Here is a 241,288-nt window from a genome sequence, read left to right as displayed (position 1 = left end):
AAACCCCTGATCGTGCTTGCCTTTCCTTTATCTTCTAGGGAGCCTGATTTTCTAATGGTACTGCCATCTCTCACTTCCAATTTAGTTCTATAAGTAGATTTTCCCATAGTATCAAGTCTCCAGCTGACTGCCATTGTATTCTATTTCAGTCTGAGATTATTGCGATCCAGCTTTTCTTTCTTTCTTTCTTTCTTTCTTTCTTTCTTTCTTTCTTTCTTTCTTTCTTTCCCTATCCTGTCTAAGGCTGAGATGCTGATCCTTTGAGAGGAGGGTCCAATTGCTTCCCGTTGTTTCCCATAAAAATGTGAGAAATAATGATTACAGGAGCAAATTATGTGTCTTTGCTGACAGAACCAGACACTCCCTCAAGGGCATCTGGAACAACAACACAGGAAAGGCAATCCAATGGGCATGAAGCTGATACCAAGCCCAGGAGCACTGGGTGATGGGGAAGTTGACATGTTGTTGGATGGATTATATATTTCTGTGCTCTGATGTTGCAAAAGCTGACAGGTGTCCACATATAGATACTGGAAAAACAGTGCACTCATTTGAACTTTGGACTGGGAGGAAATGCTTAGCTTTGAGAAATGAAGCTCTCTGTGTGTATTGTCACATGCACACAATAGAAAAAAAAGTGTACTGTAACTCCCTTGATCATTACAGCTCCCTGCTAGGGAAACCTGCACCTTTTGAACTTCTGCTGTTAAAGAGATGGACCCTTTTTCAAGGAAAAAATGGGCAACCTCAGCCACAAAAACATAAAGCAGCTTATAAGCTGTTTTGTCTGTATCACCTCATGTGTTGGTACATCTTGCAGATGACTACTGGTGGTCCATGGAACACAGTTTGGGAACTCCTACTGTGGATCTGTCTTGCTTAATCGCAATTACAGTCGTACCTTGGAAGTCGAACAGAATCCGTTCCAGAAGTCTGTTTGACTTCCAAAATGTTCAAAACCCAAAGTGCGGCTTCTGATTGGCTGCAGGAAGCTCCTACAGCCAATTGGAAGCCGCGGAAGTTAAATCCACCTCTGTATCCCTGACAGAGGTCTTAGAGCACATGGATTCTCTTATATTATTAAAGGTAAGCACAGTTTAGCCTAATCTGTGCCTGGAAAAATGATGGCCTGGGAATCGCATATAAACTGCTATGAAGGGTGCAATTTAAGCATAATAAAGAAATGAATAAATATGCAGTATTGTGGTCAGAAGGGCTAAAAGAGGTGTTGGATGCAGATCAGGGCAGAGGAATGGCTTAGAATACACATCACTGCTATTATTTTGTGATTTAATATATATCAGGACTTCTAGAGTTGGTGAGTCTTGCTCCTTATTCAATATGGTGTCCAAAAGATTTGCACTGAACCAGCTGCTAAAATGAAGGGGGGGGGGGGAGAGAAAACCTTCCTTTTATCAGTGCCTTGCTACCTACAACGTGCTTTTAATTCCCAAATCATGTCATTTGTGATTTCAGGTGACCGACAGTATGAAGCACAAGGGTTTTTTGTTGTTGGTTTTTTTTTTTTGCACTATCATCCATACTAAGTCATTGTCATCAAAATGCCAGCTTGTCCCCCATCCCAATTTAATCCAGTTTTTTGTATAATACCTTAAAAACAACGACACACAATTCCCAATGACCCGTCCATGATATCTCAGCAACCCGTTTGCAATACAAAGCCGCCATCTGGAAGCAACCTTAGCTCAACGATAAAAATAGAGTGGGAGAGAATGCAAGTAAGTGGCATGATATGACGTGTGGCATTACGTGACACAGTCTCTCTTCCCATGAGAGCTGTCTTGCTAGATTCAAGCACTGCCTCTTTCTAGTACTCCACTGTTTATTCAATCCAAAATGTGCTTAGCAGCCCACTTCTTCAGTGCAGCTCACAAATCCTGCCTTTCTAAGTGGAGGCCACTTGTTATGGCCACCACCTCCTTCTCTGCCACATGCACTCATAAACAATTAATAATTGTGAAAGGTCTAGTTGCAAGGTCTGGTGCAGACAATAGAAGTATTCAGAGTCACCTGGCAACACCCGCCCAGGTGTGGTACCTCCAGTACTGCCTAAGCAATCCCAGGGTGGTGTTAGGAACTGTCAGGTGTTCTCAGTACCCATTCAGACTTCTCTGTGTCTCCACCCCTCAGTTAACTAGATAGCATCACTTAAGGTGGAATTAAATTCTCTGTCACACACTGTTCTGGATTCTAGAGTACACAATAGTTTTGTGAACTGCAGCGATCAAGTGTGAGGCAACATAGACATTTCTTCATTCTTGGCTCTGGGTTAATGTTTAGCGTACACAGAAGGTTATTCAAATAATGATTCTTTGACCTTTTTTATCCACCTCTTTCCTTGATCTTTATTGTACTTTCCCTGGAATTATAGTTGAGGTTGCCAGTTAAAATTGCCTAAAATGAGGATTTGCATCACCAAAAAGGAGATACCAATTTGCATAAAATTTGCATGTGGTAGTATATCTACAGCTGTGCAAATTTAGAAATAATATGCCTTTCTTGTCTGAATGGAGGATAGTGAGAGCTATGTGAGTATGACTGTGCAAAGGTAAAACTTGTGTTCATTGCTTTTGCTTCTGGCCTTGCCCACTACCCAGATTAAAACTAGCATGCAACAACTTTCTCACACGTCAGAGGAATATGCCAAAGAATTGGGTATTCGAGGAAGTTTGCCAATTGCAAAACAGGCCCATCTTACTGCTACTACTAGAGGCAAGTCATCTTATCTCTGTCCTTCCAGCTTTGCCTTGCCTCCTGATTTGCTGACAACAGCTGCTGAAAGCTAAATGCTACCTACAAGGCGGATGTGGGAAGAAAACAACAAAACAAAACTCAAAATAACCAGATGCAGAAAGAAACCACCTACAGCAAGCACAAACGTGAGCCCTGCACCTCTGAGCAGAGACTCTGCAAGGGCTTTGCATTGTCTGGGGCCTGCTTAACCCCAATAGCCTCCATCCCCAGGGTGGCTAGTGGTTAAGAAAGGATATTGTAAAAGATGGGTCATGTCGAGGGCAAGACTGAAGGCAGGGGTGGAGGAACACATAATCATCAAAATATTCTGGGATGCTCAACGAAGCTCAACTAGGGTGGGCAGATTCTAACAAGGAGAGGGTGCCAGCACATTGCAAGGCAAACAAACAAACAAAACCACCTGCTAAAATTCTCTTTTCCATGCAATCATTAAAATGGCAGGACCCAGGGTCTCTGTTTCACCTAACTGAGCACCCTAACCGATGTGCTTTGTGCCACCCTGAGCCAAACACATGAACGATCTCTTATAGGAATCAAATCAACCTGCAGTTTTTAGGGTCCTGAATGTGTCTGTGTATGTGTGTGCATCCAGAGCACTGTTTCTCACCCTTGCTTCTTTCTATGATATTTCCTGGTTACATGCATTGTCTTCCTTCACATGCTGGCTGAACGTGGACAGCAGGAGGGCTTGACTCCTCTGCTGACTGGCGACAGGGAGCAGGACTGGCTTATGCTGCCTTGCATCTTCTTGCATGGGTTATTTATGTGCCTAGGGCTGGGTTGTCTGAACCTCCCTAATAATATGTGTAGTAGTTAAGTGATGTACATATGCATATGTGAACTAGGGCAGGGAGACACAGAGAGACAGAGAGATCTGAAATTCATGAGGGGCCAGGGTTTCCTCTCAGTAGTTTCATGGAGGAATGGCACTTCTCACTTCGATCTTCTTCAGGCAGACCTTTGCCATTTGTGTCAAAATGGTGGGATGTTCATCCCTAATAACAAACATCAGTGTCAACATCAATCAGGAGCAGGGTGTGATTATTGCAATTTCTTCTGCCTATAATCAATCAATACCTTATGAAGGGCTGGGCTGCACTATGTATTGAATGGATGTTTTCTTTGATTATTGAGATTAAGATTGTTATAATGTGCATACCATGTGCTGCCTTTAATGCGGAACAAATGGGCACATTGCAAAAGCAGAAAATATACATCATGAAGGCCAGTATAGTTGACACACTCCTATTAGTGCTGGAACACTCATCTAGGACAATGCTGTCATTATTATACGTTGCCCTTATTCACCCCATTTTTACGGGAGGAAAATGAAGAGTCCTTTCCTGGTAGCAAAGGTCAGGTAAAGTTCCCTCTTTAAAAACACACCACTGCAACCAAACTCACCCCCATCCCTTTTATGTACAAAACAACAAATACAAAACCATTGCTAGGGTTGCTTTTTTGACTGTGCCTCTGCCTGTAGCCTGAGACAAAGCATGTTTTCTTGCCATGCGGAAGAAAATGATAGGGAAAGCATGGCTTGTTTAATTTCTCTATATTGGGCTATTTTAAAAAGGCACAGGAGCAGATAAATGGTTTGATCTGTGGCAGGGATGGAGAATCTTTCTGACCCTCCAGATGTTGCTGCATTCCTGACTCCCATGAGTCAAGCCAGCATGGCCAATGCTAGGAGTTGTAGTCAGAGGCAGAGCTAGCCGCTCCGGCACCCAGAGTGGCGTACATGCTGTGCACCCAGGAGCGGGGCCATGGGGGCGGGGTGAGCGTCCCAGGGGGGCACCGCAGCGTGTGTCCCATGTGGGGTCGAGCGAGCCGCCCATTGCGGGCTGCTTCCTGGGCGGCGGGGGGGGGGAGGGAGCTGTGCCCCTTTGCCAGCAGCCTTCCTCCCTTCCCCCTTCCTTTTGACAGTTCGGGGGAGGCTCCCCCCCCCCAAGAAGCAGCCCAGGAAACAGCGCGCCACCCGCCCACAACTCCCAAGCCTCCCCTGAGCTGTCAAAATGAAGGGGGAAGGTGGGAAAGCCGGCGACAAGGCGGCGCAGCTCTGCCCCTTCCCCCAATGGCTCGGGGTAGGCTTGGGAGTCGCGGGCAGGCAGCGCGCCAAATGTCACCCCCTCAGTGATGACACCAGGGGCAGACCGCCCCTACCACCCCCTTCCTCTGCCCCTGGTTGTAGTCCAACAACATCTGGAGAGCAACAGTTCCTGATCACTGAGTAGTTTAAATTGGCTGTCTTTTAGGTAAAGGGACCCTTGACCATTAGGTCCAGTCGTGGCCAACTCTGGGGTTGCAGCACTCAACTCGCTTTATTGGCCGAGGGAGCCGGTGTACAGCTTCCAGGTCATGTGGCCAGCATGACTAAGCCACTTCTGGCAAACCAGAGCAGCGCACGGAAACGCCGTTTACCTTCCCACCAGAGCGGTACCTATTTATCTACTTGCACTTTGACATGCTTTCAAACTGCTAGGTTGGCAGGAGCAGGGACCGAGCAACGGGAGCTCACCCCGTTGCGGGGATTCGAACTGCCGACCTTCTGATCGGCAAGTCCTAGGCTCTGCGGTTTAACCCACAGCGCCACCCGGGTCCCCTGGCTGTCTTTTAGGTGTCACACAAATCTTTTCTTAAAAATTCCACCCAGACATTTAAAAGCGTTTTTACTATCTCTAGATTCTAAGTGTACTTTTGTCTGTTGGTTGTCTTGAGCAAAAATATAAGATCTAGGCAGATCAGCCCCAAAAGCCTGTCAAATTCAGCATCCTATTCTCACAGTGGCCAATCAAATGCCTGTGAGGAGCCTGCAAGCCAGACCTGAGTGCAATAGCAGTCTTCTCACTTGTCACATCCAGCAACTGGTATTCAGAACAGAAGCGTAACTTGGTGCTGGCAAAACTGGCCCCTGCTGGGTGCAAAAATCGCCTATCAGACTGTCGAGTGTATGACATGTATATGTGTGGCAATGTGCCACTGCTGTTGCTGCGAGATCAGTCAGATGGATGGGGCACAAATAATAAAATCACTAATACTACTACATCTTGTGGAAACAAATTTCATAATTTAAATATGAGCTGCAAGAAGTACTTCTTTCTGTCTGTCCTGAGTCTTTCAATGTTCACTTTCATTAGAGGTCCTGGCTTTTATTTTTATGAGGGAGAAAAACTTCCGCTTTTTTCTCCTCTCACTTGCATCTTTCTCTAAACTAACAGAGGAATCCTCTGTAGACCTACATAAAAGTAAGTCCCACTGACCTCAATGTGGTTTAACTTTCACATGAGCCTGCATAAAATTGTAGGCTTTAAAAATCCCAAATGTCGTACTCTTTCTTTGTAGGGGAATTTGTTCCAGCCCCTTGTTTGTGAGTGTATTTTATTGGTTTAAGGTTACAGTGCTATATGCACTTACCTGCCAGAAAGTCCTGTTGAACTCTATGGGTCCTGTATCTGTGTCGACTTCATAGGATTTTGCTGTAATATTTGTAAATCACATTGAAATCACTGATAAAAGGCAGTATATAAATGTTTTAAACGTTTCAAATGAATGCTTTCAGGCAGTCATCCTACAGAAGATGCACAATCTCTTTAACATTTTCTCTGCCACTGTTTTTTTACCTTTACACTATAATCCTATGCATGACTACTCAAAAGTAAGACTTAGTTAGTTCACCGGGGCTAACTGCCAAGTTAAAGGATTGCAACCTTATTTCTTACCATCCTGATGACCTGACCTGTTATTGCCACTGTGTTCTGACCCTGGTCTGAAAGCCAAATATTATCTTTGATATTTATACACAGTTCCAGCTAAGCAAGCTCCAGACCTGGTTTGGCCAGTAAGCACAACTGAAATCACACAGCCTTGAAACCCAAGTCTGAACACAACTGCAATAAGATTCCCTCCCCCCACAGCTTTCAGAGTTAGTTTGCTTTGTCTGTGCAAACAGATAGTTAACAGATTTTTCTGAGGGTAAAAAAAACTCCCTACAGCAACTCAATCCAGTGACCAGGCAATTTCAAGCATGTTATGTACTGAGTTGAATAGGATCCAAACTGCAGCAGTCTGATTGGTCCTAGAACAATAGGATCCAAAAGGCAGCAGTCTGATTGGTCCTAGAACAATAGGATTCAGAATGCAGCAGTCCGATTGGTCCTAGAACAATGCAGCGGTATGATTGGTTGGCAGGAACTACCCAATCATGCTCCAGATAGAAGTGAATCCACAACCTGATTGGCTTACAGTAGAATTCCGGAATTAGCCAATCATGTGCAGCCCATTGTGTAAATAATGTATATAAAGCAGATACTTTGAGGAGATTCATTCATTCTTCCTCACCACTATGAGCTGAATAAAGAGCATGAAATCACTTTGCGACTCTGAGTATATTTCAAAGCAGAAGCTGCTTTTGAAAATAATAATAATAATAATAATAATTAATAATAATAATAATTAATAATAATAATATTTTAAAACAACAACTTTCCTTTGAAATTTAATAAACACTTCAACACATTCCCTGCAAGCAGAGTTTTGCTGATCAGTTCTAGGCATGTCTACTCAGAAGTAACACTAAGGCTGCATACACACCATATCTTTAAAGCACATTCGAATCAAACCCCACCCCCCAATTATGGGAAATGTTCTTAAGGGTGTTGGGAATTTTAGTTCTGTGAGGGGTAAACATTAGTTTCCAGGATTCTTGAGGGTGGGGAGGGGGAAAGGAGCTTTGAATATACTATAAATGTACAGTGCATACAAAGCCTAAGGCTGTTTACCTGGGAGTAAGCCACACTGAATTCTATATTACTTACTTCTGAGTAAACAAGCATAGGGTTGCCCCATAAACAATGTTACAGTTCAGTCAGAGGTTGCCCCATAAACAATGTTACAATTCAGTCAGAGGCATATTTACAGTCCCACTGAGTTTAATCTGATTTAATATTGTTTCAATTAGAAGGAGAGGGGAAACCTTCAAATAAATAGGCACTGCCTCCTGCATACAAGGGTGGGGTGGTTTGTTCAAAAAGCCAAGTAAAGTGAATTCCTGGGAGATTCCCAGTTGAAGACTGATATTAATTGAGGACAGTAGTGATTCCCAGCAACTGGTATCCAGAGGCAAGTCTCAGAAAGAAGGAACCAAAAAAACCAAACAAACAGCAAGCTACTAATTATCTTACTGGTAAGGCTACATGTGCAATACAAGCTTATGCATACTTGCTCAGAAGTAAATCCCACTTATCTGCATGGGGTTTCTTCTCAGGGTTAGGGTTGCAGCCACAGGCATTTCAAATTCTTGTTTCATGTTGAAATCCTAAAGATGTTTAGCAGGGAGTAATTTCCATAGTGGGACTTTCTTCTGGGTAAACATCCATAGGATTGTGATATAAGTGACCTAGAGAAATGCCTTGTTCCACCGCCTCACATCTCTGAGCTGACTCCTTGCAGCCCACCTCAGCCTGAGGTGTCTTGAGAACTGCACCTCATACACACAAACAAACAAATGCAGAGACTGTGTGTGTTTTCCCATGACAATGCAAGTCTGCCTCTTCCTTCCCTCCTGTTATTAGTGACTTTCAGGGCCTCGGGGCCCTGTTACAATACTGCAATTTCCCCTTTCACAACTTTTCCCCTAAGGCAAATATTAACCTCAGAAAAAAGATTTTCCTCAAGACCACAGCAGGAAAGTAATAATAATAATAATAATTAATAATAATAATAATTGTTATTTATACCCCGCCCTCCCCAGCCAAGGCCGGGCTCAGAGCGGCTTACAAGCAATAATAAAAACAAGTTGAATGATTACAACTTAAAAACAAAATTAAAATACAACATTAAAATAATGAAACATTAAAATATTAAAATGTAGCCTCATCGCAGGAGGAGAAGGAAAAGAAAAAAAGAACACAATTTCCAGCGCTATTTCTGGCGCTCCTTCCGACGTGGAGTAGGCATGCACAGCTTTCCATAGGCTGCAGGAGCTTCCTGCAACAGATGGGAAGCCAGCTCTGCTCCACTCCAGTTTCCAGGTCCCTGCTCTGCTCCACTCCAGTTTAGCACGGTGCACAGGAGCCGACCAAGAGGGCAGCAGAGGTCCATGGGCTGGTTAAACAACCCCCATGGGCTGCTTGTGGTTCATGAGCCTTAGGTTGCCAACCCCTGGTCAAAACTATGGCTTAGTCCAAGTGCAAGCTTGTAGAGAGGAGACTGCAGCTGCTTTGCTCTTCCTCCTCCAGTCCTGCCATAGGTGAGAGCTTGGTGAGAGCTTGTGGTTTGCCTCAAATGAGACAAACCATGAACCTGGGTTCAGATGACATACTAAGGCAACCTTTGTTCAGTGAAAGCAGAACTGGAGGAAGAGCAAAATCGATACACTCACCGCTATGGGAACGCCCACACTGGCATGTTCATGTTAAACTGTGCTTTGGCTTAATGTTGCTTGCAAACCAAATTAATCTGCATTTTTTAAAAAGCCCACACCAAACAACGAACTAGACTTTTAATGCAAAGACCCATTTAGTGCCATGTGTAACTAGACCCCCAGAGAGGAAATTGCCATAGATAAGAAAGGGCACCTTGGAGTAAGCCACATTTAATACGATAGATCTTCCTTCCAAGCCAACATGCATAGGGTTTATTGCACATGTCCTCAAGAAACTTTATCAGGGCATGATGAAGATCTCGAAGCCCAATGTGAGGATGTCACTGGCAGAGATATAACCTAAATAGTATCAATCCTCGATCTGAGACGGCTGATGTTCTTATTTCAGCTGCGTCTCTGTATGTCTCTCCATGTGTGCCAATGCTTTAAAAATAAAAAAAGCCCTTGCATGACTTTAATCCAGTGGTTTATTGCAAAGCCCACAGAGACAAAGCTGGCTATAGTGAGAGATTTGCTTGGATCCTTCAGTCCAATGATGCAGATACGGTACTTTGCCATGGCAGATGGATGGGGGAAGGGAAAACACAGCTACCACATTGCCCTGTCTTTTCATGAACTTGATCCACAGTTGACTGACATGGGTATTTTTGCACCATCTGAAGCAACCTGGAATATATAGCTTTGTAGAGACTTTGAGAAAAGAAGACCAGCTCATTCCAAAACCTTCTGAAAACCTGAACCACTGCCTGTCCAAAATTACGACTTGTAGGTGTGACCGCTGTGTTCTACTCCAGATGAACTTAAGCAATTGCATATTCACAGCGATCCTCCTGGGATTTTCATGACCTCATTGTGAAAACAAACAAGACTCTCAGTGAGGATCTTTTGGAAACTGGGCCAGCCTTATCACGAGGCAGGGGGTATTCTCCAGAGTAGCCAGATGCAAAAGAGGAGATAGCCCCCCCCATCACCACACCTCTAATAGTTGTGTAGAAGATGGAATTTCATGACAAGCTACCTATGATGAACATATGTCTTTGACACAATTCAGTGGTTTGTCTGGAGTGAGACAAAGTTAGCTTTGGTCACCTCAACTCAAAAAAGGTATTGTAGAGTTGGAAAAGGTTGGCAACCAAAATGATCAAGGGGCTGGAACAACTTTGCTATAAGGAAAGGTTGCAGGATTTGGGGATTTTTAGTTTAGAGAAAATGCAAGCAACCCCATACATTTAACTTAAGTGTGCTGTTTTTCTTTTTTTTATATGCACTACACTGCAATACTGAAAACCTTAATAAAAATTATTACCAACCTCTCCCTTAAGCGTGCTTTAAATGTATGGTGTGTACACAGCCTTGATCTTTGTTCCACTTCACTAAAACATACTAAAACCACATAAGGTTTGTTAGCACAGCAACGTTAGACATCCCATTAGATGTCCCATCACTCATATGACAAGATCAAGTGATCATTTAATGGCTAAAACCAGAAACTCTTGCTTCTAAACCCAGTTAAATCCCATGCTGAAAGTCTCCATGAATACCCATTGAGGATCAAAATGGCTATATATTATTTTCATTATAGATGTGATGGCAGAAAATGTTTCAGCAGTAAGTCAAGGCAGGAGAATCTTGGGCTATGTATGCGTTGTCATTTACTCTGGCTCCAGTGCACTCCCACCACTGGTGTTTGAAGCTGTGTGCGCATGTTGTTAGCCACAATCCAGATCTGTCCTGCAGTTTCTTGAGAAATACTGCCGTTTGATGTGCCCCCGCCCTCAAGGCAGCTACTATCTAATTTGAAAACGTAAGCCATGTTCACTTCACAGTTAAGCCGAGGTGTGCACCTTTGAGACAGCCATTGTGCATGCTCATATGACAGCACATGAATAGGATTTGGAGGGGGTTGCAGGCACTGGAAAAGCAAGTGAGTCATGTGCAGTGGGTAAAGACAGCCCTGCCACCTCTCTGGTGTTCACCACAACGTGCAAATGCAATTCTGAAATGAAGCAGGGGAAACAACATTGCCGCATTTTAAACTGCTAATGTGTACATAGCCCTTTAGAAGTGTGTCTCTTCTCTTCTTCTCTCTCAGCTGAAGGAAACCATGCAAGGTTTCACAATGCAAGGTGGTTTTGTTTATTATGCCTATTTATATCAAGTGGACTTTTGTGCAGTCTATCAAGCCAAAGTACATCCCTGCAAATAAAGGCCTGAAAGGCTGGGGGTTGAGTTGCTCTGCGGCCTTCGTTGTGTTCCCCTCTTAAGCGGTACAGCTTAGACACACTGCCTGGACTGAACTTTTTAAAGCATTAAAAGTACAAAGAAGGATAAAAAAGGGGGAAAACCCCCTTTAAAAAGCCAAAAATTGCATGAGCAGGGGTTCAGGAATGTATCCCATGACACCGATGAAATATTTGGATAAAAGGCAGCATACAAATGTGAAACATAAATAAATAATCATCTGTGCAGAACAACAACAGAAAAATCACACAAAGAGCAAATATAAAGACAGATGGGGATGTGGCTAACAAATAGAGGTAGTATTTGGAATTCCCTCGGCTGTGCTAAAGCGAGCTGTTGGGCTGGAGTCTGGAGAGAATCAAGCTCACATCCTCACTCAGCCATGAAACTCTCTGAATGGTTTTGGGCCTTGCAGCCTAATTTACCGTACCTTACAAGGTTGTTGCGATGATAACATTAGGAAAATGGGAGAACCATGTACTCAAGAGTCCCTTGGAGAAAAAGCAGGAATACACATGTAATAAAGCTAAATCAATAGAACCCATTAATGCCAATAATGGCTTTAATCAGGAGTGCTGCTAGGTACTTAAAGGACTCAAGACACAGGTCCAGACACCAATTTGCATACCCTAATTTATATGTTATGGAGGCCTCTGGGAAATTATGGCAGTGGGTGTCTGTTGGGTTTCATCAGTACTGCGCTTTGCAGACTGTCCAGCTGCCTTATAAGCAAATTATTTTTTAAAAGTTTAATTGGGGGAATGGGGGGAGGCAGGAGATCTGAGGTCTGCAACAAAAGACCCAGGGCTTGGGCCCCTGGGCCACTTCCTAACAATGCCTCTGGTTTTATTACCCTAAACTGTGTTATTCCTTGATTTGAACAGACTGGAGGGGCTAGCTATCCATGTGCAGGGAGGTGTTGTTGTTGTTGTTTGTTTTGTTGTTCTGTCCAGCAACCCTTCTTCCAGGCTAAGTAGGTATAATCTTAGAAGGACAATATCATGTAGCATTTTTTTCAAAGCTTTGACTCCGTTTCACTTTCAAGGCAATGTTCCTAGAGAACAGGCATCACACAGGGAACATTGCGTCCCGTAAGCTTGCCATTTGAAACAGCAAGCTTGGGGATTCCCTTTAGGAATAGGAGAGAGATTTGATTCAGATCACATTTAAAGCTGAACTTATCCAATTCACAGTTTCCAAAACAATACGAGAACCAAAACACACCTATCTTTCTAAGTTTGCTGTTCTCCCACCAACCCATGTGTACAAAAATGGATATATTGGGGGAAAGTGTCCCTAAACATGAATGTATTAGTAAAGACTACACACAAAAACACGTTATAATGGGCAAAATTACTTGCAAAAGCAGAGGAAGAATGAAGGCTGGGAGAAGAGCAGAGAGAAGAAACACCAACATTTCGCCGATGAAAATAGGGGCCACAGATCCTAGGGCTTGCCGATCAAAAGGTTGGCCGTTTGAATCCCCACGATGGGGTGAGCTCCCGTTGTTCAGTCCCTGCTCCTGCCAACCTAGCAGTTTGAAAGCACCTCAAAGTGCAAGTAGATAAATAGGTACCGCTCTGGCGGGAAGGTAAACGGCATTTCTGTGCACTGCTCTGGTTCACCAGAAGCAGCTTAGTCATGCTGGCCACATGACCCGGAAGCTGTCTACGGACAAACGCCGTCTCCCTCGGCCAGTAAAGTAACCCCAGAGTCGTCCGCGACTGAACTTAACGGTCAGGGGTCCCTTTACCTTTACCATTCCATCTATCATTTCTCCAGTGAAAATAGGGACATCCTAAGGAAAAGTGGGACATTCTAGGATCAATTCAGAAACCTGGGCGGCTGCTCTAAATCAGGGATGTCCCTGGAAAATAGGGACACCTGGGGGGTCTGCCGTGGTACACCTGCATCAGCGCAACCAGATGCCTTCATCTGACACAAGTCCAATAAAACATGTCTCTTCCATGCCCTGCCACAGCAGGTACTGTAACTCTCAAGTGCTTTGACTTTGCTCCTAGGCACACTATTGCCTCTCGAGACAGACAAATGGCAACAATACAAAAATGTGTTTATTAGGAGAAATTAACAGAAAAATGTTGCAAATTTTTCATGAGGTTTCTTGTTTTAAAGAAACATCGCAGAAATGTGGAGAACTGAATTTAAACTTGCAAAATGAGAAAGTGAGAAAACTGAAATGGATAGTTTCCTCCCGGGTAGATGCCCTCACAGATAATCGTATCCTGGAGAGAACAAACAGCAGCAGCCTAAATCTGACTTCTGAGTAAACACGCACAGGATGTACAGTTAAGTCCGTTTATGTGTATCTGGGATACAGATCTGATTTTAAAAGCCAGACTTCCCTGGGCTTTTGGGGGTGGGGGACTAGCTGCTCCCTCTTCCTTGTGTTTCCGATTTGCTTGGCAAGCTGCAATCTCTTTCCCTTAATCCTACAGCTCCCCTACTAGGCAAAGCCCTATAAATAGCCTCCCAGCACACGCCTCCCCCTCCAAACGGAGCCCAGCTGCCGCCGCCGCCATGTTCTCGGGGCTTGGCTTTCCCGGTTCACTCGCGTCAAAACTTCCACCCTGCTGAGGTCACAGCTTCATTTGCATTCCGGAGGGGGGGGAGAGCTCGGCCAATCGGGAGCGTGCGGGCTGGTGACGCCTCGGTTTCCAAGCGTATTAAGAGCCCTGCGCTCAGCCCGAGCCGGTCGAAGCCAACCAGCGGGCTGGGGAGAGCGGCGGACGTGAAGGGAGCCTCCACCAAAGACCATCGTTAAGCAGCAACAGCCGCGGCGGCTTCCGCGGGAAACGGACCGAGCCCAGGCTGCGCTGCCATTGCCTCTTGCCGACCCGCACGTTCTCTTAAAAACAGCCCGGAGCCTTAAAGGGACCGCCCCGACCTCGCCACTAAGCCAGCCATGAGCCAAATCCAGCGCTGGAATGGGAGCTGCGTTAGCAACTGCAGCCGGGCGGACATGGTGCCGGAGATCGCCGCCGCCGTGGGCTTCGTGTCCAGCCTCCTCCGCACCCGCGGCTGCGTTAGCGAGCAGCAGCTTCAGGTTTTCAGCGGGGCCCTGGAAGCGGCGCTCACAGGTGAGAGGACGGAGCCCCCTCCGAAGGATAAGCGGGGATGTCTTTCTCTCTTGGACTCATGGTGGGGTCAGTTTCCTGGGCCAGGTTACTTTTCCCCGTCGCTGAACAAGTGAGGGACACCCACCGGTCTGCTGCGATCTCCTCTTGTCTTTCCTCCCCACCCCCGTCAGTTTTCTAGATGTCAGCATCCCTAGGAAAAATCTTGGGTCACTTAGATCAGGTTATGTCTCTCTTCTCCCTACCCCACCTCCCAAAGCCAAACGCAAAACTTTTTTTTAAAAATTCCTCACCTATAGCTGTGTAAAGGTGCAGTGGTTGGAGAGAATTACCTCCACTTCGGTGGGAGACTTTTTTGTTTCTAGCAAAGCATTCTCTAACTGGGTATATCATTGCTGTAAAATAAAAAATTCAGACTGGAAAGCATCAACACAATCTGTTGGCTGTGCTTTCTCCCTTCTCTCTTCCTCTTCCCCTCCCCACGTTAATGTTATGACATCAGACAAAAACTTTTTTGAGCTACAAGGGTGTGGGAGAGGAGAGCTCTTTGTTCTTGTCAAAGAGGAAGCTTGATAGTGGCAGAAGCCACTAGGAAGTTCGTTTTGTGCAATCTTTGCCCCAAAGAACTGGGAGGATCAGAAGGGCATGCTCCTTAATGGGTTCTGTGGAGATCTGAACCCCTTTGTGGAGATCTGAACTCCTGCGAACTACATGGCTTTGTCTGAAGCAACTAGTGTCAATAGTTGTAGAGAATCTTATAGTTAAGTTTGTTCTACAGCTGCTTGAAGTAGAGACATAATTCTTCTGCCGCAAACTTAATAGCCATGGTGTTTGTGCTTTTTGGATAATTTATTCTCCCAAAGTACAATCTCAGACACACTTACTCAGACGTGTATCTCCACTGAGTTTAGTGGGACTAACACTCAAGAGCTGCTAGCAACTGAGTAGCCTCTATTGAGAAGGCTGTCTTAATCACTGCCCCTCTATTGTGTTACTGGATATATAATGCAATTAGAAGGGTTTTCCTAACAAATTAATTATGGGATAGAGCTGTACTGTCAGTTTGGGGTACAGAGGTGAGGATTGCCAGGGATGCATGCTAATGACATTGTCTGCCAAGGAGCTTTAAGTGATTAGTAAAGTACTTTGGCTAATGCATCAGTTAAACCTCCTGGAAACTTTAGTGCTTGGCTTCTAGGTTCCTGGTACTCCTGACCAAAAAAAAAAAAAAAAAAAAAAAAAAGCATCCTTACTGCCAAGCCTCAGAACTTGTCCACAACTATTCCTGTAACTCCCTTTTTATATTCCTCATGGGAAATGATGGTTCAGTTGTCAATGGAAAAAAAAGCCCTATTGAACTCAAAGCAGCTTATTAGAACAAACCTTTTATGGTGCTAGGACTTGGTCTGTGTAAAAGGTTTGCCTTAATGAATTTTTGAAAAGATTGAGAGCATATGGAAGTTGAAATCGGGATGATTGATGTCAGAGTCTGTATCAAACCGAAGGCATAGGATGGGAGCCCAAATAAAACACCAAGCTAGCAGCTGTACATTGCTTTGTGTAAAATGTCTCTTGTGTTTCAACAACTATTCACTGTGATCACTTACCATTCTTGGTGTTTCTTTTTGTGCCCTTGCAGAGCATTATAAACATCACTGGTTTCCTGAGAAACCCTTCAAAGGTTCTGGCTATCGCTGCATCCGTATCAACCATAAAATGGACCCTATCATCAACAAGGCAGCTAGCCAGATTGGACTCAACCTCCAGCAGCTATATCAGCTCCTGCCCAGTGAACTCACACTCTGGGTGGACCCTTATGAGGTATCCTACCGGATTGGTGAGGATGGATCCATCTGTGTTCTATATGAAGCACCTGCAGCACCTGTGAGCTCCTATGGGATGCTCACCTGCAAAAATCAGATGATGCTGGGGCGCACCAGCCCTTCCAAAAGCTACATGATGACAGTCTCCAGCTAAGCACTCCCCGTTGTCCTTACACTGCCAAGACATGGGCTACTGTATACCTCACCTGAGGATGTATTTTTTTAAAAATGAAGAGCTATTTATATTTTTTTTAAAAAGAGAAAATCCAAAATGAAATCAAATAGTAGGCACCACTCTTCCGTGGAGTGGTGTTGAGGTGCCTTTTTAAAAGCTGTTGCAAGCTTGCGAGTCTATTAAAAAAAAAAAGCCAATATCTACCTAATTGGTGTTGGATGACAATTCTGGAGGGTTGACCTACCTACCTGGGAAATGCAGGGTTGGAAACAAAAGGGGGGTGGGGCAGGGCACAGCACTTTTCAGCAGTGACTAACTATGGGGTAAGTGCTACAACAACTGTGAATCTAAAGGCCAGGATGGTAGTACTTAAGTCATGAACCCTACATGTTGAGATCGGGGTGTCATGGCCTCATTCTAGCTGTGACAGTTTTCCTTAAAAGTCCATTCGTTTTTATTAAACTGATATACAAGTTCTGCTTCACCACCAGCTTCACCCACTATCCTAATCTGAGCAATTCCTTCTGCTTTCTCATGGCTTAAAAGCATTTTACTAAAACACAGTCTCAATGATAGCCACTTTCTTTGGTCTATTGGGTGTTGAGTTTCTTAAGTGCCAGCCCATCTTTTTGCACAAAACTTGATTTCTTTCTTTCTGCACCGCATCCTGTACCTCATGCTCATGCAAAATTCCAGTTGGCACCCAAATGTGTGGTTTCTAAAATCATAAGGAGATTTGCTTGGGTAGGAGCACCAGGATCTGGGCTGCATCACTGGCTGGTCACTCTAGCAGTCAGCTCCCATAAAACAAAAAAGTGCAATGGCCAGGCCAATGTGAACTAACCTACCTACTGGGAGATGGCCTTGATCAGGGTTTTATCTGTTCTGATGCCTTTATCTTGACCTTGTAAAATTCCTGACTATGCTGCCAATAACTGCTGAGACGTGATTTCAAAACCAGGGCGCTTAACTTTTTTCTTTTTTTAAAGACCAACGTCTTCAGAGCACAAGGTGTTCTTGGTTTTTCTCTTGCTTTGAAGGGATGACTGCTTTGCCATCCCCAGAGCTTTTCCTCCTCTGCCTTTCATGAATTGAGTTCTCAAGACACTGTGCAATATATTTTCCTAAAATTTGGGCACTCTGGAGGAGGAGAGGCTTCTGAGGGACAGTTTTCTGTTCTCGAAGCAGCTATTAACTTTTCAAAACATTTTCTCACACAACTCTTAAAATGTTTTGTGCTCGAGTGTATGAATGTTTGAACAGGGAAATCTCAGCACCGCAGTGGCATACCATTGAGGGGGTATTGTACAGAATAGGGTTTTTTTAAAGACCACCTTTTTAAAAAGCTGGAACCTGCCAGGAAGTTCTCCTGGGCAACCTCTATTGAAATGGATAGAAGTTTAACAAGAGTGTCAACTACACAGTTCCTATTCATTTCAGTTGGGTTTGCATGGTGGGAACTTCCTTGCACCCCAAATTTTCTAGCAGGTGCATCAGCCCATCTGTGAAATCATTTTAATTTCTTCAGGCTCAATATGTGAAGCTTCTAGTGTTTGAGCATCAGACCCTCCAGTCAATAAATGCAAAGGTTGTAAAGCACTAAGGGTCCCCTATAAGCTTAAAAGATGTGCTGCCACTCCGTTAGCATACTTGTGCAATATTTGGTAGCATGACAAGGGGAACACTTTCTGCACTGTAGCTTTCCCCCCTCCGAGGAAAGATTCTGTTCAAAGTCTACCTGGGAGGTTTGTTCCTTATCTGGTGCATTGAAAACATGATACGAGTGGGAACTGTAACATGTCCAGGAAAAAATAAGTTGGTTTTGCTACACTCCCTGCCTCCACATGGAATTTCCCTAATGCCAGTACTTGTTTGGCTTGCCAGGTTGGCATGATCAATGCAACTCTGTTTAAATGTATCTTAGTAGTTCCCCTTATTCCTTCTTTACCAACGAAGGGTGCTTCTAAAAAAACAAGCTCTTATTCCATCTCCTTTGTTTCCCCGCCCCCCTCCCCAACATCTTTGAAGGATTGATTGGGGGAACAGAAAAGGTTACCAAATATCATGCTATTGTACCAGGCATGGAATCTAGTATTAAGATTTTTGTTGTTGTTAGCATTAAGCCAACCAAATTTGGCCAAAATCTGTTTTGTAACGTGCATGTAAAAGCTGTGAATTGATGTATGCTCTTTGTTGCCTTCTGACTACAAGCCTGACACAAACTGTTGCAGTGCTGACTAGCTGTGATTTAGGAACAGCTTATGGGTGTGAGTGTGTGCCCTTTCCTCTCTTTCTTTTCAAAAACGTTTGCAAAACTTGAGCTGGACTGTTGAGCGGGACCTACTTTTCATAATTGGTGAAAATAATACAAAGTTTGTAAGCTATTTTGTGTTGGGGGGATGATTATTGTACAATAGTGTTTTTATATGCAAAATGTACAGATATATTGAAAAATGTACACTTTTGTTACTTTAATAAAAATGTAGCAATTTAAATACGTTGCTGGAAATAATCCGAGGCACTGGCTCATTCTTTGCAATAAGGGGTCCAACCTATCTGGCTCTTAAATAAAGAGCATTGCAACAATGCTGTTCCTACTCAGAGTAGGCCCATTATAGTCAACAGGCATAACTAACTTGGGCTTGTTAGTTTCAATGGGCTAGGGTCCTACTGTGAGTAGGACTTAGTTGATTGACTGCAACACTATGTCTACAATATGATAATTTTGTGTTTGAAAAATACCGTATTTTTTGCACCATAACTCACTTTTTTCCTCCTAAAAAGTAAGGGGAAATGTCTGTGTGTGTTATGGAGAGAATGCCTACGGGTGGCATGCCTACGGATTTTTCTCCTCTAAAAACTTCGTGCGTGTTACGGTCGGGTGCGTGTTATAGAGCGAAAAATACGGTAGCTTATTGGTGATGTAGAAAAAGGATGGGGATCTTGTGGCCCTTCAGATGATGGTAATGATAGACCTGCCAATTTCCATCAGCTCCAGCAGAGATGTTGCGAGTGGTAGACCAACAATAGATTCCCCACCCCTGTTATAGAGCTGTCATAGTTTGCTGGTTATATCTCCCATTTTTTCCTCCATCCTCCTATGGGCCTCTGGTCAAGCTGTTTTTTCAAGACACTGTACCCATATCTCAAACAGTGCTTGGGACCACTAGAAATGCGCAGAAGCAGCCCTAAAGGGGATTTATGATGGATTTATAGTTACTGTGTGCCTTCAAGGCAAGGCCTCAGGAGGGGAGGGGAGGGGAGGTCCAGGGCTCTGCTTGGCCAATGAGCAGGATAGCCCCCTCTCACCTCGCCACAGCAGGGCTAACCTGCCACATTTTGAAGTGAAGTAATACATGTGGCTATTGAAAGAAGCGTTTCTGTGTCGCCTAACTGTGCCAGTGGATAGCATTTTAGGTGGATTATTTGTAGTAAGTACGAAGATGCAATAACGGGATTACTTTAAGGAGTTAGTACATCTGAATCATACACCTCATTCCAAGTGTCCTAGAAACTCTAGGGCTGCTTGTGGATGGTGTCGTCCGAATACCTTGTGCTTTGCGAGGGGAAGAGGCAGCAGGGATGTGGGTAGCAGGTGAATGGCTTGCATTTAGCCAGCTGTGCTTGAGGGTATGCTGTGATGGCTCCCAGGATTAAAGGCACTGCAGAGCCCTTCCAGGTACCAAGGGGACCAGCGGCGTAGCGTGGGTTGTCAGCACCCGGGGCAAGGCAAGTAATTTGCGCCCCCTAACCCGGGGCAAGGCAAGTAATTTGCGCCCCCTAACCCCTAACCTGCCGCCGCTGCCAGCTTCTTCTTGCTGCTGCCTGGGCTGGTCTGGTGTGGTTCTCTCCCGCGCTCAGCGCTGCGCTGGGCGGCTGCTGCACTGTCCCGCCCCCAGATAGTCCCTTGCTCTCTCTCCACACCGCACGCCTGGCACCCACCCCCTCCACAGTGGGCGGCGACCCAGCGGCTCGGATCGGATTCGCACAGCCAGCACTGCAGTGAGAGAGAGTGAGTGAGCCAGGTAGGGGCAGAGAGCTGCGAGTGCGAGCGCCCCCCCCAGATGTTGCGCCCGGTGCGGCCGGCCCCCCCTGTACCCCTACGCTACACCACTGAAGGGGACAAGTGATGCTGGCAAGGAAACAGCTCTGCAAGGTTGTGTGCCCAAATGCAGAGCAGGTGCTGACTGCTTCCCATAAATAATGATGATGGTGATGATGATGATGATGATGGTAAATGAAATGTGCCAGTTGTTACACTAGACATGATCTCAAAATACAGTTGCTTTCCAAGTGATCTGACTTCTGCCTTGCAAGGACTGCCTGTATTGCGATCTGTCCCCAGTTTGCCAAGTCTTAAAGGGTTTTATGGCGGTCCCTGGAGTTTGGTTCCCCATCCCTTGGCCAAGCTACTATGATCTCTACCTTTTTAATAATTTTTTAAATTAATTTCCATTTCCCCACATGTTAAAACAACATAACTTGCAACAAACACGTCAACCTCATTGCTTAAAAATACCACTTTTTTACAGTTCACTCCAAAAAAATCTTTCCACATATTATCTTTACATTTTAACTTGTACTGAGATTTTTTTAAAAAGCACAGTGCTCTAATGGAGTGTTTTGAGGGGACAGATTGGGCTTTTTAACAAAACAAAACAAAACAAAACAAAACAAAAAACAAAACAAAACAAAACAAAACAGTTGGGAGAAGCTGCATTTCCCTAATCAGTTGTCAAGGAAATGACAGGCAGGAGTCTATGTTTAATGCCATCCTTCATGACTCTGACTTCCTTGCCAAGGTTATGCAATTTCAAAGTAATTGGCTGAGAAAAGGCTGGGACATCGTTCTCCAGAAATAGCAATTCCAAGAACACAGTATGAAATGAAAAGAATATTGGATGCCCAGTTCTAGTAGCATAAAAGAAAGCAAAGCTTTTGTCCCACTTTAATAAGGATCTTATTCTTTCAGGTCATATTTCTCTTGTGCAATAGATTATTCAACTAAGTGAGTTCTGGCACATTTCAGGGTGTTCTGAATTTGATCCAGAAGAGCAAAGGCAAGTTGGACTTACCTCAGAATCTAATTGCACCCTTAAAGCAAAAGTAATCTCAATCTCTGGACTTTGGATAATAAAACTGAACCAAAACAAAATCATATTAACAGTTGCACCTGTCTTGTGACAATAGATAACAGTGTGTGATTGTAAAATGGCAAATGCATTACAAGATTAAAGCAGGCGCGAGCAGAATAATCTAAATGTGTGTATGCGTGCTTCAATATTTATACCTTTATTAAAATATGACCATACAGTATTGAAAATAAACATTTATCTAGATCTGCCATTACTATATTAGATATATACATTCTAGCCTCTTGTAAAAGTCAATATGATCACACCAATGATATCTTATAGTCCTTACAACATAACCAGTATTCAGCCACTGGTGGATTTGGATTTTTTCATTTGTATGCTAATTCTTTTCTTGTAGCCATGAAGAAGGTTTGCTGTCTGGGTCCTGTATCAGTAATCTGTGTGATTCCTTTCAGATAGCACAATAATAGCACCAAAGGATCTATTTAACGTGAATTTAGTGCAATATCCAGTCAGTAGCATTTGTACAATGCTGAGTCCTGAGATCCTGTGCTTAAACCACTTTGCCTGGGAAAGTTTGTGCCAACTCACCTTCATTTTATAATGTACAAACATGCGAGTAAACAAAAACCACCTATTAACATTAGCAATCTGGCATGATGCCTAGGGGGAGCCTGTTGTCCTCCTGTGTTTTTGCCATCTCTTTCTGACTTGTTCAGTTAATTTTTGCCATGATTTGTTGTGGTACAAATAACACATTGCTTGGTGAAACTTTGGGGTTTTGATCCATGTTGCTGTTTTATTATTATTATTATTTTTAAATGATATTTATTAAAATTTCAAAAACAAAAAATTACATAGTTAAAAAGAAAAGAGACAAGGAAAAATATATTTAAAAAAAGAGAAAAAAAATACAAAGTACAGAAAAAAAATAAAAAGAAACACTTAAAAACAAATTAATCCTTCCATATCTTACATTTCATTTCCTTGCTTCTCTGACCTCCTCTCACCTCCCTTTTCTGTATTCCAGTTCAATTGGTTAACTCAGCAATTCCTTTCCCTCTTTGTTTATATCTTAGTCCTTTAACTTAATATTTTATAACTTTAGATTCTCTCCTATTAACCCCATTTTTACATACACCTTTATGACATTGCTACTAGAACCACTTAATTTCATTCTAGCATCATCTAACATTCATTAATTTTACAGTATTTCTGTAAATAGTCTTTAAATTTCTTCCAATCTTCTTCCACCGACTCTTCTCCCTGGTCTCGGATCCTGCCAGTCATTTCCGCCAATTCCATGTAGTCCATCACCTTCATCTGCCATTATTATTAGGGTTGTATTTGCCCCAGAAAATGAAGGGCCATTGTACCATGAAGGTAAAGGTAAAGGGACCCCTGATCATTAGGTCCAGTCGTGGCCGACTCTGGGGTTGCAGCGCTCATCTCGCTTTATTGGCCGAGGGAGCTTCCGGGTCATGTGGCCAGCATGACTAAGCCGCTTCTGGTGAACCAGAACAGCGCACGGAAACGCCGTTTACCTTCCCGCCGGAGCGGTACGTATTTATCTACTTGCACTTTGACGTGCTTTCAAACTGCTAGCTTGGCAGGAGCAGGGACCGAGCAACGGGAGCTCACCCCATCGCGGGGATTCGAACCGACAACCTTCTGATCAGCAAGTCCTAGGCTTTGTGGTTTAACCCACAGCGCCACCCGCGTCCCATAAACTTGAGCTAATCGCTCTCACACAAACCATGTTGGCACAGTACTGTTAGCATCATGCATATTTGCAGCAATTTAGCTCTTCAAAGGGGCGGTGGGGGGAATAAAAGCTCTTTTTAATGCTCTCCACTTCTACATATGCAGGTATTTGAAAGATCCTGAGCTTGTAAGAGAGCTTTTAAAATAGTGGCTGATTACCAAGCAATCATGTAGATTCCAGAACTCTATTTAGAATGAGATGCACACCCTCCAATTGACCCAAGTGCCTGATATAAATGCTATGTTTGGGAGAAGTTTCTCAGGTGATGAGATGATTCACCATCATTTACATTGAGTCACTGGCAATCAAGATGACAAAAAAGATTGCAGCTGTATTATTATTGCTGTTGGTGCATGGTTAATTGCGTCTGCACAACAATCACCATGATACCACAACTCTTTAATAAATAACAACATTTAATTCGCCAGTGGTTGTGTTTCAGCTGGCATAAGAGTCTTTATCTTTGGATGGAACTTTGAAACTCTGCATTTGTGAGCATTTTAAGGATAATTGGTTGTTGTTTTGCTATTGCTCTTCTAAGTGCACCCCAATGCTAAACCAATTGCAGTGCTCTGGGGATGTCAGTGGCAGAAGCCCTTCTCAGCAGTGGTGCCCTCCCTGTGAAACGCCCTCCCATCAGAAGTCAAGGAGATAAAGAACTACGCAACCTTTAGAACACATCTGAAGGTAGCCCTGTATCAGGAAGTTTTTAAGGTTTGACATTTTACTATGTTTTTATATGTGCTGTAAGCCGCCCAGAGTGGCTGGGGAAACCCAGCCAGATGGGTGAGGTATTATTACAGTCGTACCTTGGAAGTCAAACAGCTTAGTTCCTGAATGTTTTGGCTCCTGAATGTCGCAAACCCAGAAGTGTCTGTTCCAGTTTGCGAAAGTTCTTTGGAACCTGAATGTCCAATGGGGCTTCTGTGGTGTCTGATTGGCTGCAGGAGCAATGCTTTGGTTTTTGAACATTTTGGAAGTCAAACGGACTTCTGGAACGGATTCCATTTGACTTCCGAGGTATGACTGTATTATTATTATTATTGAAATCAAAGCAGTGATACTCAGGTTGATTTCATTTTCCCTGCATTGCTGTGTACGTAAAGTCCACTGGGATTCTCAGAACCTGTTCAGGTTAGCCCATACTGTATGAGCACAATCCAGAGCCACTGATTCAGTGGGAGTTTTCCAGTTGACTTTAATGAGGTGTGGATTGCATCCTGAATTTATCTCCCCACCCACAAACCTGAATCAATGGCTTAACCTGGAATCAATGGGAGTTGTCTCCCAGAGCTCCTCCCAGCAGCGAGGTAACCTATTTCCATGGAGCCTGGCAAACAGGCTTAGCAATTATGTTAAGCGCCAGCCCTCAATCTTTACTTACTACTCAGGATTTTCCTGGTCATCTTGATAGCGAGTCTCTTCCTCCACAAGGCCTTTATTCTGTGTGCAGCTTACTTTTACCACGTGTTGAAAGCCAAAGTATTCCTTTCCCATCCTTTTTTTCAGTGAAGGAGCAAGCAGAAGATGCTAGCTAGCTCTTTTATGGTCAAGATGCAACATCAGTTTCTTGGTCCAGCAGACTTCCTGTGTGACCTGCAACAGTAGTTATCACACCATTGGTATCCCTGCCTGTGTCGCAGACTCCTTTCAGGTATGTTTATATGACCAAGCACTATGGTAGTTAACGTAGGTAATAAAATAATTACAGTGCTGAATGGGTCTGTGTCCCCAGTACCAAAAGGTATTTGTAGGTTGCTGGTAGCAAGCATATGCCACAACCAACACCGCTTCCCAGCCAGTGGGCTTTTAAATGAGAGCCAATATGGTGTAGTGGTTAGAATGTCAGCCTAGGCCTGAGGAAACGAGAATTAAAATCTCTATTAAGCCATGAAGCTCCTTGAGTAACCTTGGGCCAGTCATTGCCATTACTCATTACAGACTGTACTGCCCTAGATGGGCCAATGATCTGACCTGGAATAAGGCAGCTTCCTAAGTTTAAATAATAGAAAGAGGCAGGGTGACCCACTCTTGTTGCTCTGAATTCCTTGGAGGAAGGACAGGATGTGCATGCAATAAATGAACGATTATTATTTATCTCTTTGAAAATGGGAAAGTTTTGTTAAGTGCTTGAGCCTTGGATAAACTCAGGTCCTGTAATGAGATCTGAACAAAACTAAAATTAAAAAATTATAATGTGTATTGCAATATGAAAATGGATATTTAGGGTATTTAAACTCTCAATTCTTTTTTTTTCTTCTTTTCCTTTTAAATGTATCTCTTGCTAATCAGTTGTTTTTTTAAAAAATTCTGTGATTAGGAATATTGCACATTCCTTCCTGTCAGGATTCATCTTGAATGGCCTTAGAAGGAAAGCACCATAATACAAATGAAATTGCTATGTGAAATGTGTGTCATGTGGTGGCTGTCATGTCATGTGGAGTATTTTAGGCCAGATACAGGTGGTGTTTCAGGGTTGCATCATGCATATTTGTTTGTTTGTTTGTTAAACTTGCCTCCTACGCTTCTACCAATCGTTGCTCAAAGTGGCACAGAGCAAGAATGCAAATGCAATAAAATAAAATAAAATATACATAGGCATACAATGGAGTGGGTGAGGGGAAGCTACTCTTGTATTTTGGTTAACAGAGAATACACACAAGATATCACATGTTTACCCAATGCATGGTTAAGTTGTGTACACCTGCTGCCCTTGACTTGTCTGTTGGTCACACACTCCACTATCCATGTGTTCGTTTTCAGCTCTCTGAAAGGCATGCATGTACAGCTCTTCTGTGTGTGGGGTGTATGTGTGAGGTGACCCTGTTTAGACAAATCATATCTAGGAGTTCTATGTGTGCAAGACTCTTGCATGTGGCCATTGGGGACACTTACCACACCAGCAAGAACCCGGGCTATTCTGTACAACTCTGCAAGCTCCTTACATGTTCTTTCAATTTGTGAGGGGTATTGTGTGAAAGAAAAAGCCCAAACACCATTGTAATGTGGGAATTCACGCCCAAATACATTTTAGTGGAGACACAAAACAGTTTCCTGGGTGTATGCATAGTAATATATGGTAGATATATGTCTGCTGTTCACAAGGGACTTCCCCTTTCTATCTGTTCAGCTCCAGACATGTAGATAAGGATAAGATATCTCTCTGTGTGAAGTAAGTGTGGGTGAATATGTCAATTTTGGCTTATCCCAGTTTCTTGTTTTCCCAGTGTTAAGTTCACTTCTCCACCTTTTCACATGTTTGTAAATGTCTTTTTTCAAATGCGCTCATGAAATTTCTTCAGCATTTTTGTGCATATTTCTCCAACTATACATGTTTTTTAATGCATTTTCCCCTAATATGCATTTTTGCAAGAAATTTTATTTAATATACTGCATTTTTGCCTGTTACTTTAACTAATACATGCACACTTTAGTATATGTTTTTGTACACACTACTTGCTACACTGCAAAATTTGGAGAAGCGTGAATTTTTAAGGATGGTTGGATTTTGGTTTGCATATCGTTTTGGAAACTGAATTAGTTAAGATCACCTTGAAAGTTTGGGATTTCTCCTGCACCCCTAGTGTGAAGTGGCCCTTTCAACAACCCTCTACAGAGTTTTAGATTATATAAGGTAGAAGCAGGGCTTTTTTCCAACTCAGTTGTGGGACCATGCAGGAGGCTGCACTTGCCATTATAAGATAAGGCGAGTTCTGGCACCTCTTTTTCTAGAAAAATAGCACTGGGTAGGAGCAAAAGAAAATAGCAAGAGCTGAGAACGAGGGTGGTTCTTGCTGACTTGCTTGCCCATCTTTCACAAAATTCTACAGTTTTTGGTAGTGTGTTGGGAAGCTCCCTGTGTTTCCTCATAAATGGAGACAGATGCACAATGCACAGGCACCAAAAAACCCCCAGATGACTCAAGAAAGGGCTGGGAGTTATGTGGTGCGGAACTTATCGCAGCTGCCAAGCCTTTATTTTGCATGCTTTACAGTGGCACGAAGTTCCTTGTTCCCAGCTGCCTCCTCTCTAACCAGACACAGAAAACAGCCTATATAATTATCTTAGATATACAAGAATGCCCCAGGTAAAAGGAGGTAGCCTTTCCTTCAAATCCATTTCCACTGGTTGTTTTAGCATATTTTAAATATCTCTTCTCTTTTAATTGAAGGTGGTATAGAAACTTAATAAATAAAAACAGTGTTATTTTTCTAGGAAAAGAGGTGCCGGAACTTACTATGAACATCTCCCTCATTCTCTTAGAATGGCAATGGCACCCACCTGAGAGGTGCCAGAACTGAATTCCGTCGAGTTCCGGCAGGGGGAGGGGAGAAGCCCTGAATAGAAAAAAATAAAAAGAATAAGATTCGAGTAAAATCTCAATGTTGGTGCTTTAGAACACTTTGTCAGCCTTGTGCTGCTGGTTGAAGTACGCACGATGATGATGGCCCTATTTATTAATCGATTTGCAATACAGTGGTACCTCGGGTTAAGTACTGTACTTAATTTGTTCCGGAGGTTCGTTCTTAACCTGAAACTGTTCTTAACCTGAAGCACCACTTTAGCTAATGGGGCCTCCTGCTGCCGCCGTGCCGCCGGAGCACGATTTCTGTTCTCATCCTGAAGCAAAGTTCTTAACCCGAGGTACTATTTCTGGGTTAGCGGAGTCTGTAACCTGAAGCGTATGTAACCCGAGGTACCACTGTATTTCTATGGCCACCCAATGTCTTGTGTCCTCTGGGCATCTCCCAAAGAATGAAAAGAATAAAATGCAATATTAAAAAAAAGTGCATGGTGCAGAAACTCTGCAGAAAGGGAGCATTCTGGAGCTGGGAAACACGTTTGAGCTTGTGCTCTTGTCAGGGAGGTAAACATTTCAGGGCCCCTGGGTGGGGCACCGATGAATGATTCAGCTTTTATTTTTAAGCAGCTGGCGGAGAGCAAAGCAAACTGAAGAGCCCTTCTCCAGTGTGGCAGCACTTGGCCTCCAGGTGTTTCCTGAGCTCTTTTTGTTTTCTGATGTGGGGGAGGAGGAGACATTGCACTGGGCTCTGTTAAAGACCTGTCAGGCAACAGTGTAAGCAAAACGACAAGCTCTTGTATCTGGGGAAATCAGTCTGTAGCCTACAGCCCAGTTTCAACACCTGCCTGCCTGAAACCTACAAGGGGGCGGAGGGAGGGGGGAGGGAGGGAGGAGAGAGAATTAATTCAAGTTGTGGCTTCAGCGCTTCTCATTCGTTTCAGCTGCTGAGGACACCAAAGTTCAATTTACCACAAATCCGGTCTCATTAATGTGTCAGGGAGGAGAGCCGCACAGGCCAAACACATCATCATGCGCCCTGTATAAATTAAAGCAGTAATGGTTAGACTGTGATCATCCCAGGACCACCAATGTCCCCCCAGAATCACAGTGAAAATGACAAGAGGGAAATGCTGAAGAGCAGGTTTCTTTGAAGTTTCAACCACATGCTCCCTTCTCAGTCTGTTAAAGACAAAGCCATCTCCCCCCTTTTTATTTATACTTTTCAGATATATACATTTCACTGATTTTACAATCATTTTGACATTTTAAAACTTGACTTCCTTCCCCCTCTTTCTGCAGTTCCTTCAATTTATTTTTAATATCCAAATTAACTTAACTTATTTATTTATTTTCTTTAAATATATGCTCTTATGTAACTGCAGGTTATTACAATAATCCTGCCAGTGTTTTTACCTGTTTACAATTTATCTGTAAATATTCAATAAACCATATAAAAAGTTTGTTATCTTGATTTCTTATTCTTCGAGTAAGTTTCGCCATTTCTGCATATTCCATAAGTTTTTGAATCCATTCTTCCTTTGCTGGGATGACTTCTTTCCATTTTTGGGCAAGTAGCATTCTTGCTGCTGTACTCACATACATGAATAAGTTTCTATACAATTTAGGTAGTCCTATCCTTATAATTCCCAAGAGAAAGGCTTCTGGTTTGTTTTGCAAACATTATTTTAAACATCCTTTTCATTTCATTGTATATCATTTCCCAGTAAAAACCAAAAACCCACCAAAAACAGAAAGCCATCCTGCCCCTTTAGTGTTGCAAACCGCCAGCTGGGGGGCGGGGTTGGGGGTGCATGCATAACTTTTAACTTGGAAGCCTTTGGGGCATTCTCTTTCATGGTAGATGCAATGCTAGGAAATATGGTGTTGCACAAAAAAAGAAAAAAAGAAGAAGAAGCAACCAACCTCATTTTACCTAGATGCAGGAAAGATTAAGGCTGGAAAGATACCATTCATTTAAAGCACATTTCCCCAAAATAATCCTGGGAACCATGAGAGGTTAATTACAATTCCTATGACTTTTTGAGGGAAACACTGTGCATTTTGAGGGAAATACATGGTGTGTGTGTGCAGCCTAAGAATCAGGCCCATAATTCAAACGATGGAGCCAAGGACATAATGCCATCCAATGGACTTGGATGTGTAATCAGGACTGGTTCTATCATTAGGTAGAGTGAGGTAGTTGCCTCAGGTGGCAGATGCTGGGTGGCAAGGGGTGGTGGTAAGATGCTGGAGGACAGAGCTATGACCCAGACACAGCTTGCCAGGGCCGTCTTTAGCATATGCGCCGCCGGGGTGCAAAGATCCGCCCAGCACCCCCAAATTTAGTTTAGCCCCCAAATTAACTTTTATTATGCTTATGTCAGACACCATGCTTACGCCTTAGGGCAGGGGGCAGAGGAGTTAGCCAAAGCGAAAAAAAACCCCACATTTTTTTGCCACACTGGTGAGCAGAAGTGACCCTCAACCCACCAGCCCCGAAGCCGGCCAAGAGGCAGCCTGCCCCGCTCCATCTTAGGGTCCAGGAACGGCAGGCAGCTGTGCGCATTTTCCCTTCCCCAGTGCGGCTCTCCGTTGGCACTCAAGCTGGCTTGTCAGAGCGTGGCGTCGGGGGAGCGAGAGAAGGAGGGTCCCGGGCTGGGAGGGAGGCGTCTCGAGGAGCTTCTCACCTTTGGAGGTCTGGATGCCCAGGAGCGCTGCCTGCAGTAGGACCAGGAGGGGGACAAGGAGAGGGGCACCGGGCCCACGGAGGCTGCCCGCGGTGTGTCTTTGGTAAATGAGCACACAAAGTCAAAAGTCCTTTAGTGAAACAGTAGGTATACATTTTGGTAATACCTAGGTATATATGTATTTTGTTTTTCTAGCTTGATCAAAATTATTTATTATTTCATAACAGGTAGATAGTTAAGAGCTTAGGCAGCTTCAAAGGTGGGTGCCTAGCGCACCCCAGAATTCGGCGCCCGGGTGCCCTGCATCCCTTGCACCCCCGGGTAAAGACGGCCCTGCAGTTTGCCTTACACCACCTAAACTAGTCTGGTGCCTTCAAATGTGGTGCAGGATGATGTCCTGTTGCCTTTGTTGAAGAAAGAATCAACTGCCATTGTGCCTGTATGGAATTGAAAGGGTAAGCCATCTTGACCTTCACTTCAGGTAGCAAAATGCCCTGGGCCTTCCCTGTGTGACATGCTCCTACAGTCTGCATTTGCAATGTGGTGAGGCTGTGGGGAAATGTTTAGCTTGTGTTGAGTTCCAGTTGTCACTGCCCACGACATGCTGGTGTGTGTATGGCAGCACTATGTACTGGATTCAGTTCCACTCAACTTCCCACATGGGTCGCTTAAATTGTCTAGAGATTAACCATTCTAATACTCCTGCTGCTATGGGTAAATATGGATTGGCTGTTTATTTAAAAAAGAAGAAGGAATAGTGTTGCTTATGCAATACCTGTTTACTTGTTTAGTTTGGAATACTCATTCAACAAGTTATTCTACATACCCCTAACAATGCTTAATTTCTGTTTCTGCCCTGTTGCATTCTTGGCCTTGATGACATGTTATAGCAATGGGCTATATAATGCAAAAAAACAGTCTAGAAGGCTGTTCAATGTAACCACCACCACACTGCTTTCTCGTTCAACACTGAAAATCTACATGGAATTTCCAGTTGGAGTCAATAGGCTGGTTAATGTGCATCTCTGTTAAGGAACCAGTTGCATCATAGAAATAACTACTTTTTAAAGGCTCGGTTATGCAAACAGATAATAGTAAAACCAATTTCTCTCTCTGATTCTTACATGTACACAGAGTGGCATGCCTTTTCCAGTGGTGTGGTAATTTCATGTTGCTGAAGAGGCACATATGTGAGCATCTCAGTCATGTGGTTAAGCCTGATCTTTTGGTTCTTTCCCATGCACTCCGTGGCCTAGAATCTGCTCATGCAACTACTGAGAGGGAAAGATCCCTGGTTGTCCATGCCTATGTGGTTCTGATTTTTCATATGCTCCTCAGCACTGCGGGACCTCACCACTGGGGAAGTGACTCTCAATAGTAGGCCAAGACCTGCCTCACCTTACCCTTGCATCCCTCTCCCTTTACAGGGCACAGAAGATATCCTCTATAAGACTAGGTCTGGATAGAGGCTTCCTAATATGACAATAAATCAGAATGATGTGTTGCTGAATGCTAACCATAAGAAGTAGCATGTAGCTCACAGCCAGAGATTTTCCAGTCTGAAGAACTTGGCATTATCTTAATTTCATTGTCAACCTATTTCCTTTTGCATAGAGCTGCAGGAATGGAGACTACAAAGCTAAGGCTGTGGGTGGGACCCCTTAAATATACAAGTTCCCTTTTTAAATTTTTATTTTTTATTTTTTTATTTTTAAAAGGAATGTAAGCAACATTTTCTGTCACACTTCCTGACTCTATGGGACTTCCCAGTAAAGAACAATGAGAGGCCAAAGGCGCCATCCTGGTTAGGCCTGAGAGGCAAAACGACTCTGAGTAGAAACACACACCCTCCACTTGCTTGCAAAAGAAGGATAGATACTCTCCTAAGAAGTATTTGAACCACTGAGTGAAGAAAAATAAAATAATATGAGGCTAGGGTAGGTGTGAAGCGTTGCCAGTCGATACCTCAGCAGAATATTTATTTGCCAATCTTCTGCCTCAGCCCCCAAGCATCAGATATGAATGTCAAAACCTTGTTCCAATTGCTAGTTTGTGGTTCATGGCTCACTTACAGTTTTGTATGTGAAAAGTGCCTTTCCTTTAAGTAACCACAGGGGTTCAGCAATGGGGAATGAGGGGAGCTACTTGTTTGTGAGGGTGCTTCTCCATCCACTTCTGTTCTGCCATTGCTATTGAAGAGAGCCAAGAGCCATTGTGTACTCCAGATTCAAGACGACCGCTATGGCTTAATTTACCTGGGAAAAATGTTTACCCAAAGGGCACAAGCAGCAAACATACCCATAACAGGAACGGGCAATATAAAATGTGATTAAACTGTACTGCAGAACTGTTGAAATCTCAGGTAAGTAGGGCATTGAAAGCATTATGTGATTCAGTTTGGACTCATCGTGACCAAGTTTGACTCTCCTCCTCTTGGTGTTATTGCTCGCCCTTTGATCCTGCACAGTGCTTATTTGCTGGTTACGCAAGGAATGTATTCACCACTGACAGAGGCAAAACATCACACTCAGAAATAAAAGGAACCTGCAAATTTCATCATTTTATTACAAGCCTCGTATACTGGAGATTTAAGAAAGCTTGATGAAATGGTGAGATTTGTGATGAACACATGAGAGCCGACAATCCTGGACAGAATAAGTAGCACTGCGGCTTAGACAGCTGGTATGCACAGGCTGCTGCTGCCCATTGTGCTGACTGCATTGTCTCATTGTGTCCTCTGGTTCTTTGTCTGGCTTGTTGCACTCAGCAGTTGTCTCACATTTAACATCAAAGCCCTGGGGTAAGTAGGGTCCGTCTTCTTGCTCTGCGATTGTACAGAGCCTGGCACTTGATGGCCACAGCCCCTTCACAGGTCCCTACTGAAGTTTTAACTTTCTTGAATGTATATGGACACACAAAGACAAAGACACTTACTCTGTGTAGGTGAGTGCCTGTTCAGGTCACTTAATATGTATTCACAGTGCTTTTCTTATTTTGATTCAAGAAAATCAAATGTTTAGGGGTATGCATACCCCTGCATCCCCCCCCCCCGAAAAAAAGCACTGTGTATTCAGCTGCAATTACATAGTACAGCTAAGGTGTATGGCCCATAGAGCTCAATGAGACTTGTAATGGAATACGCATAGGATTGCTCTGTTAGCCTGCAATCCTAGACACGTCTACTCAGAAGTGCTATTGAATTCAATAGACAAGCAGGGTTGGGATTTCAGCCTTAGTCAGCACATGTTTACCTTTGTTAATCACAATCCGACCAGTAAAAGGGGTTTTTCTACCCTGTCATTGTTATGGGTTAAGTGATTGCGCAAATACACGGCCAGAGCTGGCAGTTCTTTTAGATGAGTTATATTAAAATATCTATGTCACAATGTTTATACCTTAATTATTATACCTCTTAAATAAATCATATTAAGGGAGGCTTACAAATATATCTCTGTTTGTACAGAAACACACCCCCTATAAATCTGTATCACATCAAATTTAAAGAAACAAGAAAACAAACGCAAACAGCGGTAACACACACACATACAAAACAACATCAGCATCAGCATCATAAAAAAGTACCAGCAGGCAGCAAACTCAAAAACAAATAATCCTGGAATCTGAGTAAAAAACACCCATCTCAGAATAAAATGGCAATAAGAGCCAATTTAAAAGGGGGCTAAACAAACCTCCTTTGAGAAACTGACATGAACACGGAGGCAACAAATTATATATGAGAAAGGCAGCTCTGCGTATTATCTGCTCCTAATGCAATGGCTGCTTGCGCATACATAGATCTGTGCTGGCAATCTTCCAGAACGAAAAGCACATGGGCAAGGTTGCTCCCGGACGCGGACAGATGGGCTCACATGGGAGCGACCCTCGGCTTGCTTATTATATTCTCCCGAGTTTCGTGACAGCAGCAGCCTTGCCTCCCTGCCTCCCCCCACGACTCCGTTCCCAGTGCCATCCCTCAGCGAAGTGTTTGGCTGCTGTCTGCACCATTCTCATTTATGACCTGTTGTGGGATAAAAAGAGGCTTGTTCACCGCGACACGCAACTGGTGTGGGGGCAACTGTTGCCATCTGTCTAGTGGGGGAGCTTAGTGGGCTGGGAAGGGGAGGTGGCCTTGTTGTTTTGTTTCTTCTTTCATGCATCACTAAGCTGCACCTTTTGTCTTTTGGGGAGGTGGGGGGAGGAGGGGAATGGGCTGAGGGAGCTTGGGAGCAAAGTGGCCTCCTTTTATTTGTTCATTACACAGGTCAGGGCAGAGCTCACTCACATCTTCAGGATTTGCATGTTGATTTCTGTTCACAGAATTTTTTCTCTGGCCTTGTGCAACTTAATAGCCCAAACTGAACCCCAATTTCTCTCCTGGTGCCCATCATCACCAGTGCTCCCCTTCTTTCCCATCATAGGCCCTTTGGACTAGAAGGAATAAGTGAGACATCTTGGTTCCAAGGCTAGGTGGATGAAAGGGACTCTTTAACTTCCTATTTTTTAAAACTTAAAGAGAGAGGTACGTTGGGTTTATTCATTGCTCTTTGTGGTTCTCTCTCTCTCTCTCTCTCTCTCTCTCTCTCTCTCTCTGTGTCCAAGTCCAAGAAGTGAGACAAATTGGTCTGAGCACAACACACTGGAATATTTCACATTAATTATTTCATTTCACCGTCACAAAATCTTTTTGAGGTCAGGTGTATTTTATTCACATTTTACAGAGAAGGGAGTATGACTTGTCCAAGACTACCTAGGCCATGGGTAGGGAACATCAGCCTCAGCCAGCATGGCAAATCGCCTCAGATAATGGGAGTTGCAGTCCAACAACATTTTGATGGCCACAGGTTCCCTATCCTTGGCCTAAATAGTTTGTGGCTGACTAGCTAATTTGCTACACCACAGCCTTCTTCTAACTCTTTCCCTGCATACCCTCCAATATTTCTCCGATGAAAATAGGGACATCCCGTTCCATAATGATAATTTTACTATTTATACCTCACACATCTTACTGGGTTGCCCCAGCCACTCTGGCCAGCTTCCAACATATATAAAAATATAACAAAACATTAAGCATTAAAAAACACTTCCCTCTACAGGATTGCCTTCAGACAGCTTGGGGTTCGAACAACTCCATACCCTCCAACATTTCTCCAATTAAAATAGGGACTTTCTAAGGAAAAGCGGGACATTCCGGGATCAAATCAGAAACTGGGATGGTTTCTCTAAATCAGGGTCATCTCTGGAAAATAGGGACACTTGGAGGGTCTGTCCCTGTTTAGTTGAATGTAAAAGGAATGGAATGGGAGGAATTCAACTCAGCTCCCTTTTCAGTAAAAGGCTCTGAGCACGGATTGCAACAAGTTGTTCTAAAATCACCAAATCATTTTGACAGTAGGGCTTTGGTGGTGCATTCATGAAACATCATAAATTGGAGGTTACAGAATGTGTATGCAACAGAGGACAGAAGAATGGATTGCTCAAGTTTCACCACCTCTCTCCCCTGTAGGAGGGGTAAACTGGCCTCAATGTGATGCTTAGCTGCTCTTAATTGGTATCTGTTTTACATTGTTTAATTTTATCTTACTAGAGTTTGGATGTACTTATTGTGTTCTGTTGTAACCATTTTATTGGAAACAGTCCTGAGATTGCAATGTGATGAAGGGCAGATTATAAATGAGGCAAATAAATGAATACAATAAAAGATACACTCAGCCAGGGAGCAACTGCCAGAAGAGAAAGGGGACAAAATAGATGTGTTGCGTGAATTGCTCATTTATTCTATTATTGTCACTGTAGATATATAGTTCAGTGATTTGTATGTCCTAAATTCTACAAGCAGAAATAGAATAGGAGGCGGGGTTCTAAGGTTAGACAGAGACAGGCAGTGGGAAGCTAGTGAGAGATGTATCACTAGACTAAGTAACTAGCCTAAGAAAGGACACGCAGCTGAAATAAACACATATAGCTTCCCTGTTTTACTTTTGCCTCCCCATCCTCTGTTGTTTCCACTGTATCTAATTTTCATTTGTAAGCTCCTCTGAGCAGGTTACCTTATACTCTGCAAAGCACTAGATGCTCTGATGGTGCTGCACGAAACAATAATAAATACTTTAGGATACAGGACTGGTTTGAGAGAGTTTGATGGTTGTCCCAGACTACGCACAGAGTCCTCTTATGTTGGACAAAATATGAAATTGTCATATGTTAACATCTCTTGTCTTTATTTTCACACAGAGACGTTCTAGGCTGGTCTATCCGGGGAGAGCGTTGCACATCCAGAGTGCCATCCTCTCTCACTATAGCATGGGCATAGCCAGGAATTTTTTTTTGGGGGGTGTGCAGAACTGACGTGATTGGTCAGTTAGTTAAGTATTCCCATTGCTTTACTTGATCCAGGGGAGCAGCTGCCCCTCTCTGCCCCCAGTGGCTACGCCCATGCACTATAGTTTTTTATTTCACAGTCTTTCAGGTATCCTAGTCCCAAGCCATTATGAACTTTAAAACCAGCACCTTGAATATGGAACCTGAAAATGGACTGGTAGCCATTGCAGCTGACAGAGAACTGGTGTGAAATGACCCAAGTCCTAGTTAACAATATTGTAGCCCTATTTGGGATATAACTACAGGAACCTTCTTCAGCTGCGGGTCTCCAGATGTTGCTGGACTACAACTCCCAGAATCCCTGGCCATTTGCTGAGGTGGTTGGGGATGATGAGAGTTGTGGTCCAACAACATATGGGGACCTGAGTTTGAAGAACTCTGAACCAGGAGCAGCTGGAAGGAAGGGGCAGTGGCACACACCTGGCCTCCTTGCACCAGCATCGCTGTGGCTTGCTAAAAAGAAGAGGGGCACAGGTAAGATAGCAAAGAGGTTAGCGCACTGCAGATGCACTGGTGGAAGCAATATGACACTCTCCCCAGTGCATTCACACACCCCTGACCTCCCTGCTGCGTTGCCCCTCTCCCTCTTGGTAAGTCATAGTGATGCAAGTGCAAGGAGGCCGGGTGTGTGCCACTTCCTCTCCCCACCAGCTGCTCCTGTGCTGGGTTGTTTTCAAAGGCAATCCCAGGAACACACACTGCAGTAACCTAGAATAATAGTCCCTCCCAGCTGATTTTCACCACACGATGGCTGGAAAAGTCAATGCAGATTAAGGAAAAAGCTGTTCTGAATCCTTTCTTAATCCAAAGACACGTCAATGCAATTGAAGGAAAGATTATTTTGATTTAATCCTGATTTTCTTTCTTTCTTTCTTTCTTTCTTTCTTTCTTTCTTTCTTTCTTTCTTTCTTTTCTGTTTTAGGCTTCTACAGTAGCTATAGATGCTAGAGAATGCCAGTGTTCTAGATAAATAGGCCTGCTGGAGTTTATAGCCAGAACCACTACTAGGCCATATTATGCCAGCCAAATGTTCTGTGAGAGAACAGGAACATCTCTGAAATACTTAACCATTGTGGGCACATCGCTACCAATTCATGTCAGGTTCCATAACTTTTGTAAACCCATTGCAGATCTATAGCCCTTTCCAGTTTCCCTTCTCTTCCCTAAAACTGTCATGGAGCATTTAGTTCCATGAAACCTGTACCTCTTTTCCTTCTTTGGCATCAATCCAGCATTTTAATAACTTACTGCTGAAGGAATTGTGACTGCATGATTTTCCTGTTGTACATTGCAATTATTGCTCCAGAGATTGCTAGAGAAAATCCATCTAATATGCAACCACCTCAATAAAACTCTGTTATGTTCGCAGGCATCTGTAACTGCCAGATAAAAACTGAGATGTTTTCATTTAAGCTAGGGAATGCTGTTATTTTCCTGAGTACATTTCAATTGCATCAATTTGCTACAAGGAGTTTGTGTGGTAGACAAATGATGCTCCCTGATAGACAGGTTTGTGAGACTCAGGTGGCTGTATCTGAGGCTAGTCCTGCTCAAACAGAATGATCACTGTGGGCGGCAAAACAGCAGTGCCACAAGCCCTGTGATACATCTGTGATACATCTTATTTGAGACATTTCTCGTTTTGAGGCTACTTTCAAAGTAGAATATGATACCTTCAAAGACCCTTAAAGTACCAAGAAAATACTAGTCCATATCAAGTTGGTTATTCATAAACAGGAGGAGCAAGAAGCACATATTTATGCCATGATAACATACCTTTCTGACTGTATGTACAAATTGTCAGTGTGCTATGACTGTGTTTACCCCTCCACCATGGGCTCAAGTTGTATATATGTGTAAATAAGCCATATATCATAACGACATCATAGTCTCCGCTATGCCTCATTTCCAAAAGAAACATGTCAAGTGCCTCGAACCCCTGGAATCTTGCACCACTCGAAGACTGGAGTGGCATGCAACAATATAAATATGCAACTTTATAACACTTAAATGTGTGCTTTTCAGACTTGCTGAGCAAGGTATATTTTGAAACACCTTTTGAAGTAAATTGCTTGTCTGGTTTGCTTACTGCCACACTGTTAATCTCTGCCTCTTGAATTTTACTTTTTAGCCTCTTTGTAAGATTGTTCCATCTCCACTAGGTATAAACCTACCAACTTACTTCCTTCCATGCGTTTGAGATAACAGGAACTCACCCATGTAAGTAATGTCACCAGGTACCATAGGACTGATTTTTGTTGCTGTGCTTTTCTGGTCACCATTCTTTAGTTTGGCTGCATTACATAAAAGAATATACTTGACTACTAGGCTACCATTATGCAGCATCAGGTATAATAACAGTACAGTTCAGTACAGTACATATGTGTTCAATCAGAAGTAAGTCCCTCTGAGCTAAGAACTATCCCTCAGAGGCACAACTGAACTAGTGTTTCACACTGGGCTATATGCTAAGGGCATGTTGGAGCATGTTAGCTCAATTCTTTTAGGGTGTCAGCAGGTCCAGACATGCAGTGCTGAAAGAGGTCATGCAGCAGCATGTCACACACCATTCTGGACTAGTTGAGGCTTGCAGGGCATGCCTGATCAGGTCTTATGGGACATGCTGGTTCCAGCAAAGGAATAATACAATACAGTGGTGCCTTGGTTCTCAAACTTAATCCATTCTGGAAGTCTGTCCTTAACCAAAGTGTTCCCAAACCAAGGCATGTTTTCCCATAGATAGTAATGCAAAATGGATTACTCCGTTCCAGACTTTTAAAAACAACCCCTAAAACAGCAATTTAACATGAATTTTACTACCTAACGAGACCATTGATCCATAAAATGAAAGCAATAAACAATGTCCTGCAGTCACACAATCAGTCAATCAGTAGCTGAACTGGGTTCCACACAGTCACAAAAACAAAACAAAAAAGCCGCAAAAGCAAAAACGCAAAATAAATAGCAAAAACAGACAGATCTCAGCATAACGCTCAAAACAGAAGTGTGGCACTCAAAACTGAAGTATGGCACCCAAATAAAAAGTGTAGAACTCAAAACGGAGCACGTTTGGCTTCTGAAAAAAGTTCGCAAACCGGAACACTTACTTCCGGGTTTGCAGTATTTGGGTTCCAAGTTGTTTGAGTACCAAGGTGTTTGAGAACCAAGGTACCACTGTACCATATTTGTATATCCAGCATTTGGACAAATTAGAGCATGCTTGATCATGCTAACCGAAGGGTGAATGTGTTACATCAAGTCTTAGTACGCTAGGAAATCTTACATCTCCATCCTATGAGCTTGTGCATTGGCACAGAAGCTTGTGGGTAAACTACTGCGTGACATGTCAGTCGATGTGACAGAATACCAGCACCTGCTTCTCTTAGTGTAAAAGAGGCAAATCTGATGGGAGAAGTGTCTGGGTAGTAACATTGCTCCAAGCTGCAGTTCACCTTCCATGGTTCTAGATATTCACCCTTATAAACACGTAGCTGAAAACTGATCTGAACACTGTTGGATTTTGGGGTGTTAACTACAAACCCCGTGTTTGATATGCCAGTTACTCAGTTTGTGGGGTGCTGCAAAACAACTGCAAAATTGTTTGGCACAGGTTTGGAGAGGATCCCGAATTTGGGGTCCATAGTTAATGGGAACAAAATAATCCTGTAGCCCAAGGAGGAAGGGGGAGGGTGATTTTCAGAGGGAAAGCATCCCCTCTCCCCGCCTCTTCTCTCTTCAAATTGCTTACTCCCAAAGACGCTTTCCCCTACAAGAAGCAGCTGTTGGGGTGTCAATCTGCCCTCCGAAGTTCAGAATCAGGAGTCTCAGCAGCAGCACAGTGGCACAACTCAGTTCTAGCACCAAGGCTTGCAGGAGATAGGAAGCTTATGCCAAGCCTAATCTCATGGTTCAGGTGTATTCAGTGTGGTGTGAATTTGGTACTGGGCACTGAAATCAGTGTCCCGCATACTCCAAATTTCAAGTTTAGGGATGGAGATGAGGGGGCATGTCTTGTCCTCAGGATTGCCAGAATTGTTTTGCATTTGTGTGCTTTCAGATAGTCCCTATTGCTGGGTAGGAATCAATTGCATACTGGCAAATTCAAGCTGTGCAGTTAAAACTTATCTGGAGCTCTTGCAAAATGAAATCAGGCTCTCCAAAAGATCGGACACTTTGTGGTAAGATAAGTCATAGGGAAAGTGTGGGATGACACTTGCTTGACTCAACAGCCATCTAATCTCCCCCAAAACAAATGAGCATCAATGCCCATTAAGGATCTGCTGTAGTTGTCTTATCTCTCCACAAACAATTCAGGGACCCTTGCCTCAGAGTGTCTGTAAGTAACCCAAGGAGGTCAGGGAATGGGCTGGGTCAAGGGCTCTATATCCTGTGGCACCTTAAAGGACCACAATTGCTTAGCAAGAGCATTGTTTGCTAAACTCTATGGCTGTGCTTTTCTATATGGAGGATCTTTTTGTCTTTTATCCACCCAACTTGCAATCATAGCATATCACATAATAATAATAATAATAATAATAAATAATAATAATAATAATAATAATAATAATAATAATAATAATTTATTTATACACCACCCATCTGGGCAGCTTCCAACAAAATATAAAAATACAATAAAACATCAGATATTAAAAACTTCTCTAAACAGGGCTGCCTTCAGATGTCTTCTAAAAGTCAGATATTTGTTTATTTCCTTGACATCTGATGGGAGGGCGTTCCACAGGGCGGGTGCCACTACCGAGAAAGCCCTCTGCCTGGTTCCCTGTAGCTTCACTTCTCGCAGTGAGGGAACTGCCAGAAGGCCCTCGGAGCTGGACCTCAGTGTCCGGGCAGAACGATGGGGGTGGAGACACTCCTTCAGATATACTGGGCCGAGGCCGTTTAGGGCTTTAAAGGTCAGCACCAAAACTTTGAATTGTTCTCGGAAATGTACTGGGAGCCAATGTAGGTCTTTCAGGACCAGTGTTATGTGGTCTTGGCGGCCACTCCCAGTCACCAGTCTCGTTGCCACATTTTGGATTAGTTGTAGTTTCCGGGTCAGCTTCAAAGGTAGCCCCACGTAGAGCGCATTGCCTTCAGTGCAATCATATGCTTGTCTACTCAGAGGTAAGACCCACTGAGTTTAATGGTACTTTCTCCTAGGTAAGTATGTATAGGACTGCAGCCTCAGTGGCCATATCACAAACCACTGCTTGTTCCTCTGCAGATGAAGATGTGAGGGAGAACAGGCATTGCAGAATTCTTGTTAATTAAATTGCATTTTGGATTTTATTCAAACTTGCATTTTAATAAAATAATTGGGTGCTGGGCTTCTGTGCACATTTATCCAGAAATTTAGTTGCCCTGTGTTCTCTGGGGCTCATTTCTAGGTCAGTGTGCAAGATTGCAGCCCAATCTGGCAACTCGTTTGAATGAGGTAATGTTGTGTTAGAGCACATGCATGTGTGTGATTCTAGGAAGGTGAGGATGGTTGAAGAAGAAAATAGTTGCCAATGCCGCTCCCAGCAGCTCCTAAACTCCAAGAACAAGAAAATCCAGACACTGCAGACTGAGAGGATGAAAACGAGCTGTAAAGTTTCACAGCAAATTGAAACACAGCCTGGCCTTTATTTGTGCAGTGAGACAGCCAAATAAAACACATGATTTGTGCCTCTAGGCAGGCTTTTTTTATTGGGGAAGGGGATCTGGGGTATGTGTGAAGTCCTGGGTTTGTGTTAGGAAATTATTTCAAAGAGTGTGGAAAGTTTAAAATTCCTCCAGGCTCTGTTTGTACATGGTATATATACTAACTCTATTCTTGGCTCTTTCTGATGGTGAACATTGATCTGCACTAACCTCCTGGAATTTTAGCTGCCCGTTCATAATGGCGATATTCAGAATCTTGTACCCAGAACATCAGATACGAAGAGCCTGGCCATCAGCAAGAATTGTCACCAGCAACACCAGCTACTGTCACTTGCATTGCATTACAATTAATCACTTTACACTGCAAACTGTACACATCTGCTGAACTCAATGGATTTTAATTCTGAACAGACATATATAAGATTTCACTGGTAGGTAGTTGTAAGGTCAGTTCATATTGTGTTAGGTGCATGGCTCATGCTTTATAGGTATCAGATATCTTTTGACTTTCCCTTGAATGCAGGGAGAAGAAGCTTCCATCAGAGCTCCACACTTTGCAACGAATTTAGGATATTATGTCCATAGCGGTCAACTTTTCCCTTTTCTTGCGAGGAATCCTATTCGGAATAAGGGAATTTCCCTTAAAAAAAGGGAAACATTGACAGCTATGATTATGTCTCTGTAGAAATGCCATTATATTGGCATTATATTTTAGACGTCAACCTAACAGGACCATTTACTCTTTGCACAGATGATTTCCCAGATGCAAGATGCCCTCACACCCATATCTATGTGGGCGAGGGGGAAATGGGGTTACATTGACCTCTGATCCTGCCCCTAGTCTCCACATATTTACTGGAAGGTTGGGACAGAGATTATGCTCACTTCCAGATGACTTGTTCATTGAGCATTCATTCTAATTTGTTTATGTGGAGGTTATACAACATTACATCAATCTGTTGTTATCCCACACTTTCTGTTTTGCATTTTAGTGACACTTTCCTTACTGCAAAAAATCCAGTTTGGGGGAGAAGTGGACTTGCCGTGCAAGAGCCCTAACGGACTTTAATTATGCAACCTCAGTTTGCTGGTATGTGATTCAATTCCACCCCAAAACAATCTGGAAGCTTGCTATGTCTGTCTCAGCGCAGTATCCCCAACAACATGGAGAGATTCCATATGTGTACATTTTAATGTGTATAGAGGCTGCTCTGAATTGATTTCTGTACCTTTTTTATCCAAAATTCCAATAACAGTTTTATAGCTGTAGGCTTTAAAGGCAGCAATGAGTGATCTCTTTTTATTGCTCCTTTAAGTCTTGTTTTTCATTGCCATTGTGATCCTGAGCTTGTTAGCCTAAGATCCCAATCCTGATAACAAGCCCTTTCTATGAAAAGAAGGAAGTGCCGCCTGAGCCCATACGTGTTATGCTAGTTCCAGGCTTTGGTCCACCCTTCACACTCAGTGGACCTCTTGGAAGTCACAGGGTGTGCCAACCAACAATTCCCTGTTCTTTTGACCTTTTTGGTTGCTCTGTTGAAAGGGAGAATGGTGGAGTTTTTTGAAGTGATTGTGGGTCCTTTGCTGATCTTGGCAAAGGTGTTCTGGCAAATGCCCAAATAGCAAACTCTTCACTCTCATCCTGTATTCTTGTATCCATGCACGCTCAGAAACATGCATTTAGGAAAGGACTGTGACAAATACTTCTTATGCAGAAAGCCCCAGTTTCAATTTCCAGGTAGGACAGAGAGAGATCCCTGTCTCAAATCCTGGTGAGCCAATGCCAGTCAGTGTAGCCAGTACAGAGAGAGATGGACCCGATGATCTGACTCAGATACGGCAGCTTCTTAAGTAGATCCTACAGAGTTCAATGGGATTTACTCCCAATAAGTATACATAAGGTTGCAGCCTTAGATGTAATAGTATACACTTATGGCTCAACCACACTTCTGCTCATCCTGTGCCTAGCTGGTGGGTCAGGGGAACCCACAGAACAGAATGCAGGGGGAAGAGAAGGGAGATCATTCTATCTGGCAAGCAGAAATGCTTGCACTGATGGAATAACTGTAATAGCAAGACATTAAACCCCCTTCCTCAGAACGATACCATGTGAAGGTTGGAGAGATCTCCAGTGAACTCTAAAATTATGGGAAGAGGGTAGAGGAAGAGGGGCAGCAGTGGAGTTCACCATCTTGGGTGACATCATGTCTTATGTGGGCTCTGGGCGTTATCTGTGCCTCCTATTCAAAATGGGAATATCGGGTGCATGAATAGTGAGAGTCTAGTTTGGCCCTTAGAGCCACCTTCTACAGAAGGTTTCTGCTGGGGACAGGCAAGCCACAGTATTGCATTCCTGTTTGGTTCATTATCAGCAAAACCCAGACCTCAACAAATCAAATCCCTAGATGTATTTGAAAACTACAAGACATGTTTGCATTTGTCATTTGATTTCTATTAATAATCAACATTCCTGGAAAAACACTCACTAGACGAACACAGGTTAGTTATTAAAACTGTATGGCACATAATAGTATATTCAGTGCTACACTGTTAGAAAAAGAAGAGAGTCTGCCTTGGCAACAAAAGAGGTTGACTAATGTACACAAAATTGCATTAATATTGCAGATGTCATAGTTGTTGCAGGTATATGATTTGATATGTTTTTGATGGGTGGAAAAAAAATAACGTTGGTGAAAATCATATTCAAAAGTAACAAAAAATAATGATTCCTTATGATTCATGTTGTAATGATATGGTTTTTCTCTTTTTTGTTAACTGCAAAAATGGGAGGGGGGACCTCAGTAAATGAAGCCATATTGAGAATAGGTACTATAGGAAGGTGTAAGGTGTCCTTTTTCTCCTGAGTCAAGGGCCAGACTGCAATCCTCTCCTTCTTCTTCTTGTGCTGATTCATCAACCTTACAATCTGAGACTAATCACCGCACACAGACAGAGATAGAGAGAGACGTGTGTGCAAACACACACAAACACCAGACATGGCCAGACAGGAAAAGAATAACTTGTGATTTGCATCACCTCCCCTCTCCCTCCCCACCCCAACAGCTTGAGGCACCCTGGAGAGAGATGGCCGTTTTAGGAGGCAGAGGAGGTAATATAAACATGAGGAGAAAGAGAGAGGTACGAGAGGCAGGCACAGACTGGATGAACAAGCAACTAGAAAAGACTGGAGATGTTTTTTAGCTGTGGGGCCTCATTGAACCGCTCTCCACTGCCTTCTCTGCTCTGAGCACTACTTAATATCTGAGGGCTTAGAAGCCTGGCTCAGACACCCTTGTAATTTTTACACTAATCTCCACACTGGCTCTTTTTACTGTCTCCTGTTTTGGTCTTGCCTGTATTAGTGACTCATGGAAACCACCCCACCCCATGCCCCAAAGGCAGCTTGGAGTGTCCTGGCACTAGCTGGCCGGGGATATGGGATAGGATCAAAGCTGTTTCTCGAGAAGGCGCTGCCAGACACCCTCAGTGAACCCTCAGTTGTTATTTCAGTAGGAATGTTCCTCCTCAGCAATAAAAGATCTATTTCCCAACCTTCTCTTCCCATACCTTCACTTGTGCAGAATGTTAGCACATGAGAGCCAGCAGCTCATAGTCCCAAAAGAGTTTTCTGAGTGTATGTGGTAGGAAGGGGCAAATTAAAAGTGCAAGAGGCACTCGGTCTTCTCACGAGCTTGCACCAGGCTTGGGGCAGGGCTTTCCTGGTTCTAAACAAAAACCCTTCCCTCCCTGCCTGGTCTGGGCTTTGGGCAACCTTTCCAAATAATTGCTTTATTGCTCAGGAAATGCATAAAAAGGTAAAGGTAAAGGGACCCCTGACCATTAGGTCCAGTCGTGGCCGACTCTGGGGTTGTGGCGCTCATCTCACTTTATACAGCCTCCGGGTCATGTGGCCAGCATGACTAAGCAGCTTCTGGCGAACTAGAGCAGCGCACAGAAACGCCATTTACCTTCCTGCCAGAGCAGTACCTATTTATCTACTTGCACTTTGACGTGCTTTTGAACTGCTAGGTTGGCAGGAGCAGGGACCGAGCAACAGGAGCTCACCCCGTTGTGGGGATTTGAACCACCAACCTTCTGATCGGCAAGCCCTAGGCTCAGTGGTTTAACCCACAGCGCCACCCGCATCCCTCAGGAAATGCATAGGTGTTGCTCAATTGTTGCAGAATGGTGTTTTTGAAAGCAGCGATTCAGGTGTGGGAAAATATTATTTTTTCCAGTCGGAAAGGAGAAATGGGTATTTACAGCATATGAAAATATCACTGGTTTCAGTGAATGAACTAGTGTCATGGTTTATTGGTCATAAGAAGAAGAAGAAGAGAAGAAGAGTTTGGATTTGATATCTCGCCTTTCACTCCCCTTCAGGAGTCTCAAAGTGGCTAACATTCTCCTTTCCCTTCCTCCCCCACAACAAACACTCTGTGAGGTGAGTGGGGCTGAGAGACTTCAAAGAAGACTGCCCCAAGGTCACCCAGCAGCTGCATGGGCAGGAGCGGAGACGCGAACCCGGTTCCCCAGATCATGAGTCCACTGCTCTTAACCACTACACCACACATGGCCAATGGTCAGGGGTGATGGGATATGAAATCCAGCAACATCTGAAAGCCACACAGGTTCCCCATCTCTTGGTTAGATGATATTGCAGTAAGACCAGTAAACACATGGACATGCTGAGGATGCTGAAGGTAGCTGGAAAATATATCCGCCCCCCCCCCCTTTTGGTTTAAGAAGAGATTGTTTGAAATAGCTGACAGGGCATTTTGTGGAGCTGACATAACATCAAATTGATGAAAGATTTTAGAGGAACTGAAGTTTATCCTGAGGGCTTTTTCACACATTAGAAGTGCCTTTCACTCGAGCCTCTTGAGCTATTTGTACAAGAGAGAAAGCAGCAGACAAAGGGAAAAAAAGGAATTATTTTAAATCTAGATTCTTAACTTCTATGTTAGAATTACAGTTGTGGGAGATATGTAGTTCACAGGTATATGAATTAGCTACCACTGTGGGTGCTTTGAGCAAGCAGTACGTATTGTTGAATGGTTTCTTTAAATGTAAAGGTTCATCATTGTTCCACCCGATGTGTATGTCTTTAAGGGGCCAGAGCAAAATAACGAGACCCAGCTTTACAGCTGTGAAACATAGCAGGTGCTGCTGAGTTGTGTTGATTAGGCTGTGTCAGCAATTGGGTGTAGTATATAAGGAGCAGCACCTAGCTCTCCCATTACCCTGGGGGATGGGTTGGTGGTTGGGTCATGTTTGGTTGTTGATGTATTTAGTGTAAATGGAATTTTTGTTTTTGTAATTAAAACCTTGTTTAAGTACTTTTTGAGTCACTTTTTAATGCATGGTCTCCCCAGCAAGCTCTCTGCAGCGCTACCACACTGCAAAAAGCCAACACGTATTGCTATTTATTTTATTATTCCTCCTTTTTTCCCACTTCAGTGGATCAGCTACCTATTGTACATCCGAGTGGACGAGGGGCAACCCTTCGACATGAAAGCCAGAAATATTGTGCCTTCTTTGCACCTCTGCTTGAAACATGGACAAAAGGGCAGGAAGAATGTCTGCCTCCCTCTCTCTCCCTCCGCCCCCTAAAAGAACAGGCATGGCAGATGTTAGCTGAAGCACTGTTTCCAAGGGTAACCCTGGAGTGCGCACACACACGCTTGTAGCCAGCGGGGTTGGGTTGGTGCCTTTTCACTCTCTGCAGTTCCCATGCAGCGTGCCTTGTGAGTTAAGGGGACCCCAGTGTAACTGTCCCCCTTTCCCTGGTGTCAGGGTGAAAAACTGCCAGGTTTTAAAGGAGGTACGAGCATCCATGAACCCCGCCTTGCAGAATCCTGACCTTGTCAAGTGTAATCACAGAGCAAAGCCAAAACGGCACAGAATTCTCCGCAGGCAATACATTGCCTTTGTCCTTTGCAGGCCTCTTCTTGGAGCCACGGCACAGATCACCAACATGCCTTTTTGAAAGCAAAACAAAGCACGACTTGATATTTACGGCACACGCGCTTTCCAGCGCATAATGGCGCATGCTGTACAGTACAGTGAGACAGATGGCCAGTTAAACAAAGAGGGGAAGGCATGAATGAAATCCAAAGGGATGGGGACTTTCTTATCCACAAAGCCTAAAAATACTTCTTGACTATTTTAGGGGGCGAGAGCAAGGGAAATATACAGCTTTGTCAGGACATGCCTGATGACTAGGTGAGATTCCTGACTATCCCAAAAGAAAACTGGGACTTGGGTCTAGAGATGGTAAGAGTTAGACATTAATTATTGCCTTTGTATCAGGAACAGTGTGGGGTTTAAGAGATTCTGTGAAGTAGGTGGCAAGTCAAAACCTCTCTGGGGTGCAGCTTGTAAGAGGAATAATAAAAAGAGGCTTGCAAATCAGGCCTCCTGAGATTTGTCGTTTCTTGGAAAGCAGAAGTTTGCAGTTCTTCTAACAGTCAGGGTGATATGGTTACTGCATCTGGTAAATCAGTGTCCAGTGGTTAAATAACAGGACAAAATTGAAAGCCTCTCAGGTTTTGTTTCTGCCAAACAAGAGCCAAACTAGAAATGCTATGGAAAATCCATTATTGGAGCTGAAGTCTTTCTCTTTTCTTAAAAGCAGCTGTGGGGGCAGGATACAGGTTGGCCACAATGCCATATGTGCCAAGTGCCCTGGGGAAAACGGGACATCATTTTTTTTTTTTTGCACAAGATTGCAGAGGCCATTTTGGGTGCCACGATCTCATATGCTTTCCTGCTGCACTCTTGCCCTGAAAATGCACATTTTTGTGTGAGATTGAGTTGCGGGTCATGAGATTAACCTGGGAGCACATCCTGGAAGATGCACACCCTGGTTTTGGGTCTGGAAAAGTTGGATGGTATGCAATGCTGGTGGAAGAGACTGTAATATCCTTGTGTCTCATGCTATTTCTCTGATGGAAATAACACTCAAAAGCTATGTTCTCTCTCTCTCTCTCTCTCTCTGTGTGTGTGTGTGTGTGTGTGAGAGAGAGAGAGAGAGAGAGAGAGAAATATATGATATAGTTTATTTATTGCATTTATACCCTCCCTTTCCTCCAAGAAGCTCAAGGTGGGGTACACATTCTCTTCCTCCCCATTTTATCACCACAACCCTGTGAGGTAGGTTAGGCTGAAAGACGGTGTCTGACCCAAGATCACCCAGTGAGTTCTATGGCTGAGCAGGGATTTGAACCCAGGCCTCTGATGTCCTAATTCAACACCCTAACCACTCTACCATACTAGCTATCGCTCTGTTTAAACCACATCTCCCCCAGAACCATAGCTTTAACTCAAACCCTTTCCTGTGGCTTCTTTTAAGCAAAGCCATTGATCACCACATCACATCCAGTTTGTTCCTGTGGGCCTTAATGGTTTTCAGTGCTGTGCCTAATGGCATACCCACTTGCACATTAGGCCAGTGGAAGGTTAGCATTTTCCCCATGGCCAGAAAGTGGATAAATTTATGAAAGAATTCCAGGAATGAAATTTCCAGGAATGAAATGTGCTATAGAGATTTATTGGTTTATTTTGCATACTTGAACTGCATTAAGGAAAGTGCATTCTATGTCATTTCTTCTTACCCAATATACTTAAAGGGGAAATTATTTAAAGGGGAAATGAGTCGCTTGCAGATGAAAAATTGAATCTGCTCATCCTCCAACATTTCACAGATGAAAAAAGGAACATACTTCTTGTGCAAAATTTGCAAGAGCCTGACTATCACAGCACCACAATAGAAATATAACTTTTAGACATCCAGATCTTCCCCCAAAATGCAATAGACACTATCCCTGGTAAACAAGCAAAGTTAGAGCATATAAGCCTGATAGATAATGACTTGTCCAAGGCCCCTCAGCAAATCTACAGTAGATATGTTGATTAAATCCAGATGGCCCCCTGTGTAATACCTGGGTTGTCAATGAGCATGAGCCATCTAGGCTAGAGAAAAATGGAGACAAACAATGTTTTTTTAAAAGAAGAATTTAAGGTGGAATGATTGAGTCATTATCAGTCACACCCACACCATACGCTTGAAGCACATGGCTTCCCACAAAGAAAACTGTGGCCAGATGGGCGGGGTATAACTAATAAAATTGTTGTTGTTAAGAGTCCCAGGAATTGTAGCTCTGTGAGCTACAATTTCCCAGAATTCCTTGGGAAAAGCCATGATTGCTAAAGTGCTTTAAATGCATGTGACCTTTGGTCTACCTACATTTATTTGGTCCCCTGTTTGGTCCTCGCTTTTACAGGGTTTTACTGTAAAGTACAGTGGTACCTCTGGATGCGAATGGGATCCGTTCCGGAGCCCCGTTCGCATCCTGAGTAGAACGTAACACATGACTGCGCGTCTGCAGGTCACATTTTGCTGCTTCCGTGCATGCGCGTGATGTCATTTTGAGCATCCGCGTATGTGAGAGAGGCGAAACCCGGAAGTAACGTGCTCTGTTACTTCCGGGTTGCCGCGGAGCGCAACCTGAAAATACTTAACCTGAAGCTACTTCAACCCGAGGTATGATTGTACAGTGGTACCTTGGGTTACAGACGCTTCAGGTTATAGACTCCGCTAACCCAGAAATATTACCTCGGGTTAAGAACTTTGCTTCAGGATGAGAACAGAAATTGTGCAGCAGCGGCGCGGCAGCAGCAGGAGGCCTCATTAGCTAAAGTGGTGCTTCAGGTTAAGAACAGTTTCAGGTTAAGAACGGACCTCCAGAACGAATTAAGTACTTAACCCGAGGTACCACTGTATTTGTGTCCTATGCTTCCGACTGATGTAGCCCAAGATGGCTCACGGTACAAAGTAACCATAGCATTCAATGCATAATCAAAGTACTGCCAAGGCCTTGCAATACATTTGAAAAAGGCAACAGCCTGGAGGAGTTTCTGCAGATCAGGGCTGCCAGCTCCACCATCAAACATGCCATCCTTCAACTCCCCAGAAAAAATGGAAACAAAAGCATGATAATCTTTCTCCTGTGGAGGCCGTCTGGTGTTGACACTGCCCTTGCACTCAGCCTCTTGACCTGACCTTTGCCCATGACCTGCAGATTGAGTTTGGGAAACCCTAACCCTATGGGGTTAGTTTTGTGTCAAGTCAAAGGCTTCTGGTGTGTGTGTGTGTGTGTGTGTGTGTGTGTGTGTGTAGGCAGCTTTAAAATGCAGGATGTTTGGCAGCCTTTGAAGAAAGCAATGTAATTTCCTAGATGCATGAGATTGGAGGTTCTGGGAACCTTGGTACTGAGTTTGTGTTCAGCCAAGAATCCCAAGTTATTCCACTCCATCCCTGCAGGGTGGGAGCAGAGCTGCTGGGCTGACAAGCTGTTGAGGGATGCAACTTTGCCTACTCCCAGCCCTGCAGGGCCACCTGTTGTATCAGGCCAGATCCTCTCCGGAGTCTGCCTTTCTCTCCCGGCAACAGAATGAAAAAGCCTCCGTCCCTCCTTTCCCCACATACGCCCTAGTTCAAACAAACTCATCTTGGCAACAGTCATCCGATTGGCCGGCTGGCAGAGGCTGGTGGGCCAATGGGGGCTTCTGTACTCCGGGGAGATAAAAAGGAGAGGCGTGGATTCCCTTTCAGCGCTGTTAAAGGGTTTCTGCCCTGTTGCAAAAGAGAGGTGGGGGGAGGCCCTTAGAAATGAGCCTGGTGGCGGGGAGATTAAGGAGGGGCGTCTTGGCAGCTGCTTGTTGTTTCTGCAGCATATTTTCCCATCTCTGACCTGCTTTTCCTGAGGCCTGAACCTGCTCCATTGAGTGGGGCATGAAAGACGCCTCCTCATTCACCCCCCTCCATCCTTGCTGACGCAGCTGCATCAGGCAGGACAGTCGCTTCAGCCAGCCTGGGATCTCTGCCTCTGCCCTCTGTCCCAGCCAGGCTTTTGTTTCCCAGATCGCTCCCTCCCCCCCCCTCTCTCACACACATGCCACAGAGTTGGAAACCTGCTCTGATACATTTATGATCAAGGAAAGGGAGTGATTCCCCTCAGAAGAAAAGTTGCGGTATTTGGGACTTTTTCGTTTAAAGACAAGGCAAGCAAGACAAGACGTGTCACGGCACAAGTTTATCATCAGCACCATCTCATTTGTATGCTGCCTTTCCATAGCCGCTCAAGGTGGCTTACAACAATGAGAAAAGGATTAGTTAATTCCAAACAACAAAAGTAGCCGTAAACTGTAAATAAAACACATCAACCATAATGAAACAATATCCACGTGGTAAGATAATGATACAAAATAATGAAACAAAAATATCGGTAACAGTATCAAAAAGCTCCAAAGAAAGTACTTTTTCACGCAGCTCGTAGTTAAGCTGTGGAGCTTGCTCCCCCAGGAGGCAGTGATGCCCACCAACTTGGATGGCCTTAAAAGAGGAAACATTCATGGAGGAGAGGACTATTGATGGCTACTGGCCATAATGGCTATGCTCTGCCTCCACAGAGGCCTTATTCTGAATACTAGTTGCTGCTTCTAATTTATACTAGTTTTGGTTCTAATTTATACTATCTAAACTTACTATTTCCAGTACAGAAGAAGACAGGCATTTGACACAATTTTGCTACAAAGAGCACAGGGAGAGAGTGCTCTTGTGCTCTTGTGCTCGAATCCTGTTTGTGGGTTTCCCACACACCTGCTTGGCCACTGTGAGAATGGGATGCTGGACTACTTGGGCCAGCAGGATGTTATGTTCTTATGTGTTTAAGCTACCCCAAAAGGACTCATAATTTGAAGAGGATTTGGCACATGATTTGAAGAGGGTTTCAGCTCCTTTTGGAGCATGTTGAGGTTTGTGGGGTTGAACAGTTTCAGGGGCCAATATATCGACTGCTGCAGTTGGCTCCCCTTCTTTGAAGACTGTTTAACTCCATTTCAATGCATTTAATGCCACAGGACTTTTCAGTGGTGCTTTCCAGGTTTAAAGTGCAGTCAGTTTGTTCTTTTCTCAGTTCAGATTGAAGCTGGGTGTTTATTTTTCTTTGGGGGGGGGGAAATCAAAACACAGTATTTCATAAGAAATGACAGAATAAAAATGGATTGTGACTTATGTCCTGTGTATACTGCTTCTTGAATCACCAGCAGGAGCACACTGGATGCAGGGTGTCTACACAGCTCAAGTCTATGGTAGTGGTGGTTTGGCCTGTGGGGCTGTGATTACAGCCAGCTACAAATAATTTGTCCTGTCTGAGCTGCACACACACCTGTTCAGAATATGGCAGCATGGGGAAAAGGCTGACCAAAAACACTGCTATCATCATGAGTTCAAAAAGCTGTGGGAATGTGCTTGTCTACAAACCTCAATACAGCCAAGCAGAGTTATTTTGTCTAAATAAATCTAAATGTTTTGGTTCTAATTTATACTATCTAAACTTACTATTTCCAGTACAGAAGAAGACAGGCATTTGACACAATTTTGCTACAAATCTAATGAAAATGCAGTAACAATGGGATAATTCTTTTTATCTGACCTTGCTTTATAGACAATGGAGGAAGAATCCAGAGAATGGGTTCAGTAGCCTTTCGCACTGTGACTTACATGTCCTTATAGTTAGGGATGAATGAATCCATACCTTTTTCTCATTTTTTCTCCCAATCATAAATTCTGTTTGTCACATTTCTACAGCACCTGGAGATTTATTTATCTTTGAAAAGTTCTCATGATAATTTATCAGCATTTTATTGTGAATTTCTCCTAACACACACATATTTACAATGCATTTCCCCTTATTTTTCTACACTTAAAAAAACCCTATTATATGCATTTGTGTGCACACTTTCCCCTAGTATATCTATTTTTGTGCACATTACTTGGCTAGGGGGCTGCATTGCAAAATTCAGAGAAGTGCAAATTTATGGTTGTGTTTTGGTTTGTACTTTGTTCTGGAGAGTGCAAATTTTGTAGGTTTGCTTCTAAATGGATATGGAATCCAATTTCTCCTCCATCTCTATTTGTAGCTCACTGTTTCCTGCTTGGCAGAGAGTTGGACTTGATGGCCCTTGTGGTCTCTTCCAACTCTATGATTCTATGATTTACTTGGTTATGGGATCTGCATCTGTGCTGTGTTGCTTCCCACTATGTCTCCTGCCCCTTCCTCTGAACCAAACCTTTGAAATGCATGTCTGCGCCAGAATAACCAACCCCTGCAAGTGTACTGTTACTTGCCTGATTGCTTCTGTTCTTATAACTAGGCCAAACTTGAGGGCACTGGGCTAGAGGGTGGGTCTCTGGATGAGGGGCCCTACACTTGAAACACATGGGGTGGGGGGCGTCTAGCATTCCTCTGCTGCTTGAGGAACTGTGTTAGTTTTGTAAGGGATCTTGGCACTCTAAGGCAAGGTTCTGTCCAGGGAACAAAGACTGGTGTGTATTGGGCTTCCGTGCACAGGAAAAGGGAGGGTGCTGCTGAGCAGCTGAATGAGCAGGAATTTACAATCTTCCTTGAAACACAAATAGTTTATAGCACAAATGCCTGCTCCACCACAACAGCAGCCGGGCTGTTGGATTCCCAGTCCTAGCCCAAGTGGCCGTCTTTGAGTTGGAATATGTTGCTATTCTGCAGAATGAAAAGCAGCAGGCAGCAAATTGTGGTGTGGTTTCTAGCAGGGGCTTTTCGAGTCATATAAGATGGACTCTAGGCGACTGCCAGAATGCCAGTGCGTGCTGCTGCCACAACTCAAGAGGTAACCCATTACTTCCAAATGTTGTCCCAGCTACAGAAAGCCCTGTGGCAATTCATCATTCTAGATGCACCAACCTGCTCAGACAAGGTCCTATCACTGATAATACAACATACATGGTACATAGGACTGCGTGCTGCATTGACTTTATAGAGTAAATTGACCAGAGATTCTCTGAGTCAGGTAAATTTGCCTCCACAGCTTCAGAGGCCCCAGTTTCTATTAACATGAACCATTAACCATTAACATTGAAATCAAAGGGTGTAGTCACACACGAAGCGTAAACAGTTCTTTGAAGCTACCTTGTGCTCTTTGTGCCATTATGTGAAGGTTCTTAATCTGTGGAAAAGAATGCACACAGCAGTCATGGGAACCATTTTGTATACAAAGCTGGTTTAGGCCTTACATGTAGAAAATATCACAATTATGAGGTGTTTGTTTGGTGGTGTAATTGTCTGTGTTTCCTGAATAAAAGTCTCATTTTTCACAGCCCTTGTTCTCCTAAATCAGCACAATTTATTTTTTGCTGTTCTTTGCAGGCCTTAAAAGTGGTGGGACAGTGAAACCTCTGTCCACTTTCACAAGAAATAAATGCTTGCTTGTGTGGGCACTGCAGAAATTGGAAGCACTCATCCTGTTCCTTCAAGGTACCACCATCCACTGTATGGAGACATATCAGCACTTGTATTATTCCCACACAACTTTACCAAACACAAATAAAGTAGCATGGTTTTCTATTTAGTGAAAGCCTGCTTTGGTTTTTGCAGAATTCACTATTGTGAGGCCTTTTGCCGCAATACAGATTACATCTTTGCAAGTATTTGTAATATCTCAGCTTTTGGGAAAACCCACTATAGCCTGTAAAATGTGGTTTGGTCCTGAATATGAGAAACATTGGTTTGAAGCCCTGCTAAACCACAGTGTATAAACTTAGAGCCAAGTTTCCTATCTGTATGTGTGCCCCGTTGTTTGCCACTCATTATCATGCAAGCTGTCCTGATGAAACTGGTTCACATTCACATCACACATTTACAACATATTTAAAGAACACGGCTTTCTCCAAAGTATCCAGGGAACTATAATTCCCAGCACCCTTAGCAAACTACAGGATTTTTGGGGGGCAGGGGGAAGCCATGTGCTTTAATGTATCATGTGGATGTGACACATGTTGCCAGGATCCAAAAAGCATTATATATTAGTCAAAATATGATTGCATTTTAATAAATAGCACTGAGTAATAAATTTCAGAACTGTTATTCCAACTCTTTGCAGGCTCAGATGCATTAACATGAAAGTTTCATAGCCTAGAGCACTTTTATTTAATCTGCCCACTGCAGACTCTCTTTTTTTAGCCACACTGGCAAAGGCAGTTCTGTGATTGCCTGCAGGCATGTACAGTATTCTTTGTGCAGTGGATTTTGTGATCAGTTGCGACTGCAGCTTTTAGGGCAGTTAAAATACTAAAAGTGGTTATAGAAAGCATTCTGCACATGACAGTCAGCAGTCACATGACTGCCTTAATTCATGGCAGTGTGGCTAAAGTCAGCATTGTAGGGTGAATAAAACTTGCGGCTGCTGCGACATGAGGCAATCGTGTAATCTGGCCTTTGACAGCTGCATAGATTAGGTTGGAGGGCACAGACCTAACCAATGAAAGGTTTCTCTGTCCAGAAGCAAATCATTGGGTGAGGTTTATGGCAGCGCATAAACGGTTCAGTTCTGCATATGGTAGCAAGCTCAAGCCAACTGGATTGTAGACGCTGCTGCCCACTGACATTTAGAGCAGCCATAATATACCTAGGATTCCTGCAGTGGATGGAGAGGAAGAACAAGTGTGCAAAGTAAAGAAGGCCTCACTGGGCAAAATGTATGTGCATAAAAGAATAAACTGGCTTACAGACCCAGCAAATTTTAAAGACTTTCCTTCCCTATCTTAGCCCTCATTTGTGTATGTGCTCCCTCAACCTCATGCCTCTCTTTGATGGAGGTGTGCAGATATGTTCACCCTGCTTATGTGGGTGCTGCTGGCCTGTTTAAATCACAATTTGGGTCAGGCTGAAAGCTGATCCCTTAAGATGCTGTCGGCAAGCCTGGAGGAGCACAACTACAGACAAAAGGAGGGAGACAGGGGTTACATAGTTAGTCTCTTTCAAAACACACAACCACTGTCTCCCTTCTTTTGTTAGGTACTTCGGTCCTGAACACCTGCGGCCTGGCAAATGGGTCAGGCTTTGATTGCATCGCACCACTTTTTTTTGTTTTCCTGCCCCAGTTTCCCTGCCAGACAATCTCTTACCTCACCGACTTCCTTAATCCAGCTGCAATAACTTGATGCCTTCATTTCTGAAAGGGTCTACACAGCGTCTCCAGACACATTATGTACTTGCTTGTAGCCTTTGACTGGTTTGGTGACTTGTCCTTGTGAATGGAGCACAGGTTTCATAACCTGTTGTTGCAAGAGTTGCAGCTCACCATCACTGGGGTGCACAGACTAACTTCTCTCATTTACTTGTGGTTGGTGCATGCCTTTCTAAGGTTAGTTTTTAAGGTATGTCAGGAGGAGCCTTTGTTGCTTGTGCTGCAAGAGACTGGCAAGATGCTTTAGAAGGCAATATGAAAACATCTTGTTTGTGTGTGTGTGTGTGTGTGTGTGTGTGTGCGCGCGCGCACGTGTACACATGTGTGTGTGTGTGTGTGTCGTCCCCCCCCCGGAGAAGAGTCTTAGGGAATTTTCACAAGTGATGCTTAAATTGTCTGGCTTACTAGCACTGTTTGTGGGCATGTCCAATTATTGTTAGTAAAATAGAATAGAAACCAGAAACCTAACTTTCGTAATCTACAAGCATTTTGTCCATTAATAGATTTTACATTCACAATCAGGGCTGTAGCTAGGGGGTGGTGAGGTGGGCCTCTGCCAGGGGTGCAGGCAAATGAGGCGCACAAAACCGGCTTAAAAATATGTCCATAAATATAAATATTGATTATTGCCTCATAAGAAATGGTTTTAAACAGAGTGTGAATTGAATGGGTGGAGCGGGGGGGGGGGGAGGCTGGAGGAGAGGCAGAAAGAAGAGCTAATTTGTCCATGGCTACGGGGCACAATCTGGGTGGTTCTGCCAGGGGTGCAAGATCACCTAGCTATGGCTCTGTTCCCAGTAACAAACTGTTTTAAGGAAAGAGGGGGCAGTTTCCATCTCATCAGTGGATGAAGCAAGGCATGACAGTAGCAGATTTGTATACTTAAGCACAGATCTGCTCCAATCAGGTTGAATTTCATTCCCATTTTAAGAGCTAAAGGCAGGGTTGGTGCATTCTGTTTCGCCACTTGAGGCAAAACGGGAAGTGCCGCCCTGCCCTGCCGCCACCATCACTGACAGAGAAGTGGCACTGGCATTGGTGCCCATCTTTTTGCAACAACTCACCGAAATCTTGCAAGATCTCATGCACGCTGCAAGATCTTGTGAGGTTTCAGTGAGATCTGGAGGCGGTTGGAGGATGGATGGCGGCAAACAGATTGAGATTGAATCCTGACAAGACAGAAGTACTGTTTCTGGGGGACAGGAGGTGGGCAGGTGTGGAGGATTCCCTGGTCCTGAATGGGGTAACTGTGCCCCTGAAGGACCAGGTGCGCAGCCTGGGAGTCATTTTGGACTCACAGCTGTCCATGGAGGCACAGGTTAAATCCGTGTCCAGGGCAGCTGTGTACCAGCTCCATCTGGTACGTAGGATGAGACCCTATCTGCCCGCAGACTGCCTCGCCAGAGTGGTGCATGCTCTGGTTATCTCCCGCTTGGACTACTGCAATGCGCTCTATGTGGGCCTACCTTTGAAGGTGACCCGGAAACTACAACTAATCCAGAATGCAGCAGCCAGACTGGTGACTGGGAGTGGCCGCCGAGACCATATAACCCCGGTCTTGAAAGACCTACATTGGCTCCCAGTACGTTTCCGAGCACAATTCAAAGTGTTGGTGCTGACCTTTAAAGCCCTAAACGGCCTTGGTCCAGTATACCTGAAGGAGCGTCTCCACCCCCATTGTTCTACCTGGACACTGAGGTCCAGCACCGAGGGCCTTCTGGTGGTTCCCTCACTGCGAGAAGCCAAGTTACAGGGAACCAGGCAGAGGGCCTTCTCGGTAGTGGCGCCCTCCCTGTGGAACGCCCTCCCACCAGATGTCAAAGAGAACAACAACTACCAGACTTTTAGAAGACACCTGAAGGCAGCCCTGTTTAGGGAAGCTTTTAATGTTTGATGTATCACAGTATTTTAATATTCTTTTGGAAGCCGCCCAGAGTGGCTGGGGAAACCCAGCCAGATGGGCGGGGTATAAATAATAAATTATTATTATTATTATTATTATCTTGCAAGCTCTTACCAGAAATCAGCACTGCTTCTCCACTGGTGGTGGAGAACTTGGGGGCTGCAGCTTCAGCCTGCCTCATGGGTGGGCCAGGCCTGGATAAAGGGGCATATTAGTGACATGAGTTTAGGATTAGGCAGTGCTTCACCCATCCACGCCCTGTTTTCTTTTACTGTCCACTTCCTATTATCTTTAAAAACAAAAACAAAAAACACAACTGCACAGTTCTCTATCTACAACAAAGTTGTATCCAATAGTGGTCCAGCTCCTTTCCATTCTGTGGTAACAGGAATATAGCGCTTGATACGGCCAGTGCGAGGCAAGTAAAGTACTAAGAGAAAGCAGGCATATTCGATTTAATTTTAATGGCCTTCTCATCCTACTGTGTCTCTGCTTCTTATGAAGCAGCCTACAAGAGCTTGTGCCACTTTACATTTTTTTAGCCTCTAAGGCACATAAAACTCTTGTTTCTGCTGCTAAGAAAGAGGGACACAGCTATACTGGGAGAAGCTCCATTTCTCTAGTGGAGCAGGAACATGCATTGGAAATGCAACATTGTCATCCAGTGGCAGAAACGAAGAATTGCAAGCAATTTCACTAAACAGAGAAGAAACTGTACTTGGAGGAAGAGGCAACAAAACAAAATGTGGATTCACACAGGCCTGTCTTCCCATTAATGTATGGGCACCCACACAATGTTATTTTCTTCCCAGTGCTGCCCCAGACTCTTCCCTCCTTTAAATGTGCCCCCCGCATTGGAGGAAAGTCTGAAATACCCATGTGAGTGCTTCTGTGAGGTGGGTGCCTGCTTCCCTTGCTCCTGAGTAAGTCTCTTGCAGCTGTCCTCTCTCAACTCAGTCTCCCTGTGTGCCTCCCCCAAGCCAGATTGCCCCCTTTTATATAAGCTGATCTAATTTGTGCACAATAGTCCCTTAATGACTGTTGTATGCAAATTAGTTTCTTTCTTTTTAAGTTGGGGGGGGGGGATAGTCATATAGAGAAAGGGGGAGTTTGTTGTGTTCCCAGCTGCTTCCCTGTCAACATTGTGCCTGACAAAGATTCCTGCGTTAATTGAAAGTAACAAAAGTTCCTAATAGCAACAAAGGCTGATCAGGTTTCTTTTTTAAAAAAAGGGAAATGTTTTAAATGCCTCAGTTTTAAATACATCCACCCTAAGCTGGCATGGAAATAAGTGCCACTGATGATTCTGCAACTTCCAAATGAACTGTGTGAGACTATTTTGTCAGTCACCACCCAGTGCTCACTTATTTGAGATCAAGCACACTCAAGTGAGCAAGACTTCAAAGTAAACACACTTGAGATGGGCTCTTTGTTGGAACCAAGCCCTCTGTTTCCCTCTTTTTTTTATTTAAGCTTTTCTGATTTGCACACATCTGGTTGGAGCACAAGGAAGAGGTGGTCTTTAAGGCTAAGTTGGAAGGATGTATAGATAACATCAGGGGACTTTTGACAAAGGTGGTTGCCCCCCCCCCCCCAAGCCCTGACAAGAGGCAACCAGTGACACCAGTTGTTTTGATGTTTATGTTATAGCAATTCCCCAGTCTTTGCTATTTTGCCTTTGAGGCCGTCTTATTTTCGGCTGCTGCCATCCTTGCATATTTGCAGGACAGATCAAATAGCACCTTAGTGGCAGCTGTCACCATACTTAAAAGCTGAAGTATCTCTATAAAGCTCCATAAGTTTAACATTCATCAAAAGGGCAGGCGGTAGGGCTGCCATATATCCAGATTTTCCTGGACATTACCAGGATTTCAAAGGCGGAAGTGACATCGGGGGGGGGGGGATTTCCAAAAGGCACTGCTTTGTCCTGGTTCTTAGGCAAGTCAATTGAAAAATCGTGTCTTTTTGGCGTTTTTGTTTTAAAAAAAGGCTCAACAACTTTCACGTCTTCCTTTAAAAAGCTCAACAATTTGGGGGTCCTCCTAAAATTGTCCTGGCTTTTACTTTTTGAAATATGGCAACCCTAGCAGGTGGAATAATATCCTACTCAAGTGTAGTATTTGTGATCCCCTTAGCCTGGTGCTAGCACTCAAACTTTACAAAGTCAAGTTGGGTGAGCAAAGCAAAAGAAAGCAAGAAAGAAAGCAAGAAAGAAAGAAAGAAAGAAAGAAAGAAAGAAAGAAAGAAAGAAAGGCGGGCCTCTAACTTGATACCAGTTTTGGGCAGTGATCTGGTCTGCCCTGGTTGCTGAGATGCTTGGCCCAAATAGTTTTGGGGTCTCATTCCTTCTAGTCTTGGGCCACCACTTCAGTAGCGTAGGCAGACCTTAGAGAGTGGGGCATCAAACACATTGGCAGGTGGGACTCTGTAGCCTTCCAAAGCTTATGGCCATGTTAATTTTGGCATAAGAGATGACCAGGCAGTTCTAGAGCATCATGAGTTGCCTAGGTGAGGGCACATGGCCCTCTGTTATTTACAGAAGATAACACTGTGTTCTCTTCAACCAGTGTTCGCTGACAGCTTCTACCAGGTTTCATATGTGGCCATTCTATTGTCTTTTGGGTGAACAAGTGAGTAAGCCACTCCAGCACTAAAATTGGGGTGGGGGAGAAATCCGTTCAGTTTCTGTTTTAATGTGAGCCTGTTGAATGCACACATCCTGACTTGTGAATCAAAACACAGCTATCCTTCAAAATAACATGTGTTTCTGAATTTCACAATGCATCTTTCCAACCAGGCGGCTCTTGGATGAAACCAGTTTTCTAGTTCCATTTCATTTGGGGTTTAGGTCTGGTTTTGGCATGAAAACTGCCTTGGTCACCCTGCATGTTGACCTCTGTTGGGAGACAAAGACAGTGAGTATGTTCATGTTACTTTTCCTTGATTTCTCAGAGGTCTTCAATATTATCAACCATGGCAATCTTCTGGAGTGGCTGTCTGGGTTGGGAGTGGCAAAGACTGAAAGAATAATACAGCGGTACCTTGAGTTACAAATGCCTCAGGTTACAAATGCTTCAGGTTACAAATTCCGCTAACCTGGAAGAGTTACCTCGAGTTGCGAACTTTGCCTCAGGATGAGAATGGAAATCATGTGCTGGTGGCGCAGCGGCAGCAAGAGGCCCCATTAGCGAAAGCACGTGTCTAGTTAAGAACAGTTTCAGGTTAAGAATGGACCTCCGGAACGAATTAAGTTCGTAACTAGAGGTACCACTGTAGTAACAACAACAACAACAACAATGCAAAAATGTATATATCAGGGAAAACAGTGACCACAAAATGTGTATATTAATGAAATCACTGCCAAATGCATTATGTTAGGGGGAACAGAAGGCAAAAAATAGCTATATTAGGAAAAATTGTGTACAAAAAATGTACTATTAGGAAAAATGTGTATGAAAATGAATATTGGTTTTTGTGAGGACTTTATTTTATTTTAATTTTTTTGCAAACTGTTGAGGAAATTGGGCAAACTGAATTTAAGACTGGAAAAAGGAGGAAATGAGAGGAACTGAAACTGACAGATTCATCCATCACTAACTGGAATGTAACTGGGGTTTGGCAAGTGGGCCAGAGTGGAAGTGGGAGGTGATGGCAGGTGTTTTAGAATCAACTGCTGCCCACCTTGTGCCACCTGGTCTTTCCCTGAAGTCCTGAGGACAAGATTGTCCATGAGCCACCAGGTGAGGCCACAATCTAGAGGTGGGAAGGACTTGGGCACTGAAAATGTCATTTATCTTTGGAATGCTGCAGAGGTGGGTTTGGAAAAGGGGTTCAGTGCCCTAAGAAAGATGACAGAGATAGATGCAGAGTTAAGCGGGATTTAGGGAAGCTCCTATTGCTCTTGCAGGAGGGATTAAGCTTTCAACTGCTCAGTTCTATAGGGATAATGGGATCAACCTGTCTGTTAAAGGATTTTCAGCAAGGCCCTCCATTAGTTAGCCCCAAGCTGTGGCAGGAATGGCAAGAAAGGGGGGTATTTTAGGCTCGGCCTAGTGAGTATGCTTGAGGTTAAGATGGGGGGATTTTCCAGACAACCTGTTTCATTCAGACTGATTTGTTTACTTCACGACATTTCTGAAACTATCTGTAATATATATATATATATATATATATAATGAAAATTTCTTCTAATAAACAGTTTGGTGTCCTCTTTGGACTAATATGCACATTTTTGCAAGGCAATATTCTTTAATAGAAGGGATGCAGGTGGCGCTGTGGGTAAAACCTCAGTGCCTAGGACTTGCCGATCGCATGGTCGGCAGTTCGAATCCCCGCAGCGGGGTGAGCTCCCTTCGTTCGGTCCCAGCTCCTGCCCACCTAGCAGTTCGAAAGCACCCTTAAGTGCAAGTAGATAAATAGGTACCACTTTATAGCGGGAAGGTAAACGGCGTTCCGTGTGCTGCTCTGGTGCCGGCTCGCCAGAGCAGCTTTGTCACGCTGGCCACGTGACCCGGAAGTGTCTGCGGACAGCGCTGGCTCCTGGCCTCTTAAGTGAGATGAGCATACAACCCTAGAGTCGGACACGACTGGCCCGTACGGGCAGGGGTACCTTTACCTTTATTCTTTAATATATTGTGTTTTGGATGTTGTTTTCACTTATAAAGGCTTTTTGGTGGCCATTTTGCCCTGGCATACGTACACCTACTTGGCCGAGAAACTGCATTGCAAGATTTGGAGAAATGCCAATTTGGAAGGATGCCTGTGTTTCAGTTTGTGTATTGCAAAATAAAATACAAACTTGCTAATTTCACCTTTAAATGCTACTTTTATTTCTCCTCCATCTCTATCCCTGGCCACTTCATCTCAGCTGAGATTGCCCAGCTAAGGTGAGATGAAGCAATGTTCCCTCCTTTAAGGAGAGGAAGTGAGGCAAGGCACAGATAATTTCACTGACTTATTCAGTGCTGCGACCCATGATGGAGCCGTCCAGCTAAAGTAGACAATGTCTTCAAGCTTGCTCCATCTTCTATGTGATGACCCTTTGGATATTTGAAGATAGCTATCATATCTCATATCTGTCTCCTCCTATCCAGGCTTAAACATACCCAATTCCCTCAGCTTTTCCTCATAAGGCTTGGTTTTCAGACCCTTGATCATCTTGGTTGCCTTCCTCTGCACACGTTCCAGCTTGTCAATATCCTTCTTAAATTGTGGTGCCCAGAACTGGACACAGTATTCCAGGTGTGGTCTGACCAAGGCAGAATAGAGTGGTATTATTACTTACCTTGACCAGGACACTATATTTCAGTTGACGCAGCCGGGAGAACACACACAGTTCCACTGGCAGCAACCCAGACATGTGGTACTGTTCAAAAAGAGACTGAAGAGTAGGTATGTTAACTTGTAGGGTTGTGACATACAAACTTGATGTATTCAATGTTGAAGCGTTTGATATGTTGCTGCAAGTGCCAGGTTTCTGCCACTAGAGGGCAAAACTAGATCACATGATTTCTGTTGCTGGTTAATTGCATACCTCCCTGCATTTCAGAAATAAAAGTAAGGATGCTTTTGGTTCCTCGCAGCACCCTTATTCCCACACCAAGAATGGCTACTGGACACGGTGGAATCTGTGCCAAGCTCAGTTTTGGCCTCTTGTTTCAATGCCAAGGCTTAATCCAGGAATATTTGAAGCGTTTAAAACACCCCCGAACAAAATCAGACTGCATTTAAACCACCATTTAGTACGCAGATAAAGTCTGCAGATTTCTAGACCAGAGGATATTCCTTTCAAACACATATGAACCTGAGCTTCTAGAAATTAATTAAACAGTATTGATAGAATCTTCCCTTGTCATTGTTGCAGATTGCTCTGCTTACTATATATATTGTATTCTTAAACAGGGCTGCCATATGTTTGGGATTTCAAAGGTGGAACTGATATCTGGGAGGAATTTTCGAAAGGCAAGTCATGTGTTGTTGTTTTTTGGCTCAGCAGCTTTCAAGTTTTTGAAATATGGCAACCCTATCCTAAACCTTGCAGCTGATGTTTACAAACCAATTTAAAAGGTCAGGAAATAGCTGAAGGACTTGGAGTGATTTGAATGGGTGGGGCTAACAGTGAACCTTTCCCCCTCACCCTTGCTGGGAGGAGGAGATGGACATAAAGTCTCTGTGTGTGAGGCAACAGAAGCAGCAGTGTTTTGCAGGGGCGGGCAGAGACAAGAAGACACAGGCAGAGGGCTGTAGCTGGAGGCATCTGGGGGTAGGGTGCAGGTATATTTCTCTAGTGGATAGCATCTCTTTTGCCTGGTAGGAGTGTGTATGCCAGTTGCCTCCATCTATGTTCTCTATCTGTGAATCAGACCAGATATCACAAAGCAGCACATGTCTCTGTGGTTTCTCTTCCAAACTCCAAATAGCAGTGGCCCATTTGGTAAAGTGGGGATTGTTTAGAAATATGTCACCATACTTAACAGTTGAAGGCAAAGTTTGCCAGCTGCTGCATGTGAAACGAGTTGCTATTCACTTCAAGGTACCTTATCTTGCATTCCTGTGCACACTTATCTGGAAATAATTCACTTCTTTTCTTCAGCTGAACTGTTGTATTTTCCATTATTATTATTGTTATTATTTTGTCATAGCTGTAATTCTTTTACATTTTGACAGGATTGGATGCAATTTGCAGCTGCATTAGCTACTTTTATAAGTAGATGAAGCCTGACAAATTTCAGACAAATGGGTGCAGTGATAAGGCAATTCACAGTGCAATACCTCCCAATCCTGGCTCAGTTTCTAAAGCAGAAATTTTCCAGTGTGAATACTGATTGGAGATAATCTGACGAACAGGAGGATATTTTGTGAAGAAACATATTTTTATAACCACAGTGATTGCCAGACCCTTTTAAAGGTGTGTCTGTCTTTGCATCTTGCTGCATTTCCAGTCTGGCTATAAACATTAAAGCAAAAAGTTTGCAGTGCAGTACCAGACCCCTTTCCAAGAGAATAAAATGTGATATGAAAAGTTTCCTAGCAAGATCTCCCACCTTTGTCTGCGTGGTCTACGCTCATGCTCATGCCGGGCCTGCTGAGCTGGAGTTCCTGTGTGGGTGGGCATGTGGAGAAGGGACACAGTAACGAAATACAAGTATCTGATTCCCCAAATGTCCTATGAAGAAACAAGTTCAAGACTCAACTATACAGCTGCAAATCAAACATTTTAAGTGTGTTTTAAGTGCAATATAAAATGTGACACTAGATAGCGATGGTGAGCCTTATGGAAGATTCAATGTATTTTTAAAAACACTTTTTCAGAACGGTTTTTATATGTATGTAGATTCCACCTTAATCTCTTCCAATCATCCAAGGGAGGCTTCATTTGTTTCCTTGATCACACCAGATATTTCAAATCTAACCTGGTAAATGGTAGTTTCGAAGGCATCCCATGCAATTACAAAAAGGGTTTTATTGATCAGTAATGATATCTACAATTCATGCTTTTATATATTTCTTTTATATTATCAGCATACACTTGAAACACAAGGCAGTTTTGATGGCATTTTGAGCTTCCCAAGATCCCCGTAAACCTCACTTGCTCCTCCTTCTACGTCTCTTCTCCTCTGTGAGCCACGCACAAATGAAAGGATTGAGTGAATGAGGAGGGAGAACCTCGAGACGAAAGAACCATACATGCTTAGAGCAAGACTTGGTGCTGCCATGTGTATGAAATTCAGCTGAGACGACTCTATAGCCAAGCAAACAAGTTACAACAAATGCAATGAAACACATGGGATGCTAGAATGGGATTCTGCTGTACAAAACAATTTGGGATACAACTTTTATTGAACTGCAGTACCTGAATGGGCACTTGTAGAGCAGTACAATTATAAAGCCCCCAGTTTCTCATGCTATGCTGGCAAGTCAAGTCATCTGCTTTACTGAATGATGGTGAGTCTTGCCAGGTATTTTAATGCCAACTTGGCTCATGTTGTATTTTATAACAGGCCAGGAATGTTGCTTCAATAACTGCAGCATTCTTTATATGCACCCAAGGAGTGCATGGAAAGTAATATGTCTTCTGCAAGCACTGGCTAATAAACTGAACTGCATTATAGCAGAGGGTGGAAAAAAACTCTTTCCTGTCTGGGTTGGAAGAGATTAATGATATGCAGTGTGTTCGAAGCCCCAAGTGAGGCTTAATGCTATCAAAAATTTACAAATCCATAAAAAATTATTTCCTCTGAAAATGAAAGGATTTTTCCTCATACAATTATGGTACAGACAGAGGAAATTTTCTACATGTATGATGGACCTACACGTATAAACAATAAAAGCTATATTAAATTGTGGGGACCCTTTTACTATTTGATCCAATGACTGCTATTTATCCATATGCAACAGTGTCAAAATCCCCGCTGGATTAAATCTTTCCGTTACAACATTACAGATTGCACAAAACTGGAAGAAATAAGAATTAAAAATCAATAGGGAGAATAATACATGGTTGTTAAATTGAGGAAAATGAAAGGATGGTAAAGAATGGGGAAGTTGCTCCCTCTGGAACCGCAGGAATATCAGAATACATTTGTATCTTTCCAGGGTAAATTGTGAACACATTGTGGATGATATTAGTTTGCTAAGATTAGATAACTTACGTTATTGCATTTATTTGTAGGACTTTTAATCAGCATAGAAAACCAAATAAAGTGAAAAGAGGGGGAGAAAAAGCCAAGTCATCACCAGGGGAGCTCTATTCATCTTTGAAAACCAGCTAAAGACCTGGATCCTCTCATGTTAGTAATTTTCTCTCTCCTTTTCTCTTTTTCCCATTTCCCCACCCTCTTGTCTCTAATTGCTCCTTGCTGTGTGGGCAACTGTATAATCTGTTTTCATTTTGTTTGGATTCAATCTCATCCACCCCCACCGTGTACACACTCTTTCTCTCATGGCGACCCTCCTACAAGGAAAAACAAATCCCAAAGGCATCCCAGCTGGCATCAAACTTCTAAAGCTATACATGTGAAATGAAACAAAAGCTTGCCTTACCACCCACCTAAATGGAGAGAGATGCGCTGCCTGACAGCATGAAGACCAGATAACTGATTAGTCGCTGAAGAACAGGAGACTGAAAGAAGGTGGGCAAAAAAAAATATTATTATTTTTTGCCTGCATTGTTGTTGTCACCTGACTGGCTAATAATGGGGCAGCATCTGTTGGATCAAGTTTATCAAACCCCCCTTACATTATACAAACGCAGAAGCTGAGTCAAATGAAGCAGCGTTAAAATTGAGAATGTCGGCCTCTGCACTCCTGTGTGATCGCAAGAGGGGTCTGGCCTTGTAAGGAGGGAAGGGGTTAAGGAAAGGATCCGGAGCAATGGCTAAATCTCTATTACGCTCGCCCATCGCAGGCAGAGTGGGGCGTCGGAGGGCAGGTTATTCCGACGGAGCTCATTCCCGTCCAACCTCAAAACTTGTAGCCTGGAAAAATTCATGATGTCTACGACGGTGCAGAAGCTGCTGATGGTGAATTCTGGGAAGAAGAAGAAAAGAATCTCGCATCACTTCTGCTCTTTTAACCAAATGTCTGGATTAGTGCTTTCCAAGTGTTAATATGAACTATATGCACACACAGGCAAACAACCGCATGAGTATCTAATTCCCAATTCAGGAATGAGCCGGTTCCTGAGGAGCTGCAGTTATCCTAAAACTGTATACACCCCAAGAGTAGCTTTCTCACCACCTGCTTTGCAGAAGAAAAGGTACCGTATGTAAAAATTATCATGGTAATTTGCTGGAAATTCAGCACACTGACCTTTGACGTCTCGGCGAGGATGAAGCCTGAGTAAAGAGCAGATTTTCTTTAGCTAGTCTGCTGAGCTCCTGCCATAAAGCTGACACAGCAGGAGCTGCTGGAGGATTTAATATTTTTGAAGGCCTAACGTTTTAGGCCATTTTTATGGATGATAGAGAAATCACAGTTTAAATTGCACCCTATTCCATGAAGAATCACAAATACCAGGGATTAGGGACATTTTATACACTGTAGCATTTTTGCATTCTGAATTCAACTCAGTCCCATCTTTTAGACTGAGAGACGGTTTTTCCTCCTCCCCAGAGGAACTGGGATCCAGAAAATAAATTGTCAATTACATCAGTACACACTGTTCATGTTGTAATTTCTTGTGGAATTGTCCCCCACCCCTGCCTTCTCCCAACGTTCGGGGCTGAGGAAAGCTGGGACTGTCCACTTGGCTACAGAATGTTAGTAGTCAAGAATACTTAACCTTGGAGGTTTTTAAGCAGAGCTTTTTTTAGGGGGGGGGGCTGTGAGGTTCAAAAGACGCAGCAGGTCAGAGGGGGACTTCTCTGACACTGGGGATGTTCTGGCTGGCCCTAGTGGGTCAGAGCCACTGTGGCTTCACAGAGGCATCTATCATGTATGATCTAGTTGAGATCCCTGCATTGCAACTCTACAATTCTATGATAGACAGAGTGGTTATTGTAGCTTAAAGCTGAACAACAATGACAGTGTTGTTAAATAATCCACCCCTGGAAGCACCCTAGCAATTCTTCCTGGGGTGTTTATTAAGCATTCAACCAGATTTGCTTGCACAAAGTTTGCATGGTAGTTAGTCTATGTCTAGTCTGTTTTGAGCTCCCTTCCCCCATTTGTTTACAGTGGTTATGTGCCAATGAGTATTAATCCTGATTGGCTTGTGGGGTTTTTACATGTCTTCCTCTTAATTATTTATTTGTCCCACAATTTTCAAAGCATTTCCTCATCAGTTTCCAAACCACAAAAAGTCAGGATCTTTTAAAGGTAGATTTCTTGTGCTAGGATGGCAGAGTTTAAATTGTGCAAATCAAAAGTTCCGATACACTTGAATCCCTCCCATAAAATTGTGACAGTCTGGGCCCATCTTTAGGCTCTCTCATATGCAATATGCCACTTTGAGATCTGCACCCAGAAGTTTAAAGAGGGGTTAAAAAGTATTCTTACTATTAATCAGGGCTTTTCCCCCAGCCAGAACTCACCAGAACTCAGTTCCAGCACCTCTCAGGTGGGCACCATTGCCATTAAAAGAGGCGTTCATAGTGAGTTCCGGCACCTCTTTTTCTAGAGAAATAGCACTGCTGCTAGTTAACACAATGGTTGCATACACGCAACACATTTAAAGCACACTACTTCCCCTAAAGAATTTTGGGAATTGTAATTTGTCAAGGGTGGTGGGAATTATAGCTTTGCGAGAAACTACCATTTTCAGGATTCCTTGGGGAGAGTCATGCGCCTTAAATGTGCTTCATATGTATGGTGTGCAATGTAGCCTTTGTGTAAATGAACTAATATTATTAGTATATTATTTTATTGCTTACTTTCTTTTCCATCTTCCTTCCATTCATTTATTGCCTTTCTCCTGTCAATGGACCCAGTCTTTTTGTTGTTTAGTCCATAAAGTGCTTTGCATCTCGATGGGCACTATATGAAGGATAGCAATGCTTTATGGAAGCTGAAATACCGGTATCTCTGGGAAAAGGATTCCCTGCTGTCAAGAGAATACAAGGAGACCATGCAGAATACTAGACTCAAGCTCTAGCATCCCTCTCTGTTGTTGTTTTTTAAATAGAAGCACCCCTAATCCTTCAGTGAACTCTGAAAGATTCAAAGACGGGGTGCGGGGAAATGGAGGTGTGTGTCCTGCTGCAATGCTTCTTATAAGCAGCCAGAGGGCAACCAAAGTCTAGAACTTGGCAGCAAATTTATACATTTCCTTGAAACAGCTGCTCCTGCTTTAAAACCAGAAAAAACTGCATATGCTGTAAGGGCAGTATAACACTGGACAGATTTGGAAATGCAAGAGTCCATCTTTCACACTTTGTTGAGGAAGGGGAAGGCTGCTGGCTGGGCCAGATATGCCTTGCATGATTGCTGCTGTGCAAGAAACTCTTTATGGAAAGTAAAATGTAGAGAGTGAGTCAAGACAAGAATTGGGAAAGGCCATTGCAAACTGCCATGCTGGCTGAGTCAGGCCAGCAGTCCACATGAAAGCATTCTGGCTTCCCACAGTTGCCAGACTGATGCCATATGCAAGCTTGCTGCCTAGGCATGAGATCCATCTTTGATTGGTTGCTAAATATATACCTTATTTGTTTCCCCAGGTTTATATCCTGCCTTTCTTCCACCGTGAAACCCATGGTGGTGTAACATATGGTTCGCAGGAGGTCTACAATCCAGGTACTGATCAGGCTCAGATTTGCTTACCTTCAGCAAATGTGTTCATCCCATGTGCCTTCAGACCACACTCTCTTGGAACCTGGTGACTGACCTTTTGGCTAGCATGAAGCAAAAGGCAGTTCTATTCTTCATGCACCCACAGAATCATTTGCAAATACATTTACTCTCCTGGCTGTACAAACATCTTTTGACAATAAATCTCCTAAGTGAATTATTGTATTGGTGAAAAGTAATTCCTTTAGTGTGTTGAAAATTAGTTGATGATCCCAAGTTGCAGATACTGTGTGAATAGTGTCATGTTCACACTGATTGTTACCTTCTAAATATCTTAGATTGTAGGCTTCTTGGGGCAGGGACCTGTTATCTTGTGTTTTATAAAGCATCATACACACTGATGGCACTATATAGTAGTATATCAGTAGCAACTCTCAACAATGTTCTCAGTTAAACTCTCCCCTAACTCTTCACGTCTTTTAGAACAGTAAGTTTGCACATGGTTTAGTTCACCTTTAATATTTTTGTTACAGTTTTTTTCTGGTGGGGGTGCTGAGCAGAGCATAAGCTAGTTGGAGTCATTTTTAGCATCCATTAGCAGTGGTGCAGTTAGGTAACTTGAGGCCCCGGACTTAATGGGCTTATGGGGGCCCCTGTGTATTGCTTCACCTGATTCAAAATATGGCAAGTTAACTCTGCTGTGTCTGGGGTCCATACTACTCATTTGGGGCCCTAGATTTCCACCCCTGCCCTATAGGTGTATTTAGGATCACTTCCCTCAGTGCACAGGCTTGTTTGCACAGATTCTGACACTTTTGAAAAGGAAACCTAAATCATATGGGCATTAACAAGTGTATTGTTATCTGGTTAATGGGTGGGGGTGGCCCTCAGGTCTGGGGCCTGGATGTGGCCCTCCAGGCATCTCTACCTGGCCCTCAGCACTCTCCCCAGGTCACATCCTTCCCTTGCCCTGCACGCCTGCTTTAATAACTGCATGCAGCGAAAGGAGGGAGGCTCACTGATGTTGTGAGCTGTTAAACATCATGACCATGGGGCAAGTTCACAGTCATCATATAACGTATGGGATATGTTGGAAAGGACATGGGGCTGGTACAGGGGTTTAAGGTGGCATTGGTTTCTGCTCTGCTCTGCATTTGGCAGTGCTGTTTCCATTCAGCTGCAGTTCAGGTTCTGAGAAAAATAAGTTAGTCATCTTGCTGTCTGCTATGGTGGAGTTGTATATGCAGTCATGAATTACATTATCATTACATTTTCCCATTCATTTCCAATGGAAATGAAACACATTGTAAATCGGGTGGGGGGTAGTCATCAATTACATGTTGTTATGCATCATTTGCAGACTGAAAACAACAACAGTGAATACTGATTGTATTTGTTGGGTTGATTTGTATTCCAGACATGAGACAAATCAGCAAACATCACTAATTTACACTCTTGTTTCCATTTTCATCTGAATGCTCCAACATCTCTAGGCTGGAGACAGCCAATATTTTTCAAGGGAGTTGAAAGGAGCTTGTGTGAGGCTTCACTTCCCATGCACACATGCACACATATCTCTTTTGCCATTCTATGTTGCCTGCATTGAAACAGTTCGAGTAGATTTCTGAAACAAAACAAATCCCTGCAAAACCTAATTACCAGATTCAAAAGTGGCAGAATGTACACAACAGGAGCAGTGTCCCTTATTTCAAACTGCCTTCAACTTCCAGTCTTGTCTCCTAGCTGCTGCCCAGTTTCTGCCTAAGCAGAAGTGTGTAGAGGTTGTGAACCTCTTTCAGATTTTCAGATGAAAGGGAGCTGGAGAAAGACAAATGGCTATTCTTCATCTGAGATGTGCCTCAAAAGAACAGCATTCTGGCCAAGAGATAAAGACACCATCAACTTAAAAGCCCAGCAGCTACCAGGGCTATATATATATAAAAACAAACTCAGCTACTGAGTCTTTTTGCTCTGCAGCATTCCTCATTTACTATGGAAAAAAGCAAAGGTCTTCTGAGAAACTCATTAAAAAACTTTAAAGGTCAGCTATAGAATGGTTTGAAAAATGAGTGAATAAATAAAGAGAAATCCAGAGAGATTGCCTCGTTGCCACACAGATTTGAAGCAAAACACTGAGACAAGTGCAATACTTGTCAAGCTGTTCCAAGTGCAAAGCTGTGCCTCTCCCTTCCCAAAACTGATGGCACCACTGTTTGATTAAACAGAGCAGAGTCAGCCTTTTTTGTGGGGAGCCTAAGTCTTGGCAAGTTCAACAGGTGCGAACCAACCAATAGGGAATGTATTTCTCTTCAGACCAGGGGTGGTGAACCTGTGTCCATCTGGGTGTTGTGTAATCAAACTATCATCAGCCCTGACAATTGGCTCTGCTGGCTGGAGCTGGTGGGATATGGAGTTTAAAAATATCTGGAGGGACACAGGCTCCCCACTCCCTGTTCCAGACATGTGGTTTTTCAAAATACGCCCAGTTGATCTGTATGCGGTTTGGACTCCATGCAAATCTGGAGCTACTAGTAAATAACAAAATGACGTAAAGAAAATTGATTAATTTTAGAAATGCCATCACTCTTGAAAGCATCAGCTTTCTTCATGCAGTACCCAGACTCATCTGCAAAGGATCTCCAAATAAAAGAGCTTTGTAAGTAAATAACTGTAAGTACTAGTAGCCATTTGTGGACTCATGCTATAAAAACATGCCATCTCCACATATCTTAAGATCACACCCTCTAACTGTCCAAGGATAGTAGTCAATAATAATTGCAAGGGAGATCGACAGTTGCTAAGGTTATCTCTTTGCTTGGGCCACATTCAGACATAATACTAAACCATGGTTTATTGTATCAACTTTCAGGTTCTCACATTTCCTCTACACATGCAATAGAAGTATTTGCTCACAGTATGTAACACACTTCAATTTCCTATTTCGTGTGAATATAGAACCTCTGATATGTACAAACTAAGATATCCAACTAATTATGGACTCTTCCAGATGTGGCCATTTTAGCAGCACCCAAACATTGCTGAAAGTGGCACACGAATTCTGCTTTTAGACTTTTCTCCCATACAAAATTATTCTTTTTCACCTGCTCTAGGACTCTGATTCTATGGGGCTAATGCTTCTACAAGAACCCTGTTGTAGGAAGGGTATAAAATGTTTGGTTAAGGGTTTGTAATGAAACAAGCAGGGAAGACCAGGAGCTGATGGATGAGGGGTTTATGGCAGAAAATAGGAATTAAAGGGACTGGCAGAAGAAAATGTGGGTTGTGGCAGTTGCATGAGATTAGATGCCTTGGATAGGCCAGTTTATTATTATTGGTGCAATTACACCTAAACTCCCAAAGAGCAGTAGAGTTTATTCCAGTAACATAATTGATTTCTGTATTATAAAATGTTAACCATTTGATGAGAATTCCAATGCAGATGAAAGATTAAAGGCAGCTAGAGCTGCAGTCCTATGTACACTTATTTTGAAGGAATTCTTATTACACTGCGGATTACTTCTGAATAAAAATGCACAGCAGTACTTCTCAAGTCCTGGAGAATGAAGCAAAACCAATAATAGGTCTGAAGGCTTAACACCATGATCCTTCAACAGCTATGCAAACCTAGGACAATCAAAAATGGAATTGATTCTTATGTGACAAATTAATCTTCATTTTAAGATGAAGTTGTTTTGCTCTCTATCTAATCTGCATTACACAAACTTATTTATTTTGCTCCTTTTTGTGATCATCATTTTAAGACACCCATGTGAACATGGGAGCAGAATACCACCCATTATATTTCACCCACTGCCTGGCTCTTTTTTCCATATGCTCATTTCTCCTTGAAACATGAGCATGTCACTGGCATCTATGATGACTGGCACCATGTTGAACAATCATATTCTAGATGCTAACAATGCAGCAATAAGTCCCACCTAAAAGGAAGCTGCCATATTCTTTCTTGTATTGATCAGAGCATGGTAGGAAAATGTATATAGAAGGGAAACACTGTGGGCAAAGGCAGGCCATATGTGTGAGGAAGGGATGGGGTGGAACAGGGGAAGTTTTTGGTCTTTTCGGCCTCAACCACAGGGAGTGAGGTTACTCCCACTCTGTTCCTTCTCCTAGACTGGAGGAATCACATTGGCAAAAAACTGGACTCCACAGTGCCATATGGTGTCACAGTGTTATAACGCATATAAAATGCATTTTCTTTACTAATGAAGCTGAGTCCTTAGACCAGGGATGGGGAACCTCAGGCCCAGCAGCCAAATGTGGCCCTCCAGTCCTTTCAATCTGGCCCTTGGGACTTTCCCCAAGACCCCCGCCCCCCATCTCAGCCATATCCTTTCTACCCAGGCCACACACCTCACTGGCCCTCCTTTGCACCCTCCTTGAATGCTTTCCCTGGCTGGAATGTGCCCTTGAACACAGATATTGCTTCTTGCTTGCCTGGATAGTCAATAGAGGGGTGTTTGTAAGTGTGTAGAAGCTAGCTTACAGCACATAGGTAAGATTCACGTTGGTTACTCTGCTCACTTTTGCCTCTGCCCGCCACTGGCATGTGGCCCTCAGAAGGTTGCCCAGAAGACAATGTGGCCCTTGGATTGAACAAGTCATGGATGCTTTAGCTGAGATCCCAGAATTGCACAGGATTGGACTAGATGACTCTTGGGGTCCCTTCCAACTCTACAATTCCATGATTTTAAAGGTCCCCTGGTTTGGTTTTCTCTCCCTGCCTCTCTCCTAGCCCCCGACTCACCTCTCTGCTATTTTTCTCTCCCCGTATAGCCCCTTTCTCTTAGAGCAGGCATAGGCAAACTCAGCCCTCCAGATGTTTTGGGACTACAATTCCCATCATCCCTGACCACTGGTCCTGTTAGCTAGGGATCATGGGAATTGTAGGCCAAAAACACCTGGAGGGCTGAGTTTGCCTATGCCTCTCTTAGAGGGCCCCTTTCCATGCCTTTGATCCATTTCTTTCCAGCCACGTCCACTTCCAGGGCCCTTGCCAGTCCATTACCCATGAGCTGGGTTCTCTTGGGATCTTGAGAACTGGCCGATGGGCTGGTGGCAGGGAACAAATATCTGCCTGTCTGCTCCTCCATGGCAGGGCTACTGGTTCCCACACAGTTCCTCTCTCTGCTTTCTGCTTCTGCCCTAACCTGCTTGAGTATCTGGGGGCTTTGGAAATGTGGGGATGCCCTTTGATGCCCCCCCCATACCATGTGACCTGGGAATCCAGAGACAGGAACAAAACTCACTGTTCTTGGTTTCAAGTACTCTGCTCTCATTTTGTGCTTTAACAATGACACTGGCTTTCCAAAGAGCCAAGAGGGCAGAGTGTAGGCCAGGGGTGGGGAATCTGTGGTCCTTCCACCAGCCCCATCAACCATGGCCAGTGGTCAGGGAATGTGGCAGATGTCATCCAGCAATATCCAGAGAGACACTGGTCCCTAATCTAGATTCTCCAAATCACTTTACTCTGTTTTTGCCATTAAAAAATAGCCTGCATATTGTGTTCCAATACAACTCTAAAATCACTAAAATGCAACTCTAAAATCACTCAGCATCCAGAATGCTGTTGCTCACCATTTATTTTGTTTCCTTGGAGATAGAGATTCTCGAGGCTTGTACTGACTCGTGGTATCTTCTGAAGCCTGTTGTACGAGAGATCTAGCTCCAGGAGGTTACTTGCATTAAAAGCATTGGGGGAGACTCCTTCATTTGTCAGGCTATTGTGAGAAAGACGTACATAGAGCAACTTGGGGGAGACTTTGAAGAAATCATCGGGGATAGTTTGTATGTGGTTATACTCCAGATACAGCTGCTCCAAGGCAATCGGAAGGCCATCGGGGACTCTCCTGAGCTGGTTATAGCTCAGGTCTGCAAGAATCAAAGACTTCAACCCCTTGAGGTTTGAACCAATTTCATGGATTTGGTTGTGGCTGAGATAGAGGGCGGTGAGGTTCTCTAGGCCTTCAAGAGCATTGGATGGCACCTTGGAGATTTGATTATAAGCCAGGTGAAGCTCTCGCAGTGACCGTGGTAAAGGGGTAGGCATCTTGGTCAAGTTGTTGTGGTCAAGGTATAGCCTCTCTAGGTTCTTGAGCTTGGCGAAGACCTTCTTTCCCATTTTCTCACTGGTTATTTGATTGCCGTGCAACGCAAGCCACTCTAGGTTGGTAGCATTGTCAAAGGCTCCCTCTTGGATAGCCCCAATTTGGTTGTTCTGGAAGTAGGCATATTTCATCCGGGAAGGCACAAAAGGAAGATACCTGAGGTTGCGAGAGTCACAATACATAGCAGAAGAGAAGTTGGGTGGGCATTCGCATTCTTGGGGGCATTCCCTGGAAACAGGTGGTTCAGGGACAGGCTCCCCAACAGAGGACCCAGCTGGCACATAAGAGTAAGAAGAATATGGGGGAACCTCATCTTCATAATATGGAGAATAGTTGTAGGAAGAGGATTGGCTGCGTAAATAGTGCTGTAGCCAGGCCATGTCCTCATACTGATCATCGTACTGGCTCAAGGACACTCGGCAGAGGCCAACTATAATCAGAACAGAAGCCCAGTGCATTGTTGCCACAAGCTTTGAACCAACCTAAAGAAAAAGGTGCAACAAGGAAGAGGGAAAGATCAACCACAGAAAATGTTAACTCAGGGATACACAAATTAAATAGCAGTCACAAACGTATGTTAAGGGGGCTGAGGCTTCACACATGCATTAAGCATGATTGATTTCCATTGATTTCTGCACAGGGCCAGTTTATGCAATCAAGATAATCAAGCAGTAAAGCTTTTCAGGTCAGGCTACAGGTATATATGTATATAATATACAGCTATTTAACAGGCAGAATTGAATGCTTACATGTTCCTCCCTCCCCTACTCACAGCAAAGGCTCAAAAGTTGTAGGTGCTAGCTTTATACCTACCAGGAAGTTTTCCTCCCTTCATGGGGGAGCATCAAAACATTCAACCCCACCCTGAAATGATGCAGCCCAAGAAAGCCTCACCACTTCATTCTGCTGGGTGTGGAAGCTGCCTCTGACACCGTAGAAGGGAGACTAATTTTCAGTGGACCCAGGTGAGCAAGACAATGACTGAAGGACTTGCCCAAGGCCATACAACAGATGACTAGCCCAGCAGAAACAGAATTCAGAATGTGGACCTTGCAGTGAAATGTTTGGGGGGTTCACTTAAAAGTAGAAGAGACACATTTGTGACGTGACTGGGCCTTCAAGCCCATATAGTACTTCTAGCATTTGGATTACAATGTCTGAAACAGCAGCCACTTTAAGTTTCATGTTGCTAACTCTGCAGAGTCCAGCGATTGTCCATAGAACCTCACAGAATGGTTTCCATGCTTCTATAGTGTACAATCCTGCTTATTTCCATGCTTATTTTGATGTACAATCCTGTGGCCTGCTACTGACGTGTGTTTGTAGCTTCTTGCTTTAAAATCCTGGCACAGGAGACAAAGAAGCTATAGTCTACTGGCTTCTATGATCCATTCCTCAGCCGGTGTGCTGGCTCCCTGGCATAGCACTCCCACTGCAAGAAACAAGGATGGAAGCCCCGGTGGCAGAGCTATAAGGGCATCTTCAAATGAAAAGCCTAAGGGAGCTTTTCAGTCCTAATGACACAAGTCCCACTGTATAAGTCCACAGAATTCTTTATATATTGAAAATTGGTTTTCTTTAAAATACAGTTACAAATAAATTATAATCTTAGTGCTATATAACCAAAATCAGCCTCTGTACAGTTATATATGCTATAACATATTTTAGGCTTCCAACGGATAGATCTTTTGAATAATTTGCTCAAGTATGTAAAAACTTATAAGAAAGGTTTCCCAGTTCTGTACACTACATCATCACCATCATCATTATTAAGGTTATTATTAGACAGTAAGATTTGCCATAATAGCATACTAATAATACTTTGATTACCATTCAACAGCTGTAGGAAATTGAAAGCTTCAACCAGTTTAAGTTCTAATACTCTATGCATGAGCAGTACATTAGGGAGCACTAAGCCTCTAAAGAAGTTCAAAAGAATCGCAGTAAAGCAGTGAAGGGTACAAGGTTCTTCATGTGCGCAAAGCATTCAGACCCTGAGAGTTCTCCAATGGGACATAACCCTGTTTTCCTCCTCCTCCTATGTGCTGGCATCACACCAGGTTATTATGGGGAATGGGATGTCTCTGCACGCCCTCCTCATCCCTTCCCCTACAGCTCTCCCCTTTCTGCTTAATCAATGAATGTAAGTTCCTATTATGCCCTGTGAGGATTCCCACCCCCAATAAAGAGAAGGGCCATACCTGATTTGATCTTTAAAAGAAAAATGGAAGAATACAAATAAAATGTTTACAATGAAGAGGGAGAAAATTACACACACACACACACACACACACAGAGAGAGAGAGAGAGAGAGAGAGAGAGCTCCATAAAATGGCAGTGAAAAGGGCCAGTTGCCAATCAATGCCTACAATATTTATGCAGCCACTTTCCACACACCACTCACATAGATGAACTTGCTAGGAGGGAGGGGTGGGCATTTTCCAAGCAACAAAAAATATATATTACTCGTTGAGTTCTGAGCGGGCGAAAAATATCCCTACAAAAGAAGTACTACTTGGAAGAATCCCAGTCAGTTTCTGAATACCGGCTATCTATTTGCTATATGCACACACTCACGCAAACACTGAATGGAAAGACCTTCCTTTTATTTGCATGTACGTGAGCACCTGTAACTGTATTTGGAAAATTACAAAGAGCGTTTAGATTCTGTACACTGGAGAAGCTTGGCATGCAGGCAGCTCTTCAGAAAGCACCACTCATACCACCCAGTGTCACTTTGCCTGAAAAAATAAAACATTCCTCGCCTTGCTTGGAAAACGGACACATTCCACATCTCTCTCCATCAAAAAATCAACTGTCTACCACTCCACTATTGAATGCCCATCTTTATAAGCAGCTCTGGAAAGGTCTCAGTTCCACCAGGGTGCTCCTAGAGGTTAGCTCTTGCCTGATGGTTCTGTTTAAGAGCCACATTTCTGGGAAATTCATTTCCATCGGCTGCACACTTTCTAGGTGTCCTTCCACAACCACACTGGCTAAGGAAGACTCATAATAGTCATTAAACTAAAGGAACACATTTAATTTTTTTCAATCCTCTGAACTGAGATTCTGATCCCTTAGGTAGAACATTGCAGAGTTGATGTCTCAGTGATAATCTTCACATACTAGTAATAATTCAGAGTTAACAATTCTTATTTCCTCCCCCTGGTTTCATTTTCACCAATATGCACTACACTTTGATGCAAATGATGCAGCCAGGTACACAGTGTCCCGGGCATAAACTGGAGGGCGGCAAAGGGATCTGGCAAGATGGTGTGTGTGTGTCTCATCTTGCCTCCCACTGCCAAGAATTTCACAAATTATGGAGGAAGAGAAGTCATGATTAATGAGGTCAAAATGTTCCCTTCCCCAATAATCAAAACAGGTCTGTACCCTTGCTACTCATCCTATTGCATGTGCTGCTCACATGCTGACCTCCTAAGTTAGCACGATGCTGCAATTGCATTTGGCCCATTTGTACCAGGGATTGCTGAAACATCCTCTCACAAAATATGCAATTCAGAAATCAACTCACCTAGATTCAGAGACACCTTTTCCCACAGCTTCAGAGTTTGCCTGTGTGATCCTCTTGTGTATTATGGAGCATGTAGGTGCAAGTTTCAACTTGCCAAGGTTGGTACCCGCCCAGATTCCTGATCAAATATTGTGCTGGAAGACCATGGGCTCTGCTGTGATGTTTTTTGGAGTGACCTCCAAGCAGCAGGCAGTTTGCAAAGCAGAGTGAAAAGACCTTAAAGCTGCTTGGCGTTATAAATAACTACATCTCTCTCTCTCTCTCTCTCTCTCTCTCTCTCTCTCTCTCTCTCTCCCTCTCTCTCTCCTTTTTCCTCGCACAGGGTTTGGCACTTCTAGTCTCTCTTTCTGTTTAACAAGTTAGTGGAACCCTGGTTGTTGTTTTTAACAGACTTTTGCTATTGCTGCCTGTATTTCCCATCAAGAAGATGCAAAGAAGTTGGAATGAAAAAATATATATCTAGATTTGGGGACAGAGCCGAAAATGTGAAAATAAATTGTGCTGTTTAGAAATGAAGTCTCTTTTCATCCATGCAAATAGAGGCTAAAGCTATAGAAACCTGTAGTTCTGCAAATGGCAATGTATTTGGGGGGGAAATATGCAGCAGAATCTGGCATTTCAGTATTAACATTTCTCAAGAAAATGCCTACAGCTACAGGTTGCAACGTCCCAAGACCCATCAGTTTCACGTGATCTCCCCATGACATACACAACACTATTCCTGACCTTAGATTCTCCCAACTCTTTGTCACACTGGCTATCGCTACTCCAGACCGGTCTCTATTCAAATGTTCTGTAGCAAATTCTTTAGTTAACCCAGAAAATAATAGCTCTTCGTGGTAGCAGAAAAAGTGGTCTTTGCTTTCAGACAGCATATTGAATCAGCCAGAGCAGTAAACCACCCAAGAGACAAATAACATCTAAGAACCAAGCCCTGAATATAACACAATGCCAGATCTGCCTTTCATCCTAGTTGGCAGCAGTGTTACTGGGCCTAATAATGCTAGTCATGCTGTCAAAGAATCACATGAGCATCCTTCAGAGTGCTCTATGTTGCCACCTGCCCACAATGCACCACGGAGGCCAGATGCAAAAGAAATCAGGGTTCCAGCACTTTTAAGAGCTGCGCAAAAGAAGGAATTTCAGAAAGTGTATCTTGTATGGCAAGTGTGCCACTCTCGTCTGTAATTCCCATCTAAATTCAGATCTTACAGCTCTAACACCAGGTCAATTTGTTTTTGTTTGTTACTGCTTTTTGTAACATCTGGCTTGAAGGTTTCTGGAGAATCAAAAGCTTGCTTCTATTTTGTGACGTTGTGATGCACCCAAAGAACGGTTTTGCATTAACTTGGTTTATTCATCACAACACCTCAATCAGTGTGTGAATGTAACCAACTACCTTTCTAATTTAATGTAACCTGATGACACCAAAATAAATGTAAATATTATATATTTCCCCATAAATTATGTTTCTGAAGGAGGAGGGCCATTTCACGTATGTGTAAAATATTTTCCATGTCCAAATTACCTGCTAATCTACAGTAGATACATATAAGGAACAGAAAGGAAAATCAGCTTCTCCCTTTTATTCATCAGTGTTGGCCCAGATAGGATGGAGCTGGTACATTTTTGTGGTCTGCATACTGGAACCCCAAGGTCCAGGGCACCTTATATAAGCTCCAGTAATTAACTGGGACATAAGTGTATTTTAACCTGTAACTCAAGCTTTGGTTGATTAATTGTACTGATTAACAGTGTTTTGCTCTCCACCTTTCCTCAAGTGGTAAGGAAGTTTGAGTAGCAGCCTTTTAGATGGCTGTTCCCTTCCAAGAAGAGACATAGAGCTTGTCCACACTTACATTTTGCCCTCCTCTTTCCAGGCACAGGTTTGCACTTTGAAGCTCCATGTCTAAGCTCACCTTTGTTGTTGCTCCAGAGCTTTCCCCACAACCCCCCCCCCCCCCACTATTTAAAGCTGAAACGCAACAAACAGCAATTCAGGTTTTCTGTGGCTTGTTGTTTGCTCCAATTCAGATTTAAAGAGTGGGTTTTCATTGAGAAAGCTCTGGAGCAAATAATAATAATAATAATAAGAAGAAGAAGAAGAAGAAGAAGAGAATAAGCCCTTATGAATAAGCCCTTATGCTGTGTACACATTACAGCTTACTCCAGCATACTCTCACTGCTGGCATTTGAAGCTGAGTAGATATAACATTAGTCACAATCCATGATTATTCTGTGGCTTCTTGAGAACTACTCCTGTTTGGTGGGCTTTCCCTCAAATCAGGTTCAATCCAATTTGAAAATGGAAGCCAGTTAAAGCAGAGATGTGTATACCTCAGGCAACCATTGCACACGTGTAGATGACCACTTCAGTGAATTGGAGTTTAGTGCAGGGGAAACAAATCATGTAATGAGTATCAAATGAAGACATCCATCCCTTCACAGTTCTGTACAAGTAACTTAAGAATGTGACTTGAAATGTTAATGTGTTTCAAGCTGCTGATGTGTACATAGCCTTAATGGCATTTCTGTTTATCTACAAACATCTCAGCTGAGCACGGTGAGGGAGTTGCAAGCAGCTGGTGCTTAAGACTGGGCTAATCTTTAAAGCAGCACCAGTTCCCCAAAAGCAATAGCATGCCTTTGCAGCTGCAAAAATGAAGTCTTGCCTCTTTTACTAGCCACATTTCAAATGGTAAAGCAGTTTCACTCTTGGATTGCAAAAACTGGCCATCCAAGTCCACTCAGCAAGCATCTTTTACTAGCAACCTATACAAAAGCTAGAAGAAATTGCCATCTTTTTTGCTGACACACAACCTGATAGCATTCTTTCCATAGATTAAAGCTTGCAGCCTTGTTATAAACCTTCCAATACACTAATGTCTAAGTAAATGCTTAACAAACTCAACTGCTATATTAACCAGCACAGTAAGGTAAAACAAAAAAACAACAACCCATTTCTTAGTGCTAAATGTCCTCATCTGTCATTATGCTTTCTAAAGCCAGGATTTTCAAAGTGTGAGACTTGCCTCCCACTGGACATTCAGCTCACCTCCAACTACACACAACTCTCTCTTTAGTTGTACCTTTGGACCGATCAAAGAGGTGGATGGCTGATTGACTTCCTTCTCTGGTCTGCTCAATCCTTGGTGCTGTGTTTTCTTCCTTCAGTAGATGTTGGCAGGGTTGGAAGGATTTTAAAGTGCTTTATTCTCTTCTGGAGATCTCCCCTTGAGGAATTTAAGTGCACACTCTCTCTCTCTTTCAGAATGGGTGTCTTCTTTGATCTCTTTGCACCCTGTGGAGGTGGGACTGACCAATATCAGCTGAACTATATTTATACTGTCTCTGCTGAGGAAGCTCAAACAACCCATTCCTTTATTTTTAAGTAATTCTCTCTCTGTGGGTTACTTCTTTTAATTCATCATCAGTGCCCCAGTAATTGTTTTTGTGCTCCTGCAAATATTTCTATTACTTATGAAGTTAAATTAAATTAAATTAATATCCTACCTTTCCTCTCTTAGGGCATACATGGTCCTCCTCATCACAACAAGAAGTTAGGCTAGTATGTGCTCTTTGAATTCTCATTGAATATCAAAAAGTGAACTAACTTCATCTGTCACTGTATCTGAAGACATGTGCATGTATATGGGTATGTAATCTTTCTGCCATTAACACCATGTAGAGTAATTATAGTAATTTGGCACAGGTACACCCCAAAATCTAGGAACCCCAATATTGTGGAGTGTTTGGAAGGCAGTTCTTCTCCACTTGCCAAATGCAAAAGACTTGATTCTTGTTCTGGAGTAGTGTGAGGAAAAAGAGAAAACAATGTCTGGATAATAATTTCTAAGTTTGCTTGTTCGTTCATTCATTCATTCATTCCCTGCCTTTTTCCCTGACTGGAACTCAAGGCAGCCAACAAATAAAATAAGAACAGCTAAAAACCTAGGGAGGAATAATTAAAAATGATTAAACATTAATAGAAAAAGCAGATCAGATAACGTAGTTTCCTGTAGATAAAAGGAACTGTTGCTCAGCACATGGGGGTAATGCAAGAAAGGCTCCCAACTCTTAAAAATGTTGGAGCTGAAAATTATTAGCCACATAAATGGATAATATAAACCAGCATGAACGTAACTTCCAGGGCCTTTAACACCCTCCCCCTGAAATAAAATCTTCTCTTTGGATGGGTGGAAGAACTGCTTACCCATGGCGCACTGGCAGGGGGTCTGTGCTGTCTTTGATGTTCAGCTGCCAAGGTGGCACTTAGCCACTAGCATTCAGCAACTCAGCAAGTGAGATCAGTTGCCAGGTCACACCAGACCAGACCCAAATCCTACTCCCAAATAAACCAGCAAAGAATTCTACAAAATTCTACGCTCCTTCCCATAAGTGATATTAGCAACATGCCTCATTTTCAGCTCCTCCTGTAGATGGAAGTCTCAGGTTAGTGAAGTTTTAGCTCTTTTATTCCCCCAGTTGTATCGGGGAGGGGTGTGCAGCAATCAGTTCAGCCAACTGCCCAACCCACCTAATGACCATTCTTTCCCCCTAACACTTCCCAACGCAGCCCTGGGTGCCCCAAATATTCAGGTCCTTTTGATGCCCTTCACCTTCCATTCTTGCTCTGTGGTTGCTGGTCCTACTTTGAGGATCCCAAAACAGCAGGGGACCATTCCCAAATAATCTCAAAAAATAACTGGATCGATAAAAAGATGGGACAATGCAGATGAGGCAATGATGAAGCAGCGGGAAGCAGACAGGAAAAAGACCGGTTGCTTCTCTTTGCCAGTCACCTTCTTAATACTAACTGACTGACTGATAGATTAAATACTCACCCAGGGGTGGCCCAAGACGCTTTGGCGCCTAAGGCAAAATGTCCTACTGCAGCCCCTGTGATATGGAGGGGCACATGAGGCTCTGCAAGGGCTTCCCCTCAAGGACAGGCCCTTGCAAAGCCTCACCAACAGGGGGGAGTCAAACTCTGCAAGGATATATGGAATGCCTCCCTCTCCCTGAGGTGGTTAGGACACTTGTGGGGGCAGCACCTCTTGCAGTTCCACCACCTGAGGCAACTGCTTCACCCCACCTCATGTGTTACCCAAACCGACTTGGGATGGCTTCCACAACTGGCAACTTGTATCCATGGCGAATCCAATGAAATGACCCTTTTGCCGTGAAAATCTGACAAAGGAATCTGACAAAGGCTGAAGAAGAAGGTCATTGTCTTGAGCTCACAACCCTTAGATGCTTCTTCATTATTTTTGCCTTTATTGTTGTTATTGGTATTATTTTGGGAGCCTTAGAATGTCAAGGTTTGAGAACTTCTGCTTGAGAGAAATCTGGTGTTATTGTTTATCTGCACCGCAGGCTCCATCCGTCCAGGCCTCTCCCAAATTCCGTTCCATTTCCCTCCAGCTTGCCCAGGATAAGCAGTGGAGTTCACAGTCCAAGGCTATTGCCTTCCGCACGCATAATAATATATGCAATATTTTTAAAGCTCCAAGACAAAACTGTTGGCACTCTAAAAAACAAAATCTTTGATCCTGAAAATAGAAAGGTCTAAATACCAATGAATCCCAGTCATATCTGTGCTCTTTGCTCTAAGGCTTTCTTCAAAGAGTCTGACCACCCAAATCCCTTTGAAATGCTCTGAGAATTAAGAAGTCTTGATCCACATAGCTCTTGTAAAACTAATACTGTTTTCCCAGACTCTTCAAAATCCATGAAACTTTAGAACAGACATGTTGGTGGCTTCCTCCTATCACTTCACTTAGTGGTTTCCAGACTGTTTTGGGGGTTCTTTGGAAGCATACTAGGGGTTCTCCAAAGAGAAGTTCAATAATGGCGATTTAAGCTCCTACTAAAGGCAGCTTGTCAGACACTACCACTCTTCCTCTGCAAATTGCAACTGCAGGAGAGTTGGGGTGCAGTGGAGGCTAATGGAGCACTGCTCCACCAACCTCAGGCTACCCTCAGCCACACCCTGCCTGCCTGCCTGAAGTCCAGTGGGTGGCACTTCCTCTCACCCCCTTCCACTTTAGTGTCAGAGTTTCCCCTGTTGAATTCAGCAGGGGGGGCGATATGGACAAAACCAGAATGAGTTGATTTTGCCCGTCCTTGCCTCTGCCTCCACTTATTGTGCCCTACCAGTTCCAATGGGCACCAGCCTCCTCTGGCTGGGTGTGTTTTGGGTCATACTCTCAGCTCATGCAGGGCACTGGGTGCAAGACATAATGATCTGTATAAATTGGCCGTGCACCCTAGAATGACTGCTCACGTGTTCTGCAGTATATCAGGCTTGCAGGGCCTTCGGGAGCTACAGGAATGTCTTGGCAGATGTGTCAATGCAGAAAGTGCTCTGGGTGGGTTAGATTTTATTTATTTTTGGTTAAGCCATTGCTCTACATACGGCGGTTCTCAACCTGTGGGTCCCCAGATGTTGTTGGACTACAACTCCCATCATCCCTGAGCTCTGGCCTGGGGACCCACAGGTTGAGAAAGGCTGCTCTACAGTGTCCACCACATTTGATATAAATGTATGGGGTGTATGACGTGGGCGTTCATTGAAAGAGATGGAGTTGCGTTCAGGTTATTATAATATTATGGCCCATTGGTGTTGGAGAGTAACTAGCCAAAACAAGTCAAGAGATTTCTAAATAAGCTGCAAATAAATAGCAAGAAGTTATTTGTTTAACCTTCTTGGAGCATGAGCCTTGGAGCATGAGCTGAGTTGGGCACTGCCGTGCAGGAAATGAGCTGGAATGAATGTGCATCACTATTGCCCTGTAACATTACTGTGGTTAGTGCAAGTAGCCAGTTGTGCTGTATCTGACCTGTAAACTCTGCAGGCCATCAGAGATGGACATATTTCTGAACTGAGGGGCTTAGGAAGTGCTGAAACATTGTACCTAATTAGTAGAAGTTATCAGAAATAGATGGAACTGGATGAACCTCATCTTACAGGAGTCCCCCCCCCCCCATTAAGCTTTTTGTTCAACAATAAGTAATGGTAGACATGGTTGGGGCAGACCTGCTGCCATCATATACAATTTGGACCCCAGACAATTATGTTCAAAGCAATGAAAATAAATCAGATCAATGGGAGCCATCATAATGAGATATTTTATTTAGTCACCTTAGCGGTAAAATCCATATAGAACTGGACTGCTGAAGAGTCCATCAGGCAGAAACCAAATAAAGCTTTCACATGAAACCTGTATTACTCAAAGGTGCTGTCCAGCAATTTCAACCCAATCTGAATCTTTTACATTGCATCCTGGTTAATTTAGTTTGTTTCAAGCTTGCCTTCAATGCTAGAAAATGGGCAGTTTTAGCTCTGTATGCATAAAACAGTTGCTTTGAATTGCTCCCACGGTGGCTGCTTAGTTTGTCGCCATGTATAGAGTTTTGGAACCTTCAGTTCAGAACCCTTTTATTCTTCAACATTTAAGGAAGCTGTCACAGGGACATTTTAAATCACCCCCCCCCCAAATGTGGCAACTATTTTCAAGTGTACCAGCTCCACTTTTAGATGTGAATAGACAGATTATTCCTATACAAAAGTAGGAAAGCTTAACAATAACCATCCTCTAGCTGAATTTTCCTCTTTGACTTCTGTGCCAGTCTAGCCTGCCTCTTGATCTCCTGGTTTCCGACTTGCAAGCTCAGCCACTAAGTCCCTGCCTTGGTTTTCTTATTTACTGGCATTGTAGCCAACTAAGTTACAGGAAACTGAGCACGTAAATGTCAGCTTTGAGAAATGAAGACACACTGGGCTTTTTACCTAACCCAATGGGAAGACATTCAGCCAAGCCTTGATCAAAGGTTGACTCATGATCAACACGGCTACTATCCCATTTCAGCATTTTTGGAGAGGTGTTTCAAATAGGAAAGATATACAGATGCCAAGTTGCAACCTGGACATTTGTTTTTTATCTTCACATCCTCCAACAAAGGGAAGGATGAAGCAGCCATGATTTTTCTTGTATGTTTCTCTCTCATTCCCTACTCATCCACCACTCTCCCAACTGAGTGGCATGCCTGAAGTCCATCTTAGTGCAGGAAAAGGAGGGAGGCGGACAAAAGGATCAGGGGAAAGAAAGAAAGAAAGAAAGAAAGAAAGAAAGAAAGAAAGAGGTGGGAGAAGATTGGGCTTCTCTGTCTTTTACTTCAAAGGAGGATTTACAGAATGTATTTCTGAGTTAGAAACCAGCAGCCTTGAAAAGATAAATGTCCCTTAGCCCTGCTGGCTAAACCTACCCCACCTATTGCTTGGAAACATTAGAGCTTGAGCCTACAAATACATTTCAATGAGAACTTTGCAGGCCCATGGTTGGCAAGCCCTTGTTCTTACAGGCAGCACAAACAGTTGCACTGGTTCTCAGAGGACACATAAACTTGCTAGAGCAGAGATGGGAAACCTGTGGCCCTCTGTATGTTGTTGGACTCCAAATTACATCAATCCCAGCCAGGATGGCCAATGGTTGGGGGTGATGAGAACTACAGCCTAACAACATCTAGAAGGCCAAAGATTTTCCCATCCCAATGCTAGAGGAAGTGCAAGTTCAAATCCCAAACTTGGTATTGTGCCAAAGACACATTAACACCATTCTTTCTCTTTCTAGAAGTGTGCTTCCAAGTTATAGGTTCTAGCTGTGGCAAAGACTAGGCATCTCCTTTCGAGGAAAGGGGGAAATGCAAGCCACAATGAAATTCCTCACGTAGAGATACCAAATAGCCAAACATTCCTTGAGACTATGCTAGGAAATGAATGTCAGGCTATGTGCATACATACATGTATATCTTTGCATACAGTTACGTAAATTAATTTTTGCGGATGCTCAGAGGGACCTATTTCCTTTGGGAAATGAGGAACGTCTCATCATTTCTGCAACAAGATTCCTGTTTATCTGTGTATGATATATAAACAATAAACTATGAACATGCCTAGACAGACACATTGGATGCAACCAAGAAGCGACCAGAACAAACAGCATCAGATCTGGAGGATTTCAGGAGGAAGAAGAAAAGCAAGACTAATTAGCTTCAGACTCTGCAGACAGTTCCATGCAGGACTGTGGATAACAGGCCTCATGTTTCCTGGCTGGCTTGTCTAAATGTTTTCATCCGTGCAGACTCCTTCCTGCCAGTTCTGCTTCTCTCCGTCGTCTTTGAAATACAGAAACTCTCCTCATATTGACACTGGCAGAAAGTGTCCTTTTCCAAATACATTTGAATTACTTGAGCTCACTGAATAAATGGTGAAAGTCAGTTTCTGCAGAGGTCTACTCTGCAGACCATCATGAGGCTGCTTAAATGAAACTGTAGACATCATCATCATCATCATCATCATCATCATCATCATCATCCCTCCTCCCAAAGCAGACAACAAAGTACCAAAAACAATACATTCAAAATAAAACTTAATAAATAAAATATACAGTCATGTGGTTAGCATGACTAAGCCACTTCTGGAGAACCAGAGCAGTGCACGAAACACCATTTACTTTCCCACCGGAGCGGTACCTATTTATCTCATCTAGGAGTCTTGGTTGACCACAAACTTGACATGAGTCAACAGTGTGACGTGGCAGCTAAAAAAGCCAATGCAATTCTGGGCTGCATCAATAGGAGTATAGCATCTAGATCAAGGGAAGTAATAGTGCCACTGTATTCTGCTCTGGTCAGACCTCACCTGGAGTACTGTGTCCAGTTCTGGGCACCACAGTTCAAGAAGGACACTGACAAACTGGAATGTGTCCAGAGGAGGGCAACCAAAATGGTCAAAGGCCTGGAAACGATGCCTTATGAGGAACGGCTAAGGGAGCTGGACATGTTTAGCCTGGAGAAGAGGAGGTTAAGGGGTGATATGATAGCCATGTTCAAATATATAAAAGGATGTCATATAGAGGAGGGAGAAAGGTTGTTTTCTGCTGCTCCAGAGAAGCGGACACGGAGCAATGGATCCAAACTACAAGAAAGAAGATTCCACCTAAACATTAGGAAGGACTTCCTGACAGTAAGAGCTGTTTGACAGTGGAATTTGCTGCCAAGGAGTGTGGTGGAGTCTCCTTCTTTGGAGGTCTTTAAGCAGAGGCTTGACAACCATATGTCAGGAGTGCTCTGATGGTGTTTCCTGCTTGGCAGGGGGTTGGACTCGATGGCCCTTGTGGTCTATTCCAACTCTATGATTCTATGATTCTATGATTCTATGATTCTATGATTCTATGATTCTATGATTCTATGATCTACTTGCACTTTGATGTGCTTTCAAACTGCTAGGTTGGCAGGAGCAGGGACCGAGCAGCGGGAGCTCACCCCGCCGCGGGGATTCAAACCACTGACCTTCTGATCGGCAAGTCCTAGGCTCTGTGGTTTAACCCACAGTGCCACCCGCGTCCTTTCCAGCTCAACCATACAGAGCCTCAATCCAGCCACTATCTTCTAGCCCCAGCTCTGCACTGCCCAATACGTAACATGGGAACTTTACAGAAACTCCACAAGCAATATTTTACAGCAACTCCAACTTCATGGAGTTGCTGTAAAGTTAATGGAGATGAAATATGTAAAACATTTTTAGACATTCTGCAAAGGAGACACTGTCCTGGTTTAGGTAAACTGTCTGCACACAGTGGCTTATTGACCAATTTACTGGGAAATTCAAAGGTCAGGACTGTAGTTGGACAGTTTCCTTTTGGATTCTTTTCATTCATGACCTCAATTTTCCCACTAACGGGCTTTTTTACCAATTCAAGCCACATTCTTGAGACAAGATTTCAGTTTTTTTAAAAAACAATTCAACAAATTCCCCAAGACAACGTGGCTACAGTTCAGACGTCATTTCCATCATAACACTGGAAATTCTGAATTCAAACAGGGTATCCACCCCCCCTTTCAATAAATGCCTCCTGTGTATTAATAAGAACGTGTAACCACATTAGTTGTCTAGATTTTTAGAGTCCTATGGCTCCCACAGGAAGCCATAGCACAGGTAAGGCGTTGCTAAGGGATGGTCTTTTCAGTAGGCAAGGCAAGCCCATGATCTCAGGTAGAGGACTGGGAGAGGTGCCCCCTAGCCCATCCAGCAATGCCTCCGTCTGCCTGCCTGCCTACCAGCCTGCCACTTGCCTGTTGTTCAGTGGGCCTCTGTGAGCATCACCACCACTTTGCCACTGTTCCAAAATGGTGGCAATACTCCTAAAGTGTTCCCTAAGTCTTTCTTGATGCCTAGGCTCTGAAGAAAGGTCCTTCTTCAGAGTGAGTCATCGTGGGCAAGGTTTACTACTGTGGAGCCTTAAACAGGATTATCTGTTGTTGCGGCAAATATTGTTTTAGGCTTCCTAGAAGAAAACGTTAAACAGTATTTGCTGTCCTTGGGGCTACCTCACCCACAATGCCTCAGTCTGAGGAAGGGCCTCAGAGAGATACTGTGGGATGCAATGGCTCCAGATGCTTTAGGGATGCTTGCACTGCTGCTAATGGGTTTGTCCACACTTCTGCTTCTCCCTTGAAAGTATGCGTCTGGAAAGGTTTTCTGCTTGTCCAGTGGCATAGTGTAGTTGCTGGTGCCCGGGGCAAAGCAAGTGTCTCCCTGTGGCTCTGGAATCTGGCAGGAACTCAGTCACATGGCCTCGATGAGGGAGCCTGTCATGTGGGCACCTCTCAGAATTTTGCATCCGGGGCCACCACCCCCTGCCCTCCCCCATGCAATGCCACTGGGTTTGTATGCAAAATTATTTGTATTTTAAGTTATGTATTGAACTTTAATTGTTGTAGCCTGCCCTGGGACCTTGGGGTGAAGGGTGGAATTAATAATAATAATAATAATAATAATAGTCATAGATGGGTAGCCGTGTTGGTCTGCCATAGTCGAAATAAAAAAATTCCTTCCTGTAGCACCTTAAAGACCAACTAAGTTAGTTCTTGGTATAAGCTTTCGTGTGCATGCACACTTCTTCATCTGAAGAAGTGTGCATGCACACGAAAGCTTATACCAAGAACTAACTTAGTTGGTCTTTAAGGTGCTACAGGAAGGAATTTTTTTATTTCAATAATAGTCATGTTAGCATGGAGTGGTTACATGCTGTTTCTAAGTTATCCTGCAGAAGTCCCTCCCCTCTGGGTTCTGGTATCATTGAGGGAAAAAAACCATGGAAACCTCTAAGCCAGAGGTGGCTAAACTGTGGCCTTTCATATGTTGCTGGGCTCCAACTTACATCAGCTCCAGCCAGCACAGCCAATGGTAAGCAATGGGTGGGAGTTGGAGTCCACCAAGATCTGGAGGTCCACATATTTCCCACCCCTGCTCCAAGCACTTGTGATGTGGCAAAGAATCAGAGCAGCAAGGGAAACCTAAGCCAAAGCTGAGCAAGTTATAAAGTTGGTAGTTGGGAACCTGCAGGCACCACAAAGCATTTCTCAATGAGCTGAAAAGTTTATTTGGGGAAGGAAATGACAACCAGCCACCATTCTCCAAGTGGTGAGAAACTAGTTTGCTCATGGATGCTCTGAGCTGTCCCATCTTAATTATAGGTCAACTCATGGACTATGGAGCCAACAGTAATTAACACTGTCTACTTTCAGATTGATTAGATGCTGGGGAAACCAGGATCACAGTTCACTAATGACAGGTCTAGGATCTCATCAAGGGGTAAGGTTGACATGAACCATTGAGAATGTGTATTCTCCAGAGACCTTAAAAATGGGTAACAAAAGGTTCTTCTTCCATGCTTCTTCTATGCCCTTCTTGACGCATTACAGCTTTTAGATTGCATGTAATGGATGTTTGTGTGTAGGCATGCTCAAGGCTTCAATCATTCACACTGTATCTTAACATAACAAAGGTTATGAAAGTGGAAGTATGATTCCTAGAATTGTACAATCTCCGTGTCCCCCCCTTCCTCTTCACTTCCCCTCACTTCTTTTGATGTAAACATGCTGTTGCTTTTAAGAACAGCTTTCCTCATTGTATGCTCCTAGCTGTAGGTTTGTTGTTTCACACAGAATGTATGGGCATCCAAATTACAACTGGCTTCCCAATCCTTAAAATACATTGGATCCAGAAAGAAAATAGGCTCCATTTTCAGACTCAACTGCATTTTGCAGTGTGGTCCAAGAAGAGAAGTGGCATGGAGCATGGCTTTCATCTACCCCAGGGCTTCTTGATGCGGTGGTGTCTGGCAACCAATGACCATATTCTATGGAACTGCAATGGGATCAGAGGCATCATTTTCTACAAGACTGTTGTACAGTGGTACCTCGGGTTAAGTACTTAATTCGTTCCAGAGGTCCATTCTTAACCTGAAACTGTTCTTAACCTGAAGCACCACTTTAGCTAATGGGGCCTCCTGCTGCCGCCGCGCTGCCGGAGCACGATTTCTGTTCTCATCCTGAAGCAAAGTTCTTAACCCGAGGTACTATTTCTGGGTTAGCGGAGTCTGAAACCTGAAGCGTATGTAACCTGAAGCGTATGTAACCCGAGGTACCACTGTATTCTGGAATATCCTGCTGCAGAGAGTCCAGTGAAAGGGCCTCATGGTGGGCTAAAGAAGTATCAGAGGAAGATACAGGTGATCTAATGGAACATGAGGCTGAATAAGCAAAAAAAAAAAAAAAAGTTCTTTCCATAGAGACTTGAGGTTTTTTTTAATCTGTCACTCAAAGCCCTCTTCATAAAAGCAACATCTCTACAATCTTTGAAGAACCTCTGTGGCTGCCATTGATCCATTCACAAGGGAGGGGAAAGCGGCAGTGTGGCCCCTCTTTAGTAGGGTATTCCATAATTACTGCCAGTTCTTCATTCAGAATTTATCACCCAGTTCTGTGCCTGCATAATGAGTGAGCAGTGAATAATTTGGTCTGAAGACTTCCAGCTGAGATGAAAGGTAAAATACAGCCTCTAAAGCTATAGCAATACAAGAAGCATGATGGTCTGCATGATAGTAGAGCTCAGTGTTTCAGATCTTGCTGTATTCACCAGGATATTGCAGAATCCATGAAATGGAATATAAGCTGAAGGCAGTCCTGCATCAGGAAAAATTTAATGTCTGATGTTTTACATTTTTTTATGTGTTGTATGCCACCCAGAGTGGTTGGGGAAACCCAGTCAGATGGGTAGGGTATAAATAATAAAAATATATTATTATTATTAGCCACATATGCATGATATAATTGTGTGTACATCACAAAACAGGAATCAAAGCAATATTGATAGTGCCATGCAAGGAGGTTTAGCCTTGAACTTCAGTGTTGTAGACTTCCGGGTCAGCGCCATTGGCGAATGGCGGAGTTCCTCCGGCCGGAGGAACGGGCTCCATGGAAACTGGGTCTTCCCGCCGCGGCGAAGGTGGGGACCCGCTAGAACTCCCAGGCGGAGGAAGCCTGGGAACGTGGGGTTCGGCAGGGCACCAGAAGTGCCCCCTACTCGCGGGGAATCCCATCTAGGGGCTCCGGAGCGAAGTGGGGTGAGAAGCGCGGTGCTACGAACTGACTGTTACTTTCATGGAGTGAAGCCGCACAGCCATTGCCAGAGAGCGCTGACTTTTTCCTGTGGACAATTGGACTTAAAACAAGTACCTGTGAGTAGAAACGGAAAATTGGATCAAGAAATTGTGTAATTTGGTATCGAAGCAGGAAGGTGCAAACAGGAAGTCCGCCTTCCGCTTTTTGTATATAGACTAAAGCAAAAACTTTGCAAGCTAAAGCCGGGAAGCTGTCAAAAAAGACTAAATTTCCTTCATTCAGAATCACTGAAACCCCCCTTGGAAGCAGGAGAAAAGGGGGGGGGGACTCTGTTTAACCCTAGCAGGAGAGGGAGTGAAGAAGGATAAGTTTCCACCGTCTCTAACCTGGGAACGGGGTGTCAGAGACAGAAACTGTTGGAGAGGTTCATTGACTGTGAACGTAATACTTTGACAGATAGCTAATGAAGAGAAACAAGTTGATTCTAATGTTGCCTTTTGCATTTTAAAGAAACAAAATACCTGAAAAACATCTGAAATATCCGAAAAATGAAAGTAACTTTCCTTTGTCTTCAAAAAAAAAAAAAAAATGGATACAAATAGATTGTCTCCTCTAGAGGGAGCTTGCTACATTGTTGCTGTAGTATATTGGAGACCCAACATCTGTGAGATTAAGACCGTGGGAACAGTCTTTTCTGACCCTGAACAAAGATGAGCTGGGAGGAAGACTGGGTGATTGCTTTATGCAAGACAAATGCTTTGCTGGAACAGATGCATGAGAAGATGGACTTGATGAATGAGAAAATGGATTTGACTGTTGTGGTTAATAACTGTGGACAAACAGGGAACATTGATACAGAAATCATTCAGGAACCAACCTATGAATCTGTACTGACTGGGCAAGTGCAGATGACAATGGAGGAGGATGCGGCCGCACCTCAAATAGTACAAATGGAGAGACCCGAGGCCCTACAGGAGCATAAGCCGCTGTTATTGAAGATTGAAGTTGGAATGGGCCAAGGGGAGTCTGGAGACAAGGAGGTTCCTAGCTTTGGAGAGATCTTGAAATTTGATTTTAAATACATTTTGGATTATATCGAGGACTGTGGGGAGTGGGACTGTGGGGAATGGGCGAGCTGGATGAAGGGTGATGGAGACAATTTTGGGTTGGAATCCCCCAGAGACCTACTCCTCAATGAGAAAGGAAAGAAACTAAGACAGAGACCAACAAAAGACAAGGAAAAGGGCAAGCACAAACAAGATGAAGAAGAACTGCAGAAGGGACATGGAAGAGACTTAAGGGCCTTGGACATAAGGCTTCCAGGTTGATGGACTAGATGGAAAGGACAGTAAGGACTGACACGACCCGAGACCAGGAAGAAGAGACGTTGGATGATGATTGAAAGAGAATTTATAATGGGAATTTTTTATTTTAGAATCAGCTTAAATGAATATTAGGGAAAATGTGGGAATGAAACTATACGACTCTAGCAGAAATGATATCAGGAGCTATGTATATTTGAAAACAAAGATTTAAGTCTTAAGGTACTTAGGGGTAAGATAAGGTTAAATAAATTAAGGTAATTTGAATAACAGAATATGGGGAAAGATGGAAAGGACTTGTTGAGTTAATTATTAGGTTAAATTGTTAAAATAAATTTTATAACAAAAATTGAGAAAGATGGAAAGAATTTGCTGAAATAATTACTAAACTAGAATACAAAAAGGAAGGTGTGAGGAGGTCAATGAAACAAGCAAACGGAAATTATGGATATGCAATTTGGGATTTGTGTTCTTCTTTCTTTTTTCTTCTTTTTTATTTTCTTTTGCTGTATTGTCGTATTGGTTTTTATATTTTGTGCTTTTCTCTTTTTTATTTTTTTATTTTTTTTGTATTGTAGTGTTGTTTTTTATTTTTTATTTTTCTTGTAATCCTGAAATTATCAATAAATATTATTTTTTTAAAAAAAGAACTTCAGTGTTGTATGTGCAGAAGTCAAGGCAGAGGGAACATGCAAGGAATGAAGTTTTCATATATACACAACTACAGTGGTGCCTCGCAAGACGAAATTAATCCGTTCCGTGAGTCTCTTCGTCTAGCGGTTTTTTCGTCTTGCGAAGCAACCCTATTAACGGCTTAGTGGATTAGTGCTATTAGCGGCTTAGCGGCTTAGCGGCTTAGCGGCTTAGAAAAAGGGGGGGGGGAAGCGAAAAAATCTCAAGACTCGCAAGACATTTTCGTCTTGCGAAGCAAGCCCATCGGGAAATTCGTCCTGCGAAGCGCATCGAAAAACGGAAAACCCTTTCGTCTAGTGGGTTTTTTGTCTTGCGACGCATTCGTCTTGCGTGGCACCACTGTAATTCAGATTAATCAATCAGATTCAGTAACCTGATCTCGCATTCACACTGATCTGCGAATAAATCCCATTGAAAAGGTCTTACTTCTGAACAGATGTGTACAGTATTACACTGTAAAATAGGTTCATGTGGGTAGTTAGGTTGAAGTACTATACATTAAGTGTCTTATGATTGCAGTTTTTAAAAATAAGACTAGATTGTTTCCATGGCTCTTTTTATTTGGCTTATGAGGACATCAGTGGCAAGTCTGCAATAGCACAACACAGCAGTCCACATCTAATAACTTCAGCCCTTCAGTGTCCAATATATGGTTTTACTACACTAAAAACCTATGATCTTTATTTCTAGGAAGGTGTTTTCTCACTGTGGTGTGTGGGATAAAATCAATTTGCTCTTCCACCCACATAGAAACTAGCAAGTACAAATGAAGGGGAACTAGTGATATTTACGGATGTGGGTGGCGCTGTGGGTTAAACCACAGAGCCTAGGACTTGCCGATCAGAAGGTCAGCGGTTCGAATCCCCATGATGGGGTGAGCTCCTGTTGCTCGGTCCCTGCTCCTGCCAACCTAACAGTTCGAAAGCACGTCAAAGTGCACGTAGATAAATAGGTACCACTCTGGCGGGAAGGTAAACAGCATTTCCGTGCGCTGCTCTGGTTTGCCAGAAACGGCATAGTCCTGCTGGCCACATGACCCGGAAGCTGTACGCCGGCTCCCTCGGCCAATAAAACAAGATGAGCGCCGCAATCCCAGAGTTGGCCACGACTGGACCTAATGGTCAGGGGTCCCTTTACCTTTACCTTTAGTGATATTTACAATGATGCCTGGAAAAGCAAACAGAGTCTCATGGCCTCTTAAACACTAACATATTTTATGTCATAATAATAGTAATAGTAATAATGATAATGATAATTTATTTCTTATACGCCATCTAATTGGGTTGCAGCAGTCATTCTGGGTAGCTTCCAACAAAAATATAAATAAAGAAAAAGAAAAAAAGCACAAAACTACCACATTAAAAGCTTCCTGAAACAGGGCTACCTTCGGATGTCTACAAATCTCTCTCTTTCTCTCTCTCTCTCTCTCTCTCTCTCTCTCTCTCTCTCTCTCTATCATCTATCTATCTATCATCTATCTATCTATCATCTATCTATCTATATCTATATCTATCTATCTATCTATCTAGGTTTACCTTTTTTACATCTGCTGAGAAATAATGTATGAAAATGTATTAAATCAGTGGAAATGGCTTCCTAAAATACATATATAATTGAAAATAGCATATCATAACACTTATATTAGGAGAAATGTACATCTGAGAGCATATTGCCAATAATATAGGCATTTCTTGTTTACTCTGTGCCCTAATATAGGCATTTCCTATACTGTTTTGTCTGAAGAATTTCGCCACAAGATTCAATAAAGTGTGAATTTTGAATGACTGCAGCATTTCAATTTGCATCTTGGCTCAGGAAGTGTAAATTGGGAATGTTCGCATTAAAATGTCAACCAGATGTATTTCTCCTCTGATCCCTAATTCCTCTTTGGGTTTTGCAAGCTTGGCACGCATTATCTCTGCTGAAAGAGGACATGAAAAAGTGCCAGGTGACAAGATTTTCAAATCCTGCCACCTGCACAGTCCAGTCTTTATTGGGCAGTCTTCACCCAGTGCCTTGGGAGTCTTCCTCTCTCTTTTTGCTGCATCCACAACAACAGGCAGCCATGGATGTCTCTTGCATTCTCTTTGTGGCACCAAGCTTGGTCAGAAGTGCCAACAGCTGTCCAAGAAGAGAAGAAAGGAGGGGAAATGTTGTATTTCCCTAGTCACCATTTTCCCCTCCATGTTTTCAAGGAGCCTCTGAATATCTCACACTCCTCAGAAGCCTGCTTATAATCCTAAACAAACAGACGAGGGAAGGAAACTCATTTCCATCCTATTGGCAGCCATCTGAGAAGACACTGGAAGGCAAAACCAACAGAAAGTTCTGTGAGCTTTGGAGGTCTCTTCTGTGACGTGCCGAGCACCCATTCGTATGCTGCTGGTTTTCACTTCAGCAGAACCCTTTCAAGTATTCTGAGCATTTACAAGGAAGAACAGGATTCCTTGCCTCTAAGAATACTTACATCTTAAATAAAACAAGTATACGCCGAGGCTGAACATTCATTTACTGCTGCTGGCTACATATTGTGATCATGTGGTGCGTTATGGAGGCAATACACTCCAGCATGTGATAAACCCCACCTCTGTGATCCTTGCCTCTTAAATAATGTGTGTTGGGGGAATCCCATATATACGTTCCAGACAGTTAACACTTTCTTGTCAATGATAACACTGTCGCTTCTACAGCTCTGGATACCTACGCAGTGACGTAGCTAGCTGCTTGGGCACCGCACACGGAGGGTGGGGTGAGGTGCCATGGGGCGGGGGGCACAGGAATCCCAGTGCCTAAGCTGTGTTCTGCTCTGGTGCCATGCAGGCCCGTGTTGCTTTTTCAAGTAGCGAGGAGCCTGCAGGGAATCCACCCACTGCCTCCCCCTCAGCTGTAGCCCCACTGCGTCACTCCCAGGAGAGATGTTCCTTCACTGACAGGTGCGCTGCAGGCCCTGCGGTAAGTGCCGCCCCTGTGGTATGGCGCCCAGTGTACCCACTCCCCCTAGCTACGCCTCTGTACCTACATACACCAATCTAGCATCCAAGTGGCTATCTCAAAGTCTGCAATCTATTGAGCAGTTGCAACAGCTGGGGACCACTCCTCCTCCACCAGTTTATGTACCTTCCCCCAATGGCCTCCACCCACACAGCCAGAGACTGCGCCCGCATGGCAACTTCCTCTGCTCCTCCCTTTTCAGTCCCTTCCTGGTTCTGGGAGGAGAGGGGTGGGGAAGCACCTGGCCCTTCACTTGCCTGACCTGCCTCTTCCTCCTCTTCTTCTAATGCATCCTTTCCTCCGCCCTCCAGCTCTGAAGCTTCCACTTTCTCCCACCCTTGCCGGTACCGTTCCCCACAAATCACTAACCCCCTCTTCCGAGTCAGACTCCAGCCCGCTTCCCCCGGTCACACTCACCGGCATCTCGCCACTACCTGACAGTGATACTATAAAGGTCCACAGCAGTTTCTTGAAGCTCATGAGTAGATTTTACAGAACAGCTGCTATGCCTCAGTAGATGAGGACTATTTACCTTTATTAAAAAGCCTTTTTGATCAGGAGAAGGATGGAAGTATACTATAAGAATGGCTCATGCATTGGTATTTTGAAATCCTGTAACTCACCATAAGGGGGTTGGGAACAAAAATGTGCTTTTAGAAAATAGAAGGGACTTTATAAAAGGCCTATCAAAACTATGTAGTAAAACTCTTCTGGTTGCCTGTGTTCTTTCCATTGGACCAGGTGTCCTTCTGATTGAACTGCCCTCTAGTGCTGTGGCTCTTAAATATGGTTACACTTGCCCTACTGCTCTGAGCAGTATGGATATTCGAGCGGCACAGGTTTGCTTGCCCAGGTTTGGTTTCTCTTGGAAAGGGGATATTGGAGGCTTATTGGTATTTTAAATATAGGGGTTAAGCATAGGCAGAGGAACAGCTGATGATTCCATTGCACATCAGATCTCCAGAAGGAAACAAACCCTCACAAAAAAGACACTTTCCAAAGCTTGTAAAACCCCAAACTCAGCTCAGCCTTGCCTTTGCATCTCTCACTCAATCTGTCTTACTTCCCAAGTCAAGCTGAAATATCTACCGTTTCTTTTCACACAGAGAATTATTACATAACCTGTGGCCAGAAGCAAGTGGAGGAGGAGAGAAAAGTATGCCCCTTCTGAGGGCCTTCCAAGCATTTTCCAGCCGTTCAGAAAATATCTGCTGGCCTTTTAGCCAGCAATCTCTCTAACGAAAGGTAGGCATAAACAGACCTGCCCATCAAGCTTGAACTTCTTTAAGCAGACCTTCCAGTTCTATTAACTATCTCCTGTCCAACTCCCTAAAATTACAACAATATCTGACTAAAGGTGTCCTTTTGGGATCTAGGCCTCCTAGTCCTTAGGTTTAATCTGTCAACTTCACAGGCAGCCTGCAATCCATAGCTCAGGTTGATGGGCACTTCAGGCCATGAAACTTGTGGAATGTCTTGCTGTCCCTCAAAGCCAAATAGCTTTTCCAGTTTCCACTACTTTGGAATGAATCTACTTGGCAGCTTTGGGGAAAAACACAGCACAGAACATCAACTGGACGGAACTTGGCTCCCAAATGGGGTGGAGGGAGGGTAGACGTCTCTCCTCTTAAACGTGTCTGAGATATGACATGAAGAAAAACACCGGGTATCTGGGAAAGCTATTAGAATTCCACAGTGCCTGATGATCACCTGTTTAATAGTTAAAACAAACAAAATAGCCAAATAAAACGTCTTTGAAGTGTCTTCCTGTCCTGGCGTCAATCACCTAATTTCTCATATTGCTTCTTTTGAGTTCAGTAAACAGCCAGAGTGCACCGTGAACCTACCAATAATGCCAGTTTCCCCTCCTCGTTCAGATCCCAGCTCAACTGCTCATAGACACACTTCACACACAGAGGGGCACCACACCACTTTAAGGAGGAAAACATTTAGCTCCTAGAGAGCTGTGGGGATAAACAGGGTGGAAGAGGAGAAAGTACACTTGTGCTTGGGTCCTGCTTGCTGGTTTACAACAGGTCAGGTGTCTAGTTGGTCCCTATGATGCTGGACTACGTGGGCCACTGGCTTGCTCCAGCAAGCTCTTCTAATGTTCTTATTGTTGCAAGATGGCCAATAATTCTTTCTTTCTTTCTTTCTTTCTTTCTTTCTTTCTTTCTTTCTTTCTTTCTTTCCTCCAGCACTCTGTCGCCTTTCTGCCTAACTGCACTTCCTGCTCTCAAAACGCTCCATGGGAAAGAGTCACCTCATGGGTTACATCTAAGCACATGGAGCTGGGAAGGCTGCAGAGTGCACACCACTGGTGAGATGATCTGTAGAATGAACGAGGGGGACATGGGTGGTGCTGTGGTCTAAACCACTGAGCCTCTTGGGCTTGCCAATCAGAAGGTCAGTGGTTCAAATCCCCGTGATGGGGTGAGCTCCTGTTGCTCTGTTCCAGCTCCTGCCAACCTAGCAGTTTGAAAGCATGGCAGGGCAAGTAGATAAATAGGTATCGCTGTGGCGGAAAGGTAAACAGCGTTTCCGTGCGCTCTGGTTTCAGTCACGGTGTTCCGTTGTGCCAGAAGTGGTTTAGTCATGCTGGCCACATGACCCAGAAACCTGTCTGTGGACAAACACCAGCTCCCTCGACCTGAAAGTGAGATGAGCACCACAACCCCATAGTCACCTTTGACTGGACTTAACCATCCAGGGGTCCTTTACCTACCTTTTTACCTTAGAATGAAAGAAAGGACATTCACAAACCTCTCTCAGCCACCTCAAAAATAAAGCCAGTGAGACCAAAAACAAACAAACAAACAAACAAACAAACAAACAAAGAACCCTGCACCCTGCCCATGAGAATTTCACCAAAATTTTCTCTCCACTTTCGTAATGTTTGCATGTAATTGATTTCCCCTTTAATAGAAGGAAAATGTTAAAATATTTTTGTCCTAGCACTAGTTTTTACAGACAGAATAGGAATCAGGCAAGAGAGGCTTGTGGATTGGCTGAAGGTGGAGCACCCTTAGGGCTCAGGGGCTCTCTGAGGGAATCTGATGCAGAGTTAGCAGATGTGCTACCCATTTTAGGAGTTTGCTTTCTTCTGATATGCAAGACTCCACTCCTCTGTTATCCAAAGGAAACCAAATCTAGTGGTGCAAGGCAGTCGCTCAGTGGTAGAGCATCTGCTTTGCATGCAGAAGGTCACAGGTTCAATCCCCAACATATCTGTTTCTCCAGGGATTGAACCTTGCCTCAAACCCTGGAGAACTACTGCCAGCCAACATAGACAGCACTGGGCTAGATGAGCCAATGGTCTGACTTTGTATAAGGCAGCTTCCTATGTTCCTATTTGTAAAGTATTTATTAAACTTTTCCCTTGCAAAGTGTGTGTGTGTTTGCATGTGTGCAGTACATGAATCCTCTACAATTTATGCAACATATGATCATATGATTTGTTGACAGCTGACAGAGTAAGTTTCTCCTGTAAAGCTTTCAGCCTCAAAGCTGGTTATGCCTCAAAGATTCCACTAATTCACTGCAAAATACTTAAGTAAATTTAGGTTCCAGCCATATTAGACTTAACAGATTTTCCCCCAGACAGGGTTCTGGTGTCCTGAAAAGCATCCTGATGGAAAATGTTTCTTCCCTGGCTCAGAACTTTATTCCTCAGCACACAGGATAACTGAGGCCCACTCCCAGGTTACCACTCCTTATCCTACCATAGTGTGGGTGGGTGAAGGAAAGCAATACACTGCACAGAAATAGATACCAGTGTAGGTAGAAAAGCCCTATAAGGAAAAGGGATTCCAAGCCCTAGTGGTAAGGGTTCCACCAGTCTGTCTCTGGGGCTCTGAGGATTCTCGGGACCTGAAAAGGGGGATTTCTTGTCCAGTAAGATCTGGAAGACCACAGGAGTAAACACCTGCCCTGCCCTAAATGAATTGAACACTTTGTCACAAAGAATCTCTACTGTTTGGGGACTGATTTACCTGACTCTTCGTCACAGTGTAGATACTTTCAACTTGAGTACATTGAAACTCATTGTTTTCAACAGAGCAGTAGGATGAAGCAGCTGGCACTGACCATTTCTGCCCTCCATCAAAGCCACCTAAATGTGCCCTTGTGGTGGTGTGCAAAGACGTTTCAGGTTGAGAGCATTCAAAATCCAAGCACATATAATCATAGGGTTACAGAAGACTGAAGAGTCTGTGTCCCCAACATAGTCACAGAATTACAAGGTTTTCAATGGGTGGATCATTACTTCTGTGATTAGAGACACCAACACTTCTCGCTGTTTTGACAGCCACCAAATAGTCTGCATAGTATGGAATGGTGGCAAAATGTTGCAGAGCTCAAGCAAATGTTTAATGCACATTACTCACAAAGCTTGGAATTCTTACATGATTTTAACTGAGTCATTCATTCATTCATTTAATATGTATACAGTACCACCTTTCCTCCAAAGATCTCAGGGCAGTTAATGGCATTAAAATAGAAAAAGTCATGAGCTCCATGATATATAAAAGGGCTGTGCATCAGCTCTGCATGCAGCCAAAACTACAAGGTGGATAAGGATGATTTGGATGAAGTTTTCATGTGCCAGGGGTCAGATTGCACCATTCACAGGGCATCTCAGTCAGGGGCTGCCTAAAGTCCCGAGTCACTCTGTGTGCACAAAAACGCTGCATTCTTTTGCCATTTAAAATAAAGGGGCCTCTGCATTATTATTTTTTAAAGCAAAAACCAAACTGGCTGGTGAAACAGCCTGTGCTCAAGTGAGGGGAAGGGAGTGGGCAAGAGGTGGGGGGCGAATTTTGTTCTGATGAGCAGGTCTAGGTTTTAATCACAGTGAATTATTTTCCCAGGGAACTCCAGTCTCAGTAATTTGGGGGAGGGATGTTGAAGGGAATAGAAAGCTTTTACTTTTCACGTGGTTGTTCTCTTGTGAGTTCTGCCTGGGAAAGTAGAGAGGTGGACTCTTGGCATCTTTCCCAGTTGTTTTCTGTTTCCTAACAAACCACTCAAAATCAATACTTCAGTCAATTTGTTTTCATTCTGCTGGGATTTTTGTTTTTCATTTCCTTTTGCTTTGTGTTAGTTTTCTTTTGAGTCTTCAAACTTTCAGGAGAGCTCAGGAAAGGGCTCCTCCACTGTCCCCCTCCTTCAGTTCACTCATAAGGCTTTCCGTGCGATTTATTTGCCACTTTCATTTTAATTCCTGTCTGTTTTCCAATGAAGAACACCTAATTTATTTGCTTTTCCTTCTATTTGTTTTCTCTTATTTTTTTCCAGCTATGTGAAAACTTGCAGTGTGTGCATGCGATGCTTTTTCTTCATTTCCAATTGTTTTTCTTCCAGCTTTGGTTTGCTTGTTGAGAGTCCCATTTGCCTCTTTTCAGTTTCAGGGTACCTGTGATTCATTATGCTGAATTCTTGCTGCCAAGTATTATTTATATTTTTATTGAAGTTTTATCCCTTTCCCCTTTAGGTCTGGTACTTTCCTTTACCTTCAACTAAGCCTGATTGTCCCTTAAGTCAGCTTCCAGTCACATTGCTCATTGCCAGCCTATTACAGTAAGCTCAAAACTTATGTGTGGGGGTTACGTTCCGGAGATTGCGCCTTGAAAAAAAAGGTGCATAGTCAAAACACATTAGGTTCAATGGCAAGGGGGGTTGTCAAAGTCTTTTCCCCCAGACGCCTGCTCCCTTTTTATTTTATTTATTTATTTTTGCCAAGTGCAGAAAGCTGAATGTGCACAAGTTAAATGTGTGCAAGTTGTGGGCTTACTGCCCAGGGACATCCCCTCATGTCACCAGTTTTTGGACAACTCACAAGACACTACAGGGGGTTACATTATTTGTTCTTTACCTGCCCCAAAATGGTAAGGTCAGTCTTGTCTCCTTCCTATCTGTTTTTCTACCTATAAAGGTAAAAGATCCCATTCTCCCTTACGTGGGAAATCAGCTTGGGGGGGGGGGGGTGATTTTAAGCAGGAAAATAGCCAAAGCCTTAAACAACTCCCCTTACCCCACCATTAAAACTCACAAACAAGAATCTGGGGAAAGTCACACGTGACTGTATGCCATAGTTTGTCTGGCTCTCAAGCAACAGGAGAATGCAAACATTTGTACAACGTCTGGGATAAGCAAGGTGTATCAAAACTACCATGTAGTATAGCAGCCATTTCTGATGAAACATCTCCAAATCTTGCCTTGTTCCATAAAACATTTCTCCTTTAAATGTCAGCACTGTATTGAGTTTTGATTGGAAGCAACAAGACTGGTATGGCTTGATCCAAGAGAGTTTCCACTCAATAGAGGGCAATACTTCACAGACACATTGGCTAGCTTGTGCCTATATTCCCATTAATTATGTACCAAGGCATAGATCCTGGGGTGCTGTCCATACCTATTCATTATTTGCAGGCACTGCTAGCCCTAAGAATTAAGCCACTACCTATTATTCTAACGAAGACTTCCTCTCTGATAATTTGCTACTTAAATTGAAAACACATAAATCTGGGGGCCTTCTTATGTCAAGGGTAGTACGCTGGCCAAATACCACAGTGCTCAGCTTTGAGACCTGGGACTGCAAATGCCCATCTGATAAAACCACAAAATTTGTAACAGCAGAACGGTGCTACAAACTAAACAGAATCCAGTTCTGGGAAAGAAAGCAGAGATTTATACCAGGCTGTGCTCTTGTGCATAGTGGTGGGGAACTGTTTACAGCTTAAAGGCCCCAGACCTTTCCAGATAACCTTCTGAGGACCATATGCCCATGGTGGTTGGGGCAAGATGCAAAAATGCAATGAATGTACATTTCTATCTTTATATGGTTTATATGGTAGTTTCTATGTACACCCTCCTCTATCCTCTAGCTAGACAAGCAAGAGGCATTATCAGAGGGATATGCCAGCTGGTCAGGCAAACAACCACCACTACCCAAGATGCAAAGCAGGGCCAGTGAAGGATATGGCCTGGGGAGAATCTGAAGGCCAGAGAGAAAAGTCTGGAGGGCTGAATTTGGCCTCTAAGCATAAGGCTGTCCACCCTTTCTCCAGCAGTACAATACAATGGTACCTCGGGTTACAGATGCTTCAGGTTACAGATGCTTCAGGTTACAGACTCCGCTAACCCAGAAATAGTACCTTGGGTTAAGAACTTTGCTTCAGGATGAGAACAGTAGTGGCGGAGTGGCAGCGGGAGGCCCCATTAGCTAAAGTGGTACCTCAGGTTAAGAACAGTTTCAGGTTAAGAACGGACCTCCAGAAAGAATTAAGTTCTTAACCCGAGGTACCACTGTACCAGGAGAGTAAATAGGAGTTTTAGGAACTATTTCTAAATGATGGATGCCAGTGGAACTTAGGAAGGCTGTCTAACAATCCCCCATAAAAAAGCCTTTGAACATAACATTGACAATCTTCTAAAATGCTTCTACTTTGTTGATGTTTTGTTCTTCTTCTTAGCAGATGTTTCACATCTGCTATAAGGGGCCAAGAATAGTTCTTTTCAGAGGAATGCACCTCAGGCAAAGTGCATTGCAATCTCTCTGATTCAGGTGAATAAGATGACTAGTTTTGACAAAATATTTATTTGCCATAGTGGACACATAGCCACTTGGTAAGCCAGTTGTCTATACTATGCTGTCAGGTGGTGAGAAGAACATAGCCATACCTCCACCCCTGATCAAACATTTTTGGAAATGGGATAGTGGGTCTTACCATTTGGCATCAGAGTCAGATAGTCAGATGAAGTGGGGGATCTTTGAGACCAGTCAAATGCAAATAATGTGCTCTGCCTTTCCAATGTGGATCTGCTGCCTTTAATGGTGCCCTGAATTATTCTTATCTTGCCTCATGGCGGTGGGGCTCCTTTGGCTTGCTCACACGGCTTGGTCTTCCTTGCACTGCAAACAGCTAATCTCTTCCTCAACGTAAGCAAAATATATTCTTGATTCTTTTCCTGATAAATACTGGAAGGCAGATCTTGTTCCAGCCCTTATTTTTCCTACCACAGATTCTGTACCTTTCACAACTGCATGTTGTTCAAAACTTCTCCGAGTCCAGCATTCCCTATCCTGAAACTTCTGTGCTCAGAAATCTTCACCAACTGGTTTCAACCTATTTGGCAGCTCTATAGGCATGGGTCTTCCATCTCTAGTAAGGTGGCAACTCTAATCAGGACTATCATTATCAACTGTCTTGAATGCATTCACACCCAGCTTCATCACATTTGCTTCAGATTGGCAGCAGCTTGCCTGATCTGGGAAAGAATTATCACTTCCTCTCAAAATGTAGCACACGTCATTACAAACATCGTGTCTTTCATTCGCTCAAAACCAGGCCCATTTTTTATCCACCTGTATGGAGGACAACTGGAAAATGTAGCCTTCTATTATTATTATTTTCCTTCTTTTCCTTCCTGTACTAAAGTGTTTTTTACACTCCTCAGAGCTCTGTACAAGCTGTCAGGGTAATTTGTCTCTTTGCCTTAAAAAACCCCAACAGAAACCGTAGCACAGCCAAGTACAAGTGAAAGCACTCCGTCAGCTGCTGCTGCTGCGGAGGTTTTCTGCCTGGAAGATATCAGAGGTTAGAACTGCAATTGCTGAACTAAATTGACAGAGCACATTGCATTCAGTCACTACAAAAGAGCACCTAAGCCTTAATTTCATGTACCTTCAATGCATGTAAACCCTACTTGTAAACGCACTCCTTTTTACTGTGCTTCCAGTGTGCTTCCACCACTGGTTTGAGAGGCAGGGTACACATGAAATTAACTACAACCCATATCTATCCTGTCCTTATGCAATACTGCATTTTGATCCAGCTTCAATTTGACATGAGAACTTAAACCAAGTTCAATTTGCATGCCAGTCCTGGTGTGTACAGCTCTGAAAAGTACCTTTCCTGCAGGAGACTATTGTACAAGGGCGATGTCAGCATGGGTGCGTACCACAGAGGAGCATCCCACTTCCAGGGAAGACACACACATACAAAATATACAGGTGTGCACACAGAAATAAGCAAACTATTGTGCGGGGCTCCTATTGCCTTTAACACCCACAGAACTAGTAGAAATTTAACTGATGAAGCTCTATCAATATAGAGAAGCAATATTAAAAACAAAAAAGTGTGGAGAAGCCCCCTCCCCTCCTGGCTTCCACTCTGCCAGTCCTTGCACTGGGTTAGTGGGGAGGACATGTGGGCAGTTGGCTCAGAGGCAGCTCCTCAGTGATACGAAGATTGCTGCCCACTTGCTCAACCTGTTTGTCCTCAGGCGCTGATAATTAGAGCTTCTGTTGATGCACAGATGGCAAGTGGGCCTGCACAGGGAAATATGTGCCTGCTATGGCTGACTAGCCAGCATAATAACACAGAGACAAGTGATGCAGTAGCTTCTGCCCTGGAGATGGTGCCTAGAGCTTCCTGGTTTATTGTCTGGGGAATCTGGAAAAGGAGAGAGGAGGTTATCCTCCTTCTGACCATCAGACCCTTTACTTTAACTGGATCAAAGCAGCGTGGAGTTTTGCCTTGCCTATACATTGAAGTTTTGCAAGGCTAGTCTGTGTGACAGCATAAGCATGCCAGTAGACCAGCGCAGGAACAGGTCCACAGCTTTCCTTCCTTCGTGCTTCCCACCCATCACCCTCCCTCTGCCTCTGAGAAATCAGGGAAGAGTGCGGATGGAAGTGCTATTTATTCCTGCATGCATATTGGCCCTCACCCTTTCTCTGCTAATGAAACCCAGCTCCTATCAACAGCATCCACCCCTGTTTTTTTTGGGAACAAGGGTGGGACCGAATTTGGAAGAGGAAGCATGTGGTTGGATTTCCCCCTCCCCTCCCGAGCACCAGAAAGAATGAAAAGGATTAGGACCGTGCTGTGCTGATGTGTAAACTCTGGGTCTCTTTGGCTCCCCAGGTTCTCTATGGCTGGAAATAAAAACCCCAAGCAGCCAGCAAAAGAATGTCAGCGTTTCCTATAGAATCCAGCACTTACATTTCTGCTATGCTCATTGTTGGCTTTTGTGAGAGAGAGGGAGGGAGGGAGAAAGAAAAGAAGGAGCACAGCAGGGCTTTATTGGAATCAATGGTCTAAAATAAAATAATAATAGATGCAGCACAGTCAGAGGGGAGTTATCTTGGGGGGGAAGGGCTTCCTTTGAGCACTTTCACAGCTGAATGGCTTCCTCGATTCAAGGAAATGGAGCTAATTATCAGTCCAGGGAGAATCTATGGGATGAGGTGGGAGAAAACAGATACAAAGGTAAATGGAGCTCCTTAGTGACTGCATCTGTCCTTGGCATGATTCCTGAAGGCTGATGTATGAGATCTTTCTTTTTAAAGCCCTGTTCAGCTACACATGCACGGAAGTGGAATTGCTTAAGGGAATGCCTGGGAAAGGGAACTCTTCACAGTGTGCTATGCTCACCTGCGTCCATTCATCTTGCACTCATCACAGCCTGATTCTCAAGATCCAAAGTGAGAAGAAACATTCATCAACAGCAGCAAGGATACTCATCGCAAAATATTGGAAGACACAAGATTTACCCACCCGGGAAGAATGGCAGATGAAGTTGATGGACTATATGGAATTGGCGGAAATGACTGGCAGAATCCGAGACCAGGGAGAAGAGTCGGTGGAAGAAGATTGGAAAAAATTTAAAGATTATTTACAGAAATACTGTAAAATCAATGAATGTTAGAAAAATGTTGGAATGAACTTACATGGCTTTAGCAGAAATGTTATAAGGAATTAAGTATAAATAGATTAATAGAGTATTAAAGGAAAAAATAAGGTTAGAATGAGTTAAGATAGCACTTCCGGGGTGGTGCCACCGGCAATGGTGGACTCCCTCTGAACTGGAGGGACTGGCTCCGCGGTAAACAGGGTCTACTCCGCTACGGCGAAGCGGGGACCCCTTCAAAATCACAGGCGGATGAAGCCTGTGACCGTGGGACTCGGCGGGCACCTTTAGCGCCCCCCCATCCGCTAAGGAACCCACTAACGGGCTCCGAAGTGAGGAGGGGGAAGCGGCGTGGTGCTGTGAGTCAATCGCTATTTCTGTGGAGCAATGCCGCATAGCTGCTGCCGGAGAGCGCTGCCTTCTTTCCTGGGACAATTTGGACTTTAAAACAAACACCCGTGAGTACTTAGAATTTGAACAAATGGGATATTAAATAAAGATTTGTGAAAAGGACAGACTCGGACTATATATATATATAAAAACAACTATTGAATTTGGTACGGAGCGGGAAGGGCTAAACAGGAAGTCACCCTTCCGTTCTTTTGTAAATAGAACAAAGCAAAGGCAATTCACACTAGAGCTCAGGAAATCGTTTTTAAAAGAATGATTTCAACATTTTAAATTGGGAATATTTTTTTTGGACTATTTGAAGTAACTGCAAAAGGAAGTTATTTTCCTCCGTCCTGATCCTGGAGCGGGGGTGTCAGGACTGAAGTGAGTTTACCAAGATAATTGTTTTTTGACAGACAGCTAAAAGAAGAGAAATTTGGTGATTCTACTGTTCCCTTTTGCACTCTAAAGGAATATATATGGACAAAGTATCCTATGTATTTTGGGGGAAAAAAAGGGAAACTTTGTAGCAAAAATAAATATAAGTCTTCCCCCTAGGGGGAGCTTTTGAAACTGTAACTAACTCCAAGGAATTGACATCTGTTACAAAATAACCATGGGAAAGTGTTTGATTGTGCAGAACAATGTTTTCAGAAACCTTGGTTCGCGTTCTTTACAAAACAAATGCTCTACTGGAAGAATTACATGATAAGGTGAACTGGATGGTCATTTCGACTAGAAATCTTAAACAGGCAGTGGAATGTCTTGAGCAGACTGTGGGAAAATATGTGGAGCCCACTCAGGATTCAAACCAGGAGTGTGTTTTGACAGAACAGGAGTTTGTGGCATTAAATCAGCAGTGTGTTTTGACAGAACAGACCCAACAGGAGTATGATCCTTTGGACTGGACAAATGAACTTGGAAAAAGCCAGATCTGGAAAGGGAAAGTTCGGTGTGGCTTGGAAATGGGGGGCTGGATTGACCCCCCTATGATGGGATGTCTGGACTTTTCAAATATGGTAATGGGCTGCGATATGATTGGGACTGTGGGGGCTCTCAACTTTGGAGGGCCCTTGAAACATGCTTTTAAATATTACATGGAATGCAGCGATGAATATGGAAAAGGGTCTGATCTGACGAGAAGGGTTAAAAACATTACTAAGCTGGAGTTACCACGAGCAAGAGACATTGTCAAGCTGGAGTTATCACGAGGAGACAAGGGAAATTACAGTTATAAGTATGAAGAAGAACTGCGGAAGGGCCATGGAAGTGACTTGAGGGCCTCGGACATAAGGTTACCGGGTTAATAAGGACTGACAAATCCCGGAACCAGGAGAAAGGGACGTTGGATAAAGATTGGACTTGTTTATATCTTTCTTTCTTTTTTTTATTATTAGAATGTTTTACAAAGTTGATGAATGATAGAAAAATGTTGGAAGAAATTACCTGGCTTTAGTAAAGATGCATAAAGAATTATGAAAGAATATTATTATTATGATCACAAGAAGCTGGTAAGGTTAAGACTTAAGTTTTAAACTTTAAGGTTTATTTTATTATAGAAAGATAGGATTAAATTAGTCGAGGGTAAGGTAATGATAGAATTTTATGAAACATGGGGAAAGGATTTGCTGGGATAATTAATAACTAGAATACAAAGGAAGGGAGGAGGAGGAGGTCTAAGAAAGAAGGTAATGACAGTTAAGGGTCTGAAAATAATGAATTTGTTTTGTTTTTTCTTTATTCTTTTTTCTGTATTTTCTATTTTTTGTATTTTTATTTTTTGTACTTTTACTCTTTGTTTTTGTGTAATTTTTGTATCCTTTGACAATTTTAATAAATATCATTTTAAAAAAAATAGAATGAGTTAAGATAATTATAGGATAGGAAACAGAGGAAGATGGAAAGGAATTGCTGAAATAATTAACAGAAGTGGAATAGAAAAAGGGAGGTGTGAGGAGGTTGTGGAAATAAGTGAATGAAAGATGGGATAATGAAATTGTTTGATTTATTTTATTGTTTTTTGTTTTGTTTGGTTAGTTTAATGTATTGTATTGTATTGTTTTTTCGTTTTTTTAAGTGTTTAATTTTTTTGGAAAAGTAATAAATATTATTTTTTTTAAAAAAACATTCATCAGTATTATCTGGGTCCTAGAAATCTTGGTTCTGCCAATGATTCGCTCATGGGAGATTCAGTTCGGAAAACAACAACAACAAACTGCTTATATGCTAAAATGACTTCTAAGTAGTTTAGGATGAAACATAAGCAGAACCTGCTGGATCAGGCTAATGTCCCATCTGGTCTGGCATCCTCTTTTCCTAGTGGCCAACCAGATGCCTGTGGGAAATTCACAAGCAGGACAAGGGCACTCTCTCCCCTTGTGGTTTGCAGCAACTGGGTATTCAGAAGCATGACTGCCTCCAACCATGAATGCATCGCACAGCCATCAATGGCCTTATTCTTCATGAATTTCTCTAATCCTCTTTAAATAATAAGAACATCAATTATAAAAATACATACATAATTAAAATTCATAATAAAAATTCAGTTGGGCAATTAAAACACAATCAATTAAAATACACAACAAAACAAGCAAGTTAAAAAGCAATTGAAACAACTGAAACCAGTTTAAAACAAGGAGGAAAAGTGTGTACTGTAGCCAGTGCTCAAGTCTCCACATCCCTTTGCTGATTTGTGGGCAATAGCTAGGCTGCTTTCATTCTAGGGTGAAAGGGGGAGACTTCCTTCAATGGCATGTCCTTTCCAGAACAGTTTTATTCCTTTTGTTTTTTTAGACAGAGCCAAAGCGAATCACCATTTTCTGGGAAAGCCACTTCCGGCCTGCCCAGGAGGTGGGGTTGCGGGCTTCAATGAGGTAGTACTCCCAGGTACCTCCGCGTCCACTTTGGCAGTGCTGAGTGCAGCCAAAGAGGCAACAGCCCGGCAAAAGAAGAACACCCGTGCTCAGTCGGCCACCTCAGGCAAGTCAAAAGGAGGCCAGAGGGGTGGCAGGAAGGGCAAGGCTAGTTCGCAAGGTTCCAAGGCTGCTAACCCACAAAAGGACCCAGGTGTCCCTAGTCTCTTTCAGATCCCGCCTCTGCAGGCGGCACCAGCCGAGGGCGCATCAGACTCCACTTCGGACAAGGAAGCGCAGGGACTGCAGGTGGCACAGGCGAACACCGTACCGGAGCAAGCCAAGCCAGAGGTCCTCTCTGGGAAGAGGAAGGAAAAAAGGAAACACACATCGAAGAAGAGTAAGAAGAGCAGGCGGTTGGAATCGGAGGATGATTCAGGTACCTCTTCTTCCGACTCCGATAGTGATGCTCCTAGGGAGGAGTATTGGGGCCATGGGGAAGACTGCGTGGGTCTTCCTTCATGGGCCCATGAAAGGAGGGCCAATTCCTACCGTAAGTCCTTTAACGGGACTCTTGAATGGAAGGATGGCGCACTAGTGCCGGATGTTAAAACTTCCACTCACCTGTCCACAGATTTCATTGTAGGTAACCATTTATCTCAGAGAAAGAGGGACAAGATCCTTAATGGGGACTTTATTGATATGTTCAGATTGTTGCCTCCAGCTAAGCTGACAGGTAAAGGAGAAAAGAGGCGCAGCCATGGAAAACGCAGGTACAGAACACCCAGAGTTGAGCGCACTTTCGAAAATTGGCTGGATGGGTTCCAGGTGTTCATGGGTGTGGTCAGCGTGGCTTACCCAAAACAGGCGATGCATTTAGTCGCCTACATGGCCCATGTTAGGAGGGCACGAGATCTAGCGGGGGATACTGCTGCTCTAAATTATGATGAAGATTTCTGCAGAAATGCTTCGCTGTTATCTTCCACACATTGGGATCTGAGGGACCAAAACTATTGGTCAGAGAACATGGGCCCCTACGTAGACAAGAAGCCCCAGGACTCATCTAAATCCTGGAAGACCGCTGCGAGACAGAGACAGAATTCTGCTGGGAATTCAATAAAGGGGTTTGTGTGCGGCCTGTCTGTAAGTACAGCCACGAGTGTGAAAAATGCTACGGTAACCACCCAGCCACTGCCTGCATGAAAGGGAGGCAGCCCTTTCGGGGTGGGAGAGGTTCCTACAACCAGGGACCCAGGGGTGGCCATGGAGCCCCATTTGGACCTCAGGGGAACAGGCAGTAATTTCAATCTGGGCCTGGCCTTTTCCCCCATCAAGTTGACCCCATTAAAAAACCTCTTACATCTCTATCCCAACAGGACAGCAGCAGTGTATTTATGGGAAGGTTTTAGTACCGGTTTTAGGATCCCAGTAGCTTTCCCCCCCAATTCAGGTGATCCACCAAATCAAAAATCAGTGAGGGAGATGCCCGAGGTTGCTCGAAAGAAGATTAGTAAATAAATTAAAGCAGGTAGGGTAGCTGGCCCCTTTTTAACTCCCCCAATAGAAGGCCTTCACATATCCCCGTTAGTGAGTTTCGCATGATTCACAACCTTTCTTACCCAAAGGGAGGGTCCATCAATGATGCGATACCGCAGGAAGTTTGTACTGTGAGATATGCCACTTTCGACCAAGCGGTCAAGCTTATTCGCAAATTTGGTAAGGGCGCGCTGCTGGCAAAATGCGACATTGAGGCGGCCTTTAGACTCCTGCCAGTTCATCTGGAGGATTTTCGGTGGCTTGGTTTCAAATTTGAAGGGGTTTATTTTGTGGACAAAGCAATGCCCATGGGTTGCTCAGTGGCTTGTGCAGCCTTTGAGGCATTCAGCACCTTCCTGGACTGGGCGCTTTGCTTTAGAACTGGATCCGAGGGCGTGGCGCACTACCTGGACGACTTTATCCTTGTCGCTAATAGTAGGCGTAAGTGCTCAGAGCTCCTTGAAGCCTTCACATCATTAGCGGGGGAGTTGGGAATTCCCTTAGCCACCGACAAAACAGAGGGTCCAGCTACAACCATGGTTTACTTAGGTATTGAGTTGGACACGGTCGCTCAGACCTCTAAACTTCCCAGAGAGAAACTGATCGCGCTTGGCGACCTCATTCGGCAGCTCCTCCCCCTAAGAAAAGTGACACTTAGGCAGATACAGTCACTGCTAGGCCATTTAAATTTTGCTTGCCGCGTGGTTTCCCCTGGCCGCCCATTTTGCAGCCGCCTCGCGAAGCTGGCGGCAGGCCTGCGTTCCCCTCATCATAGGGTTCGCCTATCTAAGGAGTTAAAATCTGACTTGGAAGTCTGGTTGAAGTTCCTGGAGAACTACAACGGTATTTCCTTGTGGCAGGAGAACTTGTCGCTGCAAGTGGACTTTCAGGTGCATTCAGATGCTTCAGGCTCCCTAGGGTTTGGCGTTTACTTTAGGGGGCAATGGTGTGCCCAACGTTGGTCTGCAGCATGGCAGGGGGGCCCCTTAACCAGAGATTTAACCTTCCTAGAATTCTTTCCGATCGTAGTGGCAGTGCACTTGTGGTCAGAGGACTTTAGTAACCATAGGGTTTGCTTCCACACCGACAACCAGGCAGTAGTAGGAGTCCTTTCCAGGCAGGCCGCACGGTCCCCAAGGGTAGGTGCTCTTCTGCGTTCCTTCGTTCTCCGGTGTCTAGAACTTAATATCCATCTCTCCGCCAAATTTGTGCCTGGCGTTAACAATGACATCGCAGATGCCCTATCTCGTTTTCAGGTGGACCGCTTCTGCTCGTTAGCACCGGATGCTCAGCCGCTCCCTCAGCCGTTCCCGGAACATCTGTGGAGACTTGGGGACCAGAGTCATGGGAACCAAAAGTGATTCAGGGAGTATTAGCCTCATTGGCGCCGTCCACTTTAAGATCTTATAAGAAGGCGTGGTCGGATTTCCTTAAGTTCTGCAATAAAACTCGCGCTGACAGAAGCAACGCCCCTCCCGTCAAGTCCAAGGTTTTATCCTACTTAGTATACTTAAGACGTTTGGGCCACGCCCCTAGAACCCTCAACCTTCAGGCTGCGGCAATATCATTCTTTTGTAAGGCGGTATTTTCCTCCGATCCATGTGCCAATTTTGTCATACGAAGGACTCTAGAGGGCTGGCGCAGACTGCAGCCCCCAAGCCGCGATATGAGGAGGCCAATATCATTTGACATCCTTTTCCAAATTCACAAAAAGCTGAGAACGGTCTGTTGGTCGAAGTATGAGGCGCGCTTATTTTCAGCGGCATACTCCATTGCCTTCTTTGGCGCAATGCGTGTGGGTGAGGTGGTTTACGAAGAGGGTCAGCGCTGTTCCTCCCGTGGTGTGCTGTTAAGTGACCTTACACTCTCACGGGAGGATCTAGTATTACGGATACGTAGCTCCAGACCAGTACGGGAGGGGGGCCCTGGTTCGGCTCCTGGCAACCGGAGAACCAGGCCTGTGTCCAGTTAAGGACACCAGGTGCTTCTTATTTCTGAGGGCTAATTCAGCAGGGCCATTTTTTATCCATGCAGATGGCTTACCCCTGACGCGTCACCAGTTCACGCGTGTTATGCGCTTAACACTGGCAGCATGCGGCCTTCCTCCTGCAGATTTCGCGGCACACTCTTTTAGGATAGGAGCGGCCACCACAGCAATGCACCTGGGCCTTACTACTGAGAGGGTTAAGGACTTAGGCTGCTGGAAATCGGACGCTCACAAACGCTATGTTAGGAAACATTTATGACAGTTCAACTGGGGTCGATTGACCATGGCCTGTTCTCTTAATTTCTTGCAGGTGATATGAGGGTCCGCGTCTGGATATTCGGGCACAGCATTGTGCATTGGGCCAGGGTCCGCGCCATCAATTCCGGTCTCGGGCTGCGCCTTGGCTTACCGTCTGGCATCAATATATCCTGGGTCTCGCGGAGGGGAATGCGCTGGGCTGAGATGTTGCCCACATTTAAGACCAGAGCAGCAGTGGAGGGCCCCCCAGATGCTTTGCTGATACAATTGGGAGAAAATGACCTAGCTTACAGAAAGGCAGTTGATTTGCAGTGGCACATTTTCAGTGACTTTGAGGAGCTTAAGGCCTCTTACCCGAACGTGACAATTATTTGGGCCTCTTTGATGGAGAGGCGGGTCTGGAGAGATTGCAGGTGCTCGATAGCCATGAATAGGGCTAGGAAAGCCTTGGATCGGGCGGTGGTGCGTAGAGTGGCGGCCCTGGGTGGGAAGGTCATTGAACACCCGGGCAATGTGAGGCCCTCTACCGGTTTGATGGCGTGCATCTTTCGGATGCTGGAAATGATGTTTGGCTGTGGGGCATAGCAAAGGGGATAATGGATTGGTTTCAGGCATGAGAGTATTGGCGGCGAGCGATTGCTCGTGTGGCGGTAGGCATTGGTAAGAAGGGGTTAAGAGGATGGGGGGGGAGGAACGCCATCACCTCCCCCCCAGTGAGCGAAGGGTGGTCCGTTAAAGGACTCCGGGGGGCGTGGCCCTGTCCGAAGCCTATGGAGGTGTGGGCCAAAGGCACGCCCCCGAGCGGTGACCCGGGGGAGCTCCTAGTCGACATGCCTCGGCAGGAGACTCCCCCAATATAGTGTTAACCCTTCCCCGTGTCTCCAGCAACTGGGCTGGAGCCGGATAGTCGATAGGACCAATGCCTAAGCCAATGCCTCTCATTCCTGAATTCAATAAAGTTGTGGCCTAATTCGCCCAATTAACCTTAAATGATGGTGTCTTGTGTCTTTATTTATCCTGGTGGGGGGCGGGAACTCGCCACGCAACATTTTCAGCAGTGTCAAAAACACCTCCTGTTCCCAAAGGCTTTTCAGCACTACTTGCAAAAAAAAAAAAAAAAAAAAAAAAGTTCAACTGTTCATTAATCTTATTCCACAGATCCTCAAGGTGTTAATGGGCTCCATCTCCCATCATCCTTGACCATTCCTGCTGAAAACAATGGAGGGCACCAGTCTGGAGGTTGTTCTTCTTTGTGGTGAACAATTTCCGCCCTCCCTTCCCTACAGGTGGGCAGGGTTTGCGGCACCAAGCAGGGGCTCACCTGGACGGGTGCCTCCCACCTGCTTGGGTTGGCCTTTGACCCACCCTCAGCCAGGGGGTGGGGCTAATGCCAAAGAAAAGAGGCTGGCCCTTTTGACCAAGCCTCAGTTGTTTTTCTTCCTTCCAGGAAGTTTCCTTTTGAGCCACAAATGACTCATCAGGCTAATCTTTCTCTAAAAGCCTATTGTGCCTGGAGCCATGTTAGGTCAGGCTAAAAGGAATAGTTTTGTACACTGTGCATTTGGCTATAGAAAGCAAAAATTGTTTTGTGAATGTTTTCTAATATATGCTGCTGCTGCTTTATATACTGCCTTTCATTTTGAGAATAAATACCAAGAGATACTGTATTTCTGACAAGTTTTTTAAAAATAGGATCTTAGGGTGATTGACTGAAGCTGCTTTAAGACTGCCTGCTCCCTACTTGGTTAACTTGTTTATTTTGTATATAAGGGATAGTGAGCCCATGGCCCTCCAAATATTGTCAGGTTGATGTGTGTTGGAGTCTGACAACATTTGGAGTGCCACACCTTTCCTGTCTTTGTTGTAAATATACAATGATAGAAGATCCAGAACAGATGAAAGTAACTATTTCTTCACACAGTATATACTTAAGCTATGTAATGTGCGAGATGCAAAGATAGCTACAAATGTGAATGACTTTAAAAGAAAATTAGACAAATTCATATAAGATAAGACTATCAGTGGGTACTAGCCATGCTGGTTGTGTTTCATCTGGCTTCCCTATCAGAGGAAGCATGCCTCTGAATGTCAGTTTCTGTGAATCACAAGTGGAGAAATTGCTCCTGAACTCAGGTCTTGCTTGTGGGCTTCCCACGGGCACCTGGTTGAACAGGATGTTGGACTAGATCAGTGTTTCCCAGACTTGGGTCTCCAGCTGTTTTTGGACTGCAACTCCAATCATCCCTAGCTAGCAAGACCAGTGGCCAAGGATGATGGGAATTTTAGTCCCAAAACAGCTGGAAATTCAAGTTTGGGAAACACTGGACTACATGGACCATTGGGTTGATCCGTCGGGGTCTTCTTGCGTTCTTAAAGAGAGGTCATAAATCAATGAGGAGAGTGCAGGAGAGGTTGCATGATCCCCAAATATTTCATAAGAGCAGGTTACAGGTGAAATGGATGCCCCCAAACTGTGAGCATACCACTCTATAATAAGAGTTGAACTGTGCAAACTCTGTTCCCCTTGAAGCCTTATGCCGCCTACTGCTCTGGGCTGGCTATATGTTTGTAGCTCTTTGAGAAGAGTAGTGGTTGCATTACTCTTCAGCTTCTCTACTTACACACTTGCCGTCCAGTCTGCTGCCATGGCCCCGTAACTAAATACAGCATGGCGGAGACACAGTCGGCGTCAGAGAGAAGGGAGGCTGGGTGTTTACAGTGTTCCATTCCTTCTATTTTTAGAAGATGATGGCCTTCCAGGAGCATTCCAAGTCCTCCATCTCAGAAACACTGTTTTCCTTTTCTTGCTCACATACTTTCAGTAGCGACCTAATTCTACATTCTGAATCCTCTTGGTTGTTTGGGTTGTGTTTAAAGCAATCAGTATTTCCTGTTGATTTGTCCTCTTTCCAGTGTGCTTCACAAAACCCTGGCTTATTATTCAGGTCAAAAAGCACATCTCCTTTGCCTTCATCCTCCCTATGTTCATCCCATGCTGCAAACAGATGCTGCAATGAATGCAGGCCTGATTAAAAACAACAACCCGAAGTGGATGGAAATCTTTAACACGAAGAGCAGTTAAAGCTGTATTTGCAGGACCAAAGCCAGCCCACTGGCATCAAGTTTTAACTTCTGCACTGCATATACTTCATGTATGGGCTATGTATGATTCCTTTATGGAGGTTCAGGGGTCATGTGGAATGAGAGTCTGCTGGTAAGATGTCAGGAGCTCCTAGAACATGTATGTGGCCACTCCTAAGTGATGAACCATTGAACTGCAGATAACAGCCTTCTTGATGAAGTACTGTATTTTTCGCTCCATTGGACGCACCGGACCATAGGACGCACCGGATCATAGGAGGGGGAGAACAGGGGGAAATTTTTTTTTCTTGTTCTCCCCCTCTAAAACAAGGTGCGTTCAAGGTACATTCACCAGAGCTTGTGGGGCTGGCGGTGGGGGGAAGCGCTGCTTTCCCCCACCGCCAGCCTCAAAGATCCCTGAAGCCTTTGGAGCGCAGCGCCCCGCTGCCCTGCAGAGGTTTGCGCGCAGCTGTCCCCAAGCTAGAGCAGCGAGACGGAGCTCTCCGCAGTGCTCCGTCTTCCTGTTCTGGCTTTGGGCTTAGCGGCGCAGCCTGCATTCGCTCTATAGGACGCACACACATTTCCCCTTAATTTTTGGAGGGGGAAATGTGCGTCCTATAGAACGAAAAATACGGTACCTTCCACGCCAACTCTGCCCATCCAGGCTGACCCCTGGATTTTTCTGAACAAGAAGTAGCATAAGAACCTATTTTCTTTAGTTAAGCCTTGCCTGAGCAACAAAGTCTTTCTGAGCCTTGGGTGTTCCTTTGTGTTGGCTTGTTCTTTGGTTCTGCTTCCAGGTTTGTCCTGCCTCACTCATTACATCTGACCTGCTTTGTAGCTCCTGGTTCTCAACTTGGGCTGCTACTCATCACTCAGCCCCAACAGAGAGGAAATAACAACCCCAAATTGGGTTTTGATCCTAAAATAAATGAACTTAAGGAAGGAAAGTTTCTCATCTTGTCCACTCTCTACAACCCCTGAAAAGCTTCTCCAGAGAGTTGGGGTTCTTCCTGAACGATGTGAGGAGCCAGAGGAGGAGAGGTTAGGAAACTCCCTGCCTTGAAGTTCCTTAAACAAACTCATCTTAGGAGCCAAGCCTATGTGTGTTAAACTAAAATGGGCTCCTATAAAAGAATGAAAATGGTTTATTTTTCTTCAGATACAGAAAGGCATGTCAAAATTCATGGGATAGAGAATACTAATCTCACAGTGTGAGGAATGGAGAGGAAATATAAGTGGTAAGGTGGTGGTCCTTTGGGAATCCATTGTCACCAGACAGTGGCATTAGAAACCGGTATGTACCGGTAATGAAAGGACAATATATTAAAGACTCTAAATTTTGTCACAAGAATAGATGATCTGATTGGCTCCTGATATCTGTAAAACACAAGCCCCAAAGTTTTAAGGCCCAAGCAAAAAGGAATAGTCTTTGGTAGCTCCCCTAAAATATTGAAAATATCCCCAAAATGTGCTCACCCCTTTGTTGCTTTATGCAGGAGGAGATCATAGTTTTTGAAATTTAAGTAGTCTACAGAAAATGGTCATTTTATTATTTGGGGAATATCTGCCTTAAAACCCAGGTGCACAGAAGTCTCAGTTTGCAGCAAGGAGGCAGAGGTGGTCAAAGGAGCCAACCAGAAAGGATGCTCTTCAGTGGTCCAGAGGTCTGTCGTGTCTGCTGTTGTTTTGGGTACTTCCATACTTGCCTTTACTTCAGCCAGTGACACCTTTCGACAATTTATTCCCAAGATCCCACCCTGTTTCTCTCACACAGTTGCAATCCTGTTTTGTTTACTTCTTTCTCTGATGTGTCTTCCTAATTTGTTTTAAAGCACAGCTATGGGTGCCTCCAGACTGCCTCCTGCACCTGTAATAGTTGTATGGAAAAGGGAATGTCAGCAGGTATCATTATTCATTTATTATTATTTATTAAATTTATGAACTGCCCTTCATCCAAGGATCACAGGGCAGTTTTCAATATAAAAAACACAAAAACACATACTATAGTAACAAACAAAAACAACCACCACCCTATACACAGTTTTTGGCACGAGCTGAAATTCTCTCATCTGCACCTCCCATCATAAATGTACAAGTAAAGGTAAAGGGACCCCTGACCATTAGGTCCAGTTGTTGCCGACTCTGGGGTTGCGGTGCTCATCTCGCTTTATTGGCCGAGGGAGCCAGCGTACAGCTTCCAGGGCATGTGGCCAGCATGACTAAGCCGCTTCTGGTGAACCAGCGCAGCGCACGGAAACGCCGTTTACCATCCCACCTTCCCACCTATTTATCTACTTGCACTTTGACGTGCTTTCAAACTGCTAGGTTGGCAGGAGCAGGGACCGAGCAACGGGAGCTCACCCAGTTGCAGGGATTCAAACTGCCGACCTTCTGATCAGTAAGTCCTAGGCTTTGTGGTTTAACCCACAGCACCACCCATGTCCCAAATGTACAAGAGACCTGCTTTTTCACCTGATCTCATAGCAACAGTAGGATCTGATCTGCTGCATCCAGGATGCTGTGTCATGGGTGTTGAGGAAACTTAAAATGGACTTCCTGATCTGGCTACCTGATGTTGATCAGAGCAGCATATATATATGTGTGTGTGTGTGTGTGTGTATATATATATATATATATATATATATATATATATATATATGGTGGGGTAGGGGAAGCCTCAGCCCCAGAGCTTATGGATCACAACTAGCAGACACTAAGCCAGAATACTATGGGTTAATATAATGATTTGCTAGGGGAGGAGAAAAGACAGCAAGCAAGTCATGTTCTATCCAAGCTGTGGACAATTAAGAACAGATGTGAAAGCTTGACCCCTAGCGGCTACAACAAATAGCTGTGAAGATCCAGCTGGGTGAGGAAGGAAGAGGGGGAATTTAATAACAAGAAAAAAAACCCCAAACAAACAAACAAACATGAAGCAACAAAGAAAGTAGAATAATGAAGCTACAGAGTCTTGAATTCCATCCTCAAATTATGCAACCACAAACCAGCTTGGGTATTTAAGAATAGTTTTGTAAGATCCGATCAAAGACCTGTCTAGCACAGCACTCTACCAGTGACCAACCAGATGTTACTGGGCTACTTGCAAGAAGGGCTTGGTGCCATTGCTGTTTCCATTGCTTCAATCAAAGGCATATACTGGTATATCATTTCCCAGAATGCTTTTAAAACCTTACAGGTCCACCACATATGATAGAAGGTGCCTTCCTTTTGCTTACATTTCTAGCAGATATTTGCACTTGTCTTATACATTTATGCAAGCTTACTAGGAGTCAAATACCACCGGTACATCATTTGCATATAATTTTATTTCAGCGTACAACATGCTGAGAATTTCACCACCGCCCAAGCCTCCCCTATCTGGATTGTGCAGCGGTGCCTGGCAGCAACAATGGCAGATTCTGGTGAGATCTTGTGAGATCTCACTGAGCTCTTGCAAGATCTTACAGAGCTCATGAGATCTTGTGAGATTTCAGGAAGATCACACAAGATCTTGCTAGCTTAATACTGTTATTAAACCAACTAGATTTAGTAGGATTATGCATAGGGTTTCCAAGTTGGGTTGCAGCTAGCACTGTCGGCAGGGTAAGGTACTAGCACTTACATGACGTCCCACTACTGACATTGCTGGTGCTGGCAGGGTTGAGTAAGGTTGGCATAGTGCATAGTGCAGCCAAACTGGTGCTCATGCCAGTTTGTTCACACCACATCAACCTCACCTCCTTCCTCCTCTACCTTCTTGTAAGCCACAGTGATGTCAGGGTTGGGAGATATGCTAAGTGCCTCCCCCCACCAAATGCTACTAGTTGTGGATGGCCTATGATTTTAAAATACTCCACCTTCTGCCCAAGGCATTGTAGCTGTGCTTTTAAAGGACCACAATGGGACTTTCCTCCCTCTCTTCCCCCTGTGATCCCCCTAAATCCTTTGTATGGGTTCCCCCAAACCCAGATTCAGGGACAGTGCAGGGTTGGAAGAGAGGAAGGAAAGTCCCATTGCAGAAGTGGAAGTTGCTCTGCTCATGAACTTATTCTGCCAAATACTGTCTATAATCCTGATTCAAAGGTTGTCCAGAACAGGCCAGGCACTCTTGCTGACTTTTTCCAGACCAATTGGCAGCAAGAATCTGCTGCCAAAATAGCTCCTCCTTATTGGCCTGGGCAGGCCATCGGGTCTTCCTGTTATATACCTGCTGGGATTGACAAGGCATATGACCCTCACCTGAATCTCATTTAACTCTTGGGGGCGGGGAATTAGCATCAGATGTCATATGCATGGAAGTTGCCAAATCAATTAACCAACTAGGGTTACTGTTAATAGCACCAGTTTTCCTATAATTTGATATTGCTGGATAGTTCTGATGAACTGCAAAAGCATTATTAGTTTGCTTTCTGTTGCCACCCTGGAACTTTTCTTTATTAGTGCCACTTTGTTTTTTACGATTCCTTGCAAATGAAGGAAAATTTCCCCCTTGTATATGTTGATAATATGTTTTTGGTTACTGAGAACAAGCAAGAATGTACAGAAACAAGATTGGGTGCAGGCCTGTTTTTGCCTGGCGCCTGAAGGTGTATAATAAAGGTGCCAGCCAAACCTCCTTGGGGAAAGCATTCCACAAATGGGGAGCCACTGCAGAAAAGGCCCGTTCTTGTGTTGCCACCCTCTGGACCTCTCATGGAGGAGACACACAAAGAAGGGTCTCAGATAATGATCTCAGGGTCTGGGTAGGTTCGTATGGAGAGAGGTGGACTTTGAAGTGTTGTGGTCCTGAAGTCCTGAGCTGTTTAAAGCTTTATAGGTCAAACCCAGTACTTTGAATTGGGCCCAGAAACTAATCAGCAGCCAGTGCAATTGGGCCAGGATTGGTGTAAAATGTTCAAACCACCTTGCCCCAGTTAGCAATCTGGCTGCTGAATTCTGTGCCAGCTGAAATTTACAAACTGTCTTCAGAGGCAGCCCTATGTATAACGTGTTGCAGTAATCTAACCTAGAGGTTGCCAGAGCATAGACAACAGAATTTAGGCTATCCCTGTTCAAAAAGGGGTGCAACTGGACCAACAGCCAAAGCTGATGGAAGGCACTCATCACTGAGGCTGCTTGAGCCTCAAGTGACAGCCAAGGATCCAAAAGGACCCCCAAGCTGCATACCTGCTCCTTCAGAGGGAGTATAACCCCACCAAGAGCAGGTAACCTCCCATCCATCTGGACTAGGGAACCGCCCACTAAAAGTGCCTCAGTCTTATCTGGATTGAGCTTCAGTTTGTTGGCTCTCATCCAGTCCATTAGCGAGGCAAGACAACAAAGGTTCTATCACATCCACTGCTACACCTGCAGATGTGACGTAGAGCCTGAGCCAAGTCCCAGGGAACATATTTGTGACTGGGTGCAGTGATCTGAGGGCAAAATGCAGATAACTCTCATAAGAATAGCCCTGCTAGAACAGGTCAACAGTATTGTGCTGCCTGAGGCTGCTGGGAATTCTAGTCCCAAAACATCTGGAGGACACCATGTTGGGGAAGGCTGACAGAGGGGCTCCATTTTATTATTATCGCTAAAACCCATTAATAAACCTGACATCCATGAATTTATCTAATACTCCTTTAAAGGCAGTGATAATCACAACTTTTCTTTAAATAATCATAGTCATCATACTTCAGTAAAGATGTTGTCTTGCAGTTAAACTATATTTAACATACAATGCTGTAGAACTTTAAGCAGAAGCCAAACATCCTGTCTTACATGAACAGAGAGTAACTAAAAAAGGGCACCGCTGTTCCAAAAGCAACACGCCTACATTTCTTGAGCCTTTCCAGAGTCTTATATAACGCATGAGGCTATTCATCAACATTGTATGCCAACTTCTCCTTGTCCAGTCTTCTGTTATGGGACTTATTTGCAATAATTTGCAAGCAAGTTATAGGCAGCAATTGATAAGTTTGCTAGTAGATTCCAGTCAATCCCCCCAAAACTGCATTCTTCCAGCATGTCAGAAGTATAATAGAATTTAATTGACGTTTGTACCCATTAATATCTTCCATAATGTTTACAAGACTTTCGCAGAAAACATCCACATACTTCCAATTCCACCCAGCATCTGCTTGACAACACCTCTGACATCTTGCATTTGTTGTTCTATATATAATTTTAATTGATTCTTTTATATTAACAAATGAATTTTAAATATTCTCTTCATTTAAAGGGAATGTATTACTATTTGAAACACTCTAATTGTAAAATAAAACATTCAGCTGATATTTACAGAGTAGATGGAGCTGTGGCCCAAATAAACATGATGTGGTGATAGTAGGTGAGTGAAATGCAGGTAGTTTACTGGGGCGGGGGGCAGGATTCTAACCCTTTAGAGTCCATGGGTCTATGATATACAATGTGTCAGTATGTTTATGGAAACTTATTTCCCTGTGCCATTCTGTGTGCATCTATAACAAAAGTCCAGATCTTGTGAGACTTGTTGGAGCCAATCTAGAGCAGCGGCGGAGCAAGCCGTTTGGGCGCCTGGGGCGGCGCATGTGCCCTGTGCCTAGGGGCAGGGCCACCCACCCACAGAGTGGGGCGAGCCGGGGCAGGATGCTCCGTGGGGCCTCCGAGGAGTCTGCCTGCCTCCTCCCACTCAGCCGCCCTACAGCTGAGGGGGAGGCGGCAGGCGGACTGCTTGGGGGAAGTGCAGAGCCTGCGCACATAAGCTACCGCGTCTCTCCCAGGAGAGACGCGTGGCTCCAGCATGCTGCAGGCCCCGCGGTGAGTGCTGCCTGGCATTTTGTCACCCTCCTCAGTGGTGACACCTGGGGCAAACCGCCTCCACTGCACCCCCTTCCTCCACCCGTGATCTAGAGGTGCTAACAAAAATGAGCAGCCCTGCTCAAATGCTTGTGAGTGGGACTGAGGGCAGCATAACCCTGCTGCTTACAGCCTTCATGCCCTGTTTGTCGACTTCTCAGAGGTATCTGGATATACCAACTGTTGGAAACAGGATTTCTGAGCTAGATGGCTATTTGGGCTGATGACCAAACTTTACTATTCAAATAACTCACCCCAGGATAGAAGAGAGGTGGTGAACAGGGCACCAGAAATGTTGAATGTGTTGCAAAATGTGGCCCGGCTCCAAAGTTGTAGCTAAGTGATCTTGCGCCCCTGGCAGAACCGTCCAGATTGCGCCCCCTAGGGAATGTGGTACAGAAAAAAACAACAGGGAAAATAGGGCCCCTGCATATCATATAATGACCCTCTATTCAAAACCTTTTCTTATGAGGTGATAATTGTTATTTTTATTTATAGACATATTTTTAGCCAATTTTGTGCCTCCCTATCTGCGCCCCTGGCGGGAGCCCACCTCACCACCCCCTAGCTATGGCCCTGCCCTGCTCTGCAGAATTATTTCAGAGTTTGGGAAAGAAAGTTAGCTTGCATAGGTTTCCTTGGGTTAGATCCTCAGTCTGATGCAAATCAAACCTCCCCCCCTCTCCTTCCAACACAGTTTTCCCTTTTGGTTTTCTGCATTTTTTCATGCCAGCTGTACTTCTGGCTCGGGTGTCTCCCAGCTATGCTCACATGTGTGTACTGTTTCAGAGGCTGTGCTAAAAAATAAACATAACTCGCTTCTAGCTCACATCCCCAAATGTTGCCGTTGGCTTCATTTGCAGAGCCTGGAGCCCAAGGACTAAAGGGCTTTTGTTAGGGAAGACAGCTGCAAAGTTCATTTCTGAATCGTTTTTTTACTTTGGTCTGTTCTTTCCCTTTCTGCCTGGCTTTCACAGAACTATCAGGTTATTTCCCTGACAGGTCTCTGGCCCCTTTTCTCATAGAGATGAGAAGCACCTGTCTTACCCTCCCCACCATGTTACTTCTGTAGCTGCTGTGTCATCCTCCAGAACTAGAGGCAGGTGGAGTTTGAGTTGCATGCAAAAATGTGATGGTTTCTTCACATGGGGCAGGGAACCACAGAAGGATTTGATCTGCCTAAGTAAAAAAAAATTCTCAAGTCAGAATAAAATTGTGCATGAAATACGGATGGCACATTTTTTTTTGAGGTGCAAGAGAACAGTGGAGGTAGGAAGGCCAGTGGCTTGTGAGATAATCTTCAGGATAGATGAGATTCTTGCCTCAAAGTTTGAAAATTTTAGTATTTCCCTACTCCCTTTCTAAGAACACATCTGTACCTCTGTGTTGAAATGGGCTGAGCCTGCCACTATAAGAATCCCTATATCTGCCAATGGGCTATGGTACCTACTCCGTTTCCTGCTGGCAGACTGCTCAGGTGCTATGCATCCATCAAAACCCACACATTCTAACAAGAAGGAATGTGAAAATCCTCTTAGTTGTGTCACCTGTTTATTTCTAATTGCCCGAGTTGGAAATGTGTCAGTAGCTGATCTCCAGGTGCCTACTTGTCAAACCCTGGAAGATTACTTCCCCTCCTGTCAACCCCTCTGCTTACTCCACAGAGTATGGCTGCATGTTTTGATCACCCAGGAAATATTCTCCCATGTGATAGATCTCTTTGACATACCCACTATAGTCTTAAGCAGAGATGGGAAATCTGGGGTGCTCCAAACAGAAACAATTCACTGGGTGGGGAGGTTGGTGCAGTGCAAATGCATTGGCAGAGCCAAATCCTGCACTCCTGTACATGCATACCACCTGGGGCTGATGAGCACTGGATGTCAACTAATGAGCCCCATTATCAGAAGACCACAAAAATTGACCAGGTGTGTGTTTGCTGGGTGCTGGGGAGAGGGCAGAGCACAGAAATGCTTGCACTGGTGGAACAATCTGCTTAGCACTACATTGAATTCCTCCCCCAAAGTTTGAATCTCTGATTTTGAGATAGAAGAACTTTAGACTACTTGACATTTCATTGTTGTTTTGATTTATGGAGGCTTTAAATATGAAATATCATAAGCTGTCAATGATGATGTATATCCATCAAATGCTGTATTTTTCCTATGTGCTAACTATCAAATGCCATCTAATATTAACTTCTGTTGCATGCTAGCCATCAAATGCTGTCAAACATGACATGCCAGCAGTTGGCAAGGGTCCCACTATGAGATGTACAGCTGAAAGACAGCTTGACAACCACAACTGTTCTTCCCAATGACCACACATTAAAAAAGTAAGTTGGATGTGTTTTTGGAACACTTTCAGGTCACAGTGGACAATGGAGAGGAGGTTCTATACTGCTTTCTCCCCACTACCCCATGAAATCGAAAGGACCCTAGAATAAGCTCCAGAAACCTGTGGCAGCCATGCAGATGTTTCTTGGTAGATGCCAATGTAGAATATGTACCCTGAAAGTATATGATTTGCTAACCACTGTGATATATGATTGCATATCAGCTATCTAAACTGTGTCCTGTCAAATGCTAAAACCAATTCACGGCAGCTTTCAAATATTGCAAAATATAAATGGCCAGACATTAAATATTGAAATAACATATGTCAAGTTACAGACAGCAAATATTTAGACAAAATTCAAGCATACACGGAGCACCCGGAGAACAGCTAATGCACAAAGGAGAATATTGTGGAGAATTTTTGGGAGCAGATTCATTGCAGCTGTAACTTTTTCAAGGATCAACCAGTATTCTCTATCTGCTCCCCCTATAAATATCACTTTTTTTTAATTTCCCAGAGACTTGTTTTGTATGTAGCAGCTTCACAGTGTCTGAAGCTGAGGCCAATATCCATGGAATATTTTTCCATGTATGAAATGGTAATATTATTCATTTTAACATATAGACTCTTGTGGTTTGCTTAGAACACCCTAAATCATGCCAGAGCTAGGGTGTGTCAGGAAGCATTTTGGACAGTCAAAGCATACTGGCTTAACCCCCCCCCCCAAATGAACGTCAAACTCTGGTCCTAGTTGTATCCCAGTGAATCCATAATTTAAGGAGTATGCCAGACTTGCTTGATGGGCAGAAAGAACTGGGAGTATAAGTGGATCTCAAAAAACAGCATAGAAAAGCAGAAAGCTGCCTCTCCCAGAGGTCTCAGCTTGATGGAGCAAAAGGCAAAGACTTCAAGACAAGGGCAAGGAACAGAAATGGATGAGCAGCCGTAGAATAGAATCAGCTAGCTGGAACACACTGCAAGCACAAAATGAGGCTGATTTATGGAGCCGGGTTTGTGGCAGGCTTACCATCTAAGCCACATTAAAACCCTGCAGTGTATCAAAGTAAAGTCTCTAAAGGGCTCTAACAATGCTCAGAAATGCTTTATGCTACCAGTTCAAATCCATCCAAGATCACTTGTGGCCTCATCATCAAAGAGCTGTTTGGCAACACTTAGATAATAAATCTGCTAAGAATCCAAGTAGTTTGTGGATATAACAGCATGCCTGTTCAACGACGAGGAAATAGTTTCAGCAATTATTTCAGGGCCATTTCCCAAACATAGACATAATAAATACATGCAAATGAAATCCAACCAGAACACAAAATGTCAAAAAGTGAAAGTCACAAAATAAACCTTCGGAGTTTCTGGGCAGAGCTTTTCAGCAACTTGTCAATTTATTAGTGGTAAGAGTGGATACTAATTGTTCAAGCTGAGACGCAACATAATTCTGATTGGCATATGTATGAAGGGAAGAGTGTCCACTCACACAATGGGACATCTCCTGGGTGTCCCCATATGTGTTCTGGGGTTTCCCACAACCCCCTAGTGCAGATTGGCAGGAGGAGAGGGGAAATGTCCTGTTGCTTGTGTGGAATAAATCCTGATGGTGGCACTGTGGAGCCATAGGGACTTATTGGCACCTATGGTGGACCTGCCTATTGGCCCCATACTTTCTGGGCTGCAGTTATGGGGGAAATTAGGAACAGTCTTGGTAACTGAATCCAGCCAGATCTGGCTCTTTAGCTCCTCTCTGTATTTCAAGACATCAACTCATCAGTAACATTAAAACCACTTGTCCTTTATTCTGTAGCAGACATGTCCAAAGACCGGGCCTAATCCGGTCTGCCGGTTGGTTTAATCCAGCTCCTGTGGCAGTTTATTTCCTGGGGTAAAATCCTAAAAAAAACCGTCAACAACTTCAATTCTAAAAAAAGGTCAACAACTTTGGTTGGCCCTTACGGCCCTTCACTTCATCAGATCTGGCCCTCTTTGAAAAAACACACCCCTGCTAGAGGTAGCCTTCCAATAAATTGCCCAGGAGTGGAAAGATGGTTCAAATTTTCCAATTGGTTATTGGCTCAAAAAGGTAGTATATATTCCAGCAACTGGAAAAAAAAATACTTATAATCTGTGTGTGCTGTAGGGAACTGCAGAACCTGAAGATTATGTTGGTATTTGATGGATCTTTATGGTGGACCTTAAGAATCAGTCCTATGTTAATATAGTCCTCACAAATTATGGATTCCCCTGTCAGTCATTTTGACTAGTATTTTTCCCATTTGTCTTCCTCACCCAGGACTTACCTCATTTGTCTATTTCCCCTCTAACTCTTCCTTACAATTTGATGTTAATGCTCTTTCACTGATTTACACACACACACACACACACACACACACTTGTAAAATCTCTATGCTGCTGTTTTTCTTTTGTATACCTACGATGACCATGATGTGTATTTTGTTGTTTTTCTTTTTTCTTTTCTTCCTTTTTTAAAAAGATGTACTCCCATTGATTTAAAAACAGTTAAAATTAATTTTGTTTTGTTTTAATTAAAAGTTGAGATTAACATGTTGCTTAGAATACTCTGTATCGACTATTTAGAACTTAAAACTTTTTAATTTTCATGCTGTATATTTGCTTCAACTTAACCTATCTGTAACCCCAAATGAAACACTTTAATCTGGACCCACTGGGTTGCTTTGTGGTGACTAGATAAGCCAAGTGGCATTGTGTCTCCTGCTCATTTCATGCCCCTGATGGGTGGAGGGAATCCCTGACATCCTGCTAAGGTGCCATATCCAGCATAGACTAGAGGGAACAGGATGGATCTCAAATTTCCCAAGCCATGGAAACAGTAGAAAATGCTATAGTTTGGTGCCTAAATAAAATCCAAATCCTTCAGCAACATCTGACTCTGATTTTGGATATGGAGCAGTTGAAAATCTTTCCCAGAGGAACTGAGGCAATAAATCCAGGAACAGGACTGGGTCACAGCTTACACATTGATCAAAAGGATTATGCTGGGATTTGATCAGAGTCTAGATTTCAGCAACACTGCCTTTGATTTTATGCCAGATGCATGATCAGCTCTCAGTCATTCCCAGTTTCCTTTTCCGCTCTTATTTTCATCTGGCTCAAAGCCATTTCCTGCTCTGTTCACTGGTCTTGGCCATACTCCTCCCTTCACTCTCATAGCATAGCTGGGTGTGACACCATGGGACTAAGCGCTGATGAAGAAAGAAATAAACTTGTAAAGGAGATCAAATGACCAACTGAAAAAAGATCCCTAATATAACAGAGGGGGAAAACAAACAGCAGACATGAATTGGGCATGAGGCAGTGTTGGGATCAACAGTAGCGTAGCTCCAAAGTGGGAGGTAGGCTTGATAGATGAATGGACTTCTGAAAAGGCCAGCTTTTCTCTTTGTATGTCAGTAAAAGCTTATACATGTCTACTTGAAAGTAAGCTCTGCTTAGTTGAGTGGTGCTTACTCTCAGGTAAATGGGTATAGGATCAGTGGTGGACCTTGGGCTTTCAATTCTCAGCAGCAACCTGTGTGACTCTGAAATTCAGTGCCTCCCACCTCTCATCTTCCATTCTACATCATTTCTGCAGCATCCTCTTGGTTAGGCCCCTAGTGTTAGTGAACTGGTTGTGCTCCCCTAAGTATGCCTCTTATGGGATTGCAGCGTTAGTTATATACGTTGGTAGGGCAATAAAGATCCATGCAACTCTAGATCTGATCTAGATTTGGATCTGACCATGGAGGGGTTGGGCTCCTCAAACAGCAGTCCTCACTGCCATATGGTGGGGACTTCCAAAAAAAGATTTCGGGACATGGTTTTGGTCTTTCCAAAACAGGGGAGAAGACCATTTTTGGGAGCCCAGCTGTGGAGATGAATATAATCAATGTCTTGAAACAGTTTGACAAGACACTGTCCTGTTACACTCTTCTGCAAGAAGTAACATTCTGGGGAATTTGCTTTCAGTGAAGAAATGCTGCAAACGGGTTTGAAGCCTTAGTTGCAGTCTAATCACACAAACCATTCAGATCCCAATAAATCATGTGGTTAGAAATTAAGCTCTATAGCTCTCTCACCCCCTTTTATTCCTCTTTGTTTTCTTCTGGTTTTTTTAAGGAATGCAGTAAATTCCTTCACTGCAGTGATGGAACTATTTGCGGTAAGCAGTTTTGCTGCTACATACACTAATTTTGCATTTTTTTAAGGAGCCACTTCCCTGCTGTAAAATAACTTTGCAACATGTACAGCCCGTGAATACCTGTAACTGTGACAATATATTAATCATATTAAAGCACCATGTAATCTGACCAGACAGCACAGCACTCTGACCACTGATGGAAACTGACCTGCTTCAACAGGCAATTTTATCCTCAAAATGCTATGTAATAAATCATGGTGAGCTACTAAAACTTCCATCACTTCCTTTGGACCAGCATGTAAACAGTCTGATACCCCCCTGTGAGGCTCTGCTGAACAAGACACCAAGGAGTCAGTTGAGTCTTCCTCCACTTGTGTGGAGAAGCAGCTTCCTAAAGCAGTAGAAGTGCTCAAGGTGGTGCTCCTGTGGGTGATTCTGGGGGGTCAGGAGAACCCACAGCACAGTGTGCACAAGTGGGAGGAGATTGTTCCGTCTGGCAAGCAGAACTCCTATTATCATGTGGAACATTCAGTCACTGAATTTTACCATGGAACACTTCCATGTTCTACAGATCAAACAGGGCTTCAATAGAATTACTAGACCTGTCAGCAGGAAAAGTCCCCAGTGCTGTCTGGAAAGCAACTGGATCCATCAGGCTCTGAAGGTTGGTGGATTCAGTCTCTGCAGAGGGTGGAAGTCACTGTCAACCTAAATCTTAATGGGAGACGCTTTGATCATGACAAGGAAATACTGGTAAGATCCTCCACCTTCCTCCTGACCCCCTGATAAATTGCCATGCCATATGTAATCTACAGACTTACTTGTCATGCAGTTTGTGCTACCTAGAGTAATCTACGATATACCTCTTTTTTTCTTTTTCTTTTAGCAATAGCAGGTTGTGCACTGAATGGTGATTAAGTGTTTGTGTGTGCACATTTATATGCTTCATATCATCTATTATCAATACCCACTCAGAAATTTAACTTCCAGAGTTCCTAGGGAGGGAGCCAAACACTGCAGAATGGCAACTTTAGCAACTCATACTAACAAAATTCCAAGGTGTTATCTCCTACAGGCAAAAATAAGGACAAAAGAGAGACAGCAATTTACCAGGGACAGCTACCAGAAAATAGGGCTGCTTGGTCTGTGTGCTCAGGGTGTAAAGGTTTGTTTTCTAAATCTGGGCGAAAGATCATAGGAACATCAGAAGAACCTGCTGTATCAGGCCATCAAACCAGCATCCTGGACTCACAGGATGGCCAACCAGAGTACATGTACAAGTACATGGGTCAGGGGTAAAGTGCAAACTGTGCATGCAGAACCTAGGTTCAGATGGCCAGCTAAGAGTCCCAAGTGGTAGGGCTGGAAAGACTGGTCTGACAGCTACCAGAATAGGCAAAGATAGATCTGGCTTAGTATGGGATATTTAAATGCAGTCAAACCAACAATTCATGTTTTGCTAGATAGGCACATGATAGGAGGTGAAGCTCACAGTGTTTTCATGTGAGATTGCTAGAGAGGACTCTGTGAAAGACACTCCCACTGTGCCCTCACAGGGGTAGGGCATAGTTATATATTAGGATTGCCAAACGTCCTGGTTTTCCTGGACATGCCCCTCTCCCACTGGCAAATCTGTCCTCTTTTTTCGTCTTCAAAATATGGCAACCCTATAATCTTCTACCTGCCTGGGCACCCCCTTTTCCCAGCTCTTTCCACTCTGCCAGCAGTGTGAGAATATCTGCCATACCATTTTAAGCTAGACTTAAGTATGTCTTTGTAACTGAATTACCACTTTAAGCCTTCCTAAACAAAGCTGTATCTGTTACTCTTCAGCGAGTACTCAGAGTGAGGAAATATTATTTTGCCTTTTACAAGATTGTTTGTGTGATTATTGTTTTAAGGGGAAGAAAAGGGGGAAATAACAGGAAAAACCAGTCTGCCTTAAAGCATTCTGGATTACTTAAACTAAAAAGGCTAAAACTAACCTATCTAAGTTTCCCTTTAAGCTGCAAAGGGATGACACTCTGCTGAACTCACAAACGTGAGGAAGGAAGGATAATATCTAACAAATATATCCTCTTATGGCATCTATACACATCCCGTTGGTTGGATCAATAGTCTTGCTCAGTAAAACGCAGCTGTAGTATTAGACAGTGGCCTGATTCACACATCATGGTTAACCATAGTGGGGACTGTGGTTTGTCACACTCCAAACAAACCACAACTTCTAGATGGTTTCCAGAATTTGTTCTTGGCTTACTGAAAATGGTTTGAGCAAAACAAACCATGGCCCAATTAGAACATAGGGATAAATGCTTGTTTCTTCTGAGAGCTAGAGCAGTAAACAACTAACTATGGGTTACAATGAGTGTGAATTGGGCCAGTGTACTGCTAGCTTTAAGCTGTGCTTCCAGCTATTAAAGATTTTGCGCCTAATTGCCAGATTGGAATCATATGGCATCCTGATCCTGTTTCTGTGAGTCTGAATTGTAATCTTACAAATTGTTGTTGATAGTGTTGTGTTAGCTGCCTTGGTTTACCCCCTCAGAAAGAAAAAGCAAGAGCGTAGTGGAAAATATAAACAAAATACCGCACTTTGTGTTCAGACTCATTAGCTTATCAGATTTCAGCCCAGTGATGCTCTTTGACTTTTGAGCTGATGAAATTTCTCAGAGGCTGTCTTCTCCCACCTCTGCTTTGCATAGATATATATGCACAGCTTGTCTGTTGAAATAAGGAACAGTGACCCTTCTTCCACCCACCAGGGAAAGTGACAATTTGAAATGTGGAGCATAATGAAGAGCACAACATTTTTCTCACAGATACAAATGGAAAATTGCTATAGATAATTTGCTGATATGTGCCAAGTATGTGTTTAGAAGCCAGAAATTCTGAGTCAATTTTAGTCACGGGAAGTTTTTCCTTAGCACAAGTCTATTCTCTAGTGTTGCATCATTTTAAAGGAATTGCTTCATCATTGTAAACTAAATATTCAGAGATGGCTGGTATTTAAAAACAGGGTGTTTGGTTTGTGTATGTGTTTAAATGCACAATAAGTTTAATAATAGAGTTCTTAAGCAAGAGTACACTCAAAAGTCTGTGTCTTAAACCAGGTTTGTATTTTTACTTCTGAAGTCCGGGTTTTTGTACTGTATCCCCAACCTACTTTAATCCACGGTCATTACCAAAAAAAGCGACATGGTGGCCATGTCCCTAAAAAGCACCAGAGTATGTATCTTTTTGGTACAGATTGAGAACTTGTGACCTTCTAGATGTTGTTGGTCTCCTGCTCCCATCTGCCCCAGCCAGCATGCACACAAGCCAGTGTGGTGTAATGGTTAGTGTGTTTTACTAGGACTTGGGAGTGGAGACCAGTGTTCAAATCCCAACTCAGCCATGGGTGGCCTTGGGGCAGTCAACATCTCTCAGCCTAACTTAACTCACAGGGTTGCTGTGGGGATAAAATGGGGAGGAGGAGAACCATGCATGTTAGGTTGTGGGTGAACATATCAGACGACACAGCGATTCTTCAAACAGCTCTTGTTTATTCACAGGCCAGAACAGAACTAGGCTGAAGGGTTCAGCCAACCTGCTTATATAGAGCTCAACTACAAAGCAACAGTAACCACTTTCTGTAATTATCCAATCACTGAACGTCACTTTCAATTCCTTATTTGCATATGTGGACCTGAGTGAAAACTATCTACAGTATCCCCCTGCTGGCCCAGGGTGCGAACTTCAATGCACATCACCTTAAACTTCTCAGAAGGAAAGGTGGTGTATAACTATAGGTGATGATAGATGATAGATGATAGATGATAGATGATAGATGATAGATGATAGATGATAGATGATAGATAGAGAGATATAGATAGATGATAGATAAATATAGATAGATAGATCCAACAACATCTGAAGAGCCACAAATTCCCCATCCCTGCCTTAGACAGACTCATGCAGCTAAAAGGATAATACTTTATTGCACATTAGCAGGTGGCCTGTGTTACCAGCGGAGGGCTTTGATAATTCTCACCAGAATGATGCTTACTTATGTGTGTAACATAAGAGCAGTGTACATTTTTTTAAATGTTAAACAAAGCTTTCCCTTTTCTCATCCAGACCTCTATAGCTAGCATTTAGACAGCCTCGTTTTGCAAAGCTGATAGATTTTGTAGGGTAGCAGAGCAGGCTTTGTGGGGGCCCTGACCTAACTCAGGACATTTTGCTGATGTTGTAGTTCAGCCAAATGGAGGGATAAAATCACCCTGCCATGCCTCACTATTTGATCCCAGCACAGAGTGGTTGCCCACCCCTATTTTATACTGCTCTTAAAGGTTTAGGAGCCTTTTGTGTCTCGCTTCGCTAATTGGAAACCGTATAACTCTGATGAGTTCTTGTCTATTCCACAACCAGTTCTGGTGTGAATAAGAGCAGCTGTTTTCTGTCTACACCAGACTGTCAAGAAAGGAGAGATTGTCAAGACAGGCATGCAGTTGCAGATGGTGATACAAAACCTCCTTATTTTCACCTTTCCATGTTGAGGGGAGGGAGACTTGAGATACCAGTGATGGCAAAGCAGCTGCAGGAATTGTTCCTTATGTCTGGGACAGCTGGCCAGACAGCTGGATGGATAGGATTTTTCCAGGCCAGCCTCCTTAGTTTCTCTTTATGTGTTTTTATTTCCTATTAAACTCTCGCTGTCTCATTTCCTCTATGAAAAACAGAACTCTTTCACAAAGATAAACTTTCCAGGCCCAGTCTGCATCAACAGATAAACGATTTATTCAGCTTTTGTGCGTGGACACCCATACACAGCCTCCTTCTCATTCCTTTACTTTACCCCCACAATCCTCTCTCATAGTGTGTGCTTATCCAGATATTACAATGAATTATGGGCACCAGGGATGCTGAATCATACAATTGTGATTAAAGGCAAAGTCTTTTTTGGCTCCCAAAATCGTTTCTGTCTGCTTTATCAAGCCCAGACAAGTTTCCATTTTAGGGCACAGTGTTTAGAGTTTGGTCAGAGGGCAGACCTCTGATTGCTAACTGAGGAAAGGCTGCGAAACAGTAACTTCTAACTTGTTTGGAAGTCCCAGCAATGAATATAGCATATTCTCTGATGATTTTCCTTTGTGTATATCATATGCCACTTATGAATCATGTACAGCCAGGCTGGACAAAATGTAGTCCATATTCCACTGGTGGACTGCAGGTCAGTTTCTAGTGGATTATTTAGCCCTTGCTGATTAGCTAAGATTCTCACAAATAATGCTAGACTATAGTGCAAATTGTTTTAAACTCTTTTTAATGTTGTGTTTTCATTGCTGTAGCTGGCGCATGGACCTTGGAGATAAGGAGCTGGTAATAAGCTATTTTTTATTATTGTACTATTATTTTGTATTATATTTATATCCCACCTTATATTCTAGAATGCTCAAGGTAGCATACACGATTCTCCCCTCATTTTTCCTCACTACAGCCCTGCGATGTGAGACTAAGAGAGAGAGAGACCGACCTAAAGCTGTACAGTGAGCTTCATGGGGATTTGAACCTTGGTCTCCCAGGTCCTAGACTGACACTGTAACCACTGTGCCACATTAGGTGGGCCTCGCTCTGATCCCACATGGTTTTCCCTTCTGTTGCTAAGCAAAAGTGGAAACTCAGGTTCATCACACAGATTGCTTATTACAGAATAGGTCAGAGGGCTTGAACAGGCACACTTGGCTCTGTATATTTCAAACATATAGAAAATAGGAACTGCAGTAAGAAAAAGCAAGAAGAAAAAGCAAGAGGAGAGGATAGGCTCTCCTTCCAGTGCTGTGCCTAGATTGACTTTTGTGAGATGAAAGTGGTGGTCTAGGTTGCGGTCTGGCAACATCTGGATGATCATAAGTTGTTGATGGGTTCCATCAGCATGAGCCAGCATGACAAAGACTGTAGACTTGTTGGAGGGCAAGTCCAACAACATCTAGAAGGATGCCTCTTCCCCATCCCTGCTCTAACAGATTTCTTTCCTGCTTGTAAACCCAGAGATGGAAGCTGCTTCTTTCCAACAAAAAAGGCAAGCCCTTTCCATGGCAACAGCTGTTCAGTTTTACTGAAAAGTTTATAGGATGCCCTTCTTAATAGGGAGAGTGATATATGAGCTAACAGTTGCTATACTGGCTAGGACTGGGGTGAAAGTTTAATATGAGGGGTTTTTGGGGGAGGGTTGGTCTTAGGTTCCCTAAATGCTGGGCCTCCTGTCCCACAGAGTTGCCTGAACTGGCCAGCCTCCAATCCCGCAGTAAAACTCTCCACAACAAATACAGCAGTGGCCTCAGGCAGCCGTGATTGGTGCTCCTGGAGTATGTTCTGGGAATACTTTTGACAGCTGGTTTTACTACCTTGGCAATGATTCTCGTTTGTCTCCTTCTTTCCTTCCAGTGCATTTCTTTTGAAAGCAAAAAATAAATAAATTCTCAAAATTAAAATATCTGGAGTCCTCAGACTTGGAGAGGCATTTATTTTCCATCTGTGTAATTCAGAAAAGATTTGTTATTGAATGTTGGAGCTTGAGAAGGTGAAAGGCTTGGCAGAATTATAAACTGCAGCCCAGTTCATTCCCCAACCATGATGCAGGTCTCCCTATGGTCACACAGCGCAGAGTCAGCCAGTAGTGCTTTTCTCATGCTCCACCTTCTCTGCATGATGGGAAGCTCCAGATAGCCTTTAAATTATTTGAAAGCTTGTGTTTCCTATATCTGATCAGGAGTGTCCAGAAAATTCAGGCTGGATAAAACACAGGTGCCTTCGTCCTGAAATTGATGAGTCACCCAGAGTATTGAACTATAAATGCTCCGTTACAGGGCTGGGAAACCTGTGAACCTCCAGTTGTTGTTGGACTTCACCTCTCCTCATCTCTGAGCATTGGCCATGTCAAACAACACTGGTGGGAGCTGGAGTCCATTAACATCTAGAGGGCCACAGATGTCCATCTGTGCTCTATTATCACTTTATGGACACAATTCAGGTTATGACTAGATGTGACGGTGGCATGACTCATGGGACATTTGTATGATTTTTGGGTTGTTTTTTTGCAGGTTTATAGCATTAACCCCAAAGATTTCCAGACCCTCCATTTCAAAGCCATTTCCCTCCATTAGTCGTTGCTTCTAGATAAGAAAGTATTGCACTGGCTGCTGAAAGAATTTCACTGCCTGTCATTTAGCCACTGGACTTAAGTTTTTACTTAAGTTTTGGTATATACGACTTTCGATCAGAATACCTGAAAGAGCTCATCTCTTTTATACCCAATCAATCATTGTGCTCTACAGGGAAGAATCTCCTGCAGACACCATCTTACCAGAAGGCCTGTTCCACACAATGTAGGAATTGAGTCTTCAGTGTGGTGGCATCTACCCTTTGGAATACCCTCCTCTTAAGCATTAGACTGTTATCTCTAGTGCCTACTGAAGACGTTCCTCTTCCACCAAGCCTTTTAAGCAGAGCTCTTTCCCAGCCTGCATCTGTACTGGAATTGTTTTTGAGATGTTTTCTGTTTATTGTTTTATTACTTGTTGTCTGCCATTCTGGGCCCCTTTTGAAGGAAGGATGGGATATACATTTAATTTAAAAAAACTAAATAATGGTGCATGGGAGATGACTATGATAGCATGACATTTTGGATGATGCATGCTGGGTCCACGAGTGCCAGTGTCTGCAGTTCAGGTGGTCATGGGGCAAGTGCTGGAGCCTGTGGATTACCAGGGCTAGATGTGTAGCGAGAGCATATTCAACCCCCTGAAAAATACCCAAGGTGGAATGCAAAGGAGTGCTAAATGAATGGCTCTGTCAGCTCAATCACTTCTGCTTGCATGAGGGAATGATCTTGCCTCTCCTCTCCCCAAGCTCAGTTAGTAGAACATGAGACTCATTCATATATATATATATATATATATATATATTCTATTTTACAATTTAAAGTACTCATTTATACATCCTTAAGATGTCAATGACTTCCCTTCTTCTCTTTCCATGGTTCATTTTACGTATCATAAATCGCTGCATATTTTACAAAAACTATACCAATCAGTATTCCATTATTACATCCATCAAATCTTATTTACACTGTTGAATTTATCTTAATGTTGTCAGCATTTTCAGCTGTACACAATAAATTCCCATATATTCAAAAAACATTTTCCAATTTTCTCTAAACACATGTTCTTCTTGTTCTCGTATTCTATATGTTAAGTCTGCAAGCTGTATATATTCTGTCAACTTAAGTTGCCCTTTTTCTTTGGTTGGGACCTCACTCGTTTTCCATTTTTGGGCTAACAAAACACGGGCCTCAGTAGTAGCATACATAAATAACCTTTTTTGATACCTGGGAATTTCAGTCTGAATCATCCCCAACAGAAAGGACTCTGTTTTTGTGGGGAAAGTACTTTTAAACATTTCCCCCCCATTCATTATGGATCATTTCCCAATATTCTTTTACCCTTTTACAAGTCCACCACATATGATAGAACGTTCCCTCTACCTCTTTGCATCTCCAGCACTTATCTGATTCAGTCTTATACATCTCAGCAAGCCTACTTGGAGTTAAATACCATCTGTAAATCATTTTCAAGTAGGACATGAGACTCTTAATGTCACGGTTGTGGGTTAAGCCCCACATTGGGCAAAAGATTCCTGCACTGAAAGAGGTTAGACTAGATGAACCTTGTGGTCCCTTCCAACTCTACAATTCTATCATTCTATGTTCCGGGGGTTCTCCTGACCCCTTCCCCACAAGCCAATTTTAGGAGGCATGGAGTTGTGAAGGGAGAAAGAGGGAAACCCCACAGCACTAGCAAGCCTCATGCTGGCTCCTGTTAGCACAGCTCTTTAGTTGAATTCAGCCCATTATGTTTACACATACTATCCCATTTAGACATCCTTTTTTGGCACAGACACCCCTGGTAACCATTTATTTCTTCATTTGCAGTCTTTTAGATGGAGGCGGTCTCCTACCTTTTGGGGGGAAAGGATTATAGAGAGTTTATTTGTAGAGCACTAAGCACAGTTTGGGGCCAGTAAAGACTTTCAGGACCATATTGAGGAGAAGGCATGTCAGTGCTTAAACAGTCTCCCTTGCTAAGGCAGTAGTTACTTACATCCTGTAAAATGCAGCAGTTACAAGCAGAATATACCCCCAAAGCTGCTGTTTCTGTGAATTCCAACAGCAGGACCTTAACGAAATGGGGTGTGTGTGTGTGTCATTATTTAAGGTAACAGCAAGCACAAGAAAGACAATTCAAGCAAGAGGGATCTCTTGATCTTTCCTACCCGTCTCTAAGGAAACACAGAGAAAAGCAAAGAGCGAAATGCTAACCTGTGTCTGAACTATTCTCTTTAGTCATTATTAACCTCTGCTTTGTTAAATTCAAAGAAATGTCAATAACAGCAAAGAGGGCCTCTGGAGCTGTGCTACAAAGGTGCCCCGTGTGCTCCATTTGCTCTGTGGCTGAGACAGGATCTCCTTAGAAATGCTCTTGCTAAATCACTACTGACATGTTAATTCAAACAGAGAGAATGACCCCCTCCAACCCTGAGTGGGAATACTGTACTGAAAAAGCTATTAAAATGGCTGAACTGGAGGTGTGGCTGATTCATACTATTCCATCCTCCACCCCATCACCTGAACAGAAACATGTCCTGGCTGAGTTTATAGTGCCTCTTGCTGAAAGCTGGAAGAGGATAAAGCGTCCCTTTAAACAGATGCCTTGTGTTTTGTCAAAAGAGGTGTTTTCTGTTATTTAAAATACCCTTATAAATTTTCGATTTGATTGGGCTTTAAGACTGGGAAGCCATGCAAAAGCTCTGTCTTTGAGATGAATTCCTGCTGGTGTGGAAATTGATGTTATCCTGCGGATTGGAAACACAAGCTGAGAGGCACAGGATGCAGCAGTAGATGAAACTGATGCGAGCCAAGTTTAGCGGGCTGGGCTGGGTGGATATTTAGGTATGGTCTCAATTAACATTTTTTATGAATGGCTCTGGAGCTTGACATTCTTTCTTTTCACAGATGAATTGAGGTTGGGGTTGGAAAAGACCGACAAATAACAAATTAGAGCCAGAATAAGAACACTGAAACTGTGGATAGCTTTGTTGTGGTTCGTATTTGGGATGAGGGGCTGGGGAACAGTGTCTTGCACACTTTCACCCAGATCTGGTCCAGCCACCACTGAACTCATACAGTTGCATGTCCGATACTTCCCTGAGCAGTGGGGTTTTGGGGGGCAGTGCGACTTGGACATGTTTTCCTTGGAATAAGAGTGCACTTTTTGGGGGGTAATTTTTGTTTTATGTACATGTGGGCTCTCCTTCCTTGGAGGTTTTTAAGCAGAGGTTGAATAGCCATCAGTCATGGATGCTTTAGCTGAGATTGTAGCTGATAATATCTGCCCGCATCAACAGCTACGTAGAAAGCAACAGCAGCACAAGATGAAATGCCAGTTGCACTTTACTTTTAATGACTCAAAAGAAATATTATAAACACCCAAAATAAATAATGGTAAAATAATCTCAGCTGGAAGAACGTGATTACTCTTGATCTGGGTCACTTACGTCTGAAGTTCAGTCCAATGGCTGAAAGATTAAAGATCACTGGGCTGGTTATAGTTTTCTTTGTAAACAAGTTTCTGGGAGAGGATCATAAAGACCCATGTGGGTTTAATAATTAGTGTTTCATTAAATTACCTAATGAAATGCTTTTTAATTGGTGGCTAGGGCTATTTTTGGCTGCCTCAGCAGTGGTATATTGCTTTAGTCGGAGAAGATTATTACAAAACATTTATTTTGGAGACAATCAGCCAGCAAGCATTTACTCAACACGTGAAATTTTAATAAATATGGTCATACTAATAACTAGCACAATCAATACAGAAATAACTTGCCAAGGTTGTTTTTGTTTGGAACCTTCCTCTTGAAAGGATAACAGCACAATACATGTCTAATTAAAATTAGAAATGATTTACTCTCAAGTGATTGCAGTCTAGCAATGCAATCCTATGTATGTCTACAGGCGTAGTCCCCATTTTGTTCACTAGGACATATTATTAGGTAGCATGGATAGTAATGCAGCTTAGTCAATCATGGAAACCGTACCCCACAACATGTAGTCAAGGTGCTGGTCAAGGTCAACAAGAAGCAAGCTAGACACAGGACACTTTAGTATTACAATTTCCCCACAATAAAGGAACAGAGATCACTCAGTGCGTTACTTCAGGGTATGTAGTTATTGGACAGTAATCAAAACATTAAGTCATTGCATCATCCGTTCATTGCATGTGCTCAAATGAGTGTTGTATCTATGAATACAACAAAGGAGATGCTACATGGCCTGTTCATATTACTTCATATGAAAGCACTGTCAGACAGTGGGAAGGACTTGATTCTTTAACGACCTATAAAGCAATTGCAGAGGAGATGATCTAGAGGAGATAATCTAAACCTTTGCAATGTACTTGGATCAAATGAACTCACTATCTCAAGCTCCTACCAATCATAACAGAATGAAGAAGGAAATCAAAGATGAGATGAACCAGAGGAAATTTTGTTATGTTTTATTATTATAAAAGTAGTTCAATATATCCAAAAATGCAATGGGCTTTCCAACAATTAAAATTAATAATTTAAATAAAGTATATAAAAAAGCAGAAATACAAGTATTTACGTCATCTGTGTTGCAGTAAGAATGGATGAGATTTGTATGGTGCTTGTAATATTCTTTATATCATATTAAATAAAGGAGGGAAAGAGAAGGAGGGAAGAAATCTACATTTATTGTCATGATTACTGTAGTTGTCAATGTGCTTGGCATTCATTTTGCACACCTACTCACTGCTATTGTTCAGTTTTTGAGTTGTATTCAGCATAGCACCAAGGAGATTTCTGCTTGCCTGGTGGAATGATCTCCATCCCTCCTCCACTATTCAGGGGGTTCTCCCAACCCTAGAGGGGCAGGGGCACAGGGGGGAGGGCAGCATGGAAAGTCCTGTTGCTCTAACAGGCATCTTTGCACTGGCTTCTGCTCTGATAACAATTTAGTTGAAAAAGAGCCCTCCTTAGCTCCTGGACTTGGCAATGTCATGTGTCAATGAGTCCGATGAACCACCAGGGTATTGAGTCAGCAACCTTTTCCTTTTAGGGATGTGTGTGACCTTTGAATTTCCATTGAAAAATATCCATGTTGTTTGTGTGTGAGCCAGTGCTGGCTGCCCATCACATTGCAAGGACCTCACAGCCCCTGTTTCATCCACTTATGCTGATGTGGCCATAAGACAGATTTCCAACAAGTGGCACCAGCTGTCATTTCTGGCACAGCCTTCATTCTTTAATGGAAGATGGTGATCATTAGGATTAGTGCCAGGGGATGTGGACTAACTGTATATGAATGAAACTAGAAGAAGAGGATTACTTTCCTTTTCCAGTCTGCTTTAATGTCAGTGGTGAATAAACAGTATCTGAAGAATGTGTGGGAGATAAGAACAGCTGTGGGTTGGGTGGTGTACAGATGGGTTGTTTTTCTTCTTGAGCAATAAGGACAATTCCCTCTTCAGTCATGAACCAGCACTGATAACTGTTGAGCTTCACTGAAGGTGGGGATCCAGTTTGCTCACTGCAGCCTCTACCCTTAGTACCACAAAATTCAAAGGAGATGTGAAATTGACTACACCAGGGCACAGTTTTGGAGGCAGCTGAAGGAACACATGGGGAGGAAAGAAACACAAGGCCTTTGAATAAATAACTATCTCATATTTCCACAGTAGGATCACAGAAGTTGGATTCTTTCCAGCATTGACTCTGGTTCTATGAAACACAGAGCTAATTAATATCATGCTCTGCCCCCTTTCCCACCATAGATAACTATATAGAGGATAAAGTGAGCTCTCATGTTTTAAGCAGATGGAGGCTCTCTTTCCTCCACACTAGCAGAAAAGCTCCAGCTCCTGGAAAGGAGGAAAGGTAACTTTATATTGTGGGGAATGGAGAATAGCACAGTCTGAAAGAATCCCGTGGATCGCCCGCAAGAAACTATTGGGCTACATCAGAAGATGTCAGAGAGAAGTCCAACAGAGAAATAGATCAGCTCAGTCTCTTTGGGTTGAGGATCACTCCATCATTTCTACTTAGCATTAAGAGGGTGCTTACCTAGGAGTGTGTACTAACCAGAGTGCTTTGGAAAGCAGCCTTTCTCAGAGGCTGACTAATTTGGCTCCTGGGTGGAATCTACACACATATAAAAAAACCACTGTGAAAATGGGTTTTTTTAACACTTTGAAAAATACATTGAATTTTACATAGCTCACTGTTGCCATCTAGTGTCACATTTGTATATTGCACTTTGCAACACATTTAAAATGTTTTATTTGCAGCTGTGTAGCTGAGTCCCTAGACTGAGGACTGGAACTCTCTATATGGCCACACACCTCACCAGCACTGCTCTACACCCTCCTGAATTGTGATAATCACTCTCACTTGACTGATGGAGGATGGAGAGGTGTGTATAGTCACATGTATCCTTTTTCAGACTTACTGGCTTTGGAAAGCTTTAAAAACCCTGGGGAACGGTTTTGGGTACTGATTTTTCCAGAGACTTCTGGAACTCCTTCAGCCCTATGAATACCAGATGCATCATGTTTGAGCTATGACTTCCATAGCTCTAGTGAATGCTTCACAGTAATAGCTCTCATCAAAGGCTCTGTGTGGTTGCATGAAGTTGCTGGCAAGCCAACCAATATAATCATCACCTTGAAAAAAATATTCAGTGTGAAAAAGCTTCTGTTCTGCAAATGTGTTCTGTGTCCTTCATCCAAGCATGGGATTCTGTGGCAGACCTCCTCCTGCCACAAAGTAAGGTGTGGGCAAGAATAAGGGATGGCACTCTGTCAAACATGTGTTAAAGCTACCTTGCTATATGACACCCAATATATAGGTTGCAATGCCTTTTCCCTTCACAATCTGTGCAGTTACAGTGGGAGTGATGTAATGGATTAGTTCCCCCCCGCATTCACTACTCCAATTTGACACCCCCCAAACAGCATCTTGCAGTAGAGGGTTCTATCAATCTGCCAAGGAAACAGAAGCAGGCTCACACCTTAGTAAACCTGTTTTATTTGCCCCCACCTACAGGAGTTATACCACATGGGACTGGAGATCATTTGATTTCTGCATATGTGAGCAGGACAGGAGCTCATGAGATCCTTGGACACGCTGGTATTAATGGTTGTACTTAAATGCCCCCATATTTCTGGTTTTTCCTTAGCATTCTTTTTACATACCAGAAAGGCCCCAAGAAATATTGGAATGTATATAGTGGCTGAACCAAATCTACTTACCATTTCTCAGGGACTTTTTCAGCTCTGTCAGAAAACACCTCTCTTTTCTAGCTCTGCACAACATCGCCATGACTAATCAGAGAAGAGCAGAATGCAGGAGAAACAGTGGCTGTGAAAAAGGGCTTCAGCATTGCTGTTTTCAAATTTGGAATTGAAATGGGATATTCAGTACATAAGAAAAGTGTATTATGTAAGCTCCTTGCATTGATAAGATACTTTCCAGATAATCAAAATCAGAACCAGAGGTCTATAATGAGAATCAGATCCTGCTAATAGTTCATTCAGAAGTTATCTCTGGACCATAAAGAGTCTGCAGCCAAACACTCATGGCTAGACTCATCTCACTACATGATAAGTGGCTGCAGGAAGCTGAAGTCACAGCCTCAGTTATCATCCCAGGCATTTTCCCACTAGCAGCAGTTGAAAGACCAGAGTTATGTCACTGAGCAAGTGTCATTGTACACATCAGCAGATAATATTTAGGTCTCTGCTTTCCATTCATTCCGTGAGCTATTCCCTGCATCTATCCAGCTACATCATTATTCCCACATGAGAGACAGAGAGCACTCACAACAACTGAGGCTACCAGAACAAGATACGGAAATCCCTCCCTTAAGACCATCCCAAAAGCTTTAAACACTTGACTGACAAGAGTATACCAGTGGATTAGACAACCCATTAAATCACAGTAGATGTTAAGAATATGAAAAACATATCCACTGGCAATGAAGAATGCTGCAATAAGTACCACTCACATGTCAAAACACTCAGCAGGCTATGAAGTATCCCTCATAATTCAGGCTCTGGTGTTTGCTACACTTGAATTTTGAAGGTTTTATTTTCAAGAGGCAGAGGACCCGATTTCTAATCCTGTGAATGGGCTGATCTTCTTTATTTACCCTAGTATTCTCATGAAGTACCCTATGTGCTTGGAGAATTGAGGACTAGTTTTCAGTCTGCAGAAAGACTGATCCCTTTTTATGTGAATAAGCACAAACCCTCACTTGCTTTCCCACCACGCCACTGGGGGCAATAATTTGGCATTGCTTTCTTGTGTTGCTACATTTAACATGTCATCCAAATTGTTATTAATTAATGTAAACATTTTATTTCTCACAGTGCGGCAGTGACAAGACATCCTTGGAGATGGCACATTTGGAAGGATTGCAAAAGGGGGTGGTTTTGCAGAAGGAATTGAGAAGACAACCCCCAGCACGATGAGTTGTCAACATCACAGCTTGGGAAATAGGAGAACATTTTAACAAACTAAAGGGATGGTGAATAAAAAGCCTAGCATCTTTTGAACTCATTCATCCAGACCACCATAGGTGCTTGCCTATTAACCAGGCAATATGAAAAATGCTGTGCTGTGAAGGTTTGAGAGCAGTCAGGGCATGACAAACTTTCCCATGCTTGCTTTGTGATTCAAGGAGGGGTGCTGCTGTTTAGCAGAGGCATCTTATTGGCCATTGTGGAGAAACAGGAGACTAAACCCCCTGGAAATCTGGTTAATCCAGCAAGACTTATAACGTGTTCTCTTGGCAGGGCAGCTGCAACCATGACACTTGCACCTATTGGATGCTGCTTCAGGATGGACAGAGTTCTGAACATCTACAAACTACTCTGGACTTTATCCCATGACTTATCCAAAAATAGATGTTTTCAAAATAAAGATGGTCATAAAGATGTAGACAATCTCTGTTCCACTCATTTTCCCCAGTTTTATCCTAGAAGATGTATCAAGATTGTGTGACGAGATCTAGCATAGGAAGGATTTATAGTCACTATACTTTCAGCAAACTCCCCCCCCCCCCAGCTTGTCCAAAGACCTGCAGTCATTAGAATCCTTCAGAAAACTTTTGTTACATGAATGTCTTTCTCCTTATTCTCTTCTAAAGGGTCACACTCTCTTTTCTCAATGGTACATATGGCACACAACTATCCTTGCGCCATAAACTACCACTTCCAGGGCATTCTCAGTACGAAATATTGGAGCTACTGTTTTTTCAATCTCAAGATCTATTTTGAAACTTCGATCTCACTGGAGCACGAGTGATGGGCATTTAAGAGGGTGGTATTAGAGCACATGCTTGTTTGTTTGTTTGTTTAGTCATTTAGTCGTGTCCGACTCTTCGTGACCCCATGGACCAGAGCACACCAGGCACTCCAGTCTTCCGCTGCCTCCCGCAGTTTGGTCAAACTCATGTTGGTAGCTTCAAGAACACTGTCCAACCATCTCGTACTCTGTTGTCCTCTTCTCCTTGTGTCCTCAATCTTTCCCAGTATCAGGGTCTTTTCCAGGAAGTCTTCTCTTCTCATGAGGTGTCCAAAGTATTGGAGCCTCAGCTTCAGGATCTGTCCTTCCAGTGAACACTCAGGGCTGATTTCCTTAAGAATGGATAGGTTTGCAGTCTCAAGAATCTCCTCCAACACCATAATTCAAAAGCATCCATTCTTCAGCGATCAGCCTTCTTTATGGTCCAGCTCTCACCTCCATACATCACTACTAGGAAAACCATAGCTTTAACTATACGGGCCTTTGTTGGCAAGGTGATGTCTCTGCTTCTGGTATTAGAGCACATACAATCACTTATACATGCTTCCTTAAATGGCCTTGTTAGCCCTTGTTTTGAGTTGGCATTGTGGTATAGCTCACTGGATTTGATCATAACCCAGAAGAGGTGTATCCAACAGAGACCTTGGCTTTGAGTGGAAAGCACACTTTTCAGACTAACAATGTATGGCAAATAGACACATATGGTGATGGGTAAACAGGATCTCAATGGGAGACCTCACTACTGAACCATTTGAATGCATTTAAAGGTCAGAACAGAGCAGGGCTAGCCAACAGGATGCTCTCCAGATGTTGCTGGACTCCAACTCTCATCAGACTCAGCCAGCATGGCCAATGGTCAGAGATGATGGGAGTTGGCTTCCTACATCATCTGGATGGCACCATGTTGGCTACCCCTGAAACAGAACTTACACACATATGTGCACAGGGCTGTGTTCTGACCTGCATATGGATGTGCAGAGGGGTGAATAAATCCTGTTCCCCCTGTGTGTGCATTCATTCACCAAAGGTGGAAGGTCTGAAAGGGGCTTAGTATGGCAGGCCGAGAGCTAATATGTGGGTGTGGAACACCAATCCTACTACAACAACTGATGGTGAAATTTGGTTTTATAAAGGTTTTAACTTCAGATGACTATTTGGATAATTTCATACTGGAGAAATGTGAAACCGAGCAAAATACTTCTTTTCTCTCTGTACTTAAAAGCGCCACAAAAGCAGCCGTGGATGTGTGGGTGGAGCAGAGTGTTCCAGCCTCCATAGCAAATGAGATTATCCCCTTGTAGTCCAGACCTCCCAAGCAGTCTCTGCAACACCACAAAGGCACACAGAGAGAAAGAGAGAGTCTAACAAAGACTCTGGCTCCCATGCCAGTGCAGAGTCAATCAGTGTGTGAGAGGAATTGCGGGAGCAGGGTGGAGTATCAGCAATGGAGAGAAAGCCCATTAAAATCCCTATCAAAGGAATTTTACTGTGTGTTTTCCTTAATGGTGACTTGCCAATACAATTCAGTCCAGTCAGTAGCAGTTTTTCTAAGTAGATTTCCTTGGGGCCATACTCTGAAAAACCTTGGACACGGATGCAATGAAGTGACAGAACCCAGGGTGCATGGGCTCGGCTAATAATATAAAGCACATTTAAAGTGCACACCTTTTCCCAGAGGATCCTGGGAACTTTAGTTTACCCCTCACAGAGCTACAGTTCCCAACGCTCTTAACAAACTACGCTTCCTAGGATTCTTTTGAGGAAACTATGTGCTTTAACTGTGTGGTGCGATGTGAACATAGGAAAAGCAGCACATAATCTAGTTCTCATCAACACAAGTTCAAGGATCTGAGACAGACGGATTTGCTTTCCATCTTTGCTGGGATCTGAGCTGATGGTTAACTATGGGTTTTTTTTACCCAAATAAAAACAACAACAACAAAAATAATACTATAAGAAAGGGAGCAGCACCACTTTGGTATGAAATTACTTTGCCCTGCCTTGTTTTTCCTCTTCTATTTTAGGGTTGCCAGATCCAAAAGGCTTTCAGCAGGTGCCAGAAGGAGGTAATAACCCAAGCAGAGGAGAATGAGCTGTATATTGAGTGCAAGCTTTATAAGCCTTGATGGGCTTGCCCAGTTCTTTCCATTGCTTCATTTGCCCCAGCGCTGGACAGGGCTCATCTATTTTTCTGATTTCTCCTGGGGGAAGTTTGTCCGTGGATTTAATGACCAAAGTATCCAAGGAACGTTCAAAACATGTGTTCCCCTTTGTTGCTTTCAGCACCTGGCTGGATCCAGCAAGAAGCAGAAGTCGCATTCTCTCAGTGTGACCTCACTCTTTCCAGCTCCTCAAGCAGCACCACTCCCCACCCCGTCCTGTAAAGAACAGGGAAAACAGAACATCCCAGGCCACATGATGAGGTGGGGAGGGGAAATAAGGACTTTTATAACCCTGACCAAGGTGCTTTGTGATGAGCAGGTTATCCAGGGCCAATTATGGGGGAACAAGAGGAGCCTGACTTCTGTAGTGGGCAGGAAGACTTAAGGCAATTGGCCCATTCCCTCTGCTCCGCCGTTCCCTTGCCTTGGCTCTGATTTTTCAGATGACAGAATCTGTTGCCAATGGAAATAAATTAAAAGCAACACAGAAGCATCCCTTGGTCACAGCCACTTAATTTTGTGATTCAAACTTCTGTGCTGATGGAAAGTTCTTTTGAAGGCTCCCAACAGCAGGAGGGTCCCATAATAATATTTTCTTACATGGAAGTCCATGTGTGGAAGCCACCAAAAGCTGTTTCCATGGGACATCACTTAAGGCAATCAGGCAGGCAGGTGAAAGAAATCACGTTTCTGTGGATATGAGGCACTTAGGGATGGCCGAGGTTTCACTGGTGAAGGTTGTAATTAGCCTTACAAGCTTCCTCAGAGAATTATTGGGAAAGAGCTGGTTTTTATTTTTACTGAGCCCTCAAAGAAAGCTTGGAAGATCCATACACCTGAAGGAACTGTCCTGCCAGCTCTTCCAGGTGCTCCTCTTTCTCAAATAGACCCAGGTCACATCTGGACTATACATTTAAAGCACATTCAGTGCAGCACATTTAAAGTACATATCTTACCTCAAAAAATAATGGGAAGTGTAGTTTAGACCTCACATACCTACAGTTTCCAGCATCTTTAATGAACTAAAGTTTCCAGGGTTTTTTGTTAAATTTAAACAACAGTAAAACCAGTAATTAAACAATGCTTCAAACAATTAATACAACTATTAAAACAAACCATATTACTGCAGCTGATTGATAGCTTTACTCTTGGGTTGCCTAAACATGTCCAGTTTTTCCCAAGGGCCTGGATGAAAATGTGGCTCTTCAAAACCTCAAATTATGAGGGCATTGTCTTCATTTCTAAGAGGAGGGAGTTCCATTAATGGTGTGCCACCACAGAAAAGGCCCTTTCTTGTGTCATCACAAAAGGACTAGGTTCATTGGTAGGGCAACAATAAAGGGCTAATCTGAAGATCTCAGGGCCCAGGGAAGCTGATTGATCTCCTCACTCAGTCTAAGGTCACTCACCAACAATCTTCTTCTGTCATGGTTTTCATAGGACAAACTGAACATAAACTGGTTATAGCAATACAGAGAAGTCAGTAGGTGAATAGTCATCCTTTAGGGACAGTCTGTTTCCAGCCTGCAAATCCTTATATCTTAGAAACAGATATTTTATGGGTGGGTAGAACATGAGGAATTCATTGACAGATTTGACTTTGGATGCCTGGATTAAACAAAGATTGTGTATGTGCGGTAATAATTACATCACATGTGGTGTCACACAGAGTGAGCAATAGTCTACAAAGGTTGGGTGTGTATGAGCATATTTTCATCTGGGGAATCACTGTCACCAAATGAATGGATTTTGTCTCCTTCACTTCATTAAACGATCTGTGATGGCTCTGCTTACAAGATGTGTTCCTACTTTATGAAACAGATATACTCCCAACTGGACCAATGTGAGTGCATGAACAAGTGTGTGGTTGGAAGTCGCTTGGCAGTTATGCATGCCACAGTCTCTGCTGAAACCATGGCAGTTCTTATGTAAATCAAGGTGCTTTGTCCTATTGATACAGGGCAGGGAAGACCTCTTGGGTGAGGCATACAGGGTGCCCAAATTTCAGATAAATCAGTTTTAAATATGAAGGGACGTGATACTTTGCATGTACAGTGGTACCTCGGGTTACAGACACTTCAGGTTACAGACTCCGCTAACCCAGAAATAGCACCTCGGATTAAGAACTTTGCTTCAGGATGAGAACAGAAATCGTGCTCCGGCAGCGCGGTGGCAGCGGGAGGCCCTATTAGCTAAAGTGGTACCTCAGGTTAAGAGCAGTTTCAGGTTAAGAACGAACCTCCAGAACGAATTAAGTTCTTAACCCGAGGTACCACTGTAATGCATTCACAGTTGCCATGAGTGGGCACAGTGGGTGTCTTCCTGGGCCAGCTTCCTTCCCTAGATTGAGCATTAATTTGATGCCTGCCTCCATGGGGCAGCTTCTAGGGAGCCTAGTGGAAAAACTGGCGATGCTTTGGGGTTCTTTCTGAATTGCTACAGAATTCACATGTCACAACTGTGGTTGTGATGAGAAAGAATGAGAAGGGGAGGTATGAACATATGGGAAGTGGGTAGTTCACACTGGGAGGCATACCTTGCCGCATGACTCTGCCATGTTTATTTCAGCTGGCTGTGCCTGTTGTATATTCTAGCAGTGGTGGTTGTACAGAACAGTGAATGCATGTTTCCACAAGCTATTTAATATCCCCTCTGAGCAGCTCATGAGCTCTTTCCTGCTTCACGATGATCCATCTGATAGTGGATTACTCCTGCACTGCACATGCTCTATAGTTATAAGTGTTTCAACCAAGTCAGATGGCTGTCCTTCTAGGAAGAGATCGGTCAAAGGTCACAGTGTTGTGTACTGAGATGGGGATCCTCTAGCAGGGTCACCAGCCCCTTGTAGTCCCAAAGTTCTTTTTTTGAGCTAAGCTGGAGATCTACTCCCTGAGCTGCTGCAGAAAACCATAGATCACCTGGGGTCCAAGTAACTTAGTTAGCCTCTGCTTTTCTCCACTACTCCCCACTATAACTGATCACTGCCCTTCCCTGTCACTGTATAAACTTACTTCCCCTTCATTTTTAGCAGACCTTATTCTTTACAGCAAAGCTCTTGATCACAGGCTCCACTTCTTGTTTTGCCCTTGCATATTCCTTCGTTGCTCTCTGGCCCTACAAGCCTCACCCTGATTTTTTGTTCCCATCAGTCAGGCTGAATATTGGCTCCTCTTCCTGCACCCAATTGCTCGGCCTGAACTGCCTTTCAGGAAGTGACCTCAGCATACCCCTCCAACCTATATTTTCATCTTTTCCATCAGACAATTTGAACACATGATTTTCTTGGGGAAGGCCCGTCCTTGAAAAGGTCCAGATCAGCCTTGCCCTCCAGATGTTCAGGACTACAACTCCCATCAGCCCCAGTTCAGTTCACCAGGTGGGACTTGTGGTCTAAAACATCTACAAGGCACCAGGTTGACAAAGGCTGCTCTAGGTCTATCACTCTCTCCCTAAGGAGACTTGGCCCTGGTGAGAGATTGGCCCCTACAGTATGTGACACCCGAACTCTCTTGAAATCCATGGTAAATTAGTGGAGCCTTGAGATGCAATGCTTTATTTTTAGATGTCTCAAGGGAAGGTAGGTGATTTGCTTTATTCATCAGGAAATGCTGGCAGAATATAATTTATGTAGTGATGCATATCTGTGACTATTATTTAGATACAAGTCAGAATCACATAGGGAAAGGATATTATCATTATGCTTCTCACTCCAATATTGAATAACTAACTAACACTCATTTCCCTACAAATCTGTTTGTTGTTAACCTTCTCTAATTCTGATATAATTAGGTCACTTCATTCTCTCAGCTACTCTCCATATTTCCCTCTCCAAAAAAGAATAATACAAACAGTAGGAGGTTTATTGTTTTCCCACTTGGCAGCTCAACCAATCCTGTCCGCACATAACAAATTTATTTTAAACTCTGTGTTGCATTATTCTGCTTTCAAATTGTTTATTTTCTAAATACAAATAGCCATTTATGTGATTCTTTGGGTGAAAGAAGCTGGAAGTTCAAAGACAGATAGTTAACAGGCAAGCAACAGCGAGGTTGTAACCTGTTATATATACAGTGATTGGTGTTATTTGGGATCCTAGTTGATAGCAGTAGTAGTAGTAGTAGCAGCTGTAGAAGTTGTAGCAGTAGCAGTTACAGACTATAAATAAATAATTTGGTAGTTATACATTTGATCTTTTCACTTGGAATTAATTTCTTCTGAATAGCAGTTGTTCACTACAGTCCCAAAGCTTTTGGAGAAAGCATTGCTTTTTGAAAAGGCGAAGACATTTGGCAAACAAAATGTTCTTTCCTGAGAAGTTTGTAGGTGAAGCTAATGGAGGAACTTGTATTTGACCCAGATTTTGGGGCACCAGCACCTAACATTTATCAGTAGACTAAGCAATCAGAAAGTCATTTATACAAACACAAAAAAACTTCAGAGTTTTCTTTGTGGCTTTTTGTACTTCATGTTTCCTCCAGCAGCTTATTGGGAGAGAAATGAGATCTAGGTATGGGCCAGATATTCAGCCAATATTCTGAGGGTGAACAAAATGTCCATTCTAGCTCAAGGTTCACAGATCACAGAATCAAGAAATGGAAATGCCATGTACATGATGGGGATGCCAGAAGACCTTCCACTTCAGATCAGATCAATGTACAAGCCCCCTTTTCATATATTATATGATATACATTATAGCTGTACAGCTCCATTTCTCCATTGTGTGTAAGGCATTTTCAGTTTACTGACACTCAGCGTGTGAGAAGCAGACACTTGAAATAGATGTACGAAACAATGCACGTGTACTAATGACAGTAATCAGAAGGATTTATATGAGTTGGGCTAGATCACTGGTAGGCAGAAGGTGGATTAGGATCTACTAGTAGATCTCTTGATAATTTGCAGGGTTTCTGGCTCCCAACAAAAATGACTTTTCCCACCTCAGCGTGGCTGCTGATCTAAGGAATGCTAACCAGGAGAGGAATTTTTCTGCAAGTTCACTTCAGTTCTGGTACTAAAAACAAATTCCTTAGCTCAGTCAGTCAGTCAGTCAGAAGGTGCTTAAAGGCACGCTGTTCTTTAATTCCATTTTGACTGTGAGTCCTGGAAGACCTGCTCCCTGCCTTACAGGCCTTTCTCCCCCTGGCCTGGGAGCGCAAAGCCCTGACTGAATCTAGCTACAAAAGCTAAGGCTGCTGGATGGGCTGGCGTTTTTTTGTTTGGTTGAGGAGATTGGTGTTGTTGCTGCTGTTAGTATTTTATATTTTGGTTTTAGATCTTGTTGTAACTTGTATGGAAATGGTTCAGTTTGGCTGTGTATTCTTTAAATGTTTTATTTGTTGTCTACGACTGCTTTTGTTATGTTGCAGTTTTGTATTTTTTCATTTTGTAAGCTTCCTTGAGCATGGTTTGAACTGTGGAAAGGTGGCATACAAATGAAATTATGTATGCATGCATGCTGTTCTACTGTCTGTCTTTTGCCCCAGGTTGGTTGGGAGATATTAGGGTTCAAATATAAAACAAAGTAGTAGAACCAACAAGCCTGTTGTCTGCCCAACTCTGGACAAAAGACTTCATTAGCTAGCAGAAGCTCAGAGGGAGAATTTGATCCAATGGTTGGTATGAACTGTCTCCTACAGCAACATGCTTACAGCACAATCCTAAGCATGTCTACTCAGAAGTAAGTCCTGTTGAATTCAATGGGGCTTACTCCCACATATGTGGGACTTAGATGACAGCCTTAGTTCCAAAAGAGAGGAAGGGAAAGTTGCCGACAGAAGGAGATCTTGCCAGTTCTTTGGGGAAATGATCAAAGCCAATGGGATGCAAGTTATATAAAGCTGCAGGGACAATCCCACAGGAATGTATTTCAGTTTCCTGGAGGACAAGGTGCCAAAGAACTCATTAGGGGCAGAGAACTAGATTTGAGCATGATGCGTAAAAGAAAGGGAGAAAAAGCCCATTGACAAAGCAATCACTTTTCTTAGGGAGCCAGCTGCTTTTCACTACCAGCCAGTCCATGTTCTCCCATTCCAATTATTTAAGGCTATTTGCACTACAAAGGAATATTTGCTATGGGATTGCTAAAGAGAAGAATCACAGTGTGAGAGAAGAGGAGAAATATTGATACCGGCTCTCCAGCTAGCATTCCCTGTTCTCAGTCTTGTCTTCTTCCCTTCATATTTATGAGACCCATTGAAATCCCCAGAGAAATGCTGAATTGTGCGAAAATGGCAAAAGGGGCCAGTACGTTATTCCATCTGAGTTCAGGGTGTCTCAACAACTGTTCCTTCTATGTTTTTGAGTCCAGAGAATGAGTCACTTTTGGCAGCGAAGTTCTCTGTGTGTACAAAATGGATGCCTTAAGAGCAACTCATCCTTGTAAATAAACAACTGCAATTACTGCTCAATTTTCCCAACTTGATAAAACCATGGGTGCTTTCCTACTGAAATCAATGGAACCCCAAAATATTTAACTTCAATTGAATCATGCACCACCGGGATCTATATTTTAGGACCTGGATATTATTAATATTTCTGGTTAATCAAGGGGAATAAATATTTGCTAAGCTATCAGTTTGTGTGTTTGCCATGCTATGTTCTATGTAGTAAGATCTGAATCCATATCCTGGGACACAAAGCTCTGGATTGTCCTATTTTTTGTTAAATTAATTTCTCCTTCCTCTGTTTCTAACAGGCTAACATAAGTACATCACATTCTTAGATGTGATCCTGGACTGATGTATCACAATTTCAAAACTAATTTTGGAATGCAGGGTGCCCATTTTGTGGAGTGTTATGGAAGTCTTTTGCAAGGGACAAAATGGGCATTCAACATATGTAGGGAAGCTGGGGAACATACATCACCCCTGCACTGCCAGTATCCTTGTCTGTGCCTGCTCCACTACGTGAAGGGGATTTCTAAGCATGTTCAGCTGAATGTGCTCAGAAGGTTTCCTGTGACTGGCAACATCACATTATAAGGGTTCCAGATTATGGGTAGACTTCTAAATACATTCAGCCAAACATGCTTGAAAGCCCCCTCTAAATCTTCCTACTGTGGACTGTTGGGGGTGGATCAAGTGAGGGTGCTGTGGGCAGGGCAGCGCATGTTCTCTATGCACTTCATGGCTTGATACATTAGTTGAATGCCTGGACAGGTGTCCAGAGTTACTGGAAACTCTGGACTGAGCCTTAATACAGAAATCATCATCTGCAGTCCCTGTTATCGGGTAAAAGCAAAAGGAGTTTTGGCTCCTGGCTTTATGTTACATTACCTTTCTATGGACACCATCATGCACAGAGATTCAGTGAGCAAGCTAGTGGATGATTCACCCTCATTAACTTTTCTTTTGGTGCTCTGACACTGATGTATTTGGATCAATTAAAAGATTCATCTTGCAAAATGGGATCTTAGTTTCCTACTGATTTTGCATTTTTCCATTTGGCAGAAGCCAAGATCAATAATTGACTGTGTTTCTAGGCTTGACAAGTGTTTACTTCTGTGGCAGTGCAACTGGATCCCTTTGGCTTTTCCATCCCTCTCACTTCCCGAAAAGGATAGATACATCACTGTGATCAGAAACTTCTACTGCTACCAATACCTCTTTATTTAGAACCCCGTGTACTGGGAAAAATAAGACAGCTAGGCTTTAGGACCAAAAGAGCTGTGTGACACAATGGTCCGTGTCCCTTTTCCCCTTTTCCTGTAAAAGAAAAACAGCCTTGGGAGACTGCATATAGAAACGAAAAAGTGGCAAGGAGTTGTTTCTTAATCCTTTCTTCTACTGCTATTCATCTGCTAAAAATGAACCCCCAACTCATTTTTCTCCCTGTGAGGATCTTTTCCCCCATTGATGAAGAAGCAGCTGGAGTGAGGCAATACTGAGCAACAATTGACAGGAAGAAAAAGGGGTTAGCAGGCCCTCCTCCATGACACTTCTACTCCCAGTAGCATCTTTCCAACACGGCTTTTCATTAAAGGGCAGGGGTAGCAGGTAACTCTAGGCTCATCCAGACTTCCTTTGGCACCGCACTTTCCAGGTCCGTGCTTTGCAACCCTACAGAAGTTTGTTCAGAAGTATGGCCGTTTGATTTTATAGAATTGTAGAATTGCAGAGTTAGAAGGGACCACTAGGATCAACCCCCTGCAATGCAAGAATCTTTTGCCCGATGTGGGGCTCGAACCCACAACCCTGAGATTAAGAGTCTCAGGCTCTACCAGCTGAGTTATTGTGCAAAGGATTGAATTCGGCAGGAAAGGTCCCAATTTATGGTGTTAGTATTCGCTTCAAGGTCCCTTCCAACTCTACAATTGTATGATTCTGTGATTCTATAGAAAGCTCTGGTTGGCTTGGGACCCAATTACCTGAAAGAGTGCAATTCCCAGTACCAGCTGTCTCAGTCCCTATGACTGGCAGGTGTGGTCTTGCTGGCAGTGCTGCTACTGGGGCTGCCCAGTGGCGCTGACCCATTGCAGGGCCTTTTCAGTGGTGGTTCCCCAGTTGTGGAATGCCTTCCCTAGGGAGATACACCTGTCTCCATAATTATTAACTTTCAGGAGGATTTGCAAACATTCTTGTTTACCCAGGCATTTGGTGGCTGAAGCATACGGATCCTGGCAACCCTCAGATCATTGGATGGAATAATGTTTTGAACTGCTTCTAGAACATTTTTAACTGTAGCTGCTTTCAGATGGTTTCAATTGTAATTGTTTATTGAACGTTGTAACTATTTTAGAAAGTTTTTGCTTTGGTTTTTTTATTGTCAAATTGCAGATTTTCTGTTTGCTGCCCTAGGCTCCTTCAGAAGAAAAGGTGGGATATAAATTCAGTAATAAACAAATGTGTGCCAACTGTTTTAAAAACTGTTTTAAAAACTGAACTGGTTCAAACTCAGAGGCTGCTCCCCCCCCCTTTTATTAGCTTGTCTGGATTTCACTTTGCACTTTGCACATGGTGGGCGACATGTTGTCTGAACTGACCCCTATGAGCAGAAAGAGCAACTTGATACCCCCTCCACTCCAACTATATTAGACTTTATTTTCACAGTGGCATTTTGCACTTCCTGCAGCTTCTGTGGTTTAGCCCTGGTGCCTTTATCCTGGTCTTCTAGGAGCATTAAATTGCCACCCTACTGAACTCCCAGGGCAGCCTTTGACCTTTACCCTAAGGCGGCTTTAACAGCCCAGCCAGCAATACCCTGACATAGTCAACGTTAACAATGGTAGCAACAAAGGAAGATTAGCATAGAAAAACAATTGCATTTAGAAAGGATGGGGGAATATGCACAGAACTGCCTCTCGCTTTAAAACACAGGAATGCCATTTACTGCCCATTGAGCCTGGCTGTCATCTGAGTCCTGCTGCTTTGAAACGCAAACCTAGACACACAGATTTACTATAAAGTTAGGAGAGGACAACATGCTTATAGAGAGAGAGTGAAAGCTCCGCGTTTTTTCTTTTCTTTTCTTTCTTTAATGGGATTTGTTGAACAACACTCGCGGGGAGTTTTCTTGCCCCAGCAGAAGGAAATATTATTACACATGAACCTTTCAGCAAGCCAGGCAGAAGGACATGCGTGTGGATTAGATGCCAGGAGTTTGGCTGCCAGAGAAAGACGTTATTGTTGTGACTTTCTCCTCCGCCCCTCGCTCCCACCCACCCCTCTCCGAGAGAATCTCTGAGGAACGGAACCGGAGAAAACACACACGGCTTGCAGGAGGGTCATTTGCATCCGAACCGGACTGCAGTGAGGAGGGAGAGGAAGAGGGGGAGGAAGAGTCCTGGAAGTTAAAACACACACAGGCAGGAGGAAGGTCAGGTGGAAACAGGTAAGCCCTGGGCAGGTGTCCTCTATCTGGGGATGGCCTACCCTAAACAAGAGAAAGGAGGGACTTCTTTCTTAACCTGTAGTCAGGTGGGACTTTCCCCTGTCTTATGGATCAACAGGTATTTTCTTTCTGGGTCTTGAAAGGCTGCTTTTTGTTTCGGTTGGTCATGCAAAAGTTCTGTCAAACAAACAAAGGAAAAGTGAAATAAAGAGGTGGTTAAAAATTCTGAGACTGTTTCCATGGCAGCAAAACTTGGGGAAACCCCCTTTTTTTCTCATATGCTGCACACATCCACATACATCTGGTATGTTTATAGCCTTTGCCAAAGCCAGTTGAGTGTTTCAGAAGTCTCACTATCTGTAAGCTTGATTCATAATCAGAATTTTGTAAGGTATGGGGAGATAGGAGGTGAGTTTTATTTTCAGAGAGGAATATTAGGTTGTGGTTTCGTTTTTTCCTTCTAAGTTGCTTCCGTTAATTCTGCTTGCACCGCATGTGCAATTTGTAAACGGTTTTGGATAGAAAGGAGTTAAAAGCCCCTAATTAGTTTAATAAAGCAGATTCAATTCCTCTTCGCACTCTGGTAGCTGAGAAAATCGTACGATGTTTATTTTTTCCTTGAGGGAATGAATACAAATTCTTTGCATTTCTGAGAATTTAGGGCTGCTTTCTGTTTTGTCACAAAGAGGTGAATTTCAGAAGACAGACTCATTTTCCCACACTCAGAGACTCCTGTGGCACAATGGGTTAGTGCATCTGGCTGTTAACCAGAAGGTTGGTGGTTTGAGCCCACTCAGGAACAACTGTGGGCAGAATTCCTCCATTTCAAGGGGGTTGGACTAGATGACCCTCAGGGTCCCTTCCAACTCTAGAATTCTTTGAGTCTATGACTTGGTCCCTAGTTCAATTCCATAGAAGTTTTGATACCTAAAGAGGAGAACACTTTAAAATGAGTGGTGTGATTTAAGAGACACTAACTGCAATCCCATAGACACTGATTTAGGAGTAAGTCCCATTGAACTCAATGGGATTTATGCTGAGTAGGCATATATAGAATTGTGCCATAAGGCTTTAGTCCTATATATGCACTTATGAGAGAGTAAGCCCCTTTGGGCAGAGTGGGTCTTCTTCTGAGGAAGCATGCAAAGGTTTGCTCTGGTACACACCAGTATTTACAAACCGCATTTACTTGGAACAATGTCCCATTGATTTCAATAGGTTTTTCTTCCAAGTGGGTGTATGTAATCTCTAATAAGGTTACTTGTAGCACCATCCTATATTTGACTACTCACAAGTAAGTCCCACTAAGTTAAATGGAGCTTTCTCCCAGGTAAATGGATATAGGATTGCAGCATGAGTGTTAAGATTATTCAGTTTCGTATATATACACACACACACACACACACACACACACATATATATATATATATATATATATATACACACTGCATTAATGTTTTCCTAGGAAGCAACACACACCCCTGGTTCCCGAACACAGATACATGGTTGTTGTCTTTTTTAGATGATTAGTTCTTTTCTTTCGGTCAAAGAAATCTATCTGGCAGCCCATTTCAGTTGCTTATGCTTCCACAGATTTTGAGACAAATTCCTAACTATCTGTTCTCATGGAAATGTGGGAGTCAGGAGAGAGAGAATAACTACTCCTGGCTTATTGAATATATAAGTTTGAACCATTCTTTGAATAAATAGGTTTGCAGGTAACTGGGACATGGGCTGCATACACCCCACACATTTAAAGCACATACCCCCTACCTGTAAAGAATATTCAGAGCTGTAGTTTACCCTTCAGAGCACTGCAATTCCCAGCACCCTCCACAAACTACAGTTTCCAGGATTCTTTGTGTGTATGAGCCAGGGGTGCTTTAAATGTGTGGTGTGTATGCATTTTGTGTATGCAATCCATCTTGCTGAGCCTCAGATATTTGCTTAGGAACTTCAGCAGCCGGTCCACATTTATCCAGCATTTACCCACGGAAAAAAAGCCCACTAAAGCAGGCTTTGGGGGCACTCTTCGCAATGCCCCTTTCTTAGCCAGTAGCACCTCCATTCCTGGTGGGTTTAGGAAGTCATGTGCCTGCTGGGGGAAGGGCTATTTTCATGCAGGATGTGTACTGCGCACACACACGCATACACACACACACACACACACACACACACACAGACAGTCTTTCCCTCTTGGAACAGAATCCAACTCATGTGATTTTTACCAGAGATTAGATGTTCAGAAGAGGAGGTTGGGAGCCTTCTCCTCCACTATGAAAAGGGGGGGGGGGATAGATGAGGCTGATATAGGAGCAGAACTTAAGCAATCAGGAAAGGGGCTTGGAATTGAACAGGCACTTCGCCTCTGGGGGAGAAGGGAGCTTTCAAGCAGCCGGGCTGAATTACCATCAATGCAAGCAAATCAGAAGTGCAGGATTTGGACTGCACTTTTGTTAGCTCTTTGGAAAGTCTTCCCTGTTCCTTGTGACTGGCAAAGAGCAACTGGAAAGAACTAGAGGTTCCAGGGAGATCTGAGGTTGCAAACATCAATGGCAAGCACGAAGGCACAATACAGGGAAGGCAAAAGTGTCACCAGTAGCTGGTGTTACCAACCATACTGGTTAAGGGTGTGAACTGTGATCTGGGACGCCCATGTTCCAGATCTCATCCCAGCTACATCAGGCAGCTGTTATTTAGGGGGCTGGGCAACCAGTTCCAGCACTACCAGTGCCTGAAATGAATAAATGGAGGATCACTGTAGAGTTGGAAGGGACCCTGAGGATCATCTAGTCCAACCCCCTGGAATGCAGGCGCATGTAGCTGTGTTAAGAGGATTTGCTTTGTATGCAAAAGGTCCCAGGTTCTGTTCCCAGCATCCCAGTAGGGCTGGGAGAGATCCCTGGAGAGCCACTGCCAGTCAGTGTGCCTCAGGTCAACATAATGCCCTCTGGATATTGTTGAACTCCAACTCCCATCAGCCCAACCAGCATGGTCAGTGGTTAGGAATGATGGGAGTTGTAGTCCAGTAATGACTACCCTTGGTGTAGATACTGAGCTTGATGGACTAAAGATCAGACTTGGTATGAAGCAGTTTCTGATGTTCCTATCCAAGCTGCTTCAACCAAGAAGTTGGTGAAGACTAGGGCAGGATCTGTGGAGTCTGTATTCAGTAATGAGTTGCTGGGAATATTATCCGGGCCAAAGGGACCTGTGTTTTTTCAGGAGACTCCCTGCACTCCCAAGTTGTGTGCGCTGCAGTGCCAGCCCACATGAGCAGGAAATTCCCATCCCAAGACATGTCCTCTGGGCAGGCCTGTTGCAAAGACTGGGAGGCACAGCCTGTGCTGTTCGCTTGAATTTTTTCTCATTTTATGCTGTGAAGTTGAATGGGGGAAAGACAAAGGAGAGGCATTTCGCCGTATTTTTGCACTCGTCTGGGAATTGTATATACACCAAATAAATGCATGATGTTTGCATTTTATTGTGCTGCTTTTGAAATGTGGACTCGGGCAGATGGAAACATAAAATGAGCCCTAAGGGATGTAAAAGAGTGCAGGCATTTAGCAATGGGGTTTTTCTTTTTCTGTGTTGCAATATCACAGGAATTATCCAGCCAGTTGATTCCAGATGCTTTCTGTATGAGGCACACCCCATCTGCATGCACTCGCAGAAAGCCTTCCCTGCAGACAAATGGCTGTGGTGGTCGAGGCTCCCTCCTTTAACCAGCCCACAAATAATTTGGAATGGTTAATGGTATGATGGCTCCAGCCCAATGCAAACACTCTCTTGCCTGCCTTTTCAGTCATTCCAGAGTCTGTGGAGAGAGATGGTCTGCAGCTTCACCTCTCTGGTCTTCAATGTCTTTTGGAGACAGCAGAAGAAAAGACTATTTTACTGAGGGTAAAGTTTCCTGCTTCTGTTTTAAGTTCAGGTACACCCAGCTTGGACTTCAATGCAGCTTCCAAGAGGCAGAGAGAACCAACATTTCATTCTGATAGGGAGAGGGGTAGGAAAGCTACCCAAAATATCCACAGTTGTCTCAATGGAATGGAAATTGATTATGCACATTCGACAAGCATATGTGAATCTTCATGCTTTACTTAGGCTTTACAGCATGCTTGGTTTGTGCTTGGGTTTAATTTTTTCATACAGAGTTTGAATGTTTTTGTCACGGACTGGAAAAGAAGGATAATGACTCATATAAACACTGGAAAGAGAAAGAGGTATGAACAGAGAGTCAAGGCCTGAAAGTTCAGAATCCATGCTGTCTGAGTGAAGAGCTCCAGTTCCTGACTGCACTCTGACTTCTAAGGACCAAAGTACATATGACAGCAACAGATCCATGTGCTTCTATTTGGATCTTTTCCAGTTACAGTGGTACCTTGGAAGTCAAACGGAATCTGTTCCGGAAGTCTGTTCAACTTCCAAAACATTCAGAAACCAAGGCATAGCTTCCCATTGGCTGCAGGAAGCTCCTGCAGCCAATAGGAAGCTGCGATATATGTTAGGGTTCCAAAGAACGTTTGCAAACCGGAACACTCACTTCCAGGTGTGCGGCATTTGGGAGCCAAAACATTCAAATTGCAAGGCGTTCACCAACCAAGGTATGACTGTATATATAAAGCGGGGTTGGGGTTGCAATTTAGGGGGTGGGTAGATGCTGAGGCTCAGAGGGGCAGTAGCTCAGTGGTGCACCCCATACTGTGCATTCACAAAGTCCCATGTTCAATCCCTGGTATCTCCAAATAGGACTAGGAAGAACTGAGTGTGAAACTCTCAGAGTAGACAGTACTGAGGAATAATGGTCTGACTCGCTAGTCCCTTCTGCATTATACACTTAAAGCAGTATCAGACCACTTTAAACAGCCATGGCTTTCTCCAAAGAGTTTTGGAAAGTGTAGCTTCTAATGGCTGCTGAGAGGTGTTAGGAAATCTCTATTCCCCTCACAGAGCTACAATTCCCAGAGTCCTCTGGGGAAATGGATTGACTGATAAACCACTCAAAAAATGTAGCCATGCATGTGTGGTGGTGGGGAATAGGGGCCTCCTAATGACTCTAAGCATCTTTAACAAACTGCAATCCCCAGGATTCTTTAGGGGAAGCCATGACTGTTTAAAGTGTCCCGTTCAAGGGAAGTCATAGTACTGCTCTATTCTGCCTTGGTCAGACAACAGTTCTGAGTACTACAGTTTAAGAAGTATAGGGACAAGTTGGAATGTGTGCAGAGGAGAATGACCAAGAGTCTGGAAACCCTATGAGGAATGGGTGAGGGAGTTGGGTATGCTTAGCCTGGGAAAGAGGAGAGTTATAGGAGGTATGATAGCCAACTTCAAATATCTAAAGGGCTCTCACATGGAAGATGGAGCAAGCTTGTTTTCTCCTGCTCTGGAGGGCAGTACCCGAACCAATGGCTTCAAGTTACAAGAGAGGACTAAACATCAGGAAGAACAGTGGGGAGCTGTTTGACAGTGGAACTTACTCCTTTGGGAGATTATGGACCCTCCTTGCTTGGAGGTTTTTAAGCAGAGGTTGGATGGGCATCTGCCATGGATGCTTCAGTTGAACTTCCTGCATTGCAAGGGGGTTGGACGAGATAACCTTTCCAACTCTACAGTTCTAACTGGTGGCTCTTATCTGTGGCAAGTAATTACTTATAGCTGATGCTCTGGCACCAAAATATTCCAATTTTTTTGATAAGGAGAAGTGAAGCAGTTTTATGTGTTTGTGTTGACCTGCCCCATGTCTTTTACCATGGAGCCTGTTCCACAGCCACTTTTCTGCCAGCTAGGCTCATTTACATTATTGGATGCCGGCTTTGGCTGTCTCTCACCTTCTTCTGTTGTAGCACAGACACAACTGGGAAAGGCCCTTGACTGAGTCAGCGTACACATCTCATATTCTAGCAGCTATTGTGTGTGCAGATGCATAGCTCTGTTCAGGTAACACATGCTGGCCTACCACTGCTGCTTCACGGCAGCATATATTTGAGTGGGCAGCAAGTGGCAACATAGTGTTGGAGGACAGAAGAGTGTGTGTCACACGGCTCGCTGCCCTCAGGTGTGGCGGAAGACGCTGTCCTGTCGCCAGTGCTGAAATTAAGATTCATCTGCCAGTCTGGTTGGCTTCTTTATGTGGGGTGCATGTGTGCCATCCTATCCTTTCCTCAGAAAGCAAAATGCCTTTGGAGTAGGTAGGCCTCAGGCTGCGTAAGCACTATACATTTAAAGGACATTCCAAGCACATTTTCCCTCTCAGGGAATTATGGGCACTGTATTTTGTTAAGCGTTGCTGGTATTTGTAACTCTGTGAGGGGTAAACTATGCAGAATTCTTTAAGGGGGGGGATGTGCTTGGAATGTGCTTTAAGGATTTAGGCCTACACTTCTGCTTGCCCTGTGCCTAGAAAGCATGGGTTCAAGCAGTTTTCCAATCCGAGTGGTTTGGCTTTTGCCCTGTGGCTTCCCCAGGAAAACCCACTCTTCTGCGCTAAATCATAACCAAGCAAAGTGTGGATTAGCCCTTTGTCTATTCACAGCCTCCATTAAATTGAAGACAATGCAGCAAGAGGTTTTTGCTCACAGGCAAAGCTGTACACATAAAGGGGCATCATATTCTATTATGACACAAGAATGCCCCCTGGAAAGTCAAAAGCAGCAAACGTACTTGAATTATAAGGAAGGCAGGACAGAGCCTGGTAGACAACAACAGTCTCCTTGTCTTTTGTGACGGCCCTGTGAAAGCCCTTGTTTTTAAATATTGATCACTCCATATTGAATTGTTTTTGGAGTAATCAAATGACAGCTTCCCTGGCACGTTGCAAGTGTCCTAAATTCACTTGCCTCAGCAAATCTGTTTGAGTGTCTAGTCTGGCAAGAAAGAAAGGAGTTTCTGCCAATTCACCTTCTCACTATCTGCTCTTCTGATGTTTGAGAATCTGTCAGTTGCTCAAACCCCAGTGTTAAAAGTTAACATGCAAAACATGTTAGTGTGCTTCATCCTACACCACACCTATGAGACAGTTTTTATAGGCCAAGCCTTGGGAAATAGCTACACCCATTGGCTGGAGGGGAAAGCCCAGTCTCTGCCTCCTCAGTTGTGGTAAGTTCACTCATCTCCCCTAGCTCTTCTGCACTGTATACCTTACACACAGTTGAAAAGGAGAATGTCTCTGCCTACAAACTGTCTTTCTAGCTGTTACTCATTAGCCAACATGGTTCCCTCATCCCTGACCATAGGCCATGCTGCCTTAGGTTGGTGTGAGTTGGTAACATGTTGGCGGCCCCTGCATTGCCCTATAGCACACCTATGTCCACTCAACCATAGAAAAATATATTCCAGTTAATTGGAGAGAAAGGTCCTGTCTCTACTAACGCAGAGGTTGGGATCGGGACTTGGGTCAAAGGCAGGGCAGATTTGCTACAGCCCCCTAAGCTATTGCTTTTAGAAATCTATGTGGAAGCTAATAATTAATTAAATTTTGGGAAGTCAGGGAGGGAGTCTTGAGGATTTCATTAAGTGCCTCACTACATATTCCCCCCAATGATCTAAGAACTTGTCAAAAACTGCCACAAGAAAGAGAGAGTTTGTATCTTTGATTTTCACAGTGACCCGTATACATTGGTTGGAAAACACACTGGAGTCACGTGCTGACTCTCTCAAGACACCCACAAAATATGTCAAAGGGTTGTTCACATTTTCCCTACACGGCTGGCTTCTCCTTGCATGTTTTAAAAAATGGGGACTTAGGGTGACGCTGAGTGCAGAATCTAACTAAAATGATTTAAGAACCTATTTGAATATTTAGGCCACTTTCAGAATTTGAACACATCAGACATGTCCAGGTCATACAAACCAGCATCTTCTGAGAAACTTTAGAAGTTAGCTACTTTTCATAACAGACAAATACATCAAGCTAGCCATATAATTTTCAATTAAAATTATATCCCATAGAGTTAGGCCACAGATTGCCCCCTTCTGTGTGTTCTGAGGGCCACTGTTTTCCAGACAGGGGGCTGGAAAGGTATGTTGCTGAACAAACAGACCTCAGGTTCAATCACATATGGTACATGTTACATACAAAACCAAAAAAAACATTAAAGGTAGACTATCTGTTTCTTACAGCATTCCTTTTTATGCTTTTATTAAAAGATTTTATTGGGCAACCAAAGTACATACAACACCTCTGTTTCCAAATCATAGAGTCCTTCCTACAGGTTGGTTACATTCGGTGTGAGACATTCTCTTTTTTAAGACTCAAAGTTGTGGCCAGAGTTCTTGTTACACCTCCATAACATGCACAGTACAATCAACAAGGCCAAATAAAGTTGCCTTGGGGGATGGATTCAGCCCAGACTATCTCTGATTTAAACAGTGGGATTTAAGTATGATTTTCGCTGGATTTTGCTTAAAATTTGCTTTGTAGTGTACTTAGTTTGTTTATTTGCGGCCAGCTCATTCTTAATTTCACCATCCATCCTTTATAATTTGTGAGCTCAGCTCACAAATGTTATTTCAGGGTTGAGCTAGTAAATAAATGTGTATTATATTGTTGAAAGCCCGGCTACATAAATATAGAAATAAATGACACACTTACAGATTGCATCATCAGAAACTAAAAAGTTCTATGCTAATTCAAAGCAGATTGGCACTTCTTTTATGACTTTATAGGAAGCTCCTGAAATGCAGTGTTCACATTTTGCATGCATGGAGGTTTGTTCGCCTCCAGTGCCTCCAGATCTGAATTCATTTTTAGTTCTCCTTACAAGAAGCTTACATTAGTTCTTGTATCATATAAAAAAGAAACTTTTGGGATAAAATCCAGAGGAGCAAAAGGAGGGACGTTAGAGTGAAAAGGCTGTGTTCTTACTAGAGGGAACTAGACTTACAGAAAATATCATTTTGCTGAAATAGTTTTCTGAGACATTCACTTTCTTCCCATAATTCATATGCTATGTCCCCGCTGAGTCCACCGTGTTTTTTTTTAAAATGATATTTATTAAAGTTTCAAAAAATACAAAAAATACAGAATACAGAAAGAAAAAGAATAAAGTTTTTAAAATATAACCAAAAAAGTAAAAAATAAAAAGAAACATACCAAATAAAACAGTTAAAAAGACATTAATTTTCCATAACCTATCTTCCCTACACTTATTTCCCCGGACCTCCTCATACCTCCCTTTTTTGTATTCCAGTTCAATTTGTTAGTTCAGCAAATCCTTACCATTAAGCTTTTACCCAGTTGCAAACCTTTTTTCATGTCTCTTAAGGCATTACAGCTAAAAACCTCTTAATTTCTATCCAACATCCTTCTAAGATTCCTTAATTTTACAATATTTCTGTAAATAGTCTTTAAATCTCTTCCAGTCTTCTTTCACCGACTCTTCTCTCTGGTCTCGGATTCTGCCAGTCATTTCCGCCAGTTCCATGTAGTCGATCACCTTCATCTGCCCTGAGTCCACCGTTTTGTGTTGGAGCTAATGATTCCAAGCCCCAACCCCATTATGATGATGGGAAAAAACAGGAACCAAAGAATTCTAGGGTTAAGATGAGACAGATAGCAGCAAATACAGGGGGAGGGGAGGAGGCACAGAATCTCTTTATGGAAAGAGTCTGTAACTTAGATGCCCAGGAATGTTTTGAGACAGCTCAGCCAAAATATGTCAAAGGCGGCCAAGCTTCCCACTAATCCGGTATGCCAACAGCCCTGTAGTGCATGTTCCTTCCCTTTGCCCAAGTATCTTCCTCAGCCTCAGACAGACCTTGTGGTGTTGCGTGGATTTGAGGAGGGGGTGTCAGGTGTCAGTATTATTTGATGATGCAAATAGGGTGGCCACTTATGCACCACCATAAAAATAAGAAATGCATCTCTGAGAAAGAAGGCAAAAGAGGACACAGAATTGCATAAACTTTCAATTTGCTGATTTATATTTTGTAGATGCAAATTTAGAAATAGATGTCTTTGCGCTCCCTTCCTACATCTGTTTATCATTGAACTGGACAGCAAAGAGAAGATCCTTCCAAACAGAGAATTGACAGCCTTTCAATAGAGGACATGTGTAAAGTAGGAGACATGTCCACTCTCCAAATAAAGACACTGCCAGGCCATCATATGTATGTAAGAGAGGTTCCTAGGAAAGCATCTGCAATCATTGGAAAAAGCGTATGCAGGCCTGCTTACTGGCAGATCTCGCCATTTCCCAAAATATTTTCAGACCGATCTTTTTGACTTCTGACTCTGTCTACTGTTGGTCCTCAGTGTTTTCTTGTTAGCGTAACACTGTTGACATTTCCTCACCGCAGACCAATTGGGAACTTGACAGCCATACAGCGCTGTTTGTTAATGGGGCAAGAGCTGTCTGATGGAGCCTGGCTGGTTGGCTGGCTGCATACATGATGTCAGTGGCAGCTGGACTCCTAGCTGTATGATGGACGGTTGATGAAATGAAACATGCTGAGGCTAGTAGACTGTAGAGAATCACAGCACAGGCACAAAATATTCCATTTTTTAAAAACCGCAAGCCATATTTGAATGTGGAAAGTCTAATTTTTAGAAGCTTCCAAATGCTTTTGACAATCTAAAACCATTGTCCACCAATTGCTAATGATGCTAACACTAAGTTGGTGAAGCACCTTAAATAGAGTGGAGATTAGGATAACCCACTGCATAAGAGGAGGGGCTCCTGAACCTTTGATTGTTATGTTAAAATGGCAATTCCTGCAGGGACAGTTTTTCTCACCCTTTTTGCTGTTCTGTGCAACCCTCAAAACAAAGACGGGAAGCCTGTGCACACAAACACACCTGATGTTGCTGGCCTATAACTCCCATCATGCCTGACCATTGGGCCATCCTGGCTGGGGCTGATGGGAGTTGGAGTCCAACACCACTTGGAGGGTCACAGTTTTCCCATAAATATATAGTAGTCCTATCTTACTTTGCATGGGCAGTCAAAGCATTTATACATGGGAAGAGGAGAATTGTACCAATTGCCCAACGTCCTTGTCGTATCTGACCATACGTGTTGGAACTCACATCTGCACAGGGGCCTTACACAGAAAGTCCAATACACCATGACTATGTTCATGTGATTTTTACCCTTGAAAAATAAAGGGTAGGAATCTTGTGTTCAGAGCCTACATTCACTGGATATAGGCAGAAGTCCTTGTGTGGACCAAACCTACGTGGAAGCTCAGCATGGTTAAGGATTGAGTTAAGAAGACACTTCACTACCATCCACATTAGGATTCTATCTGTTTACAATATGGGGATATGTTTTCAGAGATTTTTGAGTTTTCATTAGTGAAATATCTTTAAAAATACCCAGGTTGATCCTGTTATTAAAGCCAATGCTTTTTTTCTTAAAAAAATGTTTAGGGGTACTCTCATTTTCATACTCATACTGAAATACTGCCCCTCAATGAGGCCAAACTTAGATTCAAAAAATGTTTAGGGGTATGTGTACCCCTGCATCCCCCCAGAAAAAAGCACTGATTAAAGCATATTCAAGAGAAACTCATTCCATGGTGGGGCAGCAGTATTGGACATGCCTACTCTGCCCAGCCTCCATGCATTTGTGGCAACATCTAGCTAGTTTATGATGGAATATAAACTATTTTAGCCATTTGCCAAGGCTTGGTGGCAGCAGATTCAGAATATACACGGATCTCAGATGCCCTGTCAGCTAATTATTTTTAATGTGGAACCACAGAGGGAATTTGACTTGATACACTGTTATTATTATGTCCCCAATTAATCATAGGTACAGTATTGGTTTCTTACTATGTCAGCATTGAATACCAGATTTGTCCATATATGGCCTTTAAATGTCTGCATGTGGTTTAAGGTCACCTTCTTTGCTTTAATTTAAGACATGACAACTTTGCTAACATCAGTGAAGTTTTGAACATTATAGTGCTGGTATAATATTAGTAGAGCATCCTGGAAAAATACATAAAAATATATTTTATGTATTTTAAGATTATATTTAACCCCACTTTCCCAATTCTTCAGGCAGCTTACAAATCAGTAAAAGGCAAGAAAAATAAAACCCAATTAAAACTAAGCATACTATTAACCACACTAAAGTGACAATAAATACTAAATTCAGCTGCAGCAAAGCCATAAACAGCCCCAAAAGGAAAGCACTTTGGCTGTTGGGACAGTGCATTCCAAGACTGGGACATGGGGTTCAGAGAGGTGATCAGTTTCTTCAGTGAACATGCTGCAAAAAAATACTGTTGTGGGAATGGACCACTAATGGACTCCATGCTTTATTGTTTCATATATTAATTGAAATATTTATATCCTGCCTATCCAACTCACAATGAAAGCAGCGCCATAATTGAAGAACAATCACACTGTGACCTTAAAAAGCAACAAAAACAGTACAGCAGCTGGTAACCAGCAGTATACTTTTCAGCAGTGAGATTTAGGAATGAGCCAAACTATAAGCATGCCAGAATAAAAAATGTGTTGGCCTGAAGCCCACAAAGAAAGGGAACAATGTGATCTTGTGGACTAGGGAGTTGTACAGCCCGGCTTTGATAATTCTCCTGTGTCTTCACCAAGATTTTTATCTATTTATTTATTTTTGCTGGGTATGTTGTTTCTGAAGACAATTCAAGCCGTTGGTATTAAGCTATGAGTCTGTCATGGCTTCGGAACCAGGTACCTTAAGGACTGCTTTATGAGTACCAAGCTATATGGAAGTTAAGATCCTCTACTGAGTTCCTTCTCAGAGTGCCACCGCTGTTGGCAACAAAGGGGGTGAGTGCCCAGAGTGTATAATTCCCTCAGGGAGGAGTTCGTCTGGCTGTCTTTAAGACTGGCAGATGAAGGTGGGGGCAAGGGGTGCGGTCCACCCCAGGTGCCATCTGGGGGGGTGTCATCACGTCTGCCCCCGCCCCCCGGAAGTTTGGCGCTTGCTGCGCACCACTGGGACACTCGCCACTTGCCATGCACGTCCTGGAACGTGTGCAGCTTGCCATGCACCTCCCCCCCAAGGGCAGCGTGCCATGCCCCCTGGGACGCATGCCAGCCACGCTCCCAGATGTACGCCACTCCCGGTGCCGGATATATATGAATGAATAGGAGCAGCCCACCCATGAGGCAAGGTGTCATGACCACCTCAGACAGCAGGATCCACAGGGGCAGCTGATATGGCCTCCAAGGAATGCATCACTTGCTGATACTGTGGTGGCGACAGAAGCAGCAGCAGCTGCAGCGTGCTCCTTGGAGGTTGAATCTGCTACCTCCTCACCTTCCTAATACCATCTCTCTTCTTAATGTCGCATCTACAGCAGCCACATGGTGGATTGGAGACACTGCTAGTCTCCTTCTCCCACACCTGTTCGAGATGTAAATCTTTATTCCCCCTGATGTAGATCTTCACTCACTCCTTCTTCCCTGGCATGGAGGCTGAACATTTTGTGGTCTGCCTCAGGTGCCAAAATATCTTGAGCCAGTCCTGTATATGACTGTAAAGTGAGCAGTTAAGTTGCACGACAACTGGCCCTTTTACATTAAGGTTACCAGTTTTTTTCTAATGAATCTAGGGACACTTTTCAACTTCAATGGATTTTGTCAGGGGACTGATTTGTAAATCTGGGGACTGTCCCCGGTAAACAGGGATGTCTGGTAATCTTATTGTACATACTCCCGAGGTTTCATGGAGAGTGTGCACATAATCTGTCCATGAAGAAGGAAGTGTGCACATTTCCCCAACACACTTTAGAAAATGTGCATATATTGATGTTATTATGTACATTTTCTGGTCATTATGCATAATCCCCAATTAGCCATTATCTGGGCTGTTTCTGTCCCACAGACTAATCTTATATGGTCCTCAACATATCCTCAGTCCAGTCTACTTTTCACCATTCTCAGCAGTTCTCCAGTCAGCTGAGCAGCGAAACAGGGATGGAATTGCAGGAAGAGGAAAGCTTAATATCTTCCCTGCCCCTTCCACCATATTGATAGAAATTGCTCCCCTACGCTGCTATTAAGCCCAGGAAAATATTGAATAGCAGCATAGGGTCAGTAATCATTGGAATCACAGGGGAGGGAAAAGTTAATTAGTTGAGAAAGGCTTGCCAAGCAAAGAAAAAAGAGCTGGGAGAGAAAGAATGTGAAGTACCAGAATTCTCATGGGAAGGAAAGTGGAGGCAACACTGAATTCTCTGAGGAATCAACAGAAGCTGCTGCCAAATAATAGGAATTGTTAATGTTGATTCTGCTAAGCAGGGATGCTTTCACAAGAGCACTTGAAAAAATAATCTTGCACTAAGTGTGATTGCCCCCTGAAAGAGAAAGCAGCTCATCATTGTGAACTCTTCTGTGGCATCAGCCTGTAACCCTTTTCATGTAATAGTTTCTCCATACTAGGTATGGGGTAGCTGTGGCCCTCCAGATGTTGCTGGCCACCAGTTCCCATCAACCCCAGCCATACATGGCCAATAGTCAGAAAGATGGCAGTAGTGTAGCACCCTGCTTGTGGTTAACGCTTAGCTGGAATGAAATATTCAACACAGCAACAGAGAAATTAAAATAATAATTTATTTGTCAGACAAATAAATGAGCGACACAGTGGTATATGGTTACCAAAGCTCTGCCCACTTCAGCCCTGATGGCCAGCACTTATATTTCCTCAGCCCAGCCCCCTTGCTCCTCCTTTGGCTGCCTCTGTCCAATCAGCCTGGTTGAAATTCCTATTGGCTGTTTGCTAGAACCAATCATAAAAGATACACCCATTTCCTATTACCTTTTATGGGAGACAAAGAGCTATATTTCCTTCTATCCATAAATGGCAGACAAGTAGCCATATATCTTATATTTGCCTCAACCAGGCACCTTAATTACCAGATAACCTTTTTGCCCTATTGCCCTATTACCCTATTGCCCCTTCACTCCAAAACAGATGGCTAAAACAGATGGCTCATGGTAACAGAGATCTTGGGTTCACATTCTCACACACCATCAATGAAATAAGAATTTAACATAAGAATCTAACATTTCTTACTTTCTAAATCCTTTGCATAATTACATTTAAGCCAATATATTTCATACATTAACATACATAGATTTTTAGAAGGAAAGGCCTTTGCAAAGTAAAAAAGGAACTCAGTAGAAAACAGCTTCAGAGAGAAGCCTCTTCAGTTTACAACTCCCTTTTCCCAGCCAGCTGCTGTTCCTATTAGCTCTTGCCCTTTAACCTTATGAAAATATGACTCGAGTCTAATGGGAGGCACATGGTATTATTTTCTAATAAACAATAAATTTTACTATTTACCAACTCTTAATTAGTGTTTTTGCAGCTTGATTGTATTCTGTAATTTGTAGGGTCAATGTAACCTTTGCTCCCAGCCTGTATTTCCCTTTTACAACTTCGAGAAACGTGTCTCCTGTTACTGCTATAAATCAGGGGGGCCCTGTTCAAGGAGATAAACAACTGCCAAAGTACTTAGCCAGCTGCTTTATGCCTGGCATAAAACATACAAACATTTATAAATATATTTTTTAAGCTCATTTTAAAATGCAGACCTTGATCAGATGCCTCAGTAGAAGTTCAACAATAGCTGGAGGACCACTGTTTCCCCACCCCTGATGCAGGAGAAGATGGTCCTTCAAGTAACCTAATCCCAGGCTATTTGGTTTATTGATTTAAAGGTACTAACAAGCACTTTGAATTGGGTTCAGAAATGAACTGGTAGCCAGTGCAGATGGAACAGCAATGGAGTCAAATGGAGGATGTGACTGTGTTCTGCACTGATTGCTTGTTTGCTTCAGAGACAAATCCACTGCAGGGACGTATAACAAAGCTCCAGTGGCCTCATTTGTCTTGCAAAAATGCCATGAAAAGGTGTGATGGTACCACCTTACGGTACCACCAGGTGTGGAAATCCAGCTGTCTGAGAACATTGGAGGCGGGGAGGAAGCACCTGTCGAGGGAATATTTCTAACCTCTCCCTTCCCTTTTATTCTTTATCCTGTTCTTTGAAAAGGAAAGGGCATTGTCCAGGCATGACTATTCATAGCTTTATCTGTAGTTTGTCCCACAGTATGCTAAATACATGATGGGTGTGTGTGTACACACACACAAACTCTGGCAACCCTTTGTGTACTGCGCTGAATATTTCCAGCACTATCTCCAACTTTCGATGTATTGCATGGAACATTTCTGCACCATCACATTACATTTGCAACAACAGCGGTAGGAAATAAAGTAACACACTTGGAGCAGTGATATGTGAGAGGCTTCCAGGCCTACAGTGCCAGGTTGCTCTGTAAATCATTTTGACCCATGTCACTTGAGCAAGTAAGAAAACACAGGGCGAGTCTGTATACTTCTTCTTTTTTTAAGCCAATGTAATCAAGACTACAAGCTCTGTGTCAATCTAATGGCTTGTCTAAGAGAGAAGCAAGATGCTTTGTACACATTTTCACACACCATCCTGTAATCCTATGGAAGTGTATCTCTGCTGAATTGACTTTAGGTTAGCTTTGACTGGTAATCTTCCTTCTTGCAGAAGCCTATCTGCTTAGCAAGTCTGTTCAAAGGCGGGTCAACTGCTGTCAAAATTTCAAAAATCCATTGTCACAGTACCATGTCTGGGTATTAGCATAAATGTGGCTTGTGATTACAGGCCTATAACCCACTTTAGCTAAGTAGTTATATTGTTAATTTTCAGGGCTTGCCTCTGCTTAAAAACCTCCAATGAAGGAGAGCTCACCAACTTCAAATGGGGTCCATTCCACTGTTGAATAGTTCTTACTGCCAAAAGTTCTTCCTGATGATGAGTCGTGATCTCCTTTTGCAACTTGAATCTATTGGGTCCTAGCCTCAGAGCAGGAGAAAACAAGCTTGCTCCATCTTCCATGTGACAGCCCTTTAGATATTTGAAGATGGTTATCATATCTCAATCTCCTTTTTTCCAGGCTAAATATACCCAACTCCTTCAACCATTCCTCATAAGGCTTGGTTTCCAGACCCTTGATCATCTTGGTTGCGCTACTCTGCACATGTTCCAGCTTGTTCATATCCTTGTTAAATTTGGGGGCCCAGAACTGGACCCAGCCTCCAGATGTGGTCTGACCAAGGCAGAATAGAGTGGGACTATGATTTCATTTTTAAGCCATATAGCTCTCAAATAAGCATGGCCTATGTTTTTCAGGGCTTTTATCTTTGTGCTTTTCTTTCTTTCTTTCTTTCTTTCTTTCTTTCTTTCTTTCTTTCTTTCTTTCTTGTCATCCACACTTCTGTTTGCCCCAATGCTTTCCCTTGGGAAAAGCTGCAGTTTAGCACTGAATTGGACCAAACGGCAATAAGGTTTCCGCTGATTGCTACTTGTTCCAGTTTAACACCAAAGACCAGATTTTCTTTGGGAAAATGACAGAACAAAGGCCAAATTGCTCAGACCTGTACCTAGAAAGCATGGAATAAGCGGAAAACCACTTGGACTCGTGTTTTCTAAGCACGGGACAAACGAAAGCATCAATGAGCCCTTTCTTTCGCTACTAGTATGATAATCTCTGGACGTAACATCTGACTTGTTGCCACTTCTGTGGCCTTTCATACCTGGAAGGTTACTCTTTTGGTAGCAAGTGTCATCCAGTGGGCCATATATGAGCTGTAATTCCACATACATGGAAAAGAAGCTAATAATATTCAAGTTCACTAGCAGCATCTTAAGCAATAAGGAACTTGGTTTTACAGCATGAGGCTAGAGAACTGAAAAGAGTCAGCCTGTAAGCATTTCTTTAGTACAATAAAACACGACTGCCGGGCCTCGGCAAAAACGGACTCTTGTGAGCACTATTATAAGATAGAGTTAAGCCACACAGGCTTCATGTATCCGATTCTTCAGAAATCCCCTGCAGCTCAGAACATTTCTCTTATCTTGCTTTACTTACAAAGGCCGTGTTCCCAGATGTGGGGAAATTGAACATATTGGTAGGCTGCACAGCACAGCAAGCAGAGCAACCAATATGTGCATTGCTCTGCCACAGTGAAATTAATAGGACAGAATAGGTCTGCCTGCCTGTGTGGCACAGAGATGCACAACTCTGTTTATCTCTGTGGTTGCTCATTGTGTGCGGGTGTTAGTACAAATAGGAGGGGGAGTGTGGCATATGGGTCAGAGCAGGACAATTTGGGCCCATTGCCATGACTGGAATAGGCTCTGAATAGGCCCTTTTAATGGGTTGAAAGGTGTATACTTTAAAAACTAGAAATCTCTCTCTCTGTGTGTGTTCAGTTGGGTTTGGGCAGCGCCACATTTAGGTGCTGAGCTGAGGGGGCACAAAATTATGATGATGATATCACCTATATTTGTACAGGTCATACTGAGAAGGTCCATAAAAAGCAGCTGTACCAAAAATAATTATTGTGAAAATAAGGAATATTGGGGGGCACCCAATTTTTTTCTTGCACCATATTATCAGAGTCTGGTCCTGGTTTGTGATTTGTCAGTTGATCCAAAAGAGCTGCATGGGGGGGGGGGGAGAGAGAGAGAGAGAGAGAGAGAGAGAGAGAGAGAGCGCTACCTGTGCATTTTAATGGAGATATTTCAGTTCCTAGAGTTACACCAGCTTGACTCAGTGTTTCCAGCGTGACCAATCGCAGAATACATTCTAATAGACCACAGTTAGGAGCTGCTCTGTTAGGTGAAATAAGCAGAAGGAGCTGCAAAATTCAACATGGTCCCTTGACTTTAAATCTTGTGATTGGATTTGTTTTCAAAAGTCAACAACTGGAGGGCCACGGGTCCAGTGTTTTAATACAATTCTGCAGAGAGACTCTGGAAAAGTTTCCAAAACAAGCACAATGACTTGCCTATGGTTGCAAAGGAAGTTTGTGACAGAGTATGGGCCTGAAACCATTTCTTTTCTGCCCAAGGGAGAAGCTTGCTCCTGTTTTGCTGGTTGCTGTAGTTGAGAGCCTGACAGCACCCTTAAGACTATTTGGTACTGATTCATTGTCTTGTGAGTCAGCTTCCATATTAAGCATAGATCACTAAGGCGATATTTCCATTGAACGTGTTCCAAAGCTGCAATAAACCATTTTGGCAGAACTTCTAATGGCTCCAGTGCCCCTTGGCACCATTTGAGGCTCCTAAGTTAATTAGGCCCTGCTTGTGCATTTTTACAACTGAGAGAAAAAGTGTGGTGCAGATTTCAGTGCAGGCGCTTGGTGGCAGTGCTGTTAAAATATCCATTTGTGCTGAAGTGGAACACTGTGGTTCAAAGCTGTCAGGATTTTTCCACGCTCAGTAGGAGGATGCCAGGAAACGAAGAAAGTAACCTCGCCCACCTCATCACACCCCAGCTAAGCAACTTTCCCTTTCCTCTCCATATGTTCTGACAATTTGCATTCACATTTGCCAGATACATTGTGTTGGTGTATTCGCAACCTTGGAACCTCGGCGGCGTTGCTCCTGCCTTGCTAAGGATTTAATAAGTTGACGGTTGCAAAATCTCTTGGACCCAGCCATTTCCCTAGCATGGCTTTAATGATGACAACCACTGTGCCTGTTTGGATCCAACTGCCTTGTGCTTCAGGGTTTTAAAGACCAGATGTCCAAAGCACTTCTCCCTTCTCTGTGTGTGTCACATTCTTTTAAAAATCTGGCCATAATTGGAGCTGTGTTTGGTATGCTGAAAAATCTGCCACTTACTTTGATGCCTAATGAGAACCAAGTCCTTAGGAAGCCTGATGGATGGAGTGACGGAAAGCATGGGAAAACTTAATTCCATAATTTGAGTATTATTTTCTTTTTATTGATGACATCCTATGTTCTCTGGGTGGCACAGCTAAATATGGCTAGGATACAATATGGAAAATAAAATAAATCACAATTACCGTTTAAGACACAGCCCAGCAGAGATTAAGCAACACAATTAAGCATGAATAAGTCCTTAAAAATTTAAAGGATTGACTGATACAGAGTCAGAACGGTTTCAGAATGAGACGGAACTTAATGTGGTTAAAAAAGTAAAATACCTAGGGGTAAACATAACAGCAAAAAATCTAAGTCTATTTAAGGACAATTATGAAAAATGCTGGACAGAAATTAAGAGAGACTTAGATAGTTGGTCAAAATTGAAACTTTCTTTGTTAGGCCGAATTGCTGCTATCAAGATGAATGTATTGCCAAGGATGTTGTTTTTATTTCAAACACTTCAGGTCTTGGACAAAACGGGGTGCTTTCAGAAGTGGCAGAGAGACATTTCTAAGTTTGTCTGGCAGGGCAAAAAGCCCAGAATTAAGTTTAAGATATTAACTGATGCAAAACAAAGAGGGGGCTTTGCCCTGCCAGACTTAAAGTTGTATTATGAAGCCGCAGCGTTCTGCTGGCTAAAAGACTGGCTACTTCTTGAGGACACTGATGTGCTAGATTTGGAAGGGTTTAACAATGCTTTTGGATGGCATGCATATTTATGGTATGACAAGGTTAAAGCAAATAAGGCCTTTAAGAACCATATTGTCAGAAAATCATTGTTTAATGTCTGGACAAAATATAAAGACTTGCTGGAAAATAAAACACCAAGGTGGCTTTCACCTTTGGAAGCCAAGGCCCGAAAAAGACCCAATATGGAGGCTAAATGGCCAAAATATTGGGAAATACTAGAAAAGGATGGAGACAATTGGAAATTGCAGAGTTTGGAGAAAATGAAAGACAAAGTGCGAGATTGGTTACATTACGCTCAGATTAAAGAAGTTTTTAAAAATGATAAAAAACTAGGGTTCCAGGTGGAGAAATCGAAATTAGAAACAGAATTGTTAGAACCAAAGATTAAGGTACTTTCAAGGATGTATAACTTGCTGTTGAAATGGAATACACAAGATGAAACGGTTAAATCGGCTATGATAAGGTGGGCACAGGACATTGGGCATAATATCATGTTTGAGGACTGGGAGAGGTTGTGGAGCAATGGATTGAAATTTACTGCATGTAACGCTCTGAAAGAAAATGTAATGAAAATGATTTATAGATGGTATATGACCCCAGTCAAACTTGCCAAAATTTACCACCTGTCTGATAATAAGTGTTGGAAATGCAAAGAGTGTGAGGGAACGTTCTTCCACCTCTGGTGGACTTGCCCTAAAGTGAAGGCATTCTGGGAAATGATTTATAATGAACTGAAAAAGGTATTTAAATATACCTTCACTAAGAAACCAGAGGCCTTCCTTTTGGGTATTGTCGGCCAAGGGGTGGCAAAGAAGGACCAGACATTTTTTATGTATGCAACAACAGCAGCAAGGATACTTCTCGCAAAACATTGGAAAACTCAAGATCTACCCACACTGGAAGAATGGCAGATACAACTGATAGACTACATGGAACTGGCTGAAATGACCGGCAGAATCCGTGACCTGGGAGAAGAGAGGATTGAGGAGGACTGGAAGAAATTTAAGAACTATTTACAAAAGTACTGTAATTTGAGTGAATGCTAAACAAGACGCTAGATCAAAATAACTGAGCACCACTAAATTTAGAAGTTTTTAAGAAAATAAGTAAGATTGTGAAATTTAGCTCCTTTTGAGAATTATAAGATTATGAAATATAAGGGATATAAGAATTTTAAATAAGATGATAAATTGCTGACAAAACGTTATAACGATGAAAGTGGGAGCGGGAGATGTGAGGAAGTCTAAAGAAAATGTGAAAATATGTTAAGATCAATGTTACATTGTTTATTATGTTTATTTTTATTGTAAAACTTAATAAATTGCTTTAAAAAAAAATAAAAATTTAAAGGATACACTAATAAAAGTAGGATGGTGGTGGGTGTGCAATTGAATTCCAATCTTCAGTGCTACCACACAAAATAATTTGGACCCAGAATTAGATAGATCCCCAAATACTTATTAGGATATATCACAAGCAGAGAACAGGAGTGAGTAAATGAAGTCATCATGAGAATAATAAAAAGAATCATTGTGTATGTTGGCACCCTTTTTTCTCTAGTTCAGCTTTCCCATGCAAACAATTAGCTTTGTGCAAGATGCACGTTTGGGTGGATCAAAAGCTGTTGTGTTATTTTGCACAGGATTCAAACAGGGCAGGATGGAAAGTTAAAATGCCTCCCATCAAATGCTGCAAGCAATTAAAAAAAAAAAAATATTGAAGGAGCCACAGTCCAAATACATAGGTATAGGTGCATGATTCTTGTTTCCCTTCCTCACATGAAAAATGAAGAGATGGTAGACATTAGCTTTTCAGTAAGAAGACAGCAGTTCTCTGCACCTTTCTCAGCTGCTATTACACCTACAGGTTCTTTACAGCTTTCAAGGACATTGTTGTACAGGCTACAATTTGCTCACATTTCCTTCACAGCTGTGACCATGAGAAGCCCTCTTATTCCTCTGACACTCTTGAGAATAAGGGCCTTTCCAGATGGTTGTTTAAGAAGAGGATGCTATTCTTCAGTAAGATATTTATGCTAGACCTACTCTAGAAGTGGCTGTGTGGTGTCCCAGTTTCTATGCAATGAAGGGAAGGGCAGCCTTGTTGCAGAAGTTAGCGATGCTTATGCTTGCAAACAAGGTAGATGTGCTCTTTGTTTTCAAGATGAAGGATACACACACAATTGAAAGGATGGTGCTGAAAAAAGAAATGAGGTATTCTGAAAATGGAACTGGCTAGCAGGTGCTCCTCAGTTTTTCTAAAACATATACTTAAAAAGCTGTCCGAGTGTAATCATCACCATCATCAATAAAACAGCCATTTTTAAAAGGTACGGAATGCTGTGGGATTGGGAGGAAAAGATACAACGGAGAACTTTGTATGTTTTACAGCATTGGCTGTCCATCTATAGAATTCATTAAAAGAGATATATAAATAAGACAACAGGCCTAAACAATTTTCAACTGCAGGGTTTGTTGCACAAATCACTTCCTTTTGGTATCGTAAAAAGGAGATGAGATGGCAAGCTGTAAGCACATGATTTATGAAAAACCAAAAACCAAATATATGCACTGCAATACGTATTCATGAGCTTAGGCAATGCCCTTGGTAAAGGCAGGTGCTCTCCCTTTTCCAGGGAATCCTCCTGTACTCAAGGCTGGAAGCCAGCTGTGCTGATGGCACGAGGGGCACTGATCCAAGGTTAGGTTGCCAGGCTGCAAGATGGGGATCGCATTTATCTCTTTCACAAATCCACAGCTGTGAAAAGAAAGCTATGAAAATTGAAGATATTGAGTGCAGTATTCAACTAAGTTGACTGATTTAACTTAATGAACATGACTGTGTTAGGACTACAGATTTCACTAGGTCTGCTCTGAGTGCAACTTAGTTGACTACCACCATAAAGCAGTACATCTAGTTCCTTAAAGTATGAGTCAAGGAACCAGAAAATGGAACAAAAGAACCCCACATCTTAGCATTCTCTTCTAGTTTTGATGGCAAATATTCCTTGTTTGTTTATTGGCTGTATGCATGTTCTCCAAACATTTACTGAATATCTTAGGCATCCACATTTGATGTACAAATATTTGCAAGGTTTGACAGTTCTCTGTTGGCTGATGTGATCAGCATTTGATAGCATATTTTTTATTAATATTTTTTATTAGTTTTCATTTATAAAAATCCAATAAAAGCCACATTAATACAACACCAAATTATAATACAATTAAAAAAGCCAATTATCCAATACCAAATTAAACTATTTTGAATGACTTCCCGTGTTCTGGATTTCAGGGAATTATGTTCTTATTTCGTCCTGCTCCAATACTTTTAGTTAGTCCAAATACGACAGTTCCGATCTTGAGCCTTTATTTTAACAGCCACTGATCTGATCTGATGGCTTTCATCTGCATTTGATAGCATCTTACATGCAGTAGCAGACAGCATCTGACATGTAGCTGTCAGCAGCTGTCAATAGCTGTCAACAGACATGCAGTAGCAATTAGCATTTGGAAGTAATTTCAATAGTTAATTTGCAACAACACATTTTAGTTAATTAGTTTACTAATTAAAATTAAATTAATCAAAACAAATTAATGTAACAAATAACAAATTTCAACATCAAAATATCATTGTTGAAATTTGAAAATTAAGCAGATTTTGAAATTTTGCTAAATATAGTATGAGCTCTAGCGGAAAGTACCTGAGCTCAAAGCCTGGGGTTGTATCCAATCCTAGTTCTATTCAGAGTTTAACTATCATAGGATCATAGAATTGCAGAGTTGGGAGGTACAATAAGGGTCATTTAGTCCAGCCCCCTACAATGCAGGAATCCTGCCCACAGCCATCCCTGGAGTGGGCATGAACCACCAATCCTCTGATTTAAAATCTTTAAGACCTAAAAAAAAAGTTTTTAAGGCTGTTCTTGAATTTTTTTATATTGGCTAAGTCGGTTTATAACTGATGTGCATTTATTGTACTGCTGTACTGTAATACTAATTTTTGAAAGCCAGTTTGCCAGGATCTTGTCCTAAAAGGTGGAATATAGATAGGTCCATTAATTTCACTAGGTCTACTCTGAGCAGAACTTATTTAGTGATGACCCTTTACCTTTTTCTTTACCACTAACAGCCAACTCCTTACCAGTCATACCCTTCTTAAGTCTTCGTCCCTGGCTTGAATGTGCACTTGAACCCTGTTAATGCCTCTTCATTGCCTGGCTGGAGGACAGAGCAGGATGTATGAGTGTGTGTGGAAACCAGCCTCCAGCACAAATATAAGATTTACATGCATTGCTTTGCCCACTTTTGCCTCTGGCCCTGGATGCCACTGGCACGTGGCCCCCAGAAGGTGGGCCAGAAGAGAATGTGACTTTTGAGCTGAAGAAGGTTCTCTACCCCCTGGTATACAGGATTGCAGAGGCGTAGTTGGGGGGGCATTGTGCACTGGGTGCCACATCATGGGGGGCGGCGCTTACCATGGGGCCTGCAGTGTGCTCAAGCCATGCGTCCCTCCTGGGTGTGATGTGGTGGTTCAGGTGCCTGCAGGATCCACACTGACTGAAACAGCAGTATGGGGCTTGCGTCTGCCCACCGCCTCCCCCTCAGCCACCCTACAGCTGAAGGGGAGGCGGCAGGCGGACTCCTTGGAGGCTCCGTGGCGTGTCCTGCTCCATTGCGCCCCACTCCATGGGCGGCTTGCCCCACCTCCAGGCACCTTAACAGCTAGCTATGCCACTGCAGGATTGCTCTGCCTGACCATAAAAAGTTGTGCACCAAATAAGCTATGTACTACTGGCCATTAAAGCACACACACACACTTCACTTTTGCACCTAAAAGTACTCTGGTTGGGGAAATCCATGTTGGGATTCAAGCCTTTATCAGGAGAAACTGGCCACTCTCCAGGCACCCGGCTTGATCTCCTGTTGACCTCCCTGTCTGCATTCCCCAGCAGGATACAGGCTAGGTCGCGATAGGCGATCCTTCTCGGCGTGAGAAGAACACACCCCTCTTTCCTGCCCCCCCAGGCAGGGGAAAGAGATAGACAGAAACGTATTTACATTCCTTTATTTCTGTCTTTGCAGCGTTACAAAAATCATGACCGCTCTCTTCAAGCTTCAGCAGTCGAGAGACAAACTCCTCCTGTACTTCCTGTACAGCTCATATTACACTCTGAGCTAATTCCGGTGCCCTCTGCACTGTGAATTGACTGTCCCTCTGTTTCCCACGGAACAGTCCCAACATTCCCATTATGTTTTGCTTTCAAGCTACCAGCTCGCGGCCGCATTGCTTCTATATCGTAACAATCCAGTGCTGGAGAAAAGGGATAGCAACACTAAGTTAATGTCCAATATGTATGTGTCATGGTCCTATTTTCGATGGTTTCTTCTTGTCTTCTAACAGGTGACTGTCTAGACCATGAAGGGGCTTGCCAGACTGATTTTCCCACTCATTCTTGTGCTGATTTGTGAGGTGAATGGACAGAAGCGCAAGCCTGGAAGAAAGCGTGCTACTCCTCCACCCTCTGAACCAGTTGAACCTACAGAATTGCCTCCGCCTCTGCCACCTGGACCTCCCTCAGTTTTCCCAGACTGCCCTAGAGAATGTTTCTGCCCTCCAGATTTCCCTTCAGCCATTTACTGTGATAGCCGCAACCTGAGAAAAGTGCCCATTTTCCCACCCAGGGCCCATTATATCTACCTGCAGAATAACTTCATTGATGAGCTTCCTGAGGAGTCCTTCAAGAATGCCACAGAGCTGAGGTGGATTAATCTGGATAACAACCGCATCGCAAAGGTGAACAAGAAGGTGCTGGATAGTTTGGAAAGCCTTATGTTCCTGTACATGGAGAAGAATCATCTTAGGGAAGTACCCAACAATTTGCCTCCCAATCTGGAACAACTTCGGCTGAGCAGGAACCGGATCTCTAAGATCCCTGCTGGTGTATTCAACAAGCTGAATCACCTCATCCTCTTAGACCTTCATCACAATGAGCTGAATGATGGAAACTTCAACAAAAATACTTTCAAGGGGCTCAAGAACCTCATGCAGCTCAACTTAGCTCACAACAGGCTACACAAGATGCCACCTTCGGTTCCCAATGCAATCCACCAGCTCTTCCTAGACGAGAATCAAATCGAAGACATCCCCAACAACTACTTCAAAGATTTCCCTAACTTGGCGTTCATTAGGCTTAACTACAACAAGCTCTCCGACAAAGGACTGCCCAAGAATTCCTTCAACCTCACTAACTTGCTGGTGTTGCACTTGGCATACAACAACCTCACCAACATCCCCTACATCAACTCCAAGCTGGAGCACCTCTACTTGAATAACAATTCCATTGAAAGTGAGTCAGCAGAGATCTGCAGGTGGCTAGGCTTACAGGAGAACATGTGGCAGAACCCCAGAGTCGGACACGACTGGCCCGTACGGGCAGGGGTACCTTTACCTTTACCTTTACCTTAGGGATGCGGGTGGCGCTGTGGGTAAAACCTCAGCGCCTAGGACTTGCCGATCGTCAGGTCGGTGGTTTGAATCCCCACGGCGGGGTGCGCTCCCGTTGCTCGGTCCCAGCGCCTGCCAACCTAGCAGTTCGAAAGCACCCCCGGGTACAAGTAGATAAATAGGGACCGCTTACTAGCGGGAAGGTAAATGGTGTTTCCGTGTGCTGCGCTGGCTCGCCAGATGCAGCTTGTCACGCTGGCCACGTGACCCGGAAGTGTCTTCGGACAGCGCTGGCCCCCGGCCTCTTAAGCGAGATGGGCGCGCAACCCCAGAGTCGGACACGACTGGCCTGTACGGGCAGGGGTACCTTTACCTTTACCTTTACCTTACAGGAGAACATGTGGCAGAACCAAGCTACCTAAGAATGGTCATCAAGGCCAGTCCAAGACATTTTGCTTCCTGAGGTGAAGCAGCAAATGGTGCCCAAGTCAAGATATATAGTGCCCATACTTTTTATCTGAGGCAGAAAATCTAGCCAATGCTTTTGGGCCATACACTTTTGGGCAAAGCCCGTGTCAGTTCATAGGACAGGTGTCATCCCACAGACTGCGCAAGCACAGTCATGGGAATAACAAAGCCCTTACTACCCCCAGATGTTTGTGCTGCTGGAGCTCCCACCACCTGCTGCCTTGATTGAAAACATCTGCAGGAGAGCAGGAATGCAGAATCCTTTCCAGAAATTCTAAGCAAGCAAAGGAAACAATAAGCCATGAAACAACCGGCCCAAGTGCTATTTCCACCCCCCCTCACTTTGCTTTAAACTTTTGGCACTCTGGAAGAGCAGTGGGTTAGGCCAATGAAGCCAACTTATACAATGGGCTCCAAAGAGAGAAAATGTAGTTAAATTCTGAGTAACTTTATTCACATCTGGCAGCTCAAGGCAAAAACATTTCATTTGAACCAGGCTAGCTCATTGATGCAACATTTATGACTACCGTGCTCAACAGAACACAGGCAGGATCTAAGACTAATGATTCTTGTGTTAAAATTACAAGTTTTTGTTTTAAATTCATAACTTAGATTCACACGCCTTGGAGTCTCTAGTCTAAGGTTATCCTAAGGTCACACTTTACATCTTTTATTAGCAAGTACAAAGGCTAGAGACCTACTTTTAGAAGCAGGGAAATGTGGAGCTCAGATTTAGGGGCTTCTTCTTCTTAACCCCACAGCATTCAAGTTGACACTTAGCTTGGATATCACCTAGAAAATGCAATGGGACTTGCCCCGTTTCAGGAGGCACTCCCAAACTTCTTAACCCCTTGGGGAGTTTTCTCAGGATTAAGACCTAAAGGGTTTTAAAATTTCTTTTGAACAGATAAGCATGTGTTTCACAGCATCAGTTGTTCCATCTGTGCAGTAAGGATAAAAGCATTTTGCACAGCAGGGATGTGATACTTGTGGGTGCAGATATTTTACTAAATGGTAATGGGGTCTCATTAGTGCTTCAGTTTGAGGGTACTAATTACTTCATTAGTTACTTTCAGTTAGAGATGCACTCCAGCAAAAGACATCACCACCCTTGCCCTTTGCTCTGCCTAGGTTGCTACATGAGGGAAAATATAATATAAGGAGAATCAACCTTTTGGGGACTGTGTAGGTGGTGTTCAACTAAGTTTACTCAGAGTAGAACCACAGAAATTAATGACAGGAAATAAGTTTAAATGGGTCTACTGTGACTAAAATGTTATTGACTACCACCCAGTGGGTACATTTTGAACTTTAAGGGCGGGCCATGGGTGCCAGTCACAAAATGGCTGCCGTCAGGATGTGGCATAACAAGAAATGGCTGCCACTCCTCAAAGAGCAGAAAAAGAGAAGCACTTTGCACCTCTCCTCTGCTCAAATTGGATAGGAAGGTGGGTGTCCAAGCATGACAGATAATGAAATGTTGGCATGTTTAATTGGCAATGTAAGAGAGGCTAAGCCAGTGCAGACAGGAACTGATTAGGAAGAGCCAACATCTCTCTTATGTTGTGAGTTTTTTTAATGGGTTAGGTACAAAGGCCTTTTGCAGACACCATAGGAGGTACTGGTGGGCACACTGGTGACCATGGGCACCAAGTTGGTGACCCCATCCTAGCCGTGCCCCCTAATATTCTCAAGATAACTGAAACAATAAAAGAAGAAATGGCATGGATATAATCCTTAGCTTGTGCCATGGCATGAAATATAAACTGTTTGCACTGAGATTCAAGTGCACATATGGTTCATGATTTAGCAACAGGAAGCAAATTCTGATTCATGAACTCTTATAATTAAGATTGCTGTTAATCATAATTGCATTGCTTATAATGTGCAATGCCTTGGAGCCAAGCATGGCTTTTTACCAACCTCTTTGCCTTACATCCTCAGCTGGTTCCCTTAAAAAGGTTTTTCCCCCTCTCTCTTAATAATAGGTGCCACCCCTACCCTGGCTTCTCTAGGAAGGTGGAAATATATCAGCTTGCTTCTGTTATATATTTTTAAAGCCCAGGTATCTGGCTTTCAGAAGCATAAGCACAGGAAAGCAATTGATCAAATGAAGGCTTTGTTGTGCTATGAACAAGTTCCAAATCTGATGCAAGGTTTGCCACATTGTTCACGTTGCATAGCTTAAAAAAAAAAAAAGCTGGCTCAGGGTGGGAGTTGGATGGGGACTGTGGCTTCATTAGTCTCTGCCATAGTCCTAATGAGAATTGGACCCCCCCCTTCTCTCTCTCTCTCTCTCTCTCTCTCTCTCTCACACACACACACACACACACACACACACACCATGAGTCTGATACTTGCAATGCCAACAACCCCCTGATCCTTTGTCTAACAGGCTTGTTGAAATCCCCAAGTAGAGTCAAAGGTGGCTTGTTGATATCTAAATCCCATGCCATTGACACAGAGGAGGAAAGAAGCATATGTAAACATAATTTTACTAACCAGCACTACCAGTACTCCAGGTTGGCTTTGCCTAAACATGGTACAAAAGAGTATTAGACTTTACTCTTACTCAGTACTTTCACCAGTGATGTGTGCCTTTGGATAATTGATCAGACTTCAGGGAAGTGTTATAAAGAGGGTGGGGGCAGAGCCAGTCAGGGCTAGGGATGAATAATATTGTAACCTAAATAAGAGTAAATGTCTGCTAAGCAACAGATAAATTAACACCTAAAAACTGGGCCTTTTAAGAAAGGCTGTAGTAGTTGGCTACTTGATAACCAGCCTTCTGTATAGCCCTCTGAGCACTAGGGATTCAGGTATGACCAACACTTTGGGCCTCCAGATATTGCTAGATTACAATTTCCATTAGTCTTGATTGTCACACTGGCTGAGGCTGATGGAGTCTGGGAACATTTGGAGGAGCATAGGTTAGTGATCCCTGAATTACAGAATACTTAAGGTTCTTTGAAGAATAGACCAAAGGAAGAGGTTGGATGTTTTCCTGCTTAAATAATGGCCTACTTTGTTAGTTAGGTTTTTTTAAAAAAACCAACAACTGTTTTCCCCCTTTAAATAATGTTAGCCAGTATTTATAAATCACAATCAGCAAAGGCCCAGTAACTTGTTTATTTTATCTTCATAACATCGCCAGCGAGGGAGCCATTTGAATAGTTTCATTTTACAATAATAATACGGATGCGAGTCTTCATTAGCCTGAGGCCATCTAGTGTTATGTTTGAGCAGGTCTTTGGAACCTAGAAGTGGAACAACACTGTTCTGTTGATATAATGCTGCTGCTGCTTATCATCACCATCTCAGTGGCACTGAATGTCTCTTACCAAAAGTAACTTGAAGGGTATGCAAGATCCCCTGTAGAAATACATGTCTGTGTTGTTGGTATGGTAGGACTCAGATGGCAGAGGTGCATAGGAGGGCAGTGGGGGCCTCGGAGCAGAGTTCCGGGTCTTCCTAAGCCTCTTCCTTCTCTCCTCCCCCCCCCTTTTTGCCCAGAATCAGAGCTGCTCAGTGACAAATGCAGACTGATTCCAAGGCTTAACCTGCAGAGAGACCCAGTGGCCAGTTTGTCTTCCATATGGGAAACTGAGTGCAAGTTTCTCAGTTTTCTCCGTGTGGTTCACAACGAGCAAAACTTGTATTGCTTACGTAAATGCATCCCATCACTTTAGCAATCAATAGTTATACATGAATGAAGTCACATATCCGTACCAAGCATTTAGTTACATCTTTACATCGGATCTGCTTTAAGATTGGAATGTACAGATTGCAATATTGTGTACTAGTCTGAATATGCTAAACACGAAGCTGTGTTACATTAATCCCTTTTCTAAGCAGCCTTGGAATGTGACATTCACCCCTTTCTAACATGTTATATCTATGTGCATTTAAAGCTATGTTCACTTTTGTGGTGTGGGTACACACAACAGCATTGTTGCCAACCTCTTTTGAAAGATGTCTGTATTATCTATAAACTAGATTATACAGGCCTATGAAATGAGCGGGGGGAGGGTGATATGGGACTTGAGAAATGAGCTGAGAAAGCCCTTGTTCGAAGCAGACAAGGAGGATTTCTCCAGATATTTCACAATGATGAATGGAAACATAGGTCTTAAGGCCAAAAGGGACAACTGCATTACCTTGGATTTTGAATTGACGATTGGTGGAAGCTCAGAGGGTGAAAAGAGAAGTGCAGAATCAAATATCTTGGCTCTCCTAACTTACTGCTGTGCTTTCTTTTCTCTGTTTAGAAATCAACGGGACCCAGATTTGCCCCAATTCTATGGTCGCTTTCCACGATCCGTCCTCAGATTTCGAAAACGTGCCCCGTCTTCGCTATCTGCGCCTGGATGGCAACCATCTGAAGCCACCGATCCCCTTGGACCTGATGATGTGCTTCCGACTCTTGCAATCTGTCGTGTTCTAAGCCTCGCAGCAATCGCCACTCCTCTGGGACTTTGGCTTTGCACAGTGACTTGATTTCAGTCTATGTTAGACATGGGGAATATATGTTATCATCCCTACCCTGACCTTGCTGCCCCAGTGCCTTCTCTTGACTGCTCCATTCTGCTGCCTCCTCCTCCTTCTGTTGCAGGAAACTCTGCGGGTCTTGTTTTACACAGCCTCTTACGGAGTCTCCTAGGAGAGTTCCACAGATTCCTCTTTGATATGTGTATTATCCACAGAAGTGCTAGAAGTCACAGTAATACTGGCTTCTTAAATACCAACTCCTTAATTTGTCTCAAAATTAGAGAAGAGAACACACCCAGATGCAGTATTTGTGTTGTACTCTTGCTGTCTAACACTTCAGATAGAGTTATTTGCACCCACCCACCCCTAGCCAACAACATGAAGCTTATAAAAGAAGTTGGATTTGTTATTATTTATCGAGACCAAAAAGAAGAAGAAGAGGAAGCAATTTCATTTAAATAGGTAAAATTTCAAAGTGCCATTTGTCTAATAAGGATGCTGGATCAAAAGGAAAGGGATATTCAAATTTATTTATAGATGACGGGCACTCATAAATACCATGGTAATAGGAACACCATACTGTGGCATGTGCTAATCAATAGATAAAAGTGCATAGCAGATTGTATTCTGTGGAGCCAGTGCATTGTGGGTACAATGAAGAGTGACTAAGAACAGATATTCCCCCCGTTTATGCCCTTATGGGATGATACGGGTGATGGTAGCAACATAATGACAGTATGTTACCTGAGTTGCCAAACATAATGTGATCACCGAGATTCGGGTGATGGTACTTTAACAGCACCATTTTAAAATGAGAATAATTGCTTGATTAATTACTCATTCTCTTCTCCACAGTATAATTCCACTTCAGTTTGCTACTGTGACACAAGTACAGTACTAGAGAGAAATTTCCAAAGGATAGAACGGTGTACCTGGAAAGGACAATCCCATTGCCATGATGATTTGAAGGATATGGCCATATCTTCTGGGTCGTGTGTATGTGTTTGTATGTGGGAGTCTTTTTGCATAAGAGGCTGCTTATCAGAATGCTCTGTTGCCTCACTAGCTTTCACACAATTTCCCTTTGCAATGTCTATGCAGGACAGATGTCACAAAGGAAATTGTGCCTCCCCATCCTTCAGGCAATGTCCCCTTGAAGCTCTCAAGCATAATGTTGCTTTCCTTTCAGTAAAATTACTCAAAGAGGAGGAGCAACGGCATGCCAAAATACAGTTGAGAAAAGCTGTGGGAATATGGAACTGAGCTAGCATGGACTATTCTCTTGGACTAGGAACAATAAACATACGGTATATTGTTATGTTAGAAACAACTAACAGATATTAATAGAGTCCCATATAGATGAGTAGATACCCATCCATTGTGTGTATGGGGGGGGTGCAGCAGGGTACCAGTGATGAACCTTAGGCTCTCAAATTCCAGCGGCACCCTGTGAGATGCTAAAATTTGGTGCCCCCACCTTTTGCACTTTGTCATACAGCATTATTGTGGTGCCCCCTACGGTGTGGTGCCCAGTGGGGCCTAACCAGTCATACTAGCCTGAAATAGCTAATGCCTTGCTTGTGGGTAAGGACAGACAGACCCATTAAAGCCTAGTCTGTCCTAGTTCCAGAGGGGGCAAAGTCTATCCCATTCCATTTCTGGGTAGATTTTTAATTGGAAACCTGTAAGAAAAAAAATCGACCTGAGAACACACACTTAAAAAGAGAGAAGTACCGGTACTTGTGAAATGATTTGAGGGCTGTGTGCTGCCTCCATTACTCTCCCCAGGTCTCCTTAAAAAACTTCTAAAAACAGGGTATCAAGCTGTCAAAGCCTGAGTGGCTTGCATTCTGGGCATCTTGCCACTATGTGTCATGAATGCACATAGATCAAGCCCCCCCCCCCCCCGGGAGTGACAGGACAATACCATCTCATTGTTTTCAGGAGGAATTCTGTGGAAAAAGCATGGCCTCCCCAGTCCTTTTTTTTTTTCTGCTGTGCTGCAGTCTCTTTATCTTAGCTTGTCATCTGAACTGGGACTCATGGCTAAGCGCTCTCCTCACTAACCACAAGCTGTAGCCAAAGCCTGCTACCCACCCTACTTTCTGGAGTAAGAACTGAGACTGAGAAAGATGGGCAACACAAGGATTTAAATTTAAGCTGCCCATATGCAATATTCCACACACCAGGCCCTACCAATAAGGTGAAAATTTAGGTGCCGGCCTCCTGCAGCCTAGGGCAGCTTCTGGCTTAATAGCCTCCTGAGTTAAAAGAGAGGCTTTTAAATGGGATTTTGCAAGCACTTCCCATATGACAGTGGCTTTCAACCAGTGTGCACCCTGGGGTGCCTTGAATGATGGTCAAGGGTGCAACGGGCAACACTAGCCTCTGTCCCTCTTTCTTCCCCTCCCTCCTCTGATGCCCTCTCTCATCTCTGCCTACCAAAGGCTTGCACAGCTGTTTATTGGAGTAGCCCTGTCTACAAGCTCCCCAGGTGAATGGTGCCTCTGGGAGGCACCTCTCTTTGCGGCCGGGGGTGGCAGTGGCCGCCTAGAGGACTCCCAAGGAGAGGGGAGAGGAGGCTGAGGGAACAAGGGACGGTGTTCAAAAAAGGGTGAAAGGTTGCCAGCTCTGCAGGCAAGGAGTGACATAACTGGGCTCCTGAGCCCCATAGGGGTGCCACATAAAGAATGTGTTTGGTCAAGGGAGCCGTGGACTCAATAACATTGAAAACCTCTGCCACATGGAAACATTCAGGGGCAGGGCAGCAACTATAGGTGGTGGAAGGGGCTTTGGCCCCCTCAGTATTTGTGCGCAGGGGGCCAAGTCCCCCAATATTGAGGGGGCCACCATCCTTTGCTGGTGATGGGAGAGTGCTCGCATGCTGGGCAGGGGCAGCACAGGCAGAGGGGGGAGATCACCCTCTGTGCTTTCCATATGCCCCTGCTGCTGGGAGAGCACTGGCACGCTAGGTGGGGGTGGGATGCATCATGTGACGCCGGGCCCCCTCAATGTCAGCACCCCTGGAAACATTGCATGAGGATTAGACATCTATGTGACTTTGTCCAGAGCTGTGTCCACAAACACAACTTTACTTGAAAACCCTAGGATTCTGTTCAGAGATCCATTCAAGAAATGTCACAGTCCCCAGGTAACATTCCCACGCAGAGGTGCTTGCGTAATAATTTTGAAATGTCAATTGGTGAACATAAACATTACATCAGAAGGGGACCACAGTGGATAAACAGGGCACAAGACTTTCCTATTTTGCTGACCTATGTGAGTCACTTCCAACACATGGAGCAGTTCTCTTCTCCTAATCACTTGACACCGACTGAGCTATGTTTGCTCAACTCACTTCCATGACTCAGGCCCCTTTTGATCCTCATGATTTGCTCTGCCCCAAGAGCCAGGTTCCACTCTGCACGCTCTCTAAATCCTTCTTTATAGCCAATCAAGTCTTTTTACAGCTTAGTGAAATGAAACTCAGTGGGGGTTTCTTGAAAGAAAATTAGGCTTTGTACCCGTGCATAACTTCTCCAGTTGAGATTCTTCAGTACATTTTCATATTTCAATCTCAGTTCCAAGAGCACTAATGACTCTCCGGTGACTCAGAAAAGCTGATGATTTAGTTCACTGGCCATTCTCATGTTCTCTTCTCCTTTCACATTGGATTTGAAGATTTTGTTATGTGCTTCCCACTTACCTGAGCTGAAAGGCAATGACATGGGGTCTAGCTTTCTTTGGATGAGAGAGCACTGGAGACATAGAGTGTCTTTATAATAATTGAAGTATAAATATGCAAGCAGAGCATAATAGAAATAGAGACTTCTAGAGAAGGCCCTGCACCCTAAGGGGTTTCACCTTCAACCATCAAACAACTCCAGATTCTTCCACTGTCTTCCTGATCCTCTCTTACAATTCAGACTGAAAGACTTGAACATTGAGAAATATCTCCTGTCGTGATTTTTCCTGTAGCCCCTTTATCACTTCTGTTATATTTCACAAACCAGTATGAAGTCAACCATGCTAAATGTAAATGAAGCTCTGCAATCAGCAATATACACAACCTTCCCTCTTCTTTCTTTCTATCTATCATCTATCATCTTATCTAATCAATCTCTGCTCTTTCCAAACCACTGCTTGGGTGGAGCCTTAATCCAAATCCCTTGAAAACAGAGGACTCTGGATTTTGTCCCTAATGACCAAACAACCTCAGTCCACTGGACATCCCTCCGGATAAAACTCAGCATATCCCACTGGTACCCATGTTGGGGTTGGGCATGCTTGGGATCATTTATTTTAATGGAAATGCAGGCATGAAACTTGCTTTTAATTTAATCTATATATCTATCTATGGGGCCATACTTGGCCTTTTGTTACACCAGTGTAAGCTAGCGTAACCCCATTGATATTTGTTGAGTTACTCTGGATTTATGCTTGTAACATTTGGAACATGATCTGCTGGTTTCTTTTTATATCATATTAAATATGTTGTGTAAGTTTCATCTCTATGCTGTGGTAAATTTCATCTGCTAATTTCTGTTAAAGGTACAAAAGAAGATCAAGCCATTTCCCCCTGATCAATTGGTAATCCTATTTCATATGATATCAGCTACACACAGATATATACACACTGATTTGTTTTCAGGGGTTAGATGGTGTTGGGTATCTAATGAGTATCCATAGCTGTCAACGTTTCCCTTTTTTTAAGGGAAATTCCCTTATTCCGAATAGGATTCCTCGCAAGAAAAGGGAAAAGTTGACAGCTACATGAGTATCCATTCTGATTTATGTGGAGGCTAGTTGATGTTGCATCAAAGCAAGGGTTAGCCACACTTTTCAGCATATTTCCCAACATTTTCCTTCTAATAAAAAGTCTCATGTTTTGGGGAAGTCGGCCTGTTTGCAAGATCTCCTAATCAACTTCAACCTGAAGCTGGTATCTGACTGAATCTCACCCAAAAATGGCCACAATCTGGAAGTGCCCCCAATGGATGGGTTCAGCAATAAACTGGTAATGGAAGCTCCCCACCCTCCACCAGTCTCCATATAAGCAGAGAAGCTTCATTTCCTTGATTTTTACATCTTGGCATGCTATTAAAGATGCAGGGTTGTTTTTTTAAAGCTACTACAACAATGTAATATAATTCCCTTTTAATTGCTTGGAAAGCCTGTACAATCATCCATGCACTTCCTGGACTGGGCAGGCTTTATGCATTGAAACTAATCAATCGATCTGTTAATTACATTCAGATTCTTCTTTGCTCTCTTTGACAGCTATTTCCAATTGTATGGTCCAGACAGAGCACAGAATATTCGTCACAAAACAAATGAATTTAATTTAATTTAAACTAAAAGAAAATTCCTAATAATACTGTCAAAATGATTTCATTTCTTATTATGTCATGTTTCTGCCCTCCCCCCCCCCTAAGAAAAATGACTACTACTGCCATAGAAGACCAAAACAGTACTGTAGTACTATTTCTGAGAGGTTTATATGCCTAGTTTCTGCGGATATATCAGTTCCAGGCTCATGTGTGAAATGACACAAGTTATATACCCTTCTCTCAAAGATGGATCTGATTGGCTTCAAATTACTCCCAGGAGCCCTGTGCAAGTAAGAATATATCTATCATCTATCTATATCTATCTATCTATCTATCTATCTATCTATCTATCTATCTATCTCTATCTATCATCTATCTATCTATCTATCTATCTATCTATCTATCTATCTATCTATCTATCATCTATCTATCTATCTATCATCTATCTATCTATCTATATCTATCATCTATCTATCTATCTATCTATCATCTATCTATCATCTATCATCTATCTATCTATCTATCTATCTATCTATCTATCATCTATCTATCTATCTATCATCTATCATCTGTCATCGATCTATCTATCTATCTATCTATCTAATCTATATATCACCTGCCTTGCTTGGGCAGCAGAGCAATTTAATCCACTTTAATTGAGCAAGCCAAAATTATGTGCTTGAATCCCTCCCACCACCACACAGACATACAATACTAGCATTTTGGAGGTCACCATGACCCTAAAAATAACCTTAAGAAGCCATTGTTGCAAGTAAGAGATATAGTATTATTATTGGTGGTGGTGGTGGTGGTAGTAGTAGTAGTATGCTTTAGTCAGGCACTAATATCATTTGAAATACAGTGGTACCTCGGTCTACAAACAGCCCTGTTAACGAACTATTCGGTGAACAAACTCTGCAAAACCGGAAGTAAGTGTTCCAGTTAGTGAACTTTGTCCTGGAAAATGAATGGAAACCGAACGGTGGAAGGGCACCGGCAGTGGGAAGCCCCAGTAGGAAAAGTGCACCTCGGTTTAAGAATGCTTTGGTTTAAGAACGGACTTCCGCAACAAATTAAGTTCATAAACTGAGGTACCACTGTATTTAGGAAGGTTCCCAGAAGCAGTGTATGTCCCCAGGGTGTCCTGTGTGAGTTGAAATCATCCCCACACTACAGACCACCTACCAACTTTCCAAACCTACACAAAATTGCAACAGAGTCTGAAAGGTCACTCCCAGGCCTGCAGCATTTCATCCCAACAACAAGACCAGCTTCTTGGAGAAAAGGTTTAACTGAGCATGTTTGTTTTCTGGTGGACTTTGTTAAGGTAGCCATAGGGGGTAAAATGGGAGGGCGTAGCCTGGTGACAGATGGGCTGAATAATCATCATCCTGATTGGCTGCCCTTTCTGCCTGCCCCTGTGCACCCCTCACATCTGCACAGTTGTGTTCCCTCCTCACCGCCACCACTCTCATTAAAAGCTTTTCAGTCCCATCACACTTGGTGCTACAGAAACACCGAGCCTCTTCTCTCAAGGCAGGCAAGCAGCGAAAGTGGTATGTATGTCAATAATTTGCTCCTCTCCCCCCTTCCCTCTTCGTTGCTAACAAGCAGAGCTCAAGATCTTTCAGGCTTGGTTACAGGCATGAAAACTACCCAGGGATTGGGACTATTACACAAAGCATGAGTTCTTCCTGCAGTGTGAGGCTCAAAGCTGGCCATGATATTCCCAATACTGGATATGATCGGTGGAAGATCTGTGGGGAGTAATGACCACAGCCCTCACATAAAGGCACCTTTCTAGAATGTTCTCTTTTAGGGTTAAATTTACATGTGTCCGGATGTACGCATGGGGGGGGGGGCAGAAATGGATGTTACAAACAGGTTTCTACTCAGATATGTACATCCACCCATGAAAGACTGTGTGTGTGTGTGTGTGTGTGTGAGAGAGAGAGAGAGAGAGAGAGAGCACCTCTGATAATGTTTTTATATGCTTGCAAGCTCTTCCAGATCCTAAAGGCCGTGTGTGCACACAGATGTGTGAGTACACCTATGCTAGGACACGGGTGGCGCTCTGGTATAAACCACTGAGCCTCTTGGGCTTGCCGATTAGAAATTTGGTGGTTTGAATCCCCACAACGGGGTGAGCTCCCGTTGCTTTGTCCCAGCTCCTGCCTAGCAGTTTGAAAGCATGCCAGTACAAGTAGATAAATAGGTACCACTGCAGCAGGCAGGTAAACAGCATTTCCATGTGCTCTGGTTTCCGTCACGGTGTTCTGTTGAGCCAGAAGCGGTTTACTCATGCTGGCCACATGACCTGGAAAGCTGTCTGTGGACAAACGCCAACTCCCTTGGCCTGAAAACGATATGAGCACTGCAACCCCATAGTCGCCTTTGACTGGACTTAACCGTCCAGGGGTCCTTTATCTTTTTTTTACCTACACATATGCATTCCTGTAGAATAGTCATGTGTGTGCCTATTTTATTATTTAAATAAATTTAAATATTTATATACCACTTTCCTACCTGATGGTCTACAAGGTGGTTCACTGAAGTAAACACTGCATTGCAAAAGTCTAAAGAACCACTGTCCACGCAACTGCAAAGGCGATACAATGTAAGAAAGACAGCAGCAATAAACCAATAAAGTAGAAACTGTATAACAAATGTATAACCACAGCATATAAAAAACCATACCTTAAACAAAACCATCAGAAGCTGTGGCATTTGAATGGCATAAATGTCATTCATATCTGACAAATCGAAAGGGGGTGGGCATTCCATAAGGTTGGGAGCATCATCATGAAGAAGGACCTTTTCCCTGTTGTTATCAGCCAAATCTCCAAAGTCAAGGGTGGCTAAAAAACAAGTTAGTTCTTCCAGATCCTAAAGGTTAGATTCAAATATCTGGGTCCTAAACTATTTAGGGATCTGAAGGTTAAAACCAGCATTTATAGTTGTGCCTGAAACAAGCTTAAGTAAATGTAATGTAGGCTTCTTGTATGCTTCTGTGGGCGAGCTTCTGTGTCTGTTTGCAAGTATTGGACATATGTGATGCACTGCTGTGGGAACATATTTGAATTTGTGTGTATGTGTGCATGCACCTAGGCTTGTGTAAACACCATGTACATTGATGGCTCTATATATATAATCATTATTATTATTAATCATAAATACACAAACAGATGGAATAAATGCGTTGGCAAACACATTATGATCCAAAAATGGCTGCTGTCCAAGCACTGGCATCTTCCGAACAAAACATATTATTATTATAAGAGAAGTTAATTGGTTTTAAATTCTGTCACTCAGTCTCTGTCTCTTCCTCACATTGTTCAGAGGGAAAACTTTGTACCAGACTCAGAATGCCTCAACCACTGTGGACCTCTTCCTTGTAGGTGGCCAAGGCTATGGGTTCTCTTCCTGTTCCCTTAAAGGTTTTGGATCCTTTTTGTTTTGTTTTGCCAATTGGGAAGGAAGTGGTGGCCTAGTACCCTGGTCCTGAATGGGGTAACTGTGCCCCTGAAGGACCAGATGCGCAGCCTGGGAGTCATTTTGGACTCGCAGCTGTCCATGGAGGTGCAGGTCAATTCTGTGTCCAGGGCAGCTGTTCACCAGCTCCATCTGGTACACAGGCTGAGACCCTATCTGCCCGCAGACTGTCTTGCCAGAGTGGTGCATGATCTAGTTATCTCTCGCTTGGACTACTGCAATGTGCTCTATGTGGGGCTACCTTTGAAGGTGACCTGGAAACTACAACTAATCCAGAATGCGGCAGCTAGACTGGTGACTGGGAGTGGCCGCCGAGACCACATAACACCAGTCTTGAAAGATCTACATTGGCTCCCAGTACGTTTCCGAGCACAATTCAAAGTGTTGGTGCTGACCTTTAGAGCCCTAAACGGCCTCGGCCCAGTATACCTGAAGGAGCATCTCTACCCCCATCGTTCTGCCCGGACGCTGAGGTCCAGCGCCGAGGGCCTTCTGGCGGTCCCCTCGCTGCGAGAAGCCAAGTTACAGAGAAGCAGGCAGAGGACCTTCTCGGTAGTGGCACCCGCCCTGTGGAATACCCTCCTACCAGATGTCAAAGAGAAAAACAACTACCAGACTTTTAGAAGACATCTGAAGGCAGTCCTGTTTAGGGAAGCTTTTAATGTTTGACGGACTATTGTATTTTAATATTCTGTTGGAAGCCACCCAGAGTGGCTGGGAAACCCAGCCATATGGGCAGGGTATAAATAATAAATTAATAAATTAACTACTGAAGGCCTCATGCAGCATACTATTAGAACAGGAGACGAAAGATGAAGAGGTAATATCAGTTATGATTAAATGGGCACAAGATGTAGGGCACAACACTATGAAGGAAGATTGGGTTAAATTATGGAAAACTGATTTAAAATTTACAGATTGTTCCCTATTGAAGGAGAATTACATGAAGATGATGCACAGATGGTACACAACACCAGTGCAGTTAGGGAAAATGTACAAAACTAGTTCAAATATATGTTGGAAGTGTAAGGAAAAGGAGGGGACATTTTATCATATGTGGTGGGATTGTAAGGTAATTAAAAAAATTTGGGAAATGATTTACAACGAATTGAAGAAAATGTTCCATTTAACATTTGTTAAAAAACCCGAGGCATTTTTGTTGGGGATTGTAGGGAAAGACCTGCCCAAAAAGTTGAAAAACATCTTCATGTATGTGACAACGGCCGCAAGAGTTCTGATAGCACAAGGATGGAAGACTGAAGAAACCCCAACTAAAGAATCATGGCAAGAAAAATTGACGGACTATGTAGAACTGGCAAAACTGACATATAAGCTACAGGACAGGGATAACTGTGACTTTAAGGATGAATGGGAACCCTTTACAAAGTATCTGAAGATGCAACAATGCGAACTGGACTCCTTGGCAGGTTTTGAATAAACATTCACAAACCTTTTATTGATAATAATCAGCTAAATAGTTTGAGGATCTATACAACTTTGTAACATGCAGAAAACAGCATTCTTAGAGAAACCAAAGACTGGAACTGAGGGAAGTCGGGGGGGGGTGTGGGAGGGGGGAGGGGGGAGGGAGGAAAAATGGGGGGGGACAAGGATGATATGTTTTTGGATAATATGTTTTGTTATAATTTTGAATATAAATAAATAAATAATAAATTAATAATAAATTAATAATAATAATATTGATAAGTTATTGCATCTCCTAGTCATGCCTTCATTCCCTCGGCTGTGAACTGAACCAAAAATAGCTTTCGACAGGGTTCATGCACTTGGCAATCTGGGAGCAAAAATGCAGGTTAAGACCTAAGGAAGACGCATCCTCTTTATTGTCTGCAACTCACCAAGTTGCTAATGATGCTTCAGCATTCCCACTGGTGGCAGAGGATGCTTTAACTCCCTCTTTCTGAAGCTTTGCCACCCTGGGTCTGAGCGTCCTTTTCTGCTGCAGTCAAATCTGGCTTGTGAGTAAGAGGTGAAGTTGCTCTGGGCCTCTCCGGCACGGCAAAGCAGTCAGGCATGAAAATGACTGAAAGGGGAAGGAGATTAATAATCCCCTCAGGGCTGGAAGCTTCAGCCATTTCTTCCCTGGCGCTGTGAACCTCCACTGCTTGTCCCCCCCCCCCACTCCCCACCACCTGCAAGCTCTTTATGAAGCTTGTAGTGGAGCTCCTTTTGAAAGTGCCGCAGGGCAAGGTCAGGCGGTCTCTGAAAGCACTGGAAGGTATAGTAATAAGGAGCTAAAGTGGAGGCTTTGATGAGGAGTTGGAGCAGGAGAAAGCAGCAGCCAGATTACTGAGAAGGCAGAGTTGGAAGCGTGGTGCTAGGAAGAAAGGGCTAGTGAGCAGAAAACAATATCGAGGCTCCTTAGGATCTGGCTCTGTTGCAGATAGTCGAGGCTGCTCCAAAAGGGCAAACCAACCTCAGTCTGCCCTCAGCCAACCCCTGCCTCAGAACACAAGAAGAGCCTATTAGATGAGGTCAATGACCCATGGTTTTATTTATTTATCTTATTTTATTACACATATATCCCATATATTTCTCCATGGAGCTCAGTGTGGTGTACGTGGCTCCCTCACTCTCCATTTTATCTCCACAACAGCCCTGTGAGGTAGGTTAAGCTGAGAGGCAGCGACTAGCCCAAGGTCACCCAGTCAGCTTTGCCCTGCATTCTCGAAAAGGGAGTCTGTAAGGGGAACCCAGTGTGAGGGTTTCACTGCAAACCTGAGTACTAGATTCATGGGGAACCAGGGTCTTGGTGGTGTTTTCTCAGTGGTGGAAGGAAAGCACTCAGTTTACATTCAAAAGCTAGCTCCTTTCTTTCCTCTACATGGTACTGAAAGCAGGTTCTAGACCATGCTCTGATGTCAGGTTTTGAAAGGTTCTGCCCATCACCATCCTACTGGAGTCTCTTACAACATACTCAGTGAGGCAAGATCATTTTCATTTTATGGATGCAAAATTAATGCCCAGGTAGACCAACATGCCAAAGGGCATGGCAAAGATTCTGTGTCAGAACAAGGAATGGTACTCGTCTCGTGCTGGCTTTCTTATGGTGCTTCTGCTCTTGTTGCTCCCCACCTGACACTCAGGCACAGGATGCAGACTGCAGCCTTGGTGGGCCTAATATCCGCCCTGACTCTGGCTCTGGCTGTTCCACTGAAGGAAGATGGAAAGAAGAAGGAGAAGCACAGATCTGCCACTTATGACAGCCTGGATTTAGGCAACTATGACCTCAACCTGGACAACTATGGAGAGGTCATTGATCTCAGTAACTATGAAGAGAACTACGATTATGGGGACCTGGCATCAAAGGTACTATAGAATTGCCACTGAAATGTGAGGTCTGCTATTCAGCAGATTGTTTGTCCTGCTCAGAATCGCAGCTTTAAGTGCCTCCCAATAATTTAGCAGTCCCCAATATTCATACTCTGCCTTTCTAACAACCCACTAACTCTTGCCAGATGGTTGTGTATATAGTGTACACATGCAAAGTGGTGTATTCCGCTTGCAGAATTTGGATTACCCTCAGGCCAAATCACAATTCTGGGTGTACAGTGTGGGTGTACACTTGTATGTAGACATAGTCACCCTGTGCAGAGGCATCAGCTTCTCAGGTTTTACCACCTTACCTCAGGAGCTCAACTGTCGGCAGCAATTTCAATTAGCTATGCACATCTCTTCTACTGTCTCCCACACTTACATTGTTAGCTGCAATAGATTGTACTCTCTATAAATCCTTCACCAACGCTTTTGTCGGGGCAGTTCATAGGCAGCCATAAATATGCTTAAGGAGACCGAAGTCTTAAAGAGCAACTGCATGCCACGGCAATAGGAATGGGGAGATCCAGATCAGGACCATAGTATGCTGGGAGGGGGACCTTCTCCTCCCCTGCCACAGCACCAACAAAAACAACACCAAAGGGAGATTCCCTCCAATTGCAACCAAGAGGGGGATTCGGAGACTGCAGGAGAGGAGGGTTAAGATCTCAAATTCTCCACATGCCACTGTTCTGTTCCGATTCTGTCACCCTCTCCCCCTCTCATAACCACCTACATTTACTAGTTAAAGCAACATTTTAATGTAACTTATGATTTAGCCCTCAGAACCAAACTAAATGAGATGCCGTTTCTGCAATTAATTGAATGATTTGATTTTTTCATATAAAAAGGTACCCGATCCAGATTGAGGCCCCCGTATATGCAGGTAGGAGGTTTTAACCCTTTGTCCACCAGTGCAATCTTAGTCTGGATCCACCCCCCACAACTGCTATTTGGATTGGAAGAAAAATGTCCAGTCGTGCAAATGAGAGCTTTTCTTCCCAATGCAAGTAGCAGACACAAATCTTCGTCAGAACTGCAGCAGGTGACAAAACGTTAAAGCCTCCTTCTCTGCCTACCCACTGCTACCAGGGTCCTGATCCAGATCAAGACCCCTGCATCCATACATAAAGAAATGTATTGCGATAATCAACTGGCCTCTAATATGGTGAACTGCAATTTCCACAAGAAGGGTGACCTTTCCTTTCAGTTACAGATAGGTAGCCGTGTTGGTCTGCCATAGTCAAAATAAAAAAATTCCTTCCAGTAGCACCTTAAAGACCAACTAAGTTAGTTCTTGGTATGAGCTTTCGTGTGCATGCACACTTCTTCAGATACAGTTTCCTTTCAGCTGCTGGGAACATTAGACTATGTAACATTACCCCAGCAAGGGACACCTGAAGTGTTTGTGTGCAGAAGAAAAACAACATTATGTATGAATCGCCCTTAGAAGACAAACCTGGAAACTTCTGCCCTACATATGACTCGGTTTCCCCCTGTGTAAAATGGACTCTGAGCATCATAACTAATGCAATCACAAGACCCTTGATTTACTTACAGATTGAGGTTGGCACCCTGCCTCCTCCTACCAAGAGCTTGCCGGGGCCTCTGAGCACAACAACTGGGGCGACTGAAATTCCACAAAAGAGCCCACCAACATCCACGGCTGCCAGGCCTCAGGGACCAGGCCTGTTTGAGTCCATAACAGATCAGGGTGAGTAAAACACCGGCACTCAAAACCATTAGTCTTTCTGCATGAAACAAAAACTAAGGATAAGGGTGGCATATGCTGCGCAGGAAATTTCAGCATGAAGCAGCTGGTGAAATATTGCCCCAGTTGTAATGCTGGGGTCTCTTGAGGAATGTGAAGCATCTGTGTGTTTCTTCATATCCGTACAGGATGGGTTCCTCAATAGCTACAATTCATGACTGTTTGGAGTGCCATGTTAGGCTTAAGGCATCACACAATACCTGAAGGCCCAAGGAAGGGATGTTTTGTCACATCTGGGAATGAAAGGCTCCTTTATTCTTTTGGGACCTTGCTGTGGTGATAGCTTCCTTGTCTTTAGCTCAAAGGGGAGAAGTGATGGTTAAATAAGAAACAGTCTAAAAGCAACAGATCACTAAATATTAAAAGCTTATTGAAGTTGAACATCTAGAAATAAATAAATCACTAAACACCTGATCAGCTTTGCCTGCAAAGCCCTAAACAATCTGCATATATTCGGCAGCATCTGCTTCAGATTTGCTGTTTAACATCAACATGAAAACATCGAGTTGGGTTATCGGGGGTTTTGGAATGCAGCTCTACTTCTCCTTCACATCTGCAGGTGTGGCAGTAGATGGACTGGACCATTGTGTTGCCTCAGTGATTAACTAGATGAGAACCAACAAACTGAAGCTCAATCCAGATAAGGCTGAGGCACTGTTACTGGGTGGTTCCCCAGACTGGATGGTTTCCTTCCTCTTGATGGGGTTACATTCCCTCTGAAGGAGCGGGAACTCAGCTTGGGGGTCCTTCTGAATCCTTTGCCGTCACTTGAGGCTGAGGTGGCCTTAGTGGGATGGAATACATTCTATCAGATGGGCTGGTGGCTCAGCTTTGCCCCTATCTAGACAGGGATAGCCTAACATCTGTTATCTATGCTCTGGTAACCTTTAGGTTAGACTACTGCAACACATTATACATACCTCTGAAGACAGTTCAGAAACTTCAGCTGGTGCAGAATTCAGCAGCCAGGTTGCTCACCTGGGCCTGACAGTTTGAACACATTACACCAATTCTGGCCCAACTGCACTGGCTGCCAATTAGTTTCTTGGCCCAATTCAAAGTGTTAGTTTTTACCTAAGCCTTAAATGACTCAGGGCCTCAATACTTCAAGGACTGCCTCTTCCCATAGGAATCTACCTGGGCCTTGTGGTCATCCTCTGAGGTCCTTCTTCATGTGCCTCCTCCATGAGAGGTCTGGAGGAGGCACACAAATGGACACAAGAATGGGCCTTTTCTGTGGTGGCTTCCCATTTGTGAAATGCTCTCCCCAGGGAGGCTCACCTGGCTCCTTCATAACTGTGGGTGCTAGGTGAAAACCTTTCTCTATAACCAGGTCTTTGGCTGATTAATATTCTGTGGCCTTTTAAATGTGTTTGTGGGACTATTGATTAGTTTTTGTTTTATTATGTATTTTATTATGTATTTTGTGTTCTCATTTTGTATTTTTCTGTTGTGAACCTCCCTGTGATCTTCAGATGAAGGGTGCTATACCAATTTAATGAACAATATATTATGGTAATAAGCATCCTTCTTCCACCATAAAACAAAAAATTCTGTTCAAGTAAAGCCTGATTTTTTCTTTTTTTCTTTTTAAGGGAATGGTGCTGCTAGTGTTGTATTTATCTCTGCTGCCAGTTTTTATATCTTGCCTGGTTTATTTTTGTATTCCTTTGTTGTCCTTATGTTGTTTTTTCAAACTGCATGCCAGTTTTGAGTATTTTAATTGATGGGAAAAGCAGCTCCCATTTTTTTTGATAAACAAACACACACTGTTGAACATTTAAAAGAGGCGCCTGATTCTTTTCACCTCATCCCCTCTCTGCCCTATGCCCATCCATCTAACAGATGGAAAGAAAGCAAAATTTGCTCTGCTTGTACATTTAAAAAGCAAGCAGGCTTGGGCTCCTTATTTGAGACAGGAGAGAAGCTTGATAAAGGAGCTGCTCAGAAACAAACAGAAACGCCAGCAAAGCACCAAGACTTTAATGAGCAGCGACGCAGCGAAAATCGGACAGAGTAGCAATTAGATTAGTGACAATTAAAATCCTGTAGCGAGGGATAAATATCTTTATTCATTTTCTGCCACTCTGAACTGGGACAAATTAAGTAGTAGGCTGAGCGAAATTGTTGGCTTTCTGCTTTGAACTCCTCCACTAATAGATTTGGAGTCTGTTTAGTCCTCTGAATAAGAGGTTTTTTTATTTTAAATACTCAAGCAGTTTTAATTGGTGCCTGGAATCTTGTCACTTTGACTCTGCAATGGGCTGTTGGCTCCAGACGTAACAGCAGCAATGATTTCTCAGTGCAAAAATAACTCCCATTTCCTTTCGGTTGGGTTTCTCTGAATATGAAAGGCCAAACAAAATTCCTGGGGTAACACCATAAGGTTAATAAGGCAATGTTGCACCCTTTGTATTGGACTTGGCCCAGGCTGATTCATTGCTAAGCAGCTATTTGGACTAGTGGTTTGTGATTCGTCTCTTTAATTGGAATTGACTCATTTGTTCCTCTTTTTTGCCTTTTAAAAGAACTTAGCACTCACTTGTGAACAGAGCCAATCTGACACCCCACATTTTCCATATCAGGACATCACAAAAACTCCGCCTGCTGTTTGGTCGTCCTCTCACCTGATAGCAAAATGAGAATGGCAATTCCTTCTATGCCATGCCCACAGTTTTCAGAAAATATTTGAGTCTAGGAGAAATAGCAGATCTATCATTTATCTTTTACATTTCAATCTTACCCTTTCCTCAGGGAGCTCAATGCAGAATACAAAGTTCTGCCCCCTGTATTATCCCCACAACAAACCTGTGAGGCAGCCTAGGTTGAGTAAGTGTGACTGAGCAAGTGACTGGCTCAAGGTTACCTGGTGAGGTGCATAGCAGAACCATGTATGCCAGCCAAAGCTCCTTTGGGAAAAGGTGGGGTATAAATATATACCAGTATACCTGAAGGAGCGTCTCCACCCCCATTGTTCAGCCCAGACACTGAGGTCCAGCTCCGAGAGCCTTCTGGCAGTTCCCTCACTGTGAGAAGTGAGGTTACAGGGAACCAGGCACAGACTTCCGGGTTGGCGCCATCGCCGAATGGCGGACTCCCTCCGAGCTCCGGAGGGAGCCTGCTCGGCAGGGGCTGGGTCCTACCGCACCGGCGATGCGGGGACCCTTAAAAACCACGGCCACGGAGGCCGTGGACATGGAGACTCGGCTGGCACCGCTAGCGCCCTCCCGACTCATGAAGGAGCCTTTTTAAAGGCTACGGATCGGGTGCCGGGGAGAAGCGTGGTGCTTTGAGTCCTCTGCTATCCCTGCCGAGCGAAGCCGCATGCCATCCGGCGGAGAGCGCTGACTTCTTCCTTTGAAAATTCGGACTTCTTAACAACAACCCGTGAGTAATTTGGAAACCGGGTTCAAAAGGAGAAAAAAAAGAATTTTTTTTTTTTCGGATTGGACACGAGCGGGGGGGGATCCAAAAAGGAAGTCAGTCCCCCTCCCTACTGTAAACCTTCCAAAACAAGGATGGGGAAACCAAGGTCCAAAAAGATTTGTATTGCTGATAAAAACTAAGAATTCCACGATGGGGAACTACAAGAACTGTGCTGGAGGAAGAATTGAGGGAGAAGGGAAACGTAACCCCCCCCCCGGGAACCGGGGTGATTGAAGAGAGAGCCTGGTGAAAAGAGTCGGAGATTTTGACAGCTGTCAAAGTAGCTGTCAAAGTCGGAAAGCAGAGAGGATTTTATTATGAGAACTTTGCTGGTTAAATTTGTTACAATTTGCTATAACCCGTTAAAACTTGGATACAAAATGGCGAAAACATGGATAACAATCGGACTTTTGGACTAGAGAAAACAAAGTTACAACAATCCCCCTAGAGGAGTTTCGGGACATTACAAAGATGGTCGTAAGTGGAAAAATACCATTGGAATTTTACAGGACTGGTTATCTTCTGGGAAAGCTGCAAAACGGAAATAATATTTTGTCTACAGGGTGTTCAGCTAAAGGAGACAATAGAATTTTCTATTGAAGAAAGGAAGGGACTGAACGCAAGTTTTTGTTCCTGAATAACAATAATCCCTGCAGAGTTACTAAACTTCTGAATTAGAACGTTTCAGCAGCGGAACAAGAGGAAATTGGACTACAACTTGGAAAGGACAATGGGGGGAGTTTTATTAAAGATTTGAAGTTAAATGTCTTAAAAAATAACTATAAAAAGAAAAAGCCAGCAAGGAGTTGGGGGAAATAGGTGATTTATGGACTTTAAGTATTCCAGGCAGATAACATGGTTTGGTGGTCAGGGGAAAATTAAACCGGGGACAGGGGGGGAGAACTAAAATCCAAAGGCTTGTCAACTTTTTTTTCTGAATTGGCTCTTTTTCATCTATTATACTTTTTATTTCTTATTTCTTATATTTCTATTGTGTGGGGTGTCCTTATCATTAAAAAAAAGGGAAATTGTGGAATGAAAATGGGGTGGGCCCTGGGGAGAGAACTTTTGTCTTTTATTAAGGGTATTGATGAGGAGTGTATAAATTTTAAATTCGAATAATGGTCTAAACAAATTAAGTTTCAATTAGAACTGAGAGCTTGTGGAGCCAACAATATGAAAGGGGAATATGGTAGGGGTGGGGGAAGGGGGGAGTCCCGGAAAGTGGATGTATGAAAATAAGGCTTTGAATGTACTTTAATCTTTACTTTCTGTATTTTTGAAAATCTTATTAAATATCATTTAAAAAAAAAAAAAAATACAGGGAACCAGGCAGAGGACCTTCTCAGTGGTGGCGCCCACCCTGTGAAATGCCCTCCCATCAGATGTTATGGAAATGAACAGCTATCTGACTTTATTGAAGACATCTGAAGGCAGCCCTGTATCAGGAAGTTTTCAATGTGTGATGTTTTGCTGTGTTTTTATTTATGTTGGAAGCCACTCAGAGTGGCTGGGGCAACCTAGTCAAATGGGGTGTGTGTATACCGTATTTTTCCCTCTATAACATGCAGATTTTTTCTCCTAAAAAGTAAGGGGAAATGTCTGTGCATGTTATTGAGCGAATGTGTGGTCCCTGGAGCCGACAGGGGCGAGTGAAGGCAAAAATCAGGCAAATATCAATCGTCCGGAGAAGGGAAGCCTTGAAAAGAGGAAGCTGCTGCTTTCCTGCATTCTGCCTCAGGGTCTTACTGCCCACCTGCTTCTGTTTGTTACTGTGTTTGCTCAAACGGAACAAAGAGCAGAGAAAACCCCTCCCCTCCAGGCAAGCAGAGGGGAAAGCAGAGCGTCCTTCCTTCTAATTCCTCTCCGTGCTCCGGTGCTGCAACATGCAGGTGGGGGGGAGAGAGAGAGCTGGCTGGCTTGGGTGGGTGCGTGGGGGGAACTTTTGCCTTCCTTTCCTCCCTCCGGTAAAACCCCTCTCCTGCATTCTTAGCCAGCTGCTTCTCCGCACACCCCTCTCGGTGCTCCTTGTCCCTTCTATGTTTTTCCTTCCCTCCCCACTTAAAACGTGGTTACAAAGCACGGATCCACATGGATCCTCAGGATCTTTGCATTGGGTCACCCCAAATTCACCATCAGATCACATAGCAATGATCTGATGCAAAAACAGGGCTGCAATGGTGCAAAAACGTGGTTACAAAGCACGGATCCACATGGATCCTCAGGATCTTTGCATAGGGTCACCCCAAATTCACCATCAGATCACATAGCATGTCCATGGCTACAGCCTGCACCAAAAAAATCACGCACCCACTGTTGCCTGGAGCTGCAATGGTGCAAAAATGTGGTTACAAAGCACAGATCCACATGGATTCTCAGGATCTTTGCATTGGGCTACCCCAAACTCACCGTCAAATCACATGTCTGTGGCCACAGCATGAAGCACAAAAATGATACATCCACTGTTTCATTCAGAATTTCCCCCCCTTGTTTTCCTCCTCTAAAAACTATGTGCGTGTTATGGTCAGGTGCGTGTTATCGAGCGAAAAATACGGTAAGTAATAAGTTGTTGCTGCTGCTGCTGCTGTAGTAGTTTGTTGTAATAATACAAGTATACATTTTGTTTGTTTTATTGCTATGGCTGGTGGATGATGCAAATAAAGATTCATTCATTCAATATACACAAATAATAAAATGAATGTCCAGCTGACAGTTCACTATGTTATGGCTTTCAAAAGAGACAAATGTTTAGCAAGATTTTTCAGGTCATGGGTAGTCATGGACATGTTGGAAAACTAGCCCCATCTGGAGAGGCTGTCCCCTCTCCCTGCTCCCGGAGCTGGTTTACCTGTGATTTGCCTCTGGCTGCGTTCCCAGACAGACCAGGGAGATCTTGATATAGGCGACATTTCCCAGCGTGGAAAATGCACACCCCCTTCTCCCCCTTTCGCAGGGGAAAGAAGAATAGTCAGAAAGTCCTTTTACATATTGTTTATTTCTGACATTATAGCTCTACAGAAAACGTGTCCGATCACTTCAGTTTCCATTCAGCAAGTAAGTGACGAAGACTTCCTTTACAAACACAACAGGAAGGTCTCATATTACACACTGAGCAAATTCCGGTGAACCACCCTGTGAACTGACTGTAACATTCTTTCCCACAGTCAGCCCCATCATGTGATTATTTTCAAGCTACCAGTTTGCAGCTGCGTTGCTTTCATATCGTAACATACTCCCCCATATGAATCAATGTTAGCTGCGAACAAAGCTTGATCCAGAGAAGAAAACAAACAGTTGTTATACATGTAACAATCCCCTGTTGTTTCAGTTCCACCTTTGGAACTACCCACCACTGGTTTCACCAGTGTAACTCTCTGGTTGTCTCTTTTCCAAGGAATGAGTGCATCTGCATTACCTTGGCTAGGGAATGTAGTGTTACACTTAGCAACTCCCAGTTGTGTCTTTGTCTCTGACTTTGACACAGCTTTAACTTGTCTAGAGTTGTCAACAATAGTAACACATGCAACAGCTGAGTTAGCAAACTCTTGAGAATACCTCTTGGGTGGTACGCCCTTTGTAACCCTCTCAGACCTGCGTATGAGGTGCTGATCCTCTTTGCTGACTGGTTCATCCTCAGGACCTTTTGGAGAACCACGCCCAACAGTAAACAATGGTTCAATCACTTCTGGTTCAGCTTTAACCTGTGTAGGTCTAGACATTGTGTGAGAACGTCTCTCAATGACTGTGTCAACAGAACTCTCTGAGCTGTCTGTGCCACTGTCTGTACCAGAATAATCAGAAAAATCAGAATCATCATCTGAATTGTAATCAGTGGGAAATGTATGAAAAACCCCTCTCTCTTGTCCAGGAGCGTTCTCTAGAAACTTTGTGAGAATCACTTGACCAGATTCAGACAAAATTACTCTGTAGAGACCCTTTTCATAACCCACAAAAATGCCTTTTGCATTCTTAACTCCACCTGGAGCTTCTGTCTTTACGTGAGATCCAAAAACCTTAAGATGTGCTACAGAAGGTTTTCTATGGAACAGCTTCTCAAAAGGAGAACTTTCCATACCTTTTGAAACCTTTCTCACCCAAGTGTAACAAAAACAAGATAAAGATTCAGCCCAAAACTCATGTGGCAAATGTGAACTCAGCAATTGTGCCTTCATGCCATCCTGCAATTCTTTGTTCACTTTTACACAAATACTTTTGTGCCATGCAGCTTCAGAAACAGCAACGTTGTGCTTTATCCCTTGTTTCTCCAGGAAATCCTGAAAATCCTGTAAAAGAAAAACTGGTTTTTCATCTGTGAAAAGACAATCAACATTAGCATCATGAACATTCTTAACCTTATCACAAAACTCCTGAAACCTTGTTAAGGCTTATTTGGGCCTCTGCAAAATGTAAATCCATACATAATGAGAGAAATGATCAACACATACAAGATAATATTTAGCATTGTCTCTAGATGGTGCTAGAGGACCAATTACATCAGCATACACTCGCTGAAAAACTCTGTTAACCTTCTGTGTCTTCTGATCCTTGACGTCTTTCGTCACACCTGCAAGAGAAATCATGTTAGACTCAGATGCAGTACAATTATTGTAATCTTTCTCATCATAAGTCAACAGATACAGTCCATCTTTCTCTCTGGCAGAAAGATACAGCTCTCCATCTTTGAAGATTTTGCAGCTTTCCTTATCATAGGACAACACCAGTCCTTTCTTTGTTATCTGCGAAACACTCAGCAGATTGAACTTTAAATCAGGAACAAAATACACATTGCTTATAGTCAAGTTCAGGCTTTCCAGATACACAGTCCCAAATCCGGTCGCTGTGATCTCCTGACCATTGGCCTGTTTCACAGTGAAGCTTTGCTTCTCAAACGTAGAAAACAATTCCCGGCGTGATGCCATGTGCTGGGTGCAACCTGTGTCCAAAACAAAGGCGTTTTCCACTGATGATGTGGCTTTTAGCGACATCAAAACCTTAGCTGGTTTTGCCTGGGACTTGGCTTGACCTTTGCTTGAAGCCTCAGGCTTTGCAGAGCTCCCTCTAGCTCCTTTCTGTTGACGTGGCTTCTTACAGTTCCTCTGAATATGCCCAGGCTGTCCACAATTGTAACAACGAACAACGTTCAGAGCTACTGCCTGCTCTTCTCTATCAATAGCAGTGGGGGCGCTACAACTCCGAGCCTCACTCCCCCTGTCAGCAACATCCATTGCAGCAAGAACAGGAACAGCAACAGTTCCTTCATTCCCCCTTTGGGGCGCAAAGCTCCTCCCAGCTTTCGATGAGCTCTCAAGAATCTGGCCAGCGCCATCTTGGCTCTCCCCCTCTGGTGCAGCCAACTCTCGGCCCTTGCTTCTCACTCCAGCTTCACAAGCTTTCTGGAGTTTCTGAGAGAACAGAGCCATCTTAATTCCAAGTTTCAGCTTTCAGCTACGAGCTGAAAACTCCAAAAGCCTATTGGGCTGTTCACTAGCTGCTTGCACCTGGCAGCTAGCCTAGCTGCTTGGAAAGTCCCTTCCAAGAGTCTGTAAACAACAAGCCTTCGCTGCAATTCCAACAGCTCTTTGCAGCCTCCGAGCTAATTTTACTGCTCCGGCTTGTTTCTCCTTGCTTTTGAAGCTAACAAAAAATACTCACGTCTTGTCGCTTAGCAATGGCAGTTATGTTCTCCCCTGGAATGTGAAGAATGTGGCTCTTTCTCTGCCTGTTCTAATCCAAAACACGGCAGTTTCCCAGTGAACCGGAGAATTTTCAATCCGCGCACACGATCCAGCCATCAATCAGCTTCTGTCAGGGGTCTGTGGAACGTAGCCTATCAGCAAAACACGTCTCCACCGGGTGCTTAGCCATCTGTAGCCGTTACTTTGCAGCTTCCATCCGCTTGCTACCACATGTTGCAGAGGATGTTTACGATCCATCGACCTCCATTCTGCTACCACATGTTGGAAAACAAGCCTTCTCGGGAGAGACTGGCAACTCTCCCAGACTCCCGGCTTGTTTACCAGTGACCTCCCTGGCTGCAATCCCCGCAATTCCAGAATAGGTCTCAATAGGCAACATTTCCCAGCGTGGGAAAATGCACACCCCCTCCCTCCTTGCTTCCCTAGCAGGGAAAGGAGATAGCCAGAAATCTATTTACATCTCTTTATTTCTGACTTTGCAGCTCTACAGAAAACGTGTCCGATCACTTCAGTTTCCATCCAGCAAGTAAGTGACGAAGACTTCCTTTACAAACACAACAGGAAGGTCTCATATTACACACTGAGCAAATTCTGGTGAACTGCCCTGTGAACTGACTGTAACATTCTTTCCCACAGTCAGCCCCATTATGTGATGTTTTCAAGCTACCAATTTGCAGCTGCGTTGCTTTCATATCGTAACAGGACATACTGGAGGATTCTCAGGATCGGTTTAGCAAACAAAGGAACACAGTAAAATGCAACATCATTTCAATTAAAAAAGTAATACCAGAAACAACGCATGATGGGAAAGTATGATGTGTAAATAGAAAAATGGAAAATGCATTAAAAAAAAAAAGTAATACCAAAATGTGAGCACTTAAAGAATGGATGTGTCCAGTAGCTCTAATCCTCTAAAAATTAAATGTTTGTCTTATTCCTTAAAGCAGAGATAGGGAAGTTGTGGCCTTCCAGATGTTGTTGAACTCCACCTCCCTCTGAGCCCCTGCCATTATGGCCAATGCTTAGGAATGGTGGAAACTGTAGCTCAACCACTAGCAGCCCAAATGGTGAGGCAGAGCTACAGAGCCAGCCTCTTGACAATGGTGTTGCTCAGCTTACCTGGGCAGTGCTGGGGTGAGGCAGCATGGCCAGGATGTGGATACCCCAGCTAGAGCACCCAATTTCCTCTGCTGGTGTGTTTGTGCAGCCACAATCACACCACCACCCTGGCCCATCCCAGTGTAATCCAGGTTAAGCTGTATCAATGCTGACCTCAGGAGAGTAGCTCTGTGGCTTTGTCCCACCACATATCTCATTACTGGGTTCAGCAACGATATCTCCATCTCTGTGCAGGGCCATTCCTAAACTCTTTCACTGATCAGGCCCACATTAACTAGCACTCTCTACCCTGTCTCTAGGTCTTCCCACCTGTTTGGTCTGTGTGTGCATCAGCACCTCTGTGTACTGTGATGACTCTGATCTAGAACACATCCCACCTCTGCCCTTGGAGACCACATATTTCTATGCCCGCTTCAACCACATCAGCAAGATTCAGGCCAGTGACTTCACCGGACTTGGTATGCTATGCTCCTTAGGGCTTCTGGTTACAGTTCTCACACTTGCAAGCTGCTTCACCCCATCTAGGCAGCCTTGTCTGTTACAAGCAAAGTCACCTGTGCAACTCTCTGCTCTTCCTCTCCACTCTCCTGAGGGTGAAATGGGTAATGTGTTTGCCACACGCTTGTCTCGGAAGTGGGTATCTGAATACCAGAGTCTGTTTTCACACTGGCTCTTATTTCATAATGCAATCTGACAGAAGATTGGGTCGTTGTCAGATTGCAAGCCAAGAATCTGACCCAATCAGGCCCTGTTTTCAATGGAAGCAGCAGTGGTAAAGGAATTTGGTTTAGGCATGTCACCACAAATTCTGCGACGTGGTGAAAGACACATAGAGCTGGCACAGCATAGGCTAGATTCCTACAGGCTTGCCCTGTGGCTATCAAATGTTAAATGGATGTGTGAACAGGCTGAAAGTGTGCTGGAAAATGTGAATGGGATGAATCTGGGCAAAATCTGGGTTGCAGTGAGCATGACATAATTGCTGCACTACCTGGAACGATATCCACCTTTATTATGTGCTGTCACAATGGATTCTGCAGTGATAACCGTGAGTTGAGTTACTAGTCTGGGCGTGTGAGGAAGCAATCACACAAAGCCAGTTTCACTGTTCATCGGGACATAACCTGGTTACATTCATCCCATCCTGGTAGGATTTGAGTGAACTCACCCTTTGATCCCCAAGTCCATTAACAACTGGGCAACCATTCTGAGTTCCAACCATATGTAAAACAAATAAAGATCTCAAATAGTATTCATATGAGCACCAAACTATTCTCTCTTGCACAGCCTGATATTAATTTGACTCCTGTCATATATGATCTTTAGTGCACAAATTATGTGTACAGTATTTTTCGCTCCATAAGACGCACTTTTTCCCTCTTAAAATCTAAGGGGAAATGTCTGTGCGTCTTATGGAGCGAGTGTGGTCCCTGGGGCTGGAGCGGGGGACCCGGGCTTTCCCCGCCAGCCCCAACCTGCTCTTTGGGGGTGGGGGAAAGCCGGGCTTCCCCCACCGCCAGCCCCGGGGAGCAGCGGGAAGCCTGGAGCAGCCTTTCCGCTGCTCCCCGACCTGCTCTTTGGGGCTAGTGGTGGGGGAAAGCCAGGCTTCCCCCCACTGCCAGCCCCACAACCTCGGGGAGCAATGGGAAGGCTGCGCACAGCCTTTCCGCTTCTCCCTGACCTGCTCTTTGGGTCTATATGCAAAAAAAACCTTAGGACTTTTGCTTCTTCTGCAGCCAGGTGCCAGCATATGTAAGGCACAAAGGCTTCCTCATGTTCATGGTTGCAAAGCATTAGCCCCAAATAACTGTGGCCCAAATGATTTTTTTCTTTCTTAACAAATAAATATGTCAGGATCTGGAGATGGAAAAGACTGCCCAATTTCTGCCAGGCACATACATTTGAGACCTTGTAATACACTATTCTCAGCCAGTGGAAAGCCTCAAGAGGAATGTAGTTTTCACCTTTGAAGGTTTTGAGCCAATACCAAAAGAAAAGGCTGGCATTTTGCTAGCATCTCACACTGTTTAATACCAGGGGAAACTGGTAGAAGAGAACATGTTCACTTCACAAAGCCTGTCAGCTGTGCAGTTCCTGGGCTGAGTGTTGAAAGCAAGTTGTTTTGTGAGAAATCAGTGTCAGAACAGCTAATTTCATTTTGATTCTTTAAAAGCAGAAGAAGAAGTCGTCATATTCAATTCTGGTGCAATAGAACTTCCTCTTCTTCTCGTGCCTTTTCCAGCCCCTTGTCTGCCCACCCTCCAAATCAGCTTAGGAGAAATTGGGGTACTCTTAAGAGCAGATTTGTGGGGAGGAGAGGAAAAGAAGGCCTCATTGTACCAGTGGAAACGCTGGCACAACACTGGATACAATCCTGTTACAATACCAGAGGGCTCAATATTTCAGTCCACCCCATCAAAGCCCTAGAGAAAGACAAATACAACCAAACATGTCAAAAAGAGGAAGTGATCCTATTTGGGGCTGAATCTGTGTTACACTCCTGCACCAAAGAGACCCCAGATTCTAGTTGCAGCTCCCAAATGTTGAGAGAGGAGTGTATCCTGCACATTTGCTTTTATCTTACATTTTGTGCATGCATTGAAGCAGCCTTTCAGTGGCATGTTTCTTTAGCTGTTTTTATTTTCTTTAAATAGCGTATATGTACTCCAGTGCTGGTGTTCATAGTAATATTGTAATTAAAACAACAGCACCAAACCACAGGTGGCATCTGCGAAATTGACAATTTCCCCCTAACCTTGTCAGTTCACCAGAGATCACTGCAACGAGTGTGTGTGTGAGGGGAGGGAGGTGGGTTGAACAGGCAAGTGATACAGAAATGGGCATGTACAGGGGCTATCATCAACTACCAATGAGAAAGTGCACCCCAGTCTACTCTCACTCTCTTGGAAGGGATGTGTGGTCTCATTTAAAATAGGAAACACTATGGTAGTGATGTGCATTAACTGATTTCCAAGTGATCACCTGTGATTTGGCTCCCAAAACTATTTTTTTCACAGAAAAATTGAAACGAATTGACCTCACGAGCAACTTTATTTCCTGGGTGGATGAAGACGCTTTCAGGATGCTGCCTTCCTTGCAAGAGCTTGTCCTCCCTGAAAACCAATTGACTTCCCTGCCTGAGTTGCCCAGTTCCATTGTGCAGCTGGACGCCCGCTTTAATGCAATCCAGAGTGCAGGCATTCAACCGGAAGCCTTCAAGGTGAGCATCTCTCAAATGCTGCAAGGCCTAGATTAAGACCCCTTCCACTATTTTTTTCTGCTGCTTTTTTTATTGTTCTCATTCCGTATTGGTAAGAGAAGGTTGTTCTACATGGATGTTCTGCATCATTTCACAAGTGTTTTGGGGTGGGGAGTGGGGACAGACAACGTGAGTGAAGCATTCACATGATCTAGGGTACAAAGTGATTGCCCCTGGTGTTGTGGACCTCTTAATGGACCTGAGCTATAGAGGCTGATCAATCTCGTTGATTGCCGCTACTTGCCATGTCACTGAGTCACTACAGCCCTACCTGGGATTTGGGCGAATTATCACCAGGTTTGAGCCCTCTACTTGATTTGCTTTAGAACAGGAGTAAGCAACGTGGGGTCCTCCAGATGTTCTCCCAACTCCCATCAGCCCCAGGCAGCATAACTGATTATTGGAGGTGATGTCTAGCAATATCTGGAGGGCATCACTTTGGCTGCTCATGCTTTAGACATTAACCATTGGTGATGAACCCAGCAGTGGAATTCTGGAAGGTCTGGGGATGGGGCTCCCTTATTATTACCTTGCAAGGTAAAGGTAAAGGTAAAGGTACCCCTGCCCGTACAGGCCAGTCATGACCGACTCTGGGGTTGCGCGCCCATCTCGCTTAAGAGGCCGGGGGCCAGCGCTGTCCGAAGACACTTCCGGGTCACGTGGCCAGCGTGATGAAGCTGCTCTGGCGAGCCTGCACCAGAGCAGCACACGGAAACGCCGTTTACCTTCCCGCTATAAAGCGGTACCTATTTATCTACTTGCACTTAGGAGTGCTTTCGAACTGCTAGGTGGGCAGGAGCTGGGACCGAACGACGGGAGCTCACCCCACCGCGGGGATTTGAACCGCCGACCATACAATCGGCAAGTCCTAGGCGCTGAGGTTTTACCCACAGCACCACCCACGTCCCATTATTACCTTGAGGTCTCTGCATTTAACCTTTTGTCTATGTTTTATGCTAACAAACAAAAAAACACAATATAAAGCTGTAGAAAATCAATGTTCATTGGTACTACATCCTATGTAACAGACGTTTGGCAGGCTCCAGAGCACCCAAGACTTTTTGTCATCTGTTTGTCTCTTTGCCTGGGTGCTTAAAGGTAAGAAGGCAGTCATTTCTATTCCAACCTGTTCATAATTTTATTCATAAGAGTTTATTCATAAAAAGCAGCATTGTTTCTTTTCTGCTGCAGTTCATTCCCAGCATCTTGCTGTCTGTTTGCTATTTTTCATAAGTTCTGCCATAATTATTGTTGCTATTATTGATTCCACACCTGCACTTGCTAATTGAGGCAGAGGTGGGGCAGTGGTTAAATCCTATTAGGTTGGCTGGGTGCTTAGAGGTTTGCCAGAGAAAGCAGGATTTGAACACACATACACACACCATCACAGCTCCTGAACAGGTAGATATGCAAACTGTAGCAATATCTGCTCCAATGGCTGCTTAGGATGGAATTCTCTGACATCCTTATGAGGAACCACAATTTGATGTAATATTTTGGGTTCCTCCTATCATCTGTGGAGGCCCAGCTTCCTGTTGGGTTAGATTTTTACCCCTGCACGAACCCTTAGCTGCTTTGTCCTGGATTTCAATCTGCTAGGGCCTAGCCAAGCTGACTTCTTTGGAAAACTCACATTTCCATTGAAAATCCTGGGACGCCTCACTTGAACACTCAAGGAGGCAAAGGGCTGATAGTCCTTCCTTCTGCTTTCAGGATCTGAAGAAGCTGGAGTTCCTTCATCTGTCTGACAACAAACTGGACTACATCCCCATGCTGCTGCCTGAGAGACTGAGGTCTTTGCATCTACAGGTGAGAGAGTGACGATGAACTCTTTAAATGAGAGAGAGAGGACAGCAACAGCCAAAGCACAAGCCTCTGAGAGACTCAGTCGTTTGCCGCTCATTTCCTTTCAGATTACAGTGGTACCTCAGGTTACATATGCTTCAGGTTACAGACTCCACTAACCCAGAACTTTGCTTCAGGATGAAAACAGAAATCGGGTGGCGGCAGTGGGAGGCCCCATTAGCTAAAGTGGTGCTTCATGTTAAGAACAGTTTCAGGTTAAGAACGGACCTCCAGAACGAATTAAGTTCTTAACCAGAGATACCACTGTTAAAAAGCAAGGAGCAGTTATAATGTGGGCTCATGCATTATCTTTGCCATTATTTCTCTAATTGCATGTGATCTGTACCTACCAATATTCTTTCCCTGTCTTGCAATTGCAATTGAACCCTAAATGGGGTCTCTTGCCAACCTCCATGACCAATGCCATGCCCCGCAAGAGACCTGGATGCATTCAATCAGACCCTAAGTGTTTTGAAGTCCATGTCCACCCTGGACTGTACTGGTGAAGGCCCTTTCCAGTTAGCTATCATGCCCCCCAAGGATTGCTGATTGGTCTGAACAAGGGAAAACACTAATAACTTCGAGCCTCTTCTTGATCTATGAGTGTTGGTAATTCCGCCCCCCGCACTCTCCTCCACCAGCCCCATCTGGTGATCGTCTTCGCTTCTCAATTTCCTTCCCTAGAACAACAACATCCAGACCATGCACGTAGACACGTTCTGCGACAGCAGGGACCACAGCCACATCCGCCGGGCTCTGGAGGACATCCGCTTGGACGGCAACCCCATCAACCTGAGCCTCTTCCCCAGTGCTTATTTCTGCCTGCCTCGCCTGCCCACAGGCCGCTTCTACTGAATGGAGCAGCAACCATTCACCTCCAGCTTGCACCATAAGCCTAAGGGGAACAGATTTCAAGAGAAAGTGACCCTGGTATGAATTTCACTGCCAGGCAGAAGTGATGCTGCTGGACTGCTCCCTTGGACTGCCTCCTCTTTCTCCCTTTTACAACATAGTCCATCTCATTTACTTGAGTATATCTGGTGCTGGGCTGCATAAGCAGCATTAATCCTTGATCTGCCAGTGCTGGGAAGAAGAATCAATGACTCTAGTGCTATTTTTTAAAAATTAAGCATTCACTCAGTACATCTTCTTCTCATTCTCCTTTAATCCTAATGTGCAACTGTCAAGATACTTGCTAGAAAAGATTGACAGATCAATTGAGGTTCCTTTTCTGAGACTCCACCTTGCAATTTCCTTCCATGAAGCAACAGATCTGTGCAGCTTTATGACTTGGCATCCTATTCTAAAGCATCTTCTTCAAGATTCACAACTAGTCCAGTTCTGGATCCCTGGGTTGCTCTGTAGCTGACCTTCCATTCTTGATTCCCCACCACCACCACCAAACTCCCCCAGCCTGACACCTCCACCTGCTGCTATTGTAGTTTGGGGACTTTTTGCACTTTTGCAGATGCCCCCTCTGGGTCCTGACCTTTCGACCCTCTTTATCCTGGCAGAGTATCTGCTGCATATTAATTGTGCTGCACAATAACACAGCCTTTTGTGCAAATCAGGGCCTCTCATGGAGGATGCAGCTGGTGTGCTTCCAAGCCCACATGTAGGCTTGGATCAACACACAGGAGAATTTGTCTAAGGCTCAGATATTACAGAATCAGGACAATGTGGAATGTCTTTGCTGGTCTCAGGCACACCATCCTTCCCTTCTGGATTTGGGCCTGAAGGACCAAGGAAAAGGGGGGGGGGGAATGCATGAAGGGTAAGTTGTAAGAAAGCACAGTTTGTAACATTGCACAACATCGTGGTTGATGGAGGGGCCCAGCTGTTAAGGTGTCAACCTTGACTTCTAATTTCCTGGTTTTGTTGAATTTGAGTCAACTCAGGACTTAAACCAGCATATATATTTTTAATCCTTTAATTTTCCTGGTTTTTTAAAAGCAAATGTATTAAAATATTAGGATCTCTTAAACATGAAAGTAGCTTTTTTGCAGGAATGATTTTTTTGAATGTAATTGTTAGTTCTCGTTGTATAGCTGAAAAGGGTGCATGGGGCTGGGGAGCAGGAGGAGTTCTGTGGTTACATGAGGTGTGTGGTAGTAGAGCATGCATTGTGCGGTTGTGTTGTGTTGCATGGTTGCAGGGCTATGTGGTTGAGGGCTGTGTGAGTGATTGCTGTGGAGGATGATTGCAAGGAATGTGACTGTGTGGAATTTTGTCTTATCAGAAGGTTGCATTGTTGCAGTGGTGGGTGGGGCTACATGGTATGTCACTGATTGGTCAGTTGCAAAGTGTGTGTGGTTGTGTGATGTGTGTGAGTGTATGTGGTGCTCACAACAGGTTTTCAAGTTTCCAAAAGTGCCCTGGGCCCCCAAAACATTGGTGCCTCCATGTCACTATTACGGTACATTCCAAAACTAATGAAATACTTATTGCACATGGAATCCATTAGGTGGCTCCCTCTTCAAACACAGTAATCCTGGCAAAATTCATGCTTCAAAATTCAATTTGTACAAACACCACCTTATTTCTCCAGTAGTTGCTGCCATAGATTTTAATGTGGGAGGAAAATATTAGTAGCTTTTGAACCCCTGTTGCATGCACAAACACACACTCAATCTGGATCAGGACCACAATTGCCCAAAAGGTTAAAGCTGCCTCTAAGCCATCCCCGGCTTTAAAAAACAACAGCTGCGTTTAAAGGCACATATATGTTGCTCACATAACATGCTATTTGGCCCTAAATGTGTGATAATGGAGCAGGTCGTAATTGCTTAGTGCTGTGAAGAAAACACTCAGCATGTGCTCAGATGCACTATGTGGTTGTGCCAGGCTACAGTGGGGGGAGAGTTAAGATCTGGTCCCATTGTGGCCAGGCAAAGCGATCAGGTCCATTGGCTCCTCTTCTCCCTGAACTGCTTCTATTCCAGCTGGATTTTTGCAGGACTTCAAGAATGGGTGCCTGAGTCTGCTTCTTTTCTGCCTCCTTTTACCCATTTTTGTTGTGTCTTGTAGACTGAAAGCTTCTTAGCTTGTTTTTAATTATGTTATCAACGTTGCTATGGGAGGTTTTAATATGTTCTGGAGCCATCTAATTAATGGTATACGTGTGCAATCGTTTGATTAAAATAAAATACAAACTAAAGTGAAAATTAATTTTCTAAATACTTCTGATTGATTTCTGTTAACCTAATGAAAGTTAAAGGTTAAATCCTGGGGGGTTGCAGCCAGGCCCATGAAAGCAGGGAAGGGGGAGGGGGGCATTGTGCACACTTGCCCCAGACCTTGGAGGGCTAAGCTGGGGGTGGGGGCCACCAGAGACTGCCTGCTTTTTTGTTTGAGTTTGTAATTTTATTCTAACAAGACTCCCGCCCCCAGCCTCAGACAAGTTCTGCATGGGGTTGGTTTTAGCACTAAGTAAATGGTCCCATCAGTGCAAGGATTTCTGCCTGGCCAATGGAACTTCCCCCTTCCCCCTGTAAATTTGTTTTCAGGGTTCCTAGGAACAAATTTGGCGCGACAGGGCACACACAGGTGGAGGCAATCCTTGTGCTGATGGGACAGTTGAGGTGAGATCCCAAGATAATAAGTAGGTAGGCTGGGTCTACTCTTTAAAATAAAAAGGTGGTCAAATCCCTCAATTTCAAACCTGCATTGCAAAGTTTACTATGAAACGGAATAAAAGTGGAAGCTCCAACACAATTTGAATGGTTCAGGTCAGAGGATCTGCGATATAGCAACCTGCCCCAGAAGCTACATTAAAATCCAGCCTGATAGATCTGTGGAGAAGTCATCTATTTCTTTAAAATTATGTATTAGAAGAATAAATTCAAAGATCACATTTGCCCATATGTTTGTGTGTTTTCTGTAACTTCTTCCTTAAGATCTTGTTCTTAAAGTTGAATAAATACATGGAAAATCTGTTTCAGATAGACAGAAGCCTGAAGAAACATCAAGAAGCATTTGATTCAGCACCAACCTTCTGCTAAATTCAATTAGATGGAAATGATGTGGAGGAGAATATAATCCCTTTGCTTAAGTGTGCAGTCTCTAGGAAGCAAAAGAAGAAAGGGAAGGGGGGAACATTTCACTTTGTTGTTTTTTCTTCTTCTCCTGCAGGGATTCTGCTCAACCAAAATCACACACTTCTCTGCCCCGAAAGCCCACAAGATCTGTTGGGTTTCTATGCAATTCTCATGCACAAAACACTGTTTAGTGTCTACAGCAGAGTGATAAGAAGTGCACATGGCTGTGTCATAATGCACATAGAAGGTGGGTCACCAGTTATTGTCTAAATCCATTTTATGTGAAGCAGCCAAACCTCATTAGTGAAATCTCCATTTAGCAGTCCCATTGTTTGGGCTGGAGAGGAGAGAGAGGTTAAGGATGCTGGAGGAGGAGGAGGGGAGAGAGAGAGAGAGAGAGAGAGAGAGAGAGAGAGAGAGAGGAAACATTAAGGGGGTATTTAGAAGAACTGGCATGTATTCTGTTACTGGCATGGATTTACAGGGTGAGGGGTATCAGATCTTGCCTTAAATCCCCAACTCCTCACTTTAAATGTCTTTCTATTCTCTCCTAGAAAAAAAAGCAATAGAAAGCAACAAATTCCCCAATATTTTTTTGTTTAATCTCCAGTGAAATAATTTTAAACACCTATTTTTGCACCATTCTTTGGACAGCAACAGCCATCACTGTTGTTATTGTTTAAAAGTTCTATGGGGTGTCCCCCACCTCACTGCAATATTTGGGCCTACAAAGAAATGGAAAGTATTGCTCGCACAATGCAAGACAGAATTGAGTGCCTTTAAGAGAATCAGTATGCACTTTTCTTCCTTGAGCCACTAGGTGGGGCAACAGAATGTTGTCAAAATACCCACCTCTGTAAACTGCTTTCTTAATCTCTGCTGTTAAGGGTTTTTATCTCCCTTCTGCTGCTGTTTTAATATTTAAACTGATTATCTAAATCAATGGGAATCGTAAGCTCCTGCCCTTCAGTTAACAGCATCGTCTATATCCTACTGGCTGGTTGCTGGGAAACACACACTTTGAATGGAACTTGTGCTAAAGGAAAAATAAAGAGGACGGACGGCCCCCGCCCCCAAGAAACCTAAAGCAAAATTGCTAGGAAGAAGCATTTCTGAAACAGTGGAGTTTCTCTCTTATTGGGAAAAGCGTTTCTGTTGGGTGTTGGTGAAACTGGGTATTATGACTGAGGAGGCCTCCAGACTGTCACTCTCTTGTGGGAGGGATTCACCAATTAAAGTGAATTGATGGTCTCTGTCATCCTAGTGTAATATATCACTTTTTAAAAATAGACTTTTTAGGGTTGGGAAAGTGACAGGGAAACACATTGAACAGTGCAGGATGAACAAATGTTGAACCAGACGATACACCCCACAATTTGTTCCCTATTCCTAATAACAATCCACTGGCCTTCAAAGTTTGCCCTTTCTAGAGGGGGAGCGGCAAGGCAGCAGGAGGTTGGCATGGTGCAGATATACTGGACACCTGTGCAGAGCCTGTACATACAAGGAAGTATTTGTGTGCTGGATTTTCTCTGCAGACAACCACACACTCCATTCCTGCAGTTGTTGCAGGAATGGAGAAACTTTGGCTGCTGGACTACAACTCCCATCATTCACTGGCCATGGTGCCTGGGGCTGGTGGAAGTTGGAATCCTACGCTATCCAGAGCGTTACAGCTTCCCCCATCCCTGACGTTGCAGTCTGGTGCCTAAAGGGCTGTGTTTATGGAGCAACATTAGGAGAACTGAAACTCTAGAGCCTGGCCTAGTTTCTGGTGAGGGTGTGGCCCTGCTGAGCTGGTGCAGATATGTGCTTGGATATGGGAAAGAATCCAGGAGCAAAAAAGCAGCCGGTGATGAGAAGGAAAGGAATTGGCCTTGAGCAAATGCAAGGGAACGGTAGCCATTTGCTGACTTGCCATGAGAGCAATTAGTCTACCAAATGGCCTCTCCCATGGGAAGAGAGAGAGGCTGACTCATGTGAGAAATTGCAAATTGAACTGGACAGAGCTCTGAGAAGGAGACTCAGGGGAGCAATGCAGCATCAGCAAGGGATGGATGGGCACACTGTGTATTTGCATGGGGAAAGGAAGTACTTGCAAGGAAGAACACACATGGACACCCACGTCTCTCTGTGTATACGCATGCGCGTGCACACATGCACACACATACATATCTGCATGTATTCCTGCACTCAAAAGCAACGGACACAAAATGTAGACGAAGCAAACGATGCCCAAGCCCAGATCTATATACATACAAAGGATTTCTACATGGGTCTGGCTCTTTCTCCTGGTTTAATGCATAGCTGTCAATGTTTCCCTTTTTTAAAGGGAAATTCCCTTATTCCGAATAGGATCCCTCACAAGAAAAGGGAAAAGTTGACAGCTATGGTTTAATGGCTGACTTCCAAAGCAGAGATTCAGAAATATTTTCTGGGTGGTGGAGAAGGGACAGGTATGATATAGCAGGGGAGAAACCCATTCTAGTGCATCACTTATTATGGCCTTGTGGGTATTGCAAGAGGTGGGAGTGTGGATTTAAGGAGGTGAGAGGCATCTTTGCTGTGTTTCAGCCATGTCTGATCATTCCAGGATTTACCTTTGATTATCACGGGGCATAAAGAGAAACCAATGTTCTTAAAATACCCTTTCTTGCTGTTTAATATTGAATGTATCAAGACCTGAGATGAATCTCTGCCCACCTACAGTGAACACACCTTGCCCAGCATTTCAAGTGGCATCCCTGACCAGGTGCCAGAGGGTGGTGCTGGTGATGCTGAAAGCATCCATTCCAAGAAAACCTGCACCCCAATATATCACAGCAGCTTTCCCCGACAAATGTCTGCACAAACACAGCCCCTCTGCGAATACCAAACAGAAAACAACCTCTGGCTCTTGGATAGATCCACAGTCTTCTTTGCTCTGTCCAGTGACATTGCTTTTCTTTCTGCTTGAACAGCCCTGTGCTGCCTTCCTCCTGCCTGTGAGCTTCCGCCCCCCCCCCCCCCCGTACTGCTGCGTACGCAGCGAGCACAGAGGCAGATGCATAGAGGACACGGGTTCTGCCTCGCTCACTCTTTCCATCCCAGGTGCTCTCTGTGTGCCCATAAACCATCCCTCCTCTCACATTCCATGCAACTCTCCTCTCCCTCGCTTTCTCTCAAGGTCACCTTCTGTGCCTGGGCTGGATTTTCATGTATCGATTGCTTGGCTCGCACAGCCACCATCACAGTGAGCTTCCAGGGTCACGCCAGCTTGGCAGCCTGCTGCTCTCACAGAGAGATAATGACGTTCTCCATTCATGTGCCCCACACTGCCTGCCCCACTGCCTTCTCCCCCGCCCCCTGCTTCAAATATCAGAAAGCTCACAACATTGGGGGAACCAGGGAGGAGACCATTAATTCATTTTAGCTCCCCAATCAGTCAACTTTTCTCTCCTGTACCCCACCCACCACAATTTTATTTTGCTTACTGTATAGCCTGAAGAAGAATTCTGGAAAGCTTGAAAGCTTGAACACCACTTTGTAACATTTTGGTTTGCCCAATGGGTGTTTTGGAATTATGTTAGAGTTGATGAGTAATGGGGGTTAGGAAAGTCCTTTTAGGCTGGACTATTTGGCAGTAGGCCATTTTCAGTCTTCAACAGACAGGAGATTGGATTGTTTTAATACAACCTTCCCCAAGGGCGGTGGCTCAGTAGGAAAACCTCTGCTTTGCAGGCAGAAGGTCCCACTTTCGATCCCTGGCATCTCCAGGTAAAGCTGGGAAAAGATCCGCCTCTGAAATTCTGGAAAGCTGCTGCCAGTCAGAATCCTGAGCGAGGTGGACCAATGATCTGACCCAGTAGAAGGCAGCTTCCTATGACAGTGGATGGGTGTCCCATACTGTGTGCAGATGTCTGGCAGCTTTCCAAAGCTTTGGCAGACCTCAAGATTTCTATTTCTAACTCAGTGCCCTCCAGGGTGTTTTAGATCCCAACAACTCCCATCAGCCCCAGACATCATGGCCAATTGCCAAGGCTTGATAGGTACCAGGCTGGAGAAGGCTGCTTTAATGGGTAGCAGAGCACGAGTCAACAATGGGATGCTGTAGCCGAAAGGGTTGCTGCCATTTTTGGCTTCTGTTGCATAAAGACAATTCACTCATCCAACCAGCTTGCGTCTTTTTAAAACCCTACACCTGGAGAAAACGGAGCATGGAGATGAGGGTGGGGGGCGGGGAGACATCTACCTGCTCTCTGCCGAAAGGAGACGTCTGAAAGCACAGCAGTCAATAATCAGCCCCATCCACTCCTTTCTCTCCCAGTCTGAGCCTGGGTGAAACCAGCTAGAAATATTGACAAAATGAAAATCAGGAGAAAAGCTCTGCAGACTATAAGGTGCTTTTAAATCAAACACTGTGGCTGAGAAAGTCCAGGGCTGCCTATCTCCCTACTTGGTGGTGAGTTGAATAAAGCACTATTGACAACATTATTTACAGCCTTGACTGGCTGGTGGCTTATGGCAGCTATTTATATTTATGTGACAATGTGTGGAGTGTTATTACTGATGTCGATTGTGCAGCAAATGAGCAAAGAGTGTCTCACGTGCAAAGCAATGTAAGTACCTGTGTATATAAACTGAACAGGGTTTTGGTTTACCTCTGAAGAAAGTGATGCTTTAATCTAATTATGTGTGTTCATATTCAGGGCATTTAATGCACCAGGCTTAAACTGATTCTTGCTTCAGTCGTTTTCTAGTGCAAATGTAAAGAACAGAATTGGCCAGAAGATTCATTTGCATTAGAAATGCCTCTCATCACTTCACCTTCTACAATGATTTTAAAATGAGTAATGCAAAAAGGGGCTCAGAAGTGATTTAAGTCTCACTTATGAAAAATGCTCAGTTTACATTTAAAGTTGAATTTATTAAATTTGCGTTTTCTGAAACAATAAGAGAAACAAAATGCAGCCATCCTTCAACATTTGCACTTTTCCAGATTTTGCAATTATCCAACCAAAAATAGATATGTTAGATAAAAGCATGAATAAAAAGGAATATATCCATGAAAATAACACACAAAAATGCATTATATTTGGAAAAGTTGCATGCAGAAATGTGTGCATTATTAGAAGAAATTAATTCTTCAGAATTAGAGCCACCATCTTGAACTGAGCCTCCTTTATCTGTGATAGTTTGAACCTTGAGGGTGTTCAGCTATTGTAAAACTCTGTGCAGAAGAATGAGACTTGTTTTACCAGTGCATATGTCTAACACAGGTGAATGGACAAATCATGCACAGCTCATGCAACCCGTGGCATGAGGTGTCCCCAAGGATGCAGTCAAGAGGGATGCAGCAAGCAATCTAATACATCCATAATTTCCCATAGTGAGAGAAGCAGCTGCAAACACACACACACACACACACACACACACAGAGAGAGAGAGAGAGAGAGAGAGATGGAGGGAGATCTTCAAGGAGACTTTACATGTTATATCGTCTGCAAAACTCTTAGTGACAGAAGGAGCACCACATGGAAGTGGTTTTGGTCCTGTGGACATTGCATTCTAAAGGCCAAATTACAAGCAAAACAATTTTCTTTTAGTAAACATAATGTGTGTGTCCCCAGGGGTGGGGGCTGATTTGGTTTAGGAATGTAGGAAATAGTACTTCAGGTTAAGAACTTTGCTTCAGGATGAGAACAGAAATTGCGCAGCGGCGGTGCGGCGGCAGTGGGCGGCCCCAATAGCTAAAGTGGTACCTCAGGTTAAGAAGTTTCAGGTTTCAGGTTAAGAACGGGCCTCCAGAATGAATTAAGTTCTTAACCCGAGGTGCCACTGTATATGTGCTCTCCAAACATGCTCCACTCTTATCTGTGGCACAGTTTTGCTGCATGTGGGTTGGCAGTCCTCCTCCAAACCACAAGGAAGGAGTGCCTTGAGTTAACTTCCTTCACAGGGTACTAAAGGTAGCACCATATTGCACTGAGTGATGTCGGAATGAAAACCATGGAGAGGGAGACCCCTTGTGTCAGAGAGCAGGGACTTTACAGTTTGCCAGAAAATGAGCTGACATGACCTCCGCAGTGTATAGAGGAAGGTTCTGCTTTTATTTTATGTAACAGAATTTGTATATCACTTTGCTGTAAATAAAACCTCTAAGTTCTTTACAAAAAATATAAAATATATGTTAGATTCGTCCAAGATAAAAACAATTAAAAAAAAAATTCAAAATATAGATAAAAACCAACAGATTGAAAAAATACACATTACAAACAAGAAGTGTGGAATAGAACGCATGTCAACTTCACATATCTGAATAGGCTTGCTTAAACAGAAAAGCTTTTAGCAGGTGCCAAAAAGAGTACAGCAAAGGCCTGGGAGTTCAAGAGTGTAGGAGCTACCACCCCGAAAGACCAATCCCTTACAAGCGAGGAACAAACTTTATGTGTCACCTGTAAAAGCACCTGGGACACAGATCAAAGTGGTCAAGTTAAAGTGTAAGCTGATCCTCCAAGCAAACTGGACAAATATATGAAAGATGGACCCTTTGTGTTTGGTTACTTCTAATATAAGTGTCAGGCTTCAGAGGACCCTACGGTAGGTTGCCAGGAATGAATAAGACAAGGAAAGTACTTACCAATGTTGTTTATTCAATATTCACAGAGAGAGGCTTAGAAATGCAGCCTCTTGGAGTAATGGTGTTGCTCTGAGTAAATCTCTACCCCCCCATCTCTCCTACTTCCTCATTCGTCAACAGCACCACCCACCTTACAGGTGCCACTTAGGACCATCTGTCTCCGAGCCCTTTGCTCTCCTACTTTCAATGCTCGCCGGGTTCTTGGAGAAGGGGGGCAGGGTCTGGAATGTTTTCTAGTGATAACGTGTCAGCCAGCTGTTCCGGCTCTGCCTCCTCCTCCTCTCCCATTATTTCCAGCTTTTCCCCTCATCTGCCTCTGAGCTGTGACCTCCCGCAAGGTAAAGGTAAAGGCAACCCTGACCATTAGGTCCAGTAGCAGACGACTCTGGGGTTGCGTGCTCATATCGCTATATAGGCCAAGGGAGCTGGCATTTGTCCACAGACAGCTTCCGGGTCATGTGGCCAGCATGACTAAACTGCTTCTGGCGAACCAGAGCAGCGCACAGAAATGCCGTTTACCTTCCCCTCTGGAGCAGTACCTATTTATCTACTTGCACTTTGACATGCTTTCAAACTGCTAGGTGGGCAGGAGCTGGGACCGAACAACGGGAGCTCACCCCGTTGCAGGGATTCGAACCGCCAACCTTCTGATCGGCAAGCCCTAGGCTCTGTGGTTTAGACCACAGCGCCACCCACATCCCTTGACCTCCCGCAAACCACTGTTATAAATCTATACTGTCTTCCTCTTCTCTGGAAGGTTCAGGCTGGGGAGGCAGTCTCCACCATTCCTCCTCTGCCCGGTCCCTGACATCAAGGGGGTAAAGGAATGTGTCACTTCGGGGCTGCTAATGCAGCAAAAACAACACGGGAGGCAACAGTTACAAGTTATAAACTCAACCTGGTGGTGTAAAAAAGGTAAAGGTAAAGGACCCCTGGATGGTTAAGTCCAGTCAAACTTGACTATGGGGTGCAGCGCTCATCTCGCTTTCAGGCCGAGGGAGCCAGCGTTTGTCCACAGTTTTCTGGGTCATGTGGGCAGCATGACTAAACTGCTTCTGGCGCATTGGAACACCATGACAGAGACCAGAGTGCACAGAAACGCTGTTTACCTTCCCACCGCAGCGGTACCTATTTATTTACTCACACTGGCATGCTTTCAAACTGCTAAGTTAGCAGAAGCTGGGACAGGGCAATAGGAGCTGACCCTGTTGCATGGATTTGAACTGCCAACCTTCTGATTGGCAAGCCCAAGAGGCTCACTGTTTTAGACCACAGCGCCACTCACTCCCTTTACCTGAATGGTGTAAAGTGTGAGTGTCACGGGTTGCCTTCATCGGTGGGAGAGAAAACATGTCTTTCCTGTATCGGTTTCTACAGCCACAGCAGGTGCTGTAACTCTCCACTGGTTTGCCTTTACCCCTGATGGTTCACTCTTCCATTGCCTTTGGAGACAGACAGATGCCAACAGGTTATAAATATTTGTGCCATTTGGAAAAAACGTTGTACGTGAAAATAGGTGGAGATCAACATTGTGCTCATACAATGGTTCTCTCAGTGCAAGCATTTATGCATTTATGCTTGCCAGATGGAATGATCTCCCCTCTCCCCCCCCCCAAAAAAATGCTCTGACCCACCAGAGTGGAATTGGGGGAGGCACTGAGAGTGTGCAAGGGAAGGATGGGGCACAGCCCCACTGCATTAGCAGCAGCCCTTCTGCTGGTTTCCACTGGCGCACCATGTTAATTGAATCTGACCCATTATATTGATTTTATAGTACGTTTAGCCTCTTTTAAATGGGCAGGTGCTTTGAGGGTTGAAAGACAGGGATCAATAAATAAGTAAAATGTGGAACACATACCCCTGCAAAATGAATAACAAATGAATTTTGACTCCTGCTAAAGGTATATTGCTTTTTGGAAGAGTAACAGCTGGGAAAGTGACTTCAGCTTAAGTCCTCTAAATATCTAAGATGAAAAGATCCAAACTCAACCCCCAAGGCTTTATCTTTAAAAAAAACAAAAACACCCCAAACTTCTTGCCCCAGTCTCCTGGTGTTCTCTGTTACCTTCTGGGTTTTCCTTCTCATGCACAGCCCTTGAAATGCAAAGGAAATAAATACTCGGTTGTCTCATTACGTTGTCCTCTCAAACCAGAAAAACTGGCCTGGCAGAGACCCCCTGGGATTCTTGCAGCAAAAGCGTGACTTGCAGCTGAGCCTGTAAATGGGAGAGGAGCACAGAGCATGTGTCAACAACATAGCTTGCTCTGGCTTCATCACTTTGTGTTTTTCCATGTTGCTTTGCAACCCACAGTGCCCAATAATCAATGCAATGGAGGTAGCAGCTGTAAGGGGCATTTTTCTGACTTGGACCCCAGAGGGCTCTCCTGGAGATCAGGCAGGGTTTCAATTTATAGCACCTGCAACCTTCAAATAATCCATAAAGCCTCTGCTGAGAAGCAGAGAAATAAGCCGGAGAGGCAAACACAAGCAGCTATTGCATGTGGCAATAGACAGGAGTCTGGCAGGTCGGTTTCCATCACAAATCCCTGGGTACCACAAGATCTCATGGTTGTCACATCACTGGCTTCTCAAAATGTGCACCATCTTTCCTTAAAAATCCCCTGCTTGAGCTAAAATAGAAACTTAAGTTTCAACGTTCTTAAGCACCACACAAACAAGGAAGGTGGCATTGGATGCAGATTTCAGCATCCGGAAATTTCATCTAAGATTTTTACTCTTAGATTAAAAACAAAGCCAACCATTACACTAGTCTTTAAGAATGCACAAACATGCTTTAAGCTTTATATGAAATGCACTACATAGCACACAGCCTGTCCTTCTTGATGATTGCTCAAACAAAAATAAACTATATAAAAAGATGTATTTGCTTGCATTGCGTATACAGATCACATAATTCTGTTTTTCTCAATGTTGAATTGTTATTTTTAGTGTGGGGGAATACACAAGCGACCAAAATATCACAATTACAAAACTGTTGTATGTGGTTGTCAAGTCCACATGGGGAAAGTGTGGCTGAATAGCAAATTTGATGGTTAGCCCGTTTTTGGTGTGTGTGTGTGTGTGTGTGTGTGTGTTTTGTTTTTTTAAAAATGCTATTTCTTGGCTATTTCTGCCTCATGAAACACAGCAGTTTCTGTGTCACTCCCAAGAAAGGAACAGAAAGGATGATATGTTACAGTTTCTTCTGAGTGTGGCCTCACAGAGTGTTGGTGTTAGAAACGAGAAACTGAGGAATGATGAGTGATCCTCAGTTGCCTCATTCACCTCAATGGGAGTTTGTATCAGCAACAAGCAGCAGCAGCACATCTCTTACACACGCAGGATCTTGAGCTCATCCTTGCCCATATCTGCACGGGCAACTGTATTTTGTGTTTTTATATTGTAATTTTATGTTGTGAGCCACCCCAAGATCTACAGATGAAGAGTGGCACACAAATTTAATAAATAATAATAATAGCTGTAAGCATTTCTTTTTTAAAACCACTATATTAATTACAGCAGCCATGCGTAAGTGGAATTCTGATTTATGTGCTGCTTTCTTCAAAATAACATGGCCAATCGGAGCCTGAGTACAGTAGTATACAGTAGTACCTCAAGTTACAAACGTTTCAGGTTACAAACTCCGCTAACCTGGAAGAGTTACCTCAAGCTGAGAACTTTGCCCCAGGATGAGAAGGAAATTGTGTGCCGGTGGCGCAGCGGCAGCAAGAGGCCCCATTAGCAAAAGCACGCCTCTAGCTAAGAACAGTTTCAGGTTAAGAACGGACCTCCGGAACGAATTAAGTTCATAACTAGAGGCGCCACTATATAGGAAATGCAGCAAGAGGGCCTCATAAAATGTGCAAGATGGCCCTCGATGTTCTTTCTAGTCTGCCCCCAACAGATTAACCTTTGGGACAGAAATGCTGATTGGCTGATTAGCTATTGCTACCTCTTGAAGATCTATTTGTTAAGGCAGACATTTGATTTTCTAAGCTAGTTGCCTAGAGGCTCTGAACTACTGCATTGTTTTCTGATGGCTCGGTGCTTTCTTTTATTGTTGAGTTTTAAATGGATTGTGGAGCATCATTGGCACCCAAAACAAAATAACAGATGTAGAAACTGCACCCAGACTTTTCCACACAGTAACCTCTCCCAAATAAATTCATAGCAATCATGCACAACAAACCTGACTCTCCTGACTTCCCACCAACCACACAGATAACACAGCTAATCCCCCGCCAACCATTTATTATTACAAAGCAAGTGTCTTCTTAGAGGTGAGGCTGAGGCAGCTCTCTGTATTCAGGCTGTGGGTTGGGGGCAAGTCAATTCACCACAGCTCTTTTTAGTCTGGTGGGGTGGGATCCATCCTTTTGAAAACATTGCAGCGTGAGCACTTTTAGTAGATCCTGTGGCTTTATTCTTTTGATGTTGGTTTGAAACTTTTGTATCTGAAAGTTTCTTTGAGACTTTTTTGTAGGAAGGGATGAAAATGCAAGAACCGAAACATAGCCATCATTTTTTCACACTTCTACAGATTTTACAATACAGTTCTCCAGCCCAGTAGTTCTGCATACCCTCCAACATTTCTCTGATGAAAATAGGGAATAATAATAATAATAATAATAATAATAATAATAATAATAATAGCTTCCCGTCTGACTGGGTGGCCCCAGCAACTCTGGGCTGCTTCCAATATATATGAAAACATAATAAAACATTCAACATAAAAACCTTCCCTATACAGGGATATCTTCTAAAGGTTGTATAGTTACTTATCTCCTTGGCTCGAGGGTCGCATAACTCCATACCCTCCAACATTTCTCCAATGAAAACAGGGATGTCCAAAGGAAAAGCAGGACATTCTATAACCAAATAAGAAACTGGGGCGGCTTCTGTAAATCCTGGACTGTCTCTACAAAATAGAGACACTGGGTCTGGTAATGTGTACAATAATGCATATACAGCACCAGGGGTCTGTGTTGGTGCATAAAAATGCAGATATTTGTGAAAATAACATATAAAAACGTGCCAGGAGAAAATGTGTATATCACAAGAGATTTGCACTCAAATACTTCTGAATGTTAATAAAGACTTTTTTAAAATGTGGAGACTGGAAAATCTTCTGATTTTGTTGACAAATTAAGAGAATAGATGAGAGGATTCTTTTGTCATTTCTAATATTTTTGCGTTTTTGCACTTGTAGTACGGTATTTGATTGTATTCGTATTTTATCTATGATGTAATAAAACCAGTTAAAATTTAAAAATTAGAAAGACTGGGGAAATGAGAAACAGAAATAAACAGAAATTGATAGACTCACCCATTCCTACCCCACAGTGAGCTAATTTGGGTGACAATAACGCAGGGAATTCTATGTGTTTTTACTTGAAAACAAATACAAACCTTTCAGTGGGACAACTGACTTCCAGGAACGCATGCTGCCCATGACATTGCCCGTGACATTTGGTGCCTGCTTAGGCGTCTACTTAAATCTCTCCTATCAAGATCAATGGGACTTAAAAAGTGCTCAGCTTTGATTGGATTGTGCCTTTCCTTCTTTTCTTAATAGGATTAATTCTGCCTCTCTTGCAAGCTGTAGAAAAAAGATCAAACGTGGCTGCACTTTCATTAGTTAATGAATGAGAATTGCAGCCAGAACATGGCAGGCAACTGTTGAGCTCTGCCCCTGCCTTTTCCCACTCGCTGATGTGTATTAGGACATACCAGCCTGCAAAGTGACAAGGTTTAGAGGCTTTCAGTCACTGCTGCTTATCACCATGACATCTTTTTGCTGCATCGGCATCAGGGCTGCAGCAATCCATCTCAGCGAGGCACATTGATGGTAATGCTGCCACCAAACTATGACATGGTCACAAAGGAGCCACATCCCCCTGCAGTTTCACAGTGCTGCTGGACAGGTTTAGTGACACAGTCATACATCAGGCCTTACACTTGAGGATCCCTGCAGGGTGAAATAGAGGGACAGGGAAGCAAATGATGGCTCCACCATTTCTCAGTCAGATGCAGTTCCATTCTTCGGTGCCAACCAGGCTAAATTGCACTCTGCTTGTGGCCAAGTACAGTCATACCTTGGAAGTTGAATGGAATCCATTCCGGAAGTCTGTTTGACTTCCAAAGCATTTGAAAACCAAAGCACGGCTTATGATTGGCTGATTGGAAGAAAGATGTCATGTGGCTCCAGACTTGGGCTCACTAAGCTCTGGAAAGCTTCTAAACCAAACTATGGACTCAGCTATAGAGCTGCAAATAAAACATCTTAAATGTGTTGTAAAGTACAATATACAACTGTGACACCAGATG

At 43.6% G+C, this 241,288-nt stretch overlaps 4 protein-coding genes across 7 annotated transcripts; 3 read left to right on the top strand and 1 right to left on the bottom strand.

Annotated features, from left to right (window-relative positions):
• Positions 1-14,094: 14,094 nt before the first annotated feature.
• On the top strand, positions 14,095-19,003 carry BTG2 (BTG anti-proliferation factor 2). The gene is made up of 2 exons (XM_081009652.1): positions 14,095-14,496; positions 16,133-19,003. The coding sequence occupies exons 1-2, from the start codon at positions 14,322-14,324 to the stop codon at positions 16,468-16,470; spliced, it is 513 nt and encodes a 170-aa protein (XP_080865778.1). The 5' UTR covers positions 14,095-14,321; the 3' UTR covers positions 16,471-19,003.
• A 47,771-nt stretch (positions 19,004-66,774) lies between these two features.
• Positions 66,775-149,317, bottom strand: FMOD (fibromodulin). Of its 3 annotated transcripts, none has more exons than XM_081010124.1 (3): positions 149,179-149,317; positions 77,153-78,164; positions 66,775-68,860 (listed from the first exon to the last, which is right to left on the bottom strand). In XM_081010124.1, the coding sequence occupies exons 1-3, from the start codon at positions 149,179-149,181 to the stop codon at positions 68,709-68,711; spliced, it is 1,167 nt and encodes a 388-aa protein (XP_080866250.1). In that variant the 5' UTR covers positions 149,182-149,317; the 3' UTR covers positions 66,775-68,708. The 3 variants fall into 3 exon arrangements, with proteins under 3 accessions (XP_080866250.1, XP_080866252.1, XP_080866251.1); XM_081010126.1 differs by lacking the exon at positions 149,179-149,317 and adding an exon at positions 84,273-84,358; XM_081010125.1 differs by lacking the exon at positions 149,179-149,317 and adding an exon at positions 81,218-81,447.
• A 13,695-nt stretch (positions 149,318-163,012) lies between these two features.
• PRELP (proline and arginine rich end leucine rich repeat protein) lies at positions 163,013-199,544 on the top strand. Its single transcript, XM_081010221.1, has 3 exons — positions 163,013-163,224; positions 189,031-189,976; positions 194,811-199,544. The coding sequence occupies exons 2-3, from the start codon at positions 189,046-189,048 to the stop codon at positions 194,984-194,986; spliced, it is 1,107 nt and encodes a 368-aa protein (XP_080866347.1). The 5' UTR covers positions 163,013-163,224; positions 189,031-189,045; the 3' UTR covers positions 194,987-199,544.
• Positions 199,545-200,929: 1,385 nt separating this feature from the next.
• On the top strand, positions 200,930-227,531 carry OPTC (opticin). Of its 2 annotated transcripts, none has more exons than XM_081010148.1 (7): positions 200,930-201,916; positions 206,960-207,182; positions 208,749-208,902; positions 219,500-219,658; positions 222,218-222,420; positions 224,173-224,268; positions 224,989-227,531. In XM_081010148.1, the coding sequence occupies exons 2-7, from the start codon at positions 206,967-206,969 to the stop codon at positions 225,157-225,159; spliced, it is 999 nt and encodes a 332-aa protein (XP_080866274.1). In that variant the 5' UTR covers positions 200,930-201,916; positions 206,960-206,966; the 3' UTR covers positions 225,160-227,531. The 2 variants fall into 2 exon arrangements, with proteins under 2 accessions (XP_080866274.1, XP_080866273.1); XM_081010147.1 differs by lacking the exon at positions 200,930-201,916 and adding an exon at positions 205,852-206,347.
• Positions 227,532-241,288: the final 13,757 nt, after the last annotated feature.

This window comes from Podarcis pityusensis (assembly GCF_964106645.2).
Source record: "Podarcis pityusensis genome assembly, chromosome: 6".
Classification (NCBI taxonomy): domain Eukaryota; kingdom Metazoa; phylum Chordata; class Lepidosauria; order Squamata; family Lacertidae; genus Podarcis; species Podarcis pityusensis.
Note: the sequence above shows the minus strand (reverse complement) of the source record. Positions and strands in the feature narration are given on the sequence as shown.

Excerpts from the sequence above, each read along its gene's own strand:
- BTG2 (XM_081009652.1), top strand. The coding sequence starts at position 14,322 with ATGAGCCAAATCCAGCGCTGGAATGGGAGCTGCGTTAGCAACTGCAGC. Across the intron at positions 14,497-16,132 it reads CCTGGAAGCGGCGCTCACAG|AGCATTATAAACATCACTGG; the intron begins GTGAGAGGACGG and ends GTGCCCTTGCAG.
- FMOD (XM_081010124.1), bottom strand. Across the intron at positions 68,861-77,152 it reads CCAAGGAAACAAAATAAATG|AATTCACCATCAGCAGCTTC; the intron begins GTGAGCAACAGC and ends TCTTCTTCCCAG.
- PRELP (XM_081010221.1), top strand. The coding sequence starts at position 189,046 with ATGAAGGGGCTTGCCAGACTGATTTTCCCACTCATTCTTGTGCTGATT. Across the intron at positions 189,977-194,810 it reads GAATAACAATTCCATTGAAA|AAATCAACGGGACCCAGATT; the intron begins GTGAGTCAGCAG and ends TTCTCTGTTTAG.
- OPTC (XM_081010147.1), top strand. Across the intron at positions 222,421-224,172 it reads TTCAACCGGAAGCCTTCAAG|GATCTGAAGAAGCTGGAGTT; the intron begins GTGAGCATCTCT and ends TTCTGCTTTCAG. Across the intron at positions 224,269-224,988 it reads TGAGGTCTTTGCATCTACAG|AACAACAACATCCAGACCAT; the intron begins GTGAGAGAGTGA and ends TTCCTTCCCTAG.